The following is a 288,358-nucleotide window of genomic DNA, read 5'->3' on the forward strand; positions in this document are numbered from 1 at the left end:
TCTCTCCACATGGCATCCCATTTCCTGGCCTCTCTACATGGTCTGGACTCATCATATCACAGTGTTCAGGGAAGTCTGACTTTTTCTAGAATGGCTATGATATACACAACCTCCCTGCTCCAGTCCAGCAAACATTTCTACAGTGAATCTTCCAAGATATAACGACGAGAAGCTGCCAGTCTCTGAAAAGCCTGGCATAACGAGACTTTTATTTTAGGCTATTGGTCAAGGGACTCACCAAGGCAACCCAGACACAAGGGGATGGAATTCCATCCTTTTTGGAAGTTAGGTGAGGGTGGCAAGTAAAACTAAGAGATTTCAAGGAACTTTGCAGAAAGATCACTGAAGAGAACAAATTGGGAAGACGCAGAAAACGTCCAGGCCCATCTTCAGAGAATCATTTGCCAGGTGGAGAAGAGACACCTCTGCTAATCCAGAATGGAAATGAAGAGCAGACAACTGTGCAAAGTTACCACGTCAATGCCAGAAACAACGGGAAATTAGCTCTATTAATCACAAAGTTAAAGCTCCCTACCAAAAAATCTGCCAGATCTGGCTTTCTCCTGGCTCTCCACAGGGCATTTTTGGAAATGGTGAATTTAAACTTTTGTCAGATTTTAACACATTTAGACAGGTAAGCCTACACAGTTCTCTAAATCAAAGTTCCACTTCCAACTGTAGACAAAATAAAGGATCCCTCTTTGAATATAAGAGGGAAAAGTCACAGGTGCTGAGTATGATATGATTGGTACAGAGAGTTGAACAACTCCATATTTTTTAAAAAGTAGAATCAGTGCAAGAAGTGAAGCCCTAGATAATTTAAAATGAATGCATATATTTTTGTGTGCGAACAATTTCAAAAGAATATACAACTATGAAGCTAGTTGAGAAATGAGGGGACAACTGGGAATCGGGATAAATGACTTAAAATGAAAAGCAAACTGTATTTAATAAAATAGTATAAATAATCCAAAAAATATTACAGTTAGGAGCTGTTTAGAAAATTGAAGCAATTACTCAGGCACTTGCACAGAACATATGAGAAAAGGATAAAGAGATGAAATAAGAGGAAAAAAAATAGAAGTAAAGACTAATAAATATGAATCAGAATGGAAAGCAAAAGCAATCAAGAAATGGGGAATAGTTTTTAAAATTATGAAAAGAAACTTTAGTTAGATAAATGAGTCTGCACGTTAATGAAAATATCAATTTCTTGTCTATCTCAGGGGAAGTTTAAAATACGCAAGTAAACAAGAACAAGCACAAATGGTTCCTACGTGCATCATTGCAATCAAGATGAGTTACTGGCGAACGTAAAATAAAATAATTTATCTCATCTAGATTTCAGCTGTAACAGTAAATAACAAAATCAAACCAAACAAAAACTTAAGCAATGAGTTCCCGAATACCCAGCGGAAGCCAAGGACTCTAATTGATTTCAATTTTTATTTCATCTGGGTAAGAGGTAGAAATGTATTTTCACATAAATAAAAATACAGAAAATAAACTGCTCACAGCTTCATTAATCACATACCACCCCCATAAACTTCACAACCACTGATCAGAACACAGCATAAAGGCAGACTCCAAATCTTTGGACAATACTCTAAGTGTATATTCAAATTCTCGAAATGCATTCATGCAAGTGCCCCAAAGAAGAGATTTTAAAGTATTGCTTGTCCATTCTTACAATGAAGTAAATATAGCCATTAACAATGATGTAAAAAGTAGTAATGTACATGTCAAAAGCAAAATGGTTGCAAAATAATTTAATAGAAAATTTTCTTCTCTTCTAAGTGTCTATAATAGGCTTGAAAGAAGCACAGACATTGCATTCTAGCTTTAGAGAGAAAAGTGCATATATACTCTTTTAGAAAACAGAGAGGCCAGTGCAAACATTATCAGAGCAGTGAATACAATGTAAGGACATCAGTCTAAATTCTCTAACTTTGAAGAAAAATTTTACTTTTCAAAGAAGACTGCTGTTGGAAATAACTTTTGCTTTCTTCATTTGGTCCTAAGTTGGAAGGGAAAAAGGGATTTAAAAAGAGAGATAAGGGGAAAAGTTAGGAAATAACTTGTAAGTTATTAACAAGTCCTGTTCATTTGGGGCTGATGGCTACTGGGGTTATTGCTTGGCTTCCTGGCCTGGTTACTGCAGAGAGTGGGTTGGCTGCCTGGAGCTGTTGCTGTAGAGTGTGGGTTAGAGTTCTATTTTCATACACGAGCTGGTCACTGTTGATTTGTAATTCAGTTTCTCAACTTATTAGTCACTCTGCAAAGGATCTGAGTAACTTGGTGCAGTAATTTATCCTGATAAAAACCCTGTGATGCAGGTACTGCTACTGTCCTTATTCTAAACATGGAGAAATGAAAACCTAGACAAGAGTTTCTTTTTTTCCCTAGAAACACTTAGCTAAGAAGTGACTAATATGACTTGAATCTTCTATGTATGATTCTCGACCTGTACAGTGGTGCAGACCAACAGAGCTCTCTGTGATGACAGAAATATGCACTGTCTCTGCTAACATGATAACCCACGGCCATGAGTGGCTATTGAGCACGTGGAACGTGTTGTGTGAGGGTTGGAGGCCGGTAGGAGAGGATAGAAGGACAGAGACACTGATTTCCTTAAATTCCACCTCTGAATGCAATTCCCACCCCTCCAGGAATGAAATATTACAGTTGACATAGGGCCATCAGATAGTTCTGTATTATCTATTAATATTGTAGAATAATATATAAAATGCTTTTAAAGTATTGTATACATTGTATAAAACACTGTACCACTAACTATATGAAGTTCAGTTTCAAATATATAAAAGTAGAGTTTGCATACTATTTCATACCAATAAAATGATCAAAGATAATTTGGAAATCCCATATTTTTAGCATTTTCAAATGAAGACAAGTTATAATTTAGTAACATATTTCTATCAATGACATATGAAAAATGTTAGGATGAATAAATTAAATTTATAATATTTAGATATATTCAAGGATAAATAAATATATATAACAGAGCATTTTAGTGTACAATGAAGCTAATTAATTCTGATTTAAAAAATGATAATACTTCCCTGGCTGGCGTAGCTCAGTGGATGGAGTGCGGGCTGGGAACCAAAGTGTCCCAGGTTCGATTCCCAGCCAGGGTACATGCCTGGGTTGCAGGCCATAACCCCCAGCAACCGCACATTGATGTTTCTCTCTCTCTCTATCCCCCTCCCTTCCCTCTCTAAAAATAAATAAATAAATAAAAAAGATTAAAAAAATGATAATACTAAAGGAAAGTAAAACAAATAAAACCATTTAGCTTTTCCATGAATTACAAATCACTGTGTATTCATTTGATCAAGGTTTACACTGAAAAATTTAAACACTGACTTCAGGTGTCATAAAACAGGTCATTAAGGAACATGTATAAAGGAGCCTTGGACAAGGCCCAAGGGGGGAAGGAGACAGGGTGGGCAGAGGGGGGTGGGTGGGGGGAAATGGTGGTGGGAAAAGGGAGACAACTGTACTTGAACAACAAAGAAAAAGAAAAAGAAAATGTTGTTAAACTGTGCTAATATATTGGGCTTATGATTTTGAAAAGAGGATTTTATATTTTAGCAATATATACAAAATTTTTTAGCAAGCAATGGGTCTAGACAGGAAATCACTGATAGTATAGATGAAACAAAATTAGCCATTAGTGGACAGTTGTTAAAGCCAGGTGATTCAAATGTGAGGTTTTATTATATTCTTCTAGCCACTATTATACACATTTGATTTTTTCATAATTAAGGTTAAAAATAGGGAAAATATCAAGCTGAGTAAACTGCTTAGCTTCTTTTTTAATCAAAGTTCTTTTGAAGCACATTGTATTAAAAAAGTAGATAGTGATTTAAAATTGACATATTTTTTTTTACTTTAGGGATTTTATATTATTAATTGCCTGAATCTATACTTGCTTAACACAATCGATCTTCCATTAGAGTTGTTATCAATCTGTGTGATGTGACTGGGCCACACAGCTCTTCTACTAGAAGAGGCAAAAATTACTGCACGAGCAGGTGTAAAGAGGCAAGAATGTAAATGTGTGCCCACACAGGAATCAATCGTGTCTGTGCTCTCTGCCTGGGCCTCACAGGCACAAAGGTATCTCTGTGTCTTCCTCTTACACAGCCACTAACCCCATCATAAAGCCCCACCCTTACAATCTCACCTAATCCTAATCACTCCCATTAGGCCCCATCTCTAAAGGCCATCCCACTGAGTTTAGAGCTTCAACATACACATTTGAAGGGAATTCATTCAGCCCACACAGCCATTTTTTCTTTAAAAGGGAGAGTTAGAAACTACCTTCTCATAGGAAACACAACATGATGCATGTCTTAAAAGTATTTACAAGATGTAACTTCTAGACTGAGGTCAAAGCCAAGTGTTTGTTGGCCAAAGTTTCAGAACTAAAATGCAATCACTGAGACAAAGGAAGAGCAAACTATTTTCTTAAACAGTAAAGTAAAGACAAAGGGTGAAACTTTCTCTCCTTTTCCACTTGAAATCCAATATCCTTTGGCTAAATTGAAGGCTCCTTTGCAATTTAGACAACTAAATAATCCATAGCTTTTAACTTTGGAATAGATATAATTTTGCCACTGATAGCCCCAGTTTTAAAGGCCAAGTTTGTTTAATAGCTTCAAGGGAACTAGGAGTTGTGTACTAAAAATTTGTGCATGAGAGAGCCACAGGGATGAAAAAAACACTGCTTCTGAGGTCATGCTGGATGGATACTCCCAACAAGTGCGTGAGACCTGGTCAGGCTTGCAGTTCCTGAATTCTGCAGGTGTAGTCACAGTCCCAGGAATGTCAGTTACCCCTGTGACAACGATCACATTGGTACAATAGGCAGATAGGCTCTGGGAGAACCTCTAACATGCAGAATATAAAGGGCAAAACATCTCAAGTCTAGTTCTGTAACATACATCATTGGTGTTTTCATAGGAATTGTATTCAATCTATAGGTTGTTTTGGGTAGTATGGACATTTTGATGATATTAATTATTTCTACCCATGAGTATGGCATATACTTTCATTTACTTGCATCTCCTTCAATTTCTTTCTTCAGTATCTTATAATTTTCAAAGTACAGATCTTTTATCTCCTTTGTTAAATTTATTCCTAGGTACTTTGTTTTTTCCATGCAATTATAAATGGGGCTGTTTTCTTAGTTTCCCCTTCTGATATTTGATTATGAGTGTATAAACTGTAACCAATTTCTGAAGATTAATTTTGTATCCTGCTACCTTGCTGAACTCACATATCAGTTTTCGATGTTTGGGTGGAATCTTTAGGGTTCTCTGTGTACAGTATCATGCCATTTACAAATAACAGTTTTAATTCTTCCTTTCCAATTTGTATACCTTTTATTTCTTCTTCTTATATGTTTGCTATGGCTAGGATATCAGGACTTGTGTTGAATAACAGTGGTGAAAGCATGCATCCCTCTCTTGTTCCTGCTCTTAAAGGAAACACTTGTAATATCCCCCCATTGAGCACGATGTTGACTATGGGTTTGGCATTTGTGGCCTTTCTTGTGTTGAGGTTTGTCATTTGTGGCCTTTCTTGTTTATTATGTACAGTCCCTGTATTCCCACTTTGGTGAGAGTTTTTAAATCATAGTGGGTGCTGGATTTTGTCAAATGCTTTTTCTGCATCTATTGATATGATTTTTAATATTCATTTTGTTTATGTGGTCTGTGACATTAATTGATTTGCAGATATTGTACCAACCTTGAATCCCCAGAATCCCTACTTGATCATGGTATGTGATCTTTTTTAATGCATTGCTGAATTTGTAATCCAAAAATGTATATGAAACCACAAAAGGCACCTAATATCGTCAGCAATCTTGAGAACTAAGATCGAAGTAGAAGTCTCCATTCTACTGATTCCAAACCATACTAGAAGGTCAGGGTAATCAAAATGGTATGGTACTGGCATAAAAATTCTGTGAATGAAACAGAATAGAGAGCCCAGAAACAAACCAATGCCTACATGATCGATTCATATTTGTTAAATGGTGTTAGAAAAAAAATTGGACAGATAAGTGCAAAAAAAAAACCCCTGAAACTAGACCACCATTTTATATCATATAAGAAGAATACATACAAGAATAAACATAAATATATTAAAGAATTAAATGTAAGACTTGAAATCATAAAACTCCTAGAAGAAAACATAAGTAGTAAAACCTTGGACATTTCTCTTAGCAATATGTTTTCTGATATATCTCTTTGGACAAGGAAAACAAAAGAAAAATTAAACAAATAGTACTATAACAAACTAGAAAGTGTTTGCACAGCAAAAGAAACCATCAACAAGATGAAAAGACAAACTACTAAATGAGAGAAAATATTCACCGAAGATACATCTGATAAGGGGTTAACATCCAGAATTTATGAAGTACTCATAGAAATCAACACCAGGAAAACCAAAAATCCAATTAAAAAATGGGCAAAAGACCTCAACTGACACTTTTCCAAAGAGGACATACAGATGGCTAATAGACATATGAAGAGTTGTTCAACTTCACTAATCATCAGAGAAATGCAAATTAAAACCACTATCACCTCACACTCGCCAGAATGGCCAGAATAGCATCAATAAATCAGCAAACGACAAGTGCTGGAGAGGATGTGGAGAAAAGGGAAACCGAGTGCAATGTTGGTGGGAATGCAGAGTAAAGCAGCCCCTGTGGGAAAGCAGTGTACAGTTACCTCAAAAAATTAAAAATGGAACTGCCTTTTGACCCAGCGATTCTGCTGCTGGAAATATATCCATAGGGTCCTGAAACACTAATTCAAAACAAGTTATACACCCCTATGTTCTCCGCGAAATTATTTATAATAGCCAAGACATGAAAGCAACCCAAGTGCCCATCAATAGATCAATGGATAAAAAATCAGTGGTACATTGCCCTGGCTGGTGTGACTCAGTGGATTGAGTGCCAGCCTGCGAACCAAAGGGTCACTGGTTTGATTCCCAATCAGGGCACATGCCTGGGTTGTGGGCCAGGTTCACAGGAGAAGATGTGCAAGAGGCAACCACACACTGATGTTTCCCTCCCTCTCTTTCTCCTTTCCTTCCCCTCTCTAAAAATAAATAAATAAAATCTTTAAAAATATATTTTAAAAATAGTGGTACACATACACAATGGAATACTACTCAGCCATAAAAAGAATGATATTTTACCATTTTGACAGCATGGATGGGTACTGTGCTAAGTTAAATAAGTCAGACAGAGAAAGACAAATACCTTGTGATTTCACTTATATGTTGACTCTAAAGAACAAAATAGATACAGACTCACGGATATAAAGAACAGACTGAGCATTTTCAGAGGGGTCAGGTTTTGGTGGGCTAGGTAAAAGAGGGGAAGGGATTAAGAAGTGCAAATTGGTAGTTAGAGAATAGTCACAGAAAAGTTAATTACAGCATAGAAAACATAGTCAATACCATTGTAATAACTATGCATGGGACAGGTGGGTACCTGAAATTTCTGGTGACCACTGTAAAGTACACAATTTTCTAACCCCTACACTGCACATCTGAAACTACTACAGCATAATACCAAATATCAACTGTAATTGAACACATACACACATACACAAATAGAAAGAAAACACATTGTTGCAATCAGTTTATCTTGCCTAGTATAGGAAACTTCAACAACATCTAAAAAAGGAACTGCTTTTCTGGCATTAACATTGCTACCTGTCAGGATGGGGGTGGCTGGTGGGGAGGATGGTGGAGGGATGGAGTAAAAAAAAATTTAAAAGGGAGAAAGAACTCACGGACACAGACAACAGTGTGGTGATTGCAGTGGGGAGGTAAAGGAAGGCATAAGGGGGATAAATGGTGATGGACGGAAACTTGACTTGGGTGGTGAACACACAATACAGTGTATGTACAGATGGTGTGCTGTATAATTGTGTGCCTGAAACCTGTATAATTTTGTTAACCAGTATCACCCCAATAAATTCAACAAAAATAAACAAGTAACAGTGTTTAGTAACCTCCAAAAACTGTAAAAAGAATCCCATCTGCTATGTTCACTCAATTTAAATTTACATAAAAACACTTTTTTTTTCTTTGAAAAAAAGGAATGATAGTTTATTTTTAGGAGAGAAAAAGAAAAAGAAACACAATATTGCATTTTGAATACTGTACATATCAGAAACACATGTACATGTATTTCCACAAATGCATAGGATCTACTAAAAATATTTTAATAAAAATGTGATGTAATATTAACAGACCGAATAATAGTAACAGACTGGAACAGAAAGTTTCCAGGTTATCATCCTTCCCATATCCCTTCTACCCCACCATCACCCACAGCCTCAAACTTTTGTCTCAGCCTCTCTTCAGAATAAGGACTGAGTTTTGTCACGGCCACCACAAAACCTACTGGAACCCAGGCCCAGTTCTTTTAGAACCATGCAGGTGCTGGCTTCCTCAGTAGCTGCCAGGCTAGGCCAGTTTATGCAGTCCAGAAATGCGGGCATTAAACCCTATGGGGTAAACGTTGGACAATGAAAGACAGGTAACATGAAGGAGTGGCCAGGTAAAGAGCTCAACCTTCCTATTTCCCACTGCAATGGGCAACTCCAGACATAGTAATTCCAAATGGCCTTTGCAGAGGTAGGTACGCTGGGTACCTGTATATGCCAGCATGGTTATTCGCAAACTTATATTTATTTTTCTCCTTTTCTAAAGCACCCCTTGTATGTGTTTCCTCAGTCTCACTGCCCAGTAATGCAGCAATTCTTAACCCCCCTCATACAAAAACTCACTTACCATATAAGCTATACATCTGGCTGGGTTTTAGAGAAAATCTGGACTAAGACAACTGGGCACAAGAGTGACCCTACAAACAAACCTTCAGAGTAAAATTGCAGGCTTGCATTCTCACTGACCTGAAGTCAATACAGATAATTTTTTTGTGTTTGGATAATTAGGATAAATAGTGATCTTTGGCATACATTGGCATCATATGTACTAAGGCTCTCAGCAGGGTTTAATTAGGAAGAAGCACAGATGCAAGGTAAGGAGTTAGATGGTGACTCTACTTGATTAGTACAGAAGCAATGATAATTATAAGAAATGTTATGTGAGATGCCCGCTTTTGCCAGACTTGAGAGAATTTATACAACATGTGCACATGCACAGGCTCAGAACAAACTATCCCTAATCTTAAGTATGCTATGAAAAAACCCTCAAGAATTCTTTAACAATATTAGAGCAATGTTCAACTATTTCAACTACCAAGATGACTGTGCTGAAATTCAGGCCCAGTGAGTGATTATAAGGTTGCCAATGCTGAGACAAAGACTAATGATACAGCCTTCATATGTCATGGCCCTTACAAAGAACAGCAGGACCTTGAGACCAAGGGGGATATTTGGGTGAACGGGATTAAGAATACTGAACACCTGTATCTTAATCCACCCTGCTGGACAGGAGAAGCAGCCTCATCCTCATGCTAATAATGGCCTCATCCAATGACGTGGCCTATAACAAGTGCCTGAGACATAATGCTATTCTCTTCCACGCTGGCTGCCATAGTACTTTAGCCTAATCCAGATTTCAAAGGAACAGATCTCAGAATAGATCAAGCGAGGAAGTAGAAACCCTGATCAGAAAAAGAAACTGGCCAGAGAAGCAAGGAATTCCAGGAGATAGTTAATAAATAGTGGCAGGCGACAGGGGACCTGGAGAGGTTAATCTGAGAGAACGGGGTGGTGAAGAAGAAGAGAGCTGGGGGTCAAGCTGCTGTGCACGTTGCCATACAACTTGTGTGGTGTGGAAGAGTATTTGAAAGTACTCTAGGAATGCATGGAGGATTGGGAGGCTGGATGATGTCCCTGGAATTCTCCAGCAGAAGCTGAAAACTCCTGAGCTTCTGAATCAACGCCAAGCATTGCAATGTCTGTTTTCTAGGGAATAGAGTCTGAGACTAGGATTACATGTAACATTTTATCTCCTGCATTAAATTAACCATTCTTGGATTGCCTTTTACAACTACCCAAGTTATTAAAACACTTTAGTGTGAGAATGTGGTGAAAAGGGAAGTCATATACTGTTGATGTATTTGTAAATTAGTGTCGCCACTATGAAAAACAGTATGAAGACTGCTCAAAAAATTAAAAATAGAAGTACTGTACAACCCAGCAAGTTCATTTTTGGGTATTTATCTGAAGAGGAAAGAACAGTAATTCAAAAAGAAAAATGCACTCCTTTATTCATAGCAGCATTGTTTATAATAGCTAAGATATTAAAGCAACTTAGGTGTCTATTGATAGATGAATGGAGAAAAATATTATGTCTAATATTCCACTGTATATATGAGCAAAGCATGAACTCTTGCCACTTGCAACAATACAGACATACCTAGAGAGTATGCATGTCAACTGAAACAAGTGAGACAGGTGGAAAAACAAAACACCATGTGATTTCACTTACATGTGGAATATAAAACAAGGCAAACAAAAGAGAAACCAACTTATAGATACAGAGAACAAATGCATGGTTTCTAAAGGGTGGGGTTTGAGGGTGAACAGAGACAGGGAAAGAGGATTGAGAAGTACAAACTTGCAGTTATAAAATACATCATGGAGACGTAATATATATCACAGGGAACAGAGTCAACAGAATCATAATAACTGTGTACAGTGGCACACCGTTGCTAGGCTTTTTGTGTTAAAAATAAATAAATAAATGATTTTTGAAGCCACTCCTTCTCTCCAACAAAATTATAGGAAGTCTCTTAACTATAGTTGTAATTATTTTACAATAGAGATATTACTGATAACATGTAAGGCATAAGCCTAAATCAAGTAAACCACTTGAATCGTTAGATGAATGTGATAAATCAATGCACACATAATCTATAGCAGAATTCTACTTGTTGATTCTTAACCTAGAATATGTAACACTATCATTATTATTGCACTGAACTTAAGACAGAAGAGGACTGACCTTTTAGAAACTCTCATTCACTCACTCATTCATTCATTCATTCATGTTAGTGAACACTTGATTTACCAAGCACCAGATCACTGGAATGAAGTACAAGACACATGTTAGTACTTCCAGTTTGGAAGTAACTCAATACACCATGCCAAGGCACATAGTTCACGCATAAATAACATGGAAATATGTTGACTCAGAACTATGCATCTTGGATATTAAATCTTGTAAGGTGTCAAACATACAATAAGTAAACGACTTCAGAGAATGACCAGCTCAATGAAAACAAAAGTTAAAAAGTCTATGGAATTACCAGGGAGTTCATCAAAAACACTGTGCTTTATCTAGAGAGATCAGCTGGAAGCCAGCTCAGTTCATTGAGAAAATGTCACAATAGGGAGATCTAAGGAAGGGCCTCTGAGCGTAATTAACTGCCAGCACAAAGACTGGGATAAGTTTGCAGTGTTTCAATGTCAAAAAAAAAAGTGCTGCAGGTGGGAGGCCAGGTGACATTATTGTTATATTGTTATATGGATGTGCAGCAGGTAAAGCCTTATATGTCACAAGGGATTTGTACTTGATTCCAATTGCAATGCAAATGCATTGATGTGTTTTAAGCATGTGAGTAACATGGTCTGTCTGATTTGTAATGTAAAATTGTTACCCTTCTTGCAATGAGGAGAGGGAACTATAGGGAGTTATGGGTAGTGGTGCTGTTCAGGAAGGTTGATCAGTAGTTCTCAGTCCTGAGCAACTGGCTGGTGTAACCATGAATGGATGTGGAGAAAGCTAAGGACAATGGAAAAGGGGAGGAAGTAGATTCTCTCCTAGAGACCTCATACAGTAATGCAGTCCTGCCACACCTTGATTTCACCTCAGCGAGACATCAGACTTCTGAAGTGAAGAGCTGTAAGCAATACATTTGTGTTAGGTGTCTAAGTTTCCTTTTTATTGGTATGATTAACATATAACACTATATTAGTTTCATATGTACAATAAAATGATTTGGTATTTAAGCCACTAAGTTTTGGTAGTTTGTCAGAGCAATGAGAGTGCACTATTACAGGCATGCTGTCTAACATGGCATCCTCCTCATGAAACCTTGGATTTGCTTCTTGTTGTGTTGTTACACACCACTTACATACTCTCCTGATACTATTTTTACTTCATCATTTCATTTATTAACTGCCTCTTACCACTAGATTACATGCTAAATAAGTCAGGAATCTCTGTCTCTTTCTTTCTTTAATTTTCAGGTTTGCCCTAATAATCTTGAATGTTGTTTAGTGCTTAGGAACTCTTGAATTAATATTGTTTGAAATCAGAAACACATTAATAAATGCAATCAGGTTTTCATTCTCTTAAGTAAAACAGTTCTGGCTCTGGCATCCCCAAGGTGGAAAATCAATGAACAGTTTTACATTCTCACCTTTCTTGGCTGCCTAGGAGTCAAAACATATATCACAGAACTGTGGTTTTGTTACCAGTTCACTGTCACCATTTTCCATGATGCTACATTCTCCTAAATTCTTCCTTTTATTTACTAGAAATCCTGAAGTAAAACATCTATAAGGTCCCAGTCTAGGCCCTGAATTCTTTCTACATCACTCATTCTCACTCACCTCATCAGTTCCTACTTTAACAATACTGTCCATGTGCCAACCACCAAACGTCTATCTGCAGCCTTAACTTGTCTTCTGTGCCTCAGATACCCATATGCAAATGTTTACTGACCATTCTTTTGGTTCCACAAAGACATGTCAAAGCATCCTGTCCAATCTGAACTCTGATTTTGCATGAGGAGAGTGATTTTACATATTTAGTCCAAAATTTATAGACTAATGAAATCCCAGAAACACAGTGGGCATTTTGTAGGAATACTACATTAGAACAAATGTCACTAGAAATTTTTTAAAAATGTTGTGTGCTAGTGTCAAGTGGGTTTACCATCATTATGATATGGGAGTAAATAGCATCCCTTCTCCAATCACACTGTCTTCTATCATGTGGAAGAGAGGATGTTTCACCATCGCCACTCTTGAGATACCCAACACTCATGGAGACTAAGGGAAAAGAAGGGAGGTTAGACCCAATTAATCCCTTCCCCGTGAGGCATATCCTTTTATTGAAACTGCCAGTTAAGGTGATTTTACTTTTTGGCTGCCAGGTCTCTTACCTTGGCCTTACCTTCCCGGGTTAAGTGATTATCAGTTCTTTGGAAACAACCTGTCACTCATGTCAGGCTCGGCAGTGAACTACTAACACAGGCAGCTGGAGGAAGAATGCTCCTATTACTAGACTCATTTAGAGGGAAAATTAATTGTATTCCTTAATGAAAAGAAAGCGTTACTGGAATAGAAATGACATTCAAATACAACAAAAAATGATAATTTAGAAAACACATTAGATACCAAAACATCGTAGCCACATCCCAGTTTCAGATGAGCTATCTAAAACTAAAATTGGTAAGTGATTTTCTTTAGGTCACATTTCAGATAAGTAGAATTTCAGCTAAATTTTATTTATTATTTATAAACTGATTTTTCTACCAAATGATTTTTTTTGTTCCTTTGGAGCTGTGTGAAACAAGTCTACCCAAGCATGTGAAAGCTGGGATTATGATAATAATACTCAATATATTTATCGGGCCCTTACTATATGCCAAGCTTTCCCTATATACTTTCTATGTTTGTTATTACTCAATTCTTGCCAAACAAAATACAAAGACACTTTCATATTCTTGTTTCAGAGATGAGAGAAAGAAGGCACTGAGAGATACGATGACTTTTGGATAACCATAAAGTAGTAAATGACTGAGCCATATTCTGGCAACAGGAAAACATTCTCAAAAGGAGCAGGTCGTATGAACAATACGACCAGTTGGACCCTCCTGTTTGTTGGTCATTAGGATTTCAATCAGAGATACAGACAGAGACTTCAAGACCCTCATCCTACAAGGAGAATCATAGACGTATGCAATCCAGGCATTTCCGCTAAGAATAATTAAGGAATACATTGATGTTTACTGCCTGCTTGAGATTATATAAGCAATACCTGCACAGGCGAAATCACGGGTCCAGAAGTGTGTGTGTGTGTGTGCACATGTGTGTGTGAGATGCACCAAGTAGAAAGTACTCTGGCTTTCCCTGGCCACCCCTTGTGAGAGAGTTTCTCTTTTCCTAAAAAAAAAAAAAGAGATGCTCCTTGAGATCGGAAGCACCCCTCATATTTTCTCTTTATCTCTTTGACCCAACACATCAGGCAATGCAGAGCCTATAAGACAGTCTGTCCTTCTCCTCCAAAGAGAGGCTGGAGAAGGAATCATTAAAAAATACCTCTCTCTCCTCAGTTAAATCCCTCATCCAGAAGCCTCGTCCGCGACAAGGGAAAATCTGCACATGAGATTGAAATGTCGAACCACATCCTGGTGATGCCTACTGAGATACTATCACCAAATGTACTCAGGAGATCATGAGAGCTGCTCAAGATAACAGCCAAACAATGTTCATCGTGGTGTGATTCCCCAACATGTGCTACTGAAGAGATAATAAGCTTGTGCCAGAATGTAAATAAGCATCCTTGATGCTTGTGTGTTTTTAATGTGTTGGTGAAACAATGTATTAAAATGACAAATATTAGTACAGCACAGTTTTAGCAATAAAGAAAAAGTAATTATGCCCATACTTCTTTATGCATAGGGATTCTCCAGAGGCAATTGAGTATATCTGGTTATCATCTGCATTGCTGGTGGTTATGTTAACATTTTTTTACATATAATGTGTGCATATAGTGTGTGCATATTTATATACATATGATATATGAAATAGTATATACATATGATATATGTATATACATAGATATGTAGATAGATGATTCACATATATCAGTGTGTGAGATGTGGCAGTAGTTTTAATGGAAAGACACATATGTTTCAATGTGAAAATTGCATTTAGAACTTGCATTCTAAATATTTTGGAACATTTTACCAAATCTATTTTCCAACAACTCTGTTATTATATTTTTTTTTGGAAATCATGTTTCAAATATTTCAAAGTCATCTCTCCTTATACACTTCCATATTCACATAATTTTTTTCACTATGAATCCAAGATCTTTGTGAATTAATCCTAATACTTGGAGTTCTTAACTTAAAATATATATATACATATACATTGGTCTTCTTATTTGTCACATATCTACTTATTTTCAGTCAATTTTTTGCCTTTTTAAACTTGGTATTTTGCCTTTGATTTCTGGCCTTCCTAAATATCCAATAAATGTTTTGTCTTTTCATAGGTCTTATCTCAAAAAAGTACTGGCATATAGTAAGTGGTAATAAGGAGTCCATTAAAATTATTTTTATGGTGATAATAAGAAAAGCTTCATTACACAGAGACTTTCCTGTACAGTAAGAATGAGAGGAACCACCACATATATTAAATGGGCATCCAAATGTCCTACCAAGAAAGATTATTCTTCAAGTCAGCTACACCCATACTTACTCTTTACTATTTCCTGGAGAAATTAAATAATATATCATAAAAGAATGATTTTTTCTTGTGGTAGGCAAATTCCTGGCTGCCCTGTAGTCTCTAAATAAAGGCAGGGGTGGGAAGTGTGAACCCATAATGTGCTGTTATATAAATGACATTCAAGTGTTCAGTTAGTACTTCTGATTTTTGCCTCCACCTCTCACTCCCTCACGTACCTGCTGTCCAGAGTTCCAAAAGCAGCTCAGCTTCCCTGTTCTTCTCAGTATCTCCATATGTGTCTAGGCTGAGATTTTCTCTGCTTTGCTTCATCAATAGTATATCATGTATTTTTCAAATTCTAGAAACTGGTTGAACTTCCTTATATGTTGAGATAATCCTTTAAATGCTATGAAATCATGTTTATTAACTAGTGTTATATTGATTAAAATGATTGGGGAATAAGAATGTTATAAAAACAAATTAAATCCTTAATTTTTACTCTGGAAGTCACCCTAAGGATATCTGTGCCTTTAAATTCCTCTCATTCTTGCAGCTTCCAGCCCAGATCATAGATACATGAAAGAACCATCACTCCGACTCATTAAAAGATTTGAAGCTGAGCTAACCTCAAACATTATTTTTTTTTTAATATTTTGAAGGGAAGAGGTTACAGAGCAAGCAGGCAGTACAAAATCTTTGAGAGACAATGTATTCAGCAAAAGAAGACTCATCATTCACCTGCAGTAGAGGCAGAGGAAGGGTTTATCTAGAAGAGTTGTACATTGGTGAAAACTCAGTGTGGGCTGGCAGGGCAGTGTGAAACCGGTGGAAGCTGAAGATACTCGAGTCTACATCCTCTTGCATAATTTCAACGTGAACACTACCGTGTGCTCAGATAAAAGAGGGGGAAAGAGTCTAAGAGACAGCCATGTACTACAGACCTGGACTACACTAAAAACAGCAGTGAGAAAAAAAAAGCAGCAAAAAACTCCACTCAGATCTTCTTCCCGGTAGGTAGCTGTGCCAACCCTTTTGTCTCTGGGAATGAAGAGCACCTGGGAGCTGCAGTCCTTAAAGCACCAGTAACAGCTCATTCTGACTGGGGGAATATATCAGAGTTAAAGAACACATGCAAGAACAAACAGAAATGGTTCCTTGGATTAGTTGGATTATGCATCGGGTCCACACCTACAGTCAGGGGAAGGTCAACAGGACCACGGAAGCTGTAACCTCCAAGCCCAGGAATATTATTCAGGGATAACATTGAGATTTAATTAGAATCTTAGAGAGTGCACCCCTAAGACCATACCACTCCTCTAAGTGAAGAAGCTTCACATAACAAGTAACTGTAGAACACTGGTGGGAGAGGAACAGAAGAAGAAAAAGAGCATGCAGGGACTCTCTGAGCCATACCACCTGGGAAGACCAAGACCTCAGCATTGGAGAGGCATCGCTCTAGAAAACCAATCCCACTCTAAATGTAAAGCATTTCCAAAAACACGTGAAGCCTAAGGTACACTGATGATAACCATAGCAACATCGGAACAAAACCAGCCCAACTTGTAACTATATTGATTCATATATTTGCATTAAAAGCCTAGTGGATAGGTGTGCCCATTTCCAAGCATACATATTACTTATTTCAGCCTCTTCTTTCCTACATATGATGCCAGGATCAATATGAAATATATACATGGCCTGGCAGAAGTAACACCTGCTTGACTGTGGTTTATAGGGTAATAATATGGGTGTAATAATTCAGTTTTAATTTGAACATTTCATCTACAATGTTGGATGGTGTGCTTGAGTGTGATTTTGTTATGGTACAGAATTATATGCTTATGATTTTGTAATAAAGGATTTTTTAATAAAAAGGGGAATAGACAAAGCAATAATCTGAACCAGATTCAGATATAACACAGATGTTGGAATTGCCTGACAGGGAATTTTAAATCACCATAATAAATATGTTAATAACTCTGCCAGGTGGGAGGAGAGAATTGGCTGGCAAAGACATTATGGCACAACTAAGAATGAGATAGTCTTGACTCATCTGTTACCTGCTGTGTCATGATCCAGGGAATAATAATAAATTCGATCTTGGATAAGTTCTCTCATTGGATTTTCCTCCTCCCACCAAGTTCTTCCAAGCTGCAACCACCTGCCCAATGTCAGCTCAGGCAGCCTCACCTAGCTGGTCAGCAGACCCCACCCTACAGACTGAGCCTGGGTGCTTTATTACGTAACAAGTACTGCAGACCAGTGTCAAGTTCTCAGCAGCCCTTGTAGTTCCTACTCTGAGCCTCCATTCCCCTCCAACCGTGGAAGCCTCAATAGGTTCTAGTATGAATTCCAATGTCGGGGAGGGGTATCCACACACCAAGAAACACTTTTCAGTGCCAGGGTCCAGCCTCGGCAGGGTCACAGGGTCCCCTAAGAATGCACGGCTAAGGCAAAGCAAATGAAGCGAGACACCAGGTGGGGTGCCAGAGGACAGCCGGGCATTTTGGGCCTGACTGACTCACCGAGAAAAATCAATCTTTAGTTTTATAGGGAGGTTATACAGCATTCAATGCATAGTGTGATTATTAAAACAGAAATGGTTACCATAGAAATAATTTCGAAAATATATAGAAGGTTTTACAGATCAATCATGTTAAACAAAGAAATAGCTGAAGAGTACAGGAGGTCCCACAGATCAGCCATATTAAACAAAGGTTATTTTGACCAAAAGGGTCATTAATCAGATAGTCAATGAAGCTATACAGGCACAAACTTTCAGGTGCCAATTATTAACCAGGTATCTATTAAGATTCTAGGGATTGGTCTAAATTAAAAGGGTGCAAGGTGTGATTTATAGGTATGTAGAGATCAACTATTATCCATTGAGGTTAGATTTGTTGGTTAGGTAACTGGTTTTTTGCCTAGGTTTTTTGATTTATACATCTTGGGGGGGCATGTTTTGTGTTCGTTTCCATGTATTGAGATTATTATTCTCAACTAGAATTCCTTGCTTCTTTACACTCCTGTCCAAGGTATGGTAGGGGTAGTGGCTCTAATAAATCTTAAGCTTTTGAGTGGTGACTCCTTAAGAAACATTCCTAGCAACAGCTTCCTTCAGCATTCTGGCAGTTGGCCTGCCCATAGTTTAATTTTTTTTTCTTAACTTCCCAGGTGGGGGAAGCAGAGAGCATTAGAGTTGTTAGGGGTCTCTATTCTGTGGTCAGCAAGTCATTTCCTGCAGAATCAGAGGCATCGTGCAGACTTTTTGTTATAACACACAGGTATCTAAAAATCCCACCCCCTATTGCTAGCAGGGACAGGCATGCAGGAGGAGATAGACAGGAGATCTGGCCACAGTCACCTCTGCTGTGCAGATGCGTCTCACCCGACCTGACTGAGTCAAGGGTCAGCTGTTGGTCGGCTCCCAACACTTCAGGGAAGACTGGCAGAGTTTTCACCCCCTCTCTCAGCACTCCACTCTCCCTGCAGCAACCTGGGCTCACCAAGCTCAGCCCTTTTGGGTTTTTATGGAGGCTTCATAGGCATGATTGATTAAGCCTTTGGCCATTGTGGACTGATTCCATCTCTGGCCCTTCCCCTCTCCTCTGAGGGTGGAGGTGGGGTGGTGTGGGACAGAAAGTTCCAACCCTCCAATCATACAGTTGGGTCTCCTGGAAACCAGCCTTCACCCTTAGGTGTTTCAAAAAGTCACTTTATACACATAAAAGCCACCTTATCACTCTCAGCCCTTCAGAAATCCCAAGGGTTTTGGGAGCTGTGAGTCAGGAAGTATGGATGAAGACCACGTATATATATGGGAAATTATATTTTGGTTATCTGAGTGACCAAATATATATTTCTTATAAGTCACAATTTTTCAAGGCCAAACAAACTTTTTATAGCTACAACAGGCAGTTATATAAGCACAATGAGATAGAGTTGAGGGGTTTTGAAACTGGCTGGCCCAGGAAATTGGGGTGAACACAGCCGTCTTTCCTTCTAGGCCGTCTCCTTGTGTCCCTATTGCTTCTGTTCCCTAGCCTCCTCTGCCCCCTCCACATACACACAAAACGAGGATTTTTTCACTGTTCATGGCTTTGCAATTTTTTAATTTTTTTTTCAATTACAGTTTACATTCAATTGTACTTACCATTAGTTTCAGGTATACAGTATCATGGTAAGATAATCATGTACTTTACAAAGTGATCCCCCTGATATTTCAAGTACCCACCTGGTACCATACATAGTTATTACTACATTATTGACTATATTCCCTACGCTGTACTTTACATCCTCATGGCCATTTTTGTAACCATCAACTTATACTTGATTTGTGTTTTAACAAGCAACTTTCAGTGAAAAAGTGGTTCTAATTAAAAAGATGTATAACATGTTAGATCACATGCGATTTCAGCTGAGGAAGGAAAACTATGAAAACAAATCATACAGAATTGATAGAAATAAAAACACAGCAACTGAGATGAAGAAGGCTTTGATAGGCTCATGAAAAATTGATGCAATCAAGGGAAGAATCAGTGAATTTAGTAAGAGGTCAATAGATTATACAAATTAAAACACAAAGAAAAAACATTTGGCAGCTGTGGAACAATATTGAATGTTCTAACTTAAGTGTTACTGAAATCTTGAAAGTAGAAAGGAGATTAAGAGAGAAGAAATATTTTTAAAAGTAATCACAGAGAACTTCCCAAAATTATTACCAGACAACATAGCACATATCCAGCGAGGTCAAGAACACTAAGCAGGGACAACACATACCATAAGCACATCACATTTAAATACTAGAAACCAAAGGCAATGAGAAAATCTTAAAGGTAGCTGGAGAAAAAAGAAACATAAAGAAAGAAAATATTTTCGCCTGTGAGAAATTATACAAATCAGAGGTCAGAGAGAAATATTTTTTAAGTTTTAAAAGAAAACAATTCAATTCTCTTACTCAGAAATTTATATCTTTAACCAAGAAATCTATATGCAAAAAAATCTAAATAAAAATATTTAAAAATGAAAGGGCAATAAAGCCTTCCCACCAGCAGACCTCTACAAAGACGTTAAAAATGTTCTTTAAAAAATGATGTCAGATTAAGATGTGGAATGAAATTAGATGCTCTGGAGTCAAATACATGAAGGTTAAAGAATTGTTTTTGCTTACTTTTAAATATTGTTAAATGTAACTATTTGCTTAACTGTCTGCATTGCATGTTTACAGGATAGGTGAAAGTTAAAGTCATGAAAAACATCAAAGGCAAAGGAAAGAACTGGTGATATACTATAGCAGGTTTTTTTCACTAAATATAAAGCTTATGTTTAAATATTAGTTGAGGGTAGAGTCTCATTACATAAAGATGTATATCGTACATGTTGTGACAACCACTAAAATTAGATGAATTGAGAATATAAAATTCGATAATGCCCAAACCACTGAGAAATTCATTAAAAGAGAAAAAAGAATAAAAGAACAGATGGAACAAGTATAAAACGACCAATAAGTTGGTAGAATTAAGCTAACGCTATTGAAAAATCACATTACAAATAGATGATTCCTTTCTGTGACAGGTTTATGTCATGTGTATAATGTCCTCCAGATCCAACCATGATGTTCCATATTGCAGAATCGCCTACTTCATTAAGGCTGAGTGGTATTCCATTGTGTCCGCACACCAGGTTTTTCTTACCCACTAACCTGTTGATGAACATGTACATTGTTTTCACAACTAGGCTGTTGTGAACTATGGGCAATGATCAGGGGACTAATTGATCTCTTTGAGATCCTGCTTTCAATGATGTGAGCTATCAAAAATGCTCCAGTTCATAAAATCAAACAGTGAAATAGTAGTTGCCAGGTGCTTGGAGGGAGGAAAAAAATAATGAGTAACTAATCATAAAGTTTCAGTTAAGCAAGGCAAATTCTAGAGATCCTCTTACAATATTGTATGCCTAGGCAAAACAATGTATTGTACACTCAAAATGTTGTGAAGTGTTCTTACAGAAATAAAATAAAATGTAAAAAAGTAAATGAGTCCAGCGCTTCCTGTAAAATACTGAGGCTATCATGTTTGATGAAAGAACCAACTGTATGTTGTATAAATTTAAAACTAAAAGATGGGAAAAGATATACCACATAAACACAAGTAAAAACCTGAAATATCCAAAGAATTTGAATTAATAACAAGGAATACTATCAGTGGTACAGAGGGATGCTACATAATGATAAAATGGATTATATCTCTAAGAAGACATGTAAATCCTAAATATGTATGTATCTGAAAATAGATTATTGAAATTCATGAAGCAAAAGTTGTGATAAATGAATGGAGAAATAAGCCAATGTACATTTATATGTAAAGATTTTAGCACTATTTTTTTCAGTTATCAATAAAAAATAGAACATTCAGAATTATATAGAAAAATTTAACAACACCATCAAACGACTAGTCCTAATTGAATTTCACAACATATTATTTCTTCAAATAGCATAAAACACTGTCTTTTAAAATTAACATAAAACAAGGAAACATTCACTAAGAAAGATCATATTGTAGGCCATGAAACAAACTCAACAGATATAAAATTAAACAAGTCAAACAAAGTATGTCCTATGTTTGACACAAAAATTAATTAAGCTACAAATTAATAATAAACACACATCTGGGAACTTATCTAAATACCTGAAAATCATCAACATACTTCTAAACAACTATTAGATCACATAAGAATTCTCAAGAAATATTTTAAAACACTTCTAAACTGAATGAAAATAAAAACACAACACATTGAAATTTGTGGGCAAAGCTAAATCCTTATTGTGTGTAGGAGTGTGTGTGCATGTTTGTGTCTGTCTATGGCATTTAGTAATAAAATAACAATAAAACTAAAAATAATATATTTGCTTTACTGTTTCTTTAGTCATTTAAGAGGGAGAGAAACATCTATGTGCAAGAGATACATAGATTATTTGCCTCTCACAGGCCCCTAACTGGGGACCTGGCCTGCAACCCAGGAATGTGCTCTGACAGGGAATCGAACTGGTGACTTCTCCACTCACAGGCCGGCATTCAGTCCACTAAACTACACCAGCCAGGGCTGTTTTACTGTTTCTTACTCTAAGAATTGCTTGATCTTTTATTTTAGTGTCATAACATTAACTAATGGTTGATATCCGAGATAAAACACACATGCACATGTGTGTGACCCATGTGACTACACGGAGGGGACTGAAGTGTTCCTTTTTAAGGGACTTTCGATTTTACCCACGTTTGTATAACATACGAGTTTGATATGTATTAATTCAGAACCTCTCGGGAATTATCTCCTACTCAAACTATGAGAGTACATCATATATATCATACATAATTGTACATGAATTACATACTTGGAATCACAAGATAAACAAAATTTAGTCTTGATAAATATTAAGTACGAAAAATTTTTGCTGTGTATAGAGGTTCATGTATTCAACAAATATTTCTTTAACATAAAATTTCCAAGCACTTCTCTAAGCCCTGAAGATACAATAGTGAACACAGCCATACTTTTTTTAATCTCATGAAAATTTACATTTTAAAGAGGGAGAGCGAAAATAAAAATAAAAGAGAACATGATGTGGTATATTGAAAGTGAGAAATACTTAGAAAATCATGAAAAGGGTATAAATAGTATAAAGAGTAGTGCACTAGGGGTTGTTGTAATTTTGAGTGGTTAGAAAAAGCCTCCCCAAGAAAGGAGTTTTTGAACTAAGGCTGGAAGAAAGGCAGGAAGCAAGCTGTGTGGGCACTGGAGGGCAAGTCCTGCCTACGGACAGAGGGACATCAAAGGTCCTGGAGCAGGAGTGTGGGGGGCACTTCCTTGACTACCGGGGAGGCTCTGTGGGGCTGGGGGCAAGGCGCTGAGGAGTGAGAAGGACACATGAAATCAGAGGTTTAGGGGTTGAGGGAAGGGAGCCAATATTATAAAGCCTTTAGACTTATGCAAGAACTTTAAAAAAAAACACACCCTGAAACATCTGCTTTTCCCTAAAAAAATATAAGATTCAGAAGAAATATGCAGATGTATAAAAAGCTCTTTGGAAGGGACTGCTATAACCAGCCTCCCTTTACATAATTTAGTGTTAATGCCCAGGAGGATTCACTGCGTGGTCCCTGAAAATTACACCTAACAGAGTGGGGAAAAAGCAGGACGACTTGAATTCAGTTTGATATAGTGAGGGCTATTACAATGATACACTTACAATGGAATTTTTTTCAAAAGTCCCCCTTTAGAAGTAATATGGCAATCCTTAAATAAAAGAACACATTCCTAAAGTTGTGGTTTTTCATTCAACGACATTTATTGAACTTTTAATTGTTTTTAAATGAAGTCCAAGGATTCTATAACTAATTTTATTAAAACATTGGTTTTCGTGTTTGAAATCATCATGGTGAACTAATAATGAATAGAATAAATATATTTTCTCCAGTGCGGAATAAACTTGGATCAGAATTTATCAGACATGGGCTTTGATATGACAATCTAGGACAAGAATGAACTTGGAATTACTGAGGATAGAAAACAATGGTTTAATGTCCCAAATATATTATGCTAAGATATTTAATTTTAATGGCTGAATTGTACTATATATTACATGACAGATAGCAGGTGGCGAGGTTTCTAGTCCGATGAAAGCTACGGGAGAGAAGCTGTAGAAGTGAGAGCTGTGAGGATTTTCCATCTGGCTCAAACCCAGAGTGAGACTTCTAAAATGGAAACCAACCTTGTCTTCTCCTTGCTTTCAGCATTTTCAAAACATCCCATTGCCCTTAAAATTAAAATTGCTTAATATGGTCTTATAGAAGTAATAGCCTCTTTCTCTCACATGTCTTTATTTTTCTCCATTCCTAATTCTTACCGCCTCTCACATTCTAGGCTATGGTTATTTTGAAATCCTCTTGGCTACAAGGATAAAATGTCTTCTCTAGCCTATGAACTCTCAAACAGAATTTTTTTCTTCTGCCTCAAACAATGTTGGCCCTTCTGCGTGTTATCAAATTAAATATAATCTTTCCTGGCTATCTCTAGACTTCATGTGGCCAGCTAATATTTTTAGGTATAATTTGGGAAGCTCTTTTCTTCCTGCCTGACCACATTTTCTTTTTCTCCTCTCTCTCCACAATTCTTTGAATAGCAAGTCTAACACCTTTCTGCCTCAGGGGTTTCTCCCTCAAGGGGGTTGTCTGCCAGGGGGAAAAGTAAATGTAAGTCAGCAGGACTTCTGGGCTTTGGGCTTCAAATTTTTCCAACTGTTGAGGAAGAATGGATTTTCAGTAAAAAAATGAGTATATTAAAAGAAGGAAGAGAATGGGTCCTGCCAAAAAATTATATTTAAAAAATCACCAGGAAGAGAGAACTACCAGAGGAGTGTTGGATCACTAGCTCTCAGAACCTGGACTGTGGGTTTTGCCATTGCCCAAGCAGGACTGGCACTCAGTATGGCTTTTGTTCTGAAATGTCTTTGGGCTACCGAAGGTGCAAGAAATGAAACAGTGCTCAAATATACATACTCAAGAACTGTTCTTTGAATGAATGATTGTACCAGCATACTAACCCCGGACCAAATATCCTAATTAATGAAATAACATTTTCTAACGGACCAGAGACATTGAAAGCTTATAGAAAAACTTAAATTAATTTTAGCAAATAAAGTGGCACTGCTTATACGTGTGCATTTGAAGATAGCGTGATATTGCTGTAACAGTATATGGTCCCATAGCAACCTGTTACTATTAGCATATACTGCATTTTATGTCTATTGCTTAATTCTGTGTGTTTTCTCAAGAAAGTGGAATGTTCTCAAGTCTATTTTGCTTTGCATTTTATCCCCAAATGTCTAACAATAAAAGGCAACTAAAGATCGTATGTTTAAATAATTGAACTGTGAATTACAAGTTTGACCACCTGAAATGAATTTCCATTCAAATAACCTGATTGCTAGTAGTGATTTTTAAAACCATCCCTTTCAGGGCTGTATGTTTGCTCTCTAATCATCTCTCCACTCTAGATAGCCCATCACTATCTTTTAAAAACTGCAACTTTGGGTAATGGCCTTGTAAAACACTCCAAATGATACTTAGATTTTATTTATTCTGATCTGTATTAAAGGAATATCTTCTCCCTGATCATATTTTAACCATATTAGGAAATAAACCCGCATGTGACAGATCAGTTTAATCAGATGTCACGTATCTGCAGGTAAGTGGACTTCATAATACACTAACTCCACTGCAGCCTCCCACATTGGGGTCTCCAATCTTGCAAAACTTTACCAGTAGCAACAGAGTTGAATCTGTGTGATCTACAGGTTGGGAGCTTAGAAAAGAGAAAACTGTTGAACCAGGAATTTCTAGTTCATTTTCCCCAGTTTACCAGTCAAGTATGTCAATAATTAGGCTCATCTTACAATGACTGCAGACTGGCAGCAGGTGGAATGCCGTCATTGCATGTGCATGAGAACGGAACTTCCCGAACAGGCGCTAACAGCTGGGAATAAAATCCCCGCAACAATAGTGAAGTGTGTTTTGTTTTGTTTTGTTTCAAGAAAGGTGGCAAACCAACTCTCTTGATGCCCCTGAAGATGATATTTCATAGAAAATGTGAATGTTGTTCACTTTGAGTGGGAAGAAATTTTAGACATACCTTAATCCATTTATATAATTTCTATTTGACTTCCTTATGTATAATAATAATGAACCATAATAAATATCCAGGTCTAAATAAATCTGAGTGAATTCTTTTTATAAGTATAAAATAAAAATGTAATTCGGTTAGAATTTTTTCCAATATTGTATATTGGAAAAATATATATAGTGTTTTCTATCAGCATCACATAAAATAGAGGACCTTGCAGTTAATGGTATCTTATATTAGAGAAATGATAGTTCATTAAAATGTGCTTGCATTAACTAGTCAACATTGAATGGGAGCAAGTGGAAATAGTACTTATTTGTATATCAGAGATAACCAAACTCTAGGCTTTTTTGAACAATTGACCACGAATATTGATTTAATCCAGAACATCTAAGTTAATCAGATAATAAAGAAAATTATCTTTGAACTAAGATTCCTAAAAAATAGTCTGGACACTTGGATGTTAATGTAATAGTCACTCACCTAGTTCTGGCTCCCCAAACTCAGGTCTCTCTTCTAGAAAGAGAAAATGCCAGGATACACTTCATTTTCACTGCCCTTTTGCTTTGGTGCAACAAGCTCTTAGATGAGGCAGGCTTCTAGTAGTAATCTTGACCATTCCATCCATATTCATTTCACAGATCTCTTACTAGATAAGATTGGCAAGCTCTCTTATCTGACTAATCTGATTTCAGATTCTGGCTTCATTTTCCTTAATTCTTTGTCATCAGTGTGGATAGATTAATCCCTAAAGGATCTTCTCTGACTCACAGCTCTCCTCCATTTCAATACTACTCCTATGAGTCATGGAGTCTACATTTCCTACCACAAATCTTCCTTTTTTCTTAGAACTCAGATCTAGATTTGGGTGGAAATTCTTCACTGAAATCCTGCAGCCCACAGCTCCTGGAGAGAGTCCTCTGTCTTCCTGGCAGACAGCAGGTTGGCTGGGCATGACCTACTGGTGCTTCTGCTTTAACAAATCTCCAGTCCCCTGGGAATCTGGAGCACTGCCTCAAACAAGCTTGTCCAGTTTATCAGACAGCTTCATTGCTATAGGTTGAATTAAGCCTGTGATCTGCTAGAGCATTTTCCAGCTGTGTTCACAAATAACTAGTAAATATTTTAAAGTTTTGGAATAGTACAATATCAATTAACGTTGACTCTTCAGTAACTAGTTTAACATAGTTTTCTATTTTTAAAATAATCGTGAAGCTGCTCTGATGTAAGTGCTTTGCTTTTCAGAGTAAAAATAACAACTTCACTTTGTGAACGTAAGACCTCAGATCCAGTGGCCATCTCCTTCATTCTTGTCTCTGCAATTTCTCATTATGATTCAGACTACACCAACAACAGATTAGCAGCACACATTTATGTGATTTTTACCATACTTCTTAATTGTTTAACTAGTTAAACTTTCACCATCACAGCACCTATTTTCAGTTATTTATATTCCCAACTACCAACCTTGGAATTTCCTTTCTCTAAAGACATATTTTGGCCCTGGCTGGCATAGCTCAGTGGATTGAGCATGGGCTGCAAACCAAAGCATCGTAGGTTTGATTCCCAGTCAGAGCACATGCCTGGGTTGCAGGCCACGGCCCCCAGCAACCGCACATTGATGTTTCTCTTTCTTTCTCCCTCCCTTCCCTCTCTAAAAATAAATAAATACAATCTTTAAAAAATCTTTAAAAAATAAAAAATAATAATAAAAAAATAAAGACACATTTTTATAAAATATATATATTTTTTGTTTTTCAAAATCTGTACCTCTGGTAAGTTTATGACAGATTCTACTCTCTCACACACACAAACACATGCAAAATCTCACTGTGTTAGTTTTTTAACATAGCATGTCATAAGAGCAGATATTGAAGTATAATTTTATAGCTCCGTTTTCTCATATAAAACTACATGTATTTTATGAAAAGGAAACTGTGGTTTGTGAAAGAACAAATACATTTGTTGGGAGATCAAACATCCATCTTTCTCTATGATCACAGTTTTAAGAGTGATTCTTATTTTCCCACCATGTATTTACATCTCAGTCAACCACATAAAAATCAATGTGCACTGTTCCTAACTCTGAAGATGAAAAGAATCATTAAAACTTAAAATAAACATTTTCTAAGAAAATTCCTGTGAATTTAGATATTCAGTATGCATTTTGGAAGTGTCCAGCAAACATACTGTATTGGGAACTGCCCTGCCTGGTTTCAGAAGCTGTAACCCCACCAAGGCTAAGTCTGAGGGAGCAACCTTGGACTGTAAGCCACCAAGGAGACAAAGCTTATCTCCCTGGCAGGAGCACCGCTTCTGCTCCTTTTACTTCATCCATAACTGGCCCTCAATGCTTGGTTGGTTCGCCAATGACAGGTAAGATTCCTCAAGGGGGAAACGACCTAAGACGGGCACAATCATGTGAGAGGCCCCCAAGGAAGGACTTTGGGGGCTGCAGCAAAAGGGGGTGATGGACCCTCGCCCCTCAGCTTTGACAAAGCCTGAGTTGTCATTCTGTCTGTGAGAAGTTTCCTAATCTCTTGGCTGCCTTACTTCCCCTGCATGACTTAAGCCTGAAACAATGACAGAGGGTGGTGCAGCCCCGTGCTGGAAAGGGCGGGTTCCCTGGGTGATCAGGTCTAAGAAGGAATATGTAAAATCCTGTGAAACCTGCTCTATTTACAATGCTCTCTATTAAAAGATAAGGGTCCAAGCAAGAAGTAAGTTTGTTCCTCAAAGTTTTACAGCTCTTTAGCTATCTGACCTTGACTCAAAATAGGCCCTCAGAGTTCTTTGTTATCTATTGTTTGATCCTTACTGCCTGACAATGATTAATGAGCTTTATCTGTATTCCTGTGCAAATGAACCCAATAAAAGCCCACTGAGGAAAAGGCTCTTGGCCCTTCTCCTTTGAGAGATCAGCCACCTTTCCTCCCCAAGCAGATCATGTCTTGGTAGACTTATTCTCATCCATGGCAGCCAAGGGGGGGGGGGGGGGACTGTGGGTGGAGCCCCCCCAATACTGAGAGTGGAAGAAGTTTCTGTTAACTATTAGGAGTGCCAACAATCACAAACGGAGGCTGCCCTGGCAAACCAGGATTCAGGGTCTCAATAATCACAAATGGATCCTGTCTAACTTGTAATCACTTCTTGACTTCGATGAATTTGCAGGAATGACAGTAATGTTTTCTAACAAGGAGAAAATGAAACTATTGGAACTATTGGAAGAGATTTCATACATAACCACACACATATGCTTGTATGTATGTGTATGTATGTGTAAACATACACATGTAGGTATAAGTTCATTTATGAGGCTACAGAGCATAGGTTTTTCATCTTTACTAAATAATGCCAAGTTATTCTGTAAATGAACTGTACTTATTTACATCCTCACCACTGGTACAAATCTTTGTCAATACTCAGTATCGTCATTGTTTCAGTTTTACTTTTTAACTAGATTTTCTTTTCCTTATTGATTTTTAGGTATTCTTTTCCAATAGTCAGAACTGCAATTCTCTCTTTAATAATTCTTTGAAGCACAGAAGTTAGATATTTCAATTTGTCACATCTTATAATTCTTCTCTTAGGTGTTAGGCTTCTGTGTCATTTTTAAAGTATATTATCTGCTTGAAATTCTAAAATACATTTTTACATTTTTTTCTAATTTTAAGATTTGCTTTATATATTTAAACCTATAATATATCTTGAATTATTATAATTGTACATAATGGAAAAACAATTAAAAACCACATTTTATCAGAGTAGATTTGGTCAGGAAACTAAAGCCACTTGAGTATTATAGGCATGGTGGAGTTTACAAAAGAAATTGGGGACTGAGTGTAATGGACTCTGGAAAGCCTGAGCCAGTGAAGATTTAGCAGAGGAGAATGGGAAGATGGGAGATTTGGTCACTAACTCTTCAACCTGACACACAGGATCCAGTGAGGAAGCTACAACTTTTAGGAAATGTGAAAAACATCCTGCATCTGCTCAGCCACGTGGGGCTGGGAAGGAAAGCTTGGGGAGATTTCTGAAAAAGATGATTCAACTTTTAAAGGCGCGCCATGTGATGCAGCAATGACACCTGGTAAAGCCACATATCTGGTAGTCGTGGCTCCGCACAAATAATTGCTTTTGCCTCACTTCCACCTTCATAATCACATGTAGTTCCTTTCCAACCCAATGCAGAATCTACAAGAAAAGGAGTTATAGAAAATATATTTCTTGGTTTTGGCCTGAAATGCCAGCATCAAATTTACATGAAAAATCCATTAATAATACTCCTAACAAATGTAATTAAAATATTTTATTTTATTTTTTAATTTCCAAATGTATTTATTTTAAAGAGTTCAAAATTTACCCACAGCTAGTCAGTGAGGCCACTATGTATTATAATAAAATCTATGTATGTATATGTTCTGTCTGGGTTTCCTTTCACTTCCTTTTATCACTCTTTTCTCTTGTACAAATACACAGTCATAATTCTAGCTTTGTAATACTTGATACCTGGTATGGCTTGTTTATTTATAATGCTAAAAAGACCTTTCCTGGCTTTAGCAAAGAATGAAGAAACTACTTATCAAATTTTATCAAAAATAAATAAATAAAGACATGTTGGTATATTGAAGATAACTGCATTGCATTTATACTTTTTCTTTATTTTTTTTATTGATGTTCGAGTACAGTTGTCTCCATTTTTCCACGACCACTTTAACTTGCATATACATGTCTGTGTCAAACAGTGGTCCTATACCTTCCTCTGCCTCCTTAAATCTTAATTCAGAAATACTTTTTCTACTGGCAGGTCAAGAATCTTGTCCTCTCTGAGGGGCTGGGTGCCAAGATTCTGCCTAACCTATGCATGGAGCTATGACTGAGGAATGTCACCTTTCTGGACAGACAGGGCCATGTATAGCATTGTCCCCACAGAGCTAGAAGGTTTGTATATTTTCAGTCAATTTCTCAGCTGGAAACACTACATCCCAGGCCCTGGCTTAAGGGAACAAATACACACTATGTTGTACACCTGAAACTAATACAAAATAATATTGAATATAAACTGTAATTGAAAAACAACAATTAAAAAAAGAAAAGAAAAAGAAAATTTTATTGGGACACAATCATGTCCATTTGTTCCCCCAAAAGAGAAGGGAACAAAGTTGCAATCACTTCCTCACAGAGGATATTTTAAACTCTCTCTCACTGCCAAGGCTAAATTCCAGGTCGCTTTTCACTGCTCTCACACCTGGAACTCAAAGAGAGGTTCAGCATCTGCCACGCTAACCACTTCGATGTTCGTTAAGCTTCTACCACTTAAAAAGTCATCTTCTCTCACTTTTTCTTATTTTATATTTAAAATATCACTCTTATATGCATGGAATAAAAGGAGGATCTCAGAGTGAAACCTTGAAAATCATCTTGTCTAATATAATCAATGGGAATTAGCATCTTCTAAGTCTTCTAAAGCTGAACTTTAAAAAGTTTATTTTACTTTTATTATTTTTATTGTCACAAAAGCACATCATAAAGTTAAATATTAACCATATTTAAGTGTGCATACAGTTCAGTGGTGTTAATTTTATTTTCATTGTGAAAACATGTGTCCAGGACTTTCTAATGAGGTTTCTAAAAAAGTCAGAACAGAGAAATAGAAAGTAGAATAGTACATTCCAGGATCTATGGGAGGGGAAAACAGCTATTGCTTAATGGGTTTAGAGTTTCATTTTTTTCAACATGAAAAAATTCTGGAATCACAGATAGAGGCCTGACAAAGTCCCTAAACAGCACCCCTATGTACCAGTAGCTTTTGGAGCACCACTGAATCTCCTAGAAGGGCTGTTCAAACTTTTGGCGTCTCTGGATCACACTGGAAGAAGAGTTGTCTTGGGCTGCCCATTAAATACACAAACACAAACAAACACTGATGAGCAAAAGAAAAAAGTTTTTCAGTAAATTTCTGCTTTTGTGCTGGGCCGCCTTCATAGCCGTCCTGGGCCACATGCAGCCCACAGGTGCTGGGTTGGACACCCCTGTTCAATCACAGGCCCAAGTGGTCCAGCAGCCTGTACGACAGCCTGGGCCTGTTGGGAAGCCTTTTGCTTTGGGCCACACTCAAAATTAGCAGCCTTTTGAGTTGCTCAGTAAAGGGGCTGTAGTAGCATCCTTAAATGAGAAATATGTTGTTGTCTCTTAAATCCATAAAGGGTCGATCAGTGTTGTGCTGTTTCTTGGTTGTAGGTAGGACACAAGCACCCAGCTTGCTTTCTTCTTAGAAGGGTTACTTCAATGTACTCCACACGCATGGACCCACAGATATTTCACTATTTATTTCAAAAATCCAGAAGGCCCCTGGATTTTTGTCAGAGTTATTTTCCATCCTCTGACATACAAATGTCAATAAATTTAAAATATCTGTGACCTTTCCTTCTAGTGTTGTTCAAGTTCTGTCTATTCATTATATCCATTGCTGAAAGTGGGGTATTGAAGTATCCTACTATTATTTATTGCTTATTTCTCACTTCCATTCCATCAAAGTTTATTTTATATATTTCAGAGCTCTATTATTTGGGACATAAATATTTGTAATTGTTATATTTCCTTGGTGAAATGATCCTTTTATCTTTATAAAATGTCCTTCTTTATCTCTGGTAACAATTTTTCACTCAAAGTCTATTTTGTCTGATACTAGTAAGCCACCTCCCCTCTCACTGTGTCAGCATTTGCGTGGAACATCTCTGTTCATCCTTTAACTTTCAGCCTGTGCGCACCCTTAGATCTACTGCAAGGTTCTTGACAGCACACAGGTGCATCTTGTTTTATTGACCCACTCAGCTAAACTACAGATTTTGATTAGGGACTTTAATCATTTACATTTAAAGTAATTACTGGTATAGACTTACTATTTCCATTTCATTCATTGTTTTCGTATGTATTGTATTTTTGTTCTTCCTTTCCTCTATTACTGACTTCCTTTGTTTGTGTGTCTGTCTTTTGTATACATGTGAGTGTAGCAACATGCTTTAATTGCCTCCTTTTATGTATGTTCCATAGATATTTTCTTTGTGGTTACTACTGCAATTATAGAAAGTTTCCTATTTTAAAATATTATATTGAAATTTTGTTTTAAACTGATAACAAATTAACTTCAGTCATACACAGAAACTAGCTCAAGCCATCTCTTTGTTATTGATATCATGAATTGCATCTTTATATATTTTATATGAAATAACAGAGGTTATTTTTGGTCTTACATATTTAAATTTTATGCAAGAATTAAAGAAAATCTATGCACCAAATTGACATTAGTATAGGTTACTATATTTGTCATAAATTTATTTTTACCAGATACCCTTAATTTTTGCTGTAGATTCATGTTGCTCTCTAGTATCTTGTGCCCTCGCCTTGAAGGATTCCCTTTTACACCTGCTATAGAGCAGGTCTAGTGATAATGAACACCATAATCTTTTGTTCTTTTATAAAATCTTAACTTCTTCATTATTTAAAGATTTTTTTTTGTCAAATACAGTATTCATAGTGGACAGATTTTTCTTGCAGCACTTTGAATATATCATCCCACTCCTTTCTGCCCTACAAAATTTTGATTGAAAAATCTGCTGTTCATCATGTGCAAGTTCCCTGCATATGACAAATCACTTGTCCGTTGTTGCTTTCAGGGGTGTCTCTTTTTCTTGTGTCTTTCCATAGTTCAGTTATAATATGTTTCAATGTGATTCTCTTTGGATTTTTCTAGTTAGGATTTACTGAGCTTCTTGAATTTGTATGTCCATTTCTCCTTAGATTTGGGCAGTTTCAGCCATAATTTCTTAAAATACTCTGCCTTTCCCTCTCTCTTTCTTCTTATGGGACTCCCATGATGAATGCATTGGCCAACTTGATAATGTCTCATAGGTCTCTTAGGCTCTCCACTCTTCTTATTTTTTTTCCTTTTGTTACTCTGATTAGATAATTTCAAAAACCTATCTCAAATTTACTAATTTGAATTTGATTCACTGATTCAATTCATTGATTTATTCTTTCTTCTGATGACTCAAGTTTGCTGTTAAACCCATCTAGTGAAATTTTCCAGTTACTGTATTTTTTCAGCTCTATAATTTCTTTTGATTCCTTTTTATAGCTCTCTTTGTTGATTATTCTCATTGTGTTCAAGCATTATATTCTTATTTTGTTTAGGTGTTGTGTTTTCTTTTAGCTTATTGAGCATTTTAAAGATAGTTATTTTAAATTATCTGTAAGGCAGATCACAGATTTGTATTTCTCTGGGATTATTTTTGGAGTTCCATTGTGTTCCTTTAATTGGGTCATGTTCCCATGTTTCTTTATGCATCTTGTGAACTTTTTTTTAGATTTTATTTATTTATATAAATAAATAGATTTTTAAAGATTTTTTATTTATATAAATAAATAGATTTTTTAGATTATTTTAGATTTTTTATTTATATAAATAAATGGATTTTTTTAGATTTTATTTATTTATATAAATATAGAGAGAGGAAGGGAGGGAGAAAGACAGGGAGAGAAACACCAATGTGTGGTTGCCTCTTGCATGCCCCTTACTGGGGACCTGACCCACAACCCAGGCATGTGACCTAACTGAGAATCAAAGAGAGATCCTTTATTTCAGAGTCTGGTGCTCGATCCACTGAGCCACACCAGCCAGGGCAGTTTTCTTCTAATTTTACAACACAGTCGGATAGTGGGAGGGGCATGATAAGGTGCACAAAATGCCACAATTTTTTTTTACCCCTTTTGATGGAACCCTTTCTTCATTTTACATTGACCTGGGTAATGTAGCTTCTCAAATGGCCAGTGGAGTTCTCATAAAAGTGATGTAGTCATTATGCTGTTGCTAACTTGAGCCCTACAAAATCCCCTGATACACCTTTTTGCTTACAGTTACTCTCTAAAGCTAAACTTTTACACTTGAATTCTTTGTTGTCATGATTTAATATCATTCACATAACACAGACACTATTCCATTTTCACAGATCACTATCTTAATGGGAATAGTTTAAGTGGTTGTGCCTCACAAACTAGGAATATTACCATTCTCTTTTAATTTAATTTCGTATGGACTTGACATACATACAAAAAAACACTACTAGCAAATTACATCACCCTAAACATAAATTAAAGCCAGATAAAGAACATTTAACAGCCTGACACTGGAAAATCATTCTCTGCTTTTATTTCAATAACTTCTATTAGAATAAATAAAACACTGTGTTATCTCACACTGACAAATATGAGAAAGGTACATTTTTACATAAATCATCAGAGAGACAGAATAATAAAGAAAATTTCATCAATAAGCAGATTTTGGTAAAAGGATATATGTGATATCTTTTTTTAAATCCATTTTTTAACTCTTCTGTAAATTTGACATTATTTCCAAATGAAAACTGTCTTATAAAGAAGGGTAGCAATATGAATAACATAAAACATACAAAGTCTTCACTTAAAGAAATTAATATCAATTTCTTCAGCTGACACAATTTTTTTTCATATTGATCTCCCTCTTTAATCTATATATAACGTTCCTGATATACCAACATTGTCAAATGAATAGAAATGAATAAACAGCCTCATCTGGGACACTTCTAACAACCAAATAATGAACTAAGCACATTTATTGAAAGAACAAATGGTATTGTGACAACATAGATGTACTGAGAAGACATTGTGCTAAGTAAAATTCGTCACCCAGATAAAGACAAATATCATGCCATTTTACTTGTATGTGGAATCTAAAAAAAAAAAAAAAAAACAAAGAAAACATAAACAGACTTATAGATACAGAGAACAAAATGCAGTTTGCCAGGTCAGGGGGGTGAGGGAGGGCTAAACAAAAAGGGAACACAGATTAAGAAGTACAAACTGGTCATTACAAAACAGTCGAGCATGTAAAGTGCAGCACGGGGAATATAGTCGCTGATATATTTTGAATCAATTTGACTTCATTAAATTTTATATAATCAGCCTTCATTCTTCACAGTTTTGTATGGTTTTGTATGCTATTTTTTTTTTCCATCTAATTAGAGGATGTCAGTTAACCATATCTTATGTTTATTGATTGTCCTTTTTGTATAACCCTTATTATTTTATTTCATTTATAAATGTTTTACTAGTCCACTGTATTTTTTGCACATTTTTCAAACTCAAGTCATTTTCAGTTATCTTTTCAGTAAATGCTATATATTATTAAGTGTAATAAGCATTTTCAATATTCTCACTTACAGTGCTTATAATAATAAATCTTCCTTTTTATTTCTATATTTTAGATCCACAAAGAAGAAAAAACAGATTCCTCACATCACAGATCATTGCTACCTGATGTCCTTACAACAATTTTCATTTAAATGTAAACTTTCTTTTTAGATCTTCTTAGTTCCTCCTATATTTCAATATGCTAATTACAATATAAAATATAAGCAGCCTTAAATACAGGGTAGAGCAAAAGTAGGTTTACAGTTGTGGTATATACACAGAGTTTATTATTGCATTATTATTTATTTATTCTTTGGGGGATTGTATAAATGCATATAAATATCTATATCACATTATTTTTTAATTTAATTTATTGGAGTGACATTTGTTAATAAGATCATATAGGTTTCAAGTGTATATTTTTATGACACTAGATCTGTGTGTTATTTATTGTTATATTTTTTATATGTATTATAACTGTTGTAGACAAAAACAAGGCCACATACTAAACCTGGCAAGCTCAGAAGAGGCCTGAAGGAGGATGCTTAAACTCACAGGCCTAGTAGCTCACTTGGTTAGAACATGGACCTCATCTACCACCATTGGGGGTTCGATCCCTGTTTAGGGTACATACACGAATCAACCAATGAATACATAAATAAGTGAAACAACAAAAGAATGTTCCTCTCTCTTTCTATCACTCTCTCCACTCCTTCTTATCTCTCTCTCAAATCAATAAAAACATTTTAAAAACTTTTTGAAAATTAAAAAAAAAATAATCTAACTGCATAGGATAGTCTGAAATGAAAACTTTCTAACTAAAAAGGAGTGAGTCATGGCGGGTAGTCATGTCCTAGGCAGGTATTTTCCTAAAAAAGGTTCATCCTTACCTTAACTGAGCCTGTCTGTTGCTTTTTGGGTTTAGGAAAGTCAGGATAATTTCCTTTCCAAGAACCCCTCAGGACACAATCTCCCGCCAGAGCAGGAGACCACAGAGCCCCTCATTTGTCACTGTTATCATGTTCATTGTTTACTGCTAACTATCCTGTACCCACAAATGTAAAAGAAGTATGTGTCTATTCCTTTCACTTTTTATCCAATTCCGGAGATCCCCCCTTTGCTTTCTCCCACCTGCCTAATCTACCACCAATGTATTTCATGTAACCACTTTATGCCTCTGCCTTTTGTTGTCATGTATAAAATAAGGTGAAAAACTGCCGTTCTCTGGAGCATGTTCTCAATCCACTGAGGTCTTGCTTCCCACCAGTTGTCTTCCGTTTGCTCAAATAAACTCATAAAAGTTCTTACAAGTTTGGATGTTTCTTACGTAAACACTGTAAACCTATTTATGCCCATTCCAATAGATAGTATTATTCAATATGTCTGTTTTTAATTTTCACAAACAATATCATGTTATAAATTACCATCCATTTCCTACTTTTGTACACTCTTTTCTTTTTTTTTTTCTTTAAAACATTTAACTATGCATCCATTTTTCTAGTAATGGACATTTAGGCTATACCCAAATATCTTCCACCACAAACGAAGAACAAAAATTTTGTTCTTTGATCCTCATGGAACTTGTGGAAAATGTTTGGAGTATAAATCAAGTGATGGAATTGGAACCTTGGAAAATGCATATAAGTTCCACTGAACAATCCGAGATTATTTCCCATAATGTATTTACGAGTCCCAATGCTTACCGGCAGTGGATGACAGTACCCTTCTCCCAACATCGTCGCAAACATGCGTGTCACCCAGCACAGAACATTCTAGGAACTGATAGCTTGGAGGCACCATCGTGTGTTCGCTCACGTTTATGAACTTATTAGTAATGACACAATCTTCACGCGTAGCTTTCAGTCATTTCATTTTCCCATGTTTTCCCATTTAACACCTCTGCCCGCTTTCACAGTGTATTACATTTATTCTCTGGTGATACGCCACCTGAATTTTTTGGTGCAACTTTCTGTAGGTTTGTCTGCATTTTTCTTTAATAATTTACAGTATTCAAAATAAAATGTTTTAGTCAATAAAATGAATTATATAGTAAAATATTTATGTGTAAAAAATGAATTGAAAATAATATATCTTAGCTATTATGGGACTTATTTGGGAGATCAGTAAATGATACAAGTTTTTTTTAATGACATCCCAGCTTTCTGTGGCTCACTAGAGATAAACGATATTATCAATGATAATAATGACAAAGATTGAAACCATTTAAAGTGTAAAGAAAACTTCAAGCTGTGTTGCCCACTCACGTATAATCATAAATTGACTCTATATTTTATGGTGTCGCTATACAAAGTTTCCCATTGGATCATTATTTCACCCAGTAGTGCAAAGTTACCTCCCAGGGTACTATGAATTACACATTAAAGATAGTTTCTATGAAGAGTAAGATTAATTTGGGAATAACAAGGCTTTAAATCTTGCTTGGAACCCTGAAACCCCTGAAGTCCCCGAAGCACATTAAAAATATAATTTCCTAGTCACTGGTGCACAAATACATAAATCATGAAGGTTTATCTAAAGAGAATAATATGCACAGAATAGCTTTTCTATGTCCAAGGTAAGTTACTCTTTGTGTGTGGGCTCTATATTTTTAGTAAAACACCTACCCTAATATAGTGATGCACAAAGGCATTTTTTAAATTATAAACTTTTTATACATTAAATTTATAAATTAAAAATTATTTGTAGCTGAAAGAATTTTACTGCATATTCTGTTCTTCTTCTTGTTATTCCCCACCCCCATCCCCCACATACACCTTTGTTTCCCCAGAGGGTTTAGTGAGGGTAAACTCCTGAGCTGTGGTTACTCTTCAAGGTTTGGTATCTCACAAATCTTAAGGAAGTTAATACTCTATGCTAATATTTTCTTAAGACATATGACATTTAAATTCTGATCTTTTGTCTTATTTGTTTAGCAACTCATTCTGTGGGCACCCAAAATTCTTATTATTTTGGTAGGCCCCTGGAAATTGGGAGATTTGATAACCCAGCTTTCTTGCTGTTTGTCATTGATGTGATACTTTCAGATATTCTTACTTTTTTGCTTCTCTTAAGACCTGTTTCAAATCATCTATAATATATATTTTGATGCTTCATCTTTTTTGTAGTGCTTCACACATACTATTTACATTTTGATACAGTTATAATTTAGATTTGATGATAAAATCATTGGCCATATTTAAGTCTATGATGTAACACTTCTATTGAGCACCTGTTACATGACAAGAACTTAGCTCACTTTGCTGAAGTTACAAAGTGGAATAAGGCAGTCACTACTAAGTGTAGTCTTTTAACATTAGGTAACTAAATATTAACTGTGGATAAATTACATATGACAAATGCCAAACCCAGACAAAAAGTCATATTTAGTTGGGTATGGACAGATTATACATACATAATTATATATATATATATATATATATATATATATATATATATATTATAGTAGAAAATCTAATGAGACCCCCTCTCTCTCACTGGCTCTCTCTTTATAGTCTGTGACATGGAACAATGCAAATGTAGGCTGACCACCATAAAAATTGATCTACCAGATTATTTGATTCTATTATAAGTAATCAACAGTCAACATGATGTCAAGTTGAAACATGACAAAAAAAAAGTTTCTATCTCAAGTTTCCTGGGAAATGAATTCCTTCAAACCCAATGTAAAATAACATTTCTGTAACTGAAAAAGTTAATATACTCATATTTAATAAAGATTATGATTATATTATGATAATACAAATAGCTAACTGCTAATTACATTTCCTAAAGAATATGACTGTAAAATGAAGAGATAAAATCTTGTTTTCAAAAAACAGTATGGCTTAAGTGAGAGTGTTATAAAAATAAAAGCAGTGCCTAGGGTGTGGACAATGCAATATATCAATATGAAATAGCATTGTAAGTAATGAAATCTAGACACAGAACTCATGCTACATTATATCACTGAAGATACAATTAGTTCCAGCAGGTCCATCAAGATGAAATTTATACCACTGAATTTATATTCAGCGATTCTATTTTCAATTTTTGTTTGTTTATTTTATTGTAAATAACTAAACAGGAAACATTCAGTTATAACTATCTGACATCTCAAATTCTATCAGTACAGATATGAAGATTTTTGCTTTGTGTTTAGTTGCAATGTATTTCACAAATTAATTCAATTACATCTCATATATATATATATATATATATATATATATATCCTTTATAAGGAGAAAAGTTTTAATTTAGTTGCTATCAATGCTAGCCATTCCTTTCATATGAGAATGTTGTATTTACCTATAGCAAATGTGTGTGAATTTAACTTGTATTATAGTATGTAACTTAAGACTTCTTGGAGAACATACAGCTGCTTTCTCTCCTATACATACATACACATTCAAAATAGATTTTTAAATAAATTTAGTAATTAGAAGACTCAGCTAAAACAATGGAAACTACAGGGAACTTGAGTCTGAAATGACAGAGGATACCTCTTTATATGTGCACTAAAATGAAAAGTAACAATGAATAGAGTTAAAAATTGAAGAATATCTAACTCCCATCATAGACTAGAGATTTTGAACTAAAATATATAATTCCATCAGTCGCAGAATAGAAGTCTGACTGCTTGTGTTAGATGAGAGAAGGAAAATAATTTCATGTTCCATCTGTTTATTTAACAAATGATATGCTCCTTAGAGAAATATTAATGGGCTAATGAACAAGTTCACCTTATGAAGTATGACTGAGAGGGATAATAGTCCCATCAAAGCAGCAAGAATGACTGGGGCAAAGGAAACAAAAGGAATTTCTGACTATTATAATAGGATGACATGTTCCTACATGTAGGCATCAAGCTAGCAAAGCCTATCTATGACCAGCTCGGTCATAAAGTTACACAACATCCCCAGAGATTGTTATCCTCAATAAGTCATCTCAAGAGATTGTGATCTGATTCAATTCCATTCTGTTGTAAGCAATTACAGATGATAAAACAAGAGATGTGATTTGGGCCAAACTGCAAAAGAAAAAATTTCATAAGAGCAAAATACCCCACGAAAATAGTTTTGCCTTTCTTATTAGTATTGTAAGAACAAGTTGCCTAGTTTATATACTAACTTTCTGATTTAATCCAGTCAACAAATTCCATGCAGTTTCCTTCTAGTTAGGTTGTAGTTCTTTTACAAGAAAACAAAATGGCCAGAAAGAAGTAAATACGAGAGACGCTGTATGTCGAGTGCTGAAAGTCTTGAGATCATTGAATAATGTTGTGGCTATGTAAGTGGCATGGTGGTGAAGTTTTCAAAGCCATGCAGTTGGTTTGTTAAAAAGTATCTAGTTAATATCCACCATGTCATAGAAATTCATAAACAGGAAATCAAAGCTTTATCCTGTGATGAGAACTGTTAGGATTTATTCTGTTAACAATGTTGGTATATACCATATAGCAGTATTAACTATAGTCATCATGTTGCAATTTACATCCCCAGTAGTTATTAATCTTGTAACTGAAATCTTAAACTTTTTGTATATCTTCCTCCAGTTCACACCCCCTTTTATACACACCACATTTCTGGTGATCACAAATCTGACCTCTTTTCTATGATTTTTTTTCTTTTTTTTTTTTAGATTACACATATAAGCAAGATCCTGCACTATTTGTATTCTTTGTCTGACTTATTTCTCTTAGTATAATGCTCCAAACATCCATCCATACATGCAAATGACAGGATTTCTTCTTTTTTATGGTTAGGTGGTATTCATATATACATACATATATTCGTATGTATGTATATGTATATATTAATGTGTGTATACATATACACGTGTGTGCACATATATACACACATATATGAATACACACATGCATGTATTTATATAGATGAATATTCTTCACTATATGGCTATAGATATATAAATGTATTCTTCACCTTTAACTACATACATTGATATAGATATGTTTATAGGCATATATAGACATAGATATATAGATACACTACAATCTCTTCATTCATTCACCTGCCAATAGACACTTAGGTTGTTTCCATTTCTTGGTTATTCTAAATAATGTCACAATGAACGTGGAGATATTTCACTGATGTAGTGCTTTGTTTTCTTTGGATAAATTCTCAGAAGTGAAATTGCTTGATTGATTTGCTGTACTTCTATTTTTAAAATTTTAAAAGAATTTCCATATTGTTCTCCATGGTGGGTGTAGCAATTTACAATCCCACCTACACTGCACAAGTGTCCCCTTTTCTCCACATCTGCTTCCACGTTTCTTTTTCTTGTCCTTTTGATGCTGGACCTTCTAACAGGTGTGAGGTAAGATTGTATTGTGGTTCGATTTGCATTTCTCTGATTATTAGCCATATTGTGCATCCTTTCATGTAACCACTGATTATTTACATACCTTCCATGGAAAAATATCTATCAGTTTCTTTGTTTTAAACTATATCATTTTTGTGTGTATATGTATATATATGTGATTTATTTTTATATATTGGATATTAACACCTGTACAGATATATGATTTACAAATATTTTCCCATTCTATAGGTTCTATTTTCATTTTGTTGGTCATTTCTTTTACTGCATAGAAGTATTTTAGTTTGATGTGGCCCTATTATTATTTTTTAATTTATTTTGTTTCTTATGCTTCAGGTGTCATGTCCAAAAAAAAAAGCTAAGATCCATTCAAAGAAGCTTCTTTTAAAATGTATTTTTCTAGAAATGTTATAGATTCTGATCCTTCATTTTAGTCTTTAATCCATTTCAAATGAATTCTTGTGAGTGATGCAAGACAGGGATCCAGCTTCCTTCTTTTACCTGTGATGTCCAGTCTTCACAGGACCAGTTTCTGAAGAGAATGTCCTCTCCATTGAGTATTCTTGGCTCCAATGTCAAGCAGTAGAGATACACACACACACACACACACACACACATGTGATTATTTCTGGGCTTTTGCTTCTGTTCCTATTGTTCTGTGTTTGCTCTTATGCCAATACCATACTGTCTTGGTTACTATAACTTTATAAAATATAGCTTGAAATCAGAAAGTGTGATGGTACTTATTATTTTAAGATGTTTCAGACCTGGCTGGTGTAGCGCAGTGAATTGAGCACAGGCTGTGAACCAAAGTGTTGCAGGTTCAATTCCCAGTCAGGGCACATGCCTGGGTTGCAGGTCACGCCCCTGGCCCCCAGCAACCGCACATCGATGTTTCTCTCTCTCTTTCTTTCTCCCTCCCTTCCCTCTCTAAAAAATAAATAAATAAAATCTTTAAAAAAAGATGTTCAACATATAAATAAATTTCAAGGATTTTTGTATGTGATCTTCCAGCTTCCTATTTCATTTTATTATTTTTTAAAAAAATTTAAATAATATTTGGAATTATGAGTCAATGTTCAAAAAGTGAGCAGGCACAAAGTTTGTATTAATAATGCAAAGTATATAACTAAAAACAATGACAAAAGAGAAAATAACGACATTGAAGAAATGGGAAAGGGTATTTCATAAGATTCACATATTGAAACAGAAATATTTCTCATCAGAGTGCTATTTTCCCTTTAATACATTTTTCTTATTATGAAGAATCTTAATGCCTTGCTTTGTAAAATATGGACCATATTTATAGATTTGTTCTACTTTTTCAAAATCTATATCTGACTTTATAGAGTTAATTCGGCCCCCAAAATATATACATCTACAAAAGGGGGGATTTGACTTTGGGTAGTCAGCAAAAAATGACATAGGATACAGATAACACATCATAGAATTGCCACTGGAAAAGAAAACTCTATTATTTTATAAACCAATGTTACTCAAATAAATTTAATAAAATACAAAAGAATAAATATACTCATCCTGTTTATCTCCCATCATAAAACTATATAAGACTGTAGATGGCTCCTCATTTTCTTTTTCAAATATGGACCATCACATGATTCAATGATGAGATGAAACCACTATTATAAATGAGAGATCAGTGAGGTACTAAGTCCTAAAATGTGAATTTACCACAGCTATAATTAAGCAAAACTGATCCAGTCACATAGTATTTTTTACTGTTCTTGGGATTTAGTCATATAATCTGGATATTGAGACTAATGCCCTCCAAACCACCAAACTTTGTTTAAAACATCTTACTGAAATATTACTTGCATTCCTTTCAGTGTCACACAATTAACATATCATGGCTTGGAGGTCTGCAGGAGAAATCACTCACTCCAACACCTGAAAACTTCTGTGTATTCCTTTATTTATACAAAGTTCAGATTATCACAAATAAATAGTTTAGGAAATGGTTTCTGCTGTTCCTCAATTTACCCCAAAAAGGATTTACTCCATTATTCCTAGTAACTACAAAGTAGTTCCATCTCCTGTTGTTTCCCAAGTGCTTGTGGTCTCAGATGGTTCATTTCATTAGTTAATCAATGCTCACCAGAATTTTCTGACCCCAAATATGTGCTTGGCTAAGCAACTGCCACACACACACACACACACACACACACCACATGTGTACGTATAAAATAAAAACCTGTGTGCATTCAGCAAAGAGAACCCAAAAATATTTACACAGAGATAGAATTACTTACACTATATAGGTACCACACATACATTTGTATCTCCATTTAGACCAGACGATTTCAAAGTGAAGCAAAATCTTTATCCATGAAACCCATGGTGAATGATGGGACAACAGTTTAATTATTTTTAAATAATTTACAAAATTTAGAAAGATAGAGAATTTAGAGAAAAAAGCATAGACTCTCATGTGGTAGAAAAAAAACAATCCATGTAGGTTTTTATATACGAAGAGTAGTATACTATAAGCCTTATCAAATAGTCACAATTAGGATAATACTATGCAAATCTAATTTGTGTATACCATATTGATAAAAAAAAAAGACACAGCCTAAGAAAAGTTAATGTTAGGCCATGGCCAGTAATCTGCATTTTGGATTTTATTTTTTCCTGCATTTAATTTCTTTTGAGCAAAGGACTTCAGTTACAAGCCTTGAAGCTAATACTGTAAGCTTCAACACAAGAGTGAACAAAACAGAAACAGATACTTACAGATACAGAGCACAGACTGACAGCTGTCAGAGGGGAAGGAAGTAGTGGGGCTGGGTGAAAATGGTGAAGGGATTAAGCACTAATAATAATAGCCCTCATAGACAACAGTTTGGTGATTCCCAGAGGGAAAGGAGGGGCGGGGGAAGGTAAATGAGGGTGAAAGGGGGATAAATGGTGATGGAAGTAGACTTGACTTGGGGTGGTAAACACACAATACGATATACAGATGATGATGTGTTATAGAATTGTACCGCTGAAACCTATGTCATTTTATTAACCAATGAACCCAAAACAGTCAACTAAAAAAAAAGAAAGAGTTAACAAAATCTACTGGCCTACTTTTTGGCCTGAATATTTCCTACTTCTAGAAGTTGCTTTCATTTGCTTTCTAATTATGGCTTGCAGTAGTTCAAGATTAAACTCCTTTTCCTTTCAAGATCAACTGTTTTTCACTAAGACTCTAAGTCTTATTTCTCATAAATTAAATTATTTATGAGAAACTTCAGGTATAAGCATACTATCTCATGAGAAAAAAATATGGTCACAACATCACTGTTGCTTTCTATTGTAAAGAGCATCCAGTTTTTATATCACAAATTGCTTCCAAAAACGGTATTTTGCTTTTCCTTCTTGTTTCTAAGAAGCTTGAGAAAGCTGTTTTATTTTTGTTATCAAAAACTTCCTTTCTTTCTACTCAGTTTAACTGTCTATATAAAACAGTTTTCACCTACCGTGTTGTATGAGATGTCTTTAACTGCTTTTCTCTGTTCTCGGTTTCTTCTCCAAGTTCGCTTTTGTTGTTGACATAATCGGTCACACTCTCCTGTTCAGCCTGCCTTTGCGCCCTCGTCTCCTTGTTCTGCTGGGTCACCTGTAGAACATGAGTATTCCTTACAGATGGATGAGAGAAAAATAAGACAGGTTTAAGCTACAGCTTTTCATTGCAGTTAAATATAACAACTCACACCTTACTTGTATAAAACTCCTGTATAAACTTAAAATAACAAGATAAAAAATATTTACTTGGGGATTCAATTATTTAGAGTGAAGTAACAGGCCACCCCTTACTAATCCAAATTATTTAGATTAAGCTAAGGAAACTACATACCTAAGATCCTTAAATTTTTCTATTACTTTTACATTTTTAATTGGAAAAGAACCTCATATGCATTTATTGGGATTTAATTAAACAAGCCAATTGCTGTAAAAATCCAGTCATGCAGGTTTTAAGGTACCTTATATTAATATAGTCAAAATGCAAATATTAAATATATGGCAAGAGAAAACTAATTACTCTCTATTTTCAGATATAATGAGGAAATTTTTACTATATTGGTTAATATTGAATATTTATGGTAGGCATTTTCTCTAAAATAAACAAAGAGCTTATTAATCAGATATTAAATACATATAAATATGATAACATTAGTTATAATAAACATTACAATTCTCTTTTTGTTCGCAGCTTTTATTTTTTCTAGGTGCGCATTTTATTTTTTTTTATTATTTTTATTGTTGTTCTATTACAATTGTCCCAATTTCCCTCCGTTGCTTTCCCCCACTTGACCTTCAATCCCTTGTTCCCCCACAGTCAATTTATTTATAAAAGAAACCAAATGACTCATAGTCTTACATGGCAGGGGAAATCCATTTAGTATTAATTCTCAATATGTGAGGAGCCATTTGAGTTATGAAATATGCTCTTTAACACATAAATACTGAGTGTAATGGGTTGAATTGTTTCATATATTGAAGTCCTAGCCCCTAGTACCTCAGAATTCAACATTATTTGAGAATAGGGTTGTCGCTGATATCATTACTTAAAATAAACTCATACTGGAGTAGGTCGGCCCCTGATCCAATAAGAGCAGTGAGTGTCCTTGTTAACAGGGGAGATGTGAAGACAAACAGGAAACAGAAAGAACACTGGATGAAAATGAGGCAGAGATGAGGGTGGCGCAGCAGAAGCTGAAGACTAACAGCAAACCGAGAAGGTAAGAAAGGGGCCTGTAACAGGGTCCCTCATTGCTCTCAGAAGGAACCTCCCTCGGACACCTTGAACTCAGGCTTCTGGCCTCTAGGGCTGTGAAGCAGTGCTTCTGTTATTGAAGCTGGCCAAGAGGGCCGCGATACTGCCCGCAGTGTGACTACACGTTAGAGAAGTTTCTTCCTGACTACAGGCTCCCCCTGTGCCTCTTTGTCTCAGCGCATTTACTTTAGAAGACTTGCTATTATAAATTCTCCTCTCTCCCTTCGAGATGCATGTCCTCTCCCTTCCTCAGGCCCATTTTAAAAGGCAGGAATGTCTTTGACAAGGACCTGGGAGCCATCCCTTTGAAATGTAATCATCAAGAAAGACAGGGCCCCAACATCTCCCGTGTCTGCAGGAGAACAGAAGCCCGACATCACTCACTAAACATCCACTGGCAAACATGGGTGTCTGATTCACACTACGGCCACCTGCCCTCTATTCACCTCCAGTACCTTTCCTCTAGATCACCCCAGTGCTGAAACACTCTGCCACCTTTTGTTTCAACAGAGTTGAGTTCAACCTCTCATCCTTATTTCAATTTTCTTGAATAAAGTCTTACTTGCATATTTAATTCTGTCTGGTACAATTTGTTTCATTGACAATCCCACCTCGCTTGTGGTTCGTTGTGACAGAAACTCTAGCAAACAAATACACTAAGTATCATCTATTAAATGTCTGGAAAATCAATAAGGCATAGAGCCTCACACGCTAGATTTAGAACTAGTGGACTTTGAACAGATGTCCTGTCTCTCGAATTTTGTAGCCAATTACACTTGGCTATAGTTTATGCATAGTCAAGAAACAGCTTTTCACACTATTTTATAAATAGCAAATACTAAATTTACAGTATTTACAAATACTATTTTATAAACACTATTTACAAATAGTATAAAATACTATTTTATAAATAGCATAAGAAGACCATCGACTACAATGTTATATGGAGACATAAGTAAAATATGTAAAGTCTTTGAGGTAGAGTTTAGCATCTATTTATAATCTCGATAAATGTATTTGTATGTACACATGTATATATGTATATATATGAACATAGGTTTATATATGCTTGCATATATGTATTTCAGTCATTGTTTAATATACATTTTCCAAGATTTATGTAGATATATCCATAATTAAAATTAAATTACTCATTTAATCATTAATAACTGCTTAATGATAACCTGAATATTTGGTTTTAATTTTCTCTATGGGTAGATATTAAAATATTGTGGAGACCTCATCTACTTATAACTCTTCAGAAAATCCCCATCTCAGATAGATGAAAGTCACTGAATGCAAGTTTTTCCTTAAATACTTCCGCAGCATCAGATCCCACAGCTTTTCGCCGTGCTCTCATAATATGTGATTATATGTCATTTTGTTTCATTCATTTTATTTTCTAGATCACCCTTCCATTCCTCAAGCTGTCCTCATGCCAGGAAAGGCCTTATATTTTTCTTTACTGGCTACACTTTTGCTAATTTTTTTTAAGGGTCACCAAAGGAACCGTGTCTTCTACCAAGTCCTCCCTGAATGTGCAGTCGCTTGGGTTATGGGAGTTCTCTTTGCGCCCTCTATTTTTATCACTTTCCATATTATATTCAAATAATCCTGTTATATGCCTGGGTCCCCTCAGAAAATTATAAAATCCTTGAGAGCACAGTCAAGTGCTGGTGTTTAAGAAACACCCATGAAAACAAACAACTATCAATTCTTTTTTTTCCTAGGTAATATATGTATAGGTGAATATTTTTCCTGCCTACAATAATCAATTGATGTTACTAATGGTATATCCAAGTACATATTACTAGCAGGATATTAATGCACATCACTTGGAGACTTGTAATTTAAACCTCAGTAAACAAACCATTGTTCCTATCAGAATTGGCTGTTTTCTTCTCCTGCAAACTTCTAACAATACTGTGAGAGTACTCAAAACATTTCCATTTGTTTTCCAAAACTTCTGCTTTCTCATTCTTCCAGGATTGTGGCAACTTTTGAATTGGTTGCAGCTGCCACTTGTGTAGTTAAACAGTGAAAATAAACCATTCTGTATGAGAAAAAAACTGAACAAAATACTGTATCTTATGCCACTCAAATCTTAGATATTTGACATACTGTCATACAGCCATAGTCTGACATACTAATACCAATTGTCAAATGCTATTTCATACCCTGCTCATCCTTCTAAATTTTCATTCTGTGCAGTAGGACCATGTTGTAATTCATTAATAGCATCGTGCACTAATTAAATTACTAAGGATGAAAGTTTCTTGTGGAGTGAAATTCCTAAGAAAATCGATGTTCCCAAATATATCTTCTGACTTTCTAACCAAGCCACCATCCCATTATATCTGGATACTGGAACCACTTCTTAACGCTTGTCTTTGCCTCCTCATTTCCACTTCCATAATCCGTTCTCCACACAGCAGTCAGTGTGAAATTGTACCACACAGATCAGGTCATGTTATTTTCTATCTTAAAAACCTTGCACTGGCATTCCATTACCTTAAAATAAAATCCAAACTCTTTCTCACAGCCCGGAGACAGTATAGAGGTGGCCCCTGCTGCCGCCTCCTCCCTTTGCCGCTGCCCCTCACACACTACACTGCAGCCCGTGGGTCTCTCTCTGGTTTTCATTTTCACACACACCACGATTTTCATTTTCTTTTTGTGATTTTTTCATTGTTCTTGTTTCTCCTCCCTAGAGAAATGTAAACCTCTATCTCCTCATGACTGTCTCCTTGTTATTGAAATTTCTAATCAGGTCATTCTTCCTTCCCCTGTCGATGGGATATCTGTGGTCACCTTTTATCCCTCTTATTGTGTTCACAGTGTGTGTGTGTACCTAGCATTTAAGCTGATCTTATTGGTGCAGTCATTTATCTCTCTCCCCACCTTTAGGATGTGACTTGCATAATGACAGTTTTCACCTGTCAGTTTTATACCTAGACACCACCAGGGACGGAGTAGCTGCTGCAAAAATATTTGTGGGGTAAATGAATGAGAAAAAGAATGGGTGTTTAAATATCTATGAAATAAGTAATGCCACTTTCACAACTGTTGGGATATTTATGAGTGTATATTGGCCAATGATTGGTATAGAATAAGCCTTTGGTAACAAGCTAACATCAAGTTAAATGATTATGCTATGCAGTGTTTTATAGGGACTAAAACACTCAACACTCAGAATACTCTCATGAGCCATATTTTATCCTCTTTGTATTAAGGGGAGAATATAGGCACAAAAAAGGTTAAGTGATGTGCCCAAGGTCATGTACCATGTACGTGGTTAAATGGGGATTCAGATTAAGTGTCATTATTCGTATAGTAAACTACACCAGGAATCTTTTCTTCCACAATTCACATATCCCTGTTAATAGTTGAAAATATGTAACTGTGAAATCACAAGCTAATGCTACTCTAAACTGAGAAACCTTTTAAATTCACTCACCAAGATGATATAAATTTTATTAATGGAGGTCCAGGATAATTGGATAGTTATACTTAACAATAAAGGGTAATTTTTTCTTTTTTAACTTTCCATGCATATGTTACTTATCTTATATTCTCTACATTTATTTACAGTTTATTTTCAAGTACAAGAATATCTTTCCCTTTTAGAGGGCATAACTAAAGTTACTACAAATAAAATAATAATAGGACTTATGAACATAAACAGAAACCATTTCAAAAAAGCATGCTTACTGCTTATGCATGCACATAAAAAACTGGGAACAAAAAAGGCAATAATAATAAATAATTCCACACATAAAATCAATACAGAAGAGCTAACTAAAGAATATAGGTGAGTATATATTTTTATCAGATAATAATGATTAACAATACTTATTGCATTGTTCTAAAGTGAAAAAGAACACAATTTGCCCAGTGATCCAAGTGTTAAAGAATAAAAATTATGGCAAGTAATGTAGCATTATAGGATTGGTAGGATTTTGATAGGCAGGAATTAAGAAGAACCAGTTTGGGTTTTGACAATATAATATCTCTAACGGGTCAGAAAATTGACAAGGGGAAGAAAAACTGGTGTCCAAAAGAAGTTAAGGCACCAATGGATGGTCAAATTATCCTAGGAAGGGAGTGACCTTGGAAAATGAACTTGTAAGTTCCATTATCTATATAAGTGCATGGCACAAGGCAATGGTGTGATATATTTGTGGTGAAATCAACAAAAAGTTCAGAAGAAATGGTGAGAGGAAGGGGGAAATAGACAAGAGAGAGAGAGAGAGAAACAACTCCAGAAAAGAAAATGAACTAAATCTCTTTCAAGTCCCTTCTTTGGAATGAGGAAGAGATTGTTTAGGAAGACTGGTGATACCATGATTTGCCTGTAAACTCACAGGGACTTGATAACTGGTATGCGATACATGGTGCTGATGATAAACTCATCAGATCACAACACAAGGCCATAGGACACTGGCCATTACAGGAAATGACAGTTTCCTGGAGAAGAGAGACATAAGTGCATTTAATGGGGGTGGGAGGGGATCTCACAACAAGAAATCTGTGAGAACTGAATAAAAGAAAATGCACTGGATTCCAGATTTGACATATGGAAAAGGTGAATATATGTTTGAGACATAAGTTTCCAAATACTATGTGCAGTTAAAAATTTAATTCTGCAGGTACTTTATAATATCTGTGGGCAACAAAGACCCTTAAAATAATTTTATGCCACAGGTTGGTGCTATGTTTCAAATAATTTCAGAAGGGTTGTTCAAGAAGCAAATATATTTGCTATGATTTTACAAAAATTGCTTGGCTGGAGGTGCCACAGACAGAGAAGCGGAGTTTTGCAACTCAGAGTCAGCTATTTTTGGGTCTGTCAGGCCGCGGGCAGCCTCTGTGGCTCATGGTCAGGGGCTCTCAGGCCTTGTGGCAACATATCCAGTTGTTTCTTTTTGCTCTTTATTAGTTGTGAAACCTCTTTCCACTTCACCTGTAACTGGAAGAGGTCACATTTGTATTTCTCAGTCCCAGAGGAAGAGGGAAACCTCCCTGCTAAGCATTTCTTAATTTTATTCATGGTCAGATTTCCCCTCTGCTAAACACAGCTGGCAAAAATCTGGAGTTCAAAGCCACTTGAACACATTAACAGAGAAAGAGATGTTTTCCATAGCAATCAGAATGTTTCAAGTTTTAACTTCCCTGTTGGAAAAATAAATTCCAGGGATTGTGAAGGAGAGGACACAATAGAAATAATGACATTGACTTAAACTTGTACAACTTGGTTCACGCTACTTCATAGTAAGTTTTTTAAAAATATCGTTAGACCTACCTCCTGGATGAAAACTATTTAGTGTTTGCTAATGCACAGTTTCCTACGTTAGTCACCCTGCCTCTGAATTAGAAAACGGAGGAGCAAAGTGTGGGAACCTGTATTGTTTAACACATTCTACAAATGGTTTATTCTCACTAATTATTGAGAGATTCCCCTTCCCCCCAGAGATCTCTCAGTTGTTGACAAGTCCATGTCCCTTGGTCCATATGATAAAATAAACTGGCAAATCCTGAAATCTCAAGACTTTTATTTCACCAGTTTCCTCTTCAATTTGTTGAACAAAAAACATAAATAGTGTTTATGGTATGCCAGTCACTGAACCCATGCACTGTACAAATGTTTAGTCGATTCTCAAAGAAGTTTATTATTCTTTCACTACATAGATAAAGGAAGTCAAGTATAAAAAAAAAAGAAAGAAAACAGTCAAGTGTCCTGCCTAAGGAGAGCAAACATAACCAGTACACACCCAGGAAACGAGGTTTCAGAGCACCCCCCCTTGTTCTCCCTTCTGCTGTGCTGTTTTATGACTGGAGACTCTACCTAAGGGACATACAGGTTTTTGTCAGACATGCTCGATGTGGGTCTTCAGGGCGTTTGTTTTGTTATTTCTTCTGGAAAGCAGACGTTTTCTCTATTGTGAGCTGGCATATCCCTGTTTTTTTCCCGAGTATGAAATGTAAACACCTTCCCCTAGTACAGTCATCTTCAATCACTCTCTACCTTTATTGATCACCAGCGATTTACATACTGTCTCCCTTTCTGAAGAAGAAACAGAACACATATTCACGAAGTAATGTTTCATTGTATTTTAAGCAGAGAAAATGACACCTGTCTGCCTACATCACAGGTGACGGTATTTAAGAAAATGCTTTGAAAACCGCAAAGGAAAATATTAATGTAAGATGAATTAGAGGAGGATAAAGCCTAACATTTTCTGAGAGATTACCATGCACCAGATATTATTCTGAGTGTCATTTTTCATGTATTAGCAAAATGTATCCTGTTAATAACCCTGACTTAGGTATCAGTAGTGTTACTTTTTTGTACACTTGAGGAAAATGAGGCAAAGTGAGGTGAAGAATAAATGAAACATCTAAAGGTGGGCAAGTGGGAGCGAACCAGGGTGTGAGAAGAGAGAAACACTAGGCCAAGTTTATATTTCGTTCCTTTGTTGGTATGGTGGGCATTCACATTAAGGGCATGCCTGGGCAATGAACCTCACCACACACATAAGAAAAATATAAAAAATAAAAGGGGGATGTGAGTCTTCGTTTTTGGTTAAAACTGAACTCTATCTTAAGTTGGCATCTTCAGCTACACACAACTGCATGTGTGAACACGAATTAGAAAGACAGTGCAAACAGGCAGCGCTAAGGAGAGTTTTACAGCCTTTAACACTTAGATGATGCCCTGATCGGTGCGACGCAATTCGTTGGCATTGTCTTGCAGGGCAGAAGGTCTCAGATTGATCTCTGGGCAGGGCACGTGTCTGGGTTGTGGGTTTGGTTCCTAGTCAGGATTCATACAAGAGGCAACTGATCAATGTCTTTCTCTCACACCTGTGATTCTGTTGATTATCATAAACAGAATTTTTGTTTTCTCTTACTATATATACATCCTTAAAACTAAAGTAAATAAAGCTAAATATTGCAAGAGAAGGGTTGATATATATACATATATAAAACATACATATAATATATATGTCTACACACATACAAACATATGTGTGATGTAATGTGTGTGTATATATATATATATATATATATATATATATATATATCACAATCCAACAGGCCAGTGGCATGCATGTTATTATACTTTTCAATCATAGCTACTGAAGTATTGTATGGATAATAACCCAGCAGAAAACAGAGAGTAATCTTGCTTTCTAACTCTGTAACTCAGGATATATATTAATTATCTTTAGCTTAATGTCTCTTATAAAGAGGATGGACATTCAGCAGGAGCTGCAATCGTATGGTAATCTAATTAATATGAAGAATGTAAAGAAGGAGCATCTGTCATTGGAAACCCGCCCGACACTCAGACCTGTGCAAAGATGGAACATGTGACCCAGGGATGCGCTGGATCAGGAAAAGCAGGTTGATGTCTGAAGCCAATATGATAGACACAACTCAAGCACTAGGTATGGAACAGGATCAGTCTTTACTTAAAAAGGCATTTACTTTTCAAACTCTGAATTTCTTGAGATTCAGAGTTAAAAAATAAAACTGTTTCTAGAGGATATGTACTTTCTGGCATTAAAAAATTACATAAAACAAGTACTTCTCTCTATTACTCAAAATTTTCCAAGATTGTTTCTAAGATGTATGTTTCTTTTATGCACATGTTTAATTTGGATATGTATCTGTTTATGTGTGTATGGGTATTTGGTATTCTTGAAACTATTGCAAGTATTTTATTTTTATCTTGATAAGGCTCTATTTCAAAGCATAATAATTTGCAAATGGCAGAACATTTATCTTATTTTCTGTGTTGTAATTATAATATTTATTGTTGGAAATATAAAAGTTTAATTTAGATTGAAAGAAAATATCAGGCCTTAACTTAATTCTCACTTCTATAGATTTTAATGAAGTGGAAACAAAGCAAATATTTGTATCTGTCTTGCTAAATTATCAAATCAATACTGTGGAGAATTTAATCAGTTTTTTTATTTGGAGTTATTCGTATTTCTAAGTGAATATCTATTGCTTGTTAATATCTAGAGGAAATCATATTCAATATAGTTTGTAGAAAATTTCAGATTTCCTTTGTGTCTTCTGCCTAAACACATGTATATCCACCTTTCTATAAAACCCCAATGGTTTTATTATTATATAAGTGTAATTAAAAATTTTTAAATGCTCAATATAAAGGTAAAAGAGAATGGAAGTTACTGGAAAATGATAGTTTTGTAGTTGTAATAAGTTCTCCTTCCCCAGAAAAACAACCTGAGATTTATGATACAAGTTCGTGCCCGGAAGAAAAGATTAAATATTGCAGACCATTCGAGTCTACAATAACTGCTCTCTTGCACTTCCATTTGAAGGTTACATGATTGACACATTTTATTAGTTATTTCTCTGCCTGTGTTTTCGACATGGCAATTGCTAAATTAATTTACAAACTTTGTTCGACTTGGGTTTTTTTTTCTGTTGTTTTTTTTTTTTTTTTTTTGCTGTCTCCCTGAATACCCTATGCAAACAATACTAAAATTACCCCCAGGCAGAGCACTGCTGTTCAAATTTTAATTCTTTCATCTATATATGAAAATGTGTACATATATATATACACACACTTTTTTTTTTATCATAGCATAGATCCAGAGGGTGAGCTTCCTTTCAACACGTGCTATTTTGTCAATGACTAACTACTTCAGGAAGTAGTCAAACTGCAGTGTGAATGAAATGAAGCATTTATTTTGTGTTTCAGTAAAAGACATTATAATCTACTGTGTTCTATAACATTTTAATATTTTAAAAGTGGGTTGGTACAACAGGGTCCTTCCGGTTTCCTACTGATGTCATTTACTATGGGAAACAAATTTGCCTTTAAATAATAAAATTTCTTACATTCTTTATCCAGCTTCAAATGAAAACTTATTTCTCTGAGATCTACCTCCTTTTCCTTGCTGTCATACCTGCAGGATCTTACAATGAGGCAGAAGGACACACAGGGAGGGATTGCCCTTAGATTACCAATGCTTGCAGAAGGAGGTAAATAAAAGAGACACGTTGGTTCAGACCTAAAAAGAGAACTTTCATGTAGTAACAAGGGAAGAAAAACTTAATGGTGATGGAAAACTCTCCCCAATACAACCATGTGATTTTCCTTGTTCATTCCAAAGAGGCAAAAATTGACCTCAGTCCTTGAACACAAAACCATAACCACAAGAGCAGCAAATGTAAAGCCTCATAAACATTTCCTTCCATTCTGAGTTAAATCACAGAATTCTCAGGCCTGTCTTTCCTGGGTGCTGGTGTCAAAGTTTGCATGTGATCCTGAATATAGATTTGTGGTTTTGTATAAACATCTCTTGCTTTTAAGATATTTTTAAATGTAAATTTAGTGAATATGAAGTAAATATTTTACATATGTTGTTTTCAAAATGAACCTACATGTAATTCAATACTCAAAAATACTATGTAAAATACTAAAGAAAGGAATGCACGGAAGCTCCTGGATATTATGCCACATAGCTAAGGTAATGTTTCACTTGAAGTACAAAAACCAGAAAACACACCCAAGCCTGGCTGACTTAACAAATGGTGTTTCTCTCAAAACACTCCACTCATGTTCAGTTAAGCTTCTTCCATTTTTAAGACAAGAGTCCCCACACAGAGGCATAATATGAACATCACCTTTTTGAATTCAGATCTTAATACTTTATGTATGATTTCTTATGCCAGCAGCTGGGCACATTGACCAAGATTCAATTGATGGACTTTAGGCAAAGAATTAGAAAAATAACTCCCAGTTTAATTCTTATATTGAAAACCTATTATATGAGAAAAGGCAACCCAATAAAATACTGTATTCACCATTATGTGTAGCTTCATGCTTAGAGTCTCCACTTCACTCTTAAATAGTCCGTTACTGTGGGGAAAAAAGAAAACCACGTCTCTCCATGTTCTATAGTAAGGGGTATAAAAATGTAACTATACAAAGATCCTGTATATCCTGCAATTTAAAGTCTAGGTATAATTACAAAACTCAAAACAGGTATATTATGCATTGTGAAAAATACCACAAATAGTGCCTAAATCCTATAGAAGGCTTGAAGATGGAGAATACACTTCTACCTGAATTGATCTGAGAAGATATTGAAATGAACCTTAGAAATAATGTCATTTTTAACAAAAATAAGTAACATCGTGGCAATCAAAAGATCTTGTATTCATTCAATAGAATAAAATATTCCAATTTATGAATACTAGAATTTGGTATTGAAAGTATTAATATAAACACTGTTGGAGAATTTGCTCACAATGAGTTGGCTTGGAATATCAGTCCAAGGAGACTGGATTTTAGATTGATTTTTAGCAATCAGATTTATTTGGGGGATACTATTCTTTTAGACATACATAGTATGACTCGTGATGTGAGGATATAACAAGAATAAGATAATATGAGCCTCCACCATGTTGGCAATAGTGAGAATGAGTAAGAAAAATGCACTGGTATGAGTGAGAGCTTCTCAAGGTCTCCTACTTACACAGAACAATACTCGAAAAGTCATCCGAGAAAATAGTAGAGAAATTGGTCTCCTGGTATCGCTGAGGATCTCACCAAGAGATTCATATCTCATTGAAAATTAGCAAATTTGAGAAGTGGTTTACAGTGAAGCTTGTGGTAGGCAAAATAATGCTTCCTACCCCAATGGGCATGCCTTAATCCACAAAACCAGTGCCTATGTTACCTTACATGGCAGAGGGACTTTGTAGACATGATTAAGTCAAGTATTATGAAAGAGGGAAGTTAGTTTAGATCGTAAGTGTGTTAAATGGAATCACACAAATCTTGATAAATGAAAGAATCAGGTGGGAAGGTCAGAGGAGATCTGAGGGGAGAGGTAAACATCAGAGTCATAGTGGGCTGCCGGCCACAGAAGGAAAACAGACTCAGAAGTGAGAACAGACAAGTAAACACCTCCGCCCCCTGGAACATACAGTAGGAAAAGTCAACACCTGGATTTTAGCACTTCTGACCTCTAGAATTATTTTTAAAAATGTGTTGTTTGATTCACTACGTTTATGGTAATTGGTTATAGCAGCAATAGGAAATTAATACAGAATTCTACATAGGGTGTGTGTAGGGGAACTCCAAGGGTTAGGGAGGCAACCAGAGTCTGAAGGACACAGCGAGGGAGAAATTACCAGAACGCACAGGGACTTGGTTTGCACAGTGTCAGCCATCTTGAAAAAAGTGGTCAGCTTCAGCTCTGGACAGATGAAGGCACCTAAAGGTGACTTTGCATATCAAGAAATAGGGGAATAAATATGCTGCCAATCGTTATGTATTTGATCTCCTTCTAGGTGACTCCTGTAGGTGACTCCAACTGGAACCCAGTGGACAGGGGAACCTGCTGATTGGGACAGACTGCTGGTTCTGAATGCCTGGTAGAGCAGAGCGGCAAGATGCCTGGCACATCTCTGTTTGGCATTTCTGTGTTCTCTCCACATGCAGAATGTGCTGATCGTGGAGTGATTAGTGGTGGGTGTGCAAGCAGTCATCCCTTCCAACTGCCCACGCATGTATCAATGAGAACATATAGTCCGATCTTGTTCATCACCTTGTTCTTGAATTCTTCCATTACTTGTATTGGAAAAAAAGGAAAAGCTATTGAGACTCTAAGAAAATGCTCTCCAGAATTTTCCTAAATAGAATAAAGAAACTAAAATAATGAAAATAACAGTATTACAATTGGAATAAATAAGTAGCCTTTATTGTAAGCTTAGCTTTCCTAGGAACTATGCTAGCCATTATATTCATCCTATATTTATGTCTCCAACCAACCCACGATTTAGATACTGTCTCATTTTATAGCTTTTTTCAAGAGATTCCAATATTTAAGTAATTTGTCTCAAATTATGAAAAAGTGGGATACAAAACAGCTGGAATACAAGGCGCACGTGCTCATTAGCAACACTGTCTCCAATAGCACAGAAATACAATCTCTCTCCTGCTCCAATTAAGAGATAAAGTATGAAAAAAACATACCCTCCGATCGCCCAACAGCACTTCACAGATATAATATTTAAGTTACTTTAATAAAGAATGAGAATTTTCAAATATCATAGGAGCATGTTAAAGCAGATGTTCGTGAACTGTGCATGACATCTTAGGAAATGTCCAGGACTGCACGCCCACCTATGAGAAAACTGAGAAATAGTATGCGTGTAAAGACGTGCTTTGTGCTTTATGTTGTAGTGATTCGGGTTTTCTCCCAGTGCCAGTTTTCTAATTCCTTTAGCACCTGCACTCCATGTCATTGTAGCTGGCTTTATTGCACTCTGCCTAGAAAAAGTGTTTCATGGTGCAAGTTCTTTTAAACTATTTAATCAATTTGGACTTATCTCTCTTGGAAAATAAGTTTGAGATGACTGGAGATGAAAATGGTTGTCTCCAAGCCCCTGCTCTCGTCCTTCTGTTTGTCTTTCCCATGGGAAAAATAACTGAACTCTCAGTGTTTGTCTGTATGAGATTTTTAATCTACATGCAGTGCAGGAGAAGTCAAACATGTAAGCAGGTTCATCTCAGCTATTAGTGAAGGGCATAGGAACTTTCTGGATCTAACAAAGGCCACTGTGTACTGGCTATCCCCTGAACTCACAATTAATCATATTTGACAACTGCCTACAAAATGCAGATTACTTGGCAGATAGCACCTTCTGTTTCACATATTCTCCTTCCTCTCCTTGAAGTGCATGATTCTTTTCTGTTGCATCAACTCGGTATTTTATACATACTCAATAGATATATTGTACAGAGTTGCTTTGAATACTTTGTACTGGTGTTCCCATTTAATTATCTGGGAAGTTAGCGATGTGTGGAGTGACTTGAATTATAGGCATATATGATTTCAAGGACACATTTTGTTTGCAAATTAACATAATGCATCTTTTTTAATGTTGATGTTTACAGAGTCACACTTGTGTAGCAAGGAGGATGAATAAAGTATTTGGTATGCTCCTCTGCCATAATAAACACTATTTTACATCATTCCAGAATGTAATTGACATATATTAATTGATTGCAATGAAACAACTTCCACTGTTAGAACAAAAAAAAAATATTTCAACATATAGTTAATACTATATGTCCCACTTGAGATTAACCCTCCCTACTTTTATTTTCCAAGTATCTTAAATATTTTAAAAAATATATTTAAGCTGGATGAAAATGTAAGGCATTATCAAAGTTGGTGGACAAATGTGTAGAATATTAGAATTAGTTGAAATATGTGCAGTATGAAATGAATCACATGGGTTAAGTAATAAAATAGTGAGAAGAAATTTTAAAAAATGAAATGACATTCATCTAACAAGTGAGATTATCATAATAGTTGAGAAAGGTACACGAGTGGTGTGTGTGGGAGCATACAATGTTGATTATTATTTCCACACTCTGGAGCAGGAAAAAGTTTTAGGTATGCAAATATAGATTGCAGTGCTAGAGAATCACTTTTTCAATCCTCTTTTTCTTCTATGTCTTATGAATAATCAATTGGAAACCAGCAATCTGAGTTTGCTAATTACTCCATGAACTTTTATTTTGAAGTATACTGGAGTATTCTAAATACTAATGCTACTTATAGCAATGACTAATTTTAATCAGTCACTTTATGGAAGCAGTGATAAAAAAAGAAGATGTTTTTTAAAAGTCTCAGAGTGAAGTATTTCTTTAAATAGAACATTGCATAAACAGCAAAGTCAGGAACTATTCTGGGTTTAAGGGCAAAATCAGCAAAATAGAACACCGTGAATAGTGTCGAGTTTGTAACTGTAAGTGATATGAAACACACAAAAGGCTCATATACATAGGGTTATCATTTAAAATCCTCTGGAAAAACTCTTTTCCCTTAAGCCATTAGATGGAGAAATATAGCAATATATATTTACAAGATGGAAGTAATTCCAGCATAAGCACAGAGGAATAAATATATTTCAAAAGTCCCCAATAATATTGGAGTGGAAGGCTCTATCTAAAACATGAGAATGTCTCCTTCTTGCCCTAGTTCAGTTGCAAAGGAAAAAAAGAGGCTTTTTATCATTATATGCTATTCTGAAGCCTAGGTAAAATTGGCGTGGCATGGGAACAAAGTTGTATCCACCAAGCAACAGCCATTTTGATTATTTACATCTATGATCTGCTCTCCAGGGGATATGTACATTTACTTAAGCAATGACACAACATTGGTATAGTAGCTGCTCTCAGAATCACAACCTGACTAAAGCTGAGATAATGTGCTGTAATGCTCCAAGTACCATCTGACTTCTGCACAGGTCAAGTAGATGAACCAAACAGGGATGTGGTGGGAATCACATCCACATCCTTCAAATTCTTGATGGTGGCGCAAATACCAGCAATCCTTCCAGGACTGTGCTATTCCTTAGTTAACTACTTTACTCGGGAGAGGAAGTTCTGTTGGCTTCCTCAAGGCTTTCCCCGTGATAATAACCCTCACTTTACAGATCAGGCAGCCTATTTGGGGATTCGGCTAGTTACTGCCTGTTTCAAATACGCATTCCCGAACTGGTGCGATGACCACAACATGGGTCTAGGGACCCAGTGGACCCACTGCAAAACTCTTTTGGTCACGTGACCTCCATAGCCCCTATTCTGACCGAACCCCAGTGACATTTTGGGTCTTCTAGAATCAGTTCAAAGCCCATGTCCAGAAGTCCTCAAAAGTTTTTATTACTTCTTTTTCTCCAATGCAAAGTAACTCTGGTAAAAGGTCATATGACCCTTTGAGGAATGGTAGGTGAAAGATTAACAGCCTAAATATGTGGCAGGTTATTGGAGTCCTTTTTCAAGGGAACCTTGCCCTCCCTTCATTCACGGGGTCCTAGAACTGTAAACTGGTTCACATCTAGTAACTGACTGATGCCATGACTTTTGTTCACTTGCCCTAGAGCTTTCTGCTTGTACAGCTCAAGCAGAAATTCAGTAGGCTTCCTATCTATTTCATTTCTAGGAACACCATGACCAACTAGATAATAGGCCTGAGTGAGTCAGAGTGTTGGGCTCTTTGCTTTTACTCTGTCCATTAGTGTAACTACACTCCCCACTTTCTCTTTGGCACTGGAGTGCTGCCACTTGGTCGCTGCCACCCTGACATGCAATTACTCCCATTGCATTTCATTTTCCCAGTCCTGTGACTCCAGTTCTGACTGTAAGGCTTGAATTGGAGAGAGGAGCAATTGCTGAGCTCTTCAGGGATGATCAGGACTCCCTCCCAAATATATTTCTCATTGTAAAGGTATGTCTCCAGGCTCTTCAAGTATAGGTGAGTAAATCTTAAATGTCAAATCCACTCCAACATTCCAATCCCCCTAAGCTTTTGAATCCCGCTCTCTATTTTAAACCAAAACAGGTCTGGCATTTCCAACACACCAACTAGAGGCCACCTTTTGGTCCACGTTTTGGCAAACCAAGTAACCAATCAGTCTGAGGCCTTTCTACCTCCCTGAACTTCAACATTAACACAGAATCTTTGCTTAGTGAGCCCACCAATAAATCTGGCCTGACTCAGTTGTGTGTCCCTTTCATTATCGTATGTCCTTAAAGTCATTCCCCTGCATGTTTCCTGAGTTTCTTCCAGAACAAATTAGGAAACTTGAGTAGTTCTTTAGGAATGTAGAATACCTCCTTTTGGGTCATATTTCTACCCCACCTTTAGGGGCTTGTGGAGACATCAGTCTAGTTGTACACCTAGAAGCAAAGAGAGGTGGTAGGGTGGGTCCTGAGAAGAATCAGCATTGTCTTACACGGAAAATACCTCAAAGGGGACTATTCCAGTTTCCCTGGTCAATGCAGAGTTCATTCCCACAGGAGGGGTGAAAAGACCCCCATTGGGGGTGCATAAGCTGTTTCCACCATCAAACATGATTGTCAGAATTAGGGGTTCAATGTCTCCAGCTTCATCAGTGTCTTACCACACGTATACATACCAGCCTTCAGGATTCCATTCCTTACCAAACAATATACTCAGTTTAACCGTAGACATGCTGAGAAGCTGGGCATTCAACTGACATCGTATATCAGCCAGATGCAGGGTGAGATTATGAGTTTGATTTTTAGCAATCTTAGCCCTGCTGCTACAGAAGATAAGGGTTTCCTTCAGGGAACACATTGAACTCTTCAGGTCTTTCATACAGCATTTAAACTGGAATTCAAATTCCTGAGCTCAATGTTTTCATTTAGCACTTTATTCAATCACATTAGAAGAAATCAGACAATATCATCACATTTGTGTTTGTAAAAAATATTCATATGCATGTATACACAGTCTCCCAGCTCCTTGCTTCATATAAGTGGTTGAGTAAGAGTATCCGAGGGTGACATTTTGCCTCTCTCTATTGCCAGGTCATCCCATGGACCATCATTTCTCTATATTCTACTGGAAATAGACTCATTAACATCTTTACGTCTATTTAAATTAGAGAGCTAATTTCACAAAACTTCCAGCTCTGAAGAATGTCAGGGTTCTTGTTCTTAGGTCTTCAGTTGACTGGATGAGGCCTATCCACATCAGGAAGGGCGACCTGCTTTACTAATTTCACCAACTTAAATGTTTATTTCATAAAAAAACACACTCATAGAAACACTCAGAATAATGTTTGATCAATATTGGGTCACTGCAGGGCTCAGTCAAGTTAACACATAAAATCAACCATCACAGCCAATCTGTATTAGCAGTTTCCACTAAATAATCTGAGGGGAACTCATCTTGTTTTCAGACATACATAGATATGTTAAATTTCTTTTGCTGTATAACAAACAAGCATAGTGTTTTATGTCAACCCATATTAATTGTCTAATAATTTTATTGACCAGGAATCAGTGCATATCTAAGCTGGGTCTTCTGCTCAGGATTCTTCATTGTTAAAAAATCAAGATATTAAGCTCTGACTAGTGGCCCAGTTGGTTGGAGCAGCATCCCACACACCAAAAGGTCGTAGTTTCGATTTTCAACTGTTGGTCAGGGTACATACCTAGGTAGTGGGTTCAGTTATGATTGGGGCACAGACAGGAGGCAACCAGTCATTGTTTCTCTTTCTCTATGCTTCTCTTCTCTCTAAAATCAATCAATATATCCTCAGGATCCTCAGGTGAAGATGAAAAAATATACATCGATGGGGCTGATTTCTTAAGCTTTGAGAAAGCATCCCCTTCAAAGCTCATTCCAGTTGTTGGCAGAGTTGCCTTTGGCTGTAGCACTCAGAGTCCAGCTTCTTACTGTCTGTCAAATGTAGGTCACCCACAGATCCTGTAGTTCAAGTGCAGTTACCCACCACTTGAACTTCTCTACAAGAAGTTCACAACAAAACTATTTATTCCTTCTTCTTCTGTAAATTATTCAGTGATATAACAAAGATCCATCAAATAGTCTATAAGATATATGGGCCTAAAATAAAGGAAAGTCCACATAAATGTTATCCATTTTGGAGTAGCACGCAGTTAAATAAACACATGAAATGGTGAAGTTACTCTTGGGAGGAAGTCTAGATTCTAGCCATAAATATCTCAATAATTGAACAGTAGCCTAGAGGAAGGCTTACTGCGAATTTAGACTGACATGTGTTCAGTGAAATATGAGAAAAACTCAGAGAATTTGATAGCACCTATGGCTGGCTACATGGACATGTGATCTGTGCAGTCACATGGCCTCCTGTTTGGTTTAATCAAGCCTTTTCATCACCATTTTGAAACATAAGAATTCATGAACAGATCCATTTTTAGTTTTCTGCAACAATTCCATACTGTCTGCCTTTTGACCCAGCAATTCCACTGCTAGGATTATATCCTAAGAACCCTGAAACACCAATCTAAAAGAACCTATGCACCCCAGTGTTCAAGGCAGCACAATTTACAATAGCCAAGTGTTGGAAGCAACATAGGTACCCATCAGTAAATGAATGGATCAAAAAAACATGGTACATTTATGCAATGGAATTCTACATAGCAGAAAGAAAGAAGGAGCCCCTACCCTTTGCAAAAGCACAGATGGAACTGGAAAGCATTATGTGAAGTGAAATAAGCCAGGCGGTGAAAGACAAATACCATATGATCTCACCTTTAACAGGAACCTAATCAACATAACAAACAAACAAGGAAAATATAACCAAAGACACTGAAATTGAGAACAGGCTGACAATGACCAGAAGGGAGAGAGGAGGGAATTTCAGGGGAAAAGGGTGAATGGTTTAGAGGAATAAGTATACAGGACACATGGACAATAACAAGGGTGGGATGGAAATGGGAGGGAAGTGGGGAGAGCTGGGGGGTGGGCTGGAATGGGAGTAAAAGGCAGAAAACTATACTCGAACAACAATTAAAATTTAAAAAATCCAACTCTGGAAAAAAAAATTCATGAGCAAGGCACTCCACATTTTCATTCTATACTGAGCTCCACACTTTGTGTGGCTGGTTTTGGTGCTATTACAGCTGAGAGGAAACAGGGATTTCTCACACAGGTACAATGTGAGTGGGTCTTTAATAAGATGAGAATTGAGGATTTCTTTTTCTTTTTTTTTTTTTTGGTTTAAAAAACCTGAAAGTCATTAATTACTGGCTTAGCAAATATCTATGAGTAAAATATTCAAGAGTGAAGCCATGTTGTAATAAATTGTGATATAGATTTTAAGAAAATTTACTGTGAAGACAAGTGAAAAGAAAAAGTGAGAGTGAGCACATGGTGAAAGAGAAATACAGATCCAGCTTGAATGTGCTGGGTAAGAACCCAGTAGAGGGGCAGAAGCTGAAGATGCAGTCAAATAGAACTTAACAAAAGAATGGGGTCCATGAAAGAAGTCAATGAAATGAGAGTTAAAGTAGAAATATTGCCATTTTAGTGGAGAACCACTTTCCTTTAATGACAGGGAAGATAGAGAGTTACCCAAATTCAGGTAGAATTTTAGATGGGGCCCTGAGAAGATGGTATAATGCCAAAATGAGGGCCTGCATATACCAGGTAATCAGTGCTGATTGTGAAGATTGACAGGATGGTGAGAAGTGTCTAGAAGCCATAAACTTATCATTGCAGGAAGAGACTGGTGGCTTACCAGGTAAATGATGCAACTACCACTGAACTTTAAGCACCTCTCTGCCCAGTCAAGGAGAAGAAGTGGACAAGAGCAAAGCTGAGCTTTAGGCTATCTTTGTTCACATTAGCACAAGGTAGCCCCCTGGTTCAGGGCTCAGGACGCAGGGCTCAGGACTTGCTGAGTGCAGGCTGGGTTTCAGACTCACTCTCTTCCTCCCTCTCTCCCTTTGTTCAGTGGCAGTGAAAGAAAAAAAATAATCCACTTCCTCGAACTATGACATACCCTCTGAAACCCACCAACTGAAGCACAGAGTTTGTTAAACACTTGTATTTTTAAACTTTATATCAAATTTGAGAATCAGTCCCAGTTGGATTCCACAATTGTAATAATACAAGAAGAAATGGAATGTCTTTAAGGAGCAATAAGAAAATAGATCTTTCAATGAGATTATTCTAATGATAAGATAGGAAAATAAAACAATAGTTAAGAAAGCCTGAATATTTACAAATCTTGAGCAAATATAGTTGTCCTTTCTATCAACATTATCTTTCCTTATGGAAAATTGCTCAAATAATTTTAAATAACTTTTTTAATCTTCTCCTACTTGATGTTGGTAGTAAAAGATATATTTAAATATTTTAACCATATTTCTCTTTTAGAGCATTTTACAGCCAGACCGATGAAGTACATAAGAAAATATGATTCACTATGTTTTAATCAGCACATTTTTTTTATCCATATCATGCCTTTTCTTTCTTTTCACATAAAATAAGAATTTGATTTTTTTATATGACTGGTTAGCCATAGATATTTAATTTTGATTCTGGGTTTTTACCTACTGGGTTTCATTTATTTATGTACTTGCTTTTTAACTTTTTATTGAGGTATAATTCATCTCCTAAAGAACTCATCCATCATAGTGTACTATTCATAAATTGAACACACCTCTGAAGCCAACCCTGGAGTATAAAAAAAAAGTCTTAAAGAAGTCTCATAAGCAGCACCCCAGAAAGCCAAGTCACCCCATGCCACCACTCAATTGTTCCCCTGTTCTCTTCCCTCTAAAGGCAACCTCAGTGCTGATTTACTGCACCATAAATATGTTTGGCCTGTTGGAACATTGTAAAAATGGAGTCATGCCACATATTTTATTTCTAGCTTCTCCCACTCAATATCAGTTTTGCAATTACACCACATTGTAATTGTAACTGGTTCATTATGCATGTTTAACGGTGTTTCATTTTATGAATCACTTATCTGTTTTCCACTCTACATGGACATTTAAAACTATATTTCCTATTTGAATGTATTAAAAGACAATTCAGTGACAAGCATACATATCTTCAGTTGCACATGTGAGCACATTTTTGAGGGGTAAAGACATTTCCAAGACCAGGTTGGAAGCTTTTTCACATTCTTACCTTCTAGGACTACAAAGTAACATACTGAAATTTAAAGATTCTCACACATGAGGTTAAGCTGGGTTGTCTTGGCTCTGTGGGCTGGGATAGCAAGGCAAAGGCCATGAGCCAATCCATTTTGTCCAAGATCCTAAAAGGCAGCATTCATTAATAGCCTTTTTTTTTTCCTTTCAACCCTCTGAGAGATGTGATCCATAAAACACAACAATACTTCGAATCATGTTGTGGAAGGAGGAAACTCATACATAGGAAGTGAGATGAAAAGCAATGACCGTTCTACTTCTTAGACCAATTAATAAAAAATATGTATGGTATTTGTCTTTAATATTTTATATAAATATACCATGAAAATATTGAAACATCTTCAGGAGAACATTTTAGGATTAGGGTTTAAGATTTAGTAAGAAAAAATATTTCATTTTAATTGTACAAATGAAGGAAGTTTAACTAATTTTGGGACATATTCACAACACTGACAAAATATATACCTAAACTTTTACTTCTTGTTACTAACTAAACAAATACAATGCATAGAAAGTTATCTTAAAATGATTAAGATACATTTTGTTTTTCCCATGAAAGGAAACAGCATCTGGTAGAGTTGCATTTATGTGAGTCTCAGAAATGAGTGTCATTTTAATTTGGTAATTACACATAATTGTAATTATACACATGGAATTGTAATTATACAATATTTGAATTATACTATACATTTTGTAATTATACAGAATTTTAATTATACATTTGTCATAAAATCTTAGAAGTTAGAGATAAAATATCTATGGATTCAGCTAGTCAGTCTTTTCAGAATTCTGCCCAGAGACTTTTCTTCTCCCAAGAGTTATTCTTATTCTTCCAATGAGCTCACTAAATAATCAGACTGATCTGTGCGTAATAATCTTTCTTTATAGTCAATCAATAGTTCGATGGTTTTTGTCAATCTGTTAATGCCTGCCAGCACGCCCCTCAGCATGTGTGCTGCACCATGCTGTGACGTGTTTATGAAACATTTCATGTGACGACTCTCATTCAGAGAAAGCTATGGTCTGTGAACTGAAGCTCCAGGAGACATTCCCTTCCCAACCTGATTGGTATTTCTGGTGTTGACCATCAAAAACAAAACCTACAGACCTGTGGCTGAGAGATTGGGACTTCCAGCCTCCTTGGCTCACGTTGTGGCTGGCCTTGGCTAGGGTGGAGACTGGCTTTCCTTAGTCCAGAACTGATGCCACGGCTAATAGAATACAAGGGTGCTGATAAGGAGGTCAAAACTAATGCTACCTTCATAGCCACTAAAATGGCATTTTCTCTATATGCTGGGTTTTGACATCTAGATCATTTGGCCAGACACTTTTAACTTGAAAACAAATTGAATACATAAGTTAAAGCTTTCCATAAGCAGTATTAACTGACATGATCAGCACTTTCTTAGAAATCACCTCAGGGCTGACCGAACCCTAGCGACACAGTTGCAGTATTCGCACATGACTGAACTGTTCTTCTGCACTATTGCTAAATTAGAAATAGATGCAACTTTCCTTTCAGTGAGAGGCAAAGTAAGCAAATCTCTGCCACTGCTTCTGTCTTTTTTCCTCTTGATGTGTGTGTGTGCATGTGTGTGTGCTTTTATATTTATATGTATATAGTGTGTGTGTGTGTACATGCGCATTATGGATGAGAAGTTATTTTTCTTTTCTATGAACATCTGTTTAGGATTATCTGCCTAACTACCCACCTACCTGCCTACCCTTCTACCTATGTATTTATCCACCCAACCATCTTAAATCACAATTACCATCTAGTGGAAATTTGAGTAAACTGTAGACACATGCCTTAATTTTTCAAGTAGAAAGAACAGAGGTGTCCTGTTGGCAGCATTTATGGTGATAATTACTAAGAAAGCACTTTCTTAATCAGGAAGTCGAAGTATGTATCTTCTATTTATTATCAATGGATTTTACCTCCTAATAGGCTTCTGCTACCAATAGGATGTGTTCTATCTGACTGTGCGAAAAAGAATGAGCTTTGGATCCAAGAAAGTATCTTTAACATTGAATAATGTATATAACCAATTTGAGCCATTATTTCTTCATACATTAATTAATGTTGGTTATGCTTTCCCTTCTAAATCTTGGGTGAGATTTTTCTTAAACCACTAAACAGAATGTTTAGTACAAGGTAACTGTTCAATTAATGTTGATTTTATTCCATGTTTCTCATCAGCGTATTTTGTTCAAGCCTGACTTACGAGTTCTGTCCCTGACTGAGCCACATGCCTTGTTACCTGCAGCATTCTGAATACCTGAACACTATTCAGGGTGTCTATATTTATGTATACCCTTGGTAGCCATTAGCGCTTACTGCACATCAGGCAACTATGTGCTAAGGATTCAAATACAAAAAAAAGTATGCCTTGGATATGCTTCTATTTCAATAAAGAATTTGTTCCTAAGCTTAAAGTGAGCAAACATCAATGCAACGAATATGTCTCATGCATAGAAATAAGGCAATAGAAGCATAATGTTTACATCATTAGGGATGTGATCTCTATTTCCAAGACAGCTTCTATTTTTCCTTTCTGTAAATTAGGAATAATGACGATACCTATCCCATAGGACCCTTGTGCGGATGGAATGAGTTAATATTGTATGAAGCAGTGTCTCACATAAAGTCTAAATAGTTTGAACAAGAAAGAATGTTAGCTTCAACTCTTGGATTAAGGCTTTTTTTTAAGAATTAAAATAAATTAATAAAATAGGGTCTTTGAACCAGGCACCAATCCAGGTAATATGATCTTTCTACATTGTCTTGTCTCTGAGCCTCTGATGGCCTCTTGGTTTTTCCCAACCAATAGTGTATGTGTATAATTTATATATATATAAAAAAAAAACTTACTATGAGATCTCAGAGTCACCTCTTCCTGTGTGATTTTAGATATTAGCTAGGGTGCCTTTAATTGTATAACTCAGTGTTGCATGCCATGAAATGCACACAGTGCCAGTGGTATTTTAAATGTTTTGTGAATATTTGTCAACCATCAGGAAAATTCACAAGCAGCTGGGTGAGAAACTTAGAAATTAATTCTGGTTGTAGTATATTGTTCCACACTGACTACAATATGAATCCTAGAGGAGCTTTATTCCTTTAATCTCTTCCTTTTATATATTTGAGTCTCTTAAATTTCAGTCCACAATCTCTCTTCTTTCCCCAAAAACTTGGGACGACCATCTTAATCACAGTCATAGCTTCAGAGACTCAAGTTCCAAAAGTCTGTCTCATCCGCATTGTATTTCTAGTGGTCTCTACAATAATCACTAATATATTAATGACTTTAAGTATACATATGTGTGTTTGAGACCCATTTACTAGGTTGCACTGTCAGATTTCCAATGCCTACTGGATATTATCCATTGCATACACCGTAAGCATCTTGAGTTCATTTTGTCCAAAATATAAATCACTTTTTTCCCTTGAACCTAATATATTTTCTATTGCATTTAATAACACTGTCACTCATACTGTTGCCTAAGGCAATGTCTTGGGAATCATTCTATATTTTTTCTCTCTCCTTCTCAAACGTAAGTCTCCTATCTGTCTCCAACTGACTCACTGCAGTTGCACTGCAGCTGTCTTCCGGACACACTGGCTCCAGTGAAAATTAGGATGCGATGCTGCTTGTGTTCGGCCCTCCAGTCTGTCCACTGCCCTGCCAACCCTCCACAATCTATCAAGGCCTTTTTACTAAATACAAATCTGATTCTGTCATGGTCCTATCTACATCGTTTCTTTTCCCATTTCCTGAGGTTAAAATATAATTTCTTAGAAAGTCTGTAAAAACTCCATGATCCAATGCTACACTGCATATTTTGTCTTATACCAGTAACAACAACCACAAACAAAGTGCTCTAGGCATTCTAGACTGTGTGACCTACACCCAACAAGACATGTCCCATCAGACCTCACACTCTACTCAGGATTTTCTTTAGCCTCCAATGCTGTCTTCTACTTTTATTGCATCCTGTTCCTCCTTTAAGATCTAATTGAGGGTCTCCTATGATGGAAATCCTTTTTTAGAGGCATATTCAATGTTTGCAGTTACATGATGTTCTCCAATAACTACTGGAACATAATTCCAACATGGAAAATATCATAAATTGCAGTTATGTATTCACAGGGATTTCATCACATCTTTTCTGTGAGTGGTTTGAGAGCAGAGATACAGGCCTTTGTTTTGATAGTATTTGATGCATTTGGAAATACAGGAGTGAAACCTAGGATATGGGTCTGAAATATGCATGCATTAGTGTTTATTGTAGAGACCGTGAGAATATAATGTGGAGGAGACAAAGTTTTAGAACTTGCATTCTTGAAGCTATGATTGTGATTATGGCAGTCATCCCAAGTGTATAGAGAAAGAAGAGCAATTGAGGCTGATATTTAATAATTTAATAATTATTTTCAAACAACACATCCTAATAATAATACAGATGTTGTTACTTGAGTTTTGCAAAGATATACAATTTGGGTATGAAATCACAGTTTCAAAAATTTAATGTTATGTGTAAATGGCAAAACACTATATTTGAAGGCAAATATTAATTTTCTCTGAAATGTTTATAACTCTATTAACTTTATATTGATAAAATACATGACTAAATGCAGTAACAACAGCAGTTTTTTTCATCTCAATGTGTAAAAATTCAGACTCAAAACTTTCTCAGAAAATCCCTCAACTGATTATTAGAAGGCACGAGAAGGAAACCCATTCATAGCTGTCACAGAACAAACAGAGGTAGCCTGTGAATGGATCGGTGAGGTGTCAGCCACCTGGACCCCATCCTGTCTAAAGGTGCTCACAGACTAGTAACAAAAGACACCCTCTGTCAGCAGTAGTCATGGAGTTGTTATACACTTTTCATAGAGCAATTACTGAGATGACAGTGTGCACAGCATCCTGCTTGAAACAGGTCATGTGCATCCATCTGTCTCAGGCAAGGCTACACTTGAATTATGAAAAATTGTCCACTTACATTGAGTTTTAGGATCCAGGTATTTTTAAAAGTCACTGTTCCAGTTTTGGTTGTATTCTAATGAACCTCAACTATGCTAAAATTTGTGGGTAAAATTACAACCAACATTTTGGAAAGAAAATAAAGTCAGCCACTCTGTACTCACTTTCTTCATTCTTGCATTCCTTTTCCTAAGCCTCCAAATTAAAGATTTCAACTTACTTTTTCACATTTTAAGCTGATTTTATCTTTACCATGTAATAAAACTCACAGTTTCTGGGTGACTAAACATTTTTAGATTTAAAGTTGATAACCTATTACCATGTTTAAAAAATAAATTCTGCAATCTCAAGACTATATCGTTTGATAGTGATAGTTTTCATTAGTAAAATAAATAAGAGGTTGCTGAAATTAATTCAGGGTATAACTGCTGGGAACGGAAATCTAGTAAGAAGAACAGAATTACATTTATTTGGAAAATGTATTCAAATTGGAAAACATTGGAGGAAATACAGAAAAACTTGGATTAGTAGTTGACAACAAAATTAAGAGAAACTAGAGCTAAATTGAATACAATATTTGGCAACAGTAGTAGATGATAAAAATGCTAAAGGTAAAGAGCTAATTTGAATGATCCACATGGTATGTACAGAGAAAGCAAAAATAGGCTTACAGTTGTGAGTACATGAAATGCAGGTTACGTTATTGCATATTATTTATTAATTATAGTATTATTTTCCATACAAACAGCTCTAAACCTACTTTTGCCCCATACTGTATTCACACGTGATTACTTCATGTGCTACCCAAGGTGCAGTTCTGCCTATAAGTACTCGTCTAAGGTGTAGACATGTGATTTCCCCTCCAAATTTATCTTGTCCTCTTTGTTTTCAGAACTGAGGGAATGTTGAGGTTATTTGTAATTATACATGACTTTATTTCTAGGTTTAAGAACTTCTAAAATGTTACTTGTAGAGTGAACAGTGATGCCTGATACTGACAACTCCTAAGAGACAGAAATAAAGGCCTATATTTAAGTGGAGAAAGAGGGAGAGAAAAAGAATTTGCATGTTTTCTCCTATATGATTTTAAGATGCTCAACTCATCTTTGTTCTAAGGGTTTCTTCAGATTCCACTTTTAATGTATAAAACTGACTTATTTCTTCTGTCCACAAATGGCTGTGTGGTTGAAGAAAGATAAAGTTATCTTCCCTACTAAACTGTACACCTTCTAATCAGCTAAAGTCATTTTATATATCTAGATTTGCCTCAGATCTGTGGGTTGGTGTGCTGTAGCAATCTCAGCTGGAGCAGCAGTGAATGTAGCCAATATATGCATTGAGACTCTCCTATCATCATGCCAGCCCTTAAATATAACGACCATTGTGATCACCTGTGTGTCTTTACAAATAAGAAAAACAAGTAGAGGAAAAAGTCCTTTGCCAGGAATATACAGAAATGTTACTGTATCAAGTAATATTTTCCCTAGTTAGCTATAAAATAAGTTTAAGCAAATGTTTTCCTTTATCATCAATGCATTGTGTGAAGGCATAGTACATTGACTAATGAGTAAGGTGATGCGACTTATAAAAGAAAGACTCAGAAATTCTGATTTTTATGTTAAATAGCAATATACAACTATGCACATATTTCTGGAGTTGACTTCCCAAAGCAGGCAAGTTAATGAGAGGGTTAATCGACATCTTTGAGAAACTATTTTTTATTACTGTTTAATAAATTTGCCCTCTGGCACTAGAGAACTACTAGTCATCATTTCCTCATGAATGTACTATTAAAACATCTAGTAAATTGCCTGGCACATGTTAATTGCTCTATAATGGCTGGGAAAAATTTCACCAGAACCAGCTTATTCTGCAGGAATTTCTGGCATGATATCACAAAAAGGTATTCACCTGCCTGGTCCAATGGGCATTTGTAAATTAAACAATACTCAAAATATTAAATGATGGATAATGGACAGAAACAGATAGATAATGTTGCCCATACACTGAAATAGCCCCCTGGAAGTCTCTGTGGTATCAAATATTAGCAAGGGTCTCCTCTGGGTCTTCCAGGAGTGGCCAGCCTGATGAGATTAGAGTGACATGGAATCCAGAGCAGTAAACTCATACCCTGCCATGCCTCTATTTACTATCTGGCTTTCACATACCTCCCTGCATGCAAATGGTAGTTCCTTCCTTTGGGGAAGAACTAGAGAGATTATTGTTGCAAACACCTTATGTCATGCCGTGATACTTAAGGTAGGTTAGCCTCTGCAATTGATTATCCCGGGTATGAGAAATGTCTGAGATAGAGTCATATATGAAAGATTGTGATTTTCCATTGGAGCTGCTGCTATCAACCTTCTAATCATCCACTTTTTAAAATCGAATGTATCAATTGATAGTTTTGGCTGTCAATTCACATTTTCTCAAGGAATAGTATGATCAAAATTGGCCTCTGGTATAGATTTTTACGGGTCAGAGCCCTTGATTTCAATCTGACCCCAGAGTCTGTTAAGGTAATTATGTCTGCTCTGCCTCTGGTGGTTACAAACTGCCGGCTGACTCCACCCCCCACCCCTTCTGGAATTCCATCTCCTTCACGGGCGAGAGCCTCGGCACACGGCGATATCACTTCACCTCTCGTGTGGTCTGCAAAGCCCCAAATGAACTAGACACGAGTGATTTGGTAAAGCTTCAAAGCTGGCCTTCTCTCTAGTGTGCCAGGTTTATGATAAAGGGTTTCCTATTCCTGAAAGTTTGTTTTTTTTTAATGCTTTCATGGAGGCATTTTGACATGCTCATTATGCCCTGAGTTGGTAATTAGCCAACATGATTGCTTAGTTTGCTTTATTCAGAGCATTAATTGGACATGACAAAAGTAACCAACAAACTCCTTTTTAATTATTATTTTCTCAAATTTACCTAATGCTCATAATTTTTCACAAGCCTGCAGATCCCCTTTCATATGAATCCCATCCAAAATATCTATAAGCAGTCTTAGCAACACAGTATAATGCTACAACACAGCAGGGGTAAACGATATCTTACTAACTGTGGACAACGCTGCCTGATATGACCTGGCCAGAGAGGGATCTAAATCCAGAATCCTATTCTGGGAGCCTGATACCTGGCAGTATTTCTGCAACCAGCTGTCCCAATGTGGGTTCCCCAGAAGTACATGCTAAGACAAAGATTTATGCGGCAATGCATAGGAACTGTCCCAGGAGGAGTCTGGGGTACTCTGAGAGCAGGAATGTGAGACTTACAAGCTAAGGAAAGTAAGCAAAGTTTCAACAGCAAGCACAATTTCAGAGGTGGTAACTTTGATGCAACCCTACACCGGAATTTTGGAGACAGTGTAGATCCTATATAAATTGTACTAATGAATAGTAGGAAGCTAGAATATTTATATTCTATCTCTTACCAGTCATTATTGAAGGGATATCTACTGGGGAACACACATCCCTGACTCTTAAGGTTCTCGGTACACATGCTCACAATGATCTCTGGGCAGCTAGCAAACGTCTCTGATAAAGAGAAGCCAGTGCTGGCTCTTGACAGTGAAAGCGCACCGGAAATCTGAGTTTGTAAGTGAAAACGGTACAGGCATCCGGAGTAATCACTGACGAAGCATTGATACCATCTGCTATCACAATGTTTAAAGTTCTTTGGAAATTTCTCAATTCTTCAAAACTCCAACAGCCTCAACAGGATGTAACAATATTTCTGGTGGCTCTAATTCACAGTGCTTTAAGAGAAAGTTATTTCTCTAAAACTAGCACAGGGAAGAGTTTATGTACTTGCAGTTCCACATAATTTGAAACAGTCTGATATTATATTCTGTTTGCCTTAAGGTTTTCCTTGTGCCAATGCTAAAACAGTTGTGCAGTTGAAGTAACCTTGATAAATCATTCAAAATGTGGTTATTCCCCCAAACTGATAAGAGGTGGTATAAAAAATTACCCTTTCAATAAGTCCTGTATGTGTATCTATGATAGAAATAATGTAAGCACTGTTTCTGATGGTTAAACCTCAGGAATATCTATTACATAGAAATAATTATTACAACTAAAATAATTACTAAAAGAAACTATACTTCAGCCTACACGGCTGCAATGAAACCTGCCTTCCTTACAAGTACAATATGGCTGCATTGTCTTGCTTCATTTTTGTGTATTTGTTTTTGGGCTAGGGTTGTGGAACTAGCTTTCCTCTGAAAGGAGCTGAAAATATAGAAGTATTATTTTTCTAGGGGCTTCCTCAAGTGGCTACAAAAATAAATTTTGAGTAATTAAAATATCAATATCAATTTTATGGTTGGTACATCTCTACTACAGTATGTGCTTCACTGTGCCAAGAAGTTTCATGATACAAAGAGTGATACTGCATAAGAAAAGGGTGTGTTTATTAAGCCATTTGGCAACCACTAGAGAAAACACATTCCTTTTCAATGAAAACATCTCCTAGAACTGAACAGAAGGGGATTTTTATACCAGCAAGTAAAATACTTGTCAACAACACAACGAAGCAAAGAAAGAGGTATATAGACTAAAACCAGGAACGGGTAGAATTGTATTCGATTTATGTCATGAATAGATAATTGCACTTGAAGAGGCAATTTACTATATGTGACCCCAATCCTTGTCCTTTGTCAAATTCAATTCCAACTCACCCAGATGACGTGAGCTATTTGTGGGTTCTGTCTACACAAGCAAAGTGAAATGGACAGCTGAGCACTTACCCAGTGATTTTAATCAATGTAGGTAGATCCTTTATACATTCTTGGTCCTTAAGAAAAACAATTTGTCTTTCATTAATTATCTGGATAAATGTCTCCAATCTTCTGTAAAATTTGACTTTTCAAATGTTTTGGTAGGCACTAATCATTTCATAGTAATTCGATGTTCTTATACTCCATTCTATAAAAAAATGAATAGTTTCATTTCTTTCCAAAATCTAATTACTTTGCCTGTCTAGTTACATTTTATTCAGTAGTTCATATTTCAGCAATGTGCTAATAGAAGAACTATACTGGTTGGACCACCTCCTTCACTTTTGCCATCCCATCATTGTGGCAGTAGGGGTGATGTGAACTTCCAGAAGCAGACATTCCCATCATTGGAGTATCCAAGTGTTCATTGTCTTGGCCAATGGCTGTGTCTACTAACAAACACCTTTGAGATTCATATTTTAATATAATTTCCTATATGTCTGTTTATAATAAAAATCAACTCCGTCGTGTGATATACCCTCTAATAAGATTGTTAGTAATTGATATCCACAAATACAGACGGTAAACATCTCTAGAACACTGAGATGGAGTTTTTCCTGAGGAAGGTAGGAGAGCCATTTGCACCTATGATGATACTGTATTTTACTCTAACAAAATGTTACTGTCCATTGAAGGATTAGAATTGTGACATAAGTAAGAAGATCTTGCTTACCCAGGGCATAAACCTAAAGCAGGAAACAGAGAAGTTGGTCAAAGAAAAGGAGGGGAAAAAAAGGATGTACAAAAATCTTGATCAAAAGGCAACTTAACAGTAATTTACCCTAGCTAGAGGTAAAGTCAGTTTCAGATAACTTATACAGATAATTTATATAGATAACTTATAAGGTGCAATCCTGAAATGGTAATGACCAAGCATGGTAAGTCTTTGTGCTTTTCCCTTCCCTTTTTATACAACACACTGAGGCCACATCTATGTCTGAGACTGTTGATAAATATATTCATTTTTGGCCAGATGAGGAGCTGTAGTCTATGGAAGTATATGGCTGTAAATAGTTGTGATATGCATCTTCACAAGCTGTGCCAGTACGTGAAAAATGCTAGTATATTGTAGACAGTTGAAATTATTCACATCCTAGTTTTCTCTATGAAGTTAATGTGGTTAAAATTTATAATAAAATAAGTAAATATGTCTCTATTGGAAATAATATGGTAGAGAACTTTTTATGTAACATATACAGGGTGTTTTCTTAAGGAAAAATAAAGAGTAGTTTTGTCCTCACATAGAATGACTGGTTGTTTTTAGAATGGGAACTAGGAGTGAGTAAAACAAAACCTGCATGAATAGATAAAGTTGTAGAAAGTTCATGAAAAGGGAATCCTGTTTGTCTTGGTCAAAGCCAGGAGAAATATGTAAGATTTGTCTTAATGAGTTTCAGCTTTAAATATTCTAATAATGCAAAAATAAAATTTGTTTTTCTCTCCGTTAAAAACCAAACAAAAATTTCTCGGCTCATTACAGTGTTCTTAATGAGAGGCAGTAAAAGATCTTTCTTTACCACTGATTAATAGGCCCAGCCAACAAAGATTCTCTGTCTTATCAGAATTCTTTTCTGTGTTTTATGCTGACCTTTCTCATGTCATTGATTATCCAAGAGAACGAAGTCTCACTATTGCAAGAGCTAAGGTTCTTTAAAATCATGTCACTGCCTATGTCTACTTTGAAATTCTTTTATTGGCTCTTGTTTAAATAGGTGGCCAAGTATTGTTCCTCACTAACTCATGATCCTATGTAATCAAATGTCGAAACTGCCTGACAACTTTTGATATGTTTTCCCCAAATCAAATCCTGAATGATATATTTTGCACTTTTAGATTTCCCAGGTGCTCCTGGGAATATCATAAAGGATTTGTTCTTTCACCTTGCAAAAAAGAGAGATGCTAGAAATAATTAGGTTATTTGATATGAGTTGCACGGGTTCTGTTGTCAGAAGAGGAGATTACACTTACCTGGTTAAATTCGTATGAGTAAAATGTTATTAATGTAAATATTGCAGAGAGCACTTGAGATTTCTAGGGATTTGTCACTGCCCTGGCTGTCCAGGGCATGTTTTAATTATCAGCGTCCTGGTGTTCCTCTCCCTGCTATTAAAAAAGAGTTTAGCATGATCAGTCATAATTTCATTGTATTTAAAATATTAATTGGTTACCGTTTTACTTATTTAATTGAAATCAGTATATCCTCATGGTTTTTAAGTGAGGCTCTATATCACTTACAAACTTTTAATGTGTGATGTTTTGGACCTTCTTTAGACTTAGTGAATCTTAGTGAACCTGATGATCTTGCCATAGTCTTGATACATTCTTAATGACCCTGATATATTCTTCTTATAGGCTTTGTATATTCATAATATGCAATGTCCCTAGATTATTATATATCTGAAGATTTTTCATTGTAAAGAGATTATGTTCAACTATTGTAATAAATTAGATGTAATATCCACTGTTCTTTGAAAAATTAAAATATTCATTATGTTTATAGGTATTTTATTTAAAACTTGAACTCTCATAAGAGCTGCCACTTTTGAAATTTATAATTAGTCAACCACGGTGACTGAAACTTCTTTGTCATCTACAGAAAACTCTTCGTTTCACTCTGATGCTTGCCCAAAACATTTGCAAATCAACTACAGCTGATGGCTTTTTCTTAAACAATAGGTGATTATCTCCAAGACCCTTAGAATATGAATATGCTCACCAGACACTCTTGGGCATGGCCTCCTGGTGGCATTTCATACATACATTTAGGACCACAGAGTAGACTAAATCAGAATTTCCAGCATCTTAGTGTTCATAGTACTGCACATACATGCTTTTGCTTGATAATCCAAGGCTGAAATGTAGGGAAAACGTTTTTTTTGTTTGTTTTTTTTTTTTTAGTGGCGATTTTATTTCTTCAGCATTTGCCCACTTAGGGAACTGCTCAGCCTTCTGGAAATTTGAAAGTTAAGCAGACAGAGTACCTGAAGGAAACTTGAACCATCCAAAGAAACATTTCAAAGCAACCGCCACATGTTCCAACTACCCTCACAGCCCCAAAGCTACCTTATCTTGCAGTTTTCACATTATACGGCCTGCAAGATTCTCTTCAGTTATGTGACCTGCCAACTTTCTTCCCCATAAATTGTTTTTGCTTATGTTAGATTTGGTTTTTAATTAATGATGTTCATGAAGGGAGAATAACTTTTGTAATCTTATACCTGATTTTCGATGGATTGTATTTTTATATCTCTGAGTTTGAAATAGACTTTCTGGTAGTTTTCTACTAAAATAGCCTATGTCATTTAGAATTTCCCTTGCCTTAAAGTAAGAATACAATCCATCACTTGATTTTTGTTGTGCCTTTTACACAGGTGAGATCATTATTTTCTCACATTTGAGAGGCTGGTTGGGGATTTTGAACTGACATATAGGATGTAATATGTCATAAATTTGTACTTTTAAAATAATAAATATAGGTTTTAAGTTTCAACCAGAACATCTGATTTTCAGAATGGTTCATGGGTGTTAGTTACGTGGGAGTTGCCTATTTTTAGCTTTTGCTCTCTCTTTAATGGAAAGAAGCAAGAGAGAAGGTGTGAAAATGAGCATTGGTTCCGGAAATTAGCTCCATCTGCCACAGACCCTTTACCAGATAACTCCTATCTGCTCCCTTCTCCTATTCCTTCAATGCCGAGAGACTCTGTGTTTGTCTGGTGTCTGTCTAATTTAAGGAGACTTTCTTTGGCAAATGCTGATGGCAGCATATTTCACAGAGAACAATCCTTTAATAATGATAGTTATAGTCAAACTAGGAACACTGAAGCGGGTGTAGAAACAGATTTGTGATTGTTTTGGATTGACGCCCAACTGTCATGTGGTTCAGTCAGATTTATATAAAATAAACGATGTTGAGTGTGTCCCAGTATTCACAGCCCAGCAAACTCCCTCTCAGAACTTGTCTTTTTCCTTTGCTATTTCCCCATTCCAATTTATTTTGGACCGACAAGGCTTTTTGGTTAAAATTCTGGTTCTGTTACCTCCCGATGAATATCTTTTAAAAGGCACCCACTTGCCCTCTGGGTAATGTCCAAACTCATTTTCATCATTTATGTATGCTTCTCTACCATATAGCATGAATAATATTCATGAACATTAAGTTCACAAATTTGGAAAACTAGAAAACAGCAAATCTAAAAGAAAGACTAGACAGAGCAGCCACGCAAAAGTTTAAAACCTAAGATGTCATCTGTAACCAAGAAATTTTCAGGATATAAAGTGTCTCCAGGGCCATGCAGTAATGGAAACCAACAGGAAGAAAAACAAACACATAGGAACCTATTTAAAATAACTCATCCTACTTAGACATATTATACACTATTAAGTATACATTCCGTAATAAACACCTGTCTTATATGGAAGATGTGTATTCAGAGAGAGATGTTTTGGAATGCAGACCTTGAATAAATGTCTATGGAAATTACATTAGTATTAAAATCATATTGTTGAAAATATGGAAATCAAGAAAATATCACATAAAACTAATGTAATATTTTTATTAAACTTTATAGTTCAGTATATATACTAAATAGAGCATTCATGTTATAAACTAGTTTATGGAAAGAACTGGGGCTGCAATGCACCACAGAAAGAATGCCTGATTAAATGTCTATCTAATTTTCATATTGGTTCAGATACTGTCTAGTATCACAGCCATATACAGGCAAAAAAAAAAAACTTTCTTGAATTTCTTACTTACATCTGAAAGAAGCATGAAGTTGTAAAAGAATGTGAATAAATTTGAAGCCTGACAGGTTTTTTCAAGTAATCTCTATATCACTCACTAGATATATAATTTTAGCAAATTACTTCACTTATTTAATCATATTTTCTAATCTATAAAAGTAATAATAATAAATTAAGTTTATTAAGTATTAGTCTTTTCTTTTTTCTATAAAATAGAAAAAACAGTTATGGTTTTAATTTGCATCTCTCTGATGGCTAGTGATGCTGAGCATTCTCTCATATGTCTCTGGGTCCTCTATATGTCCTCCTTGGAGAAGTGTCTGTTCAGGTCTTCTTCCCATTGTTAAATTGGATTGTTTGTCTTCCTGGAGACGAGTTGTGTGAGTTCCTTATATATTTTGGAGATTAAACCCTTGTCCAGTGTATCATTGGCAAGTATGTCCTCCCATAGAGTCGGTTCCCTTTTTTGATCATGATTTTTTTAGCTGTGCAGATTTTCAGTCACCTCATACCTGTCAAAATGGCTGTCATTAATAAATATATCAATGAACAAGAACTGCAGGTGAGGTTGTGGAGAAAAGGGAACCTTATTGCACTGTTGGTGGGTATGCAGACTGGTGCAGCCGCTGTGGAAAACAAAATGGAATTTCCTTAAATTAATGTAAAATAGAACTGCCTTTTGACCCAACAATTCCACTGCTGGGAATAAACCTAAGAATTTCAAAGTACCAATTCAAAAGAACTTATGCACCCTGATGTTTATAGCAGTGCTATTTGCTATACTCAAGTGTTGGAAACAGCCTAAGTGCCCATTGGTAGGTGAGTGGATTAAAAAACCGTGGTGCATCTACACAATGGAACACTGCATTGCAGAAAGGAAGAAGGAATTCCTTTGCAACAGCATGAATGGAACTGGAGACTGTTATGCTAAGTGAAATAAGTCAGTTAGTGAAGGACAAATATCATATGATATCACTTATAAGGGGAATCTAATGAACAAAAAAATAACAATGAACAATACAGAGCCAGAGACATGGAAACAGGGAACAGACTGACAGCTGAAAGAGGAAAGGGGGGAAGGAGGGGATAGTGGCAAGAAGGGGAAGGGAGTAGTCAAAGAATGTGGGAGGCCACTCTGCGTGGCATGGGCCCAGCTGCCACTCAGAGATGCACAGGACCCACGCCCACGGATAGGTTTTCCCATGGGGAATCAGGCCTGCAATGTACCTAGGCCGCTATGAGTCTTGCTTTTTGCTAAAACTCCCTCACCCTGAATTGAGGACATTTAATGCAAAGCAACTTCCTAAAAACCATGTTAAACCTTCCAAGGATGAGTGTAACTGGTTCAACTACTTTTGCTTTTTCATTTGCAAATATCCCTCTTCTGTGATGTGATTACCAGCATCCTCTCCTTTGTTTTCTGTATAAGGTAACCACCTAAATCAAGCCTGTGCATAGTTAATGAGGATCTTCTTGTAATGTGCCCAGTAAGACAATAAAAGCTCACTGGAGCAAGGACCAAGGCTTTTGCTCCCCTTGAGAGAAAAGTCATGCTGTCCCTTTTCCTCCACAGGACTCAGTAGTCCAAGTGAATTTGCCTCATATTTCATCCATAATGACGTGGACCCCATGAGCCAGGATCTGCCTCAAAAGAACATGTATGACTGACCATGTATATAGACAATGGGGTGGGGATGGACTGTGGGAGTCAGGGATAGGGCAAAATGGAAGAGGAAAAAGGGGGGAAATTTGAGTTGATGGTAATAGAATAAAGAATAAAATAAAAAGAGAAAAGAAAAATATTTATATTTTACTTAGGAATATCACAGAAGTGATGTGAGTTGAATATAAATTTAAAATATTCCTTTTAATTTTAACAAATTTAAATGAAGTTTACTCATTGTATACTAGTTCTATTTTCTGAAAGATTCTGTATTATCATTCACAAATACACTTCTTCCTGTTAGCCAACAGTTTAAAACTACGACTGAAAACTAGAGTTTTAGAGGTTGTGACATACAAGGAGATTGGGGAGTTAAGTAGATCTGCACGGTTTTGTCAGCCATAAAGAGCAGTTTGGACATTTTCCAGAGGGCAAGCAGGTCCTTCAGGTGTGTATTAATGAGAAATATGATGATGATTAGAATTTGGAAAGATTTATCTACATGCTATGGAGAAAATAGATTGTACTCTGAAAAGTCTGAGGCCAGAGGCAAATGTAGTGGATGTGGCATAACCCAGTAAAGACATGACAACACCCAAAACTAAAAATTGGAATAGAAATTAAAGATATGGATCCACAGTTCTGGTGACTGGCTGGAAACAGAAAGTTGGGACGAATAAAAAAGAATTCTATGATAGTTCCAGAATGCAAATTTTCAAGTTGGCATTTTGGAATTATTCAAATCACTTTCTAGACAAAAACAGCAAGGATCATACTGCAGGAAATAAGAGGTAAAAACTACGGATATTTCCTAGCCTTGCTACTCACAGCATGGTTCCTGGACCGGCAGCATTGTGTGCACCGAGAGATAAATTCCCTGAAACACTGGATCCGAATCAGAAGTTTGTCACAATTCAGCTGACCTAGGCGGTCATTGGAAACAAAGGACAGAATTGGAGGCAGACCCTGTTACTGTCACTCATGCTCACTTGAGACGTTTATGTTTCCTGCCTCTGTAACATTAGGTTCCTCAGACCCAGACATGCTGGTTTCTGAAAATGGGGTAGAACACTTATACCAGAGGACACAGTATGCAGTCCACTAAAATTAAAGCTGCTGCTGTAATGTGCACCTTGGATTCTTGTGAGAGTAAACATGTAGGTAAAGTAAGGAGTTCTTTTTCAGGCAAAGGAAATAGCCTTCACTATTATGAAGGAGCAAATATTTTTTGTCACAAATAAAAAATGAGCAGTGAGAGTACTTCTTAAATTCGGTGCTTGGATGTGTTGTTTTAGCAACGATGCCCTGAAAAAATAACGTAGCCAGGTATTTAAAGTTCCCAGGGATAAAGATCTCAGCTACCCACTGAACAACAAAACTAGACCAGCAGGTGTGGCAGTGAGAGTGAGGAATTTGAGAATAGTAAGGAATTTTAGACAATGGATACCAATTGAGGACTTGAGATCAATGGCATCAATCAACAGGGAATGCTGATTGGCTCAAAGAAGTTTATTTTGTCTGTTTAAAAATGTTGTGAACACTCACTACCTTACAAAATCAGCGATAGTACAGTGTATACTTGATGTGGTGCACATGACTGGCTCTCTGTGGGGCAAAGATGGGCTGGAACAGACCCTGTTTGACCCACATCCCCTCCCCACTTCCATTTCTACATATGCCGGCCCAACTTCCAGCTGTCAGTATTCATGTGCCTTTCCCTGAAGATTTTCTCTGCACTGTAGATCTCTCTGTCTGCAGACAGGCAAGTATTGGGAAAGTATTAACAACCTGGGGAGCAGTCCCGTACAAAGCAATGAATAAGTATGCAGCTCTGGTTATATTATACTGAGGCATACACTCTACCATGGCTCTAAGAATGACCCTGAAGAATTTATCTCCCGTTATTCACAGTGGTAACTTACCTGGTTATGCCTTTTTTTGCAGGGGGCTTCTTTACCATTCCTATCTCGCTCACACGAACCTACCACTCTTTCCTGAGATGCTCTCTCATGTAAATGGCTAAAACCCAAATCATTGTATCTGAGAACTCTAAGATGCATGCCATCAGAATATGATTACATTCGTTCATGAAGTTGAAAGAAACTGCTATGGAGCTTTGTAAATCATAGAGGATCAAAGAGAGATAGACCAACATTTGAAAAAGAGATGAAGAAAAATGTCTACAATGGTTCTAGCAAAAACAGTTGGCAAAACAGGAGAAGAATTGTGGGAATTTGCTCTCAAAGAGCTAGAAGAAGGCAATGAAGACAAGAAATAATCACAATGCCAATGATTTCAGAAATGTTAAGTATTTTAATAAGTAAAACTGTCCATTGTCTTCAGCACACTGATCATTTCTGTGGCATGTGCAGGCAAGAGTCAGATTCTGGTACATTTAAGAGGTCAATGGAAGGGAGTTTGAAGAGGTTAATTTGGTGGATGAATGGTAGGAAAGGGCGGTGGGGAAACATAAAAGTTTTTGGTACAGGAACTGTAGAAAAGAAACTTTGAGGAGAGGAGGGTAGTGAAAATAGAAAACCGATGATTGACAGAATACTTGCCTTTGGGAGGTTGGCACACAATACAATATGATGTATTATAGAACTGTACACTTAAAACCTATATAATTTCATTAACCAATGCCACCCCAATAAGTTTAACTTAAAATAAAAATTAAAAAGTAAAAAAGAAAACTAATAATTGAAAAAATATGAAGGAAGAGCAGCAGGGTATCAATCACTCAGAGATATCTGAGTGAGCATGCCATGTAATGAAGTAAAAAATACAAAATGGTAAGAGTTTAGGGCAGAGAAATGAATATTTGAAACTAAACTTTAAAGAAAGAGAGATTGGAAAACAATTTTTTTTCCTGTCAAATGGAAGCAATTATTTTGTGACCTGCAATCACAGAAATCTTACCTTCAACTCTCTTCCAGGCACAATAAGATACATGAAAGATCCCCCTTCAAATAGAGGAATTATAGGAAAATGCATAATGAGAAGATGTATTTTTGACCCGAATTTCAGGTATTCATGATCAAAATAGCATACATTTATGAAGTAAATAAAAGCTCTCCATTTAATTAAAGCTGGAGGAGGCATTGCCTGAGGGGAGCCATGAGTAATTGGCATTTGCCAAAATTACTCTAGACAAGTCAGGTTCATAAAGGAGTCAAGTAATTTATGTAGGATTTGGGTGCTAATTAATAGTTTGATAACCTATATTCTAGGTTTACTAACTGTCATTGTTTTATTTAACTTTTACTTTTCACTTATTTTTACTTAATCAGTTTTTTTAATTTTAAATTGTGACCTGCATAAAAAATGAATGATTCATACATAGTAATATTGGTGTAGTATCCTAAAGTAAACACATGTTTAACTACTACGTGAGAAAGAAATAACACATTGCCAGGAACCAAGAAGCCTTTTTCTTTCACCTTTCCATCAATACCCATTCCTTAGCCCTCTAGGGTAACTACTATCCTCAAACTGCTATTCTAAAACTATACTTTGAGTTGGTCTGATATTTTCCTTAAGTAGAATCATAGAGTATAGATTTCTTTATTTTTGATATGACTTCTTATACCAAACATTAAGTTTCAGACTAATACTGTTGCATATAGCCGAAGTTCACATTTAATTAAATTGTAATTTCCTATACTGTGATTATAGTTTAATTTATTGATCCATTCTATTTCAGATAGCATATGAACTCTGTGTTGAGATCTACATCCCAGCCTGAATAAGTTTTTGTGCATATAATTTTGTACGAATTACACATAATACTGCTTTGGACATTCTTGCAATTGCCCATTGACACACATGGAGATGGTGGGTAGGAAATTACACATGTGATGATATGGATAGACAATGCCATCAGTGTTTGAGTGCTCTGGTTACTCACCACCCCACACACACCTTGGTCTTCACAGCCACTTTACAGCTATGCTGGTTGTAGTGTTTGTCCAATCTAAACATTCCCATGACCACAGAATACCTTTTGTATTTAACATGTTACGTTAGGTGATTTAAAGGATCCTGGACTCACTGATAAATGTAATCATATTTAGTCAGCAGTCACAATTGAACAAAACCAGATATTTTCATATTTGGGCATTTTGAGCTAGAAAAGATCCTAACATAACCGTTCTGTAGACACAAAAATATTGAAGAGTTAGTCCATATTAACTGGAATAAAAAGTACTACTGGGAGCGAGACTGAAGTTAGACCTGAAGCAGACCCACACATTGTTTCACTCCTTTAATCTAACTTTTGTCTCATTGAGAATGAAACGAACATGGCTTCCCTCATAATGTTGACTAAAATTTTTATTTAATAATGGAATGCAGTGGACTGCACTGGATATTATATGTAGTTAGTATCTCAGTTTCTTTCCTGCTTTGTTTTGTGAATGTGGAAGTGGTCAGAGACCACCCGACTGCATCTACATCATCAGAAACAGTAGCTGATGCCCTGGAACCAAAACCCAGACCTCCTAATTCCCTTCCCGGTGTTCTTCTAATAAAATTTTATGATTTCAACATCATTGCATATTAAATGAAGGAAAAATGTATTTATTTGACTATATGAGTAAAGCACTGAGACAGTAATTGGGCCATCTACAACTATGTAACTTTCCATTAACCTCTTCTTTACATATAGAAGGTGCTCTGAAAAAAAAAGTAAGAAATAACTAGAAATACTAACATACATTTTTATATTTTTTATAAAATTATGCGCAGTCATTCAAAAACATCCATTAAATTTTAATTTCATCATTACTTGTAACAGTCAAACTTTTACAGTTTTACATCTCAGGCCTAAAACTTCACTTATGTTTTGGGATACCTTCATTTGTATTCCTTAACATATATTTTAACACCTTCCCTAAAATACATTTGAACACTCTTATATTTAACAGCTTCGTGTTACCTATACATGTGAAACCTGGATATGTCCAGACTTTTTCTTTAAACCTCTAGCATGATCCCGTTCTTTCTCCTGCACGTATTTATTTGAGTATGTCTGACTGCACCATGAGACAACAGAGGACTTATAACAAAGGTATAATTCAATGTCTAGTTTTTACTAACGAGAGAGGTTTGAGAAAACATTTTTATTCCTTTCTATTATTGTCTGTGATATTGCTAAACCTGTCTAAACAATTAACCCAGGCACTGGAGGTTAGCCAGACAGACACTCGCTCAAGTCTGATGGGCCAGCTTCATAGAGCCCACAGCCATTGTCAACAAGAGCACCTGACCCATCCGTTCTGTAAAAATAGGAGACGGGCTCCACAAGATGCCAGGAAACCCTAGTGCCAGCACGAGGCCCTGTCACCTCAGCACCAGTTCAGAAAAGGGAGCCGTTTTTTCCTGCAGATTTAATTTAGATCCAGCATCCATCATTCAAAGAGCCATTTTTTTACTTCTCTTTGAAGCCCTTGTTACAGAGTGCCAAAAAAAAAAAGAAAAAAGAAAAAAGGAAAAAACTAAATCTCACTTTTGCTGCAGTGCTTACCAAATACATCTCATTAGCAATATACATCGAATCCTAGTGCTTTGACTTGATTAAACATATGCAGTGAATTTTGTATCCAAGTTCTTATGATTCTTTTCTTCTATTAAAGAATAGCAATCTTTTGATGTTAATTTCTTATCACTATTAACTATTAGTGACTATGCATCCTTGCTTCTAAATCCTACAATCCCAAAGCATTTTATGTGCTTTACTTAAATCCTTAGCTAGGTAAACATTACTTTGGCATGTGTTTTATTTTTAATATATCATCTCTTTATTGCATTCTACATTCTCCACCCCAAGTCAAGTTTCCCCACTTTCCCCTCTTCCAGCTCCCCCAGCCCCCTTCCCCTCTTGCAATCTACACTGTTAACTACACTGTTATCTGTGTCTGTAGGGGTATTTTTTAATGGGCATTCTATTACACAAAAATTATCTCAAAGTGAAATTTGTTTTAAAATATAAAATATATAAATGTATTTAAATAAATTAAAATGTATAAAAATATTCAAAAACAAATTGTATGGGTGCATTTAAAATTCTATCATTTCTTATTCATTTACCTATTTTGCACCATATACAAAAATAAACTCAAGGTGGATAAAAGATTTAAATATAAGTCACAACACCATAAAAGTCCTAGAAGAGAACATAGGGAGGGAAATCTCAGATATTCCATGCAGCAATATTTTCAGTGATATGTCCCCTAGAGCAAGGGACGTAAAGGAAAGAACAAACAAATGGGACCTCATCAAAATTAAAAGCTTCTGCATGGCTAAAGAAAATATCAGCAAAATGGAAAGGGAACTAACCATATGGGAAAATATATTTGCAAATGATACCTGGGACAAGGGTTTGATCTCCAAAATATACAAAGAAATTACTTTGGCCTATGTTTTAAACAGAGCACTTGTAATTATTTTATCCTAAACAATTAAATGAAAGATTAAACATACTGTATTCCTGGTTTCTTCACATGATAATGTAAAGGACTGAAATAATAAAAAAAGTGGGTTGTTGTTAAGATGCTCAGGACATTTTTCTTCTGAAGGTCATATTAATACAAATTTAAGATAACCTGTGAGCTTAATGAGAACAATTAACCAGTCAATTTGCTATACTCTTACATCTGACCTTCTAATGGATGAAGTTATCTCCTAACTCTTTTATTAGCTTTTGATTTTTTTTATAAAGCACATTTCAGAGTGACAATAAGTCACACACCATGGCCTAATGATGCTATTAAAATTCAAGCCACTGCTCATAAAGCAGCTTAAGTCTCTTTGCCCTTTATAAGCCACATTTCTGTAGACACATCAGTGGGAGGTGGAGACGTATAATGGTATCTCCGGGCTTCTCTCAGCTGGTAAGCCTGTTTCTTGGACACTCGCCAGCACAAATTCCTTCTATGCCACAGGTTCACCTGGAGGGACTTGGATAGAGAGGCAGGTGGGTTCAGTCTTCGTTATCTACTATAGCTGTACCTTTGTTTTTTCACCAGGTTCTGATATCTGCTTTTGAGTTTCATCTTCTTCAGTCTCTCCAGGAAAAACAGTTGAGTCAGACATGTGTTAAAATGAAGCCGTATTAAAGTCCCAATGTCAAGTCACTTAGAAAGACCCCGTACACTTCTGAGAGACAGTGAATGCACATGTGTCTTGAAGTCTTCATTACAAGAATATACTTGATGTATAACACTGGTGACATTCCAAATGCTTTTATAAAACAGAGCTTGCGAAATACACTGGTAATCCTCTTTAATTTACATGTCACTGAAAACCTGCAGCATCCAGAGGGCATGTTTTTATTTTAAGTGGTATGTTAGTTTCAATTCAAACCTGATACTATTTCTAACCTAAAAAACCTGACTATTAGTTTTTAGTTTTCATTAGAGATAAACTGTCACCCACATTAAAGATGCTCTTTTCCTTTTCAACATCAAAGATCAAAGGTAATTCTCTAAAAAAGGTCCACACCATCTTTTCCAAAGTCACATCGCTCCAAATATCTCACATATGCAAGAAGAAATCAGTCCCTGGCTGGCGTGGCTCAGTGGATGGGGCACCAACCAGCCTGTGAACCAAAGAGTTGGCATTTTGATCCCAGTCAGGGCACATGCCTGGGTTGTAGGTCAGGTCACTAGTAGGGGGTGCATGAGAGGCAACCACACATTGATGTTTCTCTCCTTCTCTTTCTCCCTCCTTTCCCCTCTCTCTAAAAATAAATAAATAAAATCTTTAAGAAAAAAAAAGAAGAAATCAGATTACACTAATAAAAGTCCTATGTCTACTTATGAAGCATATATCTTGACCACTTTCTCTTTCTAAAATGCCACTACAATTATATGTAAAAAGTATGTGCATATTTTATAATGTTTTTATGTATGTGAATCTCAGTAAATAAACATATGCTCACCTTTATATATTATTTTTCTCCAATCTCTCATTCAATATTTTTCTTGGATTATTTAATTAAAAGGGCACTATATTAACTATAGATAATAGAAAACAATGCAAATAAATGGCAAAGACGTGTTTCCGGTCGTCAGGAAGCATATTTAGCATCATCAGCATACATCGTACATGAATGATTTGACTGCTCTACACCACCTGTCTTGTGCAGAGTAACTTTAGCAAATGCCAACTGCTCAAGGATTCTCTTAGAAACTGTACTGTTTTCTACTCATTCATTGATTTATTTTCTTTCCACAGTGATATAACTTAGACAAAGGAGAGACTTCTACTTCCAATTTAACGGATATAAAAATTATACATGTGGATTATTCAAATGCCTTTATAAGCATCTGTCAGGTTTTCCAGGAGCACATAACAGAAAACATCCAAATAGCTGGGACTTTAAGTTAAAAAGAGAACGATTTGTTTCTCTGACACATACAGCTTAGATATTGTCAGTCGAGGTTTGGTAGGGCAACTCCATGCTGTTTTCCGTTCCCTGAATCTCTCTTTTGTTTGCTACCATTTTTAAGACATGGCTCTTGTCTTCGTGGTTCAGTGTGCCAGCTGGAGTTCCAGCAGAGGAAGAAAGTAATTCATACTTATACCATGGTCCGAAATTTAGTAACATGTCTACATCGAGCTGCAAATGAGGCTGGAAAAGGTTGTGTTTTCACGGAATGAAGATAATCAGGCAGATGAGTTAAGAGGGAAGATCAGATTGTGGAGTAGGCAACTAACGTGGTCTTCCATAAAAACGAATTAGAACATATGTCTCTAGGCTTAGAATGTTCTCTCTCTGCCACTAATTTTCCTAAGTATTTCACAATTTTTTTCTGTGAATTCAAACTCTGTGAATTGACATACAGTTTTGCATATAATGCTTTGTATAAATATCAAAGTAAGATTGAGCTGCTAAAAATAATATATATCATTCCTATTACATATCATTTATATAGTAATATCCTCAATAATATACGTATCTAACCACGTATATTTTACATATAAAAGAAATATGCAAAATAGGTAGATAAATTTAAGGTACGTAATATACTAGAAATAAAAATAATTTATTATAATGAAACATCCTTCAGTTAAATTTCAACTTCTTTCTTTACAATTATACCTTAACCTGTCACTTTAAGTTTAAAAATTAGAAGCCAAAGAAGCAGTAAAAATGCATTGAATGAATGCAAAAGTATAGAATCAATCATATTTAGAATATATTGCACGTTTTTAATGTATGTGTGTTATCCTCATCTCTGAATTACTAACAAATGAGCCACAGAATATATCAGTCAACTCACGACCTGATGTGGTTAGCATCTGCTATACAACAGACTTTAGTTTAGTAATCAAAAATGACAATAGCATTAATAGTACAATCAATTGCTGGGGTGAAGATAGTTTTCAAATCCTGCATTAGCTTCTATACTTTATATTGACATATAATTTTAAGAAGAAAATATCATTTTTCCTTAAGGAAAAAATTAATGTATCATTTTATCTTAAATGAGTATCTTTAGACTGAAATATTTTTAGGAGATAGTGATATTCCCTTGTGTGGGCAAATTTATTCTTCAGAATTGGATACGTCCTCCTCTACCCCTGGGATTTTTTTCAAATATATTACTATTTTCCCCTAATTCAGTTATACAAATAATATACTGCTATTTTCTTTAGAGACTTTATCCACAATATATTCTTAGTTTTTTTAAAAAAGATTTTATTTATTTACTTATTTATTTATTTTTTAGAGAGGGAAGGGAGGGAGAGAGAGAGAGAGAGAGAGAGAGAGAGAGAGAGAGAGAGAGAGAGAGAGAGAGAAACATCAATGGGGGTTATGACCTGCAACCCAGGAATGTACCCTGGCTGGGAATCGAACCTGGGACACTTTGGTTCCCAGCCCGCCCTCAATCCACTGAGCTATGCTAGCCAGGGCTTATTCTTAGTTTTAACATAGAAAAAAATCTAGTTTTATACAACTTTGTCTTCTCACTAAAAATTATATAGGGCACAAAATGCAAAATTTGAAATTGTGGAAATTTCACCCAACTTGATATGCATTTCTTTTAGAGAGGTCTCATCATCAGCTAGGACAGAAAACTACTTTCTTAAGTTGTCCATTTAAAAACTTAAAATATTACTATAATTTGATACAAATTTAACAATGAGATTAACGAACGTATCAAAGCTTATTATTTCTAATGTTTGTCTGAAAAGAAAGTTAGCAAAAGGTCCTGGAAGATCCAAAATAAATTCAACTTAGCCTATGTGATTCAAAAAGTTAATGTTAAAGCGTCTCTGTCTAGTAAAATAGATCTTTTAGAAATATTGAGGGACCTAATTGCAGCTCCAAAAAAACTGGCAAGAATACTCTTAACTATTAAAGACAGGCTTCTTCTGAAAGTAAATCTTCTGTAAGACCAATGCTCCCTGCAAGAGCAACAAAGGAAGTGGGACCAAATTTTTAAAAATCAGTTTATGTCACTAGGGCAGTGATTTTCGACTGTTTTCATCTCATGGTACACATATAAACTAATTATCAAAATTCTGCAGCACACCAAAAAATATACTTTTTTTGCTGATGTGACAAAAATGTAATTTTTTGCCAATGTGACAAAAAAGTACATCATTTTTATTCATTTACACCTGATGCCTATTGTTGTGTTGGCTGTTGTCCTTTTTTTATTTGACAATTTAAAATAAAAGAGGTCAGTACCCCTGACTAAATAGTCAGGCATGGCATGTTTTAAAATTCTTGCAGCACACTGGTTGAAAATCACTGCATAAGGGAATTGCAAATTAGAACAATACCAAAATACCTGTATGTACCTATTAAAATGGCTAAAATCCAAAAAACTGATGACAACAAATGATGGCAATGGAGTGTAGTAATAGGAACTCTCATTTATTGCTGGAAGAAATCCAAAATAGTATGGGTATTATGAAAGTCTATAGATTTTTCTTACAAATTTTATCACACTCTTACCATATGTTGCAATAATCACACACCTTGGTATTTACCCAAAGGAGTGTAAAACTTACATCCACATAAAAACCTGACCACAAAAGTTTATATAAGTTTTTTTTTTTCCCAAAATTTGGAAGCAACCAAGATGCCTCTCAATAAATGAATGGATAAATATTTGCAGTATATTCATATGATAGAATATTATTCATTGATAAAATGAGCCATCAAGCCACTAAAAGATATGAAGAAACCTGTATATATCAGTAGGTGAAAGAAGCCAGCCTAGAAAGACTACATATGGTACTATTCTAACCATAAGGCATTCCGGAAAAGGCAAAACTGTGGATACATTGAAAAGATCAGTGGTTGACAGACACTGAATGGAGGGAAAGCGGGGTGAATAGGTAGAACGTAGGGGGTTTAGGGCAGTTAAATCCTTCAGTATGATGCTGTGATGGTGGACACCTGTCACTATACATTCGTCGAAACACACAGAGTGTACAATAGAGTGAACCTTAATGTGAACTCTGGACTTGAAAATGATGTCTCCATGTTGGCTTACTCATTATAAAAAATGTACCATATTAATGCAAGATGTTAAGTACACGGGAGACTGGGGAGAGCACAATGGGGTGGGTGTAGGGTAACTCTCTGTGCCTTCCGCTCCATGTTTCTGCGAGTCTAAAACTGTTCAGAAATTGTCTATTCATTAGAAAGGTCCACAAAACAATAAAAATTGTCCCCCAAACACAGTCAGTATTACATTCCTTTGATGTCATTGCTAGGCAGAATTGCTATTGTAAAGAGTAAAGCAGAAACCTAAAACAATCTATGGTTTGTAAACTAACACCTGACAGATGCTGCAAACAAATTTGTTTTATCTGTCATCATGTTTTAAAATGTTTAAATTTGTGTTAAGCAGTGAATGCATTTTATTTTGTCACAGTTTCCTACGTCTTGTGTATAGTCAGAGTTCTCCAGAGAAACAGAAACCATAAGATATAGATAGATGATAGCCGATAGGGTTTGTTATAGGAATTGGCTCTTTTGACTGTGGAGACCAGAAGTCCCAGGATCTGCTGGCTCTGCAAGCTGGAGAAAGAGCAAAGCCAGGGGCAGAAGCCAGTACCTGGAGTTGGGGAGTATCAGTTCTTACTGCCTCCCTGACACTTACAGGCCCACTTTTCCAGGATTTGCCAAAATGGTTAGTTTACAAACAATACTTATGGTACTTTTAAATGTCGTTGTTTCCTTCATCTTTTACTCACCCTGTTGGTGAGGAAGGGGTTCCACCCTGGGGCTATGGGATGGACTAACTCAGGACACTGAACCTCGGAACGCCGAGATCAAAACTAGGTTATTAGTCACATACATACACTCAGAGACTGTGGAGGAGGCCCGGCACTCCATGCTGAGCCACAGGGGTGGGTCAGCCCTTGGCAACTCTGAGAAAAACTAGGGACAGAGTGGCGAAGACTTTGTAGCACCCAGAGAGGATGAGGTATTCCTTGGGCTCTGCTGGAGGACCTGTGTGATTATTTGCATATTTCTGAGGGTGGCAGGGCACTGATGGCTGCTACTCAAGCATGAGCGGGGTATGTAAACACTGGGTCCACTTGGTAATGGGGCTGTGTGACCAGGGACTGTGAGAGCAGAGTGGGGACGGGGCAGTGTGGTTAGGCCAAGGCTTGGGATCTTACCCACTGCCGTGGCAGCACATTGTGTTAATAGTAGCCCCTACTCCAGTCCCTGGCCGTCTACGCTTCTCATGTGTGTTCCGGCCACTTAACGATCTTCTGTGAAATGCCTTTTCTTGACTCTTTTCTGTTTGTAGTTGCTATCTTCATTTTATATTTTCCTTTCTGATTCACAGATACACCTTTTCCTCGGTGTTTGATTTGTTTTTTTCCTTTTTCAGCTTATATTGTATATGTATACACATGAGACCTTTGCCTAAATGTATTTAAGTATGTTAAATGTGTTCTGTATTATTGGCAAGTGTTGCATCGTGTTTAATACATTCTTAAAAGTCCTAAATTATGCACTGCCTTCTAAATATGTATAACTGGAGACAACTGTACTTGAACAACAATAAAAAACATAAAAATAAAACAATGCACGTAGAATGCTTAAAAATTATATCTATGGAACTTTCACTGTGATTTTTTCCCCTCATGAATGTGTGTGCACCATGTATGCTAAAAATCAAATCTGAATGGTTCTTTGTCCCCTGTGAGCATTGTCCATGGTCCTAAAGACACTTAATGAATATGCAATGATCTGTTTAGTCATCTCTAGGACAAGCTCTAAAATGAAGTGCATGTGTCCATTTATACCTCTATTTTGAGGTCATTTGGCTTTTTCATCACTTTGTTTTCTCCCTATCCCTGTACTCGCAATGCAATATTAATATGGTCATAATAGATCTCAAAATATTTTAAAGCAAGTATTTCCTTTTGTTCTTATTTTTCTTCTTGGCTATTAGTGACCTTTGCTCTTCCTTACAATTTAAGTGTGACTTTGCCAAATTTCATTAATCCCTTTCGGGATTTTGATTGCATGCTTTTGAAAATATGCAAGGTTTTTTTGAAACACCCTCAGCTCTCTGATTATAATTATGACTTTTTATTCAAGATTAGAAAATAAGTTTTTTTTTAAAGACATGAGTAGCTACCATGCGGTTCCATGGACATAATACAAGTATACAGGAGCTTCAAAGCTTTATTAGCTTACTCAAATTTTCTTTCCTCATAACAGTTATATTTTGTTTTGCATTTCAATTCATGGACTCCTTCTGTAATGGAAAACAAATCTGCTTTTTCAGCTGAAAAAAAACTAGATTTTTAATTTAGTACCTAATTCTGCACTAGAATAAATCTAGTTAATGTGTAAAAAAAATCAGTTCAATGACTTTTCAGTTCTGTTAACCCATAATAATGTTATAATAAATGACAGCTTATTTCTGTATATTACCATATTTATCTATTAAATTAGACTCCTAAGGTTTTCATAATTTGAAATTTTGAAGATCGTCTCTTAAATTAAATATACAGGGGTAGAAAAAAGTAGGTTTATAGATGTTCATATAAAAATAATATAATATGTAATAAATAATAGTACAAGAATAAACTCTGTTTTATGTCCTCACACTGTAAACCTACTTTTGCTCACCTCCATATATTTACTTGTGCTACTTAAGTTTATTTATCTTAAAATAAAATCAAATTATATTCCATATTTATAAACTCAATATTCCATATGCCAACATTCATATATCAGTCATGAAGGATATTGGCCAGTATGTGCCTAATTCAGTCTTTAAATATAATAGTAGCAATAGAGTTATTTCATGACACTAATGAGATATATATAATATAAATATTACATGTAAACATCTTATATACATTTATATATTATATAATATAAACTATTATATAAATGTATATATAATGGTATGTGTCTAATTCAGTCTTTAAATATAATAGTAGCAATATTGTTTTATGACACTGATGTACATTTAGGGAAAAATAAATTTTCTAAATTATTTTTCATAAAACTGTCATGTTTTTATGTTAACATTTAAACTCACTGAAAAATGGAGAACACTGGTGTCCTTCTTCTTATATGGCACATAGTTTCAATATGTTTTTAAAACTCAAAGGCCAACTCTGAATAAACTATGAATGTGATGTCAATTAGGATTTGGAAAACTCATTTAAGTGTCAATATTATTTATATTTAAGCTGGATTCACAGAAAACTTAGTAGTATAATCAATATTCTGATTCTCTGGATACCTAAAAGTAAGGTTTTTCTCATGGAAAAGGAACGACTAGAATTTTCAGTATGTGGTTAAAAATAACTGAGTTAATTGGAGTGTGTTTGTTTGCAACTTCTTAGCACTTAATATGTTTCCTCTGCAAAAATAGAGAAGCTTGAAATTTGTTTCCATTTTACTCTTTGCACCTAATAATTATTCATTTCTATTAAGTATTCTTGGCAAAGACTAAATATCAGATTTGTCATAATGAAATCTGGTGAACCAAGTTCAGAACTATGACATTTTTAATAAATGCACATTTCTGGTTTCTTTTCAACTTAACAACGGATGTTATTTTAGTGATTCATTGGAGTTAGAATTTTACCACATATAAATTCAACTATTATCATTTTTTCTTTTTTTAGATTTTTAAAAGGGCATGTGTGACTTAAGCATCAGATGTATTGTGATATTTGATGATTGAAAGAAAAAGTGACTTACATAGAAATATACAAATATGGAGTGACTGCTGAAAATTCTATTGGCTCCTCCATTAACATAAATCTGAGATACATGAGTAAAGATTAGTGACTTTTATTAGCATTAATAGTAATTATGCATGAAAATCAAATGAAAAGAGACTAGACTTTCTTCATTATAAACATAACTGTGAGTATTTAAACTGAGAATTATTTCCAAGAAATACTTAAAGTTAAAACGTGCAATTATTAGGGACTCAGGAAATGTCTCCTTAATATATCTTGCAACATTATACATCTTTCTTATTCGAATCCCTGACCTCCACTATATAAATCTTTTTTTTTCAATTGGCAGTAGAAAGTGCCAAGTGCTTCCTATTTAGCATACCAGTGCTCCACAACATAAATTGGCTTAATGCCTACTCATTTTTCACGGTCTAGTGCAAATGCAGGTTTTCCAAAACTTTTTTCAAGAGCCACCATTACCAGACATATTTAGTTATTAGTAAAACCTGAGTCGTAAGACATATAATGTGATATTTACAACTGTACTTGAATAGAGAAAATATATTTAATGTGTAACCAATGGGTTATTTTATGAAAAAAATTGAATGCCTATAAATCACTTATGATATGAGATGCCTTGATTAAAATGTTGGCGAGATTTGCAAAAGGTCCATTGTAAGTCAACATACAATTCATTCTACCGGAGCAGCTTCAGATATCTCTGAGCTCCAGAATGAGATGCTTCTACAGTAAAAAATAGCGTATGAATAAAGACAATGCTATCAGAAATGTACTAGATAATAGAGATTAGACAATAAAATTAGATAAAGGTACAGAGGACTTTGGCTGTAATAGCAGTACCAGAGATAAGGAAAATAAAAAAGAAACACACAAATCATTGCCCCCTTCAAAATATACTTTCAAAATGTAATCCCTTACTACTAACTGAGAAAAACAACATCACTTAGTCATGTTTCCCTATGGCAAGAGAAAAACCGTCATAAATTCATGGAAAGTTTTCTCTGACAAAGAGAAAAAAGAAGGAATATCTTGCTATTTTTTTAGATAAGCCTTTTAAAAATTTAGATAAAATCAGTTAGGAGTATTTAAATGTATCATTTGAATGACATTATTTTTACCTAGGGTTATGTACTTGATACAAGACTTACTCTAAAATGTATTCCTAATCAAATTATACTAATTTTCTCAATTTTTAAATGGGTATTTTTAAGTTATGAAGTCCACATAAATTTTGTTTGTCCAAATATCTCCCTTTTCTTCAGAAACTATTATATAATGTTCAGGGGTTTCGTAATTATTTAACATAATTAATTTAAATTGCCTTTCTTTTATTGCCTTTGCTTTTTCAAAATTCACCAGTTGCCCTTCCAAAGCAATGTCTTCTTGGCAGACCCTCTCAGGAAAAGGTTTGATTAACTCAGGAATGGGCATCAAGCCACAGGGACAGATGGGGAGAGTATAAACAGAATATTATCTGTCATAGAGCCATGGTGATTGTACGATCCATGACTTCCGTCTAAATAACTACATTACTATACAGATTAAACCATGCACACCTAGCACATGAACTCTTTAGTGGTGAGAAGGGACTTTGCTGCCACTTGTAAGCCCGTGGATAATGTTCTGCACATTGAAGTGGCTTACTCAATTAGACAAATAGAAAAATCTGCCCTCTCCCAGTCCATTTGGAGGACGGGATGGCAGTCTAAAGGCAATCCAAATCTCCATGCCTTGTTTTATTTCTTTAATCAAGTACTAAATGTTTCCTAATATTTACACATTGTGGCATATATTTTAACAAGTTATTTACTAGGCACAAAATTTAATCTAGCAAATATTATTCCTATTTTTAACAGATAAGGGCCACAAGCACAGAGATTACTACAACTCTTTTTTTTTTGTCATTTTAACTATTCATTATGAACAAATTTATCTTAGCTCTGGATAAAACTGACAATCAACTTTTAATGGAGAGCTTGGATTTCTTTAGCTAGGAGTCAAAATATGTAAGCGTAGATTAACTAATTCGGGTAGTGATACGGCATTTTGAAATTCTCTACAACTGTGATTTTGGTTCCTTCACAAATTGAACAAGGTGGCCTGGGTAGAGATAAGATTAGGTACCTTCTGTCAGATCTGTCATCTCTGAGACCAATGATCTGCTTACGTATTCAGTGTGGTCCAGAAGTGAATGTTTAGGCTACTGCTTCTCATTCAGGGTAGAATCCTTGGGCATCTCTGCGCAAAGCCTAGACTGTGTAAAGTAAGACCTGAGTAAGACAATGTTTCCTTTTATTGTTTTCCTAATTAGTGCAAGAGAATGAAAGTCTACAAAATGGATTTTAATTGTTAAGCCCTTTTCCTGACCAAGTTCTATAACGTAATCATGCTTAATTAAATCCTTTAAATTAAAATAATAATAATATGACTATCCAATCAATGTCTGTCTTTCTCTTTTTCAAACCCAATGTGTAATAGGTACAAAAGTAATTAAATGATAAGGTCAGTAAAATACAAAGAGAGAGAGTTTAAGCTTACTCCCTCCCACATAATGAATAATTAGTGAGGCAGAAAGTAAATACTCTGAAAGCAAAGACCCTAGAGCAATGAGGTAAGACATTTGAAGTGCATCTAAACATTGAAAGATTTGTCTAACTTCAGGCTAACTACATAAAGATCTACAGTGTCCTGTCCCTACGCAGACACAAATCTAGACAGAAAAAGTAGTATTTACACGGAAATAAAGCCATTTAGTGATGTGTAGGTAGGACAGAAAGTCGTTATGCTCCCTGCAACTAGCTGTGTGAAGTGGCCAATGACAATTTGTTGCCAGATGGCAGTACACCTACTGTCCTTCTCTCCCCGCCCCCTTCCCTCCCTCCTCCCTCCCATCCTTCCTCTCAGTAGCAATAGCTAACGCTGTATCACTTATCTCCCCTCTTCAGTGGCTTCCAGTAACTATAAAATGTGGACCTCACAAAGGGAAAAGATTCCTAAATCTTAATTTCTCCAACATTTAAAGGTGCTAGTTAGTTCTCCAGAGTGGAATGGGAATTGGTGACACTCCCTTTATCCCTTACTCCTTTTAGCAAAAAAATCAACCCAACATATATTTAATATAAACCGATTTCAGTTACTCTTAAATTATGTGCAAATGACATTTCAATCAGATAAAAGTAATTTGAATTTTCTAGAAAAATAACAGCTATAGAAGTAACCATTGTCTTGTAACAAAGAGTTTTAATAGAAAATAGAAGGATAAAATCTGTTTCAATAATTAACTTGCTTCGAGGCATTAGAGTGCAGCTGTGAAGTATAGATGCTATCACTCTACCTTGAGTCATGTTTGAATCCAAACATTTCATTTATACTGCAACTACTAACTATGTTCTTATTATATCACAAATTCAACAACCATTGTAACTAAGGTGTTTAGTAATTAAGAAAATAATGCTCTGATTATTTCACTCTTATTTGGGCAAAATATTTTAAGTAATTTGGCTAATCATAGTTTTCGCGCCTCAGCAAATGTAACGTCAATTAATGAACTGGGCTAAAATGAGTTTGTGCATAACAAACTATCTTTTTTAATAGATTGGTTTATGGAGAAGAGAGAAATGTTTTACCTTCTATGGGGTAATTTTATGTTTTTCAATGACACCATAATATTGCACAGTGTTAGTAAGGGAACTATTATATAATGAGTCCCTAACTTACCACAAGTAAACTTGTATTTCAGAAAACCTAAATATGAATAAGACAGTATACACTTGAATTGTGTTGTATGATTATAATTATTTAAAAACACTTTTTTGTTATACTTTCCTTCAAAGCCGCTTTTCTACTGATTTAGAGTGGTAATGAAACAGGCTCCCTCCTGTGCTTCTTACACTACTTTACTTCAGGAAGTCAATTGTGTAGAAGGATGTCCTTTCTTCATGTAAAAGCCCTTTGATTATGAATAAGTTCTATCTTATTTTATAATATACTCACTGATAATAGATGTATGTTTACTTTTACACTTGAGTTGAGAAACTCTGGCATTACACAAATCTAAAATAGATGATTCCTTTGGAATCTTAGTAACAAAGATTGTATGGCCAAGTATCTACAGCAATAGCTATACTTACATTTATATCTATACATGTATCTCTAACCTACTTGTGTGCATATACATACATATACAATATATAATGTATGTATGTATGCATATGTGTATATCTGTGTTGCTGTCATACCAATAAGGCATACTTGTACCTATCTGTATATTTAAACACATATCTCTAATGTTATATGTTACATGTGATATAGTTTTAGTGTTGGCATTCAAATCATTATCCTCATATAATTATAGAATCTTAATTGACCCTTGGCTTTTCACATTGATGTACTGCAGTAATAAGGTGCTGTGGTTACCACGAATACACACAACTTGCTTAGATTAAGTCACTCGTCACCTGTTCCCAGCAATTCACTGCAGAACCTGTCATCAACTCCTGTGGGACTAACTCAAAATCACTTCCAGGCTGGCTTTGAAACCAACCCCACCACTAACGTTCTTTAATTTTTTTGTGATGTCATACATTGGACTCCAATAATTATACGTGCAACATCACTGCCCCCCTTTTTAAAAATTCCTTCCTTAGATTCATTTCTACATTGTTATTATAAAAGTACACTTTAAATGTATCTCCCTGTGCCTATTTCATAACACACATATATTACTAGCTTGGACCACCTGGTTTGAGATAACAATGTGTAATACAAATGTCAGCTCATTCTAGTTCTTGATTGGCCCATGGTCTCTTTCAGCTAATAAGGTTTCATTGAATGTGGACTCGCTTATTTGCTTATGCATTCTCTATGTCTGCTTTGCATGGCAGTTGCACAGTTGAGTAGTTCTGACAGAGGTCTTACAGTCCACACAGAGCACAAACTATTTACTCTGTAGCTTTGTTTCAGGAAAAAAATAAAAACAAAAAACAAACGAGTACCCTTTACTTGCCTTACAGCACTGAAATTAATTTTCTGTTCACACCAAGTCCTAGGTGGTTGTGCGTTTCATCATGCACCACTTTTTGTGGTGGTAATTTAGGGGATGTGTTTGGTGCTTGCTCTGCCATCCACAGCATGTGACTTCTGGGAGTGGCTTGACATTTTTACCCCAGCTGAAGGAAAGGAAGACCACTGAGGGATAGATGGGGGTATTTCATGTGCCAGGCCTGAATGCAGCTAAGATAAATTCCACTCACTTTCCTTTTGCTGGAAATTAATGACTGGTCATACCCAGACACAAGGGAGGCTGGAGTAAGTGGTCCAGTTTTGTACCGTGAAGCGAATCCAGACTTTACTGTGAGAAAGCATCCGCCCCAAGCTCTCTGTAAGAATTCCGGACCTGGAAGAACTCAGTGGTTTGATATTTCAAGGCTTGCTACAGAACACCTAAACAATGCCATAGAAATTTGAAAAAAAAAATAAGAAGGTTGATTATTGCAATTATAATGAAGAGCCTTCAGTCTTGACTGCGCTTTCAATCTGGCCTGGAAATTGTGTTATATTTCCCTGGTGAACACTCATTCTTTCAAAGTAACAATTTCAAGCTTTCTTTACATTGTCCAACTATTCAGTCCTCTTGCATTTGTACAGTTCCCTTTGTCTTAACAGACTTTAAAATTACCTGTGGCTTCAAAAGAAAATAGAAGCCATCAAATGTTCAGTTTCAAAAGATTTGTCTCAATTTTATCAGCTTACCTGCAACTGTAGCCATCTATTTCTCTTTCTTCTTTTTTAATACAGGAGTTGTCCATAATCTGATTGCAGGATAAACTTGGACTGGAGCTGTACATTTTGACTTGTTAAGAATGCTATATAATATATGTAGTATCCCTCAGGCTCATTTTATTCAAGACATGTTTCTTGAATTACAATGTGTCCCTTTAGAATGTCTTTTATCTTAACTCAAACAAAAAATAAATAAATTAGAGCCCTGGCTGGCATAGCTCAGTGGATTGAGCGTGGGCTGCGAACCAAAGTGTCGCAGGTTCGATTCCCAGACAGGGTGCACGCCTGAGTTGCAGGTCATGACCCCCAGCAACCACACATTGATGTTTCTCTCTCTCTCTATCTCCCTCCCTTCTCTCTCTAAAAATAAATAAATAAAATCTTTAAAAATAAATAAAATAGAACTATTCAGTTTTGCACATTTTTTACACCTTTACATGGCCTCTAATTGACACCATTTTTCAAAACTAAAATTTCACTCTCATCTTTCTGAGAGCAAAGAGGAGACGATTCACTACCAAGGGCCATCTTACCTAAAATTGTGGCCATAATCATTGATTTCAGCTCTGAACTTGGGGCTCAGATTCATGGGTCCTGTTGTACAGAATCACACTAACGGTCATCATGGTAATCATATTTTTTTCTCCCATTGTCAAATATCTCACCAAATGCCATATCCACCCATTCAGGTGCACAACAAGGAAAATTAATAAAGTGAAATGTAATAAATGAATATATCTGTCATCTTCACATTTTTGTTTTCTGCCCACTACCTTCATGATGCTTCCATTATTAACACATGAATTTGAAATAATGTTAAAACACCTCAAACTGTATAATGTTTTTCTTTCTAGTCCACATTATCATTTACTTGAAATAATAATTTCACCTGATTATGTCCATTAGTAAAGCATTCTTTTAATTTCCACTCTCCACAATATAGGCAGAGCGCTGGTATTAGCACACAACGATAATTGTTTCACTGGATGCAAATGTAATTATTTCCCCTTGCATTATAGTCTCTTTACAAAATATAATTGTTCCCTTTTCAGCAACATGCTCAAGCTCAAATTTTCCCCTTTGCTATTATTATGAGGAAAAAATAAATGTTTAAACCAGGAATAGTCAAGCCTCTTCTTATCTTCAAATTCAGCCCTTGCAGGCTCTCTCCATTCCGTTCTCCTGAGCCTTCTCGCCTGCAGGGCCCATTCTATCGATATCTCTTCCTTCGGTTGCCACCCATCTTACTCCTGACTGTCTTTCCTTTAAAGATTCGAAATCTGTTCTGCTGTCAGAACTCAGCTATAATATTCCTTCCTCAAGGAAAGTTAGAATTGTATTGGATTTTTGCCCCAACAGAAATCTGTACAGCACTTACAAGAGTGGTGAGTTGGTTTTAATGGGACCATTGCTCATGTGCCCATTCAATTAATTTAAGTCTAACTCAATAGACTATGAATTCAAGGAAAGCAGGACCTTTATCTAATTTGGCTCTTCACTGTATCTCCAGTGCCCAGAGCAAAGGGGTGAGGGAGCTCTCTGGTATTTCTAAGGTGACTAATACCAATTTTTATGGACTCTGTCCACACAACATTATCACCTACCAATGCAAAAATATTTAATAAAGCATCTCATAAATAATATGATAAAAGCAACCTGAATGTTGAATGAATTTGTAAGATTATCTTATCCAATAGACTTTTGACTCTCAACTCCAGTCTCCCACCAGGATATCCAGGTACTTTTCACTTGTGTCCTACTGATAAGAAGTGCACCATTTAACAATGTAGGGCCTTCCATAATTGAGCTATTCTAATTTATTCCAACAATATTTGATATGTTGACTTAATACCTTTCTAAATTACCAACTATAGTGTGCCTTTGTATGGAAAAAATTAGAGTGTTCTATTGTCTATGCTTTTATATGTAACGTATATATAGTATCTTCCCTATGTATAATATTTCTCATTTCTATCATGAAAAAAATAACTATTTTCTTTTTTTAAGATTTTATTTATTTATTTTTAGAGAGGGAAGGGAGGGGGAGAGAGAGAGAGAGAGAGAAACATCATTGTGCGGTTGCTGGGGGCTGTGGCCTGCAACCCAGGCATGTGCCCTGGCTGGGAATCGAACCTGCGACACTTTGGTTCGCAGTCCACGCTCAATCCACTGAGCTACACCAGCCAGGGCTCAAAAAAAAAAAAAAAACTATTTTCTATACAAGATGCCCTAGTGTGTTAGGGCTGCTATAACAAAACACCATAGACTGGGTGGCTTGTGAACAACTGGCATGTTCATTCATTGTCCAGGAGGCTGAAAATTCCAGGGTCAAGGCTTTGGCAGATTGTGTCTGGTGAGTGGTTGCTTCCTAGTTCACAGGCAGCCAGCTTCTTGCTGTGTCGTCACTCGGCAGAAGAGGAGGAGGAGCTCTCTGCTTTCTCTTTTATAAGGGCAGTACTTCCTTTAATAAGGACTCTCCTCCTGACCTTATCATCTACCAAAGGCTCCACCTCCTAATACTATCCTATGGGACATTAGGTTTCAACATATGAATTTTGGAGGCATACATTCAATCTACAGCACACATTCTATTTTTCTAATAATATTTATGTAGGGTAGAATTTACAAGGTTAAATGTAATTATTTATTTGAAATTTTAATAGAGATAATTACAGAGTCACATCCCCATGCAAGACCTCACTCAGAGAGATCACATACAGTAAATAACCTTTTGAGAACAGCTTTTTACACTCATAATTCCCTCAAGTTATGTTGTATAAATCAATAGTTCACTTTTTTATTGGTGGGTGTTCCCTGGTGTGTGTGTGTGTGTGTGTGTGTGTGTGTACAGTTTGTTTAACCATTTACTCCTTGAACGGATATCTGGACTATTTCTATTTTAGGGCTATTACAAATAACACTGCTATGAGCATTCAGATATGTTTTTGTGTGACCATATGTTTACAGCAGGGGTGTCAAACTTATTTTCACTGGGGGCCACATCAGTCTTACAACTGCCAGATGTGATTTTAGGACTGTATAAATGTAACTACTCCTGAACAGATAAGGAAGAGCTGGGTGCTGCCACTGGGTAGAAACAGGGTGCTAGGCCCGATACAACAAGGTAGAGGGCCGGATTTGCCCCTCAGGCCTTGTGTTTGCCACCTATAGATTACAGTGTTCTGGAATAAATGTCAAAACGTCATTTATAAGCTATTTAGACACAGGAGGTATACACTATTAAAAGTATTTAATAGATAAAAATGTTCCATTACATTTTCAATAGCAAATACCACTAGGAGATCAAACGATCTTGTTTACCACAGTGTTTGACCACATTATTGCTTTATACTATTCCATAAGCATCACTAGGGGAGGGACAATGGGGTAAGCCAGCTATTAACCCTTCCTTTCTGGTCCACATTCTTTGCTTTGGAATATGCTAAAAGTATTATGACACAATTGAATTAGATAGAAATTATATATATTTCTATACATATACATATAGAGTTCTGTACATTTTGTGTGTACTGAGAAGAATAAAAATTATCTCCTGTCCATAACACCTTTGTCTACTTATGTTTTTCTTGGAAGAACTCATCCAATCTTTTTCAAAGAGAAAAAATAGTGATAATTCTCGCCATAAATGTGTTTCCAATATTTCCTTCAATTTCTAAAATTCACTTACAATCTTGACATACATAATATAAATACTACCCTTTCTTGTATCGATTTCTTTCTTTTTGGTCTTTGGCAATGTGATGTGATGCCTGTGCTAGGAATTTTATATCATACGTTACTACAACTTTTCTTAGGAACCTTATTTTATAGGATAGTTACAATTAGTATTTGTTATGTACTTTAAAAATATAAATATTTCAGTAGGGTGGCAAAAGGCCAAAATATACAAAAAGTAGTATTTAATTATAAAGGCTAAGTGTGAAAAAAAATGAAGTTAGTTGCTCTAACTCTGAATTTATGAATAAAAAACAAACAACAGCAATAGATTTTTTAAAAGGCCACCAAAAAAAACAGGAAGCTGAAACAGTTGTGCCTTTGCACACACAGAATCACCTACCAAGTTGAGCCCCATATGTGGCTGAATGTATTTCTGTACATGAAAGTAACATGACGTGAATGCTGTCATGATGAGAACACAGTGCTTTAGCTTAGAATAGTAAAGTTTTTAAAGGCTCACTCAGCATTAAACACTATGTAAATATTTTTCTATTGCATTGGTTGTCTACATCTAAAATCAAACCTTTAAATAAATTCATAAAGAGAAATAAAGATACATCTCATTAATAATATGTGAAAATTAATGGCGACAGTATCATCAAATTAAGAGGAAAAAAATACAACAAAGAGGGAAATAGCCGGTGTTATAAAAGTTAAAATATATATGAAATATTAAAATATAATTTTCTCATAAACATGGGATTTTTTAACATCATTTTAAATTATTGTTCATATACAGTTGTCTCCCTTTTTCCTCCACCACTTTCCCTTGCCCCACCCACCACCAGCTCCCACTCTCAGTTGTTCCCCTCTTTGGTATTGTCCGTGTGTCCTTTACACATGTTCCCTGACAACCCTTCCCCTTCTTTACCCCATTCTCTCTCTCCCTGCTGCCCTTTGGTTACTGTCAGTTTGTTCTTTATTTCTATGTCTCTGGTTATATTTTGCTTGCTTGTTTGTTTTGTTGATTAGATTCCACTTAAAGGTGACACCATATGGAATTTAAATTTCACCGCCTGGTTTATTTCACTTAGCACAATGCCCTCCAGTTCCATCCATGCTGTCATGAAGGGTAGGAGCTCCTTCTTTCTTTCTGCTGTGCAGTATTCCATTGTGTAAATGTACCATGGATTTTTTGATCCACTCATTTACTAATGGGTGCTTAGGTTGCTTCCAGCACTTGGCTATTGTAAATTGTGCTGCTATGAACATTGAGGTGTCTAGATTCTTTTGAATTGGTGTTTCAGGATTCTTAGAGTATAATCTCAACAGTCTTACACCATACACAAAAATAATCTCAAGATGGATAAAAGACTTAAATATAAGTTGTGGTACCATAAAAGTCCTAGAGGATATCTATAGGCAGGAAAATCTCAAATATTTCATGCAGCGATATTTTCACTGATATGTCCCCTAGACCAAGGGACATAAAGAAAAAAATACAAATGGGACTTTGTCAAAATAAAAAGCTCTGCATGGCTAAAGAAAACACCAGCAAAATGAAAAGGGAACCAAATGTATGGGAAAACATGTTTGCCAATGATATCTCAGACAAGGGTTTGATCTCCAAAATATATAAAGAACTCCCTTGACTCCATTCCAGGAAGACAAATAATCTAGTTAAAAAATAGGCAAAGGACCTGAAAAGACACTTCTCCAGGGAGGACATACAGAGGGCCCAGAGACATATGAAGCGATGCTCAGCATCACTAGCCATCAGAGAGATGCAAATGAAAACCACAGTGAGATATCACTTCACACCAGTCAGAATGGCCATCAACAACAAATCAACAAACAGTAAATGTTGGCCAGGTTGTGGAGAAAAGGGAACCCTAGGGCACTGTTGGTGGGAATGCAAACTGGTGCAGCCACTGTGGAAAACAGTATGGAATTTCCTCAGAAAACTAAAAATGGAACTTCCTTTTTACTCAGAAATTCCGATGCTGGGGTGTTTTTGAAACTTTTTTGTTACTTTCTTATATATTTATTCTATAGATAATAAAAACAATCTGTATTTCATATAGTAAAACAATCTGTGTCTTGATTTTAAAAACAAATCCACATTCCTCATAACTTTTTTATTATATTTTTATAAGCAAGAAGGTTATTATCTCTAGCTGTGGAAGAACAAACCACATTTAAACGCTTGAACTCAGCTGCTTTGGGAGCATAAGGAAGAAATAAGAAGAGAATTCTCTTATTCTCAGTCTTCAAGACCTCCTACAGAGACAATTTCCCTACATTTCCCATTATGAGAGGTCAGAGGTAAGGGTCTATAGAAAGCAGAACTTCCAAGATAGGAAGAGAAAGAATGTGTGAGTAGATTATCTTTAATATACTTACATATATACCTAAAGATATATACTGATTTTGTGAGTGTCTATGATTGCCTTTAATACTAGTGTAGCTTATAGTGGACTATACAAATTTTGAAAGATTCCTCAGAAGCTCTGATTCTGAAATCATATTACACTACCCTGTCCCTCTGCTATTTCCTAAGCAAACTGATCAACTTACTGTTCTTACAACTCCCCTTTATTTTCCCTCTTCCAGACCTCATTCAGAACTTGAAAGCTTAGAAAGCATTGCTTTTAAAAGTTTTATTGAGTCAGCGATTCCTCCTCTGAGTATCTATTAAAAATACTTATTCACAAAGATGCAAGCATCCCTGTGTTTACCACAGCACCATTCATAGTGGCCGAGACATTGAAACAACCACCTGTCCTTCAACAGGTGATGGGATAAAAAAGACATAGTGATACATATATACTACGGAATACTACTCCACTATAAGAAAAGATAAAATACTGCAATTTGTGACAACATGGAGAGACCTTGAGAATATTACACTAAGTGAAGTCAGTCAGTCAGTCAGAAGAAACTAAGAACCATATGCTTTCACTCATATGTGGACTGTGGAACTGAGACCTAAAGACACAGGCAATAGTACGGTGATTATCAGAGGGAAGTGTGGGGGGTAGTACAGAGAAAAAGGGGCCAAATATGTGGTGATGGGAGATTATTTGACTTTGGTGGGCACATAGCACAGTATACAGATTGTGTATCATAGAAATCTACACTTGAAACCTATAATTATTATTAGGCATTGTTGTCCCCATACATTTAATTTAAATAAAGGGTAACAAAAATAAAATAACATTGATCTAAAATAATGAGATAATAAAATTAAAAATTAAAATTAAAAAGTATTGACATCTGAGGTGCAATTCGAACTAATTTCCTTAAATACACTTTCCTTAGTTGAAATCAACCTCTTTTTCATCACTTGAAAGAATTAAGTTTGAATATTTTATGTAGATTTTAGCATGTTTACTGGTCTTCATACTCTCCAACTATGTTTTGAGCTTTCAGAGAGCAAGGATTTTCTGAAGCAAACAAAATCAGTATCTTGAAGAGATATTGGCAGAAATGCATAATAATATGTAAACTGTAGCATCATTCACAATAGCCAAGTTATGGAAAAAGATCAAGGTTCCATCAGCAGGTGAATAGATTAAGGAAAATGTGGTATATACACACAGAGGAATATTCCACAGCCTTAAAAATGAAGGAAACCCTGCTATCTGCACTATGTGGATAATCCTGGAGAACATTATGCTATGTAAAATAAGCTAGTCAAGATAAATACTGTGTGATTCCACTCATAAAGGCGTCACATAGTCAAGCTCAGAAGAGATCACAGTAGTGATTACCAGAGGCTAGCTTTTGAGAGAAATGGGAAGTCATTCAATAAATATAAAATTTCAGTTATCCTCAGTCAAGAAGTTCTAGAGATCTGCTGTACAACACAGTTCCTATAGTTAATAATAGGGAATTGGGTGCTCAAATTAAGAATCCTACCACAAGCCCTGGCTGGTGTGGCTCAGTGGATTGAGCACAGGCTGCAAACCAAAGGGTCACTGGTTCAATTCCCAGTCAGGGCACATGCCCGGGTTGTCGGCCAGCTATCCAGTGGGGGCCACGTGAGAGGCAACCACACATTGATACTTCTCCCTCTCTTTCTCCCTCTCTTCCCCTCTCTAAAAATAAATAAATAAAATCTTAAAAAAAAAGAATCCTACCACACAAAGATGGTGGGGAGAGAAATACAAGGAACTTTTGGGAGGTACTGAATGTGTCTGTTCCCTTGATTGCGGTGATGGCATCATGGGCATTTGCAAATGTACAAGCTCATCAAATTGTGCACATTAAATATGTGCAATTCTTTTGTATGTACATCAATGCCTTTAAAAAAACACACCTTTGAATATGACATAAGTTTCAGAGAATAGGGTATCACCTAGCTGAGACATTTCCCCTCAAAATCTAGAATCCAGTCTATCTTGCACCCAATCTGACTCAATCTGAACACTTGTTTATCACCCAGCTGAACAATAACTTCAGAGACCAGACTCATGTTCATTTATTTATTTTATTATAATACAGCTTCTTATGAAGGCACATTTTCTTTTCAAGATTGTGAATTTATTTGTTCACTCAACACACATTGAGAAATGCATAATTTGGATCCTCAGTATAGAAAATTCGGTGTGCAGTCCATAAGCTTCTGTCTTTATAGGTCCACATGTACATATGTATTAGGGACATATATAAAGACATATATTTTGTTCCCTTTCTTTGAACTAAATGTTAAATGTGGAGGATCCCGGAGAATGATGACCTATATCTAGAAGGTGATCTGATCCAATCTGCTGGTGGTATTAAAGGAAAGGCATTCTGCGAGAAATGAAACGTTTGCTCATAGTTGAAAAAAATAGAGGCTAAGAGATAAGAAGCATAAAATGGAAGTTTGAATTTCTTAAAAATTACTGTAACTGATACTGTGGTTTTTACTGTGAAGGTAAAATAAGACAAGAAGAAGAAGAAATGATCAAGCAGTTACTAAAGAAATAAAGATATTGTAAGAATGTTTTTACTCACCTATTTCAACACTTTAACCTGCTCCATGGAAAAGGCCAACAGAAAAGATGTAAGTGAATATGATATCAAAAGGAGGGCTAAGTGATGAAGACTGTTTTAGAACAATAGATACACCATTCTGGGATTTTTCAACTTCTTGGATTTATCTCAAATATTCTCTAATGCAGCTTTCCTTGATCCTGAATAGTCTTCTCTGATACCTCTCTGCCATCATACTTAAAAGCTACTGCCCCTATTTCTAAACACAAAGCTCTTTGTATGCCCACCTATAATGGCACGCAATATAGTTCTTACTTTAGTTATCATTTATTTTTTCTTATTTCTTCCACTAAAGTCTAAATTTGTAATACTTTATACATTAACTCTTACATTTCTGAAAATTGTGCAATTAACATATGAATAGTATATTTTTACAATTAGCTAATCAAATTGGTAACTCCCAGGTGTTACTCACAGTCTGATTATTAGTGATATAAATCATCAGTGTCATTCTAGACATTAGTGTTTTTTCCAATAAAAATATGCATTTACCTGGCTGGCGTAGCTCAGTGGATTGAGCACGGGCTGCGAACCAAAGCATCGCAGGTTCGATTCCCAGCCAGAGTACATGCCTGGGTTGCAGGCCATAACCCCCAGCAACTGCACATTGATGTTTCTCTCTCTCTCTCTATCTCCCTCCCTTCCCTCTCTAAAAATAAATAAATAAAATATTTTTTAAAAAGTGAAAAAATATATGCATTTAATCAATGTTTTTAACTGGTCATTTGCTCTGGCAAACATCCATTCCAGAAGCTGAGCTACTAATAGTTGCCAAAGAAATTCAAACTTTGAATTTAGGAATTCAGTGTATGATAAATATTATAGCATTTTCTATTTATTATATTTATATGAAAAATACAAAAGTGAAAACATGTGAAAGCCAACAAGGACAAATGAACAGAAGCAAAAATATTGTTCTTTTCTTTAGCTGATGTCTTTGCACAGAAGTGACGCATTCCCCGGTCATCAGACATGGATGTGTTTTAATTTGTTTTGTTTTTGTCTTTATCTCTCCTTAGGCCATAAACTGTTTTATTTACTAAACTTAACTTTGATCTATTTTGTTCTTTATTTGTATGAGGCCTTTGCTTCACTCCTAAGATAGCTCCCTTCTTCATTCATTGAATCAAACATGCATTCAAGGAGTTTTGTTTAATTTTGTGAATTTAGTATTATAAACACATATGTTTAACAAAAGATCAGCATCTCTGCTCTCATAGAATATCCATTTTACTCAGTCGCCTAAGGATATTTAACCAAAGTCTAGTAATGCTATTTTTTCCCTTGATTATATATTTGCTGAGTTTACAGAGTGAATAATCATCCATGCTATATCAGTTAAGAAGACAAGAAATTTAAGTGATTCATAATATACTGAGTTATGGCTAAGTATCATTGAGGAAAGAGAGGACTTACAGGTCTCAAAAAACATTCTAATTCTTACATCTATCCCATGTAAATTCTGAGCTGGCTGTAATATAACTGAAACACTTTGACCATTCAGGATGACAAAATATATGAGAATGTCTGTTCAGAAAGTATCCAGCCACGTTATGTGAAAAATAGAAACATTTATTGAAGAATATGCAAGATACAAAAAACACTATACATAGGAAAATATTGTATACAGGACAATGATGCCTCAGTCCCTTTAAAGGAGGCTCCTTGGGACCTCATACAGCTCTCCCAATGACTGTCCGCTGCCCCTCATATTTTTCTGAATCTCATCGTTGGTCTGAAATCTCTTCCCTTTCAAAGGTGATTTTAATTTTAGAAAAAGCCAGAAGTCACAGGGCACCAAATCTGGGTTGTAGGGGGGCTGAGTCACTTGGGTGGTTTGATGTTTTACCAAAAAAACTCTGTGTAAGATGAAACACGATGCATGAGTGGGTACATTGTCCTAATGAAGGTGCCAATCACCAGTTGCCCATAGCTGCAGCCTTCTGAATCATCCAAATAGTTTCCACACATGAATGTTCAAGCTTAATGCAAAATTTGAGGCAGGTTCATTGCTCTGCTTGCTCAGTCATTTTGAATGTGACAGCCGCACAGTATACATGCTTGTTCAATGGTCACTATAGCCACCACTGATTAGTACAGTGAAGTCACCATTTCACTCATGCACATCCCAGTCCTCTCTCCTTGGCTGCCAGGTTACATCGATGTCATGCAAACCATTCTAATCATATTAACAATGGCTGGACTTTTTCTACACAGATTTTGTATACCCAAATTCTGATGAAACATGAACCAAAGCAGAGAGAGTTTTGAGAAGAATAAATATTAAGGGAGCTCTGACCTTGAAGTGAGTATTGCATTTTAAGCTTTTGCTCTGAGCGAAGGCTGCAGTCATCGTGTGATGCAGAACGGCACTAAGTCCATTGCTCATTTGCCTGGCTTTTCAAAGGAAGAAACAGGGGCCAGAACATAGGCAACCATGGCTGCGAGAGTGTTGGTCAAAGGAGAGAGGGGAGAGGGCAGCTGAGACTCAGACTGCGGCTCACAGATACACAGCCACACTGTGTGGCAGTGGAAAGGCAGGAGAGATAACACTGTATGATTGACTGTATAAGGCTGTAGGAAAACCCACTCAAGCATCTCAATGAATTAACACCGTTTTCCCCTTATTTATATGACATGTTCTCTGTTAGTCAGCTGCGTAGTTATTTTGCTTTCATATCATGTGTCTTGTCAGATCCAGAGCTGGGTATAGTAATGTAAGTGCTGAGAATGGACACATTGCTGGGGAACAGAAATGTGTATTTAAAAGGATGACACTACTAAGCAATTATTTTTTTGCATGTTCTCTTTTGAAGTTCTTTCAACTAACATGCACTTCAATATTACAGCTTGTCCCAGATATCTTTTCTGAAGTAAAAAGGGTTTTTATTTTCTTTATTTCTTTTTCCATTTCCTTTTCTACAATTAGGTTAAGTTGAAGAAAAAGAACAATCTAATCAGGGGTAGATTTGTGTGGCAATGCTTTGCAAAGTGAAAGATTAGGTGGTAAACAAAACCTGGTGGATTGCTAGAACAAACTGCAACTCCTTACCTAGGAACTTTCTTCTTGGATCTAAACCCTTGTTGATACTGTGCAGTGTTTCAATATGTTTATTCACACACCTTCCTTCATGCTTAAAAATTGCAACAATAAAACTTCATACAATAAAAATATTCTAAAATAAGTGAATATGAAAGTGAGGTAAGAAGAAAAGTAAAAAAAGATCTAAAATAAAAATATTTATCAACGTGTTTTCTTTGTTCCTCTAGAAAATATTGTGTAGGCTTCTTGGAACTGATAAAGTTTAATGCTACAATATAGAACAATTTCTAATGATGTGTATTTTCTAATGTATGAAAATTTATGCCACAATGTTGGTACTAAATTTGACTTCCTGATAATGTGTACATTTTGAATGATTGTTATGTGGAAAAAACTAGAATACTACTGAAGATTCATTTAAAGAACATGTAGAAATCATTAAAAATGTTCTATGTTTTCCAGAAAACTGCAAAGTTTTAGGAATTCAGAGACATCTATTTCTTCAAAGCAAAACCATTCTTTTGGCTGACTTTTGATCCTCTTTTTGTAATTTCTAAACTTTGAAGCCTTTCTACAAAGGTAGGATTCTAAAACACCTAGCTGATTTTGTAACTTAACTCCTTCACATCTATTCCTTCGGTTCTGTTATTCTCCTTTGCCAATCATCTTGTCATTTTTTATAACAGTCCGTGCTGGAAGGGAAACAGTGGTTTCTTGACACTCTATAATCACACAGAGATTTGGAGTCTGGGGATGGGTGGAATTTATGTGCCCCCACTGAGATACCAAGGGATGAGCCATAAGAATGTACATAGATTGTACTAAATTGGCCATAAACAATGCAACCATTGGTCTTCTTAAAATCCATGCGTCCGTATATTCCATCTTGCCATCCCAGAATGCAAATTCTTTTTGTCTAATCAAAAACAGGTAACTTGGGAGGAAAAAAAACAAGACTTTCCCCCCATTATCAAGGCTTCCAGTCTCCTTGAATTTTCTTAAAGCTGTACAAGCTACGTGAGCCACTGGAGCTAGCAGTCTCTCCTCTCAAAACACACCGATTTCAGCATCGTTCATTCCATACCATTGTCAGATAATCACACTTTTTATGACCATTCGCTTCCCCCCCAAAAAAACTGTTTAACAAAAATAGAGAATTCACTCATATCCCATGATATACCCAGGATTCTCCAAATTCTGATATACTCTATATACCAAAAACAGTTTTCCCAGGAAAAATTTCCAATACTCTTCAAATGAAAAGTAGTTAGAAGATAGATATCAGACTTGTGGGCAGAGTTTCATTTGGTTATTTCTTAGGATGTTTATGGGAGCACTTTTATTTTGTATGTTTGTGACTCTGTGATCTCCATACAGCAAGAGGGGCATAGTCAGTTAGTGAAGGTGAAAATTTATGTTTTGAACTATATGAATACTTTACCAGCTTTTTATTTTCTAACTGTGCATATAGAAAAAAAAGAGCAACTATGTTTTAAAATCTGCAAAATTTAAAATAACTTCCCTAAGATTGCATATCTCATTTTAAAAGCGTGTCTTCAGTCTTTGCCATAGAATTCAGTAAATAAAGATGTTGATCACTATCCACCTGACTATGTTTAGCTTTGTGTATTTTAACATGCTAATGTATTTCACTAAAGCTGCACCTGTTACCGTCACTGAATTTAAGGGTCTCATATTTCTACTGCACTCACCTATTTTTAGAACCATATCTGGTACATAAGATCTGTCAAACATTTTCAGTCCTTTAATGATTCAATCTCCCACATTTCTCCAAGAACTCTGTTGTCATTACTGTTGGGGGTCTCCTTGCTTTGTTTTTGAAAGTGTCTAATAAAGTATTTGGACAGCATTTATGTTTCTTTATTAGACAGTGTATGATGTAGAAGCTAAAATATTCATAAAGTAACACCGTGTTTATTTCAGCTTTCAATGGGAATAATATCTCCTACATACTTATCTTTTTTAGCATATTAAAAGATATTCTCCACAATGCCTAGCAAATGTTCCTGTGTAAGATAAGCTCATAGTTAATATCTGTACAATTAAAGGAAAGAAAAAAAAAGTCATTATAAACACAATTTTAAATTCACTTCATTATACACAGTGAATTTTACTCTGCTAAGTGAGGCTCCAGGGCTGCGTCAGATGATACTTTTCTACTTTTATACCTGAAGCTCGTCTTCAGATACTCAGCCTGTTTCTTTCTTTAGACAAATAACTCTGCACATTTCTCTCTCCAATATTTTCTTCCGTCTTAACTTGACTATGTACTATCTTTTGAAATGCTCAATTTTTGAAATGTCTAAAAAAAAGTAGGAATGTACTTTACCATTTAATGGCTTATAATTTAATACTAAAGGAAATGTAAAAAAAAAATCACTTAAATCAGGAGGCCCTTTCTTTAGAATCTTGTTTCATGATATGTGAGGGCGGACTCCGTTCATGAAACCTCAGTGAACACACAACATGGCACATACATCAGTTCATTCAACAAATATTCATTGACCAGTTGATCTGAGTCATACATGGTCCCATCCACTAGAGTTTCAACAAAGCAGAAAAAGGCCCTTAACAAAGAATAATTCTATAAAGGCCACATGGACAAAACCAAAGGGGGTTAGGATCAAGTTTGGGGAGTGACGATGGCTCAGGGGTGGAAATGCAGAAAACTGTATGTGAACAACAATAAAAACAAAGTAAAAAAAAATTAATAGCCCTGGCTGGTGTAGCTCAGTGGATTGAGCATGGGCTGCGAACCAAAGCGTCACAGGTTCGATTCCCAGTCAGGGCACATGCCTAGGTTGCAGGCCACAGTCCCCAGCAACTGCACATTGATGTTTCTCTCTCTCTCTCTTTCTCCTTCCCTTCCCTCTCTAAAAATAACTAAATAAAATCTTTAAAAAAATTAAAAAGAATAATTCTGATAGTTCAACAAAGCAGTTGGTCAGCAATGCTTTTCCTTCTCCCTGAAACTCCCCTACAATAAATTAAAAATGTATAAATTTGATTTATTTAAAGCTGGATACACATAATTTGGATCCCAGTTCGACACACAAAAAAGGATGTATAATATGACATCTTCAAATGTTCATTGACTCATTCATTCATTCAGGGCATATGTATCCATCATCATTTTTCTAAGGAAATACTCAGAGACTGGAAAAGAGCACTGGATAAGGGACTCTATGTTCCCAACCTCACATTTTTACTATTTAGCCTACAAAATGAAAACATGTTAAAAATAAACATACCCTGGGGACTGAAAACTCACAGACAATATTTCCATTTTAAATGCACTTTCCATGCATTTTTCAATTCCTGGAGATTATGACAATAAATAAAGGACCCATAAACAAAGACAACGGTGGTGGGCAGGATTAGATGTAGCAAGTGCGAGTGGGTAGGGTGACGGAGAGAAATGTGGGGGAAATGGGGACAACTGTAATTGAACAACGATTAAAAATGACTATATAGTTTCCTTTTTTAATAAAAACACTAATGTGGTATGGCCAAAATATTTGATGACAACAATATAAATAAAACAAAATATCTTCACTTAGTATAAGCTTCCTCATAAAGAAATAAAAAGTATTTAGTCTCACTGTGGGCTCTGTCTTTCACTGGGGCCAGTATAGGGGGTCTGTCCAGAAAGTATACAGCCATGCAAACATATTCAGCTCTGTATTATGAAAAATAGAGAAATTTATTGAAGAAAATAAAGATGCAAGATACATTGTACATAGGACAATGACACCTCAGTCCCTCTCAAAGTAGGCACCTTGGGACCTCACACAGTTCTTCCAGTGTCTCTTCCACTGTTCGAAATACCATGCAGAATCTTGTTTTGGGATAGCCATTAGCTGTGCCATCTTATTTTCCTAAGTCTTATCAATGGTCTGAAATATCTTCCCTCTCAAAGGTGAATTTGGTTTTGGGAAAACCAGAAGTCACAGGGCACCAATGCTGGGCTGTAGCGGGGCTGAGTCACCTTGGTGATTTGATGTTTTGCCAAAAAACTGTGCATAAGATGTGATACATGAGTGGGTATGTTGTCATGATGAAGCTGCCCATCACCAGTTACCCATAGCTGCAGCCTCCTGAATCATTCAAATAGTTTCCACAAAAGAATGTTCAACCTTAACACAGAATTTGATGCAGATCCATTGTTCTTCTTGCTCAGCCATTTTTAATGCAATGGCCACACAGTGCACATGCTCACTCAACAGCATCTGCTGCCTCCACTGACTAGCACAGCAAAGGCATCATTGATCACACATGTGCATTCCAGCCTACTCTCCTTGGCTGCCAGGTTACACCGATGTCACACAAACAGTCCTCTTTATATTAACAATGGCTGGATTTTTCCACACATATCTCATACTAAATGTAATCTTAGTTGACCAATTTTGAAATAAATTTCTGCCTCTTAGTGCCCTCGCTACTTTCCTTCTTTCTAGATAAACATCTGTACAGCAAAAACATAAATTATTCCTCCAGTTTTTCTTTTGACATTCAAATTATCGTTAAACAAAAATGAAATAAGGAAGCTACTTAGGCTCTTATTAAATGTTTATTTTTTATGATTAACAAGAACAAAAAAAAAACATACAAAACAATATGTTCTAAATCAAATTACAGCAGGCCAGAGAATGAGAGAAGGAGACAGGGACAATTATCCATTTAATATGGGACAGCTAACAAATGACTGCTCACATACCTGAACAAATACCACAGCTTCCAAGCAACCTCCAGGCTTCCAGGAGCTGACCTCAAGAAGCCACTGCATCCGGCACTTGCAGGAAACTTTGTTGCCTGTAAGTGGAAACTTAGACAGGAAACAGACCGTTGCCTGCACCCTGTCAAAAGTAGCAAATATTCCTTCCTCACAGACTGTGCACCTGTCATAGAACAACCACTGCCTCACATTTTCCCACCCTCGTATTTGTGGGCAGTGTAAATTGTTTCAAAATAATTTACATCTTTCTTCCCCAAAACATAATGCATAAAAGTACATCTTAACTCCGAAATGGGGAACACCGCTTGTCTTTTCCCCCAAGTCATGCTGCTGGTGGTTTTGACCAAAGAGCCTTTTATGGCTAGCATTTGGCTCAATAAAATGTTTCTTTAAAAAAACAACAACAAAACTTTTGACTATGAGTTTAACATTAGTAAATTCCAAATTCTAATCATGCGCTTTTTGGTCTAATCAGACTTAAATCATATGTAATATTTCATTACAAACTATTTCACAAAATTATTTTTAATATACTAATAAAGAAGTATGAATACTCTTTGGATTGAAAAGAGTCACAGGTTATTACTAGTTCTAATGATGGAAACAGACTATAAACAAAACAATTCAAGCAACACCATTTAAAGTAGAATTTAGGAATGGCTGAGTTGAATTAGAATATGTTAAACAACTGTAATGTTTAATTGGTCAAACGATTTTAAGATTATGTCAAGTATATAAATAAGTGAGATGTGTTAGAGAATGAATTAGTACAAGGATAAAGAAAGTTGCTATAAATATGCAGTTATGTAAGAAAACGCTTCTTCATTACTATCTTGAACAGCAATAACTCCTTCATTTAATATATCACTATTGACTATTATATTATGCCTGGTGCCTATCAAATATATATGTCTACACTATAGCTTTGCTCTACACTCTTAGAATCATAAAATACACTGTTATTAGATTAGTAAATGCCCATGACACTGGGGAAAAGTGTTCAGTAGCCCCAGAACAGACTTGCTTTTGATTATAAGTGCTTCTGCCTCCAGGGGTTACTATGAGTAAAATTATTTAGAACTGATAGTCATTAGCTGGAAAATTAAAACAGGAGTTCAGCATCCAGACATTGGATGTGTGGTTGGGGCTAAGACTGGTCACCTTTGGGAATGTAAAACATGCATATGTTTCTTGGAAAATGAATAAGCATTTTAATAATCAAAGAGAAACTCAGAAATGTAGTACTAAAAAGATCAAAAAGTATACATAACCTCAATACTCCTTAAATATCTTTTTGAAGTAGTAGTAAAATAAGAACTACCTCAGGGAACATATAATATAAATTTAAAAATCATAGAATATTAAATATTTTCCAAGGTCAACTGCATCTAAGCCTTTTTAAACCTAATTTTCACTGGGGTATATAAAGAAAATCTCATGTAATTTCTTAGCATTTAAATTTTTTATACATTAAGGTTAGAGATGCTATTTCTTTTTCTGGACAATTCAATATTTTCCAAATTCCCTTTCCATTTTATACAGAGTCCAGCAGAAGTAACGTCTGCATGAGTGTGGTTGGTAGGGTAATAGTATGGGTGTAAAAATTTATAATTTTCACTCGAACATTTCACCTAAAATGTCATATGGTGTGCTTGAGTATAATATTATTATGTTATAGAATTACATGCTTATGATTTTATAATAAAAAGGGGCATTATTTGTCCCAAACCCTGTAACTATAACAACTAAAATAAGTTAGAGATGCTACTTCTTATTCTGAGGAATTCAGTATTTCCCAAATCTCATTCTATTTCCCTGCTCTTTGTCCTGCATGTGACTAAAGCGAAACAGTCACAGCAGAAGGTCACCGGAAAGAACAGGGAATTCTGTTTCAAATTCTAGATATGATGGAAAGTGTTTCTAAATTACCTGACAATGAGGAGAAAAACTGGCAAGATAACCTAACATCATTAAATAGTGTTGTTATCTTTGAAATGCATGGGCTAAAAGACTCAAAAATAAGTACATGGTGGTATCTGAAGTATCTGCCTGGAAGACTAAGTGATTGCTAATGAAATACAAGTTAGTGAGGCTGTGATAGCGTATGGCTGACTTCAGGGGACCACGAAGAAGCACAACCACAGGAGTTTCTCCTTTGAATAGGAAAAAGGAAAAAAAAAAAACAAAACAAAACAGAAGGCATTCTAGTTGGTAATTGAAATCCCTTATAACCTGTGAACGAGAGAATGAGTAAGAGCCCACTAATTTAAACAAGCCAAAAAAGACTGATTCATTCTAACCATGGCTGACCTGGGAAACAGAGTTCTTTCTTTCTGGAAATGTTAAAGCAAAGGCTGAAGAATGACTTTGCAAAAATGTTGGAAATAGAATTTCAGTCCTGCCCGGGAAGAGGAGTTGCATGGAAAGAATTGCAGGTCAATGGTGTCAGCCTTCAAGGAGGAGTCTTTTTTCCCCATGTTGGCATTATCATTTCTGTTTTTGCTGTAAGTTGTCAGCATACCCCTCCTACCACACACACACACACACACACACACACACACACACACACACACAGATTATTGACTGCACTTCATGAAGATGCTTCAGTTAACCTATTTCCATTTTTGAGTGTCTCAGTTTCACTGTACTTTGTCTTCAAATATGCAATAGTGGTAACCCTTTTTAGCCAAAATAGCCCTCAGTCTGTGGCAAAACATACCCCACTCCCAATGAAGAGAGCAGGAAGCGCCTTAAGGTTCTTGTCACCTTCCCTTTCTTCCCACTGTATGTACACATGTGCCCTGTAGCTAAGACGGCTAAGAGTCTGAAATCCCCTTGGCTCCTTTGTCTCCACCCAGAGCAACTCCAGATCATACCCAAACACTCTACTGTTCTTCTGGATCAGGAAGAAAGCACCTACTGTATCATTCCACCCCAGACAACATCTCCTTTTCTGTCCCTTTCTCCTCATACTGCTGGAAACACTTTTAAAATAAATCACTTGTTTGCAAAATGCCATCCAATGTTTGCTTCTTAAATACCTAGTATCTAAAACATATTTACTTTTCATTACTAAATCTTTTCTTTTAGTTTCCTTGTAGTTCTATTTTTTTTCCAACCACTCTTACCCTAAACTTTAATACAGACTGATAGTGCTCTAAAATATTTTTAAAGTGGTATCAAAACATTTAAGTGAATCTCGGTTTCTCTCCTTCTCCTGTATATTGGTACATGACCTCAAAAATATTTCAAACTTTTTTCAGATTCAGCAACATGCTTTTCTTATTTCTTTTATCAATACATATATGTGGTATATTGTTAGTCAAGAAAAAAGGCGATTAGTGAATACTTAGTAAATTTGAGAACTAACTTCCCGCAGAAGGAAATAAGAATGATAAGTCGCCTACTTTGTTGTGGTACTACGTGCAAAGTAAGGGAGTTCATCCTCTCCTTTGAAGTTCATGTAACTTCTACGTATTCTCTGTGACTGTATAGCCATGAACACAACTTAGTACAGCTATTGAGTGAGTAGAGTGGAATTCAAACATAGGTATACCTGACTTAAAGCCAATGAATTTAGTCAACTATTGTAATAGTTTATATAATACAGATACTGCAGTGGATCTTCTGAAATTGAAATGCTCATTACCTTCAATAAAGATTATGCAAAAAAGACAATAAATTTGCAAATGCCTCCAATCATTTCATGAACCTTTGTGGAGCTAGTCATTTGAGTTATAAAATATGACAGCCTGTATCCTCAAGTATGTCACAGTGTAGTACAGAAAACATAATAAAATATTAATTGTAAGAAAACGTGATTGAACATTCTTTAAGTGGTTATATTACAGCTGACTTGCATAGTTATTATTCAATATCACTGCAGTATTGAAGTAGACAGTTTAAATTTGTAATCTTTTTCATTAAGTGAATAATCTTCACAGATTGCATTCATCTGAGTTAGGAGACCAACTGTGGCTTGGAAGAGGATCTAGGTCACTTGATAACTCAACAAAATGAAGAAACTAGCCATCCAAAGGATGAAATTGAATAGAAAGTTTGTAAGTTAACAAATTATCGCCAAAGTGCGGTAATAATGGGGATGAGGGAGGTATAAGGGAGACAAATGGTAGGGGAAAAATACAATAACAATTAAATATCAAAAGGAGAAGTAAGATATATTATTTAATTTTAGCTCATCTGACAATGTACCTAATTATCTCAGTGTTTTAATACTGCAAAGGCTTATTTCTCACCCATAATATGTTTACTGAGTCAGGTATCCAGACTCTTTCCGTGTTATGAAGCTGACAACTTAAGTGCGTGGTGTGGACTATTTTTGCTCACATTCCATTACTGAGAACTAAATCATAGGGACCACAAAAAGTCTGGAAAACATAGTTTTCTTTTTGTCCAGGAAGAAATGTTGAAATACTTGATCGATAGCCAACATATTTCTGCTACAAGAAATTGGAGACATTGAAATAAATGAGGTGACTGCATAATACAACAGAATAAACAGGCGGGAAATTGGTAGGACATATAAGATGGTAACATGTGGAGTGAGTGGAGATGCAGAAGGGTACGGGAATCAGTCTAATACTCACAGAAAGAAACTTCACTTAAGGCTTCTTTATCATCGTATATACATATATCATCATATATACCCCCCCCGTATATACGATGATTGAGTATTGAGTATTGTTCATACTCAATACCATGCAAAACACCACAATTATCTTCTGAAAGGTGGGCCCCTGGTAGTACAGGCTTCTCCACTAGGCGAGTGTTCTAGGAACCCGTCTGTATCCGTGCGCCAGCTGGTGTTGTTGTGAGAGGCTACATTTGGCTCCAGTGAAGACTCTTCCAGTGCATTTTCCCATTTCATAACGGGTGATTTACAAGTGCATCTGCCCACACGGCACTGAGTGTTCAGCAGTTTTTGACTAAAAATGGTATGATCCCCTTGCCACACCCTCCTTATTCACCCAATCTTGCCCTAAGTGACTTTTTGTTCCTTTGTTTGTTTACCCAGATGAAAAAGTCCTCAAAGGGAAACATTTTACTGATGTGGAAGAGGTAAAACAAATTAAAAAAAAAAATCAGGAGCACTAGAAAGCAGCAAAATTGACAAGTTCAAAACTGCTTTGAGCAGTGGAAAAATGTCTCAATAGATGTATTGCATCAAATGGAGAGTACTTTGAAGTTGGCTGAAGTTTAAATATGTAAGAATAAACACACAATGTTTTATAAATAAATCTCATTGTTTGGGTCCCCACTTGCAGACCAAGAGCTGAATGTGCTAGTTACTATGGATTTGCTCCCCACATATTGATTAGCAGATGTTCTTTGTAGGAATTCTGTGTGCTAGAAGACCGATGTCTCTGCTCCCCAGTTGGGGTAGACCACTGTGTGCTACTAGTACATGATGGGGACATAAAAAATGAGGACCCCTCGCTTCAGGGACACGTCTCTGGCAGCAGTGCCTCTTTCGAAGACTGCTGTGACTATAGCTTCCTTTGAGTGGGTCTTTATCCATGGTCATGACTCTCAATGGCCGTTGGTAGCACTTTTCTTACCCCTAAATTCTGGAGGTGGGAATAATGGCTTCTTGCTGCTACTAACATCAGAATTATTTACAGTACCCTTGTTTGTTCATTTATTCTACCTGAACATATGTGCATAAGCCCTGCCTTAAAATTTTGGGCCAATCTTGTTTCCAGCTTTGTTCATACTCAATACCATGTAAAACTGTCATTTATATTTCAGTGCATTCCTAAAGACTTTCTAGGGGATATATATTTAATATATGTGTATGTACTTATATAGAGTTGCTGCTGTTGAACTAAATTTTAACATATTTCAAAGATGTAATTTGATAAGAGCAAGCTATAGTTTTTTTCTCAATAAAAAAACGGTTAAAGTTACATGACAATATAAATTTTTCTATTATTACTGCAAATAGAGTTTTATGATAAATATAGAAGGTCAGTTATCTATATCAAGGACTGGAAGAATATTACTTAGAGTACTCTTATTAAAGAAAATGCTAGTCTTCTAATGTAAGTGTAACCAAGCATACTTTTTCTATTTTCTCTATCAACATTCCTTTATTCTTTTATCTATCATTAATCAGGCTTCTTTAGAGACACAGAACCAAAACAATAGGACATACATATATCACTTCTGTATGTATTCACATGCATGCATACATATGTTCACATGTGCTCCAACATACAGACTTTATGAAATTTGTTCTGGTGAGTGTGGGCCGGAAGTCTGACATCCACAGGGCACACAGTCAGGGCAGACCCCGAAGGAAGGGGTCAATGTTGCAGCCACGAGCCATAAGGCAAACTGGAGGAAGAATTCCTTCTTTTTCAGGGGACCTCATTTTTTTTCAATTATAATTTACTTTCAATATTATTTTGTATTGTTTCAGGTGCCCATCGCTTAGTGGTTAGACAGTCATACTTTATACAGTGCTCCCCTCAATATTTCTGGTACCCTCCTGGCATCATACAGAGTTATCACGGTGTTATTGACTATATTCTCTATGCTTAACTTTAAAACCCCATGACTATTTTGTAACTACTAATTTGTACTTTTTAATCCCTTCACTTCTTTCTCCCTGTCTATCAATGCCCCTCTCCCCTCTGGCAATGCCCTGTCTGTTCTCTGTGTCTATGAATCTATTATAGTTTTGTGTGTTTGTTTATTTTGTTCTTTAGAGTGCACATAAAAGTGAAATCGTATGGCATTTGTCTTTTTCTGTCTGACTTACTTCACTTAGCATAATACCTGCTAGGCCTGTCCAATCTACTGCAAATGGTAAGATTTCAGTTCTTTTTATGACTGAGTAATACTCCATTGTATATACATACCACAGCTTTTTTATTAAATGTAAATTTTACAGAGTTGTTATGAGGTCTAGGGATATTTAATGATAGTCCACAAAAATAAAACAAACAATAAGCAGAAAGAGATGTTCTGTTCATTCTTCAATAACACTGTCGATCAAAAAAGGAGGACTTTGAAAAAGAAAAACTAAACAAATGGAACTATATCAAATTAACAAGCTTTTGCACAACAAAAAAAATCAAAATGAAAAGGGAATCCATTGTATAGGAAAACATATTTGTCAATGATACATCTGATGAAGGGTTAATTTCCAAAATATATAAAGAAATTATACAACTCAATACCAAGAAGACAAACAATCCAATTAAAAAAGTAAGCAAATGACAAGAATAGACACTTCTCCAAAGAGGACATACAGGTGGCCAATAGACATATGAAAAATACTGATTGACACTAATCATCAGAGAGATGCAAACTAAAACCACAATGAGATAACATCTCACACCTGTCGGATGGCTGCTATCAATAAATCAACAAACAACACGTGCTGTGAGGATGTGGAGAAATGGGAAGGAACCCTAGTGCACTGTTGGTGGGAATGCAGACTGGTGCAGCTGCTGTGGAGAACAACATAGAATTTCCTCAAAAAAAATTAAAAATGGAATTGCCTTATGGCCCAGTGATCCCACTTCTGGGAATACATCCTAAGAATCCTGAGACACCAGTTTGAAAGAATATATGCACCCCTATGTTCATAGCAGTGTCATTTACCATAGTCAAATGGAAATAACCCAAGTGCCCATCAGTAAGTGAATGGATAAAAAAAAAAAAAAAAAAAAACACCTGTGATACATTTACACAACGGAATACTATGGGGCTGTAAAAAAGGAGGAGCTCTTACTTTTTCAATAGCATGTATGGGCCTGAAGATTATTATGCTAAGTGAAATAAGCCAGTTGGTGAAAGACAAATACCATAGGATCTCACTTATATGTGGAATCCAATGGGCAAAATAAACTGACAAAAAATTAGAAACAGAGGCATGGGTACATGGAACAGACTGACAGCTGTTAGAGGGCAGGGGGACAAGTTACTGGGTGGAGGAAGGTGAAGGGATTAGACAAAGAACATTTATGCACAACCCATAGACACAGACAGCAGTGTGGGGGTGGCTGGAGCAAAGGGAGATGAAAGTGGGGTGGAGGTGGGCAAACGGATTGGGGGGGGCAAAGACATCTGTTAAAAAGAACAAAAGTACCCTGGCTGACATAGCTCAGTGGATTGAGCGCGGGCTGCAAACCAAAGCATTGCAGGTTCGATTCCCAGCCAGGGCACATGCCTGGGTTGCAGGCCATGACCCCCAGCAACCACACATTGATGTTTCTCTCTCTCTCTTTCTTCCTCCCTTCCCTCCGTAAAAATAAATAAATAAATGGGTTTTTTTAAAAGAACAAAAGTAAAAAGTTACTAAAGAGGATTTAAAAAATCTCTTTCATTAAGTATGCATGAAGCTTGCTATCTGAGCAGGAATAGAATATATAAACACAGGACCAGGATTACCTAGAACATTCATCACTGTGTTCCTCACAGAGCAGTAGGCCCGTATTTTACAGTGCTCACTGAGTGAACCAACAGCTTCATAAATAATAATACATAGACATCAAGGACTTCAAGACACTTTCAGCGAATGATGTTATTATTTGGAGTCCTGAAACATGCATGCAATCCAATCATGTAGGAAACAGAATAGTTAGGATCCCTGTGAGGTCAATGATTTTGGTTTTGAAGTAATCTAGGCTTGAACTAGAATATGAACTCTTATTCATATTACATTACATATGTACTCTTTTTCTAGTTATATAATTATTTACTTATTTTCACAGGCTTTTTTCGAGCATAAAGTAAGATCAGCAGCAGCAAAAACCTGTACACCGCATTTTTCAAGCTGCTTTCATTTGTAACAGTTTCAACCTGAAAACAAGCACATGCCCTCTGTGGATAAACAGTTCAACCGTGGCACGTTGGTCTGATGGAATACTCCTGAGCTATAAAGAAAGGGGAATGAACTATGGATGTAGGCCGCAACTTGGATAGACCGCAGAGCATTAAGATTGGAGGAAAAATAACCTCAAAATATCACATACTACCTGAGTCTATTCCTACAATGTTTTCAAAACTGTGAAGAACTGGTTATCGGTTTGCTAGCTGTTAAGGACAAGGGTGAGTTGCAAATATCAAGGCTAGCACCTGTGTAGTAATGGAAAGTTTTGTTCCATCTGAACTGAGATGATGGTTACACAATGTACACCAGGGTAAAGTTGCTTAAAACTACACCCAGATGTGCACACCCATGCAGACACTCACACACAAGTACACACACTGATGTCTGTCCCTTGGTTTTAATACTGTATTGCAGTTACATATGATAAGGGACATGGAAGGCTCATGGGCTTATTCATACTATTTTTTCACCTTTCTATAAATCTAGAATCATCTCAGAATTTAAAAAAAAATTGAGATCAAGCATGTGAACCACTTAGTACATGACCTACAACAGAGTGAGTGCTTACAGAGTGATGATTGTCTTCAGGATTAACAGTAAAGTCTATCAAAACAGGGAAAACAGGAGTTCCAGTGAAAATTCTTACATTAAACAAACAAACTAACATTAGGGTATAAATTTCTTCATGAGAAAGTTCTGGAACTTGGCATTGACTTCAGAACATATTTTGTGTAATTCTATAGTGCGGATTTAGTGATTTCCAGCACAATTTTGCTACATTTATAAACAAATTCAAAGATGAAAATTTACCAACTGTATAACATGTAGTTAGATACAAATACCTACTTGGTATATTCATCAGAACTGCTCCTTACAAAACTGAACTGCAATGTAAGATTAAAACCACAGCCCACCTGAAGTCCACCTTTAGAAAGCATTAATATTTATTTAGATTTTGAACAATATTAAATATTAATGTATCATATCCACCCATTGATATAAATGATTGCTTATAGTTATTGTTATATTTAATTAGAGAACAATTTACTGCTTGAAAGAGAATATGCTCTTTTAAAATCACAAATTTAATAATATATATCTACTGTGTATATGGTGCCTCTGCAATGTAAATGAACAGAGAGGGAGAGAGACAGACAGACAAAGAGACAGTGACAGACAGGGAGGGAGGCGATGGGAACTCGGATTTTGTTGTTGTTGCTGTTGTTACTGACAAACGACTGGCTGAGGATTGCATAAGCTTAGTGTATATTTTATGTGGAGTAAAATGTAAGATGCCAAAGGAAGATAATAGTATTATCACATCCTCCCATGTATCTTGTATAGCATCCTTTGTATTTATGAGCTCAGGGTAAATTGTGATTTTAAAATAACTTCAATGTTAATACATAGAGTTGCAGTTGATTTTATTTTCATGTTGATTTACTTCTCTATTTCATGATATTCTCCATAAAAATGCTACACTGTTAGATCAGCTTTAGTGTTATATTTCATTGCAGCTTCAATTACATTTATTTGATAAAGAAAGTAATGAATCAACTTTAACATGGAAAAATGTTCATCAGTGATGCAATCTTTCTTTTTTCTTCTTTGTTTCCTCCATCTTTTCTGATATACTGATCACTACTTCTGCATCACATCAAACACATCTTTTCAGATATCTGAAAATAAAATTATAGACTATACTGTCTTTTACTCCTACTTTGTTTTTCAATACTATATTTTAGACATCACTGAAAAAAGTATAAAGTACCTCACTAAATTTATGCACACATATATATCAAATAATAAATGACATTTTGAAAAGATATTAATAGTAAAGTACAAAAAAGAACTTAAAATGTGTCTATGCATTTATCAGTATGCATTTCTTAAAATAGAATATTTTTCTTTTGCAATTTTAAATTTTTGTCAGCTTTCAGAAATGATGATTATAAATGTTAAAATTACTTTCAAATAAATATATAGACAACATGATAGTCTGTTCATTCAAAAATTGGTTTTGTTATATCTTTTAATAACTTGAAATTGTTTTGAATTCAAAATAACCACAGGATATTATCAATATAATATTCTGAACATAATAATATGCTATGTTCCCTAGTTGGTAGGAGGGAGGCTCTTCTTATGAACCCCCAAATAGTGCATCAAATAATAAAACAGAGCCACCCTCATTTTCCCTCCATTCCCAATGTGATTTGTTTTTAGACTGACATGTCATACAGTTCCTCCTTTGCCCCCTCCAAAAAAACATTTTTCTACTGCCTAATTGCCAAGATGGTAGGGGAATAGAATTAAATATGAAAAATTGTATGAGCCAAACTCACAGAAAGAAGTTTTCAAATAAATTTTAAAATCATAATGCCATTCTTGATTCTCAAAGGACTTTCTTTAAAGTTGCTTAGGTGGTGTATTTAGAAGGATGTATAAAAATAACATACTACAGACAATATCAAATATATTTAATTTTCAATACCTTTGTTCAGAAGCTGATTGCAATCAAATTGTTTGCACTATGGATGACAAAGTTTCCAAGATTTTCATCATGAACGTGATTGGACCATCACAATGCCTGGGCTGCAGATTGGAGGTGCTTTGGGGTTTGGTCCAAACAAAGTACAAGAATACTTTTCCTTAATTCACATTTCCTTTTTAGTACAGATTAAAATTTTGACTATTAGAAAAACTAGCAGTTTATTTTTACTGGCTGAAATGACTAAAAATTAGTGCTAAATAAAGTATCTTTGATTTAACACAAGCAATAAAAGCAATATAACACAATTTGTATAGCACAATGATAGCATATGTCCCCTTTACATAATATAATACAGTTTGAAGGGAAAAATAATATATATTCTATTAAATTAATATATTTCATTAAAAGTTACCCAAAAGTAGGATGTCTTCAAAGTGGATTTTTTTGGTATTCATGGGGTGTATGTATCCAATTATAATTTAATTGCTTGTATTTAAGCCATTAATGATAAGTTAAATATATAACAATATGTAATGTTTTTAATGTTTGCTATTCAGTCAATTTAGGTATAATTATGTACATAACAAATTATTCATTTAGGTTTTCTTTCATTGATAAGATGCCAATTTCAGATGGAAGCATTCAAAATCTTTAGCATCTGCCATCCATTGAACATTCCATTTCAGTAACCATGGTCTAGTACCCCTGTGTGGTACCCAAAGGTATTCATGCCCTGATCCCTGGAACCTTTTGTTTCATAGTAAAAGAGACTTGGAAAATTGTATTAATTTTAAAAATGTTAAACTAAGAAAACCATGGATAATCTAGGTAGGTCCAATCTAATGACTCGAGACCCTAAAAACAGAGAACTTTCTCTGGCGGGAGTCAGAAAGACACCCTGCAGAGGTCAGAAGAGAGGTAACAAGAGAGGAAGACAGACCAGTTCCAAGAATGAGACAGGGTGAGCACTCCATCAAAGGTGCAGGGATGTGCATGTGCCCCTCGGGTGAATCTGAGAGAGAGGCCTCCAGGAGACAAGATGGGAAACAACCACAAGAAACTAAATTCTGTCAACCTCTTCAGTGAGCTTGGAAGTCCAGCACTCAGAGAAAGGAACCCAGACTTGCTAACACCCTGATTTTTTGTTTCTTTTTATTTTATTTTATTTTTTAATGTCATTGTTGTTCAAGTACAGTCATCTGCATTTTTCCTGATTTTGATCTAATGAACCTGGAACACAGGAACAAGCTCCACAGTACTGCACTCAGAACGGTGACCTACGAAAACCATGAGAAAAAAAATTAAACGGCTAAATCTGCAGTCAATAGAGCCAGTCAATACTGCCACTTACTGAGGAAGCCATCTTGTGTTTTTCACTATCTGTATGTGTGAGCGCCAGTTTTAAAACACATCTTTTCAGGTGCCACATATGGAATATAAAGAGGAAAGCAAATATTGTGAATCAACTGAATGTTAGTCTTTATTAAAAGACCACCATATACTAGGTTTATTTTGGAGAAGTAGCATCATTCATGCACACAATGAGTAAAGTATATTTGGTGTAATTATGTGAGCAAACTATCTGAAATAATACAGATTTTTAAGAAGATAATAACTAAATCTCAGAGTACAGTAAGTATTTGAAGTACAAACTGCCACATATATAGTAAATTCTGAAATGGTTATAAATATTACAACGGTTGGCTAAATGTGACACAGCCAGGAGGTGATAGATATTGTATATGTAAATTTTATTGTGCAATATTTATAATAATACAATCAGCTGTATTATAAGTTCACAAAGATGAAATGATTTAGCAAGTGAGTGGATTAAGTTCAGGAAAAATGTATACTCTGTATATGAAAAATATTACATATTTTACATATAATACATTCTAATAACTCAAAGTATAGCTTTAATCTATAAAATACAAATTATTATAAACTGTCAACATACTGTATACATAAAAATATGTAAATTTACATAGTTTCCTTTCAGGCAACCAGCGTAATAGTGTAATATATTTTTTGGAGATTTGTCCCTTTTCCAAATTGAACACATTTCTCTCAACGAGCCTTTCATTTGGTGACAATTACAGTTTAGGGGTCAAAATAAAGTGTTCATTGTCTTGGCAAACATTTTGCAACAGAAATAGCTGTATCGGTTATCTCTGTGAAGTAGACATCTGCTTTAGGACAAATAGAATGGTAACATGTTTTCGGTCATGTGCCCTTTGGCTAGAAAGTATCCTAGGAAGATTGCCAATTGAAAATCATTTTGATTTAAGAGAAGGATGGTAGAATTTCAAGGGAGAATTCAACCAAAGTGTTCTTAAAAACACTTGACTAAACAGGAACCACAAGGATAAATGGGTGGCAAATAAGCACATGAAAGATGCTTGACCTCTTTTATGTTTAGAGAAATGCAACCGAAAACCCTCATTGAAAAGGCTGCAATCCCAAAGACGGCCATATTGGGGGCTGGTGAGGAGGTGGGGCAACAAGGACCCTCACAACCTGCTGATAAGAATGCAGATGATAAATGAAATCACCCAGGAATCAGAGGTTCCCTGGATGCAAGGGAGAATGTGCAAAGAGTGTCAAATTATATTAAGATAAATAAAGCACAAAATGGCCTACTTTATTTCATTAAAGGTACTTACTATAGCATGTTTTCCATTCTAGACACTCAATAACAAAAGTGTTTATCTATCCAGGACCCTGGTAATTTAAATTACAAAAATAACCATGCAAGAGGAGCACAGCTTTTCTTTTGCCCACTTTGTTCATTGGTAACTTGAAACCGAAAATATAATGACTAATACAACAGCTCTCACAGAGAAATAATTTTCTAAGCTTTATATAGTTGTAACGCTGATGGCTTTATGCATTTGAAGATTTAAGACAAAAGTTCAAAGTGTCCTTTAATGAACTGCACTAGTTGTTACTTGCAGCGTGTTTGAAGTTGGTAACTGAGATGGCTCTCTTCAAGTCAGATTTAATGACGGTGCAAGGAAAACCCGAGTTTGAACCCTTTTTTTGTTCTCTATTGATATGCATATCTCCCCAAAGGGAATAAAAAGACATACGACCAAAGTATCCAAGATAAAATAGAATTTCACAATAGTTTCAGGTTATAATTACGTTTTGTCATGGTATGATACTTTTAGCCAGAAAATTAAGCCACAGAGATACCCATTACTTCAGCAGATGGCTCCACTCAAGGATGCAGATAAACCAGACCCCTGTCACATTGTCCCTAGACCTGCCCCAATCTTAGTGAGCAAGCTCAGATTGTGGATTTAAGACAATTCAGGCAATGAGTACCATTCACTGTCAATCAATGACCCAAAAGTAACGTAATGTACGTTTATATTGTTCAGGCAATGCCCAGTTTAAAAAGTCAGTGCATCCTAAAACCTTGGCAACCACCTGGTGTCTTAAAAATCCCATGTAATTGCCTAAGAAAAAAATCAAAGTATGTTCTGGACAAGAGAGGCAAAACAACCTCAAGTCTATTACATAGAAAATCATGCAATGATTTCTGGAATCTTTCTACACATTGGAATAGTAAAAGCATCACTGTAGTTTTCACCTTTGTTTATTCAATAAAATGTATTTTGAGGACCTATTAGAGAAACTTAATGATCCTAGAATCTTACTTCATTTATCCATTTAAAAGGCAGACATTATTTCAAAGACTATTTAAAAATTTTAGTCAATGGGGAAAAACTACATTTTAAAGAAATAATAGTGTCTTCATTTAAGTTTCCTCAATCGTTTCATTCTGTGAAATTGAGTTCTTGAACTACTAAAGATCTTGAAATTAGGAACATTTTACTGAAACATAATGGTGACTGCAACAAATAATCTAGAACTGAGACAAATAACATTAAAAAATAGGAACTGGCTGAAGAATTAATCATAGAATACCACCAAACTAAAATAACAGACAGAAGCATAAGGGGTTGGGGAGGAGGCAGACACAGAGCTCCCAGAAAACAAATAAATGGCTATAGGACATCCTCATGCACCAATAATTACCCTAAATATAAATGGACTGAATTCATCAATAAAAAGGCACAGAGTAGCAGATGGGATTTAAAACAAATAAACAAACAAACACCAAAAACTCATCTTTAGGAGACGCATCTAACCTGCAAAGACAAAAATAGACACAAAGTAAAATGGTGGGAAATGATTCTCCAAGCAAATAGCATCCTCAGAAAAGCAGGTGTAACCATACTTATGTGTGACAAAACAGATTTTAAGATAGCAAAGGCAATGAGAGACCAAGGTAGACTTTTTTTTTTAACTATCAAGGGGACACTGCATCAAGAAAACATACACACTCAATACAGGCAGTACCAAAATACATAAAGCAACTACTAATCGAACTAAAGGGAGAAATGGACAGAAACACAGTCATGGTAGGGGAACTAAATACTACTCCCTGACAACTCTAGATAGATCATCCAAAGAAAAAACTCAATAAAGAAATATCAGCCTTAAATTACACATTGGACCAAATGAACATAATTGGCACTTACAGAGCCCTTCATCCCAGATCATCAGATTATACCTCCTTCTCCTATAAGTGCACATGGCACATTCTCAACAACAGACCATATGTCGGGACACAAAACTTGCCTTAACAAATTTAAGAAGATGGAAATCACACCAAGCATATTCTCCAACTGCAATGCTGTGAAACTGGAAATCAACTGCAAGAAGAAGGTGGGGAAAAACGCAAATGTGTGGTGAATGAAGTAGTAAAATGGTCACTTTTTGCAGAGCACATGATTCTATGTATAGAAGACTCCACCAGATAACTATTAGAAACAATAAACAAATACAGTAAAATCACAGGATGCAAAAGCAATGGATGAAAGTCAGTTTCACTCTTACATGCAAACAATGAAATAACAAGAAAAAAATGAAGAAGACAATTCCATGTGCATTTGCAACAAAAGGAATAAAATACCCAGGAGTGAATGGAACAAAGGATGTGAAGGCCTGTACATGGAAAACGGGAAGATGTTGTTGAAAGAACTTGAAGAAAACACAAAGAAATGGGAAAATATTTCATGCTCATGGATTAGAAAAAACAACCATAGTTAACAATTTCATTTATAATCCAAAATATGGACTAGTTTGTGATGGTCCACATGCATTTGAAAATGAAATACAGTTTGCTATTTGGGGGTTGTGTATTCTAAAAATACCATCTGGGCAGTGTTGATCAATATGATTACTTATGCTTTCTCACTCACTGTTGTTTCACTCTCTATTTGTTTTACTAATAATAAAACAAGAATGTTGATATCTCCAAGTGGAAGTGTGAATGTATTGATTTATATACTCAATTCTGCCAGTTTTTTTTTTTTCAGGTATTATCAAGTTATTCTGTTAGGTGCATACACATTTAGGATATCTATGCAGTCTCAGTGAATTAATGCTATTTTCTTTTATTTTCCTTTTTTCTTTCTATTTTTGTTCAAGTACAATTGTCTCCATTTTCCTGCCACCACTTTCCCCTGCCCCACCCACCCCCACCTCCCACCCTCACTCCTTCCCCATTTTGGCTTTGTCCACGAGTCCTTTATACATGTTCCTTGATGACCCTTCCCCTTCTTTCCCCCGCTATTGCCCTTTTCCTTATTTTGAAGTATACTTTGTGTGATATTCATATACACATTCAAGGTTTCCTTAGATTAAACATGATATAACATTTTGCATCCTTTACTCTTGAACTGCCTACAATTGTACTCAAAATGGGGTCTTTTATTTTTGCAAGATGTTTATTCTATTTTTTTTTTTTACTGTTGTTCAAAAACAGTTGTCTCCATTTTCTCTTCCCCACCCATTCCCACCTCCTACCACCCTTTGGCTTTGTCCATGTGTCCTTTATACATGTTCCTTTATGAGCCTTCCTCCTTTTCCTGTATCTCCCCCCACCTTCCCTCTGGTTACTGTCTGTTTTTTCTTTATTTCCATGTCTCTGGTTCCATTTGGCTTGCTTGTTTGTTTTGTTGGTTAGGTTCTACTTGTAGGTGAGATCATATGGTATTTGTCTTTCACTGCCTGGCTTACTTCACTTAGCATAATGCTCTGCAGATCAAAGTGGAGTCTTAAAGAGGATGTATAGATGAGTGTTTCTTTCACCTGGGTCTAACAGCACCTGCATGCAGTGCTCAGGCTGTTTATACTTGCTGTGGTTATTGTCCTAGTTGCATTCAGTCTGTCATTTCATCTGTTTTCCTAGTGTTCCCTCTGTATTCATTCTTCCATTTCACCTTTCCTGCCTTTCATTATTTACTTTTAACATTTAGTGTATCTTTCGGGCTTGTATTATTCTTCTTTTAGTCGTGTTTTAGTGGTGCTGTAGGTATTATCATATATATGTCTAATTTTTCTACTTAGATCTAATATTTTACATCTTCAAGTAAAGTTTAGAAGCTTCGCATATGTACATCCTTATACACTGAACACCCTTCACAGGTTATAATTTTGCTTTTAGCAGTATGTACATTTTTTAGAGATTGAGAAAATATATGGTGTTATGTTTATGAAACATTTGCCATCATTGTTGCTATTCTTTAATTCTGACGTTTTAAGTTTTCCTCTGGTATTATTAAGCCTGAGCTTCATTAGCATACCTCTTTAGGGCAGCTTGGCCATGTATCAATTCACCAAGTTAGTTTTCTGTTGTAATAGTTTTCTTTAAACTTCTTTTAAATTTTACACTGTCTTTTCTATTACCTTTCTTCCAAAGATATTTTTGCTGAATAGGATGCTGAGGTTGACAATTATTACTTTCAGTGTTTTGAAAATATTGTTGCAATATATTCTGGTGTTTTGTTTTGTTTCCTGCTGAGAAATACGCAGTCATTTGTATAGGTGTTTCTCTATAATGTGTTTTGAGCTCCTGGTTTGCTTAAAAATGTTACCTTTGCCAATGCTTTTCATCTGTTGAGTTGTAATATATCTTGGTATTTCACTCATTGAATTTATTTTGTTTGAATTCTCTAAATTCTTTAACCTGTAAATTATTTTTATTAAAATTAGAATGTCTTCAGCCATAATTACTTCAGATACTTTTTCTAGGGGAGAACAAGTGTTTGTACAGATACAAAAGTACGGAGAGCTTATCTGTACCTCTGAGACTCCAGTAATGTGAATACAAGACCCTTTTCTATTGGCCTGCACATGCCTGAGGCTTTTTGACATTTTAATTTATTTTGTGCTCCCTCTTTATGATAGATTGATATTGCTCTAGCTTCAAACTTACCAGTTTTTGTCCGTCATTGTCATTCTACTACTAACAATATCCAGTTAATTTTTATTTTACTTATTGGATTTTTTTCAGTTCCTGACTAAGCATTTTGACTTCCTATTCACTCAAGGACATTTACTTATATTTATTACAGCATGATTATAATAATTTCTTTAAAGTCTTTAATAATTTCAAAGACTTTCCAGTGCTTTTCAATTAACTTTTCCCTGGAGGGGTATTAATGATTTTCCTGGTTCCATGTTTTTGTAAGAATTTTGGATGATATTGTGCATATTTTCTATATTCTGTTTCGCAACCCTGAGTTCTGTTATTTTTTGGAGCATTTTAATTTTGCCTAAAAAATTATTAAAGCAAAGCAAATATCAACCTGGTTAGGTCCGTACCATACTACTTTCTGTGGGCTTTGTTTCTGATATCAGTTTGGTCTTCAAAGATTCTTCAGTGCTATTTGGGTGTACCCCACATGGGCACTAACTACTCAGGGCCCAGTGCGGAGTCTGAGCAATGTTCTGGACCATCGTTTAGTTCTTAAAGGCATTGCTGCCCCAGTATGAGCCAGTTGCAGGAATGCATCATTCAGGGCTGAACTCAGGACTTTACACACAGATTTAGGGGTATTCTCCAGTTCTCTAGTCTCCGTGCTTTATGTTATCTGGCTGCCAGGAAGACCTTTTCTAACACTACAAGTTTTACCAAATCTGTTTATTACTACAACAACAACTGGGTATAGGTGACTTAAAAAAAAAAACACTACCCTTTATGTTTAGTGAAAGAAACCTCTAAATGAAGTAAATGTAGGTATTACAAGACAGTTAAATGACGGATATGTTGCAAGAAAAAATACAGCAGACTCATTCAATGCCTTAATTAGAGAACAGCATGGGCTTATTCAAGCTTGAAGAAATGCAGTTTTCTAAAGAAAAGTTTGTTCTTCATCCTAAAAAGAGACATTGCAAAAGTCTAAAAATGAAGGTTAGGGGAATCTAAGTCTTTTGGGATTGCTGCAACAGAAGTTACTGAAGTAAGAAGGCCCTGCAAGGAGGTGGACAGAAAGTAAAACATGAATGATGACAGATCTTTTGCCAGGCCGAGGAGTCTGGTTTAGACTGCAGAAAGCCCTGAAGTGAATCAGAAAGACTTCTGTCATTCTGGTAAGAGACACACTTAAATACTGAACCAATGATGAAGTCAAATCGGCTATGGTGCTTATCAAACCTATGCTTCCCAATTCAGAAAGCAGTTGAAAGTTCATATACTTAAGTAAAGAGAAAACATAAGAAAATACTGTGTCTAATATTTACTGTTCTTCAGAAGTGTTTTACCTGCTATAACTCAATAAGTTTCTATAAAAATTATACTAATTCAGTTAGGTGTTCCCGTTTCTCCATTATTAATAATGATGAAATTATACTGAGTTCTTTGCTTAAGGGAATACTGTTGATAATAAATGAGTACAGAATGCAAGTTCAGGCTTCTAGAACATTTAACATAAAAGAAAATCATCATCAATTAATGTAAAACAAAAGAACAATTCAACAAGATAAAGGGCCAGTACACATGGTTCTTAAATGCTTATTTGCCTTTGAGTCAAATCTAAAAAGTAGCTAGATCTTTTGTAAAATAAAGATAGCAAAAATTAAGACATTGAACTGATCTGCATCTATATGTGGATTAGACTGGATTGGGTCTCTTGAGAGCATTCCATTGTTAGAAGATTCCTCGTGTAACCATGAGATGCAAAACAGATTGCTGGTATTCCCCTCTGCGATGGGGCTCCTTGCTGTTGCATATGGAAGATTTTTTTCTGAGTTAATTGAAAACACAGCTTGATGCCCCATGTAGTTTAAATACAGACATTCAATGCATACAAAATAAATAAATAAATAAGCTATGGTAATGTTTCAATTTAGGTAAATTAGTAGGATAAAGGAACTCTGAATTATAGTTTTTTTATCCTCTTCAAATATCTCTAAACATACAATGTATACAATGAATATACTATTGATAATGTGAAGAATTCTTTAGAAAGTTCGGTACAAGTCTTGTAAAATACTCATTACATACATTACTGAATGGGCACGACTTTAATTCAGCGAAAGAATACTGTTCTGAACACATCTTACAAGTGGCTTGTTCAGAACATCTTCAGTGAATTCTTAATTGGAAAACATTCTTAAGTGAATGTTCATCATTTAGAACAAACATTCGTATTCACAGTGTCTAAAGTGACTAGGAATGAAACGATTTTGCCAGAGTCACTGCTTAAATAATAAGCATTTATATAAGTGCTTTCTTCTACAATATGTAAAATGTACAGATTATCTCTCTGGATATTTTTATTATTCCCATTGAGCTGGTGATAATATCCGCACATGGTGATATTAGAAAGCATACCAGAAAGCTAATGACCACTTGGTGACAAAGACAGGAACCATAGATGAGACTATTCAACTTCTAATAGTCTTCCTCTCCTTTAAATTGACCCAACAAAGACTTTGAAATAGGATCTCTCCTATGTGCTAGGAACAGAGTCACAAACTATTGGTGTAAAACTCCTATTTGGTAGATGCATATAGGGATAGACAAAGGAATAACTATGTAATGTGATTTATATGAATAAATAAATGAATGTTAAGTAATGCAGGGGATGGGTAATGAAATTTCCCATAGAGTGATCAAGAAATGTCTCTCAAGGAAGTGAAGCTGGGATGAAATAAATGAGTGAACCACAATGATAGCATTAAAATATGTATAGCATATACATTTCTATAAATATATATTCCATATTATATTGTTTTTGCTATATATAATGCACATTAAAATCTATATATGCACAAATGTATAAACACAGAAATTATTATACATATATAATTTTAAACAATTTATAAGTTTCATATGTTCTTTTAAGTAGCCCTGGATGTTGTTTCTTTTTAAAATTTATTTTAGACAGGGGGAGGTGGGGGAGAAAGAAAGAGAGAGAGAAATCAATGTGTGGTGGTACTCACATGCCCCATATTGGGGACCTGGCCCACAACCCAGGCATGTGTCCTGACTGGGAATCAAACCAGTGACCCTTTGGTTCACAGGCCAGCGCTCAATCCACTGAGCCACACCAGGCAGGGATGTTTCTTTATCTTTATTGTTGATGCTATTACAGATGCCCCTCACATTTCCCCCTCTTCCAGTGTCCACCCAGCCCCCAGCCCCCAGCACCCCCTGCCCTCAGGCCATTGCCACACTGCTGTCTATGTCCATGGGTCAGGAATATATGTTCTTCAGTAATTCCTTCACCTTCTCTCACCCAATCTCCCTCCACCCCAAATAAACTTTAAATTCCTTCAGGAAATACAAATTTATATTTTTTCCAGAATTAAAATGCATTTATAATTTTTCCAACCCTCGTTCTCTAATCCTCATCCACTATAGAATAAAGCCAAGGGTAGACACAGTGGAAATAATAGTTTTATTGACTAAAGAACTTTAGATAAGGTTATATAAAATATGAAAATATTAGAATATACTGTGTGTGATAAATTGCATTCAAACATGATACATATGCATGTATATGCATGTTCACTACATGAGCATGCATGTGTGTAGTATGTAGAACAGTATTAATACATATGAAGTCCACTCTTATTCCAAAATATCAATCCCAAACCCTAGGCATTCTGATCAGAGAGATTACTAACTGGTTAAATCTTTCTTCCTGACCATTCACCATAACCAAGGTGTAAAGACACACATTTCACCAGCTCCCCAGTTAGATGATGAAGACAGACAAAGGCATTGTTGACTTTTGTAGTGTCTTATGGGGATGCTTCTGATGCTGCTGCAGCCCGTTGCCAGCTGGAGTCAAAATATTCTCTAGAACTTTCTAAAAAACAATTTTTGACAAACACTCCAAGAACTGCCTGTGAGAAAAACGACGGGGGTTTAGGGTGAAGGGCAGGCAGCTTGGAGTGGGTACCGGAAGAGTGTGAGAAATGTACTGTTGAAATGCACTTGTGCCTGAGGAACTGCTGTTGCCGAGTCAAGAGCATGTACACCATTTTCTATTTCAAGATGCACCGCTATTCCACCAAAGCCTGTGATGTGATGTGCTAGTTGTAATTAGCAATGGCAGCTCAAGGTTATATGGGTACCTTATGCCCCAAGGGCATGCACTGGAGTTTGAAAGCCTGGTGGAGCTATGAAGAGAATCTCAGACATCTAAAGAAGAACCCAAGTCCCTGGGGATCTCCTCTGTGAGTCCCCTACTGGGATTTTTCAGAGGTTTAAAATGACATATCTCCCCGAAAGAGACTATTAAAGTACAACTGCATCTCCTGACTTGAAAAAACAATTGAGAAGAAAATCTTTCATTCCACCCTGAAACAGTTTCAGAGCCTTTTCTTGCTCGGGGTCCCACACAAGGCCTGCAGTCTTATTAATTACTTGAATGTCATGTACAGTATGTTATCTTTGAAGGGTAAGAGGCCCAACCAAGCTTTGTGTGGCTTTTGTAGTGATAGGTTATAAAAATAATAGCAACTTGTGTCCCAATTTGAAGATGATGTGATGACATTTCTTTAGGCTGTTAGATCCCTGGAAATTTCCCTAAAGTGGAAGTCCCCTAAATTTGCCAAGTATGTTTCTCACCCTTTCAGCACATGTGTCATGCGTATTTGTGAATGTGTTTGCTCCTTTCTTCTCCTCATGTCTAATCAAGCATGCCATTATCGATGTAATAGATAACCTGAACTATTCTGTTATGCCAAGGAAATAGAGATTTTTGCACTGCTCAGTGAGAAAGGATGACAATTATAATACACCTGAGGCAACACCACAGAAATGTATTGTTTTCATCTCCAGGTAAAAGAAACTGCTTCTAGGAGTCTTTAATTTTCACAGTGAAAATAGCAATTGCCATATCAGAGGCTCTGTATTAAGTTATACGGGCTTTGCTCCAGCAACGACAGCACATTTGAAACTGCAGTGAAACTGAAATAAGGACCAAGTAAAACTCTGCTGTAATGTATTGCCATTCTTGAAGGGTGATAAACCATTTGGATAGGCTAACTATGCAAGATAAATAAAAATGTAATGGAAACCACAAATCTTGATGGGCAAAAAAAAACTTTTAATGAGATAAATGTTTTAGATTCTCAAATACAAAACTTACACACACACACACACACACACACACACACACACACACACAAATTGCTTTGGCTGGGTGGCTCAGTTGGCTGGAGTGTCTCCCTATAAACCAAAAGGTTGTGAGTTCGATCCCCGGTCAGGGAGTATATGGGCGGCAACCGGTGATGTTTGTCACATCAGTGTCTCTCTCTTCCCCTTCCTCTCTAAAATAGTTCAAAATAACATATCCTTAGGTGAGGATTAAAGGAAAAAAAGGACTATCAAGAAGCTTCCACATAGTGCTACCTACCATAATAACCCAGTCCACTGGCTAGGGAGCCAATGTGGAAAATCTGGCTCCTTATTATATATAAAGGAATTAGAAAATTAATGACACTGTTTCCATAGACGTAATGACCTACTCACGTACAAGATTTGAGCGTCCAGGGAATAATAGCTACTTAAAATCTGTGCCTACTAGAACATGAGTAACTTATTTTGCCCTGCTAATAATGCAATATATCAAATGTGAATGATTTTAAAATATTTCATTGTATAAATTTAAGTCAGATGTGTGTTTCTGGATATAGAAATCATGTACATATTGAATTAAACAAAACTTTTGTACATTGTTTATGTATTTCATTTCTTGTTAAACTTCTGATCATGGGTCACCACCAAAATCTATTCAGCCTAAACCCCTGCTTCCAAATATGGTAATTTTATCCCCTCTATTACTGGAGGTTAAGGACAATAAAACTCTGTCATTCTGAGAATACCATTGAAATTAGGGAGATCACCTTTACAACATCATCTCTACTATCATCCCCACCTAAAAGATCCTTCTTTTGCATAGAAGTTTCTGCAAAACCTGGCCCTCCATCATTAATGTGTTTCTTCTTAATTCCTTAGTCGAGAGATTCTTCTGTGTCTTCACTGAATGCGTTACAGGGTATACGTGTGCATGTGCAACTGTCAAAAAAAAAAACACTCTAGCTTTTCTATCACCATAACATTGGATTCATTCCTTTACATCATATCACAGAAGCTTTGACACCTTAGCCTCATTTAACAATAGACACTATTGAGTGTGCAGCTTTCAGGCTACCACACAAAGTGTATGAACCACTTCCAACCACTAGAACATATAGAATCTAGCATCTCTGATGAATTACCTATAAAGATACATTTCTCCTACTGTTGTATTTTACCACCCATATTCTAACCATTAGAAATCCAATCTCCCTTAAGCCTCCATAAATACAAGTTTGCAAAAATTTGTGGTGTTCCTTGAGAATATGTTATCCCTTCCTGTGTCACATGCCACACTTGAATCTCTGCAGCATATTATGATTGTAGTTGTAGAGGAAATAAGGGATTGACATAGTGGACCTTCGGAAGAGTAAGTACTTCCTTGTGAAGTGATTCCTAAGGACAGGTAGTTACAATGTTGTTAAGTAAAGATAACAAAATTGTTGTTAAGTAACAGGTTGCTTTCATTGATAAAAGAGGCTCAGGACAACATGGAAAATGAAGATTTTCAGCTTCATTCAAGTCCACTGAAGTCATGAATGCATTTTTTTTCCAAAAGAGGTCCTAGTTTACTATATTAGGTACTGAGCCAATCTTTAGATTCTGCTCACATTATAATTCTATAACATACTTTGTTATGTTTTACATATAATTTTCAGTCACACTTACTTTACAGCTACAAGAGGTCAGCCACAGTAGATCTGTTTCTACCACAATGACTTGAAAGTTGAAAGTTTTATTTCCTGAGCTTGCCATTTTCCTTCTGCAAACTCTGCAGTTCAGGTACCTATAACCACCTCACCTCACTAGTAGCTGTCACTCTAATGGCCATATATAGCAACCACATGTCTTCCCAAAGCCTGATCTTCAGGGCCTTTGTCCCGAGCAACAAGTGAGGTATATCATGAATCCACATGCCAAGGCGTGCCCTATTTCACAGTAGGCCTTTTGTCATTGTAAAGAAGCTCAGTCCAGAGAAGCCAGGGTCAGTCTCACAGCCCCGTCTGAGAGGGTCTATTCCCTAAAAACTCCTAATACAGAAAAAAAAAAAAACATTTTGTGCCAGAGCAGAACCACAATGATGAGTCGACTGTGTAGCTGTCTTCCTAACTCTGCAGATTGAAATTGCCATGATGAGAGTAGTCACACGTTAGAAATGGGCAAACTGTACAAATCACGGATCTCCTTGCCCCACCCCTACTATGGGGCCAGTTATTAAACATTTACCATCATGCCACCTTATTTAATGTATTTAAAGAAGTTGAATGGGGGAATTGATTAAATGTGTATTGGAGAGCTAAGAGCAAAATGGTGTCCTCGCGCTAATTTAGAAGTCAATAATTACAGGAATAAGTCCCAACACTGACAGGTAAGAAATGAAAAGAGATGTAATTATGAGACGCTCAAAGAAGCAGCTCCATGAGGTGGGTTCTTGGAGGAATGCGGCTCTCCCAGACCTCCATGTGGTTCAGACCAAAGGGGAAGAGACAAACCTGGAGAAGGCTCAGAGTGCTGCGTGGAACAGCCAGGTGAACCAGCATTTGTTTCTCAGTGTCTGAGAACAGGGCATGGCTCATTTGCTCCGCGGACCTCTGAGTAAGCCCGGCACTGCTGGGCAGGGAATGCCGTTGGAAGCTGCTGGGAACAGACCGCCATGACTGCAGGCATGTGGACAGGGACTTACTTTGTCATCATACGATCTTTCCTCCTGTCTCCAGTTAGTAGACCCTAACAGGAAGCCAGTTAGTCAGAGAAATTGGGAAGTGTCATTTGTAAAGGCAATGCCTAGGAAAGCAAAACTGAGTATAAAACGCAAACCAAGAAGTATGAAATAAGTAACCATAACTTTTAACTTATGCGTCTCAAAAAGGGGTTGAATTTTCATATTGAGGGCAATGGAAAAAGCATGAAATGCTTGACAGTCAGGGAATTAGCATATAAATACTTCAGAAACATCACTTGGCATCAGCGTGCAGGGTGAATAGGAAACAGGTATTAATCAATAGAAAACATTTAAGAGACTGTTGCGTTAAATTAGCTGAGAAATTTTGAGGGCTTCAATTATTGCCGTACCAGTAATCTGGAAAGACAGAGTAGTTCGAACAACAACTCGGAGGACATCAAATTCCATCCCATTTAGGTAACGCTGAGAAAACGCTAGATTTAAATTTTGAAACTATTGTTTGCCTACTGCAAAAAAAAATATTAGATGTGCTTAACGTACAAAAAAGAAGTTGCTGGGCACAGAGCTCATTTCACTGCTTCTAATTTTGTTTTCAGGCCTTAAAAATAATGTATTAGCAAGCATTATACTGAGTTTTTAAAGGTCTGTTTAAATTATCGATTGGTTTTGGAAATGAAAAACCATAGAATTCCAAGTTAGAAATGCCATTATTATGCCTCTATATAATCAAGTTGGACATAAAAAAATTAAGTCAATTATACAGTAATAAAGTAAATAGGTTTAATAATGACTTCCATGGCTTCATAGTGATTTATACCCTAATATATAGTCAAATCTAAAGCAAAGTTTTTTTTCTTCCTTTTTCTTTTCATTCTAAATATAAACATAATAATAGCGTCTAACACAGAGAAAATTATTTAAGGCTTTGTAGTTATTCTCAGACAGAATGGTTATGGAGTCCTCACATGTTCTAATTAGCATCAGATATTGAATTAATAGTATTAATACCATCTCAGAGAGTAAATGTCTATTGTTTGGAAAAATGTTTACTGATGAGTTCAGGTGCAAGCCGTGTATAAGCCATGTATGTACCGTGAGGGCTTCTGAAGGCCAGGGTTAGACAGCAATCTACCCGGGATGTTGGAATTACCAAAATTGCCCATGTTGGTCCCCGTAGAAATATCCAAGTGGAGAGATGAACACGGTCTAAAAAAGTAGTGATTTGGATACTATTCAGGTAATTTTTGGCCTCTCGAGTTCCAACCAATCAGCGGAAGAGGGAAACAAGGCATCCTAGGCAGTCGTTCAATTTTAAATTAGGAGAACACGCCAAGGCAGAGGTCCAAGGCTATAAATGGATCAGTATTGGGACAGACAGATCATGAAGCGCTCCTACCGAGCATGGCGCCAGTTTCTGCTCATCCTGATTAATTAAATTGTGGTTCTCATTAAGAGCGAAGCATATGCAGGAGGCTGGCTTCTGGTTTCCTGATCTAATAGGAGTCGCGTTAGCCCTCTGCGCTTCTGAGTTCTCGCTGAAGGAGCGAGGAGTCTGCTGACACATGTACAGTTTGTGATGGAACCGCCTTAGAAACAGAGTCGGAATTGGACCAACAGATGGCTCTTCTCCAAAAAGTCTGCCTCATATAAAATGAAGGCAAAACAGGTGAAACAAGGTGGGGGTTACCTAACAACCAATAGCTAAAACAATCAGGAAACACTGAAAACATCACAAGTACAGGAGTAGATTTAACCCATCACTAGCTATATAGTTATCCAGAAAAAAACCCTCAATTTATTAATATTATAAAATAATTATCAATTTGGGGAAAATTGACAATATGGGAGGAATAAAAGCAAGATTAATGGGTGAAAAGAAATATGGCTGCTATACTTGGCCAAAGTAGTGAATAAAATGGTAAGGTGGCAAAAAAAAAAAAAAAAAAGAAAAGAAAGGAAAAAAAAGAAACTTTAAGACATCAAAATTGAAAGCACATTAGTTAAGCAAATAATTATCATGAATTCATCTTGAATAATACACACTTTAAAACAAAGCAAAAGGAAAAGAAAATGTGATGTGTATGCTCTAACAAGGAGCTACTTTCATTCTGAAAACATAAAATAGCTGGGGTATATGCTTTAAACAGACACAAGCTCTGAACTTACTCATGTAACTCAGTAAAACTGGGGGGGCATCTCTTTACAGCTATTTCAGCATGCTGTTGAATTTAAGTGAATATCCAAAAGCAATGACAAAGCAACTTAATTCTTTGCAACAGTCTTTTGAGAAATATCAAAGGTACTGCAATAACACCTGGGGGACATTTCTTAAAGTACTCCTCACCCAATTGTCTTTTGAAAGCCTTCTTCTGGTTTGTGCAGAGCTAGCTGCCTTCTCCACATATGCTTACACGGCAGAGGGAAAACAGCTCTGATGTCCCTTGCTCCCCCTACAAGCCCACTGATCCCATCACATGGACTTTATTCTTACAATCTCATCCAAGTCAAATTGCTTAAGGCTTCACCTCCAAATGCCATCCCATTGGGAGTAAAGGGCTTCAACATGTGATGGTTTGGGGTATTCAAACATGCACTCGGTAACAGGGAAGAGTCATTGATTTCAAAATCATATATGTGCTTCATTTGTTGGCTAATGTTCCGTATCTACTAGTTCACATCGGTTACTAGTGTTGCTCCAATAGTACATATCTCTAATTTTTGGTTTGTTTCTTGAGGTTATTAAGAGACAAATATTAATATTGAAATGTGTCTATATTTCTTTCAACTTGTCAGTTATATTTTTACTATTATGTATACATTTAGAATTATTATATTATGGTGTATATGTGAAGCTCTAGGCACATGCAAATGATATGAGTGTTACAGTGTTTATGTATCTCTATCTCTGGTAATGCTATTGTGGAATTGAGCCTGACTCAGTAACACACCATGCCAGGTTTCTTTTTTCTACAATTCTTATGGTATGCCACGGATAGGCTGTATTTTGATTACAACCTATCCGTGCCTTATATTTAGAATTTCCTTTTATGAACAGCATATAGGTGAATCTTCACTTACTAATTCTGATAACATATAAATTTTTATTGGAGTTATTAGCCTATCTTCCCCTAGTATGGTCCTTGGTATGGCTGAGGTTAAATCAATAATCTTACTTGTTTTCTGTATTTTTTTTGTCCTCTTTATTGCAACCTTGATATTCCTTCTCTGAATAATTTTTCTTTCTTCTCATTCGAAGTGCAATCTATAATTGTGATGTTCTTAAGAGGTTACTCATGTTGTAATGTTAAGTGACTAAGATTTTTCCAAAATTAATACTAAACCAATTTTTATAAAGGCAAGGATGTGCTATATTGCCTTTGTGCACTTCTTTACTTTCAGCACCTAAAACACTAGTACAGTGCCAGAACCCAATACATCCTTGTTGACTGAATGTTAACTAGTATTGTTGCCCAGGCCGATTTTCCTCTAGAACTTAGGCCATTCAGAGCAGGCCTGAAGAACTAAAGTGAAAGATTGTTAAGGGTTTATTTGCACAAAGAATAAAGGACTTCTTGGGAGGAAGTCATCCTTAGAAGGAGGAGCACCTGTGAGATACCTACTAGAGTTCCTAGGAAAGTCTTTAGGACAGATGCTATACCTTGACCTTGGATGTCCCAGGATGATGTCAGATGACCTTGGATGACTGGATGTTCCTGATGTTCTGAGTTTTCATCTGGTAACATTTCCCTTGAGCCTGAAGAATTTCCTTCAACATGTCTTATAATGCAGGTATTGTAGGAGCTAGAGTCTCAAAATTTTCTTCTGATAATATTTGTATTTCCTCCATATTCCTAAAAGATATTTCACTTGATATAGAAATATATTATAACTTGATGTGAAGTCCTTGAAGGATATTTTTACTGGGCATAGAATTCTACATGGAATTTCTACCACTTTACAAATGTTAGTCCACCCTCTTCTGACTCGCAGAGTTTTTCACTCAGCAAATCCTTGGTGCTGTGTGTGCAGTGTAGGTTTCTCACCCTATACTCCATTTTCGCTACTTTCTATATTTTGTCTTTATTTTTGTTTTTCAGCTCTCAGTTTGACATGAGGTGCTTACACAAAGTTTTCTTTAAATTTATTGTGCTTGGGGCCCAGCAAGCTTCTTGAATTTCTCAATTTGTATTTCATGCTATTTGGGAACTTGATTCCTATTTTTGGCCATTTTTTTCTTTGATTATTTATTCTCCCTTACTCTATCACCTCTTCTAGTTCTCTAATTATATGTAGTTAGCCCTTATGGTATTGCCCCATGGGTCCTTGATACACTATTGTTTTTTATTTTGTTTCTCTATGTTTACCATATTAATAATTTATTTACTTTATTTTCAGGTTACTAAGTACTCTTTCTTCATTCCATTGTTGACTCTATCAAGTGATTATTTTTTAATCTGAGATGAGAGAGATCAAGTATTACGCCTGTTAGTTTTTTCCATAATTAATTTGAAAAATATGTGCCTGCTAAATGAAAACAATAGCAACTTGATGTGGGTAATATAACATATTCCAAGAAAATATGATAATGGCATGAAGGATAGAAGGATAAAAGTGAAAGTATACTATTTTTTAATAGATTTTAATATTAGAAATGATTTATTGACTCACAAGAGATTTTGTTTCATTAAATTAGCAAATAACATTTATCTTTATTTCTAACTCTATATTTCATTTTTATATTGCCTTGTTAAAATAACCCCAAACCTCATGAAGCTTTTCTGTACCTTACAATTATTATACTACATTTAATCATGAATTACTTTTCTAAGTTCTAAAATAGGAGTCAGTTACATGCATTTCACCAATCCTCACTTCAGGTGCTAGACAATATACTTTATATTAAATCATTATTAAAAATATAACAGATTGATTTCATTGATGCAAATACATGTCAAATAAATCTCAAAATAATTTATAAGTAAGTATAAAATGTACCCACTAGTATATAAGGGTTTACAAATGGTTATAATTGCACAAACATCTTTTGGTTAAATTTTCAGATAGCCGACCATAATGGTAGCATGAAATTCAAAACTGCTTATATCCATTATCTACTTAGAATGTATAAAGAACAAATTATAGCTTTACTAAAATCACAACAATCATCTGAAACACAAAACGTATTCTTTTAAATAGTTAATCAACTCTGTTGTCACACAAGAAATGTCTGGGTGATAAGTCTTAAGACAATAATAATTTGAGTAAAGAGAGTAAATTCTTGGCCCTGGCAGGGTAATTCATTGGTTTGAGTATCATCCCAATACACAAAGGTTGCAGGTTAAATCCTTGGTAAGGGCACATACAAGAATCAGCTAATGAATGCATAAATAAATGGAAGAACAAATTCTCTCTCCCTCCCTCCCTCCCTCCTTCCACTCTCTCTAAAAATCAGTATTTTTAAAAAAAATTAAATTCTTGTCATTCATTGTACCTGTCACAGTCATTTTCCTTTATTTTTTATTGTCATTGAAGTACAGTTGTCTCCATTTTCCCACCACCACTTTCCCCCTCCCCACTCACCTCCACCTCCCACCCTCAGTCCCACCCCCTTTGGCTTTGTCATGTTGTTTCCAGTAACTGCAGTACCAACATATATCCCATCCTAATTACAGTGTTTCTCAATTGTTCCAGCGATCTACATTTTTTGCTTCAACTCAAAGAAAAATCTCAATCATTTTCAGACCTTTGATCCATTGATCATATTCTTAATTGTGACTCATCTGCTTATATATATTTGCATCTGTTGTTCATTGAAGCATTATAAATAACTGCAAAACACCGAGGCTTAAAATATACCATAACCCTCAAGTTACCTGATACTGGCTAATCGTCTGTCTTTACATTCTCTAAATGGGGATCTGCTTGAACCTTTGTGTATGAACTTAAGTTCTTCCATGTATTCCACTTGAGTGGATGATGTTGCCTAATATACTGTAACGACAAATGCACCCCCGTGCGTAAAGGTCACTGATAAATTTATTGCATTGCATGCCAAATTCCCTGGCCAAATCTGTAGTTTCACATGGATGGTGTCTTCTAATCTATCTTTAAATCCATTACCCAGTGACAATGAGAAAGCAGGGGATAATGGAAAAAGTTAACAGTATCGAAAGACAACCTATGAAAAAGAGGAAAATATTTATAAACCCAATATCTGATGAGGGTTCAATATCCAAAATAAAGATCTCCCACACCAGCAAAACTAAACAAATACCTATGAACAGACATTTCTTCAAAGACAAGATATAAGTGAGCAACAGAACAGGTATATACAAAAAGATCCTCAACATCATTAATTGTCAGGAAAATGCAAATCAAAACTACAATGAGATTACACTTCAGACTTGCTAGAGTGCTATTATTAAAAAAAGAGAGATAAAAGCCCTGGCTAGTGTGGCTCAGTGGATTGAGTGCCAGCCTGCAAATGAAAGGGTCGCAGTTCAATTCCCAGTCAGGGTACATGCCTGGTTTGTGGGCTACGTCACCAAAGGGAGCATGAGAGAGGCAACCACACGTTGATGTTTCTCTCCCTCTCTTGCTCCCTCCCTTCCCCTCTGTCTAAAAGAAAAACAAACAAACAAACAGAAAAACAGATAAAAGATGCTGGTGAGTTTATGAAGAAATGAGAACATTTGTACATTTGTACATTGTTGGTAGGTATATGAAATGTTCCAGCAGCTATGGAAAACAATACTGAGATTGCTGGACAAATTAAAACTAGAACTACTATATTATCCAGCAATCCCAGGTATGGCTATACTGTATGTCTAGAAGAATTGAAATGAGGATCCAGAGAGACATCTGCACTGCCATGTTCATTGAAGCACTAGTCAGTCATGACAGCCTATATTTAGAAACACCCTGTGAGTGCCCAGTAACACATGAATAGATTTAAAAAATGTGAGACATACATACAATGGAATTTTAGTCAGTCTTAAAAAGTGAGGAGGTCCTGCCATTTGTGACAACACAGATGAACCTGGAAAACACCATGCTCAATGCAATAAGCCACACACGGAGGGATGCATACTACTTCATCTGGAAACAGTGAACTCATGATCCAATAGGGGTTAACAGGGGGTGGAGGGTTGAGAAACTGAGATGTGATTATTCTGCAGCATAAAGTTTCAGTTATGCTGGACGAGTTAGATCTGGGGATCTACCGTACGACATAGTGCCTATAGATAACAATGCGGTAGTTTGCACCTCAGGCCAAGTGAGCTTAACACACACACACACACACACACACACAATGAAGGGTCACAAGGTAACTTTAAAAGGTGATAGATGTTTCTAGGTTGTGGCGATGATGTTACAAGTGTTTGCACATATCCACGCTCTTAAAATTATACAAAGAACTGCACATGTTAAATGTGTATATCAGTTATACCTCAATAAAGCTGCCCCCAAAAGAAGTAATTTGAAAACAAATTGTAATTAAATTCTGTTTGTTCAAATTCTATAATCAAAATAACAATATCTACATGTTAAGCATGGTGTAAAAAGTGCAAAGCATTATTTATATACAAAGATGTAAATATATTAAATATATAGATAACATAAAACAAATTATGTAAACCATTTAATTCCTTTTAAGTTTATTTAAAAACCTGACTTTATCATTGCTACTATATCTATCACTATTTCAAAATAATTCCTTTTAAAAGTTTATTTAAAAACCTGATTTTATCATTGCTATTATATCTATCACTATTTCAAATGCTGAATGCAATAATTTTACAGTCCACATTTTATAGTGCAATAAAATATGGTATTATTGCAAGAAAGACAATTTTCTTGATGGTTCTTGTAGTTCATGAGCTCACACTATATTCATTTTATTTTCTCTTTATCTCATGAAAACCTGGAAATATTTCCCCTGTGTCATGTGGAAGTGTACGTACTTTCAATAATCAGTCCTGAAATGTCTCACCTAAAGACTCAAGAAGTAGAGTTCAGGCCCTTCCACCTGCATATGCATACCCACACTCCACAACAGCAAATATAATGACACCTGCATTCTGAAAAGATGGACAATAGAAATGGCTCAGTTTCCTAACAATGATCATATGAATGCTTTACCAAAACCTGTGTCGTTTAACTTATATCCAGGAAATGCCAAATACCTCCAGATACATTTTTAAACTAACAATGCTCCTGGCTTATATAATTCTCTATCATAACAAGTACACATTTAATTTATAGTAATAATTGGGGATGCTATGATTATCATTTCGGTGTAGCTGGAAAGACTCTTCTAGATATACCTTCTAGATATGGTCAATTTGGGGGCTGCGCTTCAGGTTTATCTGATTATTTTGACAGAGTGTTTCAGACAAAATAGAGAAGAAGTGGATTTGACTTGACATTGCGCTGAAGAGGGTACAGCATCGTTATCACTGAACTGAACCCCATCAGATTACCTGAAATGAATACGACAGGATGTATCAAGTGTTGAGCAATATCAGAAACCTTACTTTCCAGGTAGGTAGAAGGACTGTGTGTGTACTAGGGATGAGGGGGGTGTACGATATAATGTTGCTGTTAATCATTTCTGAGACTAGCCCATCACTATTTTAACTAAAGCAAGTGAACACTGACTTCAGCAACTTATGGTAACTGTAGTAAAAGAGATGAAATATTGTGTTATGAAATCTTGCCTGGGCTAGAAGTCACAAACGTGAGGTTCTATGACTATCATTTGACAGCCACTAGCCTTTCTGATCTTTATTTTCCTTTATGTGAATAATTTAGGTAATAAACCCCACTCAACTGCATAGTGGCCTATTTTAGAAAAAAATATTTTTAAACATATAACAGTGCTGTAAAATACTCAAATATTACACAAACTATCTCTTGTTTTTATATTGTACGTGTGTACCAGATGTTTTTATTGCATTAGCTTCTTTGCTCCATTAACAGTGTCATTCTGCATTTAGTCAGGCTGGGATAGCTGCGTCAGAGACTTCAGTTCAAGACTCTTGTTTCATCTGGAACATATTTCCAGGTTGGCAGAAACAAATCTCCATGCAGATTCAGGAGATGTCAACGAATATGGCATGCAGAAGGTTGAAAATGACAGGACGTGGTTTGTCATTGAAAGTCGTTCCAAAAGAGTGAAGTTATATAGGACAGACATTCAATCAAGTAGGCAGCTGTTTCCTATCAGCTAGGAAATGGTCTTAGACAAAATCTGTAAGATAATTGCCAGATGTTTGACACCTAAATATTAAAGTGGGTCACCAATGACTCTCTTGATTCACAGGGATTCCATAGAGAATCACATCACAGACTTTTAGGACTGGAATCAGAGAAGCTTAGAGATGAAGTAACTTGAGAGCTGACAGTTTGTAGTTTAACCCAATACATCAAAATTTTTTTTTCATAATATGCCTGTCTGATGGTTCAGTCCTGATAAAACATATTCTGAGAATTTCACTATCTTTCAAAACATATTACTATATTTGGGAAGATTTTTAGATACAATCGATGATATTTGGAGAGATATTTCTAAGTTATGTGGACATACTGAATCTATAGCAAGTGTTTTTCTTCCATGGTGGATAATTAAACAGATAAAATAATAAAGGAAACCAGCAAAAAAATAGACCAATAATAAAAATAGAATGGAGCAGAGCTTAAAGAAATTAATTCTGTAACCTTTTAAACAAAAATGTAAATAGACTGTTACTATTAAAGGGACAATAGGAAGTGATACAAAGGCTCAGAGCCTTTACCTCTTTAAAAACATAGCCTCTGAGGTCCTAAAGGTCTCACCCCCTGTTATCTCAACGTCCCTTGGAATGTGGTCTGGACTTACTTGCTCATTTCTGGCTTAGAAAAATATGTGGCAGAATTTATGAGGTACCTTGTCCCAGGTGAGAAACAGGCATTGATTTCCATCCTGAGTTCTCTGTGTGAGGGGCGTGGGAGGTGGGTCTGATCGTGCATACTAGGGCAGTAAGATGTCGTGTTATAAACCGCCCCAACGGGCAGCCCTGTGGCAAACAGGAACTGTGGCTAAGTCCAGTAGAACATGAACTTATACTACCACCGACCACAGGAAGGAGCTAGAAAGTGAATCCTTCCGCCTCAGTCAAGTCTGTATTACAATGTTTACCTGCTGGACAAGAGCTGACTTCAACTTATGAGAAACAGAGGGGACGAGGCGAATAGTTCAGCTCCTCCTGGGTTCTTGGCCCACAGAAACTGAGAGATAATACATATCAGTTGTTTTTTTTTTTAAGTTGAGTTTGGGGATAATTTTTTATACAGAAATAGGTGACTCAAACACCTCAGATCCAGAAAGTGACACTGCCCAGGTAAAGGAGAGGAGCTCCTAGATGCAGAAAATACTCAGAGAAACAATGGACAGATAAGAGAAGGGCCCCTGTACCTGATGTTCCGTTTCATGCTAAGGGAAGATGCTCCAGGATCACTTGTAAAAGTTATAAGTTATTCCCTATAAGAATGAGATACATTTTAATCTTAAAGTGAGACAAGTAAAAGAATCTAATGAAAGTGACAGATGAAGTATTTTCAAAGACCGCATGCTACCAGAGCTCCTTACCTCTCTCCCTTTGTCACACACTCCAGTCTGTGTTAGTTAAAAAAAAAAAAGGAAATAGAAAAAGAAAAGTATACTTTTTCTTTTTTTATCAAAGATTTTATTTATTTATTTTTAGAGAGGGAAGGAGGGGAGAGAGGGAGAGAGACAGAGACAGAGAGAGAGAGACAGACATACATCAATGTGCGGTTGCTGGGGATCATGGCCTGCAACCCAGGCATGTACCCTGACTGAGAATCGAACCTGCGATGCTTTGGTTCGCAGCCCACACTCAATCTACTAAGCTACGCCAGCCAGGGCTAGTATATTTTTTTCTACTATAGTCAGATGTGAAAAATAATTTCTCAGTTACCATAAAAAATCAAAATGTCATGCACATCACAGACACTCATTAGGATAAGCAAAATTAAAAGAATGACCATGCTGTTTACCATACTCTGTCTCCTGCTCCCTGCCACTCACCAGAAAAGGTCTTTTATTGGGAAAAAAGTTAAAGAAAGGAACATAGTGGTGTAAGATCTGTGCTCTGTAGAACACAGAATTACACACAAAGAAAGAACCATAGAAAATTTCTCAGCAAGTTTCTACCAAATGTTCAATGTCTAGGTAGCTTTACCAAGTTATAAATTGTTCCAGAGCACTGATAATAAAACCTCCCACTTTGTCTTTATAAAGCAAGTATAATGCCAACAACTAAAGCTGGTGAATATAATATAAATGAAAGAAAACTAAGACTAATGTCACTTGTTAATGTCTAAGCAAAAATATTAAATAATATATTAGCAAAATAAATAAAATACTACATTAAGAAAAAACACTATGAGAAAGTATTTATTTCAAGAATGTATGATTATTTCAATTTGATAAAATTTATTAAAGTCTTACAACACATGAATACTTCTAAGGATAAAAACCATATACTTTCATAGATGCTGAGAAAGGTATAAAATAGTCAACATGCATGTCTGATAAAAAACACATGGAAAAATAAAAATTGAGTGATATTTTCTTCAAGTGAGCACACACATGCACACAGAAACGTGAGTTTTAGACCATAAGCCATCATCTTATAGAACAGTAAAACACTGGTAGCCTAATCACTAAAATCATATAAGCCTGAAACAACAAATGTACAAACAAGAAAAAGAAAAATAAATCATAGACACAGAAACACTATGGTGGTTACCAGAGGGAAAGAGGGGTGAAGAGGGGGTAGGAAAAGTTAAAGGGGGTCAACATGAGGTGACAAAAGGAGACTTGACTTTGGGTGGTGAACACACCATGCACAATATACACATGATGTGTTATAGAATTTTGTACTTGAAATCTATACAATTTGATTAACCAATGTCACCCCAAGAAAGGTAAGCAAATTTTAAAAATTGTGAACAAGGTAAAGATCCCACTATTTCTACTACTACTTAACATTATATAAGAGATATTAGTCAATGAAATAAATAATAGGTGTTTATGAGAATCTCAGGAAAACAAAGAAAAAATTGAACTGTTATTTATTTGTAAGTGACAGGGTGATAACCTGAAAATTCCAAGAGACTCAATGACAAAACTAATTAAAACAATCAAAAATATTAGATATGTAAGAAGACATAAGATTAACATAGAGAAACTCAGAAGTCTTCATATATCCAACAAACAGAATTAGAATAAATAATGCAAAAGAAAACCATATTTACAGAAGCAGCAAACAGATTAAATAATTTGGAGTTACTAAAAATTTGTTACTAAAATCTACATGAAGGGAGTCTTTTAAAATCTCCTGGATGACAAAAAGGTAGACTTGGAAAAACAGTCCTCTGGTCTTGAATATGATAACTCAGCATTATAAATACATCAGTTTATACATTCAACTCATTCACAATGAAAAATGCCCATCACCTTTCTATATTTTTAGGGAAGTTGATGCTAAAGTGTATATGGAGAAACAAACATACAGAAATAGCCACTAAAACTGAGAAAAAAACATGAGGGGAGCAAACTCCACTAGACATTAAAACATTATTATAAAACCCTTATAAATAAATAAATTATAATCCTAGTACAATAGAAAAATAAAGGATAGAATAGGAAAGCAGAAATAGATCCAAGCACAAATGGAACTTTAGTATAAGATAAGGGTGGCAAATATGATCCTCAGATAAATAGTACATGAGTAACTGGGTAGCTATTTATAAAGAGTTGGAATTTACACCCGTGTTCTCACTAACACAAGAATAAACTACAAATGGTTGAAATACAAATGTAAAGAAATAAAACCATGCAAAGAGAAATTCTAAGCTTAGTTAGGCAGGGAATGGCTTTTCTAATTATGATGAAAAATTCAAGGAAAACAAAAAAATATTCATTAATTTGATTACATAAGAGTGCCCCCCCAAAAAAACACCATAACAAAGTCTAGACACAACAGATCAAGAAGAAGATACGTCTGCCCTTGTTTGCCATCAGGGAAGGCGCCATCATACATTAAGAGATAGCCTCCCCACCTCCTAAAGTTGCTCAATGAAATACAAAAGGTCGATTTAATTTGAAATTAAAATGAACAATGAATATTTGTGGGGTTTTTTTTAGTATAAGGGTGATGACTTTACCTCCATCAATGAGCTTGCCTAGATATGTGCGTATAGTGTGAGGGAATATGGGTAATGTCCCTTGGGGCAGCCCCCAAGTTTCTGAAATTCAACTGGACACTATTAAGACATATTCCACGTGATAATTCAGGATAGACAGCAAAATTGAGACCTATCTGTTCTCCATAAAAACATAATTAATGCATTTACTAATGAACTATGTCCATACTGCTTCACTTTCCCAATTTCCACCAATGTGCCACCTGTGACCACCTCCAAAAGCAACTGCTGCCTGCATCCCAGTCCTTCGTTTAAGGGAAACACAACAAAGATACCTTTCATCATTAATTTGCATCTGTGTAATCTCGAAATAGTTCAAAGTAATTCACTTTCCTGGGTATTGTAAAAATTTAAATTTTAAAATAAAAGTATTACATCATTCTTACAAATGCATCTAATGGAATCTAAATGCATTAGTAATTTATTACATTTTATTTAAACTGCTATAAAATTTTACATTCTTCTCAAGATGTACCTTTTTTTATGACTTTTATCACATATATAGATGTATGTAATCATCATCAAAATCACAATATAATTCTATCCCTCTCCACACAAAAATGTTTGTCTGGTTTTATTATTTAATTAAAATCAGATATCAAACGAGTAAATTAACCCAAAGTGATCAGATTTGATTACTGCTAAATTCATTTATTTATGTCATCCAAGAATCCATCATTTCTCTTCGTTGTTAATGATTATTTTTTGGTTTGTTCATCCCTAGGTTGAAGTGGTACCCTGATTTCATACTGTGATTCTGTTACTTATTTTTGATATATTCCATTGCACTCTCAAAATACTCCACATACAATACTAAACTTTTGCATAATACAGAGATTGCATTTTTCTTTTTTTTTAAGATTTTATTTATTTTTTTTAGAGAGGGAAGAGAGAGAGAGAGAGAGAGAGAGAGAGAGAGAGAGGGAGAGAAACATCAATGTGCGGTTGCTGGGGGTTATGGCCTGCAACCCAGAAATGTACCCTGGCTGGGAATCGAACCTGGGACACTTTGGTTCCCAGCCTGTGCTCAATCCACTGAGCTATGCCAGCCAGGGCTGCATTTTTCAATTTATAGTAGAAACTTAGGGTGATATTAAATGTATTTTCAGAATTACTTAACACTGGAGGCTAGAAATATTTCTCTATCCAATCAAGTATTTTAACCACAATGTTATGTCATTTTTTTTTATTGTAGAGGGCAGGTAGGCAAACAGATGCCAAGTGACTATCACCAGGTCTTTGACTGCTTACTCCTTTAAATCCAACAATCCTATGTTTGGATCTCATTAGGATCACCATTTTCTTCAGCTCAGTTGTTGCCCACCTGCTTTTCAATGACTGTAACTAAACTAGTCATTGTCTTTCTGTTGGAAGGTTGTTTATATTTCTTAATAATACATAATACAGTACTTAATCTGTAATGTTCCTGTTTTAAAATTAACCTAGGGAGCATTCTCATGGTAAATGTTTTATTACCCTGTAATATGTGCCTAAACTCAAAAGTAAATTGAACTTAACATATTTTGAATATTGAACATTGATTTCTAAATATTTGCACTTCTCAGTGAATTCTTATTTCAGTGTTCTCAACTTTGATAGGTTGGAAAAATAATTTAGAAATAAAAGTATCAGGAGACTTCAACAGTTTTTTTGCAATAGATTCAAGTAACCATACATAATGTTATCAACATGATTTCTAATTACTGAAAGTCAACTTCACATTTCCAGAGGTTGTATACACCCAGTGTTTGTTTACTCACATTATCAATGGTATACATTGTTGTAAAATAGATGATTTAGGGTGAATAGTAGAGCAGTGCTTAGCAACTTCTCAATTTTTTAAGCTAACAAGTCACTGGCAAACTGAATGCAAATTATTATTTCTCTCCTCTGAAATGTTATTGAAAACAACATAAAACAGAGAGACACATCCATAAGACATGATGGCTCTGGTCCTCCTGTCATTACCTCATAAATTACTGTTTTACTTAAAGTAAAAAACTGATAATAATAGGTATTGTAATAGTTACAAAGAAAACGCCTAATTTTTCAGGCAATTTGTTAATGCTTAAGGATGTTTTTGAGATTCAGTCAGCTGATGTACCACACAGTATCTTTCAACAGAGATTTTGTGAATATATTCCATGAATCAGCCATTAAAATATATGCCAAGAATGAAAAGAACACTAAAATGCAATTTCTGATTTCAAGAACTTCAAAGTTCAGTGGAGAAAATATATACATATAGATATTACCAAGAAACTTAACATTTAAAATGAGTCTTATGCAAAATGTGTTAAAGAAAAAAAATTTAATAGTTTAGCAAACATTAAAATTTATTATGAAAAATTAAGTTATGAAAATGTTATATAGTACTTTCAATAAGAAAAATCAGTTAAAGGAGATAAATTTATCAAAATATCCATAGTATCTAAATAACTGCATTAACCATAATATTCTAAACATACATTCCTGTTTAAAATATTTAACAGGCATATTTGTGTTATTTTAAGTGTATTTGTATTTTTTATTTAAAAAACAAAATAGCAACTCATGGAACGAGTTATTATAGTAAGGGCTGTCAATGTGTATAAGGAAGCAGGAAGGCACATATTCTACAGTCGCTGCAGCCCAATTAAAACAGAAGAAAGGATAAGTTCAAGGCTCAAAGATACTAGCATTAGTGAAACTTGAATATAACCAATGAATACAATGGAAGACCATTAGGCAATTGGTTGTATTTCATTACCAGGTACATTGAAAGAATGTAATTATATATAACTCAAAGACTTAACATTTTTTTAAGTGATGCCATTCAAGGCCAAAAGAACTAAAGATAAAAAAAGAAGCTAGAAAAGATCACAAAAGGGGAAGAAATCCAAAAATGCTAGAAGAGATGACAGATTACCATAGATGTGTCAAAAAAGATGAAAAGATACAAAGTTTCAATTTGAGAAGTACTTTTATGATTATAGTGGTGAAATAAGGAGGGTATTTATTTATGGATATTTATGTAACCAACATAATGTTATGAAAATATTAAGACTTACTTAACTACTGTGAAGTCAGTGCAGTTCAGAAAAGACCATCTCGAGGGAGATGAGCCTGAGAATGCTGCATGGCACCATGGGAAAACACTGAAACAACCCCCAAACATGCATTCAGGTTTGATGTACAAGAAACGAAGTCAAAGAATTCTAGGTGCTATGTCTGTCACAGCTATGACGCAATAATTTTCATAGTGTTAAAGTTATGAAGCTTCTAGTTTTTCCTATCAGTACCCAGAAGCCTTATAAATGGATAACTGCTTCTTGATGAGAAATAGCTTTTTCCAAACCAAGTATGATGCTTCCAAAGACAGGGGCTGCAGAGAGTAATTGGGGTGGTAATTGGTCCAAACTAAAATTGGTTCACAGAAAACAGGGCCTCTGGCACAGCATTTTCACCAAACAGAGAATACATTATATGAATGTGAAATCTATCTAAATGACTTCCTAGGGCTCTGGCTGCCTCCCAGCTTACTCTGCCTGTTGGATGATTTAACTGGCTCTCAATTTACATCAGCCATACTTCCTTCTTATTTTAACAGATGATGCTAATGGAAACCAATTGGACATTTAGAGTGTTTTAGAAAAATCTACAGTCTACATTGAAATGTGAAAATAGGAAGAAAATTATGCTGCCTCTAAAATGTATAAACTTTGTAGAACATAAAACTTTTGAATATATGCAATAGAACACCTAAATATACATTAAACTTTTAATTATCAGTCACATTTTATATGTTAGACATATTTTTTTTCTTTTTCTTAACTTTATTTTTCAATTCACAGAATATATATATCTCAAATGTGGATAAATAATGTTCAGGGAAAAGTCTCCAGCTCTGGCTGGTATGGCTCAGTGGATTGAGTGCTGGCCTGTGAACCAAAGGGTCGCTGGTTCGATTTCCAGTCAGGGCACATGTCTGGATTTCAGCCAAGTTCCCAACTGAGGGCCTGTGAGAGGCAACCACACATTGATGTTTCTCTCCCTCTCTTTCTCTCTCCCTGCTCCTCACTCTAAAAATAAATAAAATCTTTTTAAAAAGAAAGAGTCTCCTGGATAAACCCACAAGGACTTCATTTTAAAAATTAAGATAAAACTTTAGCAAACTGAGGATCAATATAATACTACAGATATAGAAGCAACTATATCAGATAAAATTAAGGGGGAAATGAACCTTGAGGTATATAGCATTTTAATGTAAAGTATAAAAGAAAAATTCAGTATCAGATAAAAATCAATTTAGTTACAAAATAAGAAAAAGCAATTATTAAAATTATTAAGTTTGAAGCCCTGGCTGGCATAGCTCAGTGGATTGAGCATGGGCTGTGAACCAAAGTGTCGCAGGTTCAATTCCCAGTCAGGGTACATACCTGGGTTGCAGGCCATGACCCCCAGCAACCACACATTGATGTTTCTCTCTTTCTCCCTCTCTTCCCTCTCTAAAAATAAACAAAATCTTTAAAAAAATTATTAAGTTTGGTAAATATAATATACCCAAGTTTGAAAAACAATAAATGAAAGTACACATGAGCAAATAATTTTTTTTTCAAAGAAACCTGGCATTCCTGTGTGCATACTTCAAAAAGACATTTGTGGGACTATACAGCCTTTCTGAAAACCCACGTATGCATGTGCGTATGTGTACACCGAAAGATATACCACAATTGTATGAGTGCAAACTAACTTAGACAAAAACTGTAATTTAAAGTGTTTAAGCATAGTAGATTAAAGTCAGTCTGCTCAGCTCCACATTCTGCTTTTACAAGCCGTGTACTTTATACAAATTTACTTCCTCTTCTGTGCAATTAATACCACCAGAGCAGACTGAGAGCACTAAAAACTAAATAATTTATGTAAGGTCTTAGTAGTACAATATGTTTGGCATATAGTAAGCAAAAATAAGTACTTAAATAAAGGGAGATAAGTAATATAAATTGATAAAGACAAAAAGGAAAATAAAAATAGGATATTTGTTTTAAAAAAGAAAAGTTTGGTGGTTAATAGTAGACCTAACAAAGTAAATTTCTCATATCTTTAGTAAGTGAATGGTAATTTAAAATGACAAAGTTATGAACACAAACACACACCAAAGATATTGCAGTTTTCATTCCAGACCACCATAATAAAGTGAGTTGGGCAATGAAGGAAATTGTAATGTCATTGCTGGTGGAGAAATTTACCTTCAATTTGTAAAAAAAACAAAAAAAACAAAAAAACAAAAAACAAAACAAAACAAAAAAAACACAACATCTGTGAAGTGCAGTCAAGCAAAGTGCAATAAGAAAAAAAGATGTCTGAATTTCTTAAAGAAAAATCATAATATTTATAAATTTATTGACAATCAGCAATCATACTCCAAGAAGCAGGAAGACAGAGATTTTTTAGATAGTTAAAAAATGTGGTTTGTTCTCCTATATTTGACATTTTCTAATTAATGAAGGATAATTTTATTTTTTAAAAAATGTAGACAGCAAACTTTTTCACTTTCCTGGGCAAAGAGCAGACAGGACACACTGCAACTGAGGAAAGGCTAAAATTCAGAAATCCACGGCACAGAACTATCCTGGACCCAGCCCATTAGAGACCACCTATGCTGGGCGAGGGGCAGCATCACTGGGAAAGCCCTGCCTGGGACAACCAGCAGGCCAGCAAGCATCAACCAGCTGTCTACCACTGGGGGAGAAAGGATGCAGTGAGACATCTGGGAAATGCATAAAGCTAATGATAGAGATGAAATATTGAGAAAAGCCATCCAGCCTATCAATTCCCCCTAAGGTAACACCAGAAGCATATGAAGCCTGTAGTGCACTGCATGTAACCATAGTAACAACAAAACCCAAAAGCAGTTCAACTCATAACAGGATTGATCCAACCCCCAACACTAATATCCTAGCAGAAAAAGAGGCAGATACAGCAATCTCTTAGGTTCAAACTCAAAAACAGGCAAAATAAAACAACAGTCTGCCATGAGACAAAGCAATTAACAGAAGTTTATTCAGAGACAATCACATATGGAGCTATAAGAAAGAGCATAAATTACTATGTTTACCATGCAACACCTTGGATGCACCTGGAGGCCAGTTACAGAAGGACAATTTCTACACGATTCCATTCACATAACCCATCTGAAATGGTCAAACCCATAGAGGCAGAGACTAGAATAGTGATTTCAAGAGGATGCTGAGTGAGGGCTGTAGGGTGTTGTTCCTCAAAGATGTAAAGTTTTTGTTTTGCTAGATGTCACAGTTCCATCGGTTTTGCAGGGCTGCTATAACGAAAATACCATAATACAATCACATATACAATCACACACTTACAAAAATGCATGCACACTCCTACACTCGCAACCTCCTTCACACCCACACACTGTCTCAGGCTATACCTATTTTCTGTATATTTCTAAGTCGAGTGGATATCAGCTTTTTAGGAGCATTGTATGGATAAAAGATTTGGATTTCCTGAAAGGTAAACATTGGGTTGGTAAACGAGAGTGAACTTCGAGAGAAACACAGAGGCTAGCATTCTATCAGCTGCTTTTGATTGGCAAGTTAAACTTCATCAGGAGAGTAAAATTTCCCTCAGGGTAGTTCTACTAGCTTTAAAGCTGGTGAGGGGGCTTCCTCCATTGTATAGTATTAGTTTTGGGTGTAATTAAATTTTATTTTCATTTGTGTTTTGTTTATTGGTTGCCCTGCTGTATCTGAGTGTTTCCAACAATGGAAAGGAACACTCGAATTGGCAAATTTTGTTATTGAGATAACATAAGAAAATGTGAATTTCAAACATTTGAATTTAGTTGTGTGCTGCTTGCTTTTTAATGAAAGAACTCGTTGATGACCTCCTTAGTCTTTCTCCTTTCACAAGGCTGACTTCACACAAATGCCCTTTTACTACTCTGTAACTGAAGGTATGTCTCCAACATGATCCCCAAGGGCTACAGCTTCCACTGCCCCATTGTCCTCAAATGTCTCTTTCAAAGCTAGTAATAAAGTTTTCAGGGCTTTGATTTCTTTTCTGAGCGTGATTCCTTTAATGCTGGCCTATATGAATTCTTTATGATTACTAAAAATGTCATTAAAAAGTCACCCTTTGAAGCTAGCAGATGTGTTTCTTTTCTTCTCTGTCCAAAATACAAAAGAGAATATCTGCATATTTGAGTTCAACGTGCACTTAAAATATTACATTAAACCTTCTGTATACTTTGTAACATGTACCAACATTTACCTCTGAGAAGAGTATTTTGTCATATATATTTTCTATTAGTTTTCTGTTATTTCTACCCCATAATCTGAAATTGATTATTAGAAGTGATTACTCTAATATGAGCTTAGTCCCCATCATGAACTTAGATCTATAATTCTGAAGCAGATTTAGTATCTTAATCAACCGGGATACTTTTCCAAAATGGACATAGTAGAAAGCATCATTTCTCAAAAAACAGATTCACTTAATCTGGACTCAGTCATGGGTATTCACATTTTCAAGAAGTTCCTAATGATATAGTGATATTCCTGTAATGGAAAGAAAAATATGTCCAGGAAAATTTGACAATTTCTCCTATATGCTCAACAAATTAGTTATACAGCAACTGTATCTGACCTTAATAATACTTCTCTTCTATTTACAAGTTGAATATATGCCATTCCTAAGACAGAATTATCTTAATATATCACTCATACAGTATACCCTCAGATATCATTATTCTTAAATTTATAGAAGCTAACATACAATATCTTCATATGAATAATGTCTCCAGTAGCAAGAACTTTGTGGAGAAAAACAATACCACTTTGCTCTAAGGACAGTGGTTACAATGTATAAGGAACTGGAAAAAAATAATGTTAAATCTTTAAAAATATATTTCTCATAAAAACAAAATGAATATGTACCAAATAATATATTGAATTCAATTAAGAAAGGGAGGGATAATATAATTAAATAGAGCCTAAGAGCTTTTGAGAAATTGTTTTTAGACATTAGAATAAACTAACTAGCTGAGCTACAAGGCCAAGTAATGTTAAACAGTTTCATAAATCATAAGTCTTTAGGTTATATTTTTCCACCACACAGAAATTATTTGCTCTTAAAAAAACCACATTTCACCTACATTATATAATTTAAAATGTGACCTAACTCAAGGAAGTTTAATCAATAATAAAACAAAAATTGAATTAAATTTATTCCCTTAGATAATACTCTACCCTAACATGACATTAAAAGAATAGGTAACCCACTTTTATGTCTTATTTTCAAATTTTAATTAATTTTCCTCTAAGGGTGGTATTCATTAGCAAGGGCTTTCAAAGTGATGTTTGAAAACATCTGGAACGCAGAACTAGAGAGTACCATCAAAATAACATTCCTCAATTTATTAAAGAATCGCCTGACTTTGGAGTTGAAACAATTAATGAACATTTTTAGTGAGCATATGTAGAAAGAGTGTGGCTTTACACAGAGATTGCCTAAATCTACTTATCATTGCAGCATCTCACAAACCCAAGACATTTCTCCAAATCGAAGTCACCAGATCACAATAATACAAACAAATACATCAAGTGTAGCAAGCACAGTTTTAAGAGCGCCTTCCCCCTGTTCTTGCTAGCACGGCTAGCACCTCCCATCAATGGACAGGCAAGTCATTCAGCTTCAGGAAGCAATTATTTACCCTGATAACAAAATCGCTGTTCAATTCAAGAAGCCCTTCTTTAAAAAGTCTACTAGTGTAGCCACTTTTAGATATTCCACTTCTGCACAGTATTATTACTGTAGAAATTGATGGACTAATTTTGTCTGAAAGGATTATTGACACTGAACTTCCATAATTTCCTACTTATTCAAGATCAGAATTATAATTACACACTAGCTTTATGTAAATAATCCAATAATGTAAAAATGACTGGCAAAGAATGGATACAAAAATTGGAAAATAATTTCTTAAAGAAATCTTTTCCTAAAAAAAGAAAATTAAAACTTTCATAAACATACACAGAGGTTCCTGTTCATCACAAATAACTTAGATATGAGATTAGCCATCAGCCATCAACATTTTAAATTCATATAAATTTTAATAATTCAGAAATTTATAAACACTATTTCCAGATGTATATATATGTGTGTATATATATATACACACACATTACATATATTATATACAGATAAGACACCACTTTGTAAATTTGGAGGATTCTTATTATATGCTTATGTCTGCATAGCAAGCATTTCGGTATTTTGAAAGATAATTGTATTTATCATATTATTCACAATGCAGCGAAGCATGCATATAAACATCTCTTCTAAAAATTGAAGGCTTTTATTAAGACATTTTAATTAAATTTCTTCAAGTACAAAATAACTAGAGCTGAATCCTATAGTATAATTTGTCAGGAAAGCAGGCCCTGAAAGCTCTTCTGCATGTTTTAACCAGGAATCCCACAGCACAGCTTTTAAGGATGTTTTGTTTATCAATGTGTCATCCTTATTTCAATGAATCAATAGTTATAAATGTCACTACAACCTTATTCATCTGTTTTTTAGTTATATCCAATTTTAATTATCTCCACTGATTCTTATCTTTGGTGTTATAATTTTGTTGATGTTAAAAGCTAAATGAAATATAATTTGTCTGACCAAGTTCAAAAACAATTTTGAAATGCAATAGTTAGTTCTATTCCATGGCAGTTCCTAAAAAAAAAAAAAAAATGCTAAATGTCATCTAATTTTTGTCCTGTTTTATATTCAAAAGCAAAAAAAAATTAGGAGAAATATGTCTTTTGAAAATGTCTAATATCCTGCAACTGAAATATGATGTTTGTTGAGCAGCCTGAACTTAGTCGTAGACTTTGCTGTCTGCAACAGAGGTTCTCTGACTCGGTGGGTGCTCAGTAGAGTTACTTGTATCCCTTATAAATCATTAACATATCTTCCTTATCTGAGAAGACAAATAGTTCACGACAAAACACAATCATCATATAAGCCTAATGTCTGATTTTAGTGTTTAGCAGGCCTGATAGAAGTTACCGAAAAGAATATGATGGGAAGATAACTGTAGGCACATCGATTTAGGCAGCTCTATGTCTCAGATTATGTGACAGAAGGAGAAAAAGAGCATCATTTCTCTGCTTCTGGGTTTGAGTTAGTGATAGAATGGGGAGTAGGGACTTCGGTTAATAGTAAAAAATGACAATTCTCAGATAAATTCATACAACACAACATAATCCCTTTCCCCTCTGATAATTTAAATTTTTAACAAATGATTTCAGGTTTTGAAGAGCTTCATGAGAAGTTTAACAGCTCTGTAAGAATATAAATGACCCAGTAATGGGACCCTTGCCATTTTTCAAGGTTAGCCTACTAGACACCCTAGGAATTCACCTATAAATACTAGAAATAACAAATATGACAATGAGTTTGTTGAGGTAAAACTGATGTTAAGAAAAATATATCAATGGTTAATAATATATGATTCACATTCTCTTCTGAGCCTCTAATCTGTATCCCTTTCTTCCTGAGTCTCTAAAATTATGCTGAGAGTTTCAACAACAAAAAAAAGGCATAATAAAATGACAATTTGTTTGAATAACTTCAGCTGAAAAAGGTGTTTCTTTTCTCACCAAGGTCAAATCTGCCATATTTAAGGAACTAAGAACAAATATGAAATTTCCTGAGTTTCCAAGTGCCAATGTGAGCAGATGCTTGTGATAAAAACAAAATAAAAGGTCTGAGAGCCAACATCATATCAACTACACTCTCCCGCTTGAAAGAAGTTAGTTTCAGAAGGAAGGAGAACATACTGCCTACTTACACCTTGTGGAAGCAGAAGCAAGAGCTTCAAAAACGAGCCCTCTTTGTTTAAAATACCACATTCAAACACTATCCTAGTATCCATCCTAGTCTACCTAAAACATGAAAGTATGGTGACTCCATCTTTTAGTTTTCACTTATTAGGCCTTATCATTTCCCCAATGATCTTACTACTATAATAACAACATAATACTAATGCCAGAATAACTGCAGAGATAATTTCTATAAAAGTTCAGATAGTAAATATTTTAGGCTTTAAGGGTCAAAGGGTAGAATCTGGGTATTATGTAGATACTTATATAATAATCAGTAAAACTCACATTTTCACAATATATTTTCTTTATATATTTTATATAAATATAAGTATACTAATTGAGTGTACATTTTAATAGTACAAGCATCTTAAGGGCAGGATTTTGCTTGATTATATTTCAAAATATACTTCCTATCAAAATTTAATACTTCCTATCAAAATTGACTATAAAATATCAGCATTCAAATTAATGCTGATAAGGAATGTCTTTGAAAATACCTTCACACAGATAGGTATTCTCAGTTCCTGAGAGTGATCCATAAGTATACAATTTACTGAGCATTTTTATTGCTTAAAAGCCATTTAAGGAAATCTTTTATTGGGTTGGACAAAAAGCTTGTGTGGTTTTTTTTTTTTCCCATAAAATAAGAGACAAATTTTTCATTTTTACCAATAACTTTATTGGTTTGGATATTTGAGTATGACCCCTATCTGCCATGTGGTGTACTGGTGACTGTTCTTAATTAATGTTTGTTTGATTGCTATTAACTTCAACTGGTCTACCCAACCATGGAGCAATGCCCAGGGAGAAATCTCCAGAAGAAAATTTCACAAACCATTTCTGACACATTCTGATACATTCGATCAGTCACAGCACCTTCTCCATACACTGCACAAATTTTTTTTGCCTTTCTCTCAGTTGCATTTTTACCTTTCCTGAAATAATAAAGCATAATATGCTGAAAATGTTGCATCTTTTCTTCCATCTTCAATATTACACAAAAATTTATGAATTTTGAGGGTTTTTTTAAAGCATAGTAATATGACAGCTATCACAATACAATCTAACAAAATAGTTTTGAATGAGGTCAAAGACAACTAAATACTACTAGAACCATATTAGGGGGAAAAACAAATCAACATTTTTGCTAACAGAATACATTGTTCTTTGATGTTTGCCTCTTGGTATATCATTTCATTGCAGAGTAGTCACTTCCAATTGAAATTTAGGTGGATCTCCTCAACTGCAATTAAACAGATTCTGAAACATCAACATTTCCTTTGGAAATTAAAAAAAAATCATATTCACTGAAAATTTGTATTTGAAAGGAGAGGAGACTTGTTTTGACTTTTGACAGCATGGTAAGTGGAGAAGGAAGCTTGATCATCCTTGTGATTCAAATTACTGTCAACTGTCATCACAATGATTTTACTATTGCATAAGTTTCACATATAAAAATTATTTGTCATGTAGTTTTGGGATGGATTACTTGAGAAATTATTCTCCATACCAAGCTAATTACCAAAGCCATTCTGTAACTTCTAATAGTGGCTGAGAATGGTCCTTCTCATTCAGAAAAATCAGCCTCAGTCCTGTACTTGAAAAAAATTCCAATGAAATGTTACCACAGCTGGCCATCACACTGAAGCATGACAGGGTAAGAGACAGGGCCCATCACACTGAAGTGTGACAGGTTACTACACTTGTCTCTGACTAAATGTCACAGAACTTACAATGGAAAAATCCACAAGAGAAATTCAGTTCATCACTGTGCTTCTGGTTAAATTTTACATGATAGAATATTTTCTGCAAAATGCATTAATGAAAGAGACAATTATTGGAAGTTTTAGAACCTTCTGTTTACATTAGCAAATTTTCATTGTAGAATTTCCCAATCAGTCCTTTTTCTGCTCCATTCATTTTTCTCACCATTAATTCTGATACATCTTAGTGTATTCCACTTCAGGTTGTACTGAATTAGCATTTTTTCACCTACAGTGAAATTTTCTCTCTTGCAATTATTCCACACAGACTATTCACAGTTTAATTCTTCAGTCACTCTCTACTTGACCTTGACTCATCTGATAAATGACAAAAAATGAGCATATTGGTGGTATTTGTCAATTTATCAGGAGATAAAAAATCAGTACAAATAGGTGTTCTTTTTTTCATTAACTACAAAAGTCTCTCCCAATGTCCTCAACTCTTCATGCAATGGCTCTCAACATGTCTCCCGGTCTTAGCTTGTGCACGTGTGTTTTTTTTTTTTTTTGACACATTTTCAAATGCTACACATGATTCAGTTAATTGCATGTGATTATAATTCACCAGCAATAAATAGCTCTGTAATACCCAGATAATTCAGAAAACGAATTTGCTCAACAGCTTCATTGTTTTTTGGAAGACATTCTTCCATGGTGAAATATTTCATTTTCTAATTTTTCTAATCAGTGTCTTTTGTAAGTTGGGAATCTTATGCTGAGTAATTATTCTGGTAATATAAGTGTATATAATACTCTTTTAAGACTACTATAGTGCCACTGCATAATAAAGTGATTTATTTGCCCTTTAATTTGATTAAAAAATAACGGTCAATCCAGTGTGACTTTTAAAAGCACAGCATTCAAAGGTATGTACTAGTAATGCACAAACAGAAAAGACAAGTCATAGTAAAGTGACACATGTGACAATGAAATATAGAGTGACAATTGAATCACTGCAACTTGTACTGTGTCAAACAGGGAAAACTATAAGAAAAATTCATGGGGTGTCTGTAAATTTAAGGTGCAAAGTGATAATCTGATGCTCATATACTGTAAAATGATTATCACAATAAGATTAGATAACATGCATCACATCACATTATTATGTATGTGTTTGTGTGTGTGGTGACATTTAAGATTTATCCTCTTTGCACTTTAAAGCATAATACAGTATCATTAACTGTAGTCACCGTACTGTGTATTAATCCCCAGAAATTACTTATGAGCGAAAGTCTTTACCCTTTAACCCCTGTGTTCCTATTGCCCCCAACCCCTGGGCTCTGGCATCCAACATTTTACTCTATTTTATATGAGTTTGTTTTTTTTTAAGATTCCACACATAAGTGAAATTGTACATTGTCTTTCTCTGTCTGTATAATGTCTTCGAGGTCTATCCATGTTGTTGCAAATGATGATTTCTCTTTTGATGGCTGAATAGTATTCCACTGTGTATATACACATATACACATCACATTTTACTTATCCATTCATACATCAGTGAACACTAAAGTTGTTTATTAATTGAGAATAGACTCTCTTTATATAAATATATACATTATAAATGCAGAGACAACCACTAAAATTAAGTCAATGGAAAACATAAAATGGGATAATAACCAAATTATTGGAAAATGCATAAAAAGTGAAGAGAGTAAAAAATTAAATAAAAGGAACAAGTAGAAAACAGCCAATGAGCTGGTAGATTTAGTGTAACCCTATTAAAAATCACATTACAAATAAATGATTCCTTTCTGTGATAGGCTTCTTTCACATGTATAATGCCTCAAGGTCCATCCATGATGTTCCATGTTGCAGAATCTCCTAATCCATTAAGGCTGAGTGTTATTCCATTGTGTACATGTATCAGGTTTTCCTCATCAATTTATCTGTTGATGAACATGTAGGTTGTTTTCACATCTTGACAACTGTAAATAATGCCAGAAGAGGATACAGTTATCTCTTCAATATTTCTCTCTTGAATTAAAGAAATTTAATTTCTTTAAATTTCTTTAAATCTATAAATTAATTTAATTTCTTTAAAATATATAACCATAAAATTGCTAGGTCATAAAATTGCTAGTTCTAATTTTCTGTTTTCTTTAAAATTTTATTGAATTTATTGGGGTGACCTTAGTTAACAAAATTTTACAGGTATCTGGTATACAATTCTATATCATCTGCATATTGTGGATTAGGTGGATTATAACTTGTGAACACAAACCACCTATATGCTAATAGTCCTCTTGTACATAAGGTAAATGTTTGACTTGTCCAGTGAATATGGAGATTCCAGTGGTAGATTTCTTTTTTCTGGGTGCTAATTATGTGAAAGATGATTTAAAGAATCAGCTAAGCAGATAACTAGGTAAAGTAAAAGACTGAATTTTTGAGAACTTAATAATTGCACTGGGATTGATTTTTTCTTCTGACCATGACCCCACTGCCATGGCCAGCTGTCATCAAACACAAGGAGGAGGGGCGTGTTCATAATAAGGTTTGGCACATATTCATGTAGTTAATTCTTCAGATCAAAGGATTAATTGTCTTTTCAACAACCAGCTGTTATTTACCTGTCAGTCATTTTTTGACATACATTCTCTACCTCTAAACTGATTTCAAATGTTTAAGCCTAAATGTTTTTCTTTCTCATAATACTATTTCCAAAATTTAGAAATGTTTCAAGAATATTTAGAGCCAAAACACAAGATATCTTCCACACTCAACCTGAATTTTTCATTCAAATTACCCCCTCTACTTTCCTGATGCTGAATTTAACATCAATAAATTTTCTCAGGAGAAATGTGTATGTGTGTTTATGAGTGTGTTTTGTAGGGAGGGAAAAGTCATTTTACATTTAAAAAATACACACATACTGTCTGAAAACACAGAAACAAGCATGATATAATATTGACAATAAAATCAATAATGTAAACCAAGACAGAAGAAAGAATAGAATAGGGAACTTGTCCCCTTTCTTTCTGTTAACTTAATACCCACACCACATTCCCTCAGCACCAAGCCCTAAACTGTCTCATCCATAATACCTCTTAGCATATTGTTTATGTTTTTAAAAAATGGGAGTTGACCAATTATATGTCTTCATTTTAGAATTGGAAAAACAAAATTATGTGTTCTTTTAGGTTTCTTAAAATTGCATGAAAGCCAAAACTTAGTATCTCCGCAAAAGATAATATAAGCCAAGGGGTAATTTAGACAAATATTAAGCAATGTGCATTTCTTCTTTAATTTCCTGACAAATCTTGCTGTCAAACTGCTATAATTAGTAGACTAGCTGAAAGACTTTAACTGTCTTGTAAAGATTAGAAAGCTTTACATTGGCCAAGTCAGGATTAAGCTTTGCTTGGTCTGTCTTCATTTTGAATTTTACATGATGAAAACCAGAAATAAACCAAGGAACAAACAAAGCATTCTTGCCAAACCACCCTATATGTAATCAGTCCTCCATGCTATGGAAGTAAATTCTGTTGAGTTCATTAAAGTTGACTTGTTATACGTTTTATAAGTTGGTGCCTGGTTCAACCAATCAAGTTCTGAATCTCAAATGCATTTGTTTTAGATCAGGTGACTCTAGCCAAGCTATTTAACTGTACTTTTAAAGTAATAAAAATTGAAGTCAGTGAAATTACCTGTAATTGATTATATTGGAACTTAAAATTTAACAGGCTTTGATTTCCAATGTAATGTTCTTTATTGTCTTCCAGTTGCTTACACAGAATGGGTACAACAATGTTTGTCCTCTTGAAAGTTGAACACTTAAAAATGTTATACACTTAGAGGAAAAAATCACATTTTTAATGGCTGTAGAAAGCCATCTTCCTGGCTTTGGAGTTTGGACACCAATCATTAAAATATGAGATTAAAAATATCGGCAGGGGTCATATTAAAAAAGAATGATGCAGTCTAAACTAAGGCAGTAGCAATCAGCATGGCAAGAATGAAATTAATCAGCTGACAAGGAGATATAAGAAGTATAAATTTATAGGGCTTAATCTCACACTAAATTTGGTGGATAAAAGAATTGAGAAATCAAAATTATTTCCTGTGAATCCACTTTGTAGAAACAAAAGATGCTTGTAGACCTAAAACAGCCAGCATATGAAAAACTAATCAATAGTCAGTGCCAAACCATACACATTATATAACTGTACTAAAAAATACTGCCTTAATATTTCAGATAAGACATCAAAATTCTGTAGATATATTTATTGTTATGTGCCCATCAACACAAATTATAACATAGGAACTAAATTTAGTATATGCTTAATTTTTATTCAAATTATTTTATTGTTGTTCGATTGCAGTTGTATTTTCTCCCCACCCCTCCCCCCTCCAAACCCACTTCCCTCCCTTGCTTCTACCCTCCCCCTTGGTTTTGTCCACGTGTCCTTTATAGTAGTTTCTGAAAACCCCTCTCCCCACTGTCCCCTCCCCCTTTCCCTCTGGCTATTGTTAGATTGTTCTTAATTTCAATGACTTTGGTTATATATTTTTTTTCCTTTTTTCTTTTGTTGATTATGTTCCAGTTAAAGGTGAGATCATAAGGTATCAGTATATGCTCAATTCTTGAGTCACCTGCTCCAAAAGGGATCTGATTGCCCCAATCAATGGATTTATTTCTATTTAAACTTCACCCATGTTGTTTACTTTATCTTGCCTTGATTGCCAGGACTTAGGATTCAATGTTTTCAGGGTACTGTATTTTTAATGCCAAAGCATCTTGGTTAGGGACCAAGATGCTTTGGTATTCACTTTGCATTAAATACAGGAGTGGGCAAAAGTAGGTTTACAGTTGTGAGTACATAAAACACAGAATTTATTCTTTTATTTATTGTATTATTTTCTGTTATGAAGAACTACAAACCTGCTTTGGCCAACCCCTATATATTTGAGTAACCCACTAATGTATCTGTTCCAAACAGACACAGTAAAAGCTTTCTATTCAGTTTGCTATATATATAAAATGTTGGATGTGGTAAATTATCAGAATAAACCTATTTATTGTGATGTAATTAGTTTTAATATTTTTTAAAAGAAAGCATTAAGTACATATCATAAAAACTGAAAAATACATGAATTAATTAAAGAAAAAAGATAAATAACAGTCATAGAATATCATAGAACTCATATTCCATTGCAGCTTAAGGTGGGTACTTCCAGAAATAATCGCAGCTCTCATGTAGTCTCTTCTCTTATTTAAATCCCTTTCCCTTGTATAGTACAACCCCAGTGTAATTTCATATGGATTGTTCCTTACAAAAACAGACTTTCTGATGTTCATGTCTATGTTGCCAATTTTAACTTATCCTCTCTACATTGCCTTTGGTTGCCTGATGTCCACTTACAGAAAAGTCACTTGTCAGTGCCTCACAAAAAATTTCCCAGCCAACCTACATAATAATGCGACCCAGGCTGCCTCTACATTGACTTTGTCTCCTGCGTCAAAGCCTGTGTGATTTTTCTGTCCTGACCACAGCCAACTACAAAGGCTTTGTCTGTCACACCTCATGGGGAAAAGTTGTCCTCCTCACGTCTAACATGCTGCACAGCCAGGGCACTGACATTTCTGAAGTTAGCTGCAGTCAAGGACTCAGATACCCCTAGACCTACCATATGTGAAAAGTCACACATGTGCATTCCTGGTCTGGTCGCCTTTCCTAGGTCTCCCTACCTGAGGCATTGGACACAGGTCTTATTCAGGTGCCACTGCTGAGGGAGGACCCCTTGTTGCAGGGGTGGAGGGTGGGGGGCAGGAGGCAGGCAAAAGCTTGAAATACTTTTGCCCACTCTGACGGTACCTAGTACTTTTGTACTCATCCATCACCCCCAGATCCCTTAAATGTATCCCCTACACTCTTGCATAATTCACTGCCTTGTTTACAACTCTCCTGCCCACTAACTGGAAGATCACCCTGCAGTTTCCATTCCCGCTTGGTGAATGCAATGCCAGGAGTTTGGCACCCATCCGTGAATCTCACCCTGCAAAGGCTGCAGTCTCATACAGCCTTGGCCACCACCGCGCACACCAAGAGTGCAAATATAGGCCCAACTTCTTATGTTCAATAGTTTAGTTATAAATTAAGCCTTTGTCCCAGATTGTGTTTTCATGAAGTGCCAGGCTTCTTCTTCCTAGTAATGCCTTTGAGAATGAAAAGATAACAGTATTTAAGTAATGATAAATTCTATCATTGCTAGGGTCAGCCCTAACAGCTGAGTAATATGGATGGTCTAGACACAGTAGGGCGACACAGCTCAGATCTCAAGCTCAGGCAGTGACTGGACTTGAAACTTGGATGGGGGCTGTAGGTCAAGTTGCCTGCGGAGTCAGACAAGTGCTCCTCCCTCTCATCACCTGTTTCCAGTTCAGAACTGCCACACAATCCTGTGTAGTTCCAAAGCTGCTTCATGCGAGCAGAGAAAAAGGGCAAAGCAGAGTGGCCTGGGGAACCCAGGGGAAGCCGAGGCATTGCATTAGGGGAATTCGGAGAGCCGACTTGGAGCAAAACCCGGACAGAGACCATGCCCCCACCCCACACAGACCTCCTCCTCCAGCTTAGATGGCAGTAACCTTGCTTCCTGATTCCTTTAGCTTTACTCCACTGTGCTCAACTGTTAAGACTAACTTCTAAAAAACCCTTAAATTACTAAAAAGGCATCTCTGATGTTTGAGTATTTGTGATACTCAGGGACTGCGAGGGCAGCAGGGACCTCCAGTGCCCTCCCATGCTAGTGCTGCCACCCGCGGCTTCATGCAGGAGTCACGTCCACGTTCATGGGCTTCCCACGGAGTGTGCAGGTAAGAGTTCAGTGTACAAAACTGACCCTTATTTAGCAGCAACAAAATGGCAAAGTTTAAACGTTCCTACTCTGGCCCTTCACAGGTTCATTGTAAGGCAGATGTGAGAGAATGGCACAGCACTGTTGAAACCCGTGCCGTTTCCTAAGTGATACCAGTTCCAGGAGCATCTTGTGTTCTAATGTTTGGTCTTTGAACCCAGTTCCTGAAACGGAGTTCCTGCCACTCTTACTGGTTCCTGGCTGGGCTCCTGGATGGTGCCTGGCTGGCGTCTGGTCACCGGGAAGACCAGGCAGCGATTAGAAGCTTGAACTTCTCAGCCACAGCCTTCCTTCTTTTGAGAAGACACACACATGCTGAAAATAGAGTTAATGCCTGTGCTCACATGATGAAGCCTCCCTAAAATCCCAAAAGCAGGGGGCTCAGAGAACTCCCAGGTGGCAAACACGTCTACATGGGAAGTGGGATACACCTGACTCCCTGGGAGAGAAGGCATAGTGCTCAGAAGCCTCCCAGACCTCACCCTAAGACCTCACCCTTTCCCTCATCTGGATGTTCATCTGTGTTGTTTCCCGTGTCCTTCAAACAACTGGCAAAGGCAAAGAAGTGTTTCCCTGAGATCTGTGGGCCACTCTAGCAAATTAGACAAGCACAAGAAGTGGGTTGTTGGAACTTCTGATCGATGTAGCCAGTTCATAGAAAACATCTGTGATAATTGGTGCTTGTAACTGGTACCTACAGAGTGTGTGTGTGTGTGGGGGGGGGGCTTAGGCCATAATCAGTGCTATCTCTGAGTAAACAGTGTCATAACTGAGTTAAATGGTGGCACACCCAGCTGGTCCTTGAGACTTGCTTGTTATTGTAGGGAAAAACCCCACACATGTGGTGACTGAGTATCAGAAGTGAAGTGTTCTGTGTGATAGTGAGTTAAAAGTAAAGAACAAATTGGGTTTTTCCCCGAACACTGATGGGAAACCTGGTAGAGTTTTTCTAGAGAATCTCTACCTACTTACCTACTACTCATAGTTTATCATAAAGGATGTGTCAAGCTCTTCCTCCTTTTTTTAAAATCATTAATTGAGTACTCAATTCTAGTATTAATTCAAAATAGAGTGATGCTTAATTATATGTGTCAATTTGAGTGGGCCAGGAAGTGCCCAGATATTTGGCCAAACATTATTCTGGCGGTGTGTATGCCAATGTTTCTGGAAGAGACCGGCATTAACGTTGGTGGACTGTGTATACGAGATTGCTCTGCCTAATGCAGCTGGGCCCTCTTCATCACCGGAAGGTCTGAAAAGAACAAAAAGGCTGATCCTCCCCAGAGTAGGAAGGAATTCTTCCTCACCAAAATTCCTTCAAACTGAGACATCAACTTTTTCCTGCCTTTTGCCTTGAGCTGAAACACTGGCTTTTCACAGGTGCTAAGACTGCAGTCTTCAGACAGGAGCTACATCACAGGCTCAGCAGAGTGTCCAGTTTGCAGGCTCATCCTGCAGATTTGGGGGCTTGTCAACCTCCAACACTGAGTGAGCCAATTCCTTTATTTACATTGATACACACACACACACACACACACACACACACGCCTCATTACCTTTGTTTCCCTGAAGAACTCTAATTCGCACAGCATAACCTTCAACTTCCTGAAGAGTTTCTAAATCGTAGTTGGTAATGTTCAGTTTTGAGTGAGTTCTAATCAATATATACTTATACATACAATTTGGCCAGTCTTAATTGCTGTCAAATTCAAATGACTCTAAGTATGCATTTTAATTGTTTTTTAACTTTCCCCCACAAAGGACCTTGATGAATTACATGAAGTAGAATGTATGAGAAAAGACAAAACTGACATATAGAGCAAATATGGGTTTGTGGCCAATTATGCAAAATAATTTTCATTGCCGGAGACCAGTTGATCCAAAGCTCTATAATTAAGTATAAGGCACTAGAAGGGTCTATTATGTGTAAATTTAATGTTAGAGCATTTACATGAATATAATTATTATCATTATCATCTCACAAATACTCTGGATATCTAACAACATAGAATTTCACATGGTCCTTCAACATAATGATTGTGCCCTAAAGTAGACACAGCTGCCTGCCAACTCAGAAGGGAAAGGGATTTGGAAACAGTAGAAACATCACACAACAAAAGAAAAATCAACCATGAGTACTCACCCGCTCTGTTCTCAAAGATTTCTGTTCTTCTCGCTTGATTAGAAAGTTAAGTCTTAAATTTTGAAATAAAGGCAAATGGGGATCTGACAGGGGAACTTTTGTCCAGAGCTTATATTGTAAATTCTAGAAATAGAGATTATCCTTTTCAGAGTAGAGTGGTGGTTATTTTTTTTATGTGGGGCCAATTATAGAGACTAGATTTAATATATGAAGATTTGATGAAGACTTTGTTCACTCTCAGATTCAGTAATGACCTAATAGCTCACTCTTGGGATCAGCAGACATGTGGTCATGTCCAAACTGTCCACAGAGTATTAGATCCCTGCCAAAAGGTGATTACCAGCTACACTGTCAAGGCAAGAGGAGGTACAATTGTCAATACAGCTGCCACACAATTACCGGACCAATAGAACATGACTGTATTTTTTATGTATTAATAACAAAAGTATAAATATACATCATGGGCTATTTGAACCCACAGATAATATCCAGGCATAGAAGGTTTGACAGGATGAAATATCAAGAAGCATTTGGAGTTAACCAAATACGCCCGTGGACACCCTGGACAGAATTTCAAGGACATTTGGGCATGGCCCAAATGTCTGTGTTGATGTTTTGAACAGAACCAAATGTCCTGCAGGAACTCTTGACAACTGCAATCAATGCCAATATCATTTATTTATTTTTTAATTGAATTTATTGTGGTGACATTGGTTAATCCAATTATATGGGTTTGAAGTATACAGTTCTACATCTTCTGTATATTGCATTAGGTGTTCACCACCCTAAGTCAAGTCTCCTACCACCATTTATCTCCCACTACCAGAACAGAATACTCTGTTCTACCTCCTCCCACATCCCCTTTCCTTTAGCAATCACCACACTATTGTCATGCCCAAGGGTTTTCCTTTCTTTTTTTTTTCTCCTTTGCTTAATCCCTTCACCTTTTTCAACCAGCCCTACAACCCCTCTACTTTCTGACAGCTGTCAATCTGTCCTCTATCTATGAATCTGTTTCTATTTTGTATGTTAGTTTATTTTGTTCATTAGACTCCACATAAAAGTGAAATCATATGGTATTTGTTTTTCTTCTCTCACTGGCTTATTTCACTTAGCATAATGTTCTTCAGGTCCATCCATGCTGTCACAAAAGGCAGGATTCCCTTCTTTTTTATGGTAAATCGAATTCTTGTCACTTATTTCCCATAACGTCCCATCCTATCATATGCATGAAGGTCCATTTATTTACTCTCAATGTTATAATTAGTACTATATGTATGTCTACCCTAATTTGGAATGTTATTGATACTTCCTACCCCCACATTTTTGCTTATGACATGAATCATTCTTGAAGGTCCAAATGAAATTTTAGAATTTCTAAGAATGTTTCTTAAGAACTATACTTTATGGTATCTCTCTTCCACAAATTCTGATGATATTAATAATCACAATAGCATTTTAAAAAGCAGAAATGTAAGGGGAGAGAGAATAGAGGTATAATTGATGGTAGAGTCCTGTGTATTTTTAGGGACAAAAAAGAAACTAAGCTGAAATATAATAGTCTTAGCCTAAAATGTGCTTTTAGAGGAGAATAAACAGGATATTAAAAAGATAACTTAGAACACAGTGTCTTTCTGGGTGCTGGATAGGATTATCATGGATGGAGTTAAAAATTATGTACTTATGTGTGATGTAATGAGGTCCAAGATCTTATTGACTATTCTTCTTCTATCTTAATGTTGCTCCATTCAGCTTTGCAAACTATTTGCCTTAGCCAAAAACATTTTCTGTACCAAGAAGCTGTTATTTCTTTAGTATTGTATATTACCTATTGAACTCAGAAGTGTAGTTAATAAGATCAGACTAACAAATAACTCTTCTCCAGTTCTTCAAAGGAATTCAGCAAACCACAATGGAATTAAAAGTTCAATAACAAGAATCACACTGAATAACCCTCCTGCTGCCCTAAAACTAACTAGTATGAATGGAAAAAAACATTAGCATATACATATACCGTCCATCAATGAAAAGAAATGAGCTATCAAACAATGCAAAACCATTGGTGATTCTTAAATGCATATTCCTAAGTCACTGACATTCAGCCTTTTTCATCTCATGGAACACGTAAATTAATTACTAAAATTATGTGATGCAGCATAAAAATATATATATGTTTTGCCTATTTGACAAAAATATGTATAATTTTGATTCATTCACAGTGAATAGCTATAGCTACCTTGGCTGCTGTTATTTTTTCTAATTTGACAGCTTAAGGGAAACAAGGTCAGGGCCCCTGGCTAAATAGTCAGGTAGTGCATGTTTAAAAGTTCTTGTGGCACACCAGTGTGCTGCGGCACACCAGTTGAAAATCGCTGTCCTAAGTGAAAGAAGGCATTGGGAATCTTACATAATGTATGGCTGTGTTTGTATGACATTCTGGAAAATACAAAACTACAGAAACAACAAAGAGATAAAGTGGTTTCCAGGGGCTCAGGGACAGTCTCATAGGTGAGAAAGGAATTTGTAGGATAGTGAAAAAATTCTGTATGATAGTGTAATAATGGAAACATAACACCATGCTGAACTCAAAACTCTTAAACTTTACAGCCCAAAGAATAAACTGTAATGTTTGCTAATTTTAACAATCATTTAAGTGGTCAGGGAATCAACAATAGAATTAAAATTATGATGAAAGTAACCTCTTTGAAGATGGTGGGGTAAAAGGTGCTGACCTAAGTATCTCTAGAAACTTACAGAGACTGTAAGACTAAAGGCCAAAAAAAAAAAAAAAAAAAATATATATATATATATATATATATATATATATGCTTAGACCTTATACTCTGGTAATATTGGCTCACACAAGAGAACAAGGGGAGAATTTTGATCTTGTTATGCACGCGCACTGATACTGAATAACTAAGTAAATGGATAACAGAGAAAGCTAAACTTATCACTTTTGGAGTGGGATGTTAGAGACAAATAAGGAGAGAATGACCCATGTATTATTGGATTAGTGTGGGAGACAGCAGTATGAATCATGTTTAGTCTAAAATAGTATATGGAATGAAGTGAGTCCCTCCACAATTTATATCTTGAAGCCCTACGACCCAATTCATCAGAATGTGACAACATTTGGAGATAAGGCCTTTAAAGAAGTGACTGATTTAAAATGAGGCCATTAGAGTGGGACCTCACCTATTCTAACTGGTCTCCTTGTAAGAAAAGAATATTTGATATACAGGAACACACTAGAAATGTGCATGAACAGGAAAAAGACCGCATAGCAAGGGAGGCTAGCAGCAGTGACAATCCAGTATCAATGGGCATACTCAGTCCCCAAATTGTGGTTTACAGTATCATTCTTCAATTAAATGACCGCCATTGATTAGAAAAATGACTGATTCTAGAAACAAAACAAGAAATACACAAGATAAGCCCAAAACATCTTATAGTGCCAGGAAGTAAGGAAATAAAACAACAATAAAAGAAATCAAACAATGATGAGTAGGAGGGCTTTTCAAAAAGACATATCAGCTTCTGAAAGTGCTGCCAGTGGCCGAACTGGAAAAAATTGTGCAAAAAGAAAAATACTGAATTATAAAACAAAGTATAAGGTAAATGTGTATGAGCCCATATTAGCATAAATTAATGATTCCGTAAATAGGGGAGAACAGGTAATTCTCCTATACAGAAGGAATTCATATAATTTATTGAGATAATCCCCTCTCAAGAAAGAGGCATATCCTTCTCTACTCCATAAGTGTGGCGTGAATTTAAGGACCTCCTTCCAGAACATATAGGAAGGAGGAAAAAGCAGAAACCTGGTGAATTCCGCTTCAGTAAGGTGATCGAGATTAACACCGACGATGATAAGCTATGTGAATAGTATATATCTTTAATACAATGTGATGATAATTCACTTTCCCTCTACGGTGTTCTCCCTACAACTCATTATCTCAGTCTTGACATGGAGACAAGACCAAACAAATGTCATTTGAATGATATTTTATAAAATACCTAACATGCACTCCTCAAAATGGTCAAGGTCATCAAAACAAGGCATGTCTAACCAACCGGCAGTCTCGAGGACCCTAAGAGACCCTGATGACTAAATACAGTAAGTCATTGTACATGAGGTACTGGAACAGTAAAGGACATGGGGAAAAAACTAAGGACATGTGAATGAGGCCTGGAATTTAATAACAACGCATCAACGCCAGTTCATTAGCTGTGACAAACGCACATCCCTAATGCAGGGAGTTGCTAATGGGGAAAACCAGGTGTGACACAGATGTGCATGCTGTACTGTCTTTATAACTTTTGTCTGAAAAACTCAAATTGCTCTTACAAAGTTCGTTTAAATAAGACCTAAAGTAATACATTCATAACATTCATTTACTAAAGGCCTATTGTTAATCCAGCAGTTCGTTATTTGCTATAATGCCAGAGTATATTTAAGAAACCTATGTTTTCATTATGAACTGACTGTATAAGATTGGTAATTATGAAACACATGAACTCTAGTTTTGCTTAAAAAGTACTATATTTTTAAACCAATAAATTATACTTTTGTGGCTGTTACCTTTTGGTTACATCAAGGAGGGCTAGAAAATAATAAAAATCAGGGACTGACAGAATTTTGGAAGAATATCTTAGAGAACAATACACAAATATAAAGACATGGTGACCTAATGATTAGAGAGACAAAAATAAAACTAGTGAAACAAGAATAAATGTATATTTTGCTTCCTTGTATACTTATACATATTACTAAATAAAAAATATGATGTAGTAAAATAATAACCTGACACAAGGAAGGGAGGAATTTGTATATCCATATGAGCAATGATATATATAAATGAAATATATAAATTTATATATATATAAATTTTATATATATAAAAGAAGATTAAGACCATGATACATGAAAATAGCCATGACATTGTGAACGGAGGTAAATAAATCTATTTTTAATTATTTATAAATAACTACATACTAGATTCAAGGAATGATAACAGGCATTAAATAAACCATTTTATTACTTATCTCCTCTCAAATATCTTATTCAGTAACAAGTAAGAAGAACTAAATATTTAATACCTGGACTTATTCAATCATATAAGTCAACGTTTAAAACTTGAGACATCAGGTAACCAGAGTTTCTAACAGACAGTGAATTCTAAGAAGGCAATCAAACGGTAATATTTACATGAAGATTCTCTACAGCTATTTCTGAATGGATAAGGATGCTGTGGTAGAATATTACGGAGGTCAGACAATAGCAGGCCCAAAACAAAGCTACTTTAGAGCTCTTCTGTCCAATGTAATACCTACTAGTCACACTTACCTTTTGAGCACTCGTGACTAGTCCAAAATACAGTGTGCTCTAAGTGGATATGGAAGACTAGCAGAGAAAATCATGCAAAATATCTCACAAATATATTTTTATTACTTGTTGAGAAGATACATTTTAATGTATTTGGTTAAATAAAATATATTTTAAAATGAATCCTGCCTGTTTCTTCAAAGAGTTGTTAAAATATGACTTTATATTTTTAAATTGTATCTGTGGTTCGCTTTATATTTCTTTTGGATGGTACTGCTTTAGAACATCAGAACTATTAAGAAAATACTGAGTATGTTAAACAGACTAGATAGCGTGTCTCAGGCTGACCACAGAATTTGCTGCAAACAGCATGGATAGAACTGGAGAGCATTATGCTAAGTGAAAAAAGCCAGATGGTGAAAGACAAATACCACATGATCTCACCTATAAGTGGGACCTAATCAACAAACAAACTAGGGAGCAAAATAGAACCAGAGACATGGAAATAAAGAACAAACTGACAGTGACCAGTGGGGTGGGGGCAGGGGGATAACAAGGGAAAGAAGGGGAAGGGTCAAGTCAAGACACAGGTATAAAGGACCCATGGACAAAGAAAACAGTGTCAGGGGAGGACTGAATGCAGGAGGTGGGGGCGGGTGGTGCAGGGGAGAGCAATGGGGAAAATATGGGGATAACTGTAATTAAACAATATATATATATATATTAAAAATAACAAAATAAATTTAAAATAAAAGAATCAAAGTGTAACTTGCCAGGTTAAACACTCTTGAGACATCCTCCACAAAAGGCACCATTTGTTTCAGCTATCAATTCCAGCATGCTATCTATTACTGCATGACACTCAAAACACTCAGTGGCTTAAAAAAATAACATTTACTTTTTTCAGCAGTCTAGGCTGAGTTCAGCTAATTGGTTGCTCTGGTTCATGGTCAAAGGGCTCCCCTTGGTCTGCAGTCCTCTGGAGACTCACATAAAGCCAAACAATCCAAAAGGTCTCCCATGAAATGCCTGCCTCCTCACTGCGAGGTGTGGACCAGGCGACTCTCTGTCCATGCAGTTTCTCCAGCAGGGTATTCATGGTACCTCAATATTCAAGGACAGTAAGTGGATGATGCTACACATCTTTATGGTCTAAGCCCAAGGTCTAAAATAGTTTCAATTTCATATCCTACTGGTCTCAATACAGGGTCCTTCTAGATACAAGGGTAGGAATAGGATGCAATACATATAGGGAAAATTTTTCATAGTTATCCTTGAAAATTATCTACCGCACCATTTAATTTGTGCTTATTTTCAAATGTCTTGACTGCAGAACTTGCCACATATTTTTTCCAAAAAAATAAATCATTTAGAATAGACATAATCATACCTTTCTCATATTTTTCTTCAAAAAGCACAATTATAACTGATATGGTTAGGTTTAAATAAGGTACCTTATATTTGCCTAAGTGATATATGATTAAACTTCAATAATAATTTAAATTAGAAATTAGTAGTACAGCCTCAAACAGGCTAGCCATTTATTTTTTAAAGATTCCAAGCCTCAATATAAGAGATACCACAAGATTAATGTTTGAGAACTATTGATGTTTTCATGGTAAGATACATTAATCTACATGATTTTTCTTCATGTTACAAAATCTTAGAATTGACTGCCTGTCTTGTGTGATAATGGAATAGATAAGACTTCCAAGAAAGACTACGCAGCTTATAAAAATCCTATCATACTTCTTGTAGCAATAAATACCTTGGGGGAAATGTTTTTATTGCTACCTATTGCAAAAGAAACTTCCCTATTTTTCTGTAATGTTGAAATCCCTTATTAAATATGTAGTATATATTATTCACTGTTACTAAAAGCCTTCCCTTTTTCACAACACAAGATAATCTCCAACACCACTGAAAATATGCAAATAAGTTACCATACACAAAGAGAAAGACAGTAGTTAAACCTTCTGCATCATAAAAGAAAAATATGTGCATATTTTTATTGAATAAGAAGGTCTTAGCTCTGAGAGTTCCATCATTAGGAGATCAGAGAAGTGTGGAGCAAAGAAGACAAAATCAATAGCTACTAACTTTGGAGATAAAAGCCAAGGAAGTCTAGGGTGGCAAAAGTCAAAAGAAGAAAGAGTTTTTATGAGGAACGAATGAATACTCTGTTAAATACAACCCAATGATCAAGGTAAATGAGCACTGAAAATTGACTACTGGATTCATCAACTCAGTGGGCACTGTTGACCAGAATAAGAACAGTTCTGTATAACAGATAGACAGGATCCTGACAGGTTCAAGGAGAAACAAAGCTGTTCTTTGAAGTTGAATAAATGACCAATACATGCACATCTTGTATTGAAAAATGAATATATCTGAGAAAGACAAACAGGAAGCAATTGATTTAGAACTTTTTTAAAAACAATGTTCAAGACAAGGGTATGAAATGCAGCCTTGGCCAGGTGGTTCAGTTGGTTGGAGCATCATCCTCATATGCTAAGGTTGCACAAATCAGTGGAAGAGCAAATCAATCTCTCCCCCACCCCTCCAGGCCCCCACCTCCCCCCCCTTTCTCTCTCTCAAATCAATCAATAAATAAAAATATGAGTGTAAAATGCAATTTTAGAGTAGTATAGTCAAAAAAGAATGAAGAGATAAAAGTTATGATAAAATGGATCAAAAACCTACAAAAATAAATGATTGAACATGAAGAGGCAAAGGGAAAAAAACGGGTTATTGATCACTAAGATTTTTTGCCTGGAGGATTATGTGGTAAAAGTAGAGAAATAGAACACAAAATTTCAGACATACTGAATAAAATAACAAGGAGGAGATGTGTAACAGAAAACTGAAAATAAGTATTTTTACCTTTAAAATGGTATAAACTAAGCATCTGCAAATGGGCCCACATGCCCAATCTGGGCTGGTACCTGTTTTTGTAAATACAGTTTTATTGAAACTCAGAAACATTCATTTATTTATGTATTGTCTGTGGCTGCTTTCACACAGAGCCACAAATCCGTAAAGCGTGACAGAGACCATATGGTCCAAAGAGCTTAAAATTTTACTATTTGTATAGCTTCGTGGAAAAGTTAGCCAACATGTATGTATTTTAATTCAGTCATGAATATAGCAAAATATGACTGCTAATATAGTTGATAATTTAACAAAAATGCTATGAATCACTACAAACTGTAATGTGTATGATGAAAATTATTCATTTATTTTTCAGGGGTTCAATTGCTCATTTCAAATATGGTAAACTTGGCACCTTTCAATTTTAGCTAAAAATCCCAAAACCATGTGGAAACAGACTATCAATATCACAAATAAAATCCTACATTTCATACTAAAAGATGGAATAAATGAATAATTAACTATCCAAAGTTTAGTTCATAGGCAAATATATATATGCCAAACAATGTATATATATTTCAGTAATATATATTTATATTTCAGTATGTATATAATTCAGTAATACATATTTCAGTATAGTCTCTATATATTTAATTAAAAGAAACATTGTATTATTATAATATTTATATCTGAACATAATGAGAATTTTTAAAATTTATCAAGGAAACCAATACTTTAAATTTTAATTTTAGATCAACACGATAAAGGAATGCAACTTAATGTTGATGATGCTAGGTATTCAGGAATTTAGCATTTTAAGGCTTTAAATATCTTTGGAAGCTGAGAATTGCAGAACTAGCACAACCTTCTATTCATCTCAAAGATCTGCAAAATCAGAATAATTTTGAACGGGTAGAAATGACATTTCACATTTTCTTTAGCAGGGAGAAAAGTGAGCTGCTTCAAACATAATAACAAAAAGGTATAATTAGGTTGTCTTAATGATAGCAATGAATGTAAAGAGAATCTTTAAAATTTAAGACTACATCAAATACCTATAATGACAAACTTTACACGTTAAGTGAAAATTATTCTAGACATTTACTGAAACCCTTTATAAATATTTAGAACATATATTTTTGGTGTCTCATTATTAGTGATGTCACCAAAAGTTTCCTAAAAGGTATAAAAAACAAAAATCTTTCCTTGTGTGAATAGTTGACCAGTTCCACTTAGACAAAGGAGAGGCCGTGTTATATCGAGAAAGTTCCCACCCAGGCTCTTGTTTAGATCCATTTATGCAAATGAGGTGTTTGAGTCTGATCAGTTTGGAATTGTACGTACAGATGCAAATGAGGGGTGGAACTGGTGCAGTTGTGATTGGTCAGGGCTGGTCAGTGTACGGGTGGATTGGTAGTATGGAGATGAGCGAACAAGGAACTTCCCTGTAGTCCTAGACTCAGGCGGCGTAAGCAGGCAAGGCAGTGTGCGGGAGGGTCAAATTCAGTCTGGGGTTCTCCCCAGAATGCACACTACCCGAGAGGCCCGTGTCAGCAAACAGCCCCTAGACTCTAGTTCTGACTGCAGGCCCCGTTAACCACAGCGAGTCCATCCTTTTTGATCAATCCAATCCTTCTCAGGATTCACAATGACACATAAGCTAATATGTAGCTATATTATATGACTATTTTCTGCTACTAAGCTGATAAAGGATATTTAGGTAAGCAATTACCAAAATACACAGGACAATAGTTTTCCTGCTCAACTATTTTTTTTAAATACATGTGCATTTCTTGTATTTATTGAACAAAGAATATTTGTCTAATTTAGGCCAGGGCCTTGTTTAGAATGACATTCCTCACATTGGAAAGCAAGAGTACAATTAAACAGAAAATAAGAATGAAACCAAGATAAAAGATTAATTTTGAAGCCAGAATTTATCATAGTTAAAACCTGTGAGATAAGGCATTTAATTAGAACCCTCACAACAGAGGCAGATTGCACAAAATGTTCCAAGGTCTTTGCTAAATTAAATTGTGCCAGCATTTTACAAAATCTTTGCCTGAAATATATTTGGCATGATTGGCAATGTCGGTTGACTCTGAAGAGTTAACTTTCTGTAATGTGTGTGGGGGTAAGGTAGGCAAATAAAGGCAGTATTTCAAAGACTCACTTGTTGCATGATGGTCCCTTTAAATTTCATAAAAGTCCTTCAGAGAAAAAGATGAGAAGCTTCACTCTACTATAAATTGCATTTGTCCACAATCCTTAGAAACTAACCTCTCCCCCCCAAAAAAAAACTGAATCCCCCCACACCCTATTAGCTAGAAAAATTTTGATGCTCTGTGGAAATGTAGCCCTGGGTCTTGAGGAATTCCTCAGTACACTGCAAAAATCTATTCCAGGCTTTATACTATTCAAGGATTTTCTATGCGCTCATGGACCTTCTATCCTATATTTTGTTAATTGTCTAATATTGTATTAAATGCTTTATATTTTCAGTGTAGTCTTTATGTTTAATTAGAACAAACATTTAGTTGTTATAATATCTTAAATTTGAAGGAAAATATCTGATTTTTATTAAGTAAACTAAGGCATTACTTTTAAATTTTGACTCTAGATCAACACAATAAAACAATGTAACTTGGCCTCAATGATGTTACCTGTTTAAATATTAATTTTTATTTTGCATGATCAGCTGTGTCATGTATGGTGTCCACTTTGTTCTGTATTAGCTTCAAATGCCTCATTAAAGTGAGTTTTACTAAGCACTCAGTCTGAAAGCTCCCTGGAATTTTGATTTACAGTGTATACTTCCTCTACATATTTTAGACACATACCAGTACAACAAACCTGGGGGTTCCTAAGGGAAACATTTCTCTCAGATTTCAGCAAAACCAATCTGTTCCTAAATAGGTTTGTTGGATTAGATGCTTAAAAGCAATACATATATTTTTTTTTAATTTTTCAATCTTAGTAGACATATATATATATTAGTTTCAGGTGTACACCCCACTGATTAGATATTCCATAACTTACTGCATGATCATTGCAATAAATCTTACACTTATCTGACACCATACATAGTGACTAGGATATTATTGACTATATTCCCTATGCTGTATGACTGTTCTGTATTCTTAATCCCTTCAGCTTTTCCGCCCATTCCCTCAACCCTCCTCCCATCTGGCAACTGTCACTTGATTCTCTGTATCTATGAGTCTGTTTCTATTCTGCTTGTTCATTTTTTTTCAGATTCAATTGTTGATTGTTTTTCTAAAATGTCATTAGTTTTTGCACAACTTTAGTAAATATCTTTGATATATGACATGTCATCCTCCACACTGCATTTGTAAAAAAACATTCACCCTCCTTTTTCTTTAAAGCATTGTATATTTGAGTCATGTCAAGATTAACTGTATTAACTCTTTTCTCCCGGTACTATTTAATAAAATTCCAGCTGGGTTTAAATTTTTTTTTTCCCATCTGCTGATAAAGGAATTGTTACAGATAAGGAGAGGGAGCCCGGGGTCAGGAGTCCTTCCTGCCGGACCTCAGTTTTTGTCTCACCACAAGAGATGAATTCAAGCGAGAGACAACACGTGTAGTGGAAACGAGACAGCAAGTTTATTTGTGAAACACCCACAAGCACAGCGCTGCAAGCAGGCGCCAGGCAAGTCTAAATGCTCATGTATAGAGGGAAGAAAGTTGTAAGTTTGTTAGTAAGTGAGGTTGTTCTATACACTTGAGTGGAGGCTACAAGTGGGTACTTAGCTTGTGACTTTTAGAGTTCAGGGGTTATAGATCTCAGCTGGCTTCTAGGTTCCTCTCCTTCTTCTCCTTGGGGATAATGTGCAGCTACGAAAGGCTTTCTTTCTCACTTAGTAAAGGCTCTTTTTCCTAGTAAGTGAAATTGTTAGAGCCCCCCTTTCCCAGCATGGCAGGCCCCCTTCTTCCTCCTGTGGGAGGCTGGCTTGTGATGTTCTGAACACCCAGCAATCTTAGTAAAACTGTTACAGAAGCCCCTTTCCTCAGCACAGTGTCAAGGACTCCCCTCTTCCTACACTATTTGGCCTTTAATGCCCAGGCCACCTGGCAATCTTAGCAAACGGAGCGCAGGACTGCTGAGTTAATTGGTGAGACACGTCTCCCTCTTGCTTCCAGCCTTCTGTATGAAATCTTTGTTAGATTGTAATGGCAAGGGCCCTGCCTTTGTTTCCCCTCTGGCCGCTCATTATTTGCTGCTACCTAACAAAATTATCTGCATGAGACAAAAATATTTCTTAACTTATATCTATACAAAGGCACCTAGTGTACTGAACAAAAAGACCCTTGCATATGTAATTTATTAAAAAAGGAGTATCATAAGACCCTGAGATTTCACTGATTGTCATAATGTATCCCTTTGTTCCCTTTCTGTCCCACGTGAACGGTGGCCTGCCCTCTGGATCCAGTGATGCAGCCCTGCCTTTGTTACGGAGGAGGAACGACCCACCTTTAGGGTCATTCTACGCTTTCATAAAGGATAACACATAGTCACATATGAACATCTCTAGGGACCCATTTTATAGCTCTAGCATCCCGTAAGCCCAACCACCTTCCTTCATTTAATCCTCCCGTTGACCCCTTTAGTCCAAGCTGATGGCGCTCCTGCTGAGATGGTTAAACCCACAGGTCAAACGTCTGATCTCTTTAGTGCATAGTCATCAAGTGGCACTCTTGGCATTCTCTCCAGAGTATGCTTTCTCAGTTTTTTGCTACATAGCCAGGCTAATAATTTTCCAAACTTTCAAGTTCCCTTTTGCTTAGCAATTCCTTCTTTAACCTATCCCTCTCCTCTCACCTTTTACTATATGCAGGAAGAAGAAGCCAGCTCATCACTTATAAGATCTACTTTCCATAAAACAGTTGAACACAATCCAGCTAAGTTCTCTGCCACTTTGTAACGAAGATCATCTTCTATCCAGTTTCCAATAACACATTTTTCATTGATGTGTGAGACCTTACCAGATGCACCTCTGACTGTCCTATTTCTAGCAACAGTGTTTCCAAGGCGATCTAAGTTTCTTTTTTTCTATAATGTGCCTCAAAAGCCTTCTAGCCTCTACCCATTACCCAATTCCAAAACCACTTCCACATTTTTAGGTGTCTGTTGCTAGGGCTCAGGTACCAAAGGACCACTAACTGGGCAGCTTAAACAATAGACATGTACTCTCTGACCGTTCTGGAGACTTGAAATCCAAGATGAAGGTGTCGCAGTGCCTAGAGGGGAATCGGAGAAGGATCAGCTGTAGTCCTCCCTCCTAGCTTCTGGTAATTTGTTGACTCATGGGATTATAACCGCAGTCTCCACCTGGTGTCTCCCTGTGTGTGTTTATTCCAAATGTTCTCTTTTTATAAGTGTACCAGTCACCCTGGATGACCACCCCACTCAACTCCAGAAGGACCTTATCGTAACTACTGACATCTGCGGTGACCCTATTTCTAAATAAGATTGCATTATGACAAACCGACAATTAGAACCTCAACATATGAATGGGGACAGGTGACATAATTTAGCCCAGAACATGATGGAAAAGAACAAAATACTTTAAGACTATTATTCCCCTTGACTAAAACTGCCAACTATAAATCAGAGTAGTTTACATGCTTAAAGATTTTGATTTGGCATTACTGTTTTCTTTGGAAACCCCAGGTTAGTTTTACAAAGTGTGTCAAATTCTTGGAGGCTCATATTATATTAAATTACAACTCCCTTCAGGTTCTTGGCAATATTTCTTCAAATTGTACTTTCAAAACAAAATTACATGCATGAAAAACTAACTATAAATATATTACAAAATAAAGAAAAACGACAAAATACAGTATACCATAATAAGGTTTCATTACATTGACATAAGAAATACATAAACTTGTAGCATAGGCTGATAGTGATGGTAAGCTAACTGAATGGCGAAGAGACTTTTTGTGACAAAATCCTTTGTAATGATTCCTTATCAATTTTCTTATACATCTTTGAGTAAATATAATTTTCTAAGATCATAGAGATAAATTGTCTTCCATTAATGTTATTTGACCCACTGTAAATATATAATCAGATAATCTACTACCCAATATGAGAGGATTTTCACTGGTCTGAGTTCACTGTTTATATAGGTACAAACAAGGCAGAAAGATAAGTTTTTAAATGATTTATTAAAAAATATGGAAAACCAGCCCTGGCTGGCGTAGCTCAGTGGATTGAGCACAGGCTGTGAACCAAAGCATCACAGGTTCGATTCCCAGTCAGGGCACATGCCTGGGTTGTAGGCCATGGCCCCCAGCAACTGCACATTGATGTTTCTCTCTTTCTCCCTCCCTTCCCTCTCTAAAAATAAAGAAATAAAATCTTTAAAAAATATATAGAAAACCAGAAAAATAAAAAATTAAGCTCCACATGGGCATTTATAATATACTACGTATTTCCCTTTATGCTGATCTGAGGTTATTACTCTTGCTCCTAAGGACTGTAGATTTCAGAAATATAATAAAGGCATTAGACAAAGTTCATATATCTATTCACCTGAGAAACATTTATAATAATTTTTATAATGTATATATGTGAGAAAGCTAAAAGATACTATTTTTAACTTAAAGAAGCATGGATCACAAGACTATTTTACAATGTTGAAGTTGTAGAATTTAGGAAAAGTAAATACAAGAAAATTCACCTTCTAAATCACTGAAAAATATATAATAGGTAAAAATGACCTAAATGAAATTTAAATGTTAAAGGTGTTTTTTGGGGGGTTGGTAGAACATATGGTCTCATATTTTTCAGTAATTCCTACACTTACTCTGATGAGCACTGTTATTTCTTATCATGAAGAAACCCTAAAAATATTTTTATTCTCAAGTGCTAAGCAAGAGGAACCAATGACTGGCATACAAAAAGAGCCCCTGTAGGGTAGCTCCAGACCTGGCCCCTTCCACCACCGTGGGGGGTGGGAGAGAGCCTGGCCAGAGGTAGTGTGTATTGTTTTGGGAATGGATCTTAACTCCTTCCTTATTTGCTTTTGGGAGTGGCTTCTGGTGCTTTCACTGCTTCTTGACCTTTCTTTCTGCACATACACACTGAGGTAGTGTAGTTCAGAGTCATGCGTAGGACCCATGCCTCCTTTGTCTGGGGCCCCGTATAACAGGAGGCTCAGACTAGAGGAAGTGTGGTCTCTCTCGTGCTGACCCTCCACCGCCCGTGCACTCCCCTGTGAGTAATAAACGCCATGTCCACAGCAGCCAGTCCACTGGGTGGTTTTTGTTTTTTTCTGGAATACCACGAACTCTTAAGCAGCTCTCCTGTTGGGTTTTGGGCTCCTGTGATGTAGAAAGGTTTGTATTTTAAAGAAATATTGTCATGTTTAATCTCTCCTGGAAATGAAATATTTTATTCTAAGGGAAAATAAAAAGTATCAAGAAATTAGCGCCAGATGGGGAGGTGGCTGGGAAACTGGGTGAAATGGTGAAAGGACTCAGAAGTTGTGGAGAGCAGGGCCAATTAAATGGTATTGATCCGATTAAGATAGCGAAAAGTATATAAAATAAAGTGGGAGTCACTTAGTACCAACTAAACTGGCTGTCAGTCACCATGACACATTGGTTCAGGAGGAAAATTACCCAAGCCAGAGTTAACACGTCTGTGAGGAGACACACTGAAGATACCTGCACACATGGCGAGAGGAGCTGTGTCTGCAGAACTGGACCACCCACAGAAAGGCTCCAGGGGAAATTCCATACTTGTCTGCAGGGGTGTCAAGCAGAACAGCCATGTACCACCCATGGGTGCTTGGGCAAGTTCCACACTGGCATCAACGGTGCCAAGACATTTATTGAAGAAAAGACCCAGAAGGGTGGAGCCCGACACTTTCAAGGTATAATGAGGCAGGCTCCACACCATGCTGATCTCCTGTGGCATCAGCCGCTGGAGGCTCTGCCCTGCTGGACTGAGAACTTCGCCTTCCCTGCTGCCCACTTGGGTCCAGAGATCCTTCCTTGCAAGATGCTGAGGACTTCCTTGCCCATTGTGCTGTCTCCTGGACCAGCAGACCGAGACTCTGGGACTTGGGTTCATTATTCCCCGTGGGTGTGTGCTGTATTTCTCTTAGATTGTTCAAGTGTGAGTAGGATATGAATGCATGTTGATGTTCCACTTCGAGTAAACCTGCATTCAGTAAAAGTTGAGTGAACAGCATAGTTACTGTGTGTGACTCATGTCTATTCCTTGATGCCAGGCTGCTCAGCAGGCAGCTGACCGAGCAGTGGACATGCTGACTAATAGGAAAGACTGTATCAGAACAGACGCTCGTGACATTGGTGCAGATTGGTAGTAACAAAACGGTCATGGGGATGTAAAGTACAGCAGAGAAAATAGTCACTTACATTAGAATAATTATATATGGCACCAGGCAGTACTGAAAATGTAAAGGGGAATCCCATGTAAAGTATGTGATCACCTAATCACTAAGATGTACACCTGAAACTAATACAAAATAATGTTGAGTGTAAATTAAAATTGAAAGAATAATTTAGTCAAAATAAAGAAATGTTGATTTTATAATCTAAAAGTAGATTTGAATAATAGGAAAACTCTATGACATTGGTGGTGATTAATTTGTTACACTCTTGTCAATTCTTAAAGAATTTATAAATTAATTTGCATGATGTTATAATTCAGCTAATTTTTTAGAATCATAAAAATGTCTAAAATCTGTGCAAAAATATAAAAGTCAAAATATAACTGTGAATTTTCAAAAAAAGGCATCTAAGAGAGAAGACTTGAATCTTCCAGATATTGTAAAAGTCATTACTACGAAAGCAGTATAGACTTGATTTAGAGGGAAATAAATACTGTATTTTGCTGTATATACTGCATTCCCATGTATAATGCACACCCACATTTTTGGCCCAAATTTTCAGGGAAAAAAAAACTTCCATTCTAATTTTTAATTCAATTTTTTAATTTATTTGTATTTAAAACAAAGCTGATTATCTTATTCCAGGGTATTATTTTGTATATGAACACCATTATTGCTTTCTAGAGTTACACTTTTAATGCATAAGCACAAATAAAGCATTAAAAACACCTATATAGATACAGAATTATCACTACCCACATATATAATGTGCATCCTCATTTTTGCCTTGAAAATATGGGAGAAAAAGTACTCATCATACACGGAAAAAATATGGTAAGTCCCTGTAACAAAGAAAAAGAGAGCTCAAGGAATAATGTAACTGTGAACTTTCAGAAACTCATGTGATCAGGAATGTAAATTAGATAGATTTGGAAAAACAGGCTCATTAAATACCAAAAATAAAGCCAAATCCTGGCTTTTGCTGGGAAAAGTGAATCTGAAATGAACCAGAATGTAAAAGGATGAATTGTGAACCAACAGGCAAAACTGGAAAAGACCTTTGCATCAGAGTGAGTGTCTCTTAATGTGTCTAAAGTGTACAAATGACAAGGATTTTTCAATGTCAAATCTGACTAACTCAAAATTCAGAATCTGTATTAAACAAAAACGATACAAATCAGGTAAAAAAATCAGGGAGTATGTTTGTGAAATCTTAAAACAGTAAGAAATTGATATTTAGGGTATATAAAAGAAATTTTATATTCTTTTTTCTTATATTCTTTGCTCTACAAAGCAAGAAAATATTTAGAAAGCCTAAATGAAAATAATTTGCAGGACTAAAGTCCTATTAGTTCATATGTACATAAAGATATGCTTAAAATACTAGTAATCCTAAAAGCACAGATTAATATAACACTTATGGTACTCTAAATTCAGTGAAATAAAATAATTATAAATGATACAACGAGTTTGAGGGGAGCTCATGACAATCTCCTATGCACTTGTGGTGAGATGGAAAACTATTTCAGTTATTCTGTAAATGGGTCAGTCTCATTTACTAAACTTAACCAAAACAGAGTTGCCCAATTAAACAGCGATCCCATTCTGGGTTTCTTGTACCAGAGAATTCCTCACCAAGTATGCTTGCTTTAGCACTGTTTTCAATACAGAGTTGGAGCAAAGCACCTTCTGTGTCCTATCTAGGAAGATAGCTAAATGAAAAGCAGTAAATTCATAATAAAGAATGCAACACAACATTATAAGCTAATTGGTCTTAAAAACTGTTGCAGGAAAAATAAGGATTATAATGAGATTTAAATTAAATTTGCCAAATTAATGTAAATGAAAAATAAAAAGACCCACACGACCTACATCAAAAACATGCTAATGTGGTTTCACCTAAGGGATATTGGTTTGGGAATGAACAAAAAAGAAACATAAAATTAAACACCATCATATATGTTGATGATTACACACTCTGAATTGAGCAGTCTGATAAACTCTTCACCTGAAAAGCCACAATTAATCCATTCAATAAACAAAATCAATTCTAACTCTGAACTTTCCACTGTGCCTAGACTATTAAAAATATAGTCACACTCAGCCCTCGGATCCTCAATCTGCATGACTTTATAGTGCTCTGGTCAAGTCTACTCCCCTGCTCCCAGCTGCGACTACAGCATAGGAAACTGTGGAAAGCGTGCCTGCTCTGTGCTCCTGCTTTCTCCTGCGTGGCACCGCAGGTCACATGTGGGTCCTGCAGTTACATTTGTAAAAAGAAACAAAAATAAATGCAGACTGAGTAAAGAGAGGCTTTATTCAAAACTTAAAAATTATTGCAAGAGAGGAAAGAGACTGTTACCATAGGGAGAAAACTGCATCTGTAAGATATGCAAATGACTAGAATATTACGCAAAAGGTATGTACGTATGCATGCATGCATGTATTTACGTACAGGCAGGAGTAAACAGAGCTGGAAGGAGCTGAGTATGGGAAGTACAGATGAAGGTGCAGTCTGCTGAGTCAGAGAATGTTTTACCCTGCGGCCTGTCTATTCTCTCAAAGGGTTCTTTGCTGACTCAGGCTGTGAGTGGGCCAAAGTTCCATGTCCTGGAGGAAGGAAAGAATCTAACCAAAGTTTGATTGATAAAGCATTTTGTTCCCGTTTATCAGTAAGGACAACAGTTCGGCTAATCATTTATGAGGCAAAGAATAGGAATTGGGAGAATCTGGGCCTGGCCAAAAGGTAAATGAGAGGAGTGGGCATCCATGAATCTTACCTAAGCCGTATGAGGAAGGTGGTTCTTTTCAGTGAGTCACTTCTTGGAACACCAAGGCAGAAGGGGGTTCTTAATCTCTGCTGTTTATGAGACTTGTATAAAAGTCAACATGGTCATCAAAGTCATCCACCTTCCCAGTTTCCAAATATTGATTTGCCTTGCCCCAATTTCCGTCTCATTTTAAGTACCCCTCACTTATTCTATCCCATTGTTTATACTTTAAGACAAAGAAAGAGAATAATAATAGGTTGTGCTATGATCTGAATGCTTTTGCCACCCCCTCACCCCAATTTTCATAATGAGGAATGTGATGGTATTGGGGTGGGGGCCTTTGGGCAGTGGCTAAGTCATGAGAGCTCCACCCTCATAAATAAAATTGACGCCTTTAAAAGGCTCAAGAAAATGCCCTTTCCCTGTCCGCCAGGTGAAGACACAGACAGAAGTCTGGCACCCAGAAGAGGATCCTGCCCTGACCAAGTCTGCACCCTGATCTCGGATTTTCAGCCTCCGGAACTGTGAGAAATACATTTGTTAGTAAGCTACACAGTGTGTAGCGTTTTGTAATAAGCAGCCTAAATGAACTGAGACCGGCTGCTGCTGCTTTTCACCTTGAAAAAGTCCTTAAAGTAAGGAGCTGAAAAATCTGGCTACACTTTAGAAATCAGAAGAAATATATTTATAGATATACTCAATTTAATATTTTTCTTGCCTCACAAGCATACTGCATTGATCACAACTTTCTAACTCACCGACCAGCTTACTCAGGCACTCGGACTAAAGCGATGCTGAGATCATACGGTGCCCAAATGCATTATTGGTGCAAGGCTTACTGTTCAAGGGCTGCTCTGGGCTTCGCCTAACTGCCGTCATCCTTAGGCTTACTTATTCTACCCAAAAGACTATCCAGTCTTTTCATCTGGGTGAAGTCGAAAACCAAATAAAAGTTCTGCCTGCGATTTCCATATCTACGTTCAAACAGCTTAAGAATGGTAGAGACATTCAGATATATTAACTTTAAATGTGTGATGATTAAACACATCTAGCCACTCAACATTGGCAGATTCACTTCCTATCACAGGGGTTACTTAAAACCTTTGCCATAATCTCCTCCTCACAAACCCACTTCTCAAATGATTGAGTCTTGTATTTTATTCAGAAAAGAGAATTCAGAGTAGGACACATTTACCTTCCCCCCAATTTTACCTGCAAATAAATCTATTATGGTCCCTGTTTTCATCTGTTGTTTTACAATAAAGCCTGTGTCCTTTCTCAAAACAAAGCACGATCTTCCCGGTTGTTTTGGAAGGATGTATATACCTCACTCACCCTGTTTCGCACAGTTCCACCAGCACACAACTGTGACCTAACTTTTCCTGTGAGAGTCTCTTTTCTCCATATTTCTTTCAGAAACTTCACATCCTACTTAATCTTTAAATGGAGTGGCCCCCAAGAGGTGTTTGTAAGATTTTCCCATTTATTTGACCTCAGTTGCTTTTAACCTATTGTATATGAATCTGTCTTCAGTTCCCACCATGCCAGTGAAATTTACTTTTAACAAGGCCACCAAAACTTATGCTTTGAAATTGAATATGCCTATCTCTAGCTGCATCTTCCTTGGTCTCTCAACATGATTTAACACAATGGAAAGATTTTTCAAAATACTTTTGACACTAAAATAGGCTGTGTGGAGGTTAGGAGCTAGTCACCCCAAGACATGTTTCCGAAATATGCAGACTGTCGTTGTTATTGGAAAGGGCCTAGCCTGGAGCAGGTCTACCTTGGGATGGCTTGTAGTGTGTGGGTCCTTGACCTTGCACAGGAAAGATTTCACCAGATCCCAGGTGCCAAAATGGGATTTATTCCCTTAACTTCATTAGTGCTTAGGTGTGGGTGACCAAAATGGTGCTAATTGAACTACTGCTATATACTCCCTGAGTAGGGTGATTTAAGCTATTCACCCTCTGGTTGAACAGAAGGAGTATAAGCCATTTATTCTTAAGTGTCATTGGTAATAGAAGATAGGATTTTGAAATTTACTAGATGGCCGTACACTACTTGGCATTTAACTACCTCAGTTTCCCTGTTCCACTTGTCCTGGCTTACTGGCCTGTCTCATTTTGAGCTACGGTCAACTTTAGTTGAGAGCTCAAAAGAAATTTCTGCCCTGGCCTAGACTTCCTGGAAGAACTTGAATTAGAGGCCTTGCCCATAATGGCAGATTATCAGAGATAACCTACTTTTGTTGGGCAGGATAAGCTTCTACTTACTAAACATCTGCTATCATTCTGTAATGACCATTTGAAGTCCCCAAGGTGCGTTACCTCATCCCTAGCTCCAGATGTCTTATATACCCGTGTTCCCTTTCTGTCTCTGAGCCTCTCCGGCATGTGAGGTCTCTGAATCTCTCATATATGTAGGGTTCCATACATATGCATTACATTTAGTTATTTTCTGTTGTTAAACTGCCTCATGTCTATCTGGGTATCAGACCAGCCAGAAGGACTGTGAGGGTGGAGGAGAGGCCGTTGTCCCCCACCGCTGTTTCACTGTGCTCTCCTTTACTGACTCCTTCTCCACTCCGTGTCACCAGGTTTCATCCGAGTTTGACTGTGATCCATTTCCTCTTTTGTTTGTTCTTCCTTTGAAAATTCCACGGAATTACATATAATTCCTGATTCACTAATCAGGAACTGATTCACTAATAACTCCTAAACTTATCTTTTCAACACACTCTCTCAATAATCCATGTTAAGCATAAGAAATTAGGTTTCATTTTGCTTCTCCCTTTCTTCATCTTTAGCACTTTTTCTTCCTGCAAGCCTTTCTGATTTTCTCCTTTTCCTTTCCTGGAAATGCCATCACCTTCTGTGTAGTTTTGTATCATTTTTATTTATTCTCCTTAGAATTTTCTTTGAAATTACCATGCAAAGATTTATAATTTTCTTCAGCTTTGTCTCCCACCTTATTATTTGATTATTTCCTTTACTTTCTCCTTCCTTCTGAATTCCTATGAAAGTACAAAACTTCCAGAAATATCCATATCTCTATTCCATTTTTACAATTAAGTACATGTTTTTGTCTGCTGCCTTAACTGTAGGATATGGGAAAATCCTCTTACTCATTAATTTGCTCTGGAGCTAAAAACATTAAACTAGTCAACCATCCTATTATTTTTTAACAGTACATTTTACATTTAAAATATCTCTAATTATCTTTATGATCTTCCTTTGGCTTCCTACCCCGATGAATTTTCTGGCAATATTTGAAATAATATTTTTATGTGCACCAGAAAATGGTCAATTCCTGGGATAATAATTATCCTTTTTGTTAAATGCAGTGTCCTTTGTTCACTTGGAAAAAATATTTGGTATTTCTTGGTTGCATGCTTGTTTTCAATTATTATTATTATTTTCTTGTATTTCCCCCTTCACCTCCTGGTGAAAGTTAGCTCTGATCACAGTAGCTTTTTTGGTAAGTTAGGAAATTAAGTGCGTGGTGCTAGTGGCATGAGAAACTCTAGAGACCTTTACTCTTCTACCACACCTGTCTGCCTTCTCTCATGTCCACTTCCTTACCCCTCCTTCTAGAATGCCAATGAAAAATGCTAACATGGGACCAAATACTGCTTTCAGCTGGTTGTCAGTAAAAGTTTGAGAGTACATTTGCAAACCTACCAAACTGCCTGAAATGCAGATTCCCTGATATATTTCCTTTTTTTTTTTTAAATCTAGGACTCCCCATATCCGTGAGTGATATTTTTAAATGGAAAGAGATCAAATAATGATTTTTTTCAACTTTTTTCCTGAAAAACATTATTTTTTTAAAAAATCACAGTTTACAATTCAACATTATTCTATACTAGTTTCACATCCCCCATCATATTTTTCATAGTCATTTACCATACTGAGCCTTACTTCCATCTCATCTTTATTTATTCTAGGCATAGAAATATGAAATTCTGCTGGTTTTTTCAAGAATCCTCATCTGCAAACATTTTGTTGTAGTTTCTATTAATCTTATTTCTCCTTCAATCTAGAACTGTTTCCTAATTATAGGAAATGTTACATATTTATTATTTGTACTTTCTGACATTGTAGTGCTACAAGAAATAGTTGTAGTTTTGTCTTGAAGGGGACGAGATTTCTCCAATAACAAATGTGTGCCAGTACTTCTTTCATATTATACAGCTATCAGTGTGATCCCTATCAATTTTTCAATGGTATTTTTCATGGAGATAGAACAATCTATCCTAAAATTCTGTGGAATCACAAAAGATCCAAAATAGCCAAAGCAATCCTGAAGAAAAGAACAAAGCCTGAGGCATCATGCTCCCTGACTTCAAACTATAATACAAAGCTATAATAATCAAACTAGTATGGAATTGGCATAAAAACAGACACACAGATTAATGGAAGAGAACAGAAAGCCAAGAAATAAACCCATGAGTACATGGTTGATTAAACTACACTAAAGGAATCAAGAATAAACAATAGGGAAAGAAGAGTCTCCTAAATAAAACAAGGCTAAGAAAACTGAATAGCCGGAAGCAAAGAAATGAATCTGGACCCCTACCTTATACCATACACAAAAATTAAGTAAGCTGGATTAAATTATTTAACATAAAACCTGAAACTATAAAACTCCTAGAAGAAAATATAAGCAGTAAGGTCCTTGACCTTGGTCTTGGTGGTGAGTTTTTGGATCTGACCCCCAAATCAAAGGCAACAAATGTATAAAACTTATGGTACTATATCAAACTACATAACTTCTGTACAGCAAAGGAAACCATCAACAAAATAAAAAAAACAGAAGGACAGAAAATATTTACAATTCATACCTGAGAAGGAATTAATAGCCAAAATATATAAAGAACTCATACAACTCAACAGCAAAATAATAATTTAAACACAGGCAGATGACCTGAACAGACATTTTTTTTCTTCCAGGGAAGACAGAAAGGCAAAGATAATGGGTACATAAGATGCTCAACATAGCTATTCATCAGGAAAATGCAAATCATTACACAATGAGATATCACCTAACACCTGTTACAATGGCTATTATCAAAAAGACAAGAGATAAATAATCTCTTAAATAATTGAAAAGATGTAGAGAAAAGGGAACTCTTATGTGCTGTTGGTAGGAACATGTGTTGGCATAGCCACTAAGAAAAAAAAAAGAATATGGAGGTTCCTAAAAAAAAAAAAAAATAGAACTAGTGTGACCCAGCAATTCTACTTTTGAGTGTGCAATGAAAACAGAAACACTAACTTAAAAAGATATATGCATACCTGTTTTCACTGCAGAGTTATTCACAATAGCCAAGATATAAAAGCCACCTAAGTGTTCATCAATAGATGAACAAATAAAGAAATTGGATAAACACACACGTATACGTATAGGAACACTACTCGGCCTTAAAATACAATGAAACATTTCCATTTACAACAGCATGAATGAACCTTTTGGGCATTATGGTAAGTGAAACAGAAAGACAAATATCATATGATCTCATTTATATGTGGAATATAAAAAACAAACAAACAAAATCCCAAGTTCATAAGAAATGGATTGGTGGCTGTCATGGCAACAGGTATGAGGTAGGGGAGGGGGTTAAGTGAAGGAGGTCAAAGATCAAACTTCCAGTTAGAAAATAAGTCATGGGTAGGAAATACACTTCATGGGAACTCTAGTTAATAATACTGTAGTGCAGATTCCTAAGACAGTAAATCTTAAAAGTTCCCATCACAGAGAAAAGAATTGCAACTATGTACAGTGATTGATGCTAATCAGATTTACAAGATAATCATTTCACAATGTATATAAAGAGCAAATCAATACACTGTACACCCAAAACTAATGTCAATTATACCTCAAAAAATAGTAAAGGGATAGTAAATATGAGCTTATACCTGTTTCTTGAAACACTGACTATTCTTTAAAGTGCATTGCCAAATTTAAGAGGATCATCTGTTCTAAATAAGGTAGCATCATGTAATTAGGCATGTGTACATGCAATCCATCTGGGAACCCATTTTTCTCCTGCCAAATATGTTTTCTATTTTTCCCGCCAATGGCCCTGCATCAAATCTAATCTCTGTAAGATAATATGCACAGACAACTGCCAATGCCAGCTATTTGTCCTTAGCAACATAGGGTCTCCTTCTGTTTTAGGAATTGGTGCCCTGGCCACTGTGCATCAGTTGGCTGGGCATTGTAAAGGCAGCCGATTGATGTTTCTCTCCCTGTCTCTCCCCCTCCTTTCCCCTTTTCTTTAAAATCAATTAGGCATATTCATGGGTAAGGATTAAAAAAAATAAAAGATATACTTGGATTATTCTGGAGTTGATGTAACTTCTAGGGTACATTTTTCTAACCACAAAGTGTTTTCATGAATAGGAGACATGCTTTGCATCCAACACTTTATTATTATTTCAGAGATATATTTTATTTTTCATAAGCCCGGTAGTAATGAATAGTCCAAACATATGAAAAAGTATGAGAATTAAATTTTGTCTATTCCTTCATTGCTATGATTAAAACATTTATTATTCATGGGGGTCAAAGGTAAAAATAAAATAGTAAGTAAAAACACAAATATATATATACATAAAATGAGGTATTATCTATCTTCAAAGTTATCTTGGTTGGTCTTATGATGTCATCATCAATGTAAAGATATGGTTCCTATTTCTACAATGAGAGTTAGTCAAGTATATATAACTGTAGCATAACATGTATAATTAATTCAAAGTGAACTGTTTGTGATATATGATAGAATTTTAGGATAATATTTTATAGATCTGTAGGATAATACTCTGGAACTCTGGTATAAAGAATAAGGGCTCCAAGTAAATGAGGCTTTACTAAATTCAGTATAATTTAGGGTAAGTATTTAGGGTTTGCTTTATATAATATGAAGCAGTGATGACTGTACAATCAGAAGCAATATAGGGCTATATAGGGAAGTGGTAGGAAAGAAAAACACTAGCACAGAAAGACATTTTTCAAAACTCATCTCCTCCCTGTACGAACAGGAGTTTAAGCATAGTATTTTTTCCTTTTTATTGTATTCTTCATTTGTAAAAAGAGAACTATTATTGCTCAGAATCATTTCAAGAAAATAAAATATTGTATTTTTAATTTTGTATAATGATTAGCATGAAACTAAAGATGCAGAAGTCCTATCATATTATTAGGTCATCCTCTACCAAACTCAACAAGTTCTGTATGAAGACAAAGGTTTGTCAGGGTAATGGAGTTAAGTATATATGGATGGCAGGATCGTGCTATTTTTATTTGACTGTTTTACAGAGGTAAGGGGCAATATTTTATTTTTGTTGTTTATAATTGCTAACTTGTTTTAAGTGCATACTACAAAAAATATTACAATCTGGCAGGAATAATCAACCCTAAATATATTATACATATATCTGAATGATATAACATTTATAAAGAGTACATTCAGCCACCCCAAGTCAAAAATTTTACTGTAATCTATACAATGAACCCAATGGAATAATTTCAAAATTAATTTTAGGAGTGCAAACCAAAGGTAGCTAAATGTATTTATTACTAGTACTATTAGATATACAGTATTTTTTTCTTTTGAATATATTAAAAGCCTCCTTTTCCAAAATAGGGACTCTGTGGTATTTTCTGATTTCCATCACACTTTTTGATACTCCTACAATTTTGTTAACTCCATTATTAATTTTTTGAGAAACCTCCATATTCCTAAAACATTTAAAATCATTTGATAAGTTTTAGATGATAATGTTTTACTAAAAAATACATTACTACACAGAAGTATCCTGGCAACAATAGGTCTAATTTATTAACAGATATTAGTTTAACAGATTACATAGATAATTGATTAACCCCTTTGGAATAACAACTGTTGTAAAATTACTTATCAGGCACTGTGGTAAGTTTCTTGCATGTCAATATATTTTACTAATTTTCACAGCAGTCCTGGGACTGCAACCCTATCATTTGCAAGTTTTTAGATGAGAAAATTGAGGTTAGTTATAGTAAGTTACTTATCTAAGATCACTCACCTAATAAATGGAATGAACTGGGATTCTCCAGAGTTTACACTCAGAACCACAGTGTTATACTAGATTATTACATTCAGGGGCTTAAGAAGCAAGTAAGGAGAAGTGGCTGAAAAGCAAATAAAGTAACTTAGGATAGGTAATTTTCAATAATTAGTTGAAATGGATTCTAGATTGTAACAGAAGAAAGCTTTGATCAAAGAGGAAGTGGATCAAAAAGCTATGGTACATTTACACTATGGAATACTATGCAGCAGGAAAAAAGAAGGAGCTCCTACCCTTTGCAACAGCATGGATGGATCCAGAGAGCATTATGCTAAGTGAAATAAGCCAGGTGGTGAGGGACAAATACCATATGATCTCACCTATGAGTGGAACATGCCATATTTTTCAGATAATAAGACGCACCCCTCCCCCAAATTTGAGATAAATAATGGTTGTTAATACTGCTGTTGAGTTGTTTACATTTACATTGTTGAAATATATTTTTTTTCCTATTTTCCTCCTCTAAAAGCTAGGTGAGTCTTATGGTCTGAAAAATAATCAGCAAAACAAACAAGCAAGCAAAATATAGCCAGAGACATTGAAAGTAAGAACAAACTGACAGTAACCAGAGGGGAGGTGAGAGGCGATAATGGGGAGAAAAAGGGGAAGAGTTTTCAGGAACATGAATAAAGGACACATGGACAAAACCAAAGGGAGGTAGAATCAAGAATGGGGAGTGGGGATGGCTGGGGTAGGGGGGGAATGGTGGCAGTAGGGGGAATGAAGACAACTGTACTTGAACAACAGTAAAAAAGTATGAAAAAATTTTAAAAAACAGGAAGTTGAGGCTGGAGAATATAATAAATTTTTTGCTTTGTGTTTTTGCACCACTTACTAGGATTAACCATAGAATTGCAGAGAACTACTAGTTTCTATGACACCTACACGGATCTCACAACATCAACACTCAAGTGCTGCTAGACTAGCAAGGCCCATTTGTGAAATACTCATCAGCTCTTAACTGTCCTGTAACAGAGAAACATCGCTGAGGATGCAAATACATCTCTCTCCACCTTATTGAAACTAGCAATACTTGTTTTCATTCTAAAGCAAGGATTAAAATGATGGGGAGAACATTTTGACTATCCCAGCATGATAGGGCTCTTACATATCCATGAAACCTCCCCTTTCTACAATAACAACTTTAGTTGTTACATCCAGATCTCTGGAACTCATGATCATTATCCTTGACCACATCTGAATACACTTTAGCTCATAATCACACTTCTTAAATTATTTTATATAAAATTTAAAGCATATATTTGATAAATAGTCATATATATTTTAAGATTCCTAGCATATCTCTGGTTCCCTTCTACTAGAAATACTGTAGTGCTGGTTACTAATTCCCATATTGGGTTTTAACTTCCCACCATCCCTCTGGAGACAGAAAACGCAAATTGAGCTAAAATTAATTCAATTCATATATAAAAATATCAGTTAAAGTACCTAGTTTATTTAAAACAATTGTGCTTTGGGCTTTTATTAAAAGTGAACTAACCATTTAATGACTGGGGATAATTAAAGGTTTTAAAAGTTTAACCAATGTATCGCCTAAAGATTTTAAATCATATATGTATTCGATTATTTTAACTAAAGACCTATAAGTTTACCACTTGGGGTAGGAACCATCTAAATATGTACCTCTACTTTCATGATAAAATAAATATTTTAAGTTTCCTATATGATGACTCAAAACAGAAAAACTGAGCTAGTCCAAGACATTTGATTAGCTGGGACAAGTGCACGAAAAGATTCATGTAAGTCTACAAGAGCAATGACAATATGTAAATAGCAGGGAGTGATATGGACATGGGTCATTAGAAATCATGCTACCTGTGAAAAACAGTTCACAAGAAAATGGAAGAAAAAGGTCACTGTATTGGCAAAAAGAAGGAAGGAAAGGCATGAAGGAAAGGCATGAAGGAAGAGGGGGGGAAAGGACAAATCAATCTAATATAAAATCAGGAGGCACACTGCCTGTGTCTACCTTCCTTGTCTAGACAGGGGCCAGTCAATGGTTACAGCCCCTGACTGAGGCAATCCCAAATGGTTCTTTTTATGGTGTGAAGGAAGAGGACATCCATGGTACAATCTGACTGTAAACTAACTCAATGCTACATTAAAGCAATAATAAAATATGTCATAAATGTGAAACCCAGCTTTCCAACATTCCACTGCAGCAGAGTGAGCAATTACTTGTCTTTACAAAATGGAGCATATAATTCCAGCTGCCTGTCTCATCACCTCTGTTCTTACCAGACTGTACACTTAATTCGAATGGACTATGCTTTCTAGCTCCTAGATTCTACACAAACTGCTCCTTCACCTTGAAGTTCTAGTTTCTCTCAGACCTTTAAAGGAGGATATAGCAGGTGCCTCCTTCCTGCTCCACCCAATCTTGTCATATTCTCTCTCTGAGCACCTATCAACGTGAATACCAACTGACAGTCTCAGGTAAGAGGGTAAGAGCTCTGAGAACAGGGACTGCGTCCTGTCCAGGTTTTACCTTCAGGCATGGGGTGAGGCATCCCAACACCAGGTGTGATCTACTCAACAAATGAATAAGCACAGGAAAAAAATATCGCCATCAATTATACACTCCATATTTTTAAAAGTCTATGAGAATGCACATCATGCTATTATTTCATATTTACTGTGAATTGAACTAAAACCTACACATGCTCTGTAGAGATTTCTGTCACACCAGTTATCACCTTAATTAAAAATTTGCCTTCAACCCAAACTTACAACTTTATGTTCTACCTTTGCAAGATCACATTAAGTCTCTTACTTACTACTTCCATTTACTAGACTAACATTTACTAATTTTATATGATTTTGTTAGTAGGCACTGTGTTTGGGATTGGGAACACAGAGGCACTTAATACTTGTCTCAGATCCATCTCCGTGGCTTTCAGCTTTGTGGAGAGACAACAAAATAAACAAAAGTAACCCAATAATAATAATTATAATACTTCGTGCTATGCTATTTCATTTTTACTTAGGATGCCACAGGAACACAAAAGACTTATAACTAAATAGACTGGGTTCTTACCAAATTTAAGTATTGAGAAATTATCAGTAGAGTTGGCAAGACGAAAAGGGGGTTAGTAAGAGAAGAAAAGAGACCCAGGTAAAACAATGAGGGAATGTAATATGTCATGGAACTTCACGTAATTTTGAATGGTTAGGTCCAAGAATGCCCATTTGAGGAAAATTTAAGGTTATAAAAAGTCTATTAAGATCAATTAAGGATATCAAACAATATCCCCAAAATTGTGAGCCACTAGACTTCAAATACAACTTCATATTTATCTATGAGGTTACCTATCCCACAAAATACTTTAATTTCACTTGTACCTCCACTTATTTGTTCCAGTCACTAATAAGAATACTGAATGCTTAAGACACAAAGGCCAGAGCCCTATGACACTTCACTAGAACTTTTTATTAATCAACAATTTTTAATTAGGAGTCCCTGCCAGCTCTGAATGCATTTAATCATTTTCTGGTTAATAGTCCTTCATCTTTCTGTGAAAATGTAATAAGAGATTTTAGCAAATGCTTTGTTGAGACACAGACACATCAGTGCTATCTTGGTAGATACAGTTCATTTCCTATTCTGTGAATAGCTTCAACACTTGGACAGCACTATGCATAAAATCATGCAATGAAAATAATTTTTGACTGACTAATGTCTTTCTTGTCCTTCATTTCTTAGAAACTACATCCTCCTTTGGGCCACTGTTCCATCCCCACTCCAAACACATGGCTCTAGAGGGGCTGGCAACAATTTTACTTCACTCTCATGGTTTGGTGCTGGTTTCCAAGGATAAACATACAAACAAATCCTCGCTAATCAGAATTCTTTACAAAAAATTTTTCACACTGATTTTGAACCATGAAGCCCCTATCTGCTCAATGTTAGGAGGAGAACAAAGTAATTCAACTAGTCCATGCCCATGCTGCTCTTATGATTGCACCTTTGGCTACAGGTATCATCGTTCTTTTAAAAGAAAATAGCATTAGCCAACTAGTCAAATATGCACGGGACATTATTTAACTACAAGCAAAAGCTGGAAGGAGTTTCTAACCTTAACTCTCTATAACCAATTACAAACTAGTGCTAATTTTAAAGACGTTTTTTATGAAGGTAACAATACTTGAAATTGCCCAGAACTTACAAATATTATTGTATTTAAGCAATTTGGTCATTGGAGATCATCAATCTAGAAATATATTCAAAATATTATTATTATATACAGTTTAATAGATAATTGTATAGTTTACAGTTTATCTTACAGTTTAATAGATAAAACCACAAAAGTAAGCAAATAAATGAAGAAAGTAACTACAGATTAAAATACGCCAATAAAAATAGGGTATAGAGACAGAAATTATAATTTGGAGGTATATTAAATATGAGAGAATTCTCTGTAAAATATCAAATTTGATATTTAAAGAAAATAAAGAAGGCAGCCTTCACTCAAAAGTTAAGGTTTCTTCAAAGACGAAAAAGAAACTGAAAAGATAAGACATTGGTTTTAGAAAAGAGAAGCCAGAGAGGAGGGGGAAGATTTAAGATAAGGTGGCAGAAATAAACTTGCGGGGGGAAAAATCACAAAAGGACAACACCTAGGTCACCACGAGCTGGTTTGGTTAGATTCTAAATAAACTGGGAAATCATAAGACAACTGAATATGAATTACATGTTTAAGGGTGGCCCATAGCCTTATTACGAAGAATGCATGTGTAAGACCAAGAGGGGAAAGAGGAAGATAAATTAGATGGCAAAATCAGCACCTAAATTTAAATACTGTCCTGGGGACTCAAACTGGAGTAGATCTGCTTGCAAAGTTTCAAGACTGATATGCAGGGTGCGTAGCTGGAGGAAGTAATACAGCCAGCTGACATTTTAGATGAAGACGTTAAGGAAAATGAGCCAGAAACGATGACTGCCAAGTTTCTGCAGAAATTGACTGGTGAAGTCATGGGGCTGTAAAACTGAAGTATGGTCTCTTAATGAAGGCACACTGAGTGTGAGGGAAGATGGATAAAAGTTCCATTAGGTAATTGTCTTGAGTTGCTGATGAGTAATCCAGGAAGATTGTCAAGTGGCCAAATACAAGAGCACAAAAATTGGAGAAAATGTCTAGGCTGAAATTTCTGCATTGATGAAAAAAATTAGTTTAAGTATAGAAGCTTTACCATATACAGACATTTTGGGGTGATACAAAGAATCGATAGAAATATACCACTCTGATCAACTCATATAATTTTTCAGACATATTCAAGAAATTAAAGAGAAGAGGAAACAACAGAACTAGTAGGTAATACATTATTAATATATAAAATAAAACAAAAACAAAAAATAAAACAAAAATTGAACAGAGATCTCAGACTGACAAAATGTAAAAGTTAACACAGGGGAACGTAAGAAAACCTGATATGGTTGTTACCAACAGTTTGTCCAGAGTATCTGGGAGTCTCTCCCATCGGCCAAGATGCCAGCAGGACAAAGTTCTTACACTGAGCATGGGAAAAGCTATCAAGATAATTGGATAGAGAAAAAGGCCCTCCCCCCACTTTATCAGATTGAGAGTGGGACCAGTGGAAGGCAGGCACATGAGTAATAGAAATCAACATGGCACAGGGGAAGGTGCTGGGCCACCGGCACCTGTCAGACTAGCCTAGGGAAACAAAGGAATTGGTTGGGTGTTAGACTCACCCAAAACAAAAGAAAGCACCTAGTCCATCCCACACCCAAACTAATTTAATCCCAAGGGAACAAAGAAACACACTCTTGCTCATGGCTCACTGGTTAGTAACCAGCACGGGCACGATGCACTGGCCTGATCCCTTCATGGGTCTCCAGGAGGGAGCCTCTCCAGTTCCCTCACCCACCTGGTGAGGCACAGGCTGGAACATTTGTGGGAGTACACACCCTGCATTTCTAGCAGCCCCTGGTCCATGGCCTTGCAGGTTCCCCATGCAGCCTTGGTGTTGTCAGTAGTCTGAAAGGAACAGCAGCCAGGAAAAGGCTAGATGTGGAATGTGGACATCCTAGCAGCTGCCTGCTGACTCCAAAAGGCTATGTTTTATTTTTTTAAAATATATTTTATTGATTATGCTATCATACTTGTCCCAATTTTACCTTTGCCCCCCTCTGCTCAGTACCCTCATTCCCTCCAGCAATCCCCACCCTTAGTTCATATACATGGCTTGTACATATAAGTTCTTTGGCTTCTCCGTTTCCTGTACTATTGTTAGCACTCACCTGTCTATTTTGTACCAACCACTTATGCTTCTTAATCCCTATACATTTTCCCCCATTCTCCCCTTCCCCCATAGCTGATAACCCTCCAAATGATCTCCATATCTATGATTCTGTTCCTGTTTTGATTTTTTGCTTAGTGTGTTTTTATAGATTCAGTGTTGATAGTTGTGAATTTCTTGCCATTTTAATGTTCATAGTTTTAATCTTTTTCTTTTTCTTAAATAAGTCCCTTTAACATTTCATTATCATGTAATAATAGCTTGGTACAGTGAACTTTTAGTTTTACCTTACCTATTAAGCACTTTATTTGCCCTTCCATTCTAAATGACAGTTTTGCTGGAGAGAGTAATCTAGGTTGTAGGTCCTTGTTTGTCATCACTTTGAATACTTGCTCTTCAATTTGGCAGTCTCCCTGTGTTTCTGTGTATCTGCCAGTCCCTTCTTACTGGCAGAGTTTCATTTAGAAAATCACCTGGTATCTTATGGGAACACCTTTGTAAGTAACTCTCTCCTTTTCTCTTGCTTTAAGATTCTCTATCCTTTACTTTTGGCATTCTAATTATGATGTGTATTGGTGTGGTCTTCTTTGCACTCAACTTGTTTGGGACTCTCTGTGCTTCCTGGACTTGTATGTGTATTTCCTTCACCAAACTATGGAAGTTTTCTTTCATTACCTTTTCAAATAAGTTTTCAATTTTTTGCTCTTCTACTTCTCCTACTGGCATCCCTATGATTTGGATGTTGATTAATTTGGAGATGTTCCTGAGGCTCCTTATACTATTTTTTTTTTTAATTCTTTTTCCCCCTCACTTTTGTGGATGAATGCTTATTTCTTCTTTATGTTCCAAGTCATTGATTTGAATGCCAGCTTTATCTCCACCACTGTTGATTCCCTGTTGCTTTTTCTTTATTTCACATAGTATAAATTTCATTTCTTCCTGGGCCTTTTTTATGCTGCTGTCATACTCAATGAGTTCTCTGACTATCCTGATCACCAGTGTTTTGAACTCAGCATCTGATAGGTTGGTTATCTCTGTTCATTTATTAGTTCTTGTTCTGGGTTTTCTTTGTTGTTATTCTTTCATTTGGGCCACATTCCCTTGTTCTTCAATTTGGCAGTCTCCCTGTGTTTCTGTGTATTGACTCCTTGACTTAGTAGTGCAGCCTATGGTAGAAAAGGCACATGTGAATTGTGTGGGGCGACCCATTTCACTCCATTGTGGCTCACTGTGGGTGGGGAGGGTTTGGAGAGGGGACAGTGCTGCTGCCTGGATTCTGGAGGTTTACCCAGCACCTTCCCTGTTTCAGTTACTTCCCTTACTCCCTGTAAGCAACTGGTGCCCTTCCAGCTGTTGCCCTAGTGCTGAATCCCAGAAGGGGGTGGGTGTGCATACGTTCCAAGGCTGTGCAATCCCTTTAAATGGAGTTTCCTGAAGATCCAGCAGTTTCTTCTGCTGCCCCAACTGCCACTGATTTTTATAGCCAGAAGTTACAGGGATTTATCTTCCTGGTGCTGGAACCCTGGGCTCTGCAGTCTGGCCTAGGACAGGGGTCACTCGCTCCCAAAGTAACCCTCCCAATTTTGATCCACCACAAGTGAACGTGGGACTGCCCATTCCTTAGTCACCACCTGTGCACACCACGCCACATCTCCACACCTCTCTGCCTGTCTCCATGCCTCCTACCCATCTGGATGAATGATGCTTCTTTAAATCCTTGGTTGTTGGACTTCCACCCAGCTTGATTTTCTGGCAGTTTTGGGTGTCATTTGTTTTGAGGTTTAGTTGTAATTCTTTCAGTGGTTGTGTGAGGAGATAAAACATGTTTACCTACTCCTCTACCTTGACTAGAAATCCAAAAGACTGTACTTTAAATTGGAGCAGGAACCCTGGACACTGGCTTTTGTCTTGGTCTTAGTGAGGAGATGGGCTTTGGAGCAGGAGTCTGCCTTCTCCCAGATCATGCAGGACCTGCATAAACCTATTTCCTTTTTCACCAGCATCCTTCTCATCAGCTTGGCTTTTGTGGCAGCAGGCAGCCAGACCTGCATGTTTTTTGTTAACATTATTTTGCTCGTTTTCAGAAAAGAAATATAGCTATTGTTTACTTATTTGGGTTGAAATAAAATACATTTATTCAGAATTATTGACTATTATTCATCTTATATTATAAATATTATAAAGCCTATATACACATTCACTGTGTGTGGGTTACCTGCCAGTGTTAGTTTAAGAGGAACTGCCTGGGGTTCGAGCAGCTTCTGTCTTCACAGCCTCAGTCCATGCTGGTGTTTACAGCCAGAAGTTATGCAGACTTATCTTCCTAGCGCTCGAAGCCTGTGCGGGCCTGGGTGGGGCTGGGACCAGTCACTCCCGAGACATCCCTCCTGACTTCCATCTGCCACGTGTGGGTGTGGGACCCTCCCATTTCATGTCTCTGCCCCTTCTACTGATCTCAGTGTGGTGTCTTCTTTAATTCCATAGCTGTTCAGCTCAATTTCTGATGATTCTGAACGATGGTTTTTCTATAGTGTAGTTGCAGTTTTGAGGTGGTTATTCGAGGAGGTGAGTCCTGTTTACCTCTGCCACCATCTTGACTAGAAGGACTCAAAATACTTCATTCTATAATCAAAACTACATTTTAAAAATAAAGGCAAAATAAAACCTCTCAGATTGGGAGAATTTATTGCCAACAGACACAACTGAGGTACAGTGAAATGATACTATAAGGGAATTGGGATATGTACAAAGAAATGAAAAGTTCTAGAAAATTAGTTATGTGGGTCAATAAAAAACCGTTTTTCTTATTTAAAATCTTTAAAATCTCTTTAGAACAGATGACTGGAGAAAAACTAGTCAATGTTTTGTGAGGCTTTAGTGTGTGCACATGTAAAATGCAGAACGATAGCACACATGGTGGAATGAATAAATAGAATTACACTGGCATCAGATTCTTATAGTATGACAGAATTGCTATAATAGTATTTGATGGCATTTTACACATCTAAGGTAAGGTTCCTCAGTCTCGGCACTAATGACATTTTGGGTTAGATGTTTCTTTGCTGTGGGGGACTATATTGAGCATTGTAGAATGTCTAGCAGAATCGCTGGCCTCTATCCACTAAATGCCAGTAACAGACGTATATATGCGCACACATGCAGGCATGCACCTCCCCATCCGGAATAACCAAATGCATCACCAGACACTCATAAATGTACCATGAGGCAATATCGCCCCTGTTTGAAAATCAGTGTATTCACTAAAGTAAAATGCATGATCATCTCACTAGCTGGAGAAAAAGACTGATAATTTCAATGCCCATTTAGGGTTTAAAAGAACATAACATTAGTAAACCGAGCACAGCAGGGAAATTAATCTGAAAAAAGCATTCACCTAAAACTCATGTCTAACATTATACTTATTGTTGAAAGATTAAATGCTTCCATCTGCTTTCGCCCTCAGATTAAGAACAAGGCAAAGATGTCCACACTGAACACCTGTTCAGTATTGTTTTGCATGTCATAGAGAGGACAGGAGAATAAAAATAAACCTCCTAACAACAGAAAAAGGAAAAAATGTGTCTTTTGTTACAAACTGCTGAAAAAGCTACTAGAACTACTAGAACTACTGAGAACCAGCTCACACAAGGGAAGTGTGTCTGTGTGTCTGTGTGCAACTCATAAGCACATATAATCTAATAACACTGAACAAATGAGGCATGAAATAAAGTCACATTAAAATACTATAGAGGAATAAACATAAAATATATGCAAACCTTGTGTACTTAAAACAACAAAACATTGCTGAGAAAAAAAATCTAAAGGAAGGGATAGTGACTATTTTTGAGTTAAAAGAATGAGTATTATTGCCAGTGGCATTTGTAGCTAGTTACTGATTCAATGCAATAATGATGAACATCCAACAGCTCTTTTGTAGAAATTCACAAGTTGACAGAATTTGTGTTGAAAAATAACTTAGTACAGTTAAACAAATTTGAAATGAAATAAAAGCTTATGACACTCATCCTATGATTCCAAAATGAACTCACTTTACAGTTATCAAGACAGTGTGGTATTGTCTTGGCTTGGTAGATTAACTAGTTGGAGTGTCATCCTATATGCCAAAAGGTTGCAGGTTTGACCCCTGCTCAGAACACACCCCTAGGTTACATGTACGGGATGTGACTGATCCACATTTCTCTCTCACATTGACATCTCTCTTCTCTCTCCCCTTTGCCCCATATCTCTCTCTCAAATCAATAAACATATTCTACAGTGAGAATTGAGAATTAAACAAAAAAAAAACTGTGAAATGAAAGAGGTGTGAAATTGCCACATACAAGCATAAACATACAGATCAATAGATCAAAATAGAAATAAAGAAATGGACTCTCATTCATATGATCAATAGACTTATTACAAAGGTACTAAAGTAATTCAATGATGAAAGGGTAAACTTTTTAGTAAACGGTTAACTGTGGAGAGTCTGATACCTCTTTGGGAGGGGGGCGGAATAAAAGCCTTCAACCTTTAGCTCACATTTCATACACAAGTTTAGGTGAATTGGGATATATATCTTTTAGTTAATTTAAAAAGACCTTGTATATATTATGTATATCAGTTTTTAACTTTTGTGTATTTTAAATGCTTTTCATTCTACCATTTAGATACTGACATTTATAATATATCACATCCAAAATATTAAACTTTTGCTTAGTGTTTTTAAAAAGTCACCCAACCTTATCATTACATACACATTCTTCTAGTATTTTCTAAATTTATCCTTTTTCACTTTTGCCATTTCACTCTAGTCTACTTGAATACTATGTTCTGTTAAATTTTGAAATTTTTCTCCAAATGACTCTTCAGTACCCCCAGTGTATACAAATTAGTACATCTTTCCCACTAACTAACCTAATTATTAGTGGGTTGGCCACAAAATTCATTCCTTTATTCCCCTGTAAAATAAAACACATTTTTTTTTTCATTTTCACCAATAACGGTATGAACTTGGATATTTGGAGGATGTTGGCTAACCCCCATTATTGGCTTCTAGTGGGTAGAGTCCAGGGGTACGGCTCAACATTTGTCAATGCATAAGACAGCCCCATAGCAAAGAATTATCTAGCCAAAATGCCAATAGTACCAAGAAAGTTGCCCGACCACTATTGATATGTTTGATCAGTCACAGCACCTTCTCCATACACTGCACAATTTTTTTTTTGCATTTCAGTTGCATTTTCACTTTTCTTGAAATAATAAAGCATACTATGCCCAAAATGTTGCATATCTTCTTCCATCTTTAATATTAAAATGGCTACACAAAAACTCACCAATTTTGACAAGTTTTTTTTTTTTTTTTAATGCAGGCTGATATGACAGCTGTCACAATGCAAGCTAACAAAATTGCTTTGAATGAACTTAAAAGACAACTAAGCACTACTAGAGCCATTGTCCAGAAAAAAAAAACGTAACAGACTTTTTGGCCAACCCAATATTGTATACATTATATTTCAACATTCCTAGAAGCAATTTCTGGGTTTAGTAAATGTTTTTATTTGCTGTTGCAAAGTGTTCCTGGAATTTTTTTTTCTTTTTATGTGCTTGCTTGACAGAGCTCAGGTCCAGTTTTAAAGTGCCTATACAAAGGCAACTTTTCATCAATAAAAAGCACAGCTATCTTCCTTGTGCAAGGGAGATGGGTATCAGTCACCAAACTGACAGTGCCTTCCCTAAATCCCCTTTGCTACCACACTTGGCAGAGATGAGTGCTAACTAGCTTTAGGCTATACAAAACACCCTGCTGCTTCTTGGGACCCAGAGAGGTTACCTGATCTTGCAGGAAAACTCCATAGTACAAGCATGAAGCTATCTCTTACCTAAGATTTGGGGGACATTCATTTTTGTGGATCTGACTTCTGCTCTGGACACTATGCCTTGGATTTATCTACATCCTAACCACTGACCCACCTCCAGTTCCCAGGATGCTTTGGGGTCATCTGAAACTCATTCCTATCCAATTTCTTCAGAAACTTAGGAGTGAACATAGCCATCAGGGAGAGTAGCTAGGAGTGTGTGACACCTCTATGTCCAGGCCCCAATGAGGTTTCAGTAGTTGATTGAAAAGGAAAGGCATAGTGGCAAAGAAAATAAGACTTTATGCTCACTCTTTTAAGAATCCTACACCAATTATTTTATTTTTTAAATATTTTATTTATTTTTAGAGAGGGAACTGGTAGGAGAAGGAGGGAGAGAAACATCAATGTGTGGTTACCTTTTGTGTGGCCCCTACTGGGGCCCTCACCCACAACTCAGGCATGTGTCCTAGACTGGGAATTGAACCAGTGACCCTTTGGTTCTCAGGCTGGCACTCAATCCACTGAGCCACACCAGCCAGGACTACACCAATTATTTTAAGAGCAATTCAGCATTATGGGAATTATGCATCTTCATTGAAATAACATCAAAAACACATCCAAAATATAACTAATGTTAAAGTTTCCTAAGCACCACATAAATATACTCTGCTATTTTATATTACTGACTATTGTGTTTCAATCTGAGTATTATATGTAAAAATGTGATTTTGTGAATTCACAGTGTATATTCTGCACTTAGCTATTTATTGGGAGGAAGAAAAACAAGTCAAATGACAATACTGTGTGACATAATAAGCAAAAGTCTAAATTAGGCATAATGGTATGGCATTTATCAAATTTACCATTTGTATAACTAGCTAAATTGTATGAACAGTATTTATTCTATCTAGGCTATAGAAGTGCTTGCCAAATGATATAAAAACATCTCTCTCAATAAAAGCCTTTCAATTACTATAGAGAATAAATACGAGATAAAAAATAAGAAATAAATTGCACCCTTAACACTGTAATACAAAGAAAAAGTAAATGGGTTGGTTATGTGGTTTGAAGGATAAGTGATTCAAAAGCCAGTGAAAGAGAAATAAAAATATATTGAAGTTTAAGGACATCATTTCCTTACTCATTTTGGTAGAACAAATCTTATGAGCAGGTATATACTTGACCAAAATTTGAGCCAAAGAATGGTTCATAAACTAAATAATAGAGCCTTGAATAAGATAGGCATGGATATTAATCTTATTCTTTCATATTAAGAAACTTGAGTTTTCATTGCCATTGGTTTCAGCACATTTAATCTACTTTTCCTGGATGATATACTGCCAAAGCACAAAATGTAAAACCTGACAATTTACAAATCCTTTGAGAAGCCATTGTTCACCAATTAAAAAGAAATAGCCAAGGGATGGCTGGGGTGGGGCAGTGGAGGAGGAAAATTGAGACCATTGCTCTTGAAAAATAAAAAAAAAAGAAAAAATAGTTAATGCAGAAAATCTGCCAACTGAGCCTCAGAATCATGAATATTAGAAGCTATAAAACAGTCAAAGTAGATCATAATACTAGATATAATTTCCTTGCCAGCTTAATTGATCACAGATATGCTTCAAGTACAATATCACAGTTGTTATTTTTAGCAATCATCTCTGCCAGTATTTCAAATTCTATGTTATGGTCTGCTTTTGGTATTTTTGTTATCCTGGTGTACCGCAAATTGTATTAAATGGTGGGTAAAGGATACACACAACCTATGATTCCATAAACAAACTGAGAAATGAAAATGCATAATTTTGAAATCTAATTTTAAATTTAATGTTTTACAAATCAGAATGACTACTAAAAACTACAATATTATAATCATATTGTAATCAAAGATATGTAAGCAAAGTTTCTTGCATTTTGAGATTTTTGGACATTCAATGATATGAGCTACGTGTTCTGCTGCATCAGAAAGAAAATAGGTTTCTGAGGATATGTGACCTTCTCTGAACACAAAGGGAGCTATGCAACTCACAGCAACTTTAAGTAGCTTTTGGGTGTTGGGTAGACTTTTTGAAACTAAACAACACGTTATTTGAGTTTCATTAGCTTTTCCTTTAATGTCTATATTTTTCTGTTTCAAAGTCACGTTTAGCACAAGACATTCCATTATGTCATTTATTGTCATCTTAGCTTTTTTCTTTTTTTTTTTTTAAGATTTTATTTATTTTCAGAGAGAGGGGAAGGGAAGGAGAAAGAGAGGGAGAGAAACATCAATGTGTGGTTGCCTCTCACACAACCCCTCCTGGGGACCTGGTCTGCAACCCAAGCATGTGCCCTGAATGGGAATCGAACTGACAGCCCTTTGGTTCACAGGTCCACCACTCTCAATCCACTGAACACCACCAGCCAGGGCATCTTAGCTTTTCTAGGCTATGATGATTTCTCAAAATGTTCATACCTTCAATGACCTTGACAAGTTTTCAGAAGTACCAGTCAGGTATTCTGTAGGACATATCTCAGTTTGGGTTTGTCTGAGACTTTTTTCATGATAAGAAAGCTTTCAGCAGGAAGATGACAAAAGTGAAGGACCAGCACCATCCCATTACATCAAGGTGATACGCTGTTAATGTGACTGAGCATTGATGTTAGCCTCGACCACCTGCCCGAGGGAGTGCCAGCCAGGTTTCTGCACTGTAAAGTAACCACCCTCCCTTCCTTGCTGCAGTTTTTAGAAGCAAGTCACTAAGCACAGGTTATACTCAAGACATGGAGAGACAGGTCACTCCTCAAGAGGGAGTATACATGAAATTGTCATATAGAGGACATTTGTCATTCTTCCCCCATTTATACAATCAATTGTTTATATCGGTATGGACTTCAGAGTCTTCAGTTTATATTTTGGGTTAAGTCTAATAATACATTATTTTATCACTCAAAACTTCCCAGCTTTGGCCACTGGAGGTTTTTTCAGTTGCTTCCTTTGACACATGTCCATCACACATTTCTTTACTTTCCGGTACTGCAAGTATCTCAAGACTCACCTTTTTTGTCCTCCATGTCCTTTCCTGGCCCCGGCCATTTCTCCGAAGAGAAACCAAGACCTGAGTGTTGTGTGTGTTCAGTGCCACTGGGGCATTGTTGATTCTAGGTCTTCTCCATGAACAGAACCAGAAAAGTATACATACCTAAAATAAAATACAAAATGGAGACCAACCTTGGGAATTCCCTAAGCAGACAAAGTATTTGAGCCACACAAGTAAAACTCAATTTCCCTTATTCTGCAAAACAAGCAAAGCTTAACTTGGGTGACTTCTTGTAAATGACTCTGAAAAGTCATAAATGAAACTTCGGCTTTTCCCCAATACTGGCATGAGGTAACCACTGTCAACCAATCCTGTATCACCAGGAAAACTAATGTCATAACCAATCATTGTAAAGAATAAATAATCTCTGCATGCTCACTACATAAGTTGTCTTGTAACAATTGCCTCAGCAACACTTCACATTGGTTTGATGACTTCCAGTTCGCCAGCTGCTGTTCCATGCACAATAAGCTCTTAATAAACACTGCTTTATTAATTTGGTGGTTTCAATTTTGCTATTTCTGAATTTGACAGTAGGTACACTAACCCACGGATACAAACATTACAATCATTTTTCTATCCACCCATCTGTACATGAAACATGAATTCACGTTGAGGGGCCTACCTCTGATACAGCCTATCCCTTTCTCATCTGCAGTTTCCTGCTCCAACAGTGAGAAACTTGGTTCCTAACCATCGGCCTCCCTTTCAATTATTTGTTCAGTAGCACATCCATGCACAACACTTTCATAATTATTAGCCCGTGTAAAGGAAACTTTTCAGTGAAAATTCCTAGGTAGTGCCATGTTAGCTCTCGAAAGAAGTGGCTACAGCTTTCATCAGAATTTCAATCAACTGGGTAATGTGTCTGTTTCCATGTTTGGTTCAAGGATACTATACCATCTTGCGATTTATAAAGCTGCTAACTCTATTTATAATTAAATGCAGATCTGATGGGCAACCTCTATACATCAGCTTCATATACAGTAGGTTTTAAAGTGTATCCTATTATTATTGAAAGGTTTAGTAGGAACAGTACTATTCCTTATTTTGCATCATATCAGCACTATCAGCAATTAGATGATATAATAGGAAAACATGAGAAATTCAATTTCATTAACACATGGTAGCATAGTGTGCTACAAATATCCCCCAAGGTATAAAATTCCCTTAAAATAAAGCGTATTTGAAAACCTTAATCATTCTATTATTGATAATACTATTACAAAAATTACAAGTTAAAATATTTTTAAAGTAGCATTGCTATAATTAATTCTATTTCCTTCTACTTTTAACATAAACTCAAAATCTGGAAATACAGTCTTGATTGTTATTGTAGGTCATGAGGTCCACTTTTATAATCAGTAACTTTATAAATAGCCAGCACATTCCTTTCAAGTGATCTATTCTAACTGTTATCCTCAGGCTGGAATTTACGTTAAGCAATTGGACCTTTTTCTAGGACTCAAGGCTAAATCCATAATATATGGATTTACTACTATTCCAGTAATTTAACTGCAAGAGTAAATATTTATTTAAATTTGAAAGTGTCCATGAAGTATCTACTTGAATAAATCATGACATACATTTCTAAAAAAAAAAATGGCTTTCAGACTAATCTACACAATAATTTTTAACTCAGAGCAATACAAAGCTTTTGAGACTGGCACTAAGTATATTGGCTGTTAGAATAACAGTGGCGAACTAATTATGACATGCTTAAGTATGCCTTATTAAGTATCTTTATCTCAGAACACAATCCTATATTTAAGACTAAGGAAATAACTCCATTAATTTTATTTAAATGGAAATATTCATTCACAAAGAAATTTCAGGAAATACTAACTACTAGTAATAGTTTTGGTAATAAGGATTATCATTTTTATTCCCATCATTGTGAGATTCATAACCTATGCATCTTTTTTAAATGCTTTAAAATAGTATTAGGAAAGAAAAGTTCAAAGGCTGTGTATCTACTGATACTTTTTAAAAGGATATTGGGAGAAAGTGGATGTTTATTATTTACTCAAATAGATTTTTATCAGCCAAACTTCCCCACGATCCTTCTAGTTGGGCAGAGATGTGTGGCTACCTCTGGCCAGTGGGTCATGGGTTGAAGGAATGCATATCACCTCCAGAGTGAAGAATTCAACTGTCAATGTTAAAAACCTCAAATCTCTCTTTCTCTGCTATATTTACCAAATACATGCTTCAGTTTGTTACACTAGAAGATGGTAGTGCTCAAAACAGTATGGGTTAATGGTTAGTTATGCTACAACATAAGCCTATTCTCCCAATGACACAAATTGGTATCGAAGGAGGGTCATTGTTATAAATTTTTAGGTTTCAACTAAAGAAATACTGGAGGCTAGTGTCGCAGGTTGGATTCCCACTCAGGGTACATGCCTGGGTTGCAGGCCACGACCCCCAGCAACTGCACATTGATGTTTCTCTTTCTCCCTCCCTTCCCTCTCTAAAAAAAATAAATAAAATAAAATCTTAAAAAAAGAGAAATACTGGAGGCTGCAATGATAGTATTAGTACACATTATGTAGTTTTAAATATTTGGCAAAATCATTACCTGTGCCACTGAATAGGTAGATGATATACCTAATAAACTTTAATGTTTAATGACTATAAGAACATTAGTAGTATAGGTTGATTTCTGGGAGGTGCATTTTAGGAGGTATTATAAGCAGCAAGGAAGTCAGGAAAAAAAAGACTGCCTTGTCAGCAGAAACAAAAGGAAAAGAGGACATTAGTTGTGGCCATCAGAGGGGGTCGATAGTTCTTAAAATTAAGAACATTTTAAAATTAAAATGTCTCTTAAAATTTTTCCCTGAGCCAAAGGCCAGTCTGGTTTTCTCCCCATTGTTAAAAATCTCAGAAAGGATTAAATTACCTCTAGCTGAAGAGCAAATTAGGAGCATGAGGCCCAGTCACCACTTGAAATTGAATCTTACGGTTCAAGGGAAGAAAAGACTTGAATCTGTGACTCTCCCACCTAAGACTGATGGGTGCAAGGTAATTTCAATTAATTTTGTAGTTGAGTCTGGGGACCCCTGGGGATACCAAGATTCTTCTAGTTCTTCGAGTCCAATACTGTGTTCCTGGGGATACAGAGACAGTGCTTAACTTTTTCCACTGTTTCTACATGTTTCAGTAACAGCACAAAACCAATGCTGAAGGTACTGTCACAAACTTGCACTAAAAATTGTTGAATTCTTCACTGCCAAGCACTTTGGGACACACACACAAAAAATTCATTTAATGTCTTTGACAAAGCATTAAAAATTATTGACTTAATTAAATCTCGAATCTTGTGCTCACATTTTTAATTTCCTGTGTGATGAAACAGGAAGTACACATAAAACATGCCTGCATATGTTGGGGAAATATAATTAGAAACAAAATCTTCTTTCACCAAAATATCCCTTTCATACAGGAAACAAAGAAATAAAAGCTTTATTATTAAATGGGCACTGAACCAGAACAAGATGTCTATCACAGGCAATCCATTAAGAGACTGCAAAGAAGGAACTCCCGTCCCTTTATAGAGACAAATACACCCCCCCCCCCCACCATTACGTACACGTTCATGAGACAATAACAAGCCCCCAAGCAAAGACCTTCAGACCACCACTCATTTCATAGCTTTCCCAGATTCACCTGGTAACAGGGATGACCATCTGTGTTAGTTTATTGGTTTCCTGCAGTGAAAAAATAAACTTCCATTCTCCTGACAGGAGATTGTTTTATACCTGGGAGCAACACATGAACTAAAAAGCTCCTACCTTTTCCCCAGACTCTCTTTATAGAGTCTGGGAGATGGGACACCACTGTCCTTGAATATTTGTGTTCTAAAGAAATGATTCTAGGTCCTTGAAAAAAAAAAAAAAAACCTTCCTAGGATGTTCAGATAACAAGAGGCTTATTTAGCTTTTATGTAGATTTAAATGTACTTCAAAGAGATGGAGAAAGAATGTAACACACAAGGTTTCTAAAGGAGATGCTCTAAGAAAAAGGAGAGGGGACGGAAGGCTCCCTTATTTTCAACAGCAAGAATTAAGCCTCATTATTTTTAATTTGTTTTTGAACTTACTCATACTGAAAGAACAATGATTGTTTCAAAGAAAATCCCTGGTACAATTGAGACACTTGTAACTAGAAGCTTTTTTTTTTTTTCATAGAGTATCATTTTCACTCCAAGGACCCACTAACAAACTCTGGTTAATTTGACTTGAGCATTTGCAAATATTCTCTTGAAAATGAACTCAGCGAGCCAGTCACCTGAAGGGATATAATTGAGAGTGTGTGTTGCTAATGACACAATTCACTTGAATTGTATCTGCTATCATGAGCTTGACATATTGTTTAAAGGCTTATAAAGGATGGTACCAGTGTTAATTAAAATGAATGCAATTTTTGATGTTATAAAATGCACTGGCATTGAAAAGAACTGCTCAACCCAGTGAATGAATACTTTCCAAATGATTAGTATATGATGTTATAAAATTATGCATGGGGAAAAGATCTATTCACAGTGTAAAATTCTAATGGATTTTAAAGTAACAAGTCAGATTTCTTTATATAGTATTTGTTTATTTTTATTTTTATTGAATTTATTGGGGTGGCAGTGGTTAACAAAATTATACAGGTTTCAGGTGCATAATTCTACAATACATCATCTGTACACTGTATTGTGTGTTCACCACCCAAGTCAAGTCTCCGACCATCACCATTTATCCCCCTACAGCTTCTTCCTACTCTCCTCCACCTCCCTCCATCTCCACTGCACCCCACAATCACCACACTGTGAAATTCAATATTCAACCAAACTTTAAGAAACTCCCACTTGTTCAATATTTATGCAATTTAAACTAACAATATATACAATTATATAAAAATAAAACTATACCAAATACCCCTCCCTCTTCCCATTACGTATCATGTAAGGCTGCATTTTATTCACATATATACTTTAACCGAGGTAGCATACTACATGAGACTGAGACAGAAACATATACAAAAATCTAGCCCTGGCTGGAGTAGCTCAGTGGACTGAGCGTGGGCTGCAAACCAAAGTGTCGCAGGTTCGATTCCCAGTCAGGGTACATGCCTGGGTTGCAGGCCATGACCCCCAGCAACCGAACATTGATGTTTCTCTCTCTTTCTCTCTCCCTTCCCTCTCTAAAAATATATAAATAAAATCTTAAAAAAAAGAAAATCTAGCTATGTTCCTTTAAGCTAAACATTAGAGAGACTTGCAAATACATGAAATAAAACACTCATTTTAGAAAAAAGCATACTTTATGAAAATAAATTTTAATAGGCAATGGATTTATACTTAAATGACTTAAAAATAAACATTTAAATATGTCTAAATTTTAATTTTGTATCATAGATAGGTATTGCCCAAATAAATAGAATCTCTAAAATTTTCAAAGATTTTTAGGAGGAGAAAGGTCTCATAAGGTCAGAAAGTGTGAAGAGCACCAATTTAGAGGCACAAGAGAGAAGTAGCAGATGAGAAACTAAATTATCATTTTTCTGGGAAACATCTTTAACAAAGTATTCAATCTATATGTATATATATGGGAGTGGCTATTGGTAGATAGAGAAAACGGTTACAAAACAGATGAGAAACACATTAGGTTTTAGATACAAATCTTGCAAAAAGAAACACCTGTCTTAAGAGCCCTGGTAATTCTTAAAGTCTTAGAATGACTCTTGGGCCTCCAGTCATTGTTAGAAAGGAAAAAAAAAAAACAAGAAAGCCCAGTCCCCAGAAAGTCGTGGGCTCTTTGCTCTCTTCCAGTGCAGTCAGAAAGAGTAGATACTGAGCCTAGAGAGAAAAGGGAACTGACATTCATTGCCTATTTATTGGGAACGTCCTTATTTAGCCCTCAAAGTAATACTCCCGACAACATTTTAGCCCCTTTCTAAAGAGCCAAGACACTGGAAGTTGAAGCATCTTGCCTAAAATCACAGGGGTGATAAGTTATGTAGGCAGCATTCAAGCCAGTGTTATATCATCAGGTAACAGTCTTTTCTCATTAAAAGTTGCTTACTTGTTCATTCATTAATCATTCAACACATTTTAAATAGCTGCTCTATAAATGGCACTGTGTATAAAGCTAATTACAAAAAGCAGTGATAACCTGACTTAGATTTTTGCCTTCGAGGAGTTTATAGGCTCACAGGGAGATAGGAAATACACAGGGATTTCTGTAATATAGAGAAAATATGAAGTAATTGACAGGTTCATACGCACAAAATTATAACCTTGAGTGAAGGATTATCAGACGAGAACTGATGGAAAGGTTACTCTGATAAAATGCTTTTTTGTATTGTCAATGCCCAACTCCATTGAGGCTTCCACCCACACAGCTCATGTCCTGGTACGTGAACCGTGTAACAATGTCATAATTGCTAGAAGGCAAAGAACTATTTGTACTAGAAGTGATAGAAGAATATGCCAATGAAAAACGGTGCTTTTTAGTAAAGGTTATTCAAAGAATGTGTGAATATTACAGTGTATGTAAGGAACGAGTTAATTTGCTCTCAACATTATTCTGACCTAAAAGTGGGAATAAATACAAGTATAGATTTAAAACAGACATAGAATCATAGGGAGGCTTGCATGATGCAACACAACAAAAACAAAAACACAAGCCCACCAACCTATAAAGATAATTGAGATACTTTCCGTTTTGAAACAACGTGGTGTCTGTGCTCAGCTGTCCGTCCTGTGGGACACACAGACACACAACATGGTACCCGCTAATGAGGAAAACATAAAGCAGAGTATGGGAACTAAGAGTGACGAAGCAGCTCCTCTGAGGAGATGACTTTTGAGCAGAGACCTGAATCGAGTGAGGACAGTAAGTCCTCCCACACGCACTCAACACATTCTGTGACTTCAAGCAAAAGGACCTGCAGGAAGCCACTCTCTCCTTAGGCTGATTGACAGAAACAAGAGTTAAGCTCCTGTGGCACCTCATCATCTTTCTAATGAGATGATGTTGAAGGAAGTGGCGTTATTCAAGGTCCTGCTACACTTTGTACCGACACCCGGGAAAAGCTTTCCAGGCAGAGGGAACCACAAGTGCAAAACCAACGAGAGGAGAGTAACCTTCTGGCCAGTGACCACTCCTAAGGTGGGGCAGTGTCCCCAGGATCTCTTTCTCCTTCAAGCTGTCCCACTACTCCTGTCCCTTACCAGATTGCTGCTTGCTTCTAAAATAGCTCCTAAAATGTACTATATTGATCAGCTCATCTGTGCCTGGGATTTCCATCTGAACTCTAGTTGAGACATACAACAATCACTATGGCGTTGTATTCATAATCACTATGTCATCATGGAGAAAACTGGTTCCCAGAAATTAAATGATTTTCCCCAGGTAATCATTTGTGGGGTTTGGTTATGAATTGAGTAATCTGCCTCAAAGCCTGGACCCTTTCCCTCTAGTGTATGAATATAATGAAGTTACTTTCCCCCCACCCCCAAATACCCAGGCATTAAAAACAATTTTAGAAACTAGACAGTGAACAAATGCAAAGAAATTGGAAGAGTGACTGTAGAACACTGTGGTCAGAATAGGGGAGACACTGATAATTTCACAACAGGTGACCCTTTCACTTTCCCCGAATCATGAGCACTTTGGGGAAGACGGATTTGGACTACAGTGTGGTCCTCACCTGAACACTCCCGGGATTCAGACATCCAGAAATTCCAGAGCTTGAAGCACAAAAACATTTTAGCTAGAGAATTGAACTCACAGTTGGTGGGAGTGAGATGTAATTTCAGAGTCTACTATTGGTCCTTTCCATATATATTAAAAATATCATTGGCCATTAATTTTGTCATATTCTTCATAAACTTCTGTGGTTCCAAAATATAGTTGACCAAGGTGAGAGCACCTATCCCTGGAGAGGGAGCCATTCTCAGGTTTCAGTGGTGGAGGAGGTTCCCCTCATCCAAATATCTTGTGCTCATATACGCTCTGAGGAACACAGGCCTTTGAGAACTGTGAAACTGAAACCGCTTATCTCTGAAGGCAGGTCAGTGGCCTAACTCAAGGCAAAACAGGCATGAGAAACACAAAAGAATCACCTAAGTTCATTGATCCAGGTCTGGGCCATTCACTGATTTGTATTCCCCCGTTTCTAAGAGATCAGAACAAGCTGGATTTGTGAAGCGTCCTTGATTTACAATATATTTATGCTTGGTAAGTGGATGCACATTTCCCTAGTGCTTTAAAAGGGTGGAAGTCAGTTCAAGACTGTCATGACATGGATTAGGCAGTCTTCTAGAGCTATTAGTATATTCTTGCATTTAATTTTAAGTGCTTTCAATATTTAAATTGTTCAAGCAGAGTATGTAAATTGACAAGAGCTGGTAAATGGAAACTATAATCCTGGAAATGCCGAAGATTATTCATCTTGAACCTAAGTAGGACAGAAAGAAAAAGCCAGATAGTTAAAAAGGAAGGCCAAGGAAATGGTATTATGGGAATAAATATAAATATACTGTCAGTAGTATTTAAGAAAAGTGCAAATATAGGTACCTAGGACAAAGTGGTGTTGTTTCTGTGGTGTATTTCTTTACCTTTTTATTTCATTTTTTTAAGGCTACGTAAAACTGAATACTATCAGCAAACATCGAGGTAAGTAATACGCTGGTATGCCAGCTGACTAGCACATTGGATATATCTGACCTGACTCCCCCACTGAAATTAGAATCCCCACTCAAATGCTCACAAAGTTTCAAGATAAACATAGCTCTAAATCTTTTCTAAATTTAATCTTTGAAAATTTGTAGAAATTACGGCTTTCTTGTTAAACATCTTTATCATGCCACTGGTTTTTTTTCATTTCATACTGAGCCTTCATTGAGTTGGTATAATAATTGCAACATATCTCACTAGAAGTAATTCAGTGTTTCCACTGGGAATGACATCATAGCTCATGCTTCACACATTATGAGCCCAGTTCTTTACTCAGAAGAATGTGCTTTAGTGGGGGGTTTGGGAAGAGTTGACTACCATTCAGTGTATTTCTTGGATGTGTATTAGCATGTACCAATTAATAATGCCTTAATGTTACCAAATTTTGTACTTGTAAATTTAGTATAATTTAGTATAACAATTTAGTATATTGTTAGTGACAGCAACCCAAATAGTGGGACCATTAAAATAAATTTAGCACATGTTTGAAAAAAATATGAAGGTAAAATTCTAGACCATTAAGCATAAAAAATATGTATTTTTTACTTTTATGAAGGTAAAGTATGACGATAAAATTCTTGACTGTTAAGTGTAAAAAGTAAATTTTTAAGTAAGAAAATAGAAGAGACGATGTTTTGTTTGTGCTAGCATAAGGAACCCAAAAGCAGAAATCTATAGGAATTGGTTGCTAGATTTAATTACTCTCTGAAAATAAAGTTAATAGGTTTATAAGCTGCTTACAATGATAACAAGGTATATTTAATATAGAAATGGTTCACGTTAATAAGTAAAGAAACAATTGAAAATCAGTTTAAGAAATATATTGAGGAAGAAGTAAAATAATCACTATTCGCAGACAATATAAAACTGGCCCTCATAGCTGGTTACTACACTCATGAATTCAACCAATCTTGGATCAAAAATATTGGGAGAAAAAAGATGTTACGGCGTTGCTGATGTGTACATGTAGTTGGACCAATGACTGTGTGTACCAAACAAGCATAGACTCTTTTTCCATTTCCTCATTTCCTAAGCAATACAGTATAACAATCGTTTACCTGGCATTGACATTGTATTAGGTAGTGTAAGTATTACAGAGATGATTTAAAGTGTATGGGAGGACACACACAAGTTATATATGAATGCTATACTTTATATAAGGGACTGGGGCATCTGCATACCTTGGTATCCTCAGAGGCCCTTGGTACCCTGCAGATACCCAGAAACAACTGTGTTACATATAGAAAAGCCTAAAGACTGCACTAAGGGTCTGTTAAAACTAGTAAATTCAGTACAGTGGCAGGACACAAATCAATATACAAACAACTGTTGCATACCTATACACTAATAACTATCAGAGAGAGAAATTAAGAATACAATTCCACTTACAATTGCATCAAAATAAAGGGGTGGTGGATGTCTTTGAGTGAGCATGTATACTGTGTGGCCATCACATTCAAAATGACTGAGCAAGTGGAACAACAAATCTGCAGCGAATTTTGTGTTAAGCTTGAGCTCCTCAGAAACTATTTGGATGATTCAGAAGCCCGCAGCTATAGGCAACTGGTGATCGACAAACCCACTCATGCATGATGCCTCATGAAGAGTTTTTCTGGCAAAACATCAAATCACCTAGGTGACTCAGCCCAGATTTGGCACACTGTGAGTTTAGGCTTTTCCCAAAACTAAAATCACCTTTGAGAGGGGAAGAGATTTCAGACCCTCAGTGTGATTCGGGAAAACGCAACGGGGCAGCTGATGGCTATTGGGAGAACTGTGTGAGTCCCAAGGCGCCTACTTTAAAGGGGACTGAGGCGTCATGGTCCTATGTGCAATGTTCCTTGTATCTTCTTCAAAATATCTGTTTTTCATATTACATGGCTGGATACATACTGGACACACGTTGTATATAAAGAACTCAACTCAATAGCAAAACAAAAACAAAAACCTAATAAAAATAGGCAAAGCTTCTGAAGTGACATTTTTCCAAAGACAGTAATTCACAGGTGGTCAACAGGTATAAGAAGAGTTGCCCAGCCTCACTAATCTTCAGGGAAATTCAAATCAAAACCAAAATGTGTCATCTCATCTGTTAGGATGGCTATTATTTCAGGTAATTTTTAAATTGCACTTATAATTTCTTCCCTTTCATATATTCTATTTTTATTAAAGAATATTTTACCTTTGACATAGAAATAAAATGTTTTAAAGTTCATGTAGATTTTTTTAGGTTGTAATTTGTTAAATTTTCACAAGTTATAAGAAAATTTGTCTTATAAAGTATAAGGTGTTGAGTTAATTATTTTTTCTTCACAATAAACTTCATATTTTAAGATGGTATCACATTAAAGTCATGCCTTATCAGATTCTTAGAATTCATAGTTATTTTCAGCAAATTTGTTTTTCACTTAACTTGTGCTTACATATTTGTTCTGATCCACACCCAGAAAAATACTTTATGCATAAAATGTTTACTGTTGATTATTTTAACCAAAATAGCAGACATTCCCTGAGTCTTTCATAAATGTGTGTGTGTGTACATACATATATGATGTCATTTAATGAGTTTGCACAAATGGCGTATCATTTTTGCCAGAGAGAAATGAACAACTGTCTCTACAGAGGCAAAGGATTTTAAAGATTCACAGTTGTTTTATTGAATTTTAACTTTTCATAGACAATTAAAGAAGAATTTGTGCAGATGTGTTGTTTCTTCAGATTTTTTTCTCATAGCTTTTCAAATCAGTCAGAAAATTGTCTCACTGCTTCTGGCAGTAAGTGCTGCATGGTACCCAGGAAGAAAATTGCTCAGTGAAGGTTTTAGTTCTTGTTATTTTTTTCTAAAGCTCAAAATCAAAGCTCATTATAAGATGCTGTCAGTTCAATGGGATGAAAACCTGTGTTATAAAGAGAAAAGGGCAGTCTATTAGGAAATATGTTACAAGGCCCTGAAATGAAGTTTGATTGGAGCAAGGCCTCCTAAGAATTAACAATATCCTGACATTACTTTTTAATGAATGCCCTTCACTGCTTAAATGCACAGAGAATGAGTTTTGCAGAGAATTATTTTCTCAAAATCAGTAAATTTAAGGTACCTCTTCAGAAAAAAAGAGAGGGGCATTACTATAAAGTTAACTGAGTCAGTAATATAAAAATAATTCTTAAAATATTACAAATCAGAAGCAGTTACCTTTGTCTTCCTTTAATTGGCAAAACTATTAAAACTGAATTATCAAGAATTCAGTATAATCTGAATGAAAGCTCTTTACCCATAGAAGTTAGTGTGGCAGATTGCTTGCAAAAATGACCCTTTCCATGCCTTTTCTAAAATGTCATTTTGCAGGTAGGGCCCCTTGCCTCTCTGAGTCTGGCTCATTTCAGGACTTCCTTTGGCCAAGAGAACATGGTGGTGTGGAAGTAAATGAAGACCACCTAAATGAAAACAAACAAAAGCTATTTATTCAGAACTTGCTGTAGCTAGAGAGTCAGCTGCTTCCCTTGTGCTCTGACAGAGACTCAAAGGCAAGGGGAAGAGTGGCAAGGGAAACGTTTGTAATTGGGAGAGTGGGGAGGGGAAGGTTTCCGGTATGCCCTGACTAGAGGCAGTTGGCAGAAGGAAGTTGTAGGCAAGCTAACTAGAAGATGGTCTCCCTTTGGTCTGAAGTTGGAAGAGGAGAGCAAAATTGGGGAAGCTATGAGTTATTAATCGAGTCTGAGCCACCTGTTCCAGGGGCTGACTGTTTCAGTATTTATCATTTGGCTCTGTGGGCTGGCAGATAGAGTAAGTTTGGCATCCTGGACTGGTTGCTGCAGACTGAGTCAGAGTACTATTTTTGTATATAGTTTGGCTATTGAATGGCTGTTATATTCATTCTCAGAGGAAGGACAGTTTGGCAGTTTTGAGGCCAGAGCTCCAGAGTCCCTGGGTACTACTCTTGGAATCCACTACTGTCAAAAGAATAAGCATGAGGTCACCCACTAGTGATTAAGAAACAACATGGTAGAAAGCCCAGCCACCCCAAACAAGGCAATCCTAGACCAACCAACTGGCCAGCTAACTCACAAGAATGCCCATCTAAAATCAGGGCTCCTGCCTACCACCCAAAAAATGTAGACTCATGAGTGAGTAAAGCTAAGACCAGAACTAGCACTCTGAGTCTTTCATGAACAGGAATAACTACTTACTGTTTTAAGCCACTGATTTCTAGGGTACTTATCATCACTGTAAATAGAGTATGGATTTACTGTATAATTAAAAAAAAATCTCACAAAGTAACAACCCAATTAAGTGCAAAATCTTTTGAATAACAAAATGTTGAGAACATCCTCAAGCTTGATGATGACCAGGTACAATTTAGACTACCAAATTATATTTTTAAAGTTAAAACAAAGATGTTGCATTTATTTACATCCTAATACTTTTGCGTATAAAATATAGATCCACATGTTCCTCTATATTTCACTCTATACACAGTGAGAGTTTGGTTGCTCTTTGCATAATTATAGCCTCCTGATTTAACTACAAAGGGAAGGGCAAGTGATTCTATTAAATTTTTAGGAACGTTCTCAGAAAAGAAGAAATGAGTGGTGTGAGCATTTAAGTGTAAATGGCATTGTTATGGGCTCATGCATTATGTGATTTCAGTGTTATTTTATTCAAGATGACCTCCTTGTAAGTAGCCAGTAATTGGTTTCCCCAAGTTTTTTTTTATATTTAGGTCATCATGTCAGATCAAGTTTCCTGTGGTGGGGGGAGGGGGCCCTCAGCAGCACTGAGGAAATAAGCGCCCTCACCTGAGGGCGCTGCTGAGCTGACTGTAGTTCTTCCTGCTCAGCTTCTCGTTACCAAGCTTGGATGTTGAGTGTTCCCATCAAATCTGTGGGTAGTCAACTATTGCCAAAAATTTACTTTTTTCCCCTAAGTTGGCCACAATCAGTTTCTGGTTTTTTGGAACAAAAGAACCTTAGATGATGGAATGAGGCAGCTGGACCTCCTCTCCAAAGAATTAATGAAAAATCAAACCTTAGCTAAGAAGATAAGCTCTGTTTATTCGGGCCAAGTTATACTAATTTTGTTTGTGATCACCATAATCTTGGTCAGTTCTGGGCTACACCGTTTCCTTGCATATGAAAAGATCACTTCAATTGCTACATCCATTCTAGTGAGCTGTAGAAAAGTCCTTATTCTTTTCCCCGTAACTACCGTCCATAAAACCTCTGTAAATACACGCACTTAATACACCCAAAAATGTTCCACAGTGGACTTGGCTTTTTCATTTTTGTAGCTGGTTTTAGTAAGTACCTTTTATTCTGGAATTTGAGCCCATAAGACCATACTTCCTATTTGTTATTAATTTTATTTTGTTCTAAATTTACCAGTATCTATGGGTTCTAAGGACTTCTCAAAGGACAGGCAGTTTTCATTTTAATTAACAGGCAAAAACAAGTACACAAAAATATATGGGTACAAATATGTCTGAATATGTATTTGTGTTCTTATGTATTGAGATTTTAATATGCATAAAAGTTATGGATTATCAAAGAGGTTATGAATGCAAATAGTGAAGTGGATGAAGTATTTATGGACTAGTAGCTCAGAGATCTCATTTAAATCTTAGCTGAAGAATGTGGGAAAGTCATTTAATTCCTCCAAGAATCATTTATTCCGCTTATGATTTTAGAGATTGAAATAGAAGACATCTAAGAGCACTTGCAATACTATGTCCATAATCATAGTCAATTTAAAAATACACTATTTATACAGAGTATTTGAGAAAAATTTTCGGTATCCTAATTATTTCATGAAGATAATGAATAGTGTTCTCCTCTAATGAATCATCACATTAAATATGTAACTTGAAATATAACTACTTAGAGTTACAGGTAAAAAATAAGCATTATACAATTATATTTTAAGTCTTGGTATTAGAGAATTTAGAAGACAAAAAATAACCAATTTAAGAACAGTCTTCCACATATGTTAAATGGTTATTAAAATTATAGATTAAGATAGTAGCAATATACTTAAAGAAAGAATGAGATGAGCCCAGCCAGTACAGCTCAGTTGGTTGGCATGGCATCCAGTACAGCAATAAGTTGGAAGTTCAATCCCCAGGCAGGGTACATGCCTAGCTTGTGGGTTCAGCCCCCAAAATGGATGCATATGGGAGACAACCAATCAGTTTCTCTCTCTCTCCTTCTCACCTATTGTCTCTCAAATCACTAAGCATATTTTTTTAAAGAAAGCATGAGATAAGACAGAACGATTGAGTTATAAAACCATTTTCCAAGTCCAACGGAAACATATTCAAAGTAATTCCAAAACATGAAAGATGCTTTTCAAGTGCCTAGTTGACAAAGAAAATCTGCAAAGTATCCCTGAAGTACTCCCATTTACAGATGATTTCTTAACAGTGTGAGTGAACGTCAGGTTAGTGGTGTTAACCTTCTAGATAAGAAAACTGATGTCCCTATCTAGGATAGAATAACAAAATGACCTAAAATTCTAAGTCTATACTAGCTCACATTATTAATGAATGAATAAATAAATAAATATATATATATATCTTCAACATTTCAGAAATTCATAAACTTCCAATAGTGGATATTTACTGTATATATTCAAATATATTTGATTATATGCTGTCCTATAAGTTTCTCTAAAAATGTTGTGTGTTACTATGGCTTTCTGACTAAATTACACTGTGAGAGGCATCATTAGGTCTTAACAATTTTGGTAACCACCTCCACAGTATACATTCTGTTTCTGATTATTTTGAAATCTTCAATTAACACTTTAATTTGATTGGTTGGCATCTAGTGATCTTTTTTTCCTAAGAATAGTTGTGCCTTCACTTCATAATGTTATAAGTGTTAATTACAGTAATGAACTGAAGAACATATTTAAAAATCTCAAATTGATCAAAAATCTCTTCAAGTAAATAAACATATGTACAGAATTATGGATAAAGATTATGCAATTTAACAAGCTCCTTCTAAATCACCTTAACTTGTAGAAAAAAACCTCAAAGGAATAAATAAACAGTATAAAAACAAAATTCAAACACAGATCATATAGCAGTTTTCATTTTACTGCCATTCAATCAAATTTGCTACCTTTTCAGTGAGGCAATCCTATTGGAAAAGGGTTACCTTTTTAATATTTAAATTTCTGAATTAATGTCTGGGTACTTATATTTCAAGGGGAGTTGTAATCAGGCATGTTGCAAACATCACTTCTTTACTATACATTTTCTCATGCCCTCATTTGATTGATAACGTTCTATGTTAGACATCTTATTTTTTCTGGGAGCACAGCAAGTTAGAATGCGAAGGAGGATTTTGTAGTCTTTGCATGTCTCTTTTTAATCACTTGACCTCATGGTCATGTAATTTTACCAGTTTTTGAAACTATTAAGAATCATGCTTTTTGCTAGTTTCATTTTTTTTTCTACATTTCATTTTCTGGAGGAGTACAAAGAATAAATGGTCTCATGGGATCAACACTTGGAAAAAAGTACTAATAGCAATGAGAGATAAGTAATGACTCGTACTAAAGACATTTAAAAATGGCACTACAACCAATGGAATTAACTGGCTTAACATGGAATTCACCTCTGCCTAAAAGTACTGAAAGCAATATACTAAGACAATGAAGGATTGAACAACCAGAATTTAGAAACCATATTAACAAATACTATCGAAACAGGTTAACTGATTTTAAGACTCTTCCAGAGACATTGTGCAATGATGATAAAGAACCATGTAGAGACAATTATATAATACAACTGGGTATTGCTATATAAGATATATATAAGAGCAAATAATTAAATGCTGGATATATGTAAGTATATATTTTACAACACATGTAAGAAACTCAGTTTAGCAATTTATGTTAAATGTCAGGTTTATCTGTTAAAGGCAATGAATGGCAACATTATGATCAGACCAATGCAGAGCTAACTGGATAAGTTAAAGAAATGACTACACTCTCTGGTAAATTGCAGACAGCATGCCAAAGGTGCCATAAACCTTGGTATAGGTGGACCAGAATTAGTAGTATGTATATATGGCAAGGCCAAGGCTTCAGAGACTTTGAGTATTTTAATGATTTTTGATAGGCAACTGTAGGATTCTCTCCGTAAGTGACAGAGTTCAATTAAAGTGACTTCTGTTATAGTCCTCTGAGTGTAAATATCCTTTCTCAACTGTAGCTTACAGCCATACAGAAAAGGATTTATAATCATTAATAACTTAATATATACCAAAAATAGAAAACTGAAGTACTAGTGGGCACGAATTAGATTTCATTGATCTTTATACTATAAAGCAGTGGTCCACAAACCTTTCTGGCACCAGGGACCGATGTTGTGGAAGATGTTTTTCCACGGCAAGGAGAGGGGGAGGTGATATGGGGGATGATTCAAGAGCATTACATTCAAACTCATCTCCTGCTGGGCGGCCAGGTTCCAAACAGGCCCAGACCAGTGCCAGTCCATGGCCCAGAAGTTCGGCATATGTGTAATTAAACATATTTTTGTAAGTACTAAATATTTAATTTTCATGATCTAATATTAAATGAAAGAAATCTAGATTTACATGGCACATACCGATGTTACCAAGTGGCATGCACCACCCACTCTCTTCTTCCTACTTAACCCCTTCCCATGAACACAAACATACAAAATAAAAAAAATAAATAAAGGAAACACTAATACTGTTCAGGGGGTATTTGAATTTGAAGCATGAAAACATCAACATGTTATTGTTTACTCATAAAATGGACCCATGGGCAAAGTCAAAAGGGGTAGGAGTCAGGGTGGGAGGTGGGATGGGTGGGGCAGGGGAGAGTGGTGGTAGGGAACATGGAGACAACTACTAGAATAGAAAAAGACTAAAATTAAAAAAGAAAAAAAACATAATAAAATAGCATAAATGATATGTGAATTAGGTTCACAAAGGTAGTAATTGTCTTATCTCTTACTATGGAACTTAATAAATGTAAATACTGGAACAAAACAAGTTGTTATGGAATTAGTGCTTTAAACACTACCACTAAATACAGGCATACCTTGTGCAATGGTGCTAATTGTTACGTTTTTACAAATTGAAAGCAGGACCCTCAACCAGGAAAAAAATTATGACTAGCTTTATTGCAGCAGTCTAGCAGTAGGGAATTGGAACAACGTGAAGAGAGTAAAATTTACATCATAAATAAAAAAGGAAATGAAGATGATGGAATGGAGTAAGAAGGGAAGCATATAGTATTAGGTTTAAACAGACTTTAAAAAGTGAGAAAAGGAAAAGTAAATAAAATAAAAAATATATAGGGAGCCCAACTGGAGAAAAAGAACCACCACAGAACTATCAACAACAAATGAACTAAAATTAACATAGGTGGCATAGGAATAAGAGGGAAAAAAGAAAGAAAAAGTTGAAAGACGTCTAGAGGATGGAGAAGTGTTTTGAGATGGTAGAGGGAGAGGAATACTTAAGAATGAGGAACAAAACAGACTGAGGCAGGGAAAAATTAAAATTTGAGATTAAAAAAAAGAATGGGCAGGATAAAGGCAGAGTGGAATAGGAACTATTCAAGAATAGTGAAGATCTAGAGAGAAAATGGGAAAAAAATGCAACGCTTACCCTATCACCAAGACACAAAGATTGCTAAAGGTGGAGAGAGAACGTGGGTATTTTAAGAGGGGGAAAAAGAATGTGAGATGACCATTGACAGAAAATTGGTTTTGAGAGACTGGACAGGGGAAAAATAGTAAGAGTGTGGAATAGATAGAAACAAGTTGTAGAAAGAGAGACCAAAATTTAAAACAAAAATAATAAGAGGGAAAAAAAAAAGGTAAAATGAGGTAAGAGAAGGGAGGAGCATAATAGGAGAACTGAAATAAACTATAACATAAACCTAGTGACTTAATATGCACAAACTTGAAGGACAAGAAATGAATGTTAAGAAGCTATGCAGGAAAGAAAACATTGTAAATCATTGAGAAGACTGTGGTGGATTTCATTTTGATAGCACCTAGTATTTTCCACTGTTTTTTTTTTTTTTTTTTTTCTTTCTGGATTTGTCCCTGGTAATGCAAGATGGCGTCCTAGTCTGGCTTTAGGCAGCCTGTTCGAGACCGCAGAGATCTACCTTCTCTGAATGACTCCTTCATTTGTTAATCTGGTCACTCTGCACCCAGCAGTCAGGCTCCAGCCCCACAGGACAAAGCAGAGTCACTCCTGGGGGTGGGGGTATTGCTTCCCCTCGGGCAGATGCCACTCAGAGGTCAGTGGTCTGCCTGAGCAAGACGGCTCCTGCAGTGTAAGGGATAGCTTAGCACTGAGATCTTGGCAGCTGCTCTCCCAGATCTTCAATTCTCTCCCAAAGCCACAGTCCCCAGTCTCTCCTCAAGCATCTCTAGTCCACTCTGCCCCTGCCCTGTGCTGGATGGAGCTCAGGGTAAGTGGCTGCATATGAAAAAATGTATGCATTGGCCCTTTAAACACTTCTCTGCATCTCCAGCTGTCCATCTCTGGCAAAGAAAAACCCTGGTGTTTTTTGCAGCTGGGTACTGTCTGTGTACTTTTTGGGCTCTGGTGCCATAAGCTGGGAGCCAGCTGGGGGTTTAGACACCACACTTTCCCTGGCTGCTGAAATATTCCTCCAGCAGTTTAGCTGCCACCTGTGAACACCATGCCAGCCCTCCTGTGTCTCCTCTGCACTCCCTACCAGTCACATTGTGTTGAAGCTGTTTCTTCTGTCTGTGGTCATAAGGCTTCTCTCTTGCTATTATTCAGTTTATTCTGGATGATTTCTTCACAATTTAGCTGTAGCTCCAGATTGGTCCTGGGAGGCGGGTTAGTGTAATTTCCATTCACTCCTCAACCATCTTGGATAGCTCTGCATTGCATAGTTTTAAAACAGTGCAAAATAACATTGATTTCTGCACAATAGGAACTTATGATTCATTGCAAATATAGTGTAGGTCCAATAATGAAGTAAGATTTTAGCCAAATTAGGAAGGAAGGAAGGAAGGAAGGAAGGAAGGAAGGAAGGAAGGAAGGAAGGAAGGAAGGAAGGAAGGACAAAACAAGCTTTCAAAGGCTTCCTATTAGTATTGTCTTTTGTAACAAGCTGATATTTGGAAAAAAAAAAACTATTGCACAATGAAAAATTAACAACCAGTAAGAAAACTGACCTTAGTTTTCAGCAAGCCAGTGAGACAGGGGCTTGTTAATCATGAACTTGCTGGTGAGCTTTTTTTGTTTTTAAACATTCATGCATACACTATATGCCCTTTTCTATTTTATTTTCGTTTATTATTTTAGACAGAGGGCAAGGGTGGGAGAGGGAGAGGGAGAGAAACATTGATGTGAAAGAGAAACACTGATTGATTGCTTCTATACACACCCCAACAGGGGACCAAACCTGTAACCCTGGTATGTGCCTTAACCAGGAATCTAACCAGCAACCTCTTGGTTTGCAGGACAATGCCCAACCACTGAGCCACACCGGTCAGGGCCACTATATGCCCTTTTATGTGTGATACTTTTCAGTGGACCTCTAAAAATTCGGCAGTGCTAATATTTTAGGTTTCTGTTTGTGTCCCGTATATCCATTCCTTTATTTTTAGAACCGTTTGGCAGAGACATTGAGGAGTTATTATTCCCCTTAAATAGTCTTAAAAGAACAACAATATGTGCCAGTACAAACAATAGTAAGAAATTAAAGGGGATTGTAATTAAAGAAACTGCTACTTGAAATTACCTTCCTACCTTTCTAGATAAAATAGAATGTGAAGCTAAAAAGCACATGTTCCTGAAGGACGTGAAAACACCATTCAGTTCACTAGTCATCAATTTTAAGTGGATTATTAGGAATTCGTCTTCTTTGTTGTAATAAGCAGAAGGAATGCAGTGAACCACTACGCTCTGTTCACTGACAGCGTAATTGTTACATAGCTACTAGCAATTTTAACATCTTTACCATGAAAAATCCTGGTACACATACAAAGCCTCTTATTGTTTATTTATATATCCCTACTACCCAAAAATATATGTATATAAAATGTAGATATATATGTAGATATATCTCTACTACAAAAACTATATGTAGATAATTTACCACTTACCCATTACTACGATATTCTTGTAGAATAGTCAGCAAGATTTTTAATTTTCTAAATAATGGATTGAAGATATTACATAAGTAAGAACCAAAGTCATTGTTGCCTTCTCCCAGGTAGTCTGCAAGCAGTTTCAAGAATTGAATTATAGAAAATTATCTAAATAAATCAAGCTGCACCTCAATTCCCCAGGGGTATAGCATTCAGTCTCTACTGAAAAGAGCCAGCAACAAGCATCTGAGGAAATTTCAAAATGAGCCCAAGTCACTTGGTGTCCAGAACCCAGGAGCAGTCACACTAACTTCAGCTACAATGCTTAAACAAAATGAGTGTTAGTAGCTAAGATGCTTAACGTCCTAAAATATTAGAGATTATAACATTTAAATGAATTCAATGCCTGCTCTCTTACATTTTTTTGAATTTTAATTTTATTAGTAGTAGCAGCTAATATTTGAGTACTTACAATGTGAGAAGGTTCTGCCTTTTCCCATTTAATCTCTTCTTTACTTTTACTGTTTACGCTATCATGAATGTCCACAATTTTTTCCTCCTTTGCCCTCCTCTACCCAGGTCTTGCACCCCCTTCCCTCAGGGCATTACCATACTCTTGTAGGTGTTTACTGGTATTGCATACATGTTCCTTGGCTAATCCCTTCACTTCTTTCATCCAGTCCCTCACTCCACCCTCCTCTGACAATTGTCAGTCTGTCTCAAGTATCCATTCCTATGCTTGTATTTTGTTCATTAGATTTCATATATGAGGTCGTACATAATTCGTCTTTCTCTGACTAACTTGCAAACAATTGTATCTTAGGATTTTCCCTCAAGCATTAATACTCAGGTGCAAACTAGATCACATTCATTACAGTGACGTAAACATGGCAAAATCCACACAAGGTTAACCAGCTGGCTTGTTTACAATGCTGGCTTTGCCAAACAATACAATCTACCTACACACTGATTGGAAACTAGTTCTTTATTATCAAAGATAAAATAACAGATGACATGAGTATTGGTACAGTAGACTATAGCAGTAATGTGAGTTATTGATAAACAGGATTCAAGAGACTAGAAACATTCAGAGAATCTTTGAAGTCTAGAAATCAGAATTTAAGCTTCATCTTGTCCTAAAACCTGTTTCCTATGAACTAGACAACTCTTCAAAATCCATCACTATCCTGGTCTTGATACCTCCTTATTTATATCTGGACAAACATTTTCTAAAAGAATCCTGACCAAAGGAACCAAAGAGTATATTGGCCAGCTGTAATAACCATGTATAAGAGATTTACTCTTTGTAGACTGGTTTCTTCATCTATTGACACACCCATGGAACCTTCTTTAAGGTTAATCTGGCTGGAAACTAATAATCTTAAGGGTTCAGAGATTTAAAAATTTACCTCCCTCCATTTAGATATGGATGTTGGACAGTAAATAAAATAGAGCAGATCTATAACAAATCAAGATTAGGGACATATGAAAGTCAGATAAAATGTTTTTTTTTATTGTTGTTCCAGGACAGCTGTGTCCACTTCCCCCCCAACCCCTCTGCCCTGCCCCACCCCACCCACCACCTCCTCACCCTCAATCCTACCCCCACTTCGGCTTTGCTTTTGTAAAGCCCAACAAGAGGTTCAGAAATTGTTTTAAGCTGTATCTATAGCACCCATGTGTTCTTAAGCACTATATCAATCTAGGCTACTTAATTTTCAAGTAGTCTCATCTGTATTTGCTTGAAAATAGCTATTTTTTAAAAAAAATATTTTGTTTATTTTTAGAGAGGAAAGGGAGGGAGAGAGAGAGAGAGAGAGAGAGAGAGAGAAACATCAATGTGCAGTTGCTAGGGGCCGTGGCCTGCAACCCAGGCATGTGCCCTGACTGGGAGTCGAACCTGCAATGCTTTGGTTCGCACCCCATGCTCAATCCACTGAGCTATGCCAGCCAGGGCGAAAATAGCTATTTTTCAAAAGCAAAGGCATGTCCTTCCTAGACATTTGAATGTAACCAAAAAGTTTAACAATAAAAGGTGTAAACACATAAAACATTAAATACCAATATAACCTTTGAGATACTGCTTGTAAGAATGTATACTAAAATAATGTTAAAAAATCAAGTCATGAAGTAAACATATCAAGTAAATTACTTTTGCTCAAAAGTTACAAGAGCATAGCCAGCATCAACCATAACTTGCACAGTCAGCATCAATGATGGGCCTGCTGTGAGAACTACTTAAGGGGAAAAAGTTTCTATAATCCAATAGTAAGATTATATTAAGGTTCTTAAACAGATCAATATATACATCATAAAATTGGACCCCAATGTAAGGTAAACATACATAGTTACTAAACACTAAAACTTCAAATAAATATTTAACATTTTTATTTTTATTATCAGGTTTTAGATTGGACTAAAAAAATCACACAGCCCATGCTTTTCTACAAAACTAAGAAATAGTGAGCTAATCCATTATTCAAAATGCTTAAAATTTATATTTTTACGATTTTATTAATTTTTAGAGAGGGGAAAGGAGGGAGAATGGGGGGGAACATGGATGTGTTAGAGAAACATCCCCTAGTTGCCTCTCGCAGGCCCCCAACCAGCGACCTGGCCTGCAACCCAGGCCCTGACCAGGAACCAAACCAGCAAGCTTTTGGTTCACGGGCCAGTTCACTGAACCACACTCTTTGCCAGCCTGCAAACGAAAGGGTCACTCAGTCCACTGAACCACACTATCCAGGAATAAAATGTTTACTATTAAAAAATTCACATTATTTGCCTCAAATTGCTTCAACATAACAGAGTATAGTAGCTTATTCAATGCCTGTTAGTTCTAGATTGTCATCTAATGAAAAAAGAGTTTAAGAAGTGCTATCCTATTGGTTCTCAATGGGCAATTTACCCCATGGAAGGGCAATGTACGGAGACATCTGGGGTTGTCACAACCACACGGCTGACAGAAGATGGGGTCAGTGGGAGAGCAATTAGAATCTAAGACGTAGTGGGAAGGATGTTGTTAAACATCCTACAGCACACAAGGCAGCCCCCACAACAGGGAAATCACCAACAGTGCTGAGCTTGAGAAATCTTGGGTTGACTGAAATGATGTTCAGATACGGAAACAGTACTAAGGCAGGAGGCACAGTGCCAGGTGCAAACACGAAGAATTAAGAAAGAGCATGAACTTTAATAATCCAGGGACCTGTGTCCCGTCTTTGGCTGCATCATTTACTAATGATGCAAATTTTGGCAAATTGCCCGACTGCACTATTGCAAAACAGAGTTCATCCCACTTTGCTCAGTTACTGTGGGAAACAGGTAAGACAATGCATGCAAAGTGGCTAGGACAGTGACCAGGAAACAAAAGATGTAAAATAAAAATGGGGAAAAAAAGGAAACTGTTACAGTATAGAAGAGCATAAAATAAAAATGGGGGAAAAAAAAGGAAACTGTTAAAGTATAGAAGAGCGTGAGGAGACAGCTCAATGTAATGCAGATGGGTTCCTGGAAAAGGGTGTTAATAAAGATTAAGGACATCGAAGAAAGTATAGACTTTATTAAATAAGCATATATCAGTGTTAGTTCATTGTGATATATAGCATATTAATGTAAGATATAAGAGGAACTGAGAAAAATATGTACTAACTTAATGACGTTTCTGTAAATCTAAAACAGTTCCAATTTTTTTAAATTATTAAAAGTATTGTGCCCTGGCTGGTGTGGCTCAGTGGATTGATTGCCAGCTTGCAAATGAAAGGTCACTGGTTCAACACCCAGTCAGGGCACATGCCTGGGTTGTGCTCCAGGTCCCTAGTTGGGGGGGGTGCATGGGAAGCAACCACACATTGATGTTTCTTTCTCATGCTTTTCCCGTCTCTAGAAATAATTAAAATATTTTTTAAAATAAAAGTATTGCTATTAAGTATCATTTATCTTCTCCCTTCCTCTGAATTTATCTACATAATCTCTACCCTCCCAGAATTTTCCCTTGATTTACTCCTACCACCTGGATAATGATGTCAAACTTCAAGCATCAATGTACCGATGAGTTTTAAGACATCAAGAGAAGTTGAGACAACTACCAGAGGGTTTAACTGTATCTAAAAATGACAAATATATAAATCCTAGAACATTGAGGACATAGGATGATTTTAAGAGTTTGCCAGAAGTGGTAGGGCAAAGGCAGTTGCTGGTTACAATAAACTAAAACAAAAAAAATTGGTTTTCCAGAATGGGTTTTACAACATTACAGTGCTGTGCCCTGGCTGGTGTGGCTCAGTGGATTGAGCACTGGCCTGCAAACCAAAGGACTGTGGGTTCAATTCCCAGTCAGTACACATGCATGGGTTGTGGGCCAGGTACCCAGTAGGGGGCACATGAGAAGCAACCACACATTGATGTTTTTCTCCCTCTCTTTGTCCTTCCCTTCCCCTGTCTGAAAAAATAAATAAAATCTTTAAAAAAATATATAGTATTGTCAAGACAAAGGAAAACTTAAATTTATTAGACAGGAAACAAAACCTTATGAAAATATACAAATGTAAAGAAATAAAATGTGTGATGGTGTTGAAACTGGATACTGTGACTGAGTGAAAACAAAACAAAACCGAACCTTCTTATACTACGATCCCAAGAGTGCAACCCATTCCCTGGATATTGCTTTCGGTAGTTTAAAGCTTACTTTTCCTCCTCCGTGGCATCAGAGACTTCATGCTAAAGAATGGGGTCCCCTATGAGAAAGCAAGGCTGCAGACAAGTAAACTAATCTCTACTATCAAACACGATGTTTCAATGTTAAGAGAAATACCTTGGAGATTATAGACCACCAATAAAGTGAGTATTGTAATAAAGTACTAGCTTTATAGTTGGTAGAGGGTCTTGTCTCCAATTTGTAGAAAACACATCAATGAAGCTATATGAAGTAATATGAGGTAAGCCTGTATCAACAAAAGAATTCTCACCTGCTTTAAATCAACAGATAAATAAAATAGCATATACTTGTCACCTGCTTTAAATCAACAGATTAATAAGATAGCATATAAGATAGCATATAGCATTTGAGCTTCCGGGAAAAGTTATACCAGGCAAATGAAAAAAATAGGTTACAATATAGAGGGATAATAGAATAACATCATTTTCTTATTTGTCTACGTTTAAAGAGCATTGTCTTTTAAGTGTTGGCTAAAGGCTGCCGTATAGACTTTATCTCTTATTTCTTGTATTTAAGTCAGGTCCCTGATCTTTACAGACTTTAAGGTACAGGAGAATTACAAACAGAAAAACAAAAGTACATGGTCCTTTGCTAGAGCACACAGGAAAAAAAAGTGATGTTTTGAGTTGAATTGAGTTTGCCCCCAAATATGTTGAAGTCCTAACCCAGGTGCCTGTGAATGTGATCTTATTTGGAAAAGGGGTCTTGGCAGATGTAACCCATTTTACGATGAGGTCATCATGATAGGTTGGTGCCCTTATAAGAAGGGGAGAAGACCCAGACACATTGAAGAGAGCTGGGGACAACAGAGGCAGAGACTGGAGTGGCACATCTACAAAGAAAAGAGTATTGAGAATTACAAACAGTCAGATACTAGGAAAATACAAGGATCTGTCCTGGAGACTTCAGAAGAAGTAGAGGCCTGATGAGAGACACTAAATGTCTTAATCCACCTAGTTTGTGTCATTTTATTATGATGGCCCTTGGAAATGAACACAATAAGGAACGTAGTAACATTGGCTCCTCTTACTGGGTCACTAAGACTGCAACAAGGGAGCTAAATATGAGAAGCGGGGTTAACAAATGCCACGTGCAAGGAATCCAACGACAGCAAGCAAACTCAGGGAGACAGCACAGCGAGCACCCCCCACCCTTTGCACCTGGTGTTCGGAGGACAGTGGTCTTTTCCCTGGATTCAGATCCACTCACCAGCGCTTCCACTCTTCCCTCTGAGAGCCATCCACTTGGTTTCTGATACAAATTCTCTCACAGCACATTAGGGACCTATTCACAAGTGCCGGCGGCTCAGAATTGGTACTTTTGGCCGTTAGAGAAGACAAGTGCCACGTTTTTCATCAGGTAAAATCGGGAAGTTCCTTTCACTCACAAAGTGAACCTAAAGGTTGCTCAAACCTGTTTCCAAGTGTCAGTTGAAAAGTTTTTAAATTCTTAAAGAGTGATGTATTTCCCTTCAATCCGTAATGTAAAACAAGGCAAAATTCAGAATTTTGCCATTGTGTGTTAATCTATCTCTTTGAAATGTGGAAAGAGTAAGATCAATATTAAGTTCTTAGATGAGCACAAATGAAAAGAGGTTCTCTTTCAAATGTATCATTAGCATTTTGAGGATTCCAGGGAACATCAGTCCCTCACACACAAGCCTGGGGCCCAGGAGACGCAAGCTTCTCACTCACCATTGTCACCTAGGGGAGGGAAGGAAGTTTTTTACTGGTTGGCATTTTACAAATGAAATACTTTTATTAGATAGAGAACCCAATCCCTACATCACCCCAAATTGCAGCACCAAAAAGGAGAAAAGTTGCAATTTAGGAAAAAAGGACCAGCTGTTATCTATGTAACTTAATCAGATGAATCACACCAGTTTACTGAGTTATAGATACACTAGAATCAAGGTTCCAGAGCTGATCATCCCACTCCATTCATTATTTTGCCCACTGGAAGAACCTACGCTCCCAGTCACAAAAGATAAGATTTATCAGGCCGCCAGCATCTATCAACTTTTCTCCTAATGTCCAGTTGGCATTAAAAGTCAAAAAGTCTGTTCATTGAGATATTGCTTATCCTCAGTAAGTGGAACTAATAAATGTTTTATGCCAAGTTCCTGCTACCAGCACTTATTTACCAGAAACCTGTTGTCTCCCAGGGGAAGAATCTGGGGAGAGAAGCAGAGAGGTTGGCACCTGCATCCCATCAGTCTGGCAAACAAGCCGGGTAAGAGAGGTACTCTACCCCCGGCTGTAGTGTGGCGTCAGGGCCTCGGGCTGAGACTGAGGGCGTGGGCAAGTGGGGGCAGGGGATGCGGCAGGAAGCTCTCCAAATCCCAGGTACCATCACCCTCGTCACAAGTCATGCTTCAGAGCACCTGCTGGGGGATTCATTTCAGCGCCTGGAACAGCGCGCATACGCAAACGTGCGGCGATGGCGAAGTTCAAGTTTCAGTAACTTAGCAAAGCTGGGGCTGCGAGGACACCCCGTGAGCCGGGAAGTGACCCAACTCTCCCACCCCGGCGGGCGCCCGTCCGCTGCCGTTCGGAATTCGCGGAGTCGCGGAGTCAGCCACCTCGGCGGTGGCGCGTTCCCTTCTGCGTCCCCCACCCCTCCCAGGCCCTGGAGCGGATCGTGAGCACCTACCCTGTTCCTCTGCACCGAGCGGAGCCCGGGAAAGCTGAAAGCTTCAGGGTGGCCGTGGGTCTTGCTCTCCCGCACCGTGGTCAGAGATCTGGCTACCCTGCCGCCAACTCCTCAGCTAGTTGGGAAGCCCGCAGCCGCACGAGCAACCAATTTATCCCCACCACCAACCGCCACGCCCACGGGCTGCACGCGGAGGCCCCGCACTCCGCGGCCTCCAGGCAGCTAGGTAAGCGAGGTCAGCTGGGGCACAGCGCAGGTGCGTCTCCTACCCTTAAGAGCGCATCTGACTCTTCAATATTAGAATAAGTACCCAGGTGCTGGTATTTCACTGGGTCCCCACCCACCGGGCCTGCACCCGGAGTATGACCTTCAGCCACCGGAGCTCAGGGTAAGTGTATGGTTGGACTCAGGCCACCTGAGTTCAAAGTATCTTAATTAGCGCTGATATATCTCACCTGTGATATAGAGGCAATATTTGCACCCAGCTCATGGAGTTTATTGTGGGAATTACATGAATTAATCAGCATTTAGCCGCTGGGTCTGGAACATAAGTACTTAAATGATTTCATGGTAATAAACAATTTTTTTTCACATAGTCCTGCCTGTAAAGAACAAACAAATCTTCACCTGGCCCAGGAAATCCATGTCTCAAAGACTCGAACCACAGTAGGGTTGGCTACTAAGGAGGATGACCGTAGGGAGGGGGTGCAGGGAAGAGGCTCCAGAAAGTGAGGGAAGCATCTTAGTTGCAGGAAAAATCGAAGGCAAGGAATGCAGGCTCAAGAGCCATTGCAGAGTCCAGCAGACCCAGAAATTGGAGCGCTCTCCGCACAGGTCTGAGACCAATGATGAGGTCTAAAGACCGATAGTCCATTTGCCAGAAACGTGCCCATTTTTTCAAGTTTGAGAATTTTACACTTATTTTTAGTCTTTGACACATTATAATGCCTTTTCTTAATAAGGAGGATGCTTGTGTGACATGGTGATAAATGAGAATGGGATCTGTTTACATTAGGAGCTCATTATCTAGCTTATTGATAAAGCTCCTACATTTGGCTGTTTCGGAGTATACAGATTAAGAAGTGGTAATCCAGGATGCAGTGTTCGTAGGTGGGACATAGTCGGGGAGGGAACAGAAATAGCTGCCCCTGAGACTTCAAAATGTGTGGCAATTATTAGGCCCCTTTTTAATGTGCTTATTCCTGCTGGTGGAGTAAAACACGGTTTCACTTCTGTTCAAGAAATTGCCTTTGTAATTATACAATTGACTATTACTTATGGAGATAAAATACAGCCCAGGAACACTTCCAGTTACCCAATAGGCTAGTTGATGTTAGTTTTTTTTTTCCATACTACATAATAGTGACTACAGATGTCCACCCTCAGTACTTGGGAGGAAAAAAGCTCGTCCTGTTTCTGAAAACAAATTTTGCAAACACCAATATTGGGCCTTTTGATAAATCCGTTTTCTTAATCTACTCAGCCTGCGTTAACACAATACCACAGACTGAGTGTCTTATAAAAACTGAAATTTACTTCTCACAGTTCTGGAAGCTGCAAGTCCAAGATCATGGTGGAGGCCCGGTTGGGTAAGGACCTTAATCCAGGTTGCAGACTTCTTGTTACATCCTCACAGGGTGAAATGGCCAGGGAGCTCTGTAGGACCTATTTTATGAGGGTACCAGTCCCATTAATGAGGAAGGACTCCAAAGGCCACATTTCTAATATCATCGCATTGGATATTAGCATCTCAGCGTAGGGATTTTGGGGGACACCAACTTTCAGACCATAGCAGTAGGTGACTTCCATAATCATTTGTATGGCTTATGTAACATTATGAAGTATTTTTCACTGATGATTGTTTGTCTTCCTTATCTGGAGTTCTACATTTCCTTTTATCTGCCTATACAGATTCTAAGCAACTTGGAGGCCTAGTCCAAATGCTAACTTTCATCGCTATGCAGACTTTTTCAGAGTACCTTCAAATACTCCTTCTCTGACCTGCAATGGCACTCATCAAGTATATAACTATTTAACCACTTGTCACATATTTTTAATTATCAGACTATTTTTAGAACAATTTTAGTTTTGCAGAAAAATTGAGCAGAAAGAACACCTCTTCTACCCCCTTTCCCTTATTATTAATATCTTGAATTAGTGTGGTACATTTGTTACAATGGGGAAACTAATAATGATACATGATTAACTGAAGCCCATTGTGTATATTAAGGATCCCTCCTTAGTGTTGCATAGATCTATGAGTCTTGACAAATGGATAATGTCATTTATCCACCATTACAGTGTTACACAGCAGTTTCACTGTCCTAAAAATCCCAGTTTCCATGCATTCGTCCCTTCTTTCCTCCACCCAAACCTTGGAAACCATTGATTGTGTTATTGTCTCTGTAGTTCTGATTTTTCCAAATGTCATGCAGTTGGAATCATATTGTATGTAGAGTTTTCATCAGCTTTGTGTACTTAATAATATGCCTTCAAGTTTCCTCCATGCCTTTTCATGGCTTAATAGGTCATTTCCTTTTAGCACCGAATAACATTTCATTGAATAGATCTACCGATTTGTTTATCCATTCATCTACTGAATGAATCTTGGGAGCTTCCAAATTTTGGCCTTTATAAATAGTGCTGTATAAACATTTGTATGCAGGTGTTTGTGTGGACATAAGTTTTTTGATTTTTGGGGGGTAAAAATATAATTTCTAGATCCATTTGATAAGATTATGTTTCCTTAAGAAACTGCAAGACTGTTTTCCAAAATGACTGTACAATTTTCCATTTTTACCAACAATGGATAAAAGTTCCTGTTGCAGCACATTCTTACTAGTATTTTGTGTCATCTGTGTTTTGTATTTTAGCCGTTCCAATAGATATGCAGATGGTATCCATCACTGTTGTAATCCACAATTTCTCAAAGATAGAAAATATTGTATACCTTTTCATTTGCTTCTCTGCCATTCATATATCTTGATGGTTACTCTGATCATATGTCCACATTTAATCAGTCATTTCTATTCTTATTGTTGAGTTTTAAAAGATTTTTGTATACTTTGGATACAATATAGGATATGTGTCCTCAAATATTTTCTCCCAGTGTGTGGCTTGTCTTTTTATTCTCTTACCAGTGTCTCTCACCAACCAGAAGTTTTTCATTTTGATGAAGTCCAACTTTTTTTTTAATCATAAAGAATGTATTTAGTATGGTAGCTAAACCCAAAGGCATCTAGTTTATTTTCTATGTTTTCTTCTAATTTTTTTTTTAGTTTTGCATTTTACACTATGTCCATAATCTGCCTTGAATGATTATTTGAAAGGTGTGATAACTGTCTACATTTTTTGTTCTGCATGTAGATGCACCGTTGTTCCAGACCCATCTACTTAAAGACTGTCCTTTCTCCACTGAATCACCTTTCTTCTTGGTCAAACACCAGTGGATAAAATTTGTGTAGGCCCACTCATGGGCTTTGTATCCTGTGCCATTGGTATTTTGTCTGTTCTCTCCCCAGTACCATGCTATCTTGATTAATGCAGCTTCATAGTAAATCTCGAATTCTCATGAGGTGTCCAGATACCAGATAAAGCAGAGCTTTGTAGACCATAGTGAAGAGTTAAATTTATATTTTAAACATGAAGGAAAGCCATTTAAGAGATTTAAACAGAAAATGGCATCATCTAACCTCTTTATTTATGTGCTTATTTATCATTTTTTAATCATCCTGGGTACAGTTCAAAGAATTGATAGATGGAGTTCAGAATAGATCAGGGAGACTGGTTAGGAGACTTTGAAGTGAGTAAAAACTCCTGGAAGAGTCAGATGTCAGATTAGCTAGACATAAATATCCTCTTAGAAGTTCTTTCTGATTCAATAAGCATGGAATCTGAACTGAAAATAGAAGCTGTGCAGAAAAAGATCTGTTCATAAATTCAGGAATCTGAAGGTAAAATCTGACAGGCTGTGATTATTAAGAGGGAGATGCCAGGCTTAGTTTGACTCAAATAGCCAGCAGCTTAACTGACCATGTGCTCCCCTCACTGGTGTATTTCACAACGTGCTTAAGATTAAAGGAATGATCGGAAGTTAGTTAACGAAGATAATAATCAATTAAGTGGCCATTTTGTTCAGGTGCAAAGTTATTTACTACTCTTTGACTGAGATGTTTAATTCATTTCTTATTTGAGCATTTGATAGGTCCAATAGCAATCTAGGTCTATCCCATGAGGAAACTGAGTTTGCAATGTGATTTTCTACAATCAAACTGAATTAACTTCCTCATGTATTAGGATAAGTTCTTCTTCTACCCTTCACGTCCTGCATACCTTCTACCATTCTTGTATGGTGTTTCTACCAATGTCCTTTTACCAGGGTTAAAATCATACCATAAGTTTGTATAATACAACACGAGTCTGAAAAGGAATTTGAGAGAATAATTTTTGCAAAAGAACTATAAGTAATAGATTGGTGCTTAAGGATGCAGGCTTGGGAACCCACTGCTTGCATTTGAATATCACTTCTACCAACCAGCTGATGACCCGGAACAAGTCCTTTATCTTCTTATACCTCAGTGGCTTCATGCGTAAAATGGAGATAAAACTGAGAGTTTCATCCTAATGTTATTTTGAGAATTGAAGCCTGTCTTTTTTATGCCCAGAAAGGACAGGGAATTGATGGTGGGTGAGCTCTGGAAGCCTGTTCCACAGCAAGTGATGCAGAGGTGCCTTTAAACAGAGGGGGTGGATTTAACAACTGTACTAGAGACAATAGCAGTCAAGGTCCTCCAAGATTCTTCCTCAACAGAGGATGGTTGCAGCATTCTGCATCCTAGGAAATAATGACTCAGTAGAATCGGAGGAGATACACATATTCCGGAATGCTTGGAATTATCAAGGCTTTGCTAATTATAAGTCTAATCCATCTGGCTATTATTTATCCCATCTTACACAACTGCTACCCACAATCTCCAGCTAAGGCTCCTTTAACCAGAATTTAACAGAAGATGGGCAAATGACAAGTTCAGAGAGAAAGAGAACCATGCCATAGGGAGTTCAAAAGGCTTTTGTTCTTCAGACTTAATATGTGCAGGAGCTGACACAGCTACTAAAAGACCCGATGGCATTGATCCTCAAGACATGTGGAAAAACATCTATCCGTACACGGAAACTATGAAGAGGACCTACATTTCCTATAGAAATTTAGGGAAGTGATGGAAGTAGTTAGCAGTATCTTGGTCTCCTAGCCTCTCCAGACCTGGACGGATTACCTAAAATACAAGCATTTTCATGGCTAGAGATCAGTATGTAGCCTCAGTTCAGTTCCAAGTTTTGTGACTCATAGAGAAGCCTGGAGACAGAAAAGGTCATTCCTCAATCTCACTGGCCTGCTGTCCCCTATTCTCTGGATGAAGCCGTGAGTGTTGGAAGATGAGAGTATCTTTACCTGTACATTTTTATAGAGGCTGAGGATGGGAAGAAGTTATTAAAGCAAAATCCATAGAATGTACTTTCTCCATGAGTTGGAAAAACATATAGAATGAAAAGGACTACTGGTATATGATGAGGAATTGCAAAAGTAACTCTTCATTCAGATTTGATTGTTTGGGGAATGGCAACAATAACATGGCAAGAGCTATTATAATGGTAATACATCCAAATCCTGGAGTCCTTTCCCATGTTTAATACCTGTATTAGTGTGTTAGGACTGTCAGACCAGAATACTGCAGACTGGCTGGCTTAAAAATAGAGGTTTATTTTCCCACAGCTTTGGAGGCTGGAAGCCTAAGATCAAGGTGCTGCAGTTTGGGTTCGTCCTGAGGCCTCTCTCCCTGGCATGCAGACAGCCAGTGTTGCACTGTGTTCTCACATGGACCTTTCCCTATGCATGCATGCCTCCTGGTGCCTTTTCCTTTCTGAAAAGACCACCAATCACACTGGAGTAGGGCCCCACTATTATGACCTCATTCAACCATAATTAGCTCTTTAAAGATCCTATTCTGAAATATAGTCACATTATGGAGTACTAGGGATTAGGACTCCAACAGATGGATTTTGGGGCACCTTATAATACTTAAAGAACATGTCAGTTAGATATGGTGCACCTATTTTTACATTGTCCAAGGAACACAATGCCATCAACCACCCATGGGATGATGAGTGAAGATTTATTCCTACAAAATAGCTTTGGTTCAATAGTGGAAGAACTGAAGGCTGAATATCTGGAAACTTTAACTTTTCAACTGAGAGTGATGGCAGTTTTATAGTACTTGAAACACATGAGGTAAGTATTTCTGAAAAACCTCGCCTCGACTGATACCTTAGAGAAGTGTAAATACTCAAAGATACCTTACTGTCCTTAGCCCTCTCTTGGCTCTTATCTCAGCATCTAAATCTTGTTAACATCTCTGCTTTTATTAGAACATGTTTCTGAGCAACTTTAACAAACACCCATATGTATGTTAATTATATGCATTTGAAATAAAGCAGCAAAACTAAATGACAAATAAGATTAATTCTCACATTTTGCTGCTTGCCCTGAATGTCCTAAGAAAGAGACACATTTACCATATCACAGTAATAGTGGAGAGCATTTATTGAACACTTACTTTGTGTAAGAGTTTTTTTTTTTCAAGGTTTTGACATCTATCTTCTTGTTTTTACAACAGCCCTGTGTTTTCATAATATTATTATCCTTATTTTATAATGAGAAAAATTTATAGGAGAGATATTTTAAAACTTGCCCAAATGTAAAGAGCTAGCAAGAAGTAGGGCTGTAATTAAAATTCAGTCAGATTAGCTGAGTCATCCTGCACTGTTTGTGTTTTCTGCCTACTCCCCAAGGAAGACATTTTTATTGTTCAAGTTACTCTCGTTAACAAAAAGAAGCATTGAAAGGAACTTGTACTGAACACCTCTGAATGTTTACTATCAGGTCTTCAGGAAACGGAAATTCTTAGAATATAAATACATACTCAGGAACAAAGCTTAACATTCGCCATTCTAAATGCCTGGGATAAAATATGCTTTGGAAACTGTAGAGAAAAGTCAAAGATCTTAAGCTAAAGAAATACTGACTAAATCTCTCTATAAAATATAGAAAAATATGAGCATGCTTGTATTTCCCCATAGACTTCTTTTGTTCTATGGTTATTACTTTAATCTGAACCACCTTCTTTCAAAGCACACTTGCAATATCAATTTATATGGTTTTCACTGTTACCAAAATTCTAACAAAATTGATTTCACCATTCCATTTTTGTCTAGTGATTGGAATAGTAATAGTAGCACAGATTGATTTCTATTAAATTAACAATCAGCTTATTTTGAAGAGCAGTCTTCCATTCGTGGTAAAAACAATAAATAAAAAAGAGTCATTAAAGAGAAGTACAGTATGGTAAAAGCGTACGTGTGCATGCATACTCACACACACAGAAATACATACACACATACACACATGACTTGACATTCAAAGCTGTCTCCTGAGTTACTTTCTTGTCTGTACTTGGGTTGAATTCATGACCTTTGGTGACTGTATTATGTTGGGAAGGAGACAGTACAATGCTGATATGCCTGCTATTCCTATAGTAATGAATATCTCTTTGTATAATTTTAAAATTAAAAACATTAAAAAGCTAGCCCCGGCTGGCGTAGCTCAGTAGATTGAGTGTGGGCTGTGAACCAAAGTGTCTCAGGTTCAATTCCCAGTCAGGATACATGCCTGGGTTGCAGGCCACGGCCCCCAGCAACCGCACATTGATGTTTCTCTCTCTCTCTCTCTCTTTCTCCTTCCCTTCCCTCTCTAAAAATGGATGAATAAAATCTTAAAAAAAACATTAAAAAGCTCATCCTGTGAAACAATAGGTAGTATTTTTTTAAAGTTTATTTTCAGAAAACTTATGTAGAAGAAAAACTGAACCATACATGCTGGAATCGAAAAGTGAGTCAAATACTAGGCTAAGAACCCTTAGGACCTGTAAGGAGATACGGCAGCTAGAGCATTCTCTGAGAACTAGTAAAGATTCTGAGGTCTTCCAAACAGCCTTTCAGTGCTGTTTTCTGTTGCTTTGATTTTTATTGTAAACTCTTACCCACTGATCCAGGAAAAAGCAAACCTGAGTAACCTGGGTTGTCGTGTATGAATCGGCGTAATGACACAGGGATTGGTTTCTTTTAAATGCTTTTAGAAATCTAAGTAAAATTAGTTTGCATTGCCTGTTAATGCATTTCAGTTCTGCAAACCCTCTGTGCAGTCTGTTGCATTGTAACTCCTTCCAGTATATAACGAGGTAACCAACATGTGATTCCTGAGGCCTTTCTTGTTCTAACATCTATCCTCCAGTCTTCTTTGAATTCTAGTGTGTTGTTCTTCCTGTGACTTTTTGTGTAAATAGTATATTCAGCAGGGCTAAGGTAAACACAACCCACTACATACAAACAATGGAATATTACCACTATAAATTAATATTTATATAATATTTTACACTTACCTATGTGGGTTTTGATTAATCTTTTTGTTTGTATTTTTTTCCGTGATTTTCATCTTCCTCTTCCTAAGCCTTCCCTGTGTATTAAATAGCTGTCACCTTTCCCTTGGGTAAATTGTATATAATAACATATATGCTATATCACATGGGGTGGATATACTATAATCTATTCAGTCATTTACTTATGTATTGTCTTTCATCTTTACTTATTTTTTTCTACTAAGAATGTTCTTTCATTAAATATCTTTGAAAAATGTCTAGACATGTCTGTACTTACTTTCTGGACTTGAGACTTCAACCTATTTGCAAACTACTACAAAGCCAAAATATTTATGCATGACCTTTTGCAGAAGAACTTTGCTAAATCTTGTTCTAGATCTCATAGTTTGATCTCAATAAAGACCACTTTCTCGATTTGTTTTTTGTTCTCAAATAAAAATTATGTTTTTAAGCTCCATAGGTCTTTTGGGGTGTCGGGAGGGTATTCTTGTCATTTTTAGTTTTTGCTGGTGTGCGTGTGTGTGCATTTTTATCCATTTCAGTTTTGGATTTTAGTGCTGCTCAGTGATCTCTGTATGTTATCTTCCTATTTTTTCCTTGTTTTTATTCAGTTCAGTTTTTCTTAGTGTTTGGTATGATTATTCTGCCTGATTATCCCCTCTTGGGCTGTTAGGCCTCCTTTGGTGGGTCGTTATTTTTCTTCTGAGCTCCTAGAAACTCAGGTTTGTTTGTGAGCACACACCTCACCACGGGGGCCCTCAAAGTACAAAGACAACGGAGGCTGACTGTATAGCCTTGCATTATGGGGCAGGCTGTCAGCACTCTGAGGAGGCTCAGGAAACCTTGCTGTTCTCTAAAATCTCTACATTCGCTCAGTGGCAAAGCAGAAAGACTGAGGAGACTACAAGATCTATAACCACTTGTGCTTTTTTTTAAAAAAAAAATGAGATTTTAGGGTGAAGGGAAGTTCACACATATTCCGCGACTTCAACGTGGAGAGCCAGAGGTCAAAGTCTGTGTTGGATACTCTGTCCTCTGGCCCATTTCCAGAACCTTAATGAAGATATTCTTCACCGTTTTACCCATTCCTCAGATGCCCAAAGTCTGTAGCATTTGTTGTTGCAGAAAAGGAAGGAACCATAGTGCTGGGATCAAAGGAAAGTGGAACCAGATTCAGGCCATTACATCCTAAAATCCCTATATACATGTCAAAAGCTTTTAAATGTATTGTTTCAATTTAATTTCTTCAACATTATTTTCTTTTTAAAATATGGGTTTATATACCAAACACAGAGAATTCGAAGATAGAAAATCTAATACTTTCCTAGATATTAGTGATGATAAAAATAACCTGAGCCTAAAAACATATTTTCCACCGTTACTTCCAACCAGAGAGACCATTTCAGTTCATATGATCCTGTTTCCATAAAAACTACCAGAATTAATTTTCAGAGATTTATTTCATTGGGTTTTCTTTCTGTAGCAGATGACCTTGTATGCCACAACAATTAATATATCAGTTTTATCCTGTACAAGAAAAAAAGGGAGGAATTGTATTTTACATAAAGAATGCAATATGCCAAAAAGGAAGTAATTTATTCTATTGATCTAAATGCTTAATTAAGAGAGTCAGTTTAGCAAGCTCTATCGCTAATAATAGAATATAATTATTTTACAAGTTATTCTGTCTCCAAGCAATCTTTTCTACCCAGAGGAGATAAAATATGAATGGAGACCCTAAAGAGAGAACACAGCAGAAGAAAATGTCACAAACCTCTTTATAACTACCTCCTCCCCTCTGCTATCCTGCACAATATGCATTTTCATTTTGTGGGAGCATACTTTTAAGCCTTAATAACAAATGTATCAAAATGTAAGCCCGACACTATTACAAGGCTGTCTTTATATGAATTAAATCCATTTTAGGACCAAATGTCTAAAGCTGGAGAGAAAGGGGAAGAAAAACCTGGTAATAGATTTGTCATTTTTATGCTCTAGTTCAAAGCTATATGATTTTCTCTGTCACCATCAATTATCTTTCAAATTCTGTCAAAAATGTTCTCTTTTCCTTCCTATACAGCCAGAAAAATAGAAATAAATGTAATTTTTAAAGGTGTATAAGTTATCAAAGCAGAAATAGCTTTGAATTCGATCATTCTTCCATAGCGTAATAAATCTGAAATTCCCAGTAGAGTGTTGTGGAGTGTTTAGCGATATTCAGGGAATGTCAAATACTGAGTATCAATGAGACTTCTGCTTTAGACCACACTCCACATCGTACATTGACAGAGAGGGGGAAGCCCTGTGTCTGGTCACACAGTGAACAGGGATGTCTGTGACTTCAACACATGAGCACGCCCAGCGACTGTTCTTCCGCATTTATCAGAAAGGCATCATCATTTTCTCAGACAGTTTCTGGCAAGGACTGGATAGGCTCTCAGAAAGTAGTAACCGCATACTCCAGATACTCCTCTGAGAAGGTTTTATATTTCCAAAGCCTTAACTCCTTGGACAGTGATTCTTCATAGAGGAATTTTACAGAGCGTATGGAAGGGACAGAGAGGACTCTTCAACCATTAGTGACCAGAAAACACATTTCCCAATGCTGACAGAATCAAGCCATAGGAAGATGTTTATCTATTTTGAATGTCAGAAAATGACATAAGATATCTCACGAGGACACATAAGATGAAGAGATTGCTATTTAAGACAAAAATGTAGGAACAAAGCTGGAATTGAAAAAGAAAAATGTCATCATAATCCACAAGTCTACTATATGTAACCTACAATGATAGACCTGACTTTCAAATAAAAAGTTTGTTAAGTTATAAAATTCACAGTGGTCATGAGCTACCAACAAACAATTGCAAAGGAGAAGTGTACTATAAAATGCATGCATACTTAACTCAGACAGCAGTGTCTCCCGGCCCCTCAGGAAAAAGACGTTGAGATGCAAATGAATCAGGTGCATCCAAAATGTCACATTCTGGTCTTAAGAGCTGAGAGTTTTTTGTTACAAAACATTAAACCTTTCTGGATAAAGTACATTTATGTAATCCTTCTCTTTTTATTTAAAAAAACCCCCTACCAATTATCTTTTTTAAATTGAAAATACCTTTATCTGTATGTAGTTAAAGAGGTAGCTTTATAGTTAAAATGAAATAGATACTGCTAAACCAACTTTTAAAATTAATGTGATTTAAAACGCAAAGGTCACATATAATAGTAAGATTTGATGCCATTAAATTCCATAATCACATTTTTCCCCTCAGGGATTCGCCTTTAAGTTTAGCCTTTTCAAGATACCCTTTACAAGCTTATAGGTACGTTTACCAAGGTACCTTTTAGCCAAGATACCCTTTCGGTACCCAGTCTATAGGTTATACTTCCTTAATATTTCCCCAATTCTTCCTCTTCCACATGCCATCATTTCTCACACGGGTCATTCCTCCGAGTCTAGTTTTGCTGTGCCTCATTTCTCCTTAAGCCAGCCGCCTGTCCCACCTCCAGGCTGATTTTTCTATATTGCATATGTGCATGATCATCCTCTGTTCAATATCTTCCGATGGGTCTTATAATGATTTACTTGGCTCTTCATAAAATGTCCTTTACAGGAGGATTTGGAGTTAGTGTGTCAAACACTCAGACACTTCCATTTCTTCCTGCCACTCCAAGCCACATGTACTTCCCAAGTTTGGACTTTTTTTTTTTTTTTTTTGCACATCCTCTCTTTGCATGTCTATTGTCACAGTTCTGTCTTTGTTCCCTTTGATTTCAAAATGACTGACAACTTTTCTGAAATTAGGTCCCTGGTGGCAATAATATGGGCTGGTTTACTTTCAGGGGTGCCCTCTGAGACCCCTGTATTTTTCTGCTCTAACACATCACCGTTTAAGCTCCTTTGCTTCTCTGTCTCCTAATGGCCCATGAGGTTTCTAAGGAGAGCACACATGTTTTTTTTTTAATGTTTTAAATCAACTTCCTATAGATTTACTTGTACTTGTTAATAATAAAATATAATATTAGTATATATACATTAATTAACTGTGTATATACTAATTTAATTCTCATAATAATTGCATAAAGTAGATAGTTAATGTTATCTCTAGTTTTTAAGTAATAATATGAAAGCTTAAAAGGTTAATCAACTTTTCAAAGGCTACCTGACTTGTGTGTCTAGTACAGAAGTACTAGAACAAAAAGAAAAAGCAAACCAACTTCATTAATTAAAAATATCATTTTTTTTAATATGGAAAAATGTCATCTTCAAGCTCAAGAACAAATGGAACAATCTGAACAAACTGAACAAAAAGAACAATCTGAAAGTGCTAAGTTTTAACCATTTTAGCAGAAAAGAATGACATGCTTTAATTAACAAAGAACTTATGCAAGTCTATACAAGCAAAATAAAATCTAACAATAGGAAGAAAAGGCCAAGGCAGCCAATAATGATAGGATAAGTAGAATTTTATCAATATTTGTAGCTAACTTTCATTTAATACAGGCTCTTCTCATTTTGGTTGTAGTGCCACATGATAAAAATGACCATGAAACTGAGATCATGCAAAGCAATCAAAATCATTGAGAAAGATTATAATTACTCTGTGATCTTTAAATTGTTTTGTGAAACATTAAAAACTCTCAGTGTAAGTTATAAATGTATAGTAAAATGAAATTAGTAAAATCAGCATTTATTTAATGCATTACAATTTAAAACATCGAAACATTGCAAATTAGAGTTTTATTTTTATTTTAAAACTTCTGTATGGCAGTTTGGATGTTGCTTGCTTTTTATTTCATGCTGTTTAATTTTATTTTTCACATTGTTTAATTTATGATAAAGAGTGAGCATCTTCTCTACATGTTGGCAAATTGCCATTCTCCTTTCTAATTTGGGATCAGCTTTCAGTGTTGTGAAATGCCTCTGTGAGTTTCTTTAACATGAAGTCTCTTTGCGAGTGTTACTTCCTCCAGGACATCTTCATCCTTTTTTGTCACAACCATTTTACTCATATAAATAATTCCTTCAACTCCATTTATCTAGTAATTCTAATTTCACTTGGTGTTATTTTTTCACTTCCTTGCTGCACCTTCATTTCGTTGTACAACTCCCTTTTTCAATTACACATTTTTTATAAAATGTCACTTGGGTTTATCTCAGCGAGACAAAGAGGAGACCCAACTAAATGCCTCGCTGCCTGTGTGTGAACTGATTAACAAATGTGCACTGATCAGTTACTGACAAGCTTGAGAAGTGACGTGAAAGGCCACTGACACGTGTCTGTCATTTCTGTTGTGGTTTCTGTATTGAAGGGTGACCAGTGAATATTGTACTTAATGCAAGTACTCCCAGTTAATGCAGCATGTAACTGAAATTTGAACTGCTCTTTTTTTTGGGGGAGAGGGGTGATGATGTTAGTTAACTAACCATGGCAAATGAAAGCATTACATTTCAGAATCATGTAAAGTGAGAATTCTTATACTTACTATACCATACTGCCTGCTTTCCATACACCAAATCTTGCAATAAACATAAACAGGCATTATTACAAACCTAACTCCACAAATTAAGGAACTGCAGCACAGAGCTGTGAAATAATTCATTCAAGGTCAGTTAATTATCTATAATTGGGATTAAAATCCAGGTTCTTTTTTCTGGAGGCTGCGGTCACAAGAACTCCCTATTACCACTGGTATTCTAAATGAATGAATGAAATCATGAATAGACTGAATGTATGAAGTTACCTGCCCTCTGCAGTTTTTTAAGGGTAATTGTTGACTTTTCAAGAAGAAATAAATTACTATTAGGACCTTATTACCTAATTATGTTAGACATGAATAAATTCATAAATTCTCTCTTTTCAGACTGGATAAAAATATATCAAACAAAATATTCTAGAAAAAATGTAAAAACTAGTGATGCAAATTGGACTTCAGTGTCACATCAACTTGATGTGACATCTTTCCACATGATATAAACCAGCTTGTCTTGGCTTTGTTCTGTTTTTTAGTTTGCTCATTTTGTGCATGGGGTTGTGGGAACTCTGATGATAGTAGAGAGGAAGGACCTCTTTGAAGTTCTCATGAAACTATGAGCCCTCTTCTCACAGACATACAAGTACACTCAATAGCTTACACTCAATGTGTAATTTAAATGGATGTATTGACTCTTTGTGGTCTATCCACAGGCTGTTGATGAGAATTAGGGCTTATGACTTAGTTTTGTAAAATGTCAAAGGTTCTTTTTTCCCCCTGCTATGCCGCTTAGTGAATCTAGACTGTCAGGGTCTTCAGCATGCCATAATGCCATCATCTCAGCATGAGAGTCTGGCATTTGCTGTGGTGGAGAAAGGAGCATGGGTTATCATGCACAAGCTCTAAAGCTTCCTTTGCAAGTGAGACCAGCTCTTCCACTGGCACAGAGTTTGAAAACCGTGTTTTAAACATTCCTGTACTCCTTTTATCTACTCCTTTTTTTCCACATTATGTCCTGCAGATGGTCACCTTCACTAGGTGTGAATTTGTTGATATTTTTATACTCTACTAAGAAGCATCAATATTGACTGCTATCAAGGATTCAACTAGTATATATTGGGTGCAAAATATGCAACGTCTGTGTTCTCAGTGCCCAGAATACACCAATGAACATTCTTACAAAGGCTCTGTTCTCAAAAGCCTTGCAAATTGATGGGAGCATAGAAACAATAAACAAGCAAACATTAAGTACTTACTCTAGCATGATATCAGCATGTTCACACAAATAAATTTAAAAGTGATATAGATGAGCTGTTTAGGAGAAGACCCTATTTGGTATATTTGGGAGAAACAATTCCCGAAAGTCAAAATATTTGAGTTCAGAACATATCTTCAGGGACAGAAGGTGGAAATATACCAGGCAGAGAGAACAGCGAGTGAAAAAGGCCCTGGGGTGAAGCAAACCTATTTGTGCACCAGGGAAAACTTGCAGCCATAGCCTGAGGGATTCTAGAACAAGTTTTGAGGAAAAAGCCCAGGATTTGAATAACTAAGCTTAGTAAGTGGTTTATGAGGTGAAGTTGGAAAATTACACATTTAAAACAATCGTAAGGAAGTGATTGACATAGTCATATGTAAATAATATGCTTCATAAACATCATTCTGACTACTTCTGGAGATTTTTGGAGGGACACTCAGAGCAGTGATATCACCAAGTCTATATTTGTAGTTTAAATAAGAAATGACGAGGGCCTTTGCTAAGGCAAAGGCGATGCTGATAGAGGAGTGCGGATGGCTCAGAGATTGATTGTGGACAGGCCTGTCTAATTTGCGTTAGGGGAAAGAAAAAGCTTAGCTCAAGTTATTGACAAGTTATGTGGATTTAAAATATCTGTATACCACAATCACTGAAATGAGATCCTTTACTTTTTTATCATTTGTTTTTTTATAGGTACTCCCCCTATATACAAAAAATATAAAGATATCTCAATATTTTGAGGGTTCCTACAAACTTTGCTGAAATGTATCCTTTCTAGGGTTTTAAAACATACTTGATAGAGTATTCATTTTCTTCATGTAATCAGTATTGCCTTTACATTTTACATGTGGTAGTGTTCTGTTTGAAAATAATGTCTTCATCTGTGATTTTAGAGAACATTCCTTACTTTTGAAGCAAAATACTTTTCTAAATATCAAGTAGCTCAAACATTTTTAGTCTCTTTCAGCATCTTTTACTGACCTGTTTTATATAATATCTGTTTTGCACCTTTATTTATCCTTATCTAAAAGTCTTTCATATTTTAGTCGTACATATTTAGATACAGTAAATTTAGAAACACTTTAGATATCTCAAAATATTTCTTGTTTTTCATTTTGGCAAATTATAAACATGGCATTAATAATTTTCTTCCAAAATATGTCAATACAAAGAGGTAAACTTATCCTCATCTTTTATAAGCCAGATCAGTAGTTTGGGCCAGAAATATTTGCCTAATAATTCAGCTCAGTAAATCTGAGTGGAGATTCTGACAGGCATTTTGCCAGGTGCTGTGGGGGGCTCCCTGTAGGTCTTTAAATTTTAATTCACATCATTAATATAGAAATGAGCCTTATTTTACTTCTTAATAGCATGTTAATAGTCAACAAGTAGATCAACCTCATAGGATTTTTTTTTCAAATGCCATTTGTCGTGCTCCCACAGTGCCTATGAGTTTCAGTGATTTTCCTTGACTCATACCAGTTGCTAAGTAACGTGGAAAAGTACAGCTGCAGCTTCACTTCCTTCAAACTGCTGCTCCTAAATATGAATAAAACCATAGACGTTCTATTTTTGTGTTCAGAACTCACTGCTTTCAAAGCTTCTGTGTCAGATTCTCTGAAGCATAATGGAGAAGGCAGTAAAATTGCAGGCCAAATAAGACTTCTGAAAAATACGTGCTTCACTTTTTTCTCCAGATGCAATTGCATTATTTCTCTTCTACCTCTGAGCTTGCATTCGAGTCCTAGAATGGACAAATTGAACTAAGAACTGAGAGTACTTATTGCTTGACCTTGGGCAAATTATGAATTTCTCATGTCTCTGTTTCTTAATCTCTAACATATAAAGTTATTAAATTAAATGATTCTTCTTGCTCTTAGAGCTGATGGTTCTATGAAACGTTCTTTATTACTAAACTACCAAATGGCATTGTTTCTAAATAAATCTTATAAATTGTTTTATCATCATTTTTGTTTTTACTCTATTTGGCTTACAGAAGATAGAAACTGAAAATATATAACAAAGAATTCTACTTCTATACACTTTATAGGGCTTTGCACTCTCTGTGGGTATGTAAAAGTACTCAGAGAGAGAATGTGAAGTAATGACCCTTTGACAAAGTTCTAAGTCATTTCCCTCATCAAAATTCACATTAAGTCTGTGCCTGAGTGCAGCTCACATTGGGGAATGTATGGCACTTTGCCTTCTATCGCTCTCAATTCCAAGTTACTAATTGCTTTAGTAAGATCTCTCTTGGTGGGAAGAGATCCTGCAGAGTATGTTGAGTTTTTCAACTGCAATACACAGAGTATCTTCTTCATCCATTACGGCTATGAGTGCTTGTCTGTCTTCCTCCCTAGGCTGTGACCTCCTTCAGAGAGAATGTTGCGTATTTCATCTTTCCATTACCAGGACATTGCATAGCTCCTGCTGTATTATGGTTATTAAATATTTCCTTTTAACCAGCAGAAGTAAAAGTGCTTTAGGAAACCTCATCTCTCCTATGGATGGTGGGGTTATAGTTAGCAAATTACTTCCATTGAGAACATAATTTCATGGAAGATGTAGTCCACGTTCTGTATTCTCAGAAACAGTCTAAGAAACAGCATTTTTGGTGTTTCTATAAAGTATAATTTCACTCCAATTATAAAGGAAAGTGTAAACCAAAACAAGGAATTGCAATTACTTGAGATTTATCACTTTCTCTTTCTGCAGTTCTGTGCAGTGAGTATATGGCATGAGGGGTAATTGGGAGCAGAGTTGCCCTTTACCCCAAAGGATTTTTATATTAAGTGATATTTATGGAATACAGTTTAGAATAAAAATCGTACATTATAAAAATACTGTAATTTACACTTAAATGGAATCTTTAATAGCACCCTCTTCTCAAGTAGTAGTATATTATATGTGTACATATATATATACCATTTTATATATGTGTGTTTTAATATAGGTGTGCATAAATAACTTAAAAATCCTCTAGCATCATATATAATGAAATAATTTGAATTTTTAAAATGACAGGAGCAAAACGTCCAGGTTTATATTCACCTTAAATTCATTAAATATAATTGGAGGAAATAAAAGAAATATCTTATAAGAATATATAAGGACAATTACCACTACTGCTTAGATCAGCTCCCAAACACGTAAACCAAAATGTAAAGACCTAAGTATTTTTTATATTCTTGCTTGCATATGCAAATATATTGCTATATCCAAGAGCAAAATGTAGGTTTTTAAGATGCTTATAAAGTAATGTTTTCTATATTCAGTAACAATTTAATTAAATGAAGATGTCCTCAAAATGTACTTATTCTCAGTATTAATTATAGTCTCCCGTGAAAAATGACCATTTTAAAGTACATTCATAATGTATCTGAATTAATCATACATACATACATATGAAAACATGTCACAATTTAATTTAAAGATATCACTATTTTTCTATGAATAACCATAATACCTTGGAAAAAAATATAAATGGAGCCACTTTAAAATAGAGTGGGAGGTGCTTCGCATGTCTCACTCCTCAAACTTTTGGATTGTAAGACCTGGACAAAATAACTTTACGTGGGTCCAAAGTAGCTCTGTATATCAAACCGCTGCTTGGAAGCATAACAATAAAGCAAAAATTATTACTGCCACTGAAAAATGTAATGACATTTTTAGAACTAGCATCACTGTGTTAGGCTATCTGCATCTATAGAAATTTCTTTTATTCATGTTATTGTGCCCCTTCCTTTTCTCCTAAATGCCCCCTGCCTCACCTCCGAATCAGAACACTATTTGGGGTTTCTGACTGAATCAGTGCTTCCCAATTAGCTGTTCTTTCGGATCTCAAATTAATGCTTGCTACTTTTCACTTTGGCTTTTATTGTTAGGTTAACAATGCCATGGAAAAATTTGTGTGAAACTTATTATAAGATAAAGTTGATTCCAAGCATGATTTTATGGTCTAATTCTGGAGGAAGGTTTTTATACTATGGAGGCCAGTTTATTTTAATTGGAAGGAAGGAAGAAAGAACGAGTAGAAAAGAAGGAAGTAAAGAAGGAAGCATGTTTTTAGCACCTAAAATGTATATGAAGCAAGCGAAATGTCTTATCTAGGACACAACACTTTACCTACTTCGTATCATTGACGCTGAGGCTCTCCATTAGCTCAGGGAGATGACATACGTGTAAGTATGCTGGCAGGATTAATCTCAAATTTTACATCAATATGCTTTTTACACATATTCCAGCTGCTTTTTCAGTAGGATCACCAAGAGCAGTTTTGTACATCAGCCTAGCCTAACTTGGACTTGTTCCTGTGTCTTAGTTAGCTGGCACATAGGCTGATAGATGACTGTTTCAGATGGCAAATACTGTGTTCTACACCCAGTTCCAATTTTGGATTTTGAGGGAGGTTCTCCCCCACTCTTCAAGCAAGTCAATTCTGATGCTATGTACCTGGACATAGCATGAGATTCCAGAAGTTAAGGGTTCAATCCCATAAGACTGCCCCCATCCCCATTTCAGACATTAATTCCAAGTCTAGGTTATCACCTGTGCTTCTAACTCACTAGATACAGACTAGAGATTTCATTGACACCCTCCGCCTTTTCACCTCTTTCACACACACCTCTTTCCTTGGGTTTAATCAATTTGCTAGAGCAACTCACAAAACTCAGATAAACAGTTTACTTATTTGATGGCTGGTTTATTATAAAAGATTATGACTCAGAAACAGCAAGATGGAAAAGACTCATGGGACAAGGTTCATTCAGAGCTTCCATGAACTCTCCAGGTGCACCACTCTCCCCAAACATCCATATGTTCGCTTACCTGGAAACTCTCTGATCCCTGTACTTTTTGATTTTTATGGAGACTTCAATGAAAAGGCATGGTTGATTAAACAATTGGCCATTGGCAATTAACTCAACTTCCAGTCCCTCTTCCTGGAAGTCAGGGAGTAGGAATGAAAATGCCAATCCTTCAATCATATGGTTGGTTCCAGTGGCAACCAGTCATCATCTTAGGTGAAATTCAGAAGCCACCTTATTAACATAACAAAAGACACCTTTATGGCTCTTATCACTTAATGAAATTCTAAGGGTTTAAGGAGCTCTGTGCCAGACACAGGGGTGAAGAACAAATACATATTTTTTATTATAAATCACAAAATTACATATGGCCCTGACAAAGACAACTCAGTTCTGCTTCACATGATCCTTCTTTATGAAAACCAGTGTCAACATGGTTTCATGGTAAACGCAGAGGAGCAAGAGAACAGGGGAAGTGAGCAAGGACTTCTTCATACCTCTGATTACATCAAGTTGGCTAGTCTTCTGTTTCCCAAACCAAGTCAAATGCTTACTATCAGAGACAGTGGAAGCACACTACAGGGTTATATGAAGAGGAGTACAACATACAGAAATATCATTAGCTGATCTCATCAGTGTACTACACCAATCCCCCTCAGAATGTGCAGGGAAGCTGCTTCTACTGAAAGAGTAATGTCAATAGAATTTGAAGGCTCAACATACTCACAATTACTGGATACACCCAAATGGCTTCTCTTTGGTTATTTGTCTTCATCTTCTTCCTAAACAATCCTATATTTTTGACATAAAAGACCTGGAAATATTATGAATTCAAGTTTTATTTTATGCCACACTCATACAATTAAAAACTGAGTTTGTTCTCCAAAAACTTGCCTTGAACCTAAAAAATATGAGGGATCCATTAAAGGCAGAACTAGAGTCTTGTTTCATTTGTTCGTTTGCTTGTTTGTTTGTTCTCAACCCCTATCTTGACCTGGAATTTAAAACCCAGAGATTTGAAGTTCTCAACACCAATAACTCCATCTAATTATCTGTGTTAAAGTCTTGAAAAAACTCTAGGAAGTCCTTGAGCAGCCTGAGGCCTGTCCCTGGGATAACCCAGCCCTGCTTAAGTTTCTGCGTGGGAAAGATCAAGGCTGACAAATAATTTACTGCTCATTCTAGTCAAAGCCTGATGAAAGGCCCTGACCTCCCTTTTTCTGAGATTATTGAATTTGCAAAGCTTGCAATTGTAAATACTTTCTAGGTCCCTTAAAGAAGCATATGCATGCACCTTCCACAACTCAGGAATGTCTTTCTCAAGGGCCTGGGAACCATTCTTTTGAAATGTCACCATGAAGAAGGGATAGGGTCCCTGTGGCCAAGGAGAGGCAAAGCAAGGGCTGGCAGACACAGAGGGTTTACCCATATCTGTTTAAATCTGTTAAGGCTGTTGTAACAAAGGACCATAGACTGGCTTGCTTATATGCAAGAGAATTTGTTTTCTACCATCCTTGAGGGTGGAAAGTCCATGATCAAGGTGATGGCAGATTCAGTGGTGTCTGGTGAGAACCTTCTTCCGGTTTTCAGATGGCAGTCTTTCTTTCTTATCTTTTTTTCAGCACAAACACTTTATCACTCAAAGTTTTATTTTTTTTTCACCCATTCCATCTACAGTAATTTATTCCAAGTCCTATCTCTATGTATAGGCTCTTCAGTGAGGCTTTCTACACTCTGTGGCTTCAACTATCTTTTTCCCTTGTCCATTAAGGAACCAGAGCTCTAAGTTAAAGTTATGCGTAAATAACCAGAGAATACCTTGTGTCTTCAATTCTCGCTCCCCAGTGTTCTTGCTCACACTTTTTGCTGACTTCAGAAATGATTTTCCTTTTTTTCTTTCAGCATCTTTTAATTGTTTTAATATTTTACTTTATCACTATTCATGCTTTGTAGCAAGAATTGATTATTTCTAGTCCATAGGAATGCCACAAACAAAAATTTTTGGTTCACTTTCTGGCTACTTCATCAACCCTTTCTATCTGCAGATTCAAATCCTTAATTCTCTGAAACATCTGTTATTTCCTTGATAACTTCCTTCTTTCCTTTTACTGTTTTCTTTTTTGCGACTCCTATTATTGAAATGTTGGATCTTTAGATTGGTTGTCTAACTTATTTAAATTATCTCTTTTACTTTTCATTATTGATTACTTCATCAACTTATTTTAATAATTTTATTGCTTTTAAAATATTCTACCTTAATTTTAAGAACTTTGTTTTATTTTTTGCATATTTCTTTTTTCAGTATCTTTTCTATGACTCATGGGTTTTCCTTTTTTTAGTTCACTGATGACTATATTGTTTTACATTTTTTTATTAAAGAATAACATAAGTTTCTGCAAAATTTATGTCTTTGTTTCAGATTTTGTGTTTCTAATAAAGACTTTTCTGTAACTGTTTGTTATTCTCCCTTGTCTATTTTTATGTAAGAATAGAGCACTAAAGAGCTAGTGTTTCTAGCTGAATTACAGTGTTGTTATTAGGTATATATGCATATATTTGTGGAATCTTATATTTATTGGAACTCTGTACATTTAAATTACTTGAGATCTCAGTTGATGGTTTCCCTATGGGAAAGATTAGAATTTTATTTTAGGAGCTTCAAGCTAGTCTATAAAGATTCATCAACCAACTTTATTGGTGTGCTAGAATACTTCTGACTGGCAGAATTTTTAGTCCTTTTTTTCTTTGACTAATCATATTCCCCTGTATTGTATATTAATACAATATAATCTTCTTCCTGCAAAGAATAAGCCATGCTTCCAGAATTCTGCAATTTAAGTGTAAGAAGGCTTCCCAATCAGAGAAACCTAGTTTATGTTACAGTAAAAATGGCCCCAACATATGTGTTATTTGGTTTTTAAGGGTCAGTTCCCTCTTTTCTACAATGTCACCTTCACTCCAGGGCCCAAACTATGGAATAGCCTGTCTGTGGCAATGCTATAAAATCTACTAGTCTGAAGGTAAGCATCTGATTTTTCCTTCACATGTCATAGGCCCAATCAAAGAAGATGAGTATGCCACTGAAGAGTCATCATCCCCCAGGGAGAGGCAGTGTATTTATGTGAATAACAACACAATTAATCATGGAAGAAGACTGGTGATCTTTATTCTCTGTGGTGAGTTTTCATTATTCCATCTTTTCTCTTACCCTTACTCTTCCCATTTACCAAGGGTACAATCATTTTTATTTACCTTCTGGAGAGAATCTAATCATTCTTCTGCCTGGATTGCACTGGGACAGTTTCCCAGCTGCTTACCATATGGATTGTGACTCATGTCCATATGCTCTGTGACATTCTGAGACTCACCTTCAAGACCACTGGAAGCACCAAGAGCTGTTATCTTCTAACATAAAATATGCCAAAATAAATGAAAGCAAAACATGAAAATATATACCAGGTAAGTGATTAGATTATGTTTCTTTATAATTATCATTTATATATACAAATACTATTATATTTTTATATTGTGCTTAAAATAAAAAATGGTATCATCATCATAATAAAACACAGAACATAAATTTGGAAAACATATCTAGAAAAGGAAAATTAAAGAAATAAAGAGATAACACAGTTCATGAACATAACTAAGCAACCTATTTTTTCTCCTGCTTGCAATAAAAATTGTTTTAAATATCAGAAATAAAAGTAAATGTCATGTGTCACGGTGAGACATACTAGGTTATAGCATTGACAACTAAATTAAAAAGTGATGATTGTATTGAATATTTTACACTGTTTAGCTTAGATTGAACTAAATGTGAAGAAACAGGTTTTCAATATTTATGCAAGGAGGGAAGGGGTAGGGAGGACAACCAATGCCCCTGAAGAGGCCCATTTATAGTTTTAGAGCAAGGGAATGGAGAGATTTATGTTGCTGAAGAAGCTTAATATAGGGTATATGGGCCATTTCCCTAGAATTCCTCAAGAAGCATCCTTACATTCTTAATAGTTTTAGCAAAGCTTTGGTATCTAATAAAATAAAGACTGAGTTTCAGCAATGATACTAGCTAGAGATACAATATTAAAAAATTGCTCAATTTGCTAAGATTTAAATTTTATCATCAGAAAACAAGGCTGATTATGTTTAGCACATATGCAAAAATTCGACATTATTAGTTCTGAATTTTCCATTATTGGTTCTTGACACATAATTAGAAACTAACAAATTAAAGTATTTATGATAATATCTAACTGTAGTGAACTAATTACATTTTAAATATTATATCAAAAATATATGAAAAATGTTGAATCATACGATATAAAAAATAAAAGTATGCTTATCTAGAATATAGAAGAAGCAGAAAAGACTGAACTAGAAAAACTCATTATGTAACTGCACATCTAATTATTTTTGTTCTTCCTACTTCCTTTGGAAAGTTTTAAAGAAAAAGATAGAGGCTATCCATTTGCTGAAATTTCTCAGAGACAGAGACACAACTAGACAAACTACAACATGGTGGTACTAGCATTTGTCTTAATCAGGTTGAGCTGCCATAACAAAATAAGATAGACTGGATGGCTCAAACAGCAGACATTTATTTTCTCACAGTTCTGGAGGTTGGAAATCCAAAATCAAGGTGCCTGCACAGTCATTGTTTGGTGAGAGCCCAGTGGATTGCATTTGGCCCCCTTTTCTTTATGTTCTCACCTGGCAACCAGAAGAAACCGAAGGTGGGAAGAGGGAGGGAGGAAGGAAGAGAATTTGAGAGATGACCTCACAAGCTAGTTCTCTGCTTTCTGGTATGACTTCTTATGAGGGCATTTATCCTCTCAGTCTAGTGCCCCACCCTCATGACTTAATAATTTCCCAAAGCTTCCATCTCCAAACCCATCATATTGGATATTGGGGTTTCAACATACAAATTTGGAAGGGGACACAAACACTCAGTCCATAACAACATCCAAAATGTCTTCTGTCTTCCTGTTTGCTGATGATGTCAATTTCTATAACTATTCAGAGAAAGTCTCAAGATAGAGCAAACTTAATTTCTATGGTCTCATATAGACTATACTTTATTGCATTTATTAGGGTAATGTTGGTTAATATAATTATAGCATTTAAGTGTACAATTCTATAACACATCATCTGTATATCACATTATGTGTTCACCACCAAAGTCAAGTCTCCTTCCATCACCATTTATCTCCCCTTCGCCCTCTTCTACCTTCCTCACCCCCTTTCCTTTTGGTAATCACCTACAGTTGTCTATGTCTAGGAGTGTTTGTTTGTTTGTTTTTTGTTTAATTCCTTTACCTTTTTCACCCCTGTCCTCAACCCCCCTCCCCTCTGGCAGGGGTCAGTCTGTTTTCTGTATCTGTGAGTCTGTTTCTATTTTGTTTGTTTATTTTATTCATTAGACTCCACATGTTTGTCTTTCTCTAACTGGCTTACTTCATTTACCATAATACTCTCCAGGTTTATGTCTGCTTTTGCAAATGATAAGATTGGAGCATTTAAGACATTTACATTTAAAATGATTATTGAAAAGTATGTGCTTGTTGTCATTTTATTCTTTATAACTATGGTCCTCTATTTTTTTCTTTTTTATGCATTCATATTATTTTTATTATATTTTTTCTATTACCATTTATCCCCCTATGCCCCCTCAGCCCACAATCACCATACTCTTGTCTATGCCCCTGAGTCCTTTTTCGTTTTGCTCCATCCCTCCACCCCCTAATCTACCCAAGAGCTATTTATCTGCTAATTCAATTTGTTCATTGGATTCCACATATGAGAGAAATCATATGGTATTAGTCTTTCTTCTAAAAGAAGAGTTATTGTAATGCTGGTTTGGTTGTAATAAACTCATTTATCTTTTTCTTGTCTGGGAAGCTCTTTATTTTGCCTTTAATTTTAAATGATAGCCTTGCTGTGTAGAATAGTCTTGGTTGTAGGTTCTTGTTTTTCATCACTTTCAGTGTTTCATGCCAATCCCTTCTAGCCTGAAATATTTATTTTGAGAAATCAGCTGACAGTCTATAGGAGCTCCCTTGTAGGTAAATAACTGTTTTTCTTTTTTATCTTTTAAGATTCTGTCTTTGTCCTCAACCTTTGCCATTTTAATTACAATGTGTCTTGGTGTGGGCCTTTTGGTTTCATCGTTTGGAACTGTCTGTGCTTCAATCAGGTGGATTTTTCTGTATTCATTTGTAATTCCAGTTTGTTTCTGGGTGGAGGTGAGTGTACCTTCATCCTGTTTTGCTGCTATCTTCATTCTCCCCAGATTACTATTTTTTTTTTTTAATCTAGACCTTGGTACAATAATATGTTATTTTTAGGTACTATTAGCATTTTCATGAGTACTGTTTCCTCAAAGGCTTTGCAAAGAGGAAATAGAAGACTATAATTAAACCATATTTACTTCATTAATGCAAAATTTAAGTTTTATGTTTCATTTTATGCTTAAAAATATAGGTTTTTATCTATATAAACTTTGGGTATTTTTTGCACAAATACATTAATTATATTTTTCTAATATGAAGAAAGGCCAACATGAAAATAGAAGTCTAAAATGTCCAAAAATCTCTAATATGTTCCCATGGAAAAATACAATTTTTCCAAATTAGAAGATGTTTTGCTTCATTTATTGAGAGCCCAGTATAATTTTTTAAATGTTTAGATACACACAGCTGCGATATGTGGGAAACCACTTTATATCATCAGCAGATAATAAAATAGTTTGTACATGATTAGTTAATCTAATGAATAATATCAATTCTAAATTATTTCAAAATAATTTCCTAATTTATTTTAATAACTATATCTAAATGTGGTTTCAATTTAAAAATATTTTTCCTAATCCAGAACTCTTTATAATGTAATCAAACATTAGCTTTTTAAAATTAAGGTATATTAAAAATTATTTTACTGTATTTTTCAAGTTTATTTGACTTCTTATTTTTATTTCACTGTATTTTTTTAGAATCTTAAATTGAATCATTTTTCCATATGAGTGTTTGTTCAATATATACTTTTGAAGTTGAAGTCTTTTTTCCAACTAAAGTACATAAACTGAATTGATTAACTCCTTAGGTAGTGAGTTATATCCTTAATTAAACTTTTAAAAAAAATGCTTACACTAATTTTAAAAGTTAATAAGCATTAAGTATATACAGCCAATTTTTAAAAAAATGTCCTTTATGTTATAGTTCTATGTTCTTCTTCTGAAGTTAATGTTTACTTTTTTAGAGAAATTTTAAATGATACTTGCCCATTCAAAAAATGCTATTTGGAAATTTAATTACATATCTTATATATTTGTTTATAGGTTGTTTATATATGGATAAATTAGAGGACATATATTTCAAATAGATACTGTTTGTAAAGTTTTTACTTATCTCCTTTCTCCTCCTTCCTTCTCCTTGCCCTTTTGTCTTTCCTCCTCCTTCCCACTCCTACTTCCTTCTCCTTTTTCTGTTTATAACTTTTGCCACCAGCACCCATACACACACACATCCCTAGACATTTTCCAGATATGCTGTATCATAACCTAACAAAGGGAAAGTTGTTTTCTCTCAACATTAGATATATGCTAAAGTGTGAATAATCCAGTCAATTCTGTGAACTAGGGAAAACCAGTTTCTCACACATAAGCTATAGTTTAAATAAAGGTAAAGTAATAATTGCTATTATTATCATTTAAATTATGTGAGATAGCATTTACTGAGCTACCTGGCAATCAGACAATTTTAGAAATAAAACTTGAAATAAATATTGAAGGTGGGAAATAAATATAAAAATGTTTATTTTACCCTCGTTTTTTCTTAGATGTTTTAAAACATGCAATAAATAGAAATAGAAGTTAAATATTCTAATACAACAATTGTATTAATCAGTAATGAATTTTGACCTCAGTTTCTCCCTCACTTCCGATTTTTGTTGTTTCTCCAAAAATTAGGTATTATATAGAGTGAGAAATGTCGTATCCTTATGTAGGTATAAAACTCTGAAGAATTACTAATCTTTTAGAAGTCTTTTGATTCATTTTTAAATAAAGAAATAAAATGAAATAATCTCCCCTAATTCTTCAGATTAGGAAAAGTATGTTTCTAAATCATATGAAATTATCCACATTAAAATAATTTTAACTTAACTGATCAACCCCACAAACATTTCATATTATCTTGGCTCAAGCGCAACTGTAGATTTTCACCTGAAACCTGCTGTTTGCACTGCAGCCAGAACTCAGTGAATGACTTCCCGTTCCTTCTTTGTTCAAACCAAAGCCCACAAAATTTCTATTAAATTTTGCTTTTTTAATTTTTTTTTATTTATTTAGTCATTTAAGAGACAGAGAGAGAAGGGAAGGGAAGGGAAGGGAAGGGAAGGGAAGGGAAGGGAAGGGAAGGGAAGGGAAGGGAAGGGAAGGGAAGGGAAGGGAAGGGAAGGGAAGGGAAGGGAAGGGAAGGGAAGGAAGGGAATGCATTTATTTATTTGTTGATTCTTGTTTGTGCCCTGACTGGGATTGAACTTGCAACCCTGGCATATTGAGATGACACTCTAACCAGCTGAGCTACCTGTCCAGGGCAAAATTTTTATTTTTTTAATGCCCCTCATTTAATTATTCAGCAAATACATTTTGGTCCAAACCACAAAATAATTCACTGAGTGTACCAATTCTTGACACAATTCCTTTTCCCAGCTTTGTCAATTTTTTGCTTGGCTGTGATAAGAGTCTCAATTAGTTTCCCTGCCCAATACTAGTCTAATGTGTAAAAGATAAACTGCGCCATCTTTTTGAAATATTATTTATATAATGTAAACTCTAGGTTCTAAATCCTCCAATAACTTCTTATCACACTTAGAACAATATCAAATTTTTAGTTCTATTCTATGTAATCTATACAATATAATCTATTCCGCAGTGAAGTCTTCAGTTTCATCTCTTGCTCTTGACTAACTGCACTGCAATGGCATGTCAAATATGTCTGTTTCCAAGCCTTTGCATTTTCTCTTCACTCCTTCAATCGTGTATTCACATGGCTTGTTGTTTCACTTCCTATGCTCTCTCAAGCATTTCCTAGTGCTGTCACCTAAATTAGCATTCCCTAACACTGGATCTAATTTCTCTATTTTTTAAAATAATGTATTACCACATAAAATAATTATATATGTAATTGTTCATAAGTATGTTGTCTATTTAAGAGTAATGTGAGCTTCATAGAGACTTTTTTGTGGCCTACTGTCTTACCCAGGGCAGCAACTGAAATACAGCAAACTCTCAAAATATATGCACTTATCTTATATAATTCTGACAAGAACAAACCAGCAAGCTTTATTAATGCAGTTGTTGGTAGGAAGGAAAAGAAAAACAGGGAGAGTGCTTGTTCTGGGTTAAATTCCTATAGTGCATTCCAATTTCTGCTCTGTCAGGCCAAAACTATTATCAGTTTCGGAGTTGATGTTAAATACCACGTTTCTGAATTGCTGGAAAGTATACTATTTATCATTTTATTATATTGGACAGATACATATCAAATGAGAGTTTTCTAGTGATATTTTGGAAGAAAGTTTTTGGTAATAGAACTTTTACAATTTGTTTATATTATTATCTTGTAATTATGTGAGAGTAAACTCAAGTTGAAAAGTGTGTGCTTTATCTTTTGCACGGTATTGATGAATATAATAACTTTTGAACAATAGGATATCTTTTCTATAAAAGTAACTAATTAAATGAGTTTGCTATGGCATATAAAGGAAAACTATAGCAGAGACACAAAATTTCAATTTCTTAGAAGTGATATAATCTGTAAAAGCCAGAATAAATTAAAAAATAAGAGGCATCATTTCCCTATTGAAAATAATGGAAAAGATTTTCCTTCCTCCTTTCTCTTGGGAATTTACCTTAGAAAACTTTAAATTTTAAGTACTTCTGGCTTTGAAATGTGTGTCTACATATATGTGTATGTGCACACATACACCCACATATCCTTATATGTATATGTATTAAATATACATATATACTCATACATATATAAGGGTGTATATAAAGATATACATATACATATGCACATATCCTTTTCAAAACTTTCTAGGCCTTTTGCCAGCTTTAGGACTCAGAAATGTCTCTCTGAAGGTTGTGGAGCCACCTCTTTGAAATGCCAACATCAAGGAGGATTGCACCCCATCTCCCAGTTTCTGTGGGAGAGAAGGAGCCTGACTTTTGTGTGGACCCCTTGCTCCGAGTGGCAAATTACCTCCTGTCAGAAAGATATGGCAAATGTGTTTCTCCTCTGTCTGAAACTGCTTAGCCAATACAGATAGGCACCCAGTTTACCAGGTAAAGTTAAAACAGATCATGTGCAGCCAGTGGCGATGTCAAGTCCTCAGACTATGGCAGGTTACAGCTGATGTCGAGACTGTGTGTGTAAGGGGTTGTGCCTGCTTGGCTGTATAAAAAGGTGAGATTTCTTTTTGCCTTTTATTTCTTAGTGAACTGCCCGTGATGCACAAATACATTCTGGTTTAATGTTTATTCAATAACCACAAGTATTGTCTTTCTCTACTGCACTTGTGGAGAGGAGTTGTGGGTTGGGAAAAAGATTTTGTCTCTAATTATATGTCACCAGTAAATTCAGTCTCTTTGCTTTAATTGTATCATTCTATTTACTAATGTGTGAAAAGGCAGAATAGTGAACTGGTGCTATTTGGCTTCAATAATAGACCATCATTTTGGCTGGCTTCCTGGGAAGAGTAGCAACATCTAGATTAACTGAGACAAGTGAGTTGATCTCCTGTTAATTTTTTTTTACCAAATGAATCTCGCAGAGAACAGATCTCATATTCACTAGTTGTAGATAAATTTGAGAGACAACTTCTCAGGTCATTGTGCTGACCTAAGATTCAGGGAACCTGATCTTTTTCAAATTTAAGAGCTGTTTCAATTTCTGTTATAGTTCGGCAAGCCACATACAGGAAAGTAAAAAAGATACATTTTTTGATTTAGAACATATATAATGAAGAATATTAAAGATTAGAAGATGTGGTAACAAAATCAACTTAGGTATGAATAAGCAAAAGCAGATCATTAGGATTTGAACCTTTATCTTTTATACATGAGTAGTATTAGGTTGCTTTAAGTAGTCATATATTTACATAAAGGCATTCTTAGAGTTTCTTTTTTTTTTTCTATTTGCTTCAAATAATTGTTTTAGAAATCATCCATTATTTACAGTAATATCATCCTTTGATGGGCTGTTCCTTAGGGATACATAACATTGGGCACATGATCTTTGAATCACAAAGACACATATATTGGTGAAGTATTCATCTCTAAATACCAAAGGAAAAACAACTACCTTGACTTGATTTCAATCTAAATCTTCCTTTTGTCCCTATGGTTATAGGTTTCCATGGCAATGGAAGTATTTGTAAGAGGAAAGATATAAACTACGTTATTTTAGGCCATAAAATCTTCATAAAATTTTTCCCTTAGTTGCTTATTTTTCTTTCTAAATTAGGCATAGAGTAGGAATAAAAGTGCATGGCATGACTCTAATTGTGTTGTCAAAAACACATAGTCAATAAAATCCACCTTAGCTTCATCAATCCAAAATGAGATTCGGTGCGTTTGATTAGCCAGCCCAACTTAATAGAGGCATGGAGCTGAAGAGCTGGAATGAGCATTCAAGAGTCTACATGAGTGCAGTGTGCCATGCCATGGTGGAGAAAAGCTAGGGATGGCTTCTGACTTATGACGTCCAACTTATTAGTTTTTGACTTTATGATGGTACAAAAGCGCTATGCACAATAAATTACATGAGATATTGAACACTTTATTGTAAAATAGTTTTGGGGTTAGACTTTGTCCAACAATAGATTAATATAAGTGTTCTGAGCATGTGTAAGGTACACTATGCTAAACTACAATGTTCTGGAGGTCAACCTTATTAAATGCATTTTTCCCTTGCAATGTTTTTAAGTTTGATAGGAATATCAGGACATAACTCCATGTATATCAAGAATAATCTGTTTATAAATTTGGTGATAGCAGATTTTCCATTTACTCTCATTCACTTGGTGAACTTGAAATAATTAATAAGGTACTCTGAGGCTCAGTTTCTTATTAGTAAACAAGGGATAATATGTTACTTTTCCTAGCTTTGTAAAAAACAAGCACTAAGTACCACAGATACCACACAACACGCGCACAATAAACAAAAACCTTGCTGAGCTTAATTATTTGTCTACTAGATATATTTCAACTACCAAAACATTTAATTTATATTATTTCATGAATCACAGTGCAGAACATCGGCCGAGAGAGCTTGTTACTAATGGTAACCTAATGGCTCTAAGGCAGTGATTTTCAACCTTTTTCATCTCGTGGAACACATAAACTAATTACTAAAAGTGCAGCGCACCAAAAAACATACTTTTTGTCAATCTGACAAAAAATAGGTATAATTTTGATTCATTAACACCAGACAGCTATTGTTGTGTTGGCCATTACCATTTTTTTATTTGACAATATAAAGGAAAAGGAGTCAGCACCCCTGACTAAATAGTCTGTGCCTCTTGCTGCACATGGGTTGAAAATTGCTGCTCTTAAGGGATAAAGACAGTCACAAAATATATTTCCTGAATTGTATGTTTTTTGTAAGGCTACACGTCAAGTCTATGCGTTGTGAACTTGGTGTGAGGGAAAGTTAAACTAGCGAACAAAGGCCTCCAGCTCCACCCCACCCCTTCTCTGGCCTCTCTGGGCCACCTGTTCTCTCTCTTCCCTCTCCCCAATTTCCTGTAATTGGGAGGCCCCAAAATAATTGCTATCTGGAGAGAAGAGATAAGAATGAGGCTCATCAGCAGCCACCCTACCATCATTGGGAGCAGGGGACCACTCCACACACAACCTGCCCACATTCAGTTAAAACCTTCCACGCCAACCCCATGGGCACATCTCATTCTTCCAGTCACCTGCTCTCACTTCTCAAAACGGGGCTATTGCTTTCATTAATTCACTGTGCTTTGCTACATCTTTCTGTCACACTCTTGAATTCTTCTTGTTCTGTGACAAGGACCTGGGTTAGGTTGAGTTCTCCCTTGCCGTCCCTGCGTGCTGTGCAGCGTAAGTATTGAATACTTATTTTTTTTACTGTCTGGTTGTCTAATATTACTATCATGCACAATTTTTACCAACAACAAAGAGACCATTTACCCTTCCCTCTTTTCTAAGTGTATTTCCTTAGACAGAGTAAAGCTGAGTCCTGCGTCTTCATTATAACCTTTGCAATAGAGAAAGATCCTATAAGGATTAAGCTCAGCGGATTAGTTTCCTGGTGATTCTGCAGCAAAGTAATACAATCCAAGGGGCTTGAAATAACAGAATTTTATTTTCTCACCTGTCTGGAAGCTGGGTGTCCAAACTGATGGTTTCAGGAGCCCATGCTCATTCTGAAGGGTCTCAGAGAGATTTTTTGTTCTTTCTTCCCCCTAACTGCTGGTCATTGCCATCAAATTTTGACTTTGCTTGGCTTGTAAATGCATCATTTTAATATATGCCTCTGTCTCATGGCCTTCTCCCTTCTGTTTCTTTCTTCAACTGACCTTCTTATAAAGACACCAACTATAGGGTTTAGGTCCTGTTCGAATCCAGTATGACTGTATCTTAACTAAGGTCTTTTTCTTGACATGATTTTTTTATTTCCACACACCAAAAATTAAAGAGATTTGCAAAATGTAAAACAATGTTACTCCCCCTATTAAATTGTATTGTTATTTTTCATAAAAATAATCTTATTACTAAATGAATTTATTATGGCTCTTTTAAGTTAAATTTTTTAAATTATAAAAATTTAAGTTAACTTAATTAAAAGATTTAAGTTAAATCTTTTAAATTATAAGTAATTTAAAACAATTATATAAGTTATTATAAATTATTATATAATTTATAATTATATAAATTATAAATATTTCTGAGTCTTAAATAAAATATTGACATATTTGAGACATATAGCAAAAACTCTTTAGAGTTCTTAATTTTTCCTTGGTTAAAGTTTCATGAGACAAAAAAATTTGGAGAATTAGCTGCTCTACTATTCTGTTTTATAGTGTCAAAGTGGCTTAAACTATTCTAAAACACTTTCGCACACAATAAAGTTTGGTATCTGAAAGAGACAAGATATTCTCGTCTTTCGCTCCTTGTGTATATCCTTATAGCAATATTACCCAAGCTTAATTTCCAAATAATAATTAATATTTGGTATAGTAATCATCCATCTTTGTTTGTTTCTATCCATATTA

Source organism: Phyllostomus discolor, chromosome 11 (genome assembly GCF_004126475.2).
Source record: "Phyllostomus discolor isolate MPI-MPIP mPhyDis1 chromosome 11, mPhyDis1.pri.v3, whole genome shotgun sequence".
Classification (NCBI taxonomy): domain Eukaryota; kingdom Metazoa; phylum Chordata; class Mammalia; order Chiroptera; family Phyllostomidae; genus Phyllostomus; species Phyllostomus discolor.